The sequence below is a fragment of the Vitis riparia genome, chromosome 7 (genome assembly GCF_004353265.1).
Source record: "Vitis riparia cultivar Riparia Gloire de Montpellier isolate 1030 chromosome 7, EGFV_Vit.rip_1.0, whole genome shotgun sequence".
Taxonomy (NCBI): domain Eukaryota; kingdom Viridiplantae; phylum Streptophyta; class Magnoliopsida; order Vitales; family Vitaceae; genus Vitis; species Vitis riparia.
Window position 1 is genome coordinate 28,584,873 of NC_048437.1, and position 264,991 is coordinate 28,849,863.

Sequence of the window (264,991 nt, forward strand, 5' to 3'; positions counted from 1 at the left end):
AACCCAAACTATGTCTGCAAGCTCAATAAATCTCTTTATGGCCTCAAACAGGCCCCTAGAGCTTGGTTCGAAAAGCTACATCAAGCACTTGGCATTCTTGGTTTCTCATCCACCAAATCAGATCAATCTCTGTTTATCAACATCACACCTACTCACTCCACTTACATTCTAGTATATGTGGATGATATTCTTGTCACCGGCAGCAATGATCAGTTTGTTCAACAAGTGATCACTCAGCTTAACAACCAATTTGCTCTCAAAGATCTTGGAGATATTGATTACTTTCTGGGTATCCAAGTCAAGCATACATCCGCTGGAATGCACTTGTCACAGGCCAAGTATATCTCCAATCTACTTCAAAAAACCAAGATGCTTCATGTCAAGCCGGTTCCTACACCTATGGTATCTAATCAGTCCCTATCCAACTCTGGAAGTGCTCCATTCAGCAACACTCAACTCTATAGAAGCACTGTTGGTGCCCTCCAATATGCCACCATCACAAGGCCAGATATCACCTATAGTGTCAATCGAGTTTGCCAATTCATGCAAGCTCCTCTGACTGCTCATTGGAAGGCTGTCAAGAGAATTCTACGCTACCTGGCTGGCACTCTTCACCATGGACTCCATCTTCAGCACAACTCCAACTCACACCTCAACATAACAGGGTTCTGTGATGCAGATTGGGCATCAGATGTTGATGACCGCCACTCCACATCAGGATATTGCCTCTTTCTTGGTCCAAACTTGGTTTCCTGGCACTCACGAAAGCAACATACAGTCTCTAAGTCTTCCACCGAGGCAGAATATCGAAGTGTAGCTACCTTAGTTGCTGAAATTTCTTGGTTGCAGTCTCTCCTCAAAGAATTAAACATGTCTTCCTCCACAACTCCGGTCATCTGGTGTGACAACCTCAGCACAGTGTACCTCTCGGCTAATCCCATCCTTCATGCTCGGACTAAGCACATCGAAATTGATCTTTATTTTGTCCGAGAAAAAGTTCTTCAGAAGCAAATACAAATCCATCATGTACCTTCCTCTGATCAGCTGGCAGATGTCTTCACCAAGGCAACTCCTAGCTCCAGATTCCTCACCATACGTGCCAAACTCAGTGTCAACCAAAGTCCACCCTGAGTTTGAGGGGGCTGTTAGTGAACTAGTTGAGTTAGTTGAGAAGCCCAGTTAGTTTCAACTAATCATTTCTGTTTAAAACCAACCTCTCAAGTTAGTTATAGCTATCAACAACTAAGTATATAAATACTACAGAAGTGTAATGATATTAGTACTGAACATAATAGCAAGAAACCATATACTCTGTTTTTTCTCTTACTCTGTTTTTCTCTTCCTCTTCTTCTAATCGTTTCTGTTATTCCATTTCTTCAACAGAGAAAAAGGGTAATCCTTCTTTTGAATTTATGGGCAAGTCTCCACACAATTTTCCTCCACTCATAGGAGAACCCTATCTACTATACTGCAAAAAAGAAGTCTGCATTCCCAACCATATTAACTGCTTAAACCTCTCCTGATTCAAAATCTTGATGCATGACCAGCTGGCCCATTCCTTGCTCTGGACCGGGTTGTGTCGTATTGTGTACGGGCCATGCTAGGATGGATTCTCTTAAATGGGAAGGATGACTGAAGGAAACGTGCGATATAGACTCGGCTAATGTTGATTATAAAAAGTTTTCTCCTGGGTTCTACAATTTTCCTCTGTCCCAATCAGTCCCTAATGGCTTTCACCCTTTGTCTGCACTTTTGGGACCACCACCAGATAAGGGTTTTGGAGATATGAGGTGCAAATCTGTGAGAGGCATCTTCTGTTCACAAAGCGAGTTGTTGAGGCTGATCAAGAACATAGCTTTTTCTATTTATTAGTCCCCGATCAATGTATGCAATATCCCACATCGGCTAAAAAAAATAGAAGTTACTCGTACTATAAATATATATGCGTCAAATCAATATGTACAAATCGGAAATACTTTAACCATGTGCGGTTTAATAAGACCATACTTCCTAGTATTCGCCTTAATTAATCGGGCTATTTAACGGATATTATTATTAGAATATGATTTAAGAGAAACCATGCATGTTAAAACTTGTTATTTCTGATTTAGTATGATTTTTTTAGGAGCTTAAGATAAATAAGGAATTTTTTTTTTTTATGATAATTATATTTTTATTATGGGAGAAATAAGTATAATGAGATGTTGTTTGATGAAATAATAAGAAAAATATTTGAATTAGTTAATGATTTTTATGGTAAATGAATATATTTAAATTATTATTATTATTAATGTCTTATGGAAACTGAAAGTACCTAAACCATTCCATAAACAAAATAATTTGTAATTTTTATGTTTCACTTTTTTTTGCTTTTAATTATCAATTAATCATATAAGAAGATAATAATAATAATAATGATAATAATAATAATAATAATATTTTTGTCCTTTATTATAATCAAAATTCATTTTAAAAAATAGTAAAATTACAAAAATTCTAAATTTATTTTTATATTTTTTCATAAAGCTCAAAGAGATTTTTTTAAATACTAAATATCCTAAAATTTAATTTTTATATTTATAAATCTATTCAGATAAATTATGGAGAGTTTTTAATTAATTAATTAATTATTATTATATTTTAAATATTATTTTAATTAAAAATGTAAAAACCCGAATAAAATTCGGGTCGGGTACTTATGGCCATTCCAGGAAAAGAGGGTTTTTAGATCCATCAGCTCTCTCCTTACATCTCTCTAAAACCCTAAAACCCTCTTCTCCGCCACTGCACTCGTGTTCTTGGGTTTCTTCATCAATGGCTTCTGTTGCTCTCAGAAACCCTAATTCTAGGCGCTTTCTTCCACTTTCTTCTAAAATCTACTCTTCCTGTCGGGGATCCATCTCCACTCAGTTCTCCATCTCTCCAAATGACTCAACCTCGTCTCCTCCTCCCACTATTCCATGGTGGCGATCTATGGGCACCTTCACTCGCACGTAAAGTCTGAACTTGATTCTTTGATAATATCATTCTTATCTACCCTTTTCTTTTTACATGTGTATATTGTGTCTTCTTTGAGTAATGGGTTTGGTTTAATAATGCGATTAACACTGCTGATAATAATGGAAAACTGGACATTGTGATGGGGAAGAAGAGCGTGGAAAATTTTGGCACTTGTTTTCTGTTTGGTTGGTGAGAGAATGGTGGAAAAAGAGGTGAAAAGGGCAATTAAAATGTTGCTTTTGTGTCTTGTTTCTTTTCCTGAATAGCAGTTGTGGGTCCATTTGAATGTGAGTTTTTGTTTTTCAAATGTCTTCAATGGTGAATATTTAAGATTCGAAATTTTCATTTGTTGTTTTTCCTTTCATTTTTGTGGGGAATTTGATTTGGAAAAGGCTTTGAGGAGGAGTGGCTTCCAAAGGGAGAATTGGACCTCTTATCTTATCATAGGAAAAGCAAGTTCATATCTATTTCAATTGTAAATTAAATCGCCTTTTTATTTATATGTAATGTTTTTTTTCTGACAGAAAGCCTCATGTTAATGTGGGAACTATTGGGCATGTTGATCATGGGAAGACTACATTGACTGCTGCTATTACAAAGGTTGGGTTGTTGAATCAATTGTCTCTATGAATCAGTTCTTTTTTATTATTATTATTATCTCTCTTTTTTTTTTTTTTTTAATTTGGAGATGGTTTTTTTCCCTTGAATGAGTAATATCTGGCTTGAAACATGGACTCTTTCATTTATCTAGTACCTGAACTCGTTCTTTGCCTCTTGTAGGTGCTTGCAGAGGAAGGAAAAGCAAAGGCAGTTGCCTTCGATGAAATTGACAAGGCTCCTGAAGAGAAGAAGAGAGGAATTACAATTGCAACGGTTGACATCTTGTTGTTTTCCTTGGTTTCTATGTTTCATTACGCTGAGATTAATACATTAGTGTAGCTGTTTTCTTGCTCAGCCTAACATATACAACTCTGAAATTTTGTTTACAGCTTAACCTAAATTGGATTTGACTTTGCAGGCCCATGTCGAGTATGAGACTACTAAGCGGCACTATGCCCATGTGGACTGTCCAGGACATGCGGATTATGTGAAGGTATAATGGAGAAGAAAATGACTAATATTCTTCCAAAGAAAATATTTTAATTTATTTGAGATTTTTGCTGTCTCTACATTCCAGAGTGTTCAAGAGAATGACTATAGTTGGGATTCTGGATATGAACAGGATTTTTCATTTTTACACTTATATTAGAAAACATATTAGCTGACTACTTTTCATTGACTGCAAGCCATCTGAAAATCCAATTCCATGTTACAACTTATTGCATTCCCTGTGCTTTGACTAGAGACTGCAAAAAAATTCAACTTGAATTTTATTATTTTTACTTTTCAGTGAGAAAAAGCTTACATTTGGATGTTAATGATGACTTGATTAGCACCATATATTTGGTATCATATAATCCTGGAGTTTAATTGTGTAATATCATAATACACTGGATTGTTTGGATTGATGAATTCAGTATTTTTATAGAAGGGACCATCTTCTCACATTTTGCATTTCTGGGCTGTCTTCTAATACACAGTTAGCCTTTTCTTTGTTTGGAGTGTTTTTTGTACTCATGTATCAATCTGATGATATTGGTTGATTATTTATAGAATATGATTACTGGAGCTGCCCAAATGGATGGTGGTATTCTGGTTGTTTCTGCTCCTGATGGGCCCATGCCACAGACAAAGGAACACATTTTACTTGCACGCCAGGTTGGGAATTTACTATTAAATGATTGTGAACTGTGTTTAGCCGTTGCCCTTATGTTATGTGCTTCTATGACATGGTTATATGTGTAAGAATCCTTTTTTCATGCATCTTATAGGTCGGTGTGCCATCATTGGTCTGTTTCTTAAATAAAGTTGATGCTACTGATGATCCAGAGTTAGTGGACCTTGTAGAAATGGAACTCCGTGGTAAGGCGGTCCCTTGTTTAGTCATTTATAATTCTTGCATAGGCGATACCATAAATTTTAAAGCGTTTCACATGAGCTCGTACTTGTGGCAGAGCTTCTTAGCTTCTACAAGTTCCCTGGGGATGAAATTCCCATCATTCGGGGCTCGGCTTTGTGCGCTTTACAGGGAACTAATGAAGAAATAGGAAAACAGGCTATTTTGAAGTTAATGGATGCTGTTGATGAGTATATTCCTGACCCTGTGCGACAGCTTGACAAGCCTTTTCTAATGCCAATTGAAGATGTTTTCTCAATTCAGGTAATATGACATTCACTTGGCATTGTTTTTGTCCAACATTATTTTGGAGTTATGAACTGCATATTTGCATCAATGGTTTTTCTCCTTTGACTCAGTTTTATAATTTTATTTTGCCAATTTGTCTGGGGTAAACTGAACAGCATGAACTAATTTCTTTAATCTCAAGCTCAGTTTTAATGTTGTCTTAGATTCAATGGGTTTTGTGGTGTAGGCAAGTCAAAAACATTTTTACTACCAATTGTAACTTGTTGCAAGTGTTTTGGTTACCTTCTTTTTTTTTTTTTTTTTTCATTTTTACAAACCAGAACCTTTTGATTTAATGTTTATGGAGTTGTATATTCTCAAGAAAAATTGTCATATTGTAAAATTATAAATATGATTTTGTGGAATTATGCTGCTTAGTGTCTCACTTTGGTCAATTGACCTCCAACTTTGGGCTCATACAGGGGCAGGAAGCTTCTAGAAAGACCCAAAGCCATCCACACAGCTTTAAAGTTGGATGAGAGTCTTTGGGGTTGTTTAGAGAATTCTTGTATACATCTCATACAAAGCTTGTATCTAGGTAGTCTCTAGAGTATTTTAGAATTGTATCTAGGTAGTCTCTAAAGTATTCTAGATTTGTTAGGATACTTTAGAATTGTGTATTTTCTGGACCTCTATAGTCACCTATAAATAGGTGTTGGACCCATTTAGTATTTGAGAGCTTAATAAAAGCTTCCATTCTTTCATATTGTCTCCTTTAACAAGCTAAGTTTGAATAATGTTGACTTAACGTCACATGGGTGCTTAGGAAACACCCAAGTCCATGACATTAGGCTTTGAACATATGGGCTATTGTGATGATTAATGGCTTTGAACATACAGCCTATTGTTGTGATTATTAAAGTAGTTTCCTCAATGTTTAGCATCATTTGAGCTTTATTTTGTATTACAGGGACGTGGAACAGTAGCTACTGGTCGAGTTGAACAAGGAACAATTAAAGTTGGAGAGGAAGTTGAGATTTTGGGGTTAACACAGGTGTGACTATTCAAATTTAATTTGATACTTTTGGTGTTATGAAGCGTTTTGTGCTTTTGGTTCTATTGTGATCTTTATAGTCTCACACCAAACCATAAAAAGATTGATCCTAAAAATTGATTTTCTTTATGTAGAGTGGTCCTTTGAAATCCACAGTCACAGGTGTTGAGATGTTTAAGAAAATCTTAGATCAAGGACAAGTAAGTGTCTCATTTCATTTGCTCCTTCAATTTAATAAGGATTTTGATCAGCAGAAATTGAATTTTAGAGGGTTTGCTTGGTTTATTAGGCTGGTGACAACGTAGGTCTTCTTCTTCGTGGCCTGAAACGGGAAGACATCCAGCGTGGACAGGTAATGGGATTGATTAATTAAGCTGCAAACTTATTTTACTGCATAGTCTAAATTACTTAGATGAGTATGATCAGTTATTTACTTGCTATTTATTTAATTCAAGACACAAGTTTTCTAACTATCACACATCATGCAACTTTTAAATGGTTTTTAAGGAAAAAATATTTATTCATTTGTATTTCACCTTATATCACACAAAAAGAATTGTTGGGTCCCACTTTTTTAGTTTGTTTGATAACAAAATTTTCACACCACTTATCACTAATTTTTCTATCAAAATTTATTTATTAGGAGCATGTTTGGGAGCGATTCTTGTTAAAATGTTTTTAGCTATAGCGGTTTTGTTAATAATGTTTCCATTAGAAATGTGTCTAAAAAGAATCGTGTTTGGATACGTACTAAAAAAATGTGTTTTTATAGTGTCAGTTCAAGTTCTTTATTTTTTTAAAAGTGTTGTTCAAAAGTTTGCCAAATACCTAATTTTTATAAGAAAAACATTTCCAATTATGAGGAAATGACTTGAGCCCCTCTTAAAATCACTCCAAACAAACTTTAAGTGAATAAAACTTTGACTTTTCACATTGCTAAACATGGTAAATCAATTATAAGGATATATAATTTTTGGATTACATTTTTATCTTAAAATTTTTTAAAATATTGAATCTTTATAAAAAACATATAGATATTTTTTTGTCATTTTTTCCCCTTATAAATATATTTTAAATGTTTTTGAACTTGATTTAGTTTTTAATTTGTTTGGGTCTTAGGTCTGCAATTATACATAAACTGCTCTAGAATATTAATCTATTATGAAAAATTAATAATAACAACAATAATAATAGTAATAATAATAATGCATCATTAATATGTCATGTAACTTATAGGTGAAACATATATTATATTTGCAAACTTATTTTCTAAAATTTCTATAGAACAAAAGTTTTGATTTTAATATCTTATATCTAATTGCAAAATCGAAAGCATTATTAGAATTGAAATTCTTTTTCTTTTTTTTTCTATTAATAGGTGCCCTTTTTTTCCCAAAAAATATGTTGAACGGTTATTTGGGACCTCGTATGGATCAGATTAATATTTATATTAAAATATCACAAATAGGTTTATTTAAATGGTTGTATACAGTTTTATCCTATGAATTTTTTAGTTCTGTCATTTTTTTAAAAAATTTATGAAGTAGTTAAATTTGACACTTGATTTTTAGAAGATACTTCTAATACTTATAACTCAGCAATAAAGCTTTTCCTGTCAAAGAGTTTTCAGTAACCATTTTCCACCTTTCTCTTATACCACCTTAGTTTAGGCATAAACTCTTTTTTTATACAGTGTATTTGCTAAAAGATCATTTTCTTTTTTGTTTTGATTAGCAGTACAAGAAGCATTAAAACATTAAATATGGTTATCCTAAAATGATATGTTATGAAATTGAAACTATGTTAATAGTATTTATGTTAAAAGGATGTGATTCAATGTTTTCTGTTTTTTATCGTACAGGTCATTGCCAAGCCTGGTACTTGCAAAACATACAAGAGGTTTGAAGCGGAGATATATGTCCTGACGAAAGACGAAGGTGGAAGACATACTGCCTTCGTCACAAACTATAGACCTCAGTTTTATATGAGGACTGCAGACATCACTGGGAAGGTTCAATTGCCTGAAGAAGTTAAGATGGTTATGCCTGGGGACAATGTTACAGCAGTTTTCGAGTTGATATCTGCTGTTCCTCTTGAAGCTGGTATGTTTTAAATTAAATCTTTCAAATAAAAATAGGAAGATTGGGAAATGAAATTTTCATTTTTTTTTTTTAAATCATTCACTTACCTCTTCAACTCTAAGCATAGTTGCCTATGATATTTATTTTGATATCATTAACCATTTTGTAGAATAAATTTTTGAAAGTACTACATCTATGTGAGGCTGATTATGCCTGCTGATGGAGATGCCACTTTGTTAGACTTCCTAATAGGGTGCTTTTACTGTATTTTATTTGTCATCTTTGTAATATTGGTAAGCACAAATTAATGGCACTTGTGGACATTTTTAACATGCAATTGTTGAATTTTGCCCAATGGAAAAGTGGGGTTGATTGCATGGTGGGAAACTTAAAACACGATGACCTCTGCATCATCCCTTCCTTTTGAGTAGTTATTTTTTCCATTCATTTTCTTATTATGGACTATTGGTTTTGCACATTTCATTGAGGGGTGGGTGGTAGTCACTGGGCTAGATTTTGTGAGAAGCCCTACGGTGAAAATGTTGTGCCTCCTTTCATCATGGAGAAGAAGGGGAAGCAGGGTTGAAAACAGCTTGATCCTGCATTTTTCATGCATCACATTCTAAATGGTTTGGTAGTTTTTGTACTTCTGTGTTCTGTGCCATATGGAAAAACACTTGAATTTGTGTCACATTCATCTTTGTCAAAAATTCAATGACTGACAAAAGAGGTGTGGCTCTTTTCATTGTAGTTTTTTTTTCTTCATTGTTTTTTGACAGGTAATACAAAACTCTTTTCGTTGTGTATTTGAATATGCAACCTACTTGCTCTAGCTTGTCTTCATGTTTGCATAATAAATTTAGTTGATGGTACAACACAAATCACCATACATACTTCCACACCCATGCCAATACATGCTGTCATGTTTGCTTTTTCAAGTCGTGTGAGAGATTGACTGCACTTCTCTTTTTTCCTTAAATAGAAAGGTCATAGCTTCTATTTATTTTCTTATGACATGGCAGTTTATCTTAACAATTTATGTTATTTTGCTTTCATAATATTTAACCAGTATTATACATTTGCATTTGTTGGGAAAATGGAAAGCCCTAAATCTTGTTACTTTGTTTTGGGTTTCAATTTTACAGGACAAAGATTTGCTTTGAGAGAGGGAGGTAGGACAGTCGGCGCAGGTGTAGTTTCCAAAGTAATAAGTTGATTGCAGTCTTGGGTCCCCTAGGTTTTTTTCTTTTTGCAAGAAAGGGTTGACACCCCAAAAAAACCTGGACTTCTTTTCCTTGGAAATACGCATCTGGTAATTGGGCACATGCTCTGCATTTGATCTGTTTGTTTTCGGCATTAAGATATTATTAGCTCGTATGAGTTACAAATTATACAGAAAATTCTGTTTTCAATGTTTTTTTTTTTAGTGTATAATTAGTCAACCTGTCTTGATCACTTTTGAAACGGTCCCCATTTGTGCTTATTGATGAATAAATCCTGTTAGAACAACTGAGGAACCATTGCTGGCAGCTTGGGAATTTACATATTCTAACTTATCTCTTTGTTCAAAGTTGAGTAATTTCATTTGTTCTGATCTTCAATGGAAGAATTCATAAAGTAGAAGAAATTGTTTGAATATTTATGCGTCTCTTCAATTTGGTTTGAATGATAATAGCTTATGGTACCTAGTAGTGTTTGATTCAAGTTAATTTTGAACATTTGACATTAATTGATATGAAATATATCTAAAGAAGGCTTGGATGAGCTTGGTCATTATTCTTAAAGACTGTTCTCTGTTGTTAGGAATGGAAAAATGGTCTATAAACTCAAAAAAGAACTTAATACATTTTTGACAAATCCTCGAAGAGGACTAGAATGCTTTGACATGGGCCCTTCAGCATGGGTGGTGTAATGCAATTTTAGTAGGTCCAAAATGGATTATTTTAAAGAGTAAATGTAATTGAGTTTCTATATAAAATTTTACGCTTAAAAATGGTTTTGTTTGCCATGGAAAGAGAACACTATTTAGTGCTTAATATTCTCTCCTCTTCAGTTGCTTCACAACAAATTGAAGACAATGCTCGCAGCCGTAAGTTACTTATTCTTAATTCAAGAGATGCCTATTATGAGGGTGCATTCAGCCCCAAGAAAATGCAGCAATGGCCTGTTAGGGATGGATTTTTAATTGCTCAAGCCCTCAAATTTTAAGGTTGCCCCTTGAATCCCCTGTTAAGAAGCTTTTCCTTAATCTCAGGACAGAGACAACTGAGGCACACGGTCTGGGTTTGATTCCTGCATTTGGTTTGAATATCCTTGATTATCTGGTGTTTGGCGCTGGTTGGTGGGGACGGTTAGCACCTCAAGGTTTGGAACCTCATGAGAAGTCTGAAGAGCTCTGCCATGCAAGGTTTCTTGGTCATCATTCTCCCACCCAAATGTGGAATGGGGAAAGATTCAATCTTCCACTTCGCAAACTGAAATAGAGGTTCATACCAGTGGTAGTCAGCTGAGCTCAGTACAGGTTCAGTAATTGAACCTAAAGAGCAGCAGAAAAGGCTCATACTCCTATTTCGTCACATCTCATGTTTCAGATTGCTGTTCAGACCCCAAATGAGCCAAAATCTGCTGCAAAGGGCCAACCATACTCAATAAAAATGAATAAGAACAAGAAAGAATGAAGGCGAAAAATAGTTTTATTACTCATGCTAAACTTTACGGCATGTACAGTGCTTGAATCAAGTAGAGTCTAGCCATATACGCCTCCAGTTATTAAGCATCATACCAACCAAACATCAATTGCCACAGAACTTGGCCGACTGCTGATCAGATGCAGCCCAAGCTCATGCAAAATTGAGGTCACCTCAAGACTGGATGGATTCTTTCAAAAGCTTTGGCTCTTTCTCCGCGCATTTTTCTGAGTTGAACCCACCCACTCTGCAGAACCCGTTCCATCATCACTCAGCTTAGCTAGGACATGTACAATTGTGCTCACTTCTCCCTCAAAAGGTTTTTCAATATATTTAGTATTTCATTCTGCTTAATCTTGACGGTCATACAAGCCTCAGCACTGCAACTGTCATCACTGTTGCAGCTCTGAAGAAAATCTCATTCACACTTCTGTCCACTCTCTTCATCATTTCCTCTTCTTTCAAAGCTAACTTGCCTGACTTCTTGCTTATATGGACAACGGTGTCCCTCAGTTTATTCACAGCCCAAGACAGCCAAACCAGGCCAAACCCAAATCCGGTACTCAAGAATTTGGATGCACAAAAAGGCACCCTCCCACAGGCTACTTTACAGATGACAGAGAAGAGAACAGCAAGGCCGGTACCAGCAATGCCAGCAGAGAACTGGGTCAGAAGCTCAGGTAGTTCAGGGCCGGATTTCTTTAGGGAAAGGAATGCTGTTTTGCGTTGCTGCCTCTTGTTCATCATTATGGATAAAAGGCTTTCACATGCATGGAAATAGTTCTTTTCATAGAGATCCCTCTCTCTGCAACCCTTCCTTCCATTCTTCTTCTTTGGAGATGGCTTGAGCTTAGTTTTCTCAGGACTGCAAAAGAGGAGTAACATGCATAAGAGAAAAAAAGGGCAAGGTAATGAAGGTTTTAGCAACTACAAAAGGAATGAACTAATATTACACCTTAAGCCATCTGAAAAGTTTATAATTATTATTCATGCTTGCATACCATCTGGAGAGATTCCACCATGTCGGTCAAGAAAACGTAATCCCTCACCACATCAGCATTAAGAAAAGTAAAAGACCATAGCATCTTGTGGTTCTTTTATTTTGAGTACAATAAAACAACCACTTAATCAAATGATTCAGCATTTGATTCCAATAACCTGGGAATGATGGAGAAAATCATTGTGGGGCTTTTTCGTTCTTGTGAACAATACTTGATGGAGCTCGCTAGAGTATTCAAGAATACACTTAAATTAAATATAAAATATTCAAAACTTCTATTTGATTCTATATTGATTTCACCTTGTTCTCCATGAAATCAAAGTGGGTGATTTTGCTTTGTAATTTTTTCCCAGATTGCGGATTCCCTTTCTGGTTTAGATCTTATAACCTTGGACACTTAAAGCTATCATTTGGGAAGAAATACTAAAACAGAAATTTAAAATATGAAAAGAAAAAAAAATAATTGCCTAGTTTTGAACAATTCCCTGACCAATATTACCCTGTTAGAGCAAGAACCAGGTCCAGTGAGTTTAAGCAAAATAAAAGTTGTCTCTTCAAATTTAAAAGCTTTTTTATGAATAGATATGTCAAATACCTCTTAAGAGGAGCAACCACAGTTTCAACCTTCAAAGAAGACCCTTTGGTATCAGCCCGCTCCAGCCTGTTTGATACAATGATCATAGGATGAGCAAAAAAAAATCAATTGAAAAAAAAAAAAAAGAATAAAACTCAATTTCAGTGCAAAACTATAAGATGTTTGGGAGATATTCAATTTAAGCAAAAACTTCCAACAGTGCATCATCCAATCAAACATGAAATATCAAACTAAATTTAACCTATCATGTATAACAGGCATTTCACTTCAATAACCTCATATATTGTCTACATTCTCTTTTCAACAGAAAAGGCCTGATGTGCACTCCAAAAAAAAAAAAAGGAAGAATCCATTAGTGCATGTGCGTGAGAAGGGATAGAGAGATCCAACCAAGTAAGCCAACTCCACAACAAACAACAATAGTATCAAAAATGGGATCAAGTATGACTAGATGCTTAACAGGAAGAAAAATGTCATGTGCATTGTGTAGGGAGATTCAACAAAGTAATCCAAGATATTCTGATTCCACAATAAACAACATTACCACCAAAAATAAGCTCAAGTATGACTGGATGCTTAACAAAAGGGGCAAAATGAAATATCAGAGTTCAATTTTCCTTTTAATAGAAGTAGGCATTGAAAATGTCATCCATTTGGGAGCTAAGGCCAATCAAAGAGTTAAGGCTGAACTTACAACATAGTCATCATATCCATAGGATGGTATTAATAGGAAGCATGCAGGTACAAACATGGAACAAGCTCCACACTCATAAATTTTTTTATATGTACTAAGCTGTGGATTAGCCTAAACATATTGCTAGATAAAATTTTCATTTTATACAGAGAAAAGTGTCAAATTATCCGTACCTAGTAAAGTGGGGGACCAGCAATGACTGCTTTCCATGCTTAGTTGAGTTCCTTGATAAGTAAAACTCAGCAACAACTGAAAGTAGATCCTTCATCTCAGTTCCAGTGCCCATGAATGAAACTCGGCCATCTGGGTGAACGATAAGTTTTGAACTACGGGCCAAATCCCCCACAAAATCCACAAATGGCTTCTGGGCATGAAGTTCACTACTTGGGTAAATAAGAGCAGGCTGAGCCTCAGTATCCTGATAACAAGAACAAAAACCAGGATCCACTGGCTGCTCTTGCATACCAGTCGAAGATGCCTGAATTCCCATTAAGTCAGATAGCACAGATAAATCTAGTTCACCTTTCTCTATTTCACTCGATCTGGACATGAGGAACTGCAGGATTTTTTCATGTCTTGTGCATTGTTCAGCGATTGCAAGGCTGAAGAGTACCGAACCTGGAAGAGTGTCTGCAGCCCAAACAAGAAGGCAAATAAGATACTTGATCACAGTGAAAAAAAAGGATATGCTACAAAAGAAAGTATGACTGCCTGAATCGTGCTCAGTCATATCATCCTATCCAATGCCATAGTTATTGTTTAAGAATTTCTTTCACCACCAACACTCACACCATGCTCATCCCTGCACTTAGTGCTTTAGATCATTGTGCCACAACTAAGTTAGCAATAGTCTATATGTAATAGATCAAAGCTATATTAATAGAGTAATAAACCCATCATTATCTGCTTTGAAAGTTATTCACTTGTTTTCCTAGAGCTTGATGTCCATTTATGATTCCCTACCTTTTTTGCTTATGCAACCAGCATCCTTATCTGGGTTACATTCTTCTAATGAAGCAAAGGTCATTCTTCAGATTTAATCCTGGCAAAGCAGGTTTTTGAGAGTGGAGAGTTGGATGGCATCTTCACCTTTGACAGTCATGAATGAAGAGGCTGTCCTCCAGATTTGAACCTGCAGAGGTCTATTAGCCTGAGATGTTTACCACTGCACCAGAGTCCAGACAGAGGCCCCTGAACTCTCCAGTAACCTAGATGTTCTATTTGACAAAGAGTAATCTACCCCATGGGAGTAACTGAATTTTGAATAAGCAACTGGGATGACCAACAAAAGGTACAGGGAGCACTCAGAAACAACAAATAAATGTAATAATTCTACTTTGATTTGCATTAGATCTGAATACAAATTCATAGCCTCTAATTGAATCATGACCAGAAATGAAAATAACTATTTTAATAAAAAATAAACATATTCCTTGCATTGAATGGTAAATACAGAGAAGGATAAGCAATCCTTCCAAAATGTACAATTGCTGATTAGAAAGCAGAAAAACAATGTACACACGTTAAAACCACTCTATACACTCTGGGAGAATAAAAAGTCTCCAACAAAAAAATCCAATCACTTCGATCATTGCTTGCCTAACTAGTTTGTGGCATGATTAATTGAGCAAGGAACCCAAGAGAAGGAGCGTCCCACCTCACTAGCAATAGCTATAACTGTATTGCTTGAAATCTGTTAACCGATCATATATGAAATTGGCCTATTGTGGAAAAAATTAGATATAGTAAAAATGTGCACATAGCAAGGTAGAGTAAATTTCATTATATATGGTTTTGAATTTCATGTAGTGTGCGACAAATTATAAAAATACGAATCATTAAAGGAAAACGCATAAACTAATCAGCTGTGAACCTTGTGCATCAAGCAGCACATGTCTGCTAACAGTCTGATCAATCTTCACAAACTGGTCAGACTCCAACAACCCACTCAAGGGTTTCCAGGTCTCCTCCCGTTGAAGAGGCCTTAGATTAAGACCCGATCTTGTCGACTCTTGTCTTGGTCCAGGACTTCCCAAAAGAGGTTGACAATCCTGTGTTAAAAAAAGATTAACAAGAATTCATCATCTGATGGAAGCAACTAAGAATGTGAGTAACCAAGGCAAATCATTACCTTAACATTAAGACCGTAAAATCAACAAAACAACTCACCTAAACAATCATAATTATAAAAACTCTAACCAATCAAGATGTCTATGAATTTGAAAAATGACATAAGCCAATCAGGATTGTCAACCTCTTTTGGGAAAACATAACGATATGATCCAATATACCAAGCCTGCTAAAAGATATTGAAAGAATCGGACCAATCACCAAAACTATTGCATAACCAACCCAAGAATACAAAAGGTAGCATATAAATTAGGAATCAGTAGTTCAAAATCTCAAAAGGGACTGAGTTTTTCATTTACAACAAGTGCTGATAACACAATAATTATACCAGAGAGATAAACTACAGAACCCATCTGCCATAGATGAAGAACCTAACAGAACAATTTACAAGCACAAAGGCAAACATTCTCTTCTATTAAAGCTAACACTGTAGAAGTACAAGGACTATGATTTATCTTTCATGCGAGTGTGCCAACAATAGTCAATGATAAAATCATCATATACCTAATAATAAACAATAAAAACCAGTACAGATTTTCATCTAATTAATAATCACAACCCATATGGATTTATAGTTTGAACAAGCTAGTGATATGATTACCAAACAAGTGTCCACGTTTCTATGAAACTCAGTTAAGAAGAAGAAAAGTTAAGGTCGTAAACCAGGGCATCAGACAACAACTCAACAAAATCAGAATTACAAATGTGTCGAAATTCAAAATTCAAAAACCCAACTCACAACATAATAAATTCAAATAATACACATGTAAAACAACCTGAGCTTTGCCTTGTTATGTGAAGTTCATTTGGAAATTATTAGAACTTGAAACTAATCACAAATTGGAAGAGAAACTCAACATGGCCAGTAGTAAGAACTAAATCACCAGAAGGGTTAAACCCAATAAATATACCATCAACAACCACCGAAAGAAACACCACCAAAATATGAATGAAACAGTAAACCCCAATAAGAATTACAGAATATAACATAAACTCAACAAACCCCATGAAACAGGCACGTATATCAACAACCCAAGCACTGCATAACATCACCCTTGGAGGAAAAAGATTAATCATCATAAACAACAAATCATGAATAATTACAGAAATAATAAATAAATACCCACCCAACAAAAGCAATTAACAGACTGTAACCTAATGGCCACAAATACGTAACAGATCAAACCCAATTACAGTCAGAAATTCAGAACATATTTCAACAACCCAAATCAGAAAATCACCATTCAACAAAAAACCAGTAAATCCCACCCACAATTGAAACAAATCCAACAACCCAGATCACTAAGCCCAGAAAAATAAACAAAAAATTATCAATAACCATGTAAATCTTCCAGAAAATTTACCTTGGAGACCCTGCACATGCCCTGTTCTGGGTGAAAGACAAGCCCAGGAGGATACCCATGACAGGCCATCAAACAAAGCTCAGCCATATCAGAGGAAAACCAAGATCAGAAAACAAGTTTCCGAGCCTCAAATCTCCCCTTTCCCTTTTCGTGAATATCACATCATCTCGTACTTATCCACCCCAGACCTCAAATGGTAAGATATTACACAGCTATTATTCGGGTGGTAACAAAATTTTTCAAAAGGAAAATGGGAAATTAGAAAATCGGAATTTTGGAGTCCAATAGATTGATCCAGAGAATTCTGGATTCATCGAAATATGTGGTGTATGGGCCTTTGAAATTCCAGGTTGTAGCCCTAAGATTCTGATCAACAAATCAAAGACAAGAATTTGTCCACTTGTCCTTTTCTTATTTGGACTGTTTTGGTGGAGTCTAAGAATTTTTTCTTATAGCTTCGTCCCCGACCAATTAAAAGAGAATGAGGAGATATTTGGGTGAGAGGCCTAAAATCATTCAATTTAAATAATAAAAATAATAATTCCATAAAAAATTTGGACAAAAATAGTTTTTCAAAAATGAAAAAAAAAAAAAGATATTGTTTTTAATGGTTAATTTTTTTTCCAAAATTTTAAGATAAAGACAATTTTTTTAGAAAGTGACTCAAATTAAAGCATCAAGTCTTTGGGTGTGGATTTGGCCGAACATTGAGTTAGGTTGTATTTGGATTGAATTCTAAAAAAATTTTAAATCTATTTGACATTTCCCTTTTTTAAAAGGATAAACTTGTTTTTAAAAATTTTTAATATTATTTGGTTTTCAGTTTTTAAAAATATATTTTAAATACAAGGTGAAATATAGAACAATTTTTAAAGAACGAATTAAAGTTGTTTTTTAGCTTTTTAAAAATAAAATAAAAGCATAAAATATTTAAAAACAAATAAAATTAAACATGATAAGATTCTCTTTCAATCTTTAATATCGAAGATTTTTAAAAATGATATTTCTTTAAATTACACTTGTATTTCTTTTAATTTCTCTAAAAAATAATTTTAAAGATAAATTTTAAATCAAATTATACTTGATATATAAAAATTTTAAATCAAATTGTACTTGATATATAAAATTTATTAATTATTAAAAATAATTTGAAATTCAAAAACCCATAATATTAATATTAAAAAGTAATGAAACTCAATAATATTAATAATAAATAAATTTTAATTATATATATATATATATATATATATATATATATATATATATATATAAATATATATTAAAGAGTGTAATAATTTTTAAAAATAATTTAAAACTCAAAAAGGAAACCAAATAATACTATATATTTATGGACAAAATTGGTGTAGAACGATTTTATTTTGGAACAATTGTGTTTTGGACTCAGCTGGACCCAAAAATTAAGATTTGGTCCATAAAAGTTGCATAATTAATAAAAATGATATAAAATGTGAAGAGACCAATATACCCTTTAAAACTATTTTGAGTATTTTCTACCACAATGTTTTATAAACTTTTTTTTTAATAATTATTTTAAATTTTTATTATTTTTAGAAAACTAATTTTTTTTAAATATATTCTAAAAATATATCATTTAAAAATAATAACTTTTACATATTTTTAGTTATTTTTTACATACATAATATTAAATATATATATTTTCCAATATTTTTTATTTTTAAATAATAATAATTATAATTTATTTTTATTTTTTGGAAAATTGTGTATTTTTTTCCAAATCACTAAATTAAATTAAATTTTATTGATGTTTAAATAAGGAATAAAATTTTAATTAATATTTTTCTATTTTTTTCATAGCCAATAAATGTCATTTTTTGAAAGATAAAAATTTATATATTTCTTCTCAATTTTCACACTTTATCTAAGTCTTTAACTTAAATGATGAACTTATATGAATCAAAACTTAATTTTTGGACCCAACTATATTCAAAACACAATTCTCCCTATTATTTTTTCTGTTCTACAAATCACTATTTTCTTTTTTCTTTTTAGGTAAATGAATTTCAAATAAAACAAAACTTAATGGGTTAGATTTATTAACAAATAATTTAAAACTTAAATAGTAAATTAATTAATACCATAGATTTATAGATAATAAGCTCCAAATTAAACAAAATTTAGGTGGTGGTTGATACACGGGAATATAAGATGGAAAATAAATCTTTTATTTCCATTCTTTTTTTTTTTTTAAATGGAAATGAATTTGGTGATTTCATTTATAGTGTTGAGATGGACCTAAAAATTGAATATTAAAATGATTATTTGTTTTCATTCTAATGTTAGGTATTAATAGGAATATGAATAATAAATAAATAAATTGACAATAATAACATACACATAGGTTAAAATAAGTTTCTTATTTTTATATAAAAATAAATTAATTTTAAGAGTTTTTTTTCTAAATAATAAGACTAAAAAAATTAGTTTTATTATGGGATGAAAGACATTGGGGCTTGATGAATGAAATTAAAAGGTAAAATAGTAATTTTATACTGTTTTATATTTTCTTATGTATGAATGAATCAAAATACCACTTATTTACGATAAATTAAAATTTCATTTATAAGTGAGATTTGATTAATGCCCTAATCATTTTTTATTTCACACATATCTTCATAAAAATTATCCAAACATAATAATAAACGAGGAAATGAAATGATCGATATATTTATTTTCACTCTTTATTCCCATGTACCAAACACATGTTAATATGTCTGATTCATTAACAAGTCTAATAATTTTTAAAAATAATTTAAAACTCAAATAATGATCCAATTAATACCAAAAATCTATAGACAAAAATTTGTATATAATGACTATTGTTTATTTTCCGCACAATTATTATTATTATTATTATTATTATTATTTTTTACAAGACAAATAAGTTCAAAATTAAATGAGACTTAATGTATTGGATTCTTTTACATGGCATCGTTATTTTTCAATAGACAAATAAACTTCAAATTAAATAAAACTTAATGTGTTGAATTCATTAACAAGTCTAGTAATTTTTAAAAATAAATTTAAACCCAAAAAATTATTTAATCAATACTAGAATTTTATGGACACTCTAAAATAACTTTATTATTTATCTTCTATATATATATATATATATATTTTAACTAGACGAATATGTTCGAAATAAAACAAAACTTAATGTATTAGATTCATTAACAAGTTTAATATTTTTTAAAATAATTTAGAATCCAAACAATAAACTCGTTAATATCATAAATTTATGGATAAAAATTGATTCATAATAGATTTATTGTTTTTTTTTTCACATGATTATATTTTTATAATTTTTCTCACTATAAAGTTCAATTAAGTGACAAATTGCATTTATTTTATTAATAGGTTTAACAATTTTTAAAGATAATTTGGAACTTAAAAAATAAATATAATCATTAAAAAAAAAAAGATCAATACTGATATATTATAAGTTATGATTTATTTTATAAACACAAAATAAATTTTTTTGAATTTAAGTAAATAAATTATAAATTAAGTCAAACATAATTAATAATTTTTAATTTTTAATTTTTAAGAATGATTTGAAATTTAAAAAACCAATCAAATTAATTATAAATTAAATAAAAATATTTTAAAATATTATATTTATAATTCGATACTAAATGTATATATAAAATGAAAAACTTGACTCTTTTGCATATTAAAAAAAGTTAAATTTTATTAATTAATTATTTTAAATAAAATATTATTAAAAACTATATTTATAAATTAATTTTTAACAAAAAAAAAATATTTACGAACTCCTTGGTACTCTCATGGTACAATCCTCTTCCCGCTAAGTCCCCTTCCTCCTCAATCCACTAATTCAAAATATAGAACTAGCGCCAACAATCTTGGGATCATTAATTAATATTAATATAATAATAAATAATTATTTTTTCTATATAATTTATCGATTGCGTTGCTACTATATGCTTTTACACAATCAATCGGTAATATTTGTAATATATAATAAATTATTATATATATATATATATATAAATTAAATTTATAATATTTTTATAAAATCAAACAAAAAAATAAATAAAAACAATTTATCAAAGCAGTTTTTTTTAAACGCTTTCTAAAAACAAATTGTTAAATACTTTTATTTTTATAAAATACCGATTTTTTTTTTAGTTTAACTTAAAAACAATTTTCATCGAACACTGTTAAATGGAATTTGTTTGAACTTTTTACATCACTTTGATCTTTATTATTCACAACAATTTAATAATGATCTCCGGCCGGCAACGGTGACGGGTCCGAGATTAAAACCCTAGATCAACCAGAATCTCACTGAAGAACCATACACAAACAAGAGCACCGTTGAGACTGATTTTCACTTTAGTTTGTTCAATTTTCTGTAATAATCTGGCTCTGCAACTTATTTTCAGTTTGGAATTGACGTTTTCTAGGTTTAGATGTTCTTCCTTAGTTTGATCGAGCACACACTGCGATTGCCGCCTCATCTTCTGGACCTTCCTCTCAATGAAGCCATCAAAGGAGAGCTTGAGAGTCTATTCTTAGATAAGGTCTGGAGATTCAGCATTATCTTTGCTTTTTTCATTTGTTATTGTGATTTCAGAGCAGTTAAGGGTCTGAAAAGGATGTGTTGTGATGAAGGTTATTGCGAATTTGGGGCTGTGTATCTCTGTTTATGATATCAGGTCTATTGATGGTGGTTTTGTCTTTCCTGGGGATGGTGCTTCAACCTATACGGTACGGTATACTTGATCTAAAATTTTGGTTTCATAATTTATCTATCTGGGATTGTGGCTTTGCCCACGTATTATGCTGTTTTCAAATTGAACTGAATGGAAAAAGACGATAGGCTGAATCAATTTTTATGCTTTGTCCTACTCTTCCAAAGTTTTTGCTCATATAATAATTGAAAATCATGGTATCTTGGCAGGTGGAGTTTAGACTGGTTATGTTTCGTCCATTTGTCGGGGAGATTATCACTGCAAAACTTAAAGAATCCGACGCCAATGGCTTACAGTGTATGTCTTAAGGCCTCTTGCTTATTTGATTATGAATTAATCAAAATATCTTTGCATTTGTATTATCTATTTCATCACACATGCTTGCAATGTATGTATTTATGCACATATTCTGACCTGTTGGGTGCTGCCAATTTTTGTTTCGTCTTTGGTGGGTCTGAAGTTAAATATGAACTTTAATTTGCTTTATGGGATGATAACTTATTAAAACTGGTGCTCAAGCACCACATGACTTTGACAACATGGTTGCTTGGTTATGATGAATGGACAATTAGATGGGTTGATTTGGGAGTAATGCTATTATCTTGTGCATTATGATCACAATGCATTTAAGTGAAAGAAAAATGTTATTAGGATAATGTAAAGCAAAATTTATCTGGATTTAAATGATTTTAATCATTAATATTTGATACAAATGAGTTTATCAAGTGTGGTTTCTGCTGAGGTGCCCAGTGCTCTCTTTAGACTTGTTCATGCATATGATGTTATCTGTTGCCAGCTGCAGTTCTTTGGACTCAACTAAATACCTTTGGTTGAAAATATCCTTGATTTGGGGATCAACTTATCAAATATCCAGATTAGAGATTTGTTGGATTATGTAAATACCTGCTCATTCAGTGAGGCACTCCCTCCAAATTCATGAGAAATACTGCCTTTGAAGGAATATTCTGTCATATCCTAGATTATGACTAACTGGTGGCAACCATGAAGCCATGGTATTTGCTATTTTTTGGGCTGATCATGGAAATTCCTTTCTCCTTCCAGAGAACTAGAAGCTTCTTGAGTCAAAATTACTCCATGATATTTGCTATATTTGTGGCTAGTTATCCCTTTCTTCTACCAAGAGAATTAGAGTAATGATGCAACTTGAGTCAAAATTAAGCAAATCAACAGAACCTTGATCACTTAGGTTCAGTTCTTGAAATCCATTTTTGACACTTTATTATGTCTAGAACCATATTGCTCATGGAATCACAGGTTATTCACCTTTCTCACTACTTTCTTTGCGTTGCCCTTACTCATGGGCCTTCAACTGTATCATATTAGTCCTTTTTGTCAGTGCATTTTCTTTGGCTTTTGCCACACAAGATGAAAAAAAAAAAAAAGGCTTTAGGAGTCCATGGTATTTCAATTGGAACGTGGCAGTATTTGGATGAAAAGGATATGTACCAGTTGGCGGTACTCTTACTAGACCTGGGAAGTGCTGTTGAATCCTGTAAATCATTGTCATTGTAACGTTATCTTCATGTAAGTTGTTGTCTAGCTCCATTGTAGAAGTGGCCTGCTTGGTTCTCAAAGACAGGTTGCAAAATCAGAGCTAGAGATCGAAGATTGTTTAAAAACGCGTCCATGACTTATAATCCATATCACTTGTTGTCAAGGAACATGTTATTCATTTTTTTTCTTCCGAAGTATTCTTTTCACAACTTGATAATTGTTGCTCCTTAACATGATTCATGAGTTTCAATGTCACCTTCTGAAGCATTGGCAGAATACCTGGGGTTATTAGAGTGTGATCTTAGTTAGATACTTGGTTTAGTCCTTTCTAGTTGGTTATTATTTTTATTGGCTTTGCTGCTATGCTTTTTTATTTTGGCCAAGGTCCTGTTGCTCTTTAAATACTCAATGCAGCTTAGTTGTCCCCTGTCTAAGTGAGGTAGCTTTTGAAGGTGTAGAGTGGATATCAGAATTTTGTTATGTTGAAATAAACCTTGTTTTAAGGCATGCTTTGGTTTTTCATCAGTGAAAAAAAGTTGCTATCCTGCTACTGAATTGCAAATTGTGAATTCTATTTCATGTCATCATCATGAATGACACCTGTATAATGGCTGCCTACTGCTTATATTGAATCTGTAATGGACAGTATCTCTTGGATTCTTTGATGACATCTACATACCTGTCCATCTTATGCCAAATCCATGCCATTGTGAGCCTGACCCAGAAAACAAGTAAGCTTTTCACACCTACATTAACTTATTTAATAGAATTAAAATTAGATTGTTCAGGATTTCATCTTCAATCATTATCTTTTTCTTTATTTGCTTTCTTTTTTTCATTTTTTCTTTTCGTTCATTTCATTGCAACTCTTTACATTTATATGTGTAACATCCTACTTTTATCCTTTTGTGGAATTCCAGGAGTCAAGTCATATGGATATGGGATTATCAAGAACAAAAATTTCCTATAGATGGGCTCGATGAGGTTTAAGTTGGTGTATTATTATTCTCTGGATGGTTTTATAATTGTGCTAAAACTTCTAGTTGCAGTTTGCCTTTAACTTTTGGCGTTCTGCTGCAGATAAGGTTCCAAGTTCAGAGTGTAAGTTATCCTCCAATTCCAGTTGAGCAACCAAAAGAGTCAAAGCCATTTGCCCCTATGATGATTATGGTAAATTCATTCTTTGAACTTCATCCTTTCAGGGTTTTTCATCTCTAGAAGTAGGGTCATCTCTAGAACTTCATCCACTTACATTTCTTATATACAAATACATGTGGATGGACAAAATGAGATGGAAAAATTAAATTTTAGTCTTGTTGGATTTTTATCAAATTTGCTTCCTGTTAACCGAGAGTGCCAGGTGCATATAGATCATGGCTTGTTTTCTGCTTCCAGTCTGATTTAAATGCTGTGAGTTCTTCAAGAAATTAGTAGTTCCACAGCAATCCTTGAGTGAGGCACTGTAGGCATCTGTCTTTATGAAACTCAATTCACTTATATGGTGCCACCTGAATTTGTTCTCTTGGTGTTCCATAATATTTTATCTAGGGTTGCTCAATACTCTGTTTTCTATTTTGCAGGGATCACTTGATTATGATGGTTTAGGCCCTGTTTCATGGTGGTGATCCTTTAGAAAAAGGAGAAGCAGCAGGAACAGTAAAGGAAATCTTTATCTTTAGCTTGATTTAGTTTTCTTATCATAGGAGGTAGAATAGAAACAGTTTTGATTGCAAGGAAAGAATGCTATTTTTGACCTTTAATAGGGCCCATTCTTGTCTAAACCTGAAGTGAGAAAGGAATGAAAAAAAAAAAAAATGGTCCGTTTGGGAATTGTTTTTTAAACTTAGAAAACAATATGAGCCTATTTGGTAATTATTTTTTAAAACAATTTTGAAAAACAGTTTTTAAAAATTATTTTGTGATGTTTTATAAAACTTAAAATTTTGATTTGATCGGATTAAACTTGGAATAGAAAGATATATGAATCAAGGTCATGTTAGGTTGGCTATAAGGACCTTTTTTAACTTTTTTTTTATGTATTTATATCAAAATTTAAATAATAAATAATACATTATTTTAAAATAATAATAAAACTTTTAAAAACATATAAATTAAATATAATTATATATAGTAATACACATTACAAATGTTATAAAGTATCAACCGTTGAGTTACATTCAGATTCCTTGAACCTTCTATCAAAACTCAACCCATGTTGAGTCAAATTCTGATACTAAAAATGTTATTCAACCCACTGGATTTGTCGTATTACTTTTTAACTATTTCCCACTTTATTCCTCCGTTATTAAAATCTAATAATTTACTAATGGAATTAGGCCTTTTTCAAATTTATTTTTCTCTTTTTTTTTTTCATATATTAAATAGAGAATTTAAATTATATAAAATATAAAATATTTTTCTTCCTAATTCTCAATTAAGTTAAAATCATTGATAAAATGAAAATGTTTAGTTCCCTTCGACATAGATAAAATAAAGCGCCTTATGCTACACCGACTCATTTCTATGAGCAGGAAAATAAGAAAATAAAACATAAGGACCTGTTTGGTAACAGATTCTTAGAACAATTTTTAAAAATTGTTGTTTGATGTTTTTTAAAATAAAAGTTTATTTAAAAACCTAAAATACTTTTAACCTATTTTTAATATTTTTAAATATGTTTTTTAAATAATTTTTATATAAATGTTTACATACACGGTCATTAAAAAACAAATAAAAAATATTATTTAAAAATACGTTATTTTTTATTCTTAATAATAAAAAACGGAAATCAATTTTTAGTTACCAAAAGAGTTTTCAAGTGTTTTTGTTTTGGATAACAAAAATTGTTTTAAAAAGCAATTGCCAAACAGGGCATAAACCACCCGCCAAAAACTAAGGTTGAATTTATGGGGATTATTTGGCCTATAACTAAGCCCACCTACTTGTACCCAAATGAATTAACTTGAATTTCAATCAATTAAAATATGGACCGTCAATAAAGACCCATTTGACCACCATCAATATGGTGGACGAACTTGTCATACGCCTAATTGCCTATGATATGATTTTATGACAAATAATTTACTTTGGTGGGTATGCCCATTACCCTATTTCCTCTTTGCATTTATTCCTTTATAAATTTTCCTTATTACTCTTTCTCTTCCTCACATTAATTTCCCATGAATTAGCAATTAATATCATGTTGACCATTTTTTTTCTCTTATTTCTCTAAAATATATTTTTTTTCTTTTTTATTTTCTTAAAAGTCACTCCACTTCATTAAATATATGACATTTTTTTTAATAAACTTTTTATTAATGAATAAAAAGGAAAAAAAATCAAAATAAATAGTCATTTATTTCCCATGAATTAGTAATCAATATCATGTTGACCATTATTTTTTTTTCTTATTTTTTAAAAATATTTTATTTTATTTTTTCCTTAAAAGTCACTCCACTTCATTAAATTTATCATAATTTTTAATATTTTTTAATATACATTCTATTAAATAAAAAATAAAAATAAATAGTCATAAATTCATCCATTCAATATAGTTGAATAGTGGGGTAATAGTACAATATTGATTATGGTAGGTGCCAATTTTTAATTTATGATTTTTGGTGGCCTTTGTTGGCCCAATTAATTAATTTGATGAAAGGTAATCAATGTGCGCATATTCACATGAAATAATAAATGATGAGATGACCATGGTGTTCTTGATGTACCTGATTATTTCCCAGTGTTCCGCTTTGGCGCCTAAACCATTGGTTGACTGACACGCGCTTGTTCTCTGAGCGCGCGTGGGGTACGCCTTGTACACGCAAGATAAATCCAGTAACTCTTACGCTCACCGTTGATCGCGGTACTATAGAACTAATCTCAACCGTCGGTTTCAAGCATAGTCTATGCATGGCAGATTCAGCCATTTCACGTCGACTGGTCCTAAGTTACAACTTACAAGTACAATTATTCCCTAATTTTCCAAAAGCAAAAAAATTTATTGGAAAAATTCTTAAAAAGCATTTTTACCGACTCCAATACCATGAAGTATTTTTTGTGAAAACGTTTTCTCTTATAAAATTTATAAGCCATAAGACATGGTGATTTTATGAAGTATTTTTAGTATTAATATTTTAAATTTTTTATCTTTCAAGTATTAATAATATTATAAATGCTTTTTATAATCACGATTAAACACGATTCTTAGTATTTATTAATAAAATATTATAGATTTTTAAAATGTTTTCTTGAGTGTATTTGAAAATATTTATACTTTGAGTATTTTTAATGAAAATATTTTTAGAAGAATTATTGATAAAATATTTTTTTCAAAAAACAAGTAGAAGTGATTTTTGAAAATTTAAGAAGTGTTTAATAAATTTTGATAAACACCTTGTGTTTTTTTAAAAACACTTTTTAAGTTAAAAATGTATCATAAAATCACTGTCAAATTAGCTCAAAATATTTATTTTCGAAGCGTTTTTAGAGTGCGTTTAGAAATAAAAAACGTAATGTTTTCAAATAACATATTTTTATCATTTTAAGTTGTTTTTATATGTTTTTTATAATTATTGTTTTAAAAAATAATAATACAATCACACAAAATAATTAAAAATATAAACATTAAATATAAAAACTATTTTTAATAAAATATTTAAGAACATAAGTTAAAAATATTTCAGTTCTAAAATAAAATTTTGTTTTACAAAACATTATGCAATAGTTTTTAAAAACTATTATCAAGAGGGCCTAAATTTCATTGACGGTATTCAAAAACACTACTAAGCAGACCCTTATCAATGCTACAATGCATGATATTTGTTTTTATTTTTTAAAATTATTATCTTTGTTTGTTTTTGTAAAATTTTATTGTTTTTTTTATGTTTGTTTAAAAAACTATCATTTAATTTTTATATTTTTTGTGATAAGAAAATATTATTTGTTTTTATTGTGTTTTAATAATGAATAAATAGCATAAAATATGATATAATTAATGATTTCTCTTTTGTTTTTTTATTCTTAGTAATATGCTAAAAATATTTTTATTGTTATATACCATATTGCCAAAAACATCATCAAATAATATTTTTTATATAAAAATATTAATTTTTTTATAAAAAAAATTATATTAAAAATGTTAAAATTAAGAACAATGGGAAAGAAAAAAAAAATTGATGAAAAAAAAACAACATTAAATACTAAAAATTAAATAAATTAAACTATTGACTATTTCAATGAATTTTAAAATAGAAAATTTGTTATTATAATCACAGAGTTTACATGCATTTTTTTTCAAACCAATGTTATCACTTATTATAACTATACAAAATAATAAAAGTACGTTTAGCAATGATTTTAAAAATTATTTTTAATTAAAAAATGATTAAAAAATTAAATAATTAGTAAATTTTTTAAACATGTCAAAAAAAAAAATCAATGTTTTATAGAAAAATATTTGATAGATAATTTCCTATAAATGTTTTTATATAAAACACTTTTACTAAAAATGTTTTTTAAAAAAACATTTCTACTAAAAACTTTTGGAATAAAAATCAGTAAAAGCATTCTAAAAATACTTATTAGATTTTTTTTATTTATCATAAATTTATAAAACATATCTTTGTAGTTTTAATTAAAAAAAAAAGGTGAAATAAAATTAATAAAAATGACTACATAGATTATAATATAGGCAAAATTTATATATAAAAAAAAAATACTTAGAAAATAGAAAAAAAAAATTGAAAATATTAAGGAGCAGGCACCTTTAGAATGAGTGAAGCCGACAAGTGGAGTTGTAATGTATGGCAGGGAGGTAGCTGAAGCCCAAGTGGCAAAGGCCTGATGTTGGACACGTGTCTGACTAGAGCAGCGAGTCAGTGCATTTACAACACGTCAGCGCGTACGGATAATAGGGTCCCTTCACCAATAATTCTGTGTCAGACAAATACATACTCTCCCTAACATCAAACCCCCCGTCTTTTTATATTTCAACCCTAGATAATTTTTCATCCCCGAAACCCTAACTTTCTCGCTAATTTTCATTTTCCCGAGAAAATTTCTTGTACTGTGGTTTTATTTGGGAGTCCACGTCGTTTTGATTTCTAAAGTAGACCGTAGATCGACCCCCGGCGTGGTACTTTTTGTTTTGGGGAAAATTCGAGAACCTGTGGGTTTGTTTGTTGGGGATTGGGGATGGGGAAGGTTTGCCGGGAGGGTGGGAAGCCGTCGTCATCGTCGCCGCTGGTGACGACGTCGACGTCGATCACCGAGACGGTGAACGGCTCGCACCAGTTCAAGATCACGGGGTATTCGTTGTCGAAGGGGTTGGGGATTGGGAAGTACATAGCGTCGGATACGTTCGTGGTGGGAGGTTACGCGTGGGCGATCTACTTCTACCCGGACGGCAAAAGCGTGGAGGACAATGCGGCGTATGTGTCGCTGTTCATCGCGTTGGCGAGCGAGGGCACGGATGTGAGGGCGCTTTTTGAGCTCACACTATTGGACCAGAGTGGGAAGGAGAGGCACAAGGTGCATAGCCATTTTGGAAGGCCGTTGGAGAGCGGCCCCTACACTCTTAAATACCGAGGAAGCATGTGGTGAGTTTTTTGAAATTTTGCGCCCTTCTTCCCCCTTTTTTTTTCCTAGCGATGCGTGCTTTTCTGTTTGACTTTGATCACTGTCTCCTTCGGAAAATGTACCGTGGTGTTGTTGTCTTTTGCTTTGTTAGAATCTACACTCACTGTACATTGAGGAGCTATGTGCCCAGATTGATGACTGGGTATTATAAAAGCTTGAATCTCTAAGCATAATTCAGAGACAGAATTGTTTAAGAATCAGAAGGTTAAGGTTGGTGGGGCTCAAATTTAGTAATGGAGGCATAGGATAAGGAAAGACATCACGATTGCATGAATTTACATAATTTGGGTGTTTTGGTGTGTAGTGGTTTGAAGTTCATAAAAAATTGCATGTAAAGTTGAAGAATGCAATGCCATGTGATTGTGATGGTAATATGTTCCATTGTAAAATCCGTATTAGAGATGTTGCTTTGATATCATTATGAGTCATATGTGCTGTCTATTTCATTTAAGGACTTTGGATGCATTGTTGTTTAGTTGAACCTCTACTAAACTGTTATATACTAGTCACATGTGTTGAAAAGTTGGAATTATAAATTTCATTTTTAACACAAATTTGTGCTCCATGAAAAGCTTTTGTGTCTTTTTTTGCTGGGTTCTTATTTGATAGAAGTTTTTTTTTTTTTTTTTCCATCTGTTTAGTTGTACTCTGTGTACACTTCATTTCCTCTCACCCCCACTTTCTCCTACCACAATCTATTGGGAAGTGAAATCGATTATAACCTATTATCCCAAATTTTCCTTTTATTTTATTACCAGTTACCCTTTTCTCTAAAATTATGGTAACCAATTTATGATGATTTGTAAGAAACTATTTAATTTTTTTGATAGGCAAACAAAAGATATATTTAGCAATATTTAACTGAAAGGGACTGTCAATTAGAAGGCAAAGGATTGATGTTGACACTCTAAAAAGCCGGAATCATTCTTTTTGTGGTAAAGCAGTTTATATGAGGGCCTACATTTGAGTATACTACATGGGACACGTGTTAAATGCACGTGATTACCATTACCCATGTCCAAAGTAATAGAGGATGGGAAGAGATGTGGGTTGAGTGATTTATGATTTTAACCCTACTTGTTAATGTAACAAAAGGGGCTCGCTTTGTAATTTGGTAGAGGTAGGAAATAGAAAGTTATTACTTAAAAAAAAAATAGTAGAGTCATATTTCCAGCTTTGTATGCATGAAATGAAATGGTTTGAATTATATCAAAATTAATATATAACTGATCATAGGATTAGTATATCATATAAATTACCAAAATATATGGTACATTTTCTTCTGGTAAATGTGGAAGTATACAGTTTTGAGCTTTCTATACAATGGTTTGAGTACAAACATGTAAAATAAACAATTTTCACATTATACAAACAAGCTGCTTACTTTTGTAAATCAACACTTTCTATATGCAATATTTAGTTCAGCACTAAGGTTTTGAGAACTTACTTTTATGTTCTATCAAACGCTTCATTGATATATGAGGATTTTTTTTATACATGGTTTTTCCTTTGAGCTAAAATAAATTGCAGTTATCTTTGTGAATACAATGGAAGCAAAATACTTTCACATCTGGTTTCAATAATTGTTTGCGAAGTAGAGTTTTTATTGCAATAATCCAATGACACTTGTGGATAATGGATTCATCCAGTGATAACTTTCTTCAGAAATATCTCATGTGCACAATTTCTTTTCTCCATGCAAAATATCTTCCTTTCACTGTGGATAGCTATTTCAATTCTTTGGGGTGTTTTTGAGCTTGTCCTTGTTATCCTTTGCTGGTCAATTACTTTTCCTGAATCAATGGGACACAAGTGTAAAATAATGAATTTGACTGTTGGATGATGCAGGGGTTACAAGCGATTTTTCAAAAGAACTGCTCTAGAGACATCAGACTACCTTAAAGATGATTGCCTCTCAGTTCACTGCAGTGTTGGACTTGTTAGGTCACATACAGAGGGGCCTAAGATATACTCTATTGCAGTACCACCTTGTAACATTGGTCAGCATTTTGGGCAGCTATTGGAAAGTGGAAAGGGAACTGATGTAAACTTTGAAGTAGATGGGGAAACTTTTTCTGCTCACAAGCTGGTACTTGCAGCTCGCTCACCTGTATTCAGGGCCCAACTTTTTGGGCCAATGAAGGATCAGAATACTCAGTGTATTAAAGTTGAGGACATGGAGGCTCCAGTTTTTAAGGTTCAACTCTTTTACCTCTTCTTCTTCTTCTCCTTCTGTTTCTGCTGGTCCACTTATGGCCCCTTCTTTTTCTTCTGCTTCTTCTGCTCTCCTGTTGCACTTATGGCCATGCATTTGCTGTGAACTGTTTTTTCCTGCTCCATTTATGGCTCCTTCTTTTTCTCCTAAATATTTAAACAAATTGTTTTTGGCCGACAGAGTTAATAAATTATGGAACTGATTAACAAGCATCTACTGTCTTGTACAAGATGCACACTTTATTACTAATAATTTCATGCTTATGCTACATGGATGATGCAAACTTACTCCTAAGTTATTATTGAAATACTTAGTTAGATATGAATGCCTTGTTTTTGTTAGCTCTACAGGTTTGCTGAATGGTTTGGGAAGTTTACCATATTTGAGAAAGAACTTACAAGCAATAATTGTACAATAAGTTATGGATCTTGATGATAATCTTGTCATGTTCACTTGTTTTTCTCCCTTTAGTAATCAACGATTAGGTAACCACACATGCATGTTCAAGGTGTTTGTTTAAGATAATCGGGATCTGTCTATGCACAAGTTTATTTATTACTTTTTCAGTACAGAGGCGGTTGTGGGGGGGTGGGTTGGGTTGCTGGTGTCAATTTTCCTTGCATCTTTTTACCTGATAAAACATGCTATTTGTCTATACAGCCATACAGATATGAATGGCAACTAGCATGAAAATTGCTTTTGAGTTGCTTATTTATCCCATCTTTAATTCAACTTTACAGGCTCTACTTCACTTTATATACTGGGATTCATTACCTGACATGGAAGAGCTTACTGGCTTAAACTCGAAATGGGCTTCTACTTTGATGGCTCAGCATCTGCTCGCTGCAGCAGATCGGTATGGTCTAGATAGGCTCAGGCTGCTATGCGAGTCTAATCTCTGTGAGGATGTTGCCATAAACACTGTGGCAACTACATTAGCCTTGGCAGAGCAGCACCACTGTTTCCAGCTGAAAGCTGTGTGTCTCAAATTTGTTGCAATGCCTGAAAATCTGAGAGGTGATTTCATTTTTACATATTTGTTTTTTCTAGTATTTTATTTTTACAAAATTTGAAAATTTTGCTGTTGATGTTTGGACCAAGTTAAAAAAGAAAAGGGAGAGAGAAAATGAAGATTCATAGAGAGCATGGTCTTGTTAATAAAATCTCAACATCGATAGGAAAAATTTTCTGAAGATTACCAGAACATAGTCTTTTTTGTAGTCTTGTTTGATAAAATCTCAAATGAGTAGATGAATTTTCCTGTGAATGTCATTAATCAACTGGTGCTTCTTCTACTTTATCTTTTTTCAGCTGTGATGCAAACAGATGGCTTTGAATACTTGAAGGAAAGTTGTCCCTCTGTTCTGACGGAGCTCTTGGAGTACGTGGCTCGAGTTAGCGAACACTCTGTCATTGTGTGCAGGCATGGGAATGAAGCTATCCTTGATGGGAGCGACATCAATGGAAGGCGGGTGAAGCAGCGGCTATAGTGAAAGCAGCCTCCATACATTTTGTTTGTAGCAAAAACAACAAAAGGGAGAGGAAAAAAAAAAAGAAGAAGAAAGACAAAAAGGAAAAAGAAAAAAAAAGAATGTTTTTCTAGGGTTAGAAACATTTTTCCAGTTGTTAGCCTTCTTAATTTGCAAGAGATGTAAATTTGGTGGTTAATTCGGTGTCAGTGGGGGGTTGATGTTGTTTGTTGTTGTGGTGTTCCTCCTGTAATGTCAAGTTTCTTTTCCAAAATGTCGCAGTTGGTCCTTTCTGTGTGCATGGTGGTTTTGCATGAATGGTAGATACATATATATATTCTGCATCAACAGCCAGATGTAAGAGACCATGCCCATGTATTTTGCTATTTTCATCCTTTCTTTCCCTTTTCTCACAAGTATCAGTTTCTGTGTGAAGTGAATTGAACTGGAAACTGGAAATATGCCCCCACATAAACACAGGTGTGCATTTCACCATTGGATTGCCAATGCATCTCATGGTGATGGTTTATGGGTTAAAGCTCTGTTTGGGAGAGCTTTTTAAATGCTAAAACCAGCGTGTGAAGGAAGCTTGGATGGGATGTCATATATATATATATATATATATATATATATATATACTATAATATATATATATAAATATGATATGATTATTATAATATGAGATAATGATATATATTTTCTAATAAGATATAATGATATATTATTTATTTATTTTTATATTAATTAAATGATATAATAATAAAATATTATAAATATTTTAAAAATATAATTATATAATTATATTATATTTATGTAAAATGTATAAAAAATGATATAAAATATATATTATTTTATAAATATTTTTTTAGCTTTTTAAATTATAAATTTAATTTATAATAAAAAATATATATTTTGTAAAATGAGTATATTAAAAAATAAAAAATAATTTTTTGATACATGAGATATATATATATCATATCTTACTATGAAATTAATATATCCTGTATGACAAATATAAAAAAAGAAAGTTGAATAATATATTTTATCACTTATTATATTTCATGTTTAATTGAATATAAAATATAAGATAAAATAAGTGATAAAATAACTTATTATATCCCATTACCAACTAAATATGGAATAAGATATAATATATTATCTCTTATCTTATCTCATATTATATTTAATAAATCAAACAAAACCTAAGATTATATTTAATTATTGAAAACTATCGAGAAAAATAAAAAAATATAAAGAAAAATAATTTTCTTATACTTAGTTTCACTTGGTAAAAAAAGTTGAATATAATTAAAATTATTAAAAAAAAATTATATTTTTGAAATTATTTAATCTTTATATAAAAAAGTTAAATAAATAAAAAATAATAATATATCAACATAATTTATTAATTTCATCTATTATTAATTTTCCTTTCTTTTTTTTTCTTATATTTTATTTCTCTCATATTTTCCTTCAAACCTTTGGGAACAAAACATAGTCTAAAATATCTTATATATAAGTTATTATCATTTTTTTAATTTTAAAAATAGAAAATATATTTAAATAAAAACTAAAATCTTTTTAAAACGTTAAAATTTGTGTATGATAAACATTTTTGAAATGGTGTTTATAGACAGAGCATATGGATGTGTTGAGGATGATATTTTGCTTGGCATTAGAGTAGAAGCAAGTGAGATCGAATTTTATGTTTATGATATATTTAAAAAAAATTAATCAGATAAAAGTGTGTTCATATTTAAAATAAAATATACCCGTCATGATAGTCCAATTAATCGGGATGAACATCGGGAAGTGTGGTTCTAGTAAGTGACAAATGACTCTGGCTTCAAATCCTAACGGTTAGTTGTTTGGTTATAAGAAAAAAATTTAAAATAGAACATGGGTGTCTCCACCCCTAAAAAAAATAGATAAATCAAAGTTACTTTATACCGGATGAAAACTTCCTCAACGGTTACAAGGAAATCCTCATTCCCAACTGGGAAAATAACCCACAAGCGTCCAAACAGGCCCCCACATAAGGCTATCATGGTAATTCCGTAGCTAGAATAGGTTTTTCAATCCGCATCAAGGCGAGCTTAAGGCTCTGGACTTCGAAGCAGACCGAGAAACCAAAGAAGTTCCATATTTTCCCCTCTTTCTTTCTTGTTCAATATGGTAATTCTCTTATCCGTGAAAATTTCTTCTAGGTTTTTATTTTTTATCTTATTTTACTTAGAATTTGCGTATTTTCCCTCTCCTTCCCGGACTTTTTTCTCACAAATTTCCCTTTTAACTTCGCTTCAAAATTTGCAATCCCTTGACGGGTGTTTTCCAAAATATCTCTCTCTCTCGCTCTCTCTTTATTTGAATTTGATGGGTCTTGATTTTTATGGGTTTGGTGCAGTTGTTCTTCTCGTACTTCAAGGACTTGGTGGGTAGAGAAGTGACTGTGGAGCTCAAGAATGACCTGGCAATAAGAGGGACTCTTCACTCTGTTGATCAGTATCTCAATATCAAGCTTGAGAACACTAGAGTCGTTGACCAAGACAAGTACCCTCACATGGTATTTATTTTTCTCTTGATTTTCTAGGGTTTTGTTTCTTTTTTCTTTATGTTCTGATATCTATCCTTTGTTTTTTTTCCTGGTCAATTTCATGTTGAATGTTGACGGGGTTCTGATTTTTTCATGGATTTGGTGCATATGTGGTGTGAAAATCTAGGGTTAGAGTTCTTGTTTATCCATTAATTTTAGAGTTTATATATTGATATTTATCTTGTTTGATTTTCTTCTGAATATTGATGGGTTTTTGACTTGTTTATGGTTTTGATAGAGGGCTTTTGTGATATGGATAATTTCAGGGTTTCTGAGGGTTTAAATTAATTATTTATTTATTTTTTAATATGAAAGGGTATTTTTCCTGAATGGTCTTAGTTTGTGCTGAATATTGATTAGAATTTGATTTGTTCATGGTGTTGGTTGCATTTTGATTGAAGATTCAATAATGTGGATTCCTGTTAATTAAGTTTTAGGGTTCTTGTCCTAGCTTTCTTTGGGGCCAAAAAAGAGAGAATTATATGTTTTGATTTCATCTTGTCTGTATGCAGAGTTTAATCTGTTCAAGGTTTTAATTCCTGACACATTTGTGATTATAGGGGTATTTGTTAATCAAGTATGAAAATCTGTGTTTAGCTTTCAAAAAATATACATAAAAAAATATACTGATATCTTAATTTATTATACTAAGTAAACGAGCATAATTGAAAACGGAAGAACCATGTCTTAGCATTTGTGAGACAGGTTGGAGTCCCTGCTTTGTAATACAGTTACATGATTGAAAGCTTGAAAGAATGGAGGAACTCCTTAAGATTGCAAGTAAAAGTGGTAAACAGGAATGATGGGGATGGGATGACCTGGTGAGAATTGAAGAGTGGTATGTTGAGTAAAATCCTTGTACGCCTATTTGATTCCATGGAGATATGATCCCTTTCCTAAATATATTGTTTGGAACCTTTGGGTGCCAACAAAAGTGTGATCTTTTGCATGGGAAGCAACTTGCAGGATCCTTACCATAGATCAACTGAAAAAGAGGGACTGGACCTTGGTGAACAGATGCTTCTTGTATAAGGATGAGGAAGAATGAGCAAACAACCTTTTGCTTGATTGTACCAAGACGAGAAGCTTGTGGCCATCAGTCTTCTCATTGTTTGGGTTAGAATGGGTGATGCCAGCTTCAATTAATGGGGCTCTTTTAAGTTGGCAAGGATCCTTTTTGGGGAAGAGAAGAAAGATAGTTTGGTGGGCTATCCCCTTATGCATTTTTTGGATTGTTTAGAATTATGGCAAGAAAGAATGATGTTTTATTAAAAACTTGCAACTATTTTGGACAAACCTCCCACTAATTCTTAAGAATTATGGAAACCTTCAGTCTTTGGGATTTGAGCAATGGAAATAGCATTGGTAACCCCACAAAAATGAGATTCGTGGGAAACCATCATCAATTTATCCTCAGCAACATCTCAAGAATCTTGCAATTTCGTCTTAAAAGTATCTGGGTTCTCTAATTTCTGACAAGCCCAATTCCAAGGTACCGCAATATAGGTGGTTGTGGTTCAATTAGTGAAATGAATGACTTCATATATTAGTTAAGATGTGGTGTAAAAAACATACAAGCAGCTTGTAAATCCAAAAGTTTAAGCCTGAACAAAGCTTATTCTTTTATTTCTCCTAAAATATTTCGAAAAGAGAAGCTACACAGAACTATTGTCAACTATGAGGGATGTCTTTGGGGAGTTTGAATTCGTCAACCCACCTTCTAGTAGAAGGTGGCTTCACTTGGAGCGGAGGTTAGGTTGGCCATAAGACAATTGGGATGTGCCGCCTTCTTTGGTATCCCTGCACCTATTACCAAGGTTGATATCAAATCACCCCCTTATCTTGCTTGATCTTGTGGATGTTAAACTAGGGGAGTCTTCTTTCATATTGGAAAACATGTGTCAAAAAGTGGGAAGGATTTGGGGACTTAGTCAAGTGTTGGTAGAGGAATTATGAGTTTCGAGATGGTCCCAGTTTTGTGCTTGTTAAGAAGTTGCAGGCCTTGAAGGATTATTTAAAGATATTGAATAGTGACGTCATTAGCAATGTGTTCTTCCAGAAAGTAGCAATTCTAAACAAGATATTAAGATACTAAAGAAAGGGAAAGTTTGTTGTTTGAGGAGGACAAGAGGAATAAAATATTGCTAAAAGAGTACAGTAATCTAGCCTGTGTAGAAGAAACCTTGTGGAGATAGAAATCAAAGGTTTTATGGCTGAAGAGGAAGGGGATAGAATGGAAATTTTATGTTGAATGACTAATGCTCATTAGAGAAGCAATTTTATAAGCACGCTTGAAGTGAATGGAACTTAGCTTTTAGAGGATGCTGAGTTGAAGGGTTTGGTCTCGTCATTTTGTAATCTATGTTTGAGAATCCCCAATCTAGAACATGATATGGAGGCGATTTATCCAAGTGCATTAACAGTATAGATAAGGAAAGTGTAGATGACCCTTTTAGGGAGGAGGTGGGTGGATGATTTAACAAAGATGGGGCAAGATAAGTATGTGGCTTACCCAAATTTACCAACAATGACTCTTCTCCAAGGTGGGTGGACCACTAGAGAGGTGAGAGAGTCTTATGGGACGGGCCTTTGGAAAGACATTAGGAAGGGTTGGGAGGAATTCTTTCTCAGAACTAGGATTCATATTGGAAATGGGAGACGAACCAGATTTTGGTGGGACATGTGGGTAGGAGATTCTAAGCTAAAGGATCTCTTCCCTTTGCTGTTTAGAATTGCAGCTAATAATTCTGCAATAGTGGCTGATCTGTGGGGAAGACAAGAAGGTGGAGGTGGGGGTTGGGAGGTGCACTTTAGAAGACCCTTTCAAGATTGGGAGTTAGAGGAGGTGAACCACTTTTTGGGTTACATTTCTGCAGTAAGGGTGCAAGAAGGGGAGGATTTTCTGGTTTGGAAAATTGAGAGAAAAGGAACGTTTAAGGTAAATTCTTATTATAGGTCTTTGAAGGAAGACAATAGCCCTTTATTTCCAGAAAAGGAGGTTTGGGGGTTCGTATGCCCCTTTAAGAACTCGTTTTTTTGCTTGGGAAGCAGTTTGGGGTAAAATTTCCACTATAGATATGCTAATGAGGAGGGGTTGGTCTATGGCTAATAGATGCAACCTGTGGAAAGAAAATGAGGAAACGGCGAACCACATCCTAATTCATTGTGGTAAGACAAGGGATCTTTGGAACTTATTGTTTTCTTCGTTTGGGGTGGTGTGGGTGCTCCCGGATTCGGTGAGAAATTTGCTTCTTGAGTGGAAAATGAAAGGCATGGGGAAGAAAAGGAGTGTAGTTTGGAAAATGGCGCCTATTTGTCTGTTTTGGTGTATTTGGGGAGAGCAAAATCGAAGAACCTTCCTAGAGGAAGAGATGACAAATACGAGCTTGAGGAAACTTTTTCTTCGGTCCCTGCTTGAATGGTCTCAACAATTTGTGGACTTGGACTTGGACTATCTCTCTTTTCGGATTTTGTTGGGTGATAGGGTTGTTGTTTAGCTAATCCTTATTAGACTTTATTTTTCTCTTGTTGCCTTGTTTTGGGCCTTCTTTGTATACAGCTTGTGTACTTAGGGAGCGCCCCCTGTTTTCTGGCATTTTTTAATCTAATGGTTCTCTTTGTCTATCAAAAAAAATAAGTATGTGGCTTAGATGGCTTCTCAATGCTCTTTGGAAGTTATGTTGGCTTATAGTGAAAAGAGAGGTGATGGAATCTTTTAAGGTTATGTTTGGTTGGTCGAATAAGATAGGATATGTATATCCTAAGGTAGTATTTGTAGTAAAATATGTTATGTTATAATTATATTTAGTTTGAAAAATGAAATGGAATATATATATATATTATTTTTCAATGTTTGATATTTTTTTAAAATAAATATTGTGTTGCATTTCAATATTTGCTATTAAAAAAATAAAAAATTTATTTTATGTTTAACAAGCTTTATGATTAGAATATTTAAAATTTATAAATAATTTTTTTACATTATGTTATTCAATATATAAAAATAATATGTATTAAATAATTTTAGTTTTATTTTATAAATATTCTTTTTTTTTTTTTTTAACCACAAATTTAATTTTTTTTTAATTGATGCAACCTTGATTGCCAATAAAGATATAGATTTTGAGAAAAGAAATAAATAGGGTGGCTTTAGAACCAAATTTTGGTTGGGTAGATGGGTTGGAGAATGCTCCTTAAAAGACGCTTTCCCTCTACTCTTTAGGTTAGCCTCGATTAGGAATGCTATAGTGATAGATTTGCAGGAGGCAAGGGAGATGAAAGCCAACAATCATCACTTTGGTAGATATCTTGAGGATTTGAAGATGGGAAAGGTGGATCAGTTTATGGAATTAATTTACACTAAGATTGCAAGTAGCAGGGGAGGATAGTTTACTTTAGAGGGTTGACAAGGCCAATTTTCAAGTGAGATTTTTTTACAACTCCTTGTGCATTGAGAGAACTTGGATGTCTTAATTGCTAAAGAAATTTAGGATACTTGTGCCTGGGAGAAGATCCCCTAAGCATAGATCTGTTCATGAGAGGATGAGCAATGGTGAACAGATGGTCTTTATAAAGTTAGTGAAACGTCAATCAATGACATCCTAATTCATTTGATGAAACGAACTAGCAAGTTGTGGCTCGGTATGAGCAATTCTTGGGATGTAGTTGGTTTCTATAGATCTAGTGAAAGACCGCTCATCGAGATTGATGGTTCGAGGCAAAGGAAGGTTTGGCAAAATAACTCTCCTTTGCTTGTTTTGGTGCATGTGGCGAGAGCGTAATAGTCGGATCCAGATCTTCAATGAGGAAGAGTCTCCCAATCAAAAAAACTAAAGGACAATGTTATGAAATCCCTTATGGAGTGGTGTGGTCCAACACATGGTTGGTTTTTTAGATGGCTTATTGTAACAAAGTTCGGTGTTCGTTAAGCTTTTATTTTTCACTTCATATTGTGCCTATTGTGCCTCTTCTATACATAGGATGGACTCTCTTTAATACATGGTTGATGATAATCATGTTCATGGATGTAATGACAGCTATCGGTGAGGAATTGTTTCATAAGAGGATCAGTGGTGAGATATGTTCAACTGCCTCCAGAGGGAGTCGACATCGAGCTGTTGCATGACGCCACCAGGAGGGAAGCTCGAGGTGGCTAAAAATTCCATACTTGTTAACCCCTAACGCCTAACGGCTTTCTTTTGGAATGTAATACGCTTATCTTGATTGTTTAAATCCCAGTCTCTTAGATGATAACCATCCTTGTTTTATGTTAAATAATTTTACTCATTTTGTTGATTTTTTTTTTCTTTCCTTTTTTCATTGTTTTCAAGTTTTTTACCGATCGCTGAAACCACTATTTTTCTCTTCATCCTTGCGTCAGGTCTAATTTCAACCCTAATCGGTAGAATAGTACTACTCAAGGTTATGTTTGGAGCGAAAGGAAAAAGAATGGGAATGGGAATGAAAATGAAAAATAATTTTTTCATTCATGATCATTAGCGGGTGTTTGGCACATGGGAATGGACGTCTTATTCTTTCCCATTCTCGTTTTCATGTTTGGATAAATTTTATGAAGATAAAAATAAAATTAAAAATGATTTTGGAAGAAATCAAATATCATTTTTAAGTGAGATTTAAATTTATAAATGGTATTTTGATTCATTCGTCTTGAAAATGTAAAATAACCTAAAATTTAGATTTCATTCGTCAAGCTTCAATACCTCTTTTTTCCATAATAAGATTATTTTTTTTAGTCTTATTATTTATTAACAAAAAAAACTCTTAAAATTTATTTTAAAAAAATAATTTTTAATCATAGAGTATTATTATCAATTTATTTTATTTATTTTTCATTCTCACCACCCCTATCATTCCAATATTGAATTCCTAGATTCATTTAAACACTAGGAGAAATAAAATAAAATAAAATATTTATTTTTATTCTTTATTCTTGTGTATCGAACACATCGTTAATGTATTTGGATTGGTATTTGGAACGATTATAGAAATAAAAAATTAATATTTCTCTAATTGAATTAATTTCTTAAAATAGTATTTAGTAGTAATTTTTGAGTCAAATATAATAACTTTTCTATAAAAAAAAAAAAAAAAAACACACATCTTATATCACTATAATTTATTTTTAAATTTTGAAATAATAGAATTTTTCCGACATAATTTTTTGGATTAATTGATCAAAATGGATAAAAAGATATCAAATTTGTAAAACTAATATTTCACATTTTTGAATTCGAAGAAAAACCTATTTTCGACATAAATACTCTTTAATATTTTCATTATTTACATGTGTTTTAAATAAAGAGTTATTTTTGTAAAAGAAAAAAAAGATATTTTTGTCCAAATTAAATATTTTTTAGGTTGAAAAAATGTGCCCGGTTATTCCTAACTTTTAATCAAATAATCCATTTTTAGACCGACTTGACTGGAGTTAACAATCAATTTAAACAAAAAAATGGAATTCAAAGAAGTGTATCCAAACAGTGCCTTAAAAATTGTAGTACATTTTAAATCAAAATTTGACATCTTAGAAAACGATGTCGTTTCGGCGAGGAAGGGATAAGAGAATGCACTCCTCTGAGCCAGAGTAGCAAGAATCGACCATGGCGGTTGCGCTCTGTGGAGTATGGATGCCAAACCCTACGCTCTCAGGGAATGTTCTTCCCTCCCAAATCAAACCATCAACAACGGCTCTCGCTGCGACACCTCATCTTGCCTCCTCATCCACCATTCAGGTAAGATTATCAACCCTAACTCGTTTTATCTATACTATGTTTGGTTGCTGGGAAAACGCCGGAAAATATTGGAGGTTTTTCCTACAGCAAACTCTCAACTCAGATGACGTAATCGTTTTTTTACTTTCCACTGGTTTCTCGGCTGTAGCATGCCCACTGTTACAAGAATTTATGTAGCTTAACCCAGATTGTTAAGATTTCAGTCTTTTTGTTATTGTATAATTGTTGATCAAACTATTGCAGATTGTTGGTGGAAAATCTCATGGCCAGTATGTAAATGGGGGTGTCAGTTCCAATAGAACTTTTGAGGACATCTCAGAAGAAAGTTATTGGACCAATCTAGATGCTGATCTTTACCATTGGACAAAAAAACTGCGCCCTATTCAGGTGTGAGTTTGTAGAATTGATCTTATTCGATGGTTGTTTCATAGAGATTTTCATAGTTTGAAACTGATCATCTGTACTGCTGCGCATCTATTGTTACTGGCAATTGGACAGTGGTATCCTGGGCATATTGCAAAAACAGAAAAAGAACTCAAAGAACAACTGAAGCTCATGGATGTTGTGATTGAGGTGCGGGATGCAAGAATTCCTCTATCCACGAGTCATCCACAGGTAAGATTATGTATTTTTTTGCTGTTGGATATGGACTTTACTAGGGGATGTTTGGATATGCATCTACGACCTAAATCAAGCCTTTTGTGGGAAAGTGTAGCCATTATTTGGGATGTTTGCATATGAGCTTAATTGAGAGGCCTGTTTGTGGAAAGTGGGGCATAAGCCATGTGTGGAAAAAAATTATATTTATTTCTATATGAACTATACATTGCACAAGTCCTTATACACATTAGAAGTCCTTAGCAAATAGCGTAATGTATCATAACACGTGGTCAACTAAGATGCAGTATGTTTAATAAAATGAGGAAAATAGGGTTTACTATATTTTCATCAAGTGAATGTACCGAAAAAGGACAAAACTAATATATAAGAAAACCGTTCATTGTGGTTTGTATATAATTCTGAAACATGATTATATCTGCCATCTGAACGCTACTGTTAGGAGTGATGATTTAAAACCTCTTATTGATCTTAACTACTCTATTTATGTATTTGAATAGATGGAATCTTGGCTTGGTAATAGGAAAAGAATTTTAGTCTTGAATAGAGAAGACATGATATCAACTGAAGATCGGAATGCTTGGGCAACATATTATGCGATGCAAGGAATTAAAGTTGTTTTTTCTAATGGACAACTTGGAATGGTAATTAGATAATTTATTTCTTCAGATTTTGGTACTTTAAATATCATAGCAGAAAATGACTACTCTTGGGCGAAGAGCAGGGAAGCATGAAGTTAAGTAGATTAGCGAAGACATTGGCTTCTGGTGTGAATGTTAAACGAAGAGCCAAAGGACTACTGCCTCGTCCAGTGAGTTTTTTGTGAACTCTAGTATTTGGATCCACTTTTTGAATGCTTGACTTACCATTCTGTTTGGTATTACATTACATGCTTCATCATTTCGTCCTGTGAAAAATATCGAGCACTTATATTCTTATAGTTCTACTTTCTGTAGCATTAAAAGTAATGAAACAATTTGTTTGGGGGTTCATGGTTAGGGAGTGATCAAACCCCAGGGGCAGTCCCCTTCGAATTATGTCAAGGTAGACCTTGTGAGACTATTTTGAAAAAAATGCATTTTAGGTTCGGGTTTTTCAAAAGAGAACTAAGAGTGAGAGATATGGGTTATTTTCATCAGAAAATCTTGTCATTCACTACATCTTTTAAACCTAGATTGTGGTACACTACAAAATGTTTCATTATATTATTTGTAAAGGTTATTTTTTGACAGGTTCGAGCCGGAATAGTTGGGTATCCAAATGTGGGGAAATCATCTTTGATAAATCGGTTGCTGAAGAGGAGAATGTGTCCTGCAGCTCCCAGACCAGGTGTTACAAGACAACTGAAGTATGTATAATTGTTCTCGTCACTTGGATATCCATGGTAGATACAAAAATAGAAGAAATATGAGCAGTTGCTGGAACTAAAACGGAAATGTTGCATATTTGAAACTGTCTTCTATATTCCCCTAACACATGAAAAATTCAAATTTGGAGGGTTTAAGAATCTCTCTCTCTCTCTCTTCTAAGTAAGAATGAAAAATTATGATATTTGAGATCAATATAAAGAAGAAATTTAACATATAAACTTTTTGGCTGTATCTTTTTCATTCCTCAAAAAGATGGGTTCAATTTGGGAAAGATTTGGAGTTGCTAGACTCTCCTGGCATAATTCCAATGCGGATTAGTGATCAGTCAGCTGCAATAAAGCTAGCAATATGTGATGACATTGGGGAGAGATCGTATGATGTTGCTGACATTGCTGCAATTCTTGTACAGATGCTGACAAGGATTCCAGCTGTAGGTTTGTACATTTTAGCTTCATTGTCTCATTTGTTATTCTTGTACACCAGTCTATTATTATGCTTCAAGGAAATATTTTTCAGTTCATGTGAAAAAGTTCCACATAAAAACTGATACTGGATGAATATCTTTAAACTGGCTCCACATTAATCAACTGGTTGCATTCTCTTTCTCCCCTTGCTCATCATGCACATTGTAATAGTTGTTATTTTTTCTTGATACCAGGTCCAAAAGCTCTCTACAACCGTTACAAGATTGATACAGATGGTCTCTGTGGTAACATGTATGTCTCCGTATGGTACCCAATTTTTTTTATCCTTAAAAGGCAAATGGAGGGATGCAGTTTGGGGCTTTTGGAGCCTTTTTAGGACTGAAAAGTTTACCTGATATTTTCATTTCTCTCAGTGCTTAGATCTACTTGATCAGTGTTAATATTCTGAATTGCAGATTTGTTCAGAAGCTCGCACTCCAATTGTTCAATGGAGACACTCATCAAGCAGCATTCCGCATCTTGACAGATTTCCGAAAAGGTAAATTTGGTTGGATTGCATTGGAGAGGCCTCCTAGGTAATGCCATTGGATCTTTGCTTTCAAGACAAGGATTCTAGGGCTTCTTCTGATGAAAGCTTCTTTGAAATGTCTGAAGACACCAAGAGGATGACGGTGTGTACAAGCCTTGATATATATAAGGTGCCCAAAAGTAAAAGCCAAGTCCATATCATTGTGAGAGAGCATTGGTCAAGGAGATGGTTGGGAAGATTTGGAAGGCCCACACTCCTAAATCACATGCAAGCCTCCCCACCAGATGATGTAAGTGGTACCCCTAATTTGTATGTCATTGTTACAGTGTCCTTTTCCTCAGTTGTAATTATATTTTCATGTGGGTCATATACTGAGAATTTTGGTGATTAATTTCTTAGAGGGAAAAAGGTTGTCAGGTGTACCTTGTCCATAAAGTATATGGTATAGCCTTTGCCCACTCTGTCGTTACACCAACTCCCACATGTAAGAAATGAAACTTTCCATCTATATCCTGGCAATTTCATCTCCTAATAAGTATTCTTTTCTGCTCCTTTGCAATATTTAGAGAGTGAGAATCAAATTGATTTTAGTGAAAATCACTGTACACAAACCATATGGAAGTTTTCCTTCCAGCATGGTAAGGTGTCTACATCATCCAGCTTTGACACACTCCAATTGGCTGGGAAGATGTGGAGTGAATTGAAGACAGCTCAAGTCATTCTCATTGTCTGATTCCATTTAGTTGCTGAAAATGAAATTTATATCAAAAGCCACAAATGCAAAGGAACCATGCCTGGAGGAAGATCATTCTTCCCTTTTCTTCACTCTGCCAGTGGCCTACTCCCATGAAAACCAGAATTTTCAGAACTCAGATTCATCAGCAGCCTCTCCACACCATGTAAATACACTACATGCAGATGGATCCAATATTTCCTAGTTTGCAAAACTCTTTGGAACGATGGGGTAGCGTGATTTTGATTGCAAAGAAACGAAAACCAGACATTGAAACAATCTATTCTCTACTAATGAAGTTCCTCATTGTGTATTTACATTATTTGTATTAAGGACTCAAAACCAGAGAGGGAAAAACCATCAGAAGAGTAGGAACCTGCAAGGGAAAACACATAGTGTAGAAAAAGACACAAAATCTAAGGCACACTGGTTGCAGTCACATGAGGTACGTATTCAGCATCCAGATCCTAACATGATTGTATTTTAGCAAACCTTGGGTTTTTTATGATACAATGAAATGATAGAACATCTTCATCTTGCAATTGTGGAAGCACAAGAATCCTCTTTGCTTGACCAGCTTCCTTTAATTCCGCAAGCTTGGAATGGCCGTTCAATCTGCAGCCCTCCAGCAACTTCTTTGTCCAATTGTGAACAGTAACTCCTAAATGTCTCAACCGTAACTTGAAGTCTGAAATCTAGACTAAACAAGAACTTCATCTCCAGTCTGTTCAGCTCTGCTGTGCTTACTCCCCCCACTTTGGCATAGTAAGCATTGTTGAAGAATCTGCAAAAGCATGTCGATAAATAATTCATTTTTAAAGTCTGCCCCATAAAGTGAAGTTGACGAAAGAGGCAAAGAAGGATGAGCAATCATCATGGAAAGGCTCCCAGCCCAGTGAAAAGGCAACAAAGTTTCTGGTAAAAGGGCTATTCCCAGTTGAAATGTCAGCATAGATTAAGCTATTATTAAGTATAAGTCTTGAGTTAACTTGATATCCCAATTAGAGTTTAGTACTTACGCATCATCTACAAACTTTGCTGCCACCATCACACTTGTGATCAGAAGCCGGTGAACATTGAGGGAAGTTAAATGAGCATCAGTGTGTTGTAGGAATCTGTCCACATAAATGTGTGCAACAACAAAGCAGGATGGGCTACAGCCTGAGTACTTGAAAATGCGGTCAATATATTGTCGAACACTCAGAGTGGGAGCTCTTGAGCCATGAAATATTGTAATGGCATCTTTGATTTGTGCTGTCTCCAGTAATGTCTCATTTTTCTGAACAGATCTCTCAAGAAGAGAAGAAAGAAGCAATAAAACCCGAGGGGTTCCTATAACCCCTTTGCCCAATTCTTTTAGTCCCAAGGCGAGGTAAAGATCTGAGCCTGCAATATCATCATCAATAGCCAAAGTTCCCATATCCAAAGTGAGCTGCAACAAAGTAACATCAATATGTTAATGATTGTCAAAGAAAGCTCTTGGCATCACTCCTGGAGAGAAATGAAAGAGGACAATCAGAAGAGCCCTGAGTAATAATATAGGCTTTCCACGAGGAAGATACCCAGATAAACTCAAATATAATGTTTTTAAACCGAGATTGGACATTGAACATTAACAGAAACGGACGCCTGGTTTGCCTGTTTGACTATCAGGTTCAGCCACTTGGTTTGATGTCAAAAAATAGACCAATAGAATGAAGAGGTACAAAGATAAAACAATCTAAGACAAAAAGAAGTATGTGTCATCTAGTAACATAAATGAGAAAAAATGTCAATCACAAGTAACATGTTCATGATACACTCAACAATGTCGGAAGGAAAAAAATGTTATAAACAGTAAAAACAACATGCTTCAACTAGAAGAGGAACATCACTCATAAGTCATAAAAGGATTATAACACCACGAGCCATTATGGAGCTACAAAAGGAGCCAAGTGATATGGAGGCCAAGGCCAAGGCCACGGGTCACTGAGAAGGGCATAACAATGAATAGAGCCAAAACGACAGGCACTGAGGACAAAATCATTCTCACATTGTTGTCATAACACCCATGAGAAAACCAGCAGAGAAGAATTATTAAGTAACAAAACACAATTCAGTTAACAGCTGCTGTTCTCTATAACGACTTTACGATAATTTGTTTTGTTAGCCTGGAAAGGAGTAGCAAGAACCCCATGTTAGAGCCATGCCCATATGGGAACCCTACTTGCCAACAAAGATTTATAGGGAAATTAACAGCCAGTTTCTCTCCATTCAAGAGGAGATCAGGTCTACATGATCTCTTCCAAGATTAACATAACATTACATTAACAAACTGCCAGGCATTCGCTTTTCTGTAGACACCACAAGACCCATCTACTATGGTATCAAGAACCATCAGGTCCAGAGATCCGATCTGGTCGAATAAACCGCCTTCTATAGTATTGTTTCAACTTTCAAGTATATATGTACCATCTTATCAAATTAGGGTTTGATCTAACAAACAAACTATTGTTTGCAATGGGGTTGAGTTTCAGCTCAGATCCATCCTGCATTCACATGATCTCCAATTGGGTTAACTTTTAAGAGGCCTTGCTTCTACTATGATTCTGTCCAAGCCTACAAATAACTATAGACTGTAGGATTCTACTTCTCTTTCCAGTATTCCATCAAACCCCATTCTTTTGGAGCCTGGAAGAACCCAGCTGTTCTAGTAATGACCCTTCATTCTGGAGCTTATTTGGATTCAGATTCAACAGAAGGCTTACAAATAATTGACAAATGCAAAACCACCAACAAAGAATTCACCCCCAAATTCCCTGGATTTTAAATCCAAACATCACAAAAAAAAAAAAAATGGAGCCAACACACTCATCAATGGAGAAACCAAACTACACCCAGATCAAGACCAGGAAAAATCCAACAAATCAAGCTAACCCCACAAAATAAAATCCAACAACCAGCCACAAAACCAAACCCAGATCATAAAAACTTGCAAAAATGCAGAAAGCAACATAAACCCACGAATCTAACAACCAGATCAACAACATAAATAAAACTTACAGCTCCTTGGGACATGCCTTTTATAGCTGGGTGCACTGGCTTCTACATGAAATTAAGCGTGAGGCACTAAGAAGATACTCTGAACCCTGATCACACACATAAATCTACAAAGAAAGAGAGAGAGACGATGCATGTGAAGGAGTTTCACATTCTCTCTCTCCCCTTCCTGCTGTGCCATGTCTCTCCTCAGCTTCTCAGCTTTATTTATTCCCAAAACTCTCTCCCTTCCTTTTACCTTTTGGGTTGTAAATCTCGGGTATAATCACTTCACATGGAATCCCCACCTATCACTCTCCCTCCCTCTCTCTCTCTCTCTCTCTCTCTCTCCTCTCAGCAAGGAAGCGTGTGTCGGTGCCATTTCACCATTAGAAGCGGGCTGATGCTTTCTTGGGCTCTGCTCCTCTCCCACGCACCTCAGCACCCATCAGTGCTCCCTCAAAATTTTTCCAGCTGTACATTTATGGGACCCGCATCTAAAATCTCTGATAAACAATTTTTTTATCTCATTCACTCATCATAATTTTAACCATATTTTATAATAGCCACGTGTCCAAACATCAAGACGGTTGGAAATAACTGAAATTAAATAACTGCACAGGATAATAAACGGAATGCAGTGGAGCCCAAGAAAAGAACGCTTCCACCTAGGAATGGAATCCTGGAGTACAGTGTACACCGAAGCGCAAGTTAGGGCAGGTCCCGGTAAAGCAAATTAACATGCGCCGAAATGTAGGCCACGGAGAGTGGGTCACTTGACCTATAGTGGTAAGACAATGATTAAAGATTAGAATATGATAATTATAAAGTGGAAATCTTTATTGATCCCACCATTATATTGAAATTAGTGCGTCTGATTAGATTACCAAACTAAGGAAATTCATTGGACCAAACTTTTATTATTATTATTATAACATAAGGTCACTTGTCTTATTATTTTTGGGACAATTTGTATGAAGTGTAGGCTGTACCAAACTAAAAGATGATGGGGACCTGTCTTGCTGTTGGGGGTGGATTAAAACGCGTCATTTTTGGAGGGTAAGAGGGAAAATGTGGTGATTGGACGGGTGGAAAGTGGTGAGAAACTTGTGATGTGCTGCTGTTTTTGTTTTTCTCTTTCAGGGGCCTGATGTTTTTTTTTTCAACTTTATGGAATGTCACATGAGTGGACACCATTGATGAAAAGTTTGGTCTTTTTGACCGGCTATGGTGGATTTCCATTAGGAAAATAGTAGATGGGAAAATTTTATGGGGTTGCCTGCTGCCCTGCCTAACTTTCCATTCGTATTGATTGATGGAATTAAGATGCAAAATAATGAAATTAAGCATGTTATATAAAATAATATAATATTATGTACAAATTAGTAAGCCCGACACGAAATTAGGATCGACAACTGATATTAGAGATGTAAATGAGGCGAGTTGAGACAAAGTCGATGAATGGTCGCTCATTAGTATCTTTGCTTGATATGAAATATGCCAGTCAAACTTTGATATAAGAAAAGTAATAAAATAACGATAAAATATTATAATATTAGTTGGTACTAACAGTATATCGTAAATATGATTTGAATTGTTGAAGGCGTATGATGAAATTTAAATAAATGAGATTAGGTAGAAAATAATAAGTTAGGAGTATAAAATATTATAATTAACTTTTTTTTTTTACTCAATTTTTGCTCTTATTTCGAAAAGGTAGTAAGATGATGGGAAATTTTAAAGTATCGATTGGTACCATTGAATATATGATTTGAAGCATTGAAGGTGATGAAATTTATATCAGTAAATGAGGTTCCAAATAAAAGGTGCATTGAAATAAAAATAAATAAATAAATAAAAACAAAAGTATGAGTCTATTTGACAATTATTTTTTATAATATTTTTTTATTATCAAGAATAAAATATAGGAAAATGAGTTTAATAACAAAAAATTGTTTTATATTTTATGTTTTTAGAAATAAAAATGAAAGTGTTTTTAGAAAATATTTTTTTAATTATTTTCACTTATTTTTAAAAAATTATTTTAAAAAGTAATTAGATAAATATATTAAATAATTAAAAATAAAGCATTAGTTTTTGAAACATATTTAAAAAGATTAAAAAATGTTAAAAATAAATTGATTTCAAATAAACTTTTATTCTATCATAAAATTGTTTTAAAAAATTATTGTAAAAAACTGTTTTAGAAAATAGTTATTAAAAAACCATGAAACAATGGAATGACATATTTCTTTATGGGTCAATTTTTGCATATGAATCGATTTGATAAGGTAACCGGAACCCAATGTGAAATGACAAATTTAGGCATAGAGCAGTCAAGGGATATCCACCACAAAGTGTTGCTGTTTTGGGCAGTGATTTTTCACAATGATTTTTTTGTTTTCTAAAAACAGATGGAAATGATTGTAAGTGACTTTAATCCACACGCATCATCATGTGTGGCAGCGTGGCACCAGCATTTTCACTTTCCAAAGTGTTTTTAAAAATTGGGTTGAATTTGGGGACACGTGGACCTACAAATTAGGCCGAATTGGTGCCATGTCATGTGAGTTTTGTTATCATGGAGTACAGCTTGCAGAATCTGAGGCTTCAATAAATAAATAAATAAATAGGAGGCCCTTTTCATTAATTTTTTAGGTTTGGTAATTAAGGGTCACTTTCAGATACCCTAACAAGAAATATTATTATTTTTGAGTAGTACCCTACTGAATTACCATTTTTCATTATGATATTAAAAAAGAAAACGATAGAATACCCATTTACTACCAATCAATAATTTTAAAATTAGATGAATCAAAAAAATTATCAATTTATAGTTTATTAATTGGACAAATGATCGCGATTGAATCAGTAATATTATAAATATATATTTGATATATTATTAGAATTTAAAATAATTTTTAAAAATAAATATTTTATTTATATTAATAAATTACTTTCAAATCATAAATTTAGATTAAAATCAAAATTTTATTTTTAATATAAACATATTTTAAATGAGAACTTTTGATTCCTTTGAATGATTTTATTAATTTAAATTCAAATAAAAAAATTTTAAAAATAAAAAAAGTTAAACAAATTACAAATATAAATTAAATAAAAATATAAAATACAACGAAAATGGAGAAATGCTTATAGTTGTCATCGGGCTGTCGGTGGCGTCGTCGTCTAAACAACTGTAGGGCTCTGACCCAAAATAGGAAAAATAACAACTTCTGAATCGTTGGGTACGGGGAGAAGTAGTCAGTTCATCTGTCCAACCCCTGATTTCGACAGTTTGATATCGATGCCGGTTCAAAAGCTTGAATCCAACTAGAACCAATGGTGACCGGCTCACAATTAAACCGACCGACCCATGTAAGGACGTAATTGAAATTAATCCAATTTATTTTACTTTTTTTATCATTATTGAATAATAGAACAATTTAATACGGTGGTTGGCGGTTTTGCCAACCCTACTATATATATAATTTATGAATGGATCTACCTGATCATATATTCTCAACTGCAAGTTATCCAATCACCTATAAAGTTTTATTTTTATTTATTTTATTTCATTCCTTTTTATTATTATTATTATTTTCTTTTCCTCAAAACCAAACATTGTCTTAAAATTAATAAATTATTTTTATATACTACTTTAAACTCATTTAATATATTTTAACTCATTATTATAAAAATTAAATAATTTAAAATTGTAAAATTTTTTAATTAGTTTTAATTATATTATATTTTTATACAATGACTAAATATGGGAAAATAATTTTTCTTCGTGTTTTTTATTATTAGTATTTGTTATAAACCAAACATAACCCAAGGTTAGAAGAAAAGAAAAACGGAAGAAAATAAAAAATATAAGTTTATAATTAATTTTAATTATGTTTATTTTATTTTTGGTATTTTTTATAAGACAATAAAAAATAAAAATTTTATTTTTTCTTAATATTTTTTTTCCTTTGTGCGTTCTAGGTACTAAACATAATTTATAAGATAAGTGAAAAATGATTTTATTATTGGATGTCAGGAAAAAAAAAACATATATAGAAAATACTAAAAGATTTTTATCTTAATTATCTAAAATAAATTCAAGGAAATATTAAATAAATTACATTTCCGATCATTTAACTTCATTTACCTAACTTCTTTAACTTTCTTTACCTAACTTTTTATATTCATAATCAAATAAAAACAACATTTTATTTATTTTTTTCTTTACCTTTTTATTGTTTATTAATTTAATTTTACTTTCATCAACTTCTTTTTATGAACAATTAAACAAAGAAAGAATTTTACATTTTTTTTCTTTTTCTTTTTTATTTTTTATTCCTCTTTATTTTCAAAATATTTAGGTTATGTGTGTTAATAGGAATGACAATGAGGTAGGTTCGGATAGGTTGCCCCATCCCAACCCTTATTCAAAATAATTTTTAATTTCTATCTCATTAAAAAATTATAAACAGGGTCGGGCATGGCAAGGTGGGTATGTGAATTTCTTATACTCGGTTGATTTAACTTTTTATTTGATTTTTTTTTATTCAATCACATTAAAATAAGTATATTTTATAAATAATTTACATATTATAATTTTTTATAACTTATTTTATTATGAAAAATTGATGAAACTCTCTTTTTATTTATTTATGAAAAATTGATTTTTAGAAAAAGACTTGAGTCGCTACTTATTTTTGTTTTATTTTTAAAGGGTAAACAAAATAAGAAATAAATTTCTTATTTGGAAAATGTGGTTTATGAAAAAACCGGATCCGAGCTCGAAGGTCAGGTTACTTATCGGGAAGGTACAATAAAGACCGTAACACTCCTCTAAGTCCCTAAAATCGAGTCTCTACTAATCAAATGAAACACGTGTGACAATTGATTGATTAAACATGAATACCAAAATCTGATCATATATTGGGGGTCAAAACAAAGCATGGAGAATGGTGAGAGTGAGAGCAGGTGCGTACCTTGACAGTAAACGAATAATGCGCCATCATGAAATGGGGTTAGTGCACGAGAATGAGCATAACATATATCACATGCGTCACCAAACAGATTATGAAATCACCAATGACACACATGACATTTCACTCAAGTTCATTTTTATTCTAAGTAGAACTTCTTTGATGTTGGACCCCTTACATGAATTGGTTTCACAAATTTCATTATTTTGGAATTATGAAAAATTCATTATTACTTATGTAAAATCAAGATAAACAAAAGGTTATTTGAAAACCAGAATAGAATTAAAACTATTGGAGGGAAAATTGGATTTTTGAAATTTATTTGAAAATTTGAGTCTCGAAAATTATTTGAAAATTTGAGTTTTGAGAATTAAATTTAAGAATTGGAATTTTGGAAATTATTCGAATGTGGAGTTTTTTTAATAAATAAATAAATAAAATGATAATAATAATAATAATAAATAACTAATTAAATGTGAGAATTCGAATTTTGGAAATTGGAAATTAAGTTCGAAAATTGGAAATTTGGAATTTCAGAAATTGAGAACTAAATTTGAAAATAGGAATTTTTAAGAATTATTTAAAGATGGAATTTAAAAAATAAATAAATAAATAATAATGAAAATAATAATTATTAAACAAATAAATGTGAAAATTGGAATTTTGGATTAAATTTGGAAATCGGAATTTTGAAAAATTGTTTAAAGATGAAATTTTAAAAATAAATAAATAAATAATGGAAATAATAATTAATAAATGAACATGAATATTAGAATCTTTGAAATTGAAAATTAAATTTGGAAGTTGGAATTTTGTTTAAAAATGGAATTTTAAAAATAAATAAATAAATAGAATAATAATAATAATGAAGATAATAATCAAATAAATGAACGTGAATATTGGAATATTTGAAATTGGAAATTAAATTCGGAAGTTGGAATTTTGAAAAATTGTTTAAAGGTGAAATTTTAAAATAAATAAATAAATAAATAAATAAATAAATAAATAGAATAATAATAATAACAAAAATAATGATTAAATAAATGAACGTGAATATTAAAATTTTTTAAATTGGAAATTAAATTCGGAAGTCGGAATTTGACAAATTGTTTAAAGATGGAATTTTAAAATAAATAAATAAATAAATAAATAAATAATAATAATAATAATAACGAAAATAATGATTAAATAAATGAACATGAATATTAGAATTTTTGAAATTGGAAATTAAATTCGAAAATCGGAATTTTAAAAAATTGTTTAAAGATAGAATTTTAAAATAAATAAATAAATGAATAGAATAATAATAATAACAAAAATAATGATTAAATAAATGAACGTGAATATTGGAATTTTTGAAATTAGAAATTAAATTCGGAAGTCGGAATTTTGAAAAATTGTTTAAAGATGGAATTTTAAGATAAATAAACAAATATAATAATAATAATAATAATAATAATAATAATAATAATAATAACGAAAATAAGAATTAAATAAATGAATGTAAATATTGGAAATTAAATTCGAAAGTCGGAATATTGAAAAATTACTTAAAAGTGGAATTAAAAAAAATGAACTTGAGAATTAGAACTTAAAATTGAGGCTAATCCAACTTATGGTAATCATCCTAGAGGGGGGGGGGGGGGGGGGGGGGGTGAATAGGGTAATGGTCTTTTTTTCACAAATTTAAATTATGCAAAAATAAGAGATAATTATATGCAAGTATATAATAAACAAAATAAAGACAATTGCATATAATTTAAAAGAGTTAGGGAAGAGAGAATGCAAACACGAGAGTTTATAGTGGTTCAGCACTTCCTTACCTACGTCCACTCTCCTCAACCTCCTAACCGAGTGAGGGTTCCACTATCTTGAAGCTTCAACCAAGCTTCCAATCTCTTTACAATTGGATTATGGTTCCAATTTACCCTCTTTGACTTTTGGCTCCAAACACCCTTTACACTTCTCAAGAGTTACCTCACTCTTGAACAACCTCTCAAGTGATACCCCTCACTTGAGAAAATTCCTCTCAAAGATATACAAGGATTGATCTCACAAAAATCCTAGTAATAGAACTTTAGGCTCAAAGATACAAGAAAAACTATGATTGAATGGTGCACTAAAGATATGTAAGTTATGAAACAATGGTGCACTCAAAAAACTCTTCCAATGCTCAAATATAATCAAGAATGATTTGGGAAGGTTAAACTTATGAAACAATGAAGATTGAAGCCTTTTTATAGAAGAAAAAAAGTCAAACTAGCCGTTGGGGGTTCGACTGGTCGAGTTAGGGGTCGACCGGTTGACTAGCCATTAGGAAAAGTGACCGTTAGGCCTCAACCGGTTGAGGTTCAACCTTGACTGGGAAGAGAAGGTCACTGGGAGAGAGAAAAACTTTTTAGCCTTCCTCAACCGGTCCTCGACCGGACAAGCACAACCGGTCGACCGGTTGAGCCATTTTTTTGGCTCAATACTCAACCTTTTTCAACTTAAAACCTTTTAACACAAGTTTGAAAATCATTTAACACAAGGTTTTAGTTGAAAACATGAAATCATCCAATTCTTAAGATATTTAAAACAATATTACTCTTAGATGATTTTGGTGCATAAATAAAAAATGAAATGCATGAAAGTCCTAGTGCACCAACAACCTTACAAAGAGACCTTAAGTAGCTTTGGTCTTGAAAAACTCTTCTCTTTGAGGTGGTCTTCTTCTTCATGATTTCTCATTGGCTTGATTTGTCTTTGGATTGCCACTTTGGAAGTCGTCTTGCCTAATCACACTTGAAATATGATCATTAGTTCTAAACCTTGTTTTGTTATCATCAAAATCAAGATTAACCAAACCTTGGTTTCATAGGAAGTTTTTGGGAAATTATGTGAGATTGGAAGTGAGAATATGATTATTAGCAAGTCTGGAATTATTTAAAAAAGAAAATAATTTGTTAAAACATGTGAGTGTCGAGGATAAAAAAGAATATGAGCATGTTTAGGATTGCGTGCAAAGGTGGCCTGTCCACGTCTTGCTCATGGCCTTGGGCGAAATGCAAGAGGGTGTGGTGCTGCAATAATGATAACCTGTATTGGTTGACCATGGAAAACATTTTTCATGGTAGAAGTTCTACCATCAATAACCTCCTCACGGAAGCGCTTGCCACTGCTACACGTGTCTTCAGGCTTTAGAAAGCTATTCCTTCCATGCCCCAACCTCACTCCTAACGAAACATGGTTCCCTAGTACCCACCGGCGATGTAGCCAGAGCCTTTGCCAGAGCCAAGCTGAAGCGCCATAGGAGCGGTCAAATTCAATTCATTGGCGGCCAAATGTGGGTCAGTTGTGGGGTAGGTGGGAGATGAAGGTATGGTAGTGAGAGAAGATGGGTTTTGTGGGTATGAAATATAGGAAATGATGAGCTAAAAGTGGTATGTATGGAAGATGAAAGTGGTTATGAATTGGGTGGGTAGGGAGGATATAGAAAGATGAGGGTGGCCATGCATGCCATGCGGGCATAAAAATGAAAAGGCGACAACGAGACATGATGGAGATGTGACTGTGGGTTGATGCTGCTCAAGACATGAAGTGGTCCTATACAGAGGCTTTAATTCTGAAAGGCAAAATAGAAGAAGCTTTTCAAAGGAGCCCGAAATGAGTAGAGCTAACTGGGGATGGATGGGCTTCTACATAATTTGGTATGGCTTGGGATTGGGAAGCTACTATAAACACTGAACCCACAAATGTGCTACTGTGGAATCATCATCATTATTGCAAGTGGATGAAACCCACTCTTTGTTATTATTTTTATGGCGAGACATGAGGAGAATGAACAAAACAGACATGTAATTACCAAAATCACCCAAAATTTCTAATTATTTCATTGTGTATATAGCATTCCATCCCATAACAGGCACTCGGAGACCACTAGATGAGTTGAAATGTCTAAAAACGCTAGGTACCAAACTGAAAGCCTCTCACTGGCCCACTTTCCATTTCTTTATTGTATTAAAGAATGACCAACACAATGAGGAAAAAAAAAAACAGTAGATGAGGAATGAGATGCATGGAACCGAGCACAAATGAAAAAAACACAAAGCGATCACCAAGTACTATACTTAGCCACTTTGCATGTTAAAATTAACGGGCTTGAACATGGATGAATGAATCCAAAGTGGTCTTAGGAGAGAAACAAAAAATACCACAAAGCTCACCATGCTACACAATGGATTAGAGGCAAAATCAGATTATGCGTAAAGGGAATCAGAGGAATGGGAGATGAAAAGAATAACAATCCAAGAAACCAGCCGAAATGAATGCAGGATCCTCTGATATTCATACCCAAAATCAACAACAAGCATGTGGGCCTCCGATAGCCACACCCAAGCATACAACAAATTACAGAAGTAGCAAATGAAAGAAACCCATAAAGGAGTAGGGGTGTTACAATGAATAACTTACCTCTAGGAAAATGCAGACTGATGATTCCAACTTCTCTCTTTCTCTCGGTGCTCTTTATTTTTTTCTTTCAGACGCCCCCTTTACATCAGCCGACCCATGCCCTGTTTTTCCTCCAACTGGTTGTCTACTCCACCAAACTGCTACCAACTCTTTGCTTTTGGCCAGAGACGTGCTTCCACCAGCTCCTTGCTCCTGCCATCACCTTCTGAAGCTCCAACCACCGCCATGGCAATGGTCACATCCTCCCCCACACGTCCCATACTGCTCGTTCATCTCCAAAGTCGGCTCCCACTCTAAATGAGATTTTCAGCTTTTCCTTAGGTGGTCCAAAACAAAAGAAAGGCCATTGGTTTTTTGAAGGGGTCTACAATTATATACGAGAAAATAAAATTTAAATTAAATTAATTTTATATAATAACCGGGTAGGGTGGGACAAAGCATTACTTGAACCTGTTCCGAACTTGTCTCACCTTAAACAAAAAAATCTCAAACCCTTCTTTAATACTTAAACTTCAAACCCGTCTCTGAGGGGTAGTGCGGGTGGGTATCCATGCCCCATTGCCATCCTTAGTTGTACCAAAGTTTGAGATAAATAAAATAGAGAAAAATAAAAGTATATATATCTATATATATATATATATATATATTAATTCATGATCTAAACCTTCCCAAGCGAAATAAGGATTGGGCTGGCTACTGAGGCCCAATTGAGCAGGTGGCGACAAAAACGATAATAAAAGGAAAACATAAGGGCAATCCGGTCATTCGACGAAAAGAGAATTCCAATAGCCTAAGGGCCTGTTTGTTTAGTGTTTTCAAGAACTGTTTTCTGTTCTTGAAAACAAAAAACACCAAAAACTCGTTTGATTGAGAGAGCCATTTTTGTTTTTGTTGTTCCCCGTGTTCTCAAAATGGCACTGTTTAGAGAACAACAAAATGTTGTTTTCCCCGTTTTTTTACTGTTTATAGAACAAATTAAACAACAAAAAAATCATTTGTTCTCCGTGTTTTTTTTTCCTTCCCGTTCTCATCTCATCTCCAGCACAGTCCGTCGCCTCTTCTTGATTTTTCCCGTTTCTCATTTTTGATTCAGGGTTCGTGAAATTTAAATCCAATAGCACAATAGCAAGGAGACCCCTAAAACGGATCCAGAAAACACAGTGAGCAAAAGAAAAGCAATTTTTTTTTCTTGGGGGTTTTGCATGGATTTTCTCGGAAATCAAACGAGGATGAATTTTCCCGGAAATTGAATGGGGCATGGATTTTCTTGGGAATCAAACGGAGGTTGAAAAAAAAAAATAATAACATGATTAGATTAGTACCTGCGAGGATTGAGAGTGGCAGAGAGAAGGGGATTTTCCCGGCTGAAGGGCAACTTCAGAAAAGGGCTTCTTGATTAGATTAGTACCAGCGAGGATTGAGAGTGGCAGAGTGAGAGAAGGGGATTTTCCCGGCTGGAGGGCAACTTCAGAAAAGGGCTTCTTGATGCCCGAGTGAGAGAAAGAGATAAAAAAAATTAAGAACAAATTTATCTCAACTTAATAAAATAAATATGCTATAATTTTTAATAAAATTAAAAATTAAATAAAAAATATATTAATAAAAATAATTTTATTATGTTTGATTTATTTTAAAAAAATATAAAAAAATATTTTTATTTTAAAATTAATAAAATAAATAATTTTTTTAATTTAAATGAACTATATATCTAAAAATTATTTATAAATTTATGATATAAAATTACTTGAAGAAAATATTTTATTAATTGAAAAAGAAAAAAAAAACATCTTTCAAACGTGTTTTTTGTTTTATTTGTTCTAAATTTTTTTTTATTAACTCATCCAAACATGTTTTTTTGTTTTTGAGAACAAAAACTGTTTTTTAAAATTCAGTTTCCAAACACAATTTTTTTTGAAAAAACACCAAAAACTGTTCTTAAAAACCGTTCTCAAAAACTGTTTTCCAGAACAGTTTTCAAAAACAGCAACCAAACAGGCCCTAAGCTTTGCTCCCGATAATTTGAAGTTGGGGGTTTCAGAAATTTCCCTCCAATTTTCCCCTTTAATTTTCCATAACCTTCTCGAAATCACCCAAAACCTCCCAGAAAGAGGTTTCCCAGAAACATAGGTACTTTCTCTTCTTCATTTTGCACTTTTTTTTTCTTTCCATTTCCGCCTGTTTCTCGAGAAAATCTAGGGTTTCTTCCCGCGACTAGGGTTTCGGATTTATTACTGGTTCCTTAAGTTTGAAGTCTTTGTTATAGATCTGGTCTCTGCACTTCCTCTCATTTCATCTGTTTGCTCTCTGGGAAAGCGGAAGGAAATTAAAGATAGCGAAGTAACTTAACTTGACTTAGGCAAGTCATTTGTCAAGGTTCAGAACATAGAAAGATTTTCGTGGTAATGTCAATTTAGTTTTCGAGGTTCTGATCTTGCTTTTTGGTTCCCCTTGGATCTAATGTGGTATTTTCATAATTCGTTTTTCACCCTATTATTTGTCGTAGTTCCATTTTTTTTGCTGGATCTGTAAACTGATTTGGCTGAAAAATTAAATTTATTTGTTTGTGGTTGCCTGTTTCTATTTACTTATTTTTACTTTGATTGAACTTATTGTTTTGGGTTTATGTATTGCTCACCTTTGATGGCTGGGAAAATTTAGGAACGGGATTTTGAATCTTGAACTCGTCATTATTTAGAAAACAGAAGAAGAAGAAGAAGAAGAAGAAGAAGAAGAAGAAGAATTCATTTTTTCAGAAACAAAACCAATGGAGCAATAAACCCTGTTTTCTTTTTCCACTGTCTTCTCAGTGGTCAAATGGTGGATATTGGTTATGTTGTTTATATAGGTGTCATTGGTCTAGGGTTTAGGCGTCTACTATGCATATAATCCTCATTAATATCAAATGTTGACACGTTGTGGTAGTTGTGCAACTTTATCAATCATTTGTTTGTGGAATTATTCCATTAGGGTTACTTAATGGTCGAGTTTGCATGCTTTACAATCAACTTTCAAAAATCAAAATGTGTTTACAAGGATTTTTTTTTTCTTTTTACTGTCACAAGAAATAAAAATGGTAATTTGTGAATTTTATATTCATATGTTTGCATTTAATTTCTTAAGTCTGTCTGAAAGGTTTGTGTTTATTCATAGAATCCTAAATTGAAAACAAAACAGGTAATGTTTTGAAGCTCTTGCTGCAGTTATCTTATCTGTTATTCTCCTTTCTCCTTATTTATTTGTTCCTCCAGTCCCAAACTTTTCTTGTTGCCTGTTTAATTTCTTGCATTCTCTTCTGAATCTTTTTCCAATTTGTTAAATTTTAAGACACCATAGAATTTGCTTCTTTTATACTGGCATGCTCATTTACTCACCTGCACTACATGTTGAAAAGTTGTTCACTTCTATCATTATTTACTCTCTCTCTTTCAAGCCTCTTATTTTGTTTGTTCCTTTTCTTGGTAAGTTGTCAGGATGCTATTTTTCACCATTGCTATTTTTGAAGAAACTTACACCGTAAGTTATATGTGGATGAATGTATTTTTTTATTTATTTTTATTTATTTTAATGGAAAGAAACTTTGTACAAATTTGATTGAAAGATGGGTCACAATAATCTTCAAAACCAAACTTTGTAACCTCTCTAGGAAAGTATGACCTCCAAATGATGGACTCTATATTACAAATATCTTTCTTGGTTAAATAATCTGTTGTTCGATTTGCTTCTCTATAAATATGGCGATAATTGAAAATATCTAGATCTTGAGTTAACTTTCGAATATCCTCCATTAATAATGTAATAGAACTAGGAATGCTACTCTTTTTATTATAACAATTTATTATTATTTTTGAGTTGCCTCCAATCTTTAGGTTTAAGAACTCATTGTTCTTAGTAGCTTGCATGTCATCTTTTAAAGCCATACATTCTGTAATGAATGTTGCATGCTACTGGTATTCCATCATCTCTATAAGTAATTCCTGGTTGATCTTTTATATTTTGTCACTCACATGTAATCAAAATGCATTTTTAGATATTTATTTCATGCCTTTCCTTGTTGGATGGATGTGGGGAGATCTCAATGTGTGTCACTCTTTTACTTATCTTATGGAGGGAGACAAAGAAAAGATTTGAGGAGCTTCATGTTCTTTCTTTTTGCTCTTTCCCTTTGAAAACTCTCCCACATCTAGGTTTGAAGATTGTGTTAGAGCTTTCCAGAGAGCAACATATCCTGAAATTTGTTTTACATTTGAATGATCCTTATATTGGCTTTAGACAATGGTGGAAGTTCATCTACTGTATCTAGGTATGATTGATTTTATCTTGTTTAGTTGGCTGGCAGTAGGTTTGATTGATTTTATCTTGTTGGTTGGCAGAGGTAATTAGTAGTAAACAGGGGGATCTTTGTGGTTATATTGTGCACTAATCTGATCATGAGCATAATTGCAAATGATCATTCAAATAAAAAACATCACAAACATAACATAGCAACCAGAATGAGCTCTATGTATTTTAACATGATAAAAAAAATAATCTCTTCCACCATCACCACTGCTGTCAGTGTTATTGTCTGGTATTACCTCTAACATTATCCATCACTGCTGGCCTGCGATACCATTACTATCCACCACCATTTCAATCCAGGAATTGTTGCCTTTGCCACTTCCTTCCACTCAACCATTATTGCCTATTAACACCATTCCTGGACATGCTTCTACATTGTTTTTAAATTGCCTTTTTTTTTTTGATAGGCAAATTTTTTGTCCTCATTGGGACTTGAACTTGGAACCTCCCACAAACCCTCCCCATCCCTTTACCTCTTGGGCCAGGCCTTGAGGGCTTTAAATTGCCATTTTTTGTGTGGTACTCTATTGGACAAGCCTTGATTTATGCTTTGTAGCATAAAGCTAAAGAAGAAAGAAAGCAAATACACTTGGATTTATGTTACTCTTGCTATTATAAGTACTTTCAAAAAGTCAAATATGCTACCAGTTTAACTAACACATTTATCTTAGAATTTATGTTATCACCTTTGGATTTTTATTGTTTAAGTTACATGATTTCTACATATTTGTACAGGGTTTGGTACAAATAAACTCTTACATGGTCATTTACCCATTGGTTTTTATCCATTTCTTTTTATTACTAATGCTTCATGAAATATTTGCACTTGGTTCCCAGCACCCTTAAATTCTGCATTACTTCATCTTCTTTTAATCTGCTTCTAGAGGCAGCAGTGCACCTTACTGCTTCTCTTTTGTTTTGTACAAATCTTTTGCATCATTTGGTAAGGAGAAAAGCTCATGTGGCTAGACACCTAGCAAGTTTAGGATTGGCTTCTTTAAGCAAGAATCGAGTGAATTAGAACAAAGATGTGAACATTGGACATCCTTCGGTTTTTGTTCTGTCCTACTTTCTAGATCTTAACTGCAAATCTTAATGCCTTTTTTTGTTTAATGGAAATGTGTTAACAATATCTGTAATTGTTAGAAATTCTATATGCTTTAGCTTTGTAAGAACTTTAATGGTGGCTACAAAAATTTCTTTGGGAAATATGTGGTAAGTTTTTTCAAAGAAAGTGACTTCTCCTGTCCAGTAAGTTTTTCTTGTAGATTATGAGTGCTTTTTGACTTGATTTCAATATGGATCTTTCTCTTTTATTTCTTGTGATCAAGTTTTTTTGTGTTTCAAAATTTTAAAAATTTTCACCTCAGAATTCCAATCTCATAGCGGACCATTATAACTGCTTGTTATATTTATATCATAATTAATCATTAGGTGTTTGTACCCCACTGATTTATGAGTGTATTCACGAAATGATTCAGGGTTTACAAGTTTTGCTGGCTAATTTATATTTTGGTTTCTAGCCGGAAGTTAAAGAAACCTTCAAAACTTAGTCAGCGTATGTATTAAATTGCTTAAAAGACTGGAATTTCTTTTTATGGTCTATCATACCTTATAGACTGATGATATCAATCTGTTTGTATTAAATTATGATGGTTCACTTGCTGGCAGTTCTTCTCATGCAAGCATATGCTTACATCTCAGTTATTGCAAGCTTGTAATTTGATTGCAACAAATGCTTCCAGGTTCCTTTGACATGGACTCTACTGCCCAAAATTTTCAACACCGCAAGATGTCAATCAAACTGTGGCCCCCTAGCCAGAGTACCAGGCTAATGCTTGTGGAACGAATGACCAAGAATCTTACTACTCCATCCATTCTCTCCAGAAAGTATGGTCTTCTGATGAGAGAAGAAGCTGAGGAGTATGCTAAGGAAATAGAAGATGCAGCCTTTGCTACTGCAAACCAACACTATGAGAAGGAGCCTGATGGTGATGGAAGCTCTGCTGTGCAACTTTATGCTAAAGAGTCCAGTAAGCTTATGCTGGAAATTCTTAAACGAGGCCCTAAGACAAAGGAGGATGGCGAAGTAATGACAGCTGAGCAAACTACTTCTCCGCTGGAAACTGTTTTTGATATATCTGGTGGTCGTCGGGCATTTATTGATGCAGAAGAGGCTGAGGAGCTTCTAAAACCGCTGAAGGAGCCAGGAAATTCATATAATAGGATATGTTTCAGCAATAGAAGTTTTGGAATAGATGCAGCCTATGTTACTGAGCCCATCTTGTCATCCCTCAAGGATCAATTGACGGAAGTAGACCTCTCAGATTTTATTGCTGGAAGGCCCGAGGCAGAAGCTCTTGATGTCATGAATATATTTTCATCTGCACTGGAAGGATGTGTATTGAAGTATCTGAACCTTTCAAACAATGCTTTGGGTGAAAAGGGTGTTCGGGCATTTGGGGCTCTTCTAAAATCACAGAATAATTTGGAGGAGCTCTATTTGATGAATGATGGTATCTCGGAGGAAGCTGCACGTGCAGTGTGTGAGCTAATTCCTTCCACTGAGAAGCTTAGGATTCTCCAATTTCATAATAACATGACAGGAGATGAAGGGGCAATTGCCATTTCTGAGATGGTGAAATGTTCTCCTGCATTGGAGGATTTTCGCTGCTCTTCTACAAGGGTAGACTCTGAAGGGGGAGTAGCCCTGGCTAAAGCACTTGGGACTTGTACCCGTTTGAAGAAGCTTGATTTGCGTGACAATATGTTTGGTGTAGAAGCTGGAGTTGCTCTGAGTAAAGCTCTTTCTGCCTTTAAAGATCTTACTGAGGTTTACCTCAGTTACCTGAACTTGGAGGATGAGGGGGCAAAAGCTATTGCTAATGCTCTCAAGGAGTCTACTCCTTCACTTGAAGTTTTGGAAATGGCTGGAAATGATATTACGGTTGAAGCTGCTTCTACTTTAGCAGCCTGTATTGCAGCAAAACAGTGCCTTGCCAAGTTAAGCTTGGCTGAGAATGAACTGAAAGATGAAGGTGCCATTTTAATCAGCAAGGCATTGGAAGAGGGTCACAACCAGTTAACTGAAGTTGATTTGAACACAAACTCAATAAGAAGGGCTGGGGCACGGTTCTTGGCACAAACAGTTGCAAGCAAACCTGGATTTAAGTTACTAAATATCAATGGTAATTTCATATCTGATGAGGGGATTGATGAGGTGAAGGATATATTCAAGAATTGCCCTGATGTGCTTGGACCCTTGGATGAGAATGACCCCGAAGGAGAAGACAATGATGGGGAGGATGAAGAGGAGGGTGCTGCTGATAATGAGGATGAATTGGAATCTAAACTCAAAGGTCTCGATATCAAAAATGAGTAGAAGTTCCTACACATCAAGTATGCTGATTCGAAGCTTATTGAATCCCCAGTTCTTTCTTGCTCAATTCGAATTGACTAGTCTGGTTATGTTTAAGCTAGTTCTGCTGCAGTCAAAGTGTAACTGATCCGTTTTACAGATCCATCCATCGGTAGCTTAGGTTTCAGAAAAACTCTGTTTTTCCTTGCCAAACTGATGCATGCTCTCATGCAACTAGAAGCAGATGTGTCTCTAGATACTGCTCAGAGCGGTTGTATTCTTTTTTGAATTTTTTACTTTGGTTTAGTTGCACATTAATTATTTCCTTGTCCTCTCAAAACCTGAGTTCTGCAACATGTTTGGAGATTTCTTCCCTGCTGGACTTTCATATTTGATTTTTTCTTGAGAGTTCACCATGAAATGATACTCAACAAACACAGGAGATGCCTGTGGGTGAAAGTTACCCAAAATCGAAATCCCATCCATTCTAGTTGTGGGAAATTCTGCAGAAACTTTTACCTCATTGCAGCATTTATAATCACTTGGCAATATTGCATATATGCAGTTTCAGGCTTTTAAAGGTAAGTTCAAAGAACCGACAACCTCATTGCAACTTCATGAATGTTTAGAAACCATACATTGGGAGGAGAAACACAGGGAAAGAGATACAAAAATGTGACTTGTTTCAAGCATTAATGACTTGGTTTTGGCTGATCACACGGCTACAGACACTTTAAGTGACTCTAGTATCTTATCGTCTATCTCGAATTTCATGGGCTTCTTGTCTCTACCGATCTTTACATACTCATCAAACCGCTCCTTCAAGTCTTCAGGAAGGTTTGTGATGCCGTGCCACCCCAGAATGTCCTTGGCAGCTCTGGGTTCTGCATAGAAGTGCTGCAAAGTACATTGACAGTATGAATGATCTTATAGTTGAAAGAGTTTCAATACAACAGATGCCAAATTATAATGCTAGCAATTACCATATTACGGAAAGGAAAAGCTTTCTTTGCATCAATTCCAACAGCTTTCGGATCATAGTGAACGATGTTGACTGGGCGACCAGCAGCTTGGGCACAGAGCTTGGCCATTCCATCAAGGGTCACGGCTCGGTCGCTGACACAGTTGAAGATGTTGCCACTTGCAGCAGCTGGGTTCTCAACAGCCAGAGTAAGCATGGAGGATAGGTCCCTAACATGGGCGATGTTGGTGAGTTGCATTCCAGATCCCGGGATTGGAACCGGCCTGTCCCGAACGATTCCTGTTCAGAGCGTATCAATGTGAAAATGGCAGGGGATTTTGAAGATGAATGCAGCTGTGTTACAAAAAGTTCAAACCAATGCGCAAGGTTATTCGCTTACGGTCAAAGAACCACTCCTCGCAATCTTTGTTGTTTCCAGATCCAATCATGTACTGCGGACGGAAAATTGCCCAGCTGCCGAAAACCTCTGAAATGTATGTCTCCACCCCAACATGACCGGCATCAGCTTTAACAATGTCCTGTGATAATGAGAGAAGTTCAGCAGAGGAAATACATTATAGCTGAAGTTGCTACTTAAGTTATAAGCATACAACAGTGACAACATACTCCTTCAACATGAGGAGGCTCATCAGTTGGCTTGTAAATTCCAGCACTGCTGATGAACAGAAATTGCTCGACCCCAGAACTCTTGGCCCAGTCTACTACAGGTCTATGTATGAAGATCGATATTAGTATGTAGTTCAAAGATCAAAACATAAAGTCCGTTCCATTGATGAAGAACTTACAAAAAAGGGAGGGGGCGAAAGAACCAAACACTTTCCCTTCTCTCAGATTTACATTCTATATGGCAAATACCAAAATCTAGACAATTGAAGAATAGGTTTCAAGAATTAAAGCAAACAAACCTCACAGTGTCAATGTCCTTGCCATTGTTATCCAGAACAACATCAAATGCCGCCCCCGCCACAACCTTCCCAACTTCTGCAGGGTCTCCCCACACAGTCTTGCCCCCAGCACTTGTGATTTCCTGGAAAATTTTGGGATTCCCAGAAAAATCCCAAGCATGAACATATCAAACACACAACAAACACAAAAACCCACAACACCCAGATTGAGAAAAAGCCAAAAAGCCAAAAAATAAATTAATAAAATCTCAACTGAAAATCGGCTGAATGGAGGCTTCTTCATCTTGTCTGAATTCTCCTCACCAACAGTCATGATTGTGACCTCATGGCCAGAACCCAGAAGCTGTTTTGCAAAGTAGAAGCCAATCACTGCATGGCCACCACTGTTGGTGTTGACAATAAGGACTTTCTTCTTCTGTGCCTTGACATTCAAGGTAGAGAAAGATAGGCGCTTGGTACTTGTGGGGGAGGTGAGGAAAGAAGGAGAAATTGAGAGAGAAGAAGAGAAAGAATAGGATTGGGAGAGAGAAGAGAGAGAGAGGGTTGGAGTGAGAGACGGTGAAGAGTTGGAGGGTAGTTTGGAGGAGAAGATGAGAGAGGATGAGGAGAGAAGAGTGGCCATTGACTACTAACTTGAGCTTGATTGTATGAGAGCCAGCAGTTCTGTGCTACAAGATAAAGGTTATGACCACCCCCAGCCAATGTTTTAACACTCAAATTTCCTGGGCAATTTCAGGAAGAAAATATAAATATTTTTTTTTAGTTTTACAAGAAGAGAACATACTTTGATAATTTTTTTTTTAAAAATAAATTATAAATTTAAATATGTTTAATAATTAAATTTTGCAAATATATTTTTTTAACCATATTCAATAAAATAATTTAAATTAAATTTCATAGTTTTTTAATATTAAAAAATAATTAATATATATCAATTATATTATTATATTAATATATATAATATAATATATAAACTAATATGAAATTAATTAAATTATTGTTTTTTTAGATTAACTTAGTTTTTATCCCTATTATAATTAATAATTTATTAAGGTAACTTTCTACCATATCAATAATTGTTTGAAAATGAATTATAATTGCTAATTTTTAATAAGTAGTAATGATTTGTATAAAATTTTCCTATCATTCTTAAACAATTTTAAAGATTATAAGTGAGTTTTGTGATTTTTATTTATCAATTTCATGAAATAATTTAAATTAAATTTAGAGTTTTTCTTTAAAAAAATATGATAATTTCCAATAAATTATCTCTTTTAAATAAAATAATATATAAATATATAAAATGATATAAATAATTCTTATTATAATTATCTTTTCAACTTCTTTTCTTTTTGAGAAAAGACTCAAGATATATTCTTTTTCAAAATTAAAGAAAAAAAATTATATAAAAATAAAAAATAAAAATTGATAAATGTTTTAGAATTATTTTATAACACAATTTTTATTTTATTTTATTTTATTTTTAAAAAAAAATGAAATACACAAATATTTCAAGTACATAAATGAAAATTTTCACCTAAAGCAAAAATCATAAATGCTCCAATTTAGCTAAAATAGTTCAAATTTAGGAAACTTGACATCAAGATTTTATACCAAAATTTGGGGTTTTTTTTAAATCATGATCTTACCAAGATACTATAGAATCACAGCCATTGATCCATGTGGGTCCCTTTGGTGTGATGAAAAGACTAACCACTTTATTCAATAGAAAGAGGCTCCACTTAGGTGTATATTTTTTAGAACGTTGGCCAAGCAGCTCCATTTAAAACGCACCCACCTCCAAGCCCAACCAACAAAACTAGCCGTTATACACCTCTCTTCCACTTTCTCTGTTTCTCTCATGGCCATTTCAGTGGAATCTCCAGCTCCGACCCACCTCAGCAAGGTATCTTCTTCTTCTTCTTCCTTTTCCTTTTCCCTTTTTTTTTTCTTTTTCTTCTGCTACACGCATTAGCAAATCTCCGCTTTTATCAGCCAAATCTCTGCTATTTTTTCTCTAACCTTGATCAGTTCGATTACAGGAGTCAACAGGGTCAATGGGTTCTTCTCCTCTGCTCACTCCCTCCTCTGACAAGCGCTTCTGGAGCACTCTCCGTAGCCGGGTCGATGCGCTTTTGGAGGAAAGGAAATGTGAGTTCTCGTCTGGTCAAACAGGGGTGAGTGTTGGGGAATCGGACCGCGGTAATCGGTTGAAGGAAGACTCTTTGCTTCTGCTTAGAGGGTTCGACTCCATTTCCCATTCTCTCTCACAGTTGACTAACAACCTGGATAATGCCCTTCAGGTAAAATCCCTATCTCTATCTCAATTATGTACAGAAAATGGTAACGGGTAGCTTCTTCTTTTTCATTCCAAACATAAGAAGTGGATTAATTTTTGTTGTTAGAAATTTGCTTGTAATTATAGGGTAGGGTTGGATCTGGGCCAGAAACAATTTCCATTTTTTTTTTCCTTTGGAATCAAAGATTAAACTTCAATATACTGGTTTGATGCTACTGATTTGAAGCTTAACACTAGTTCATGTGTTTCCATAGATTGAAAATATCAATCTGCGAGTTATTGAGTTTGTTCTTCTCTGTTTCGACTGTTTTCAGGGTGCAAGAAGTCTAGCTAAACCACCCACATTGACTGATATATTCCATTGCAATCTCGAGAAGTCAAAGGGCAATGAAGAGGTCTCAGAAAAAGAAGACGATGATGAAGAAATCAAGAGAGGATTGAAAAGGAAGCTTGATGGAAATGAAGGTTCTGAGGATCAGGGAGGGAATTCACAGAGGGAAAATGAGCAAAGCCCAGGAGAAGGAAAGCTGAAGAAAGCCAAAAATGTTGGTTTTTTTTTAGCTGATCCTCTGTACATGATGCATTTTTGGAATAGCCAAGCTCTGTGTTTATTCAGATTTGTGTTTGTCTTCTGCAGCTTGCTATCTCCATGGCAACAAAAGCAGCTTCACTTGCAAGAGAACTGAAATCGATAAAATCGGATTTGTGTTTTACGCAAGAGAGGTGTGCTCTGCTTGAGGAGGAGAACAGTAGGCTACGAGATGGGTTTGTTAAAGGGATGAGGCCTGAGGAAGATGATCTGGTAAAACTTCTACTTCTTTTCTCCCCCATTTCATATGATTCAGCTTCTTGTAGGCACTTTGGATTGGCTCAAAGAAAATATCCTGGACAAGCAATCTGAATGTTTTTGATTCATGGAATGTATCGTTTGGACAGGTGAGGCTTCAATTGGAGGCACTGCTAGCTGAGAAATCCAGATTAGCAAATGAGAATGCAAATCTGACTAGGGAAAACCAATGCCTTCACCAGCTGGTGGAGTACCACCAACTCACCTCCCAGGATCTTTCTGCTACATACGAGCAGGTTATCCAAGGAATGTGCTTAGACTTTTCATCTCCCCCTCCATCCATTCCAGAAGAGGCAATCAGCAGGGATGGAGATAGTGATGATGCTAACAATGGAGCTCCCGAAACACCTCCAACAAAAATTTTTGGGCTCTCCACTGTTCTTGATGAGTGCTATGATGAGAAAGAGCAGTGAATAGATCACTTGTGGGAATTTCATTCAAGTTTCTATCTGCAGGTTTAGCTGAATTTTGAATTGAATTTTGTTTAAATGTAAATTTTCCTATGGAATTTCTGGTAATTGGCATTCATGCTCGAATTGCTATATCAATCAATAAATAATCTAGCCCACTCCACATTTTGCTGGGTTCCATTTTTCTCATGACCTTGTCCTAATGGACATTCATATTTTGCTGGGTTCCATTCATATTTACCTGCCCGCTTACAAAAATACCCATATATATATCCCTAATAGTTCAGGCAAGTGTGGCAAAAAAGTAAGGGAAGTACAAACAAGGGAGGTAGTGATGCTTTCTCATGATACATAATAATGGGAGATATCCAGAAGTGCTAGCCAAAAAGATACCATAGTTTTGGTGTTCTTTACATCAAACAGTTGTTTGTCTAAAAATGTAAACCAAACCCATCAACATGGTGAAATTTCAGACAGGCTATTTGGGTTCTTTACATTAAATATGTAAACCAAACCTGAGACATGGTTAAATTCAGCTTCTGACCTTCTTTTTGGCAACTTTCTCTCTGTTTCTCTTAACACCTATAGTTCTGGGTTCAACAACTGCATCTGGAGAAGCAAAACCACCAAGCACTTTAGACGACAGCTGTAATGCCATTTCTGTAGCTTTTGTCAGGTTTGATACCAATAACACTTCTTTCACTTTATCCATCAATTCGGAAAACACACGGGTATCCTTCTCGCACTGCAAATCAACAGCGAAAATGAAGAAATTCATGCCTGTAATTTCAACAGTGACCGCTCTTACCTTCTCTAACTCTATGTAATAAAAGTAAAGACTGATTTATGCCATGAACTTCAATGAGTTTATGGGATAGCCATAAAAATGTTGATACAAATTCGAGACAAAAAAGGGTATGAATTGATAAGTCTTAGGGAAAGGATTCACTGATAAGTCTTAGGGAAAGGATTAACTGCACAAACAGCCTTTGAGCTTCCGCTAACTGGGAATTTATCATTGCATCTCGCTTCTTATGTGATATTTCACCACCACCCAGTATCCACTAAGATCGGCATTTAACACAAATCAATGCATACAACATCCATAAATCAACAACCACATTTTTTTTTCCTCCCAATATGGACCAATTGTCACATAGGAAGGAGAAAAGACAGGTATAAAAGATCACTAAACAACTAACAATACTAGTATATCCACTAATATCCTCTTGAAAATTTCATTTGCAAGAAAACAAAAGCAATTCAATTCAGAGTCCCTACTATTAGTGCTTCTATTCCATCATCAGACTAATCAAATGGCTCAATTTCTTAACATACTTGTATCAAACATTCTTTTTTTTTTCTTTTTTTCTTTTTTCATTTTGCAATTGAGTTTACTGTTGAAGGTAATAGAGCTCCATATATTTAAAAGAAGTTTACCATGTCCACCTGTCATTGTATTGTACCACTAATATTAAATAAAAAGCCCCATCAATCAATGTAAAAGTAGAATGAATGAGATATGATGTAATTGAAACATACTACTTCGAGTTTGCCAAGAGTGACCTCCAACTTCTTGCTAAGTTGACAGTTCTCATCAGTTAATGCTTCGATCTGAAGATGATGAAGAAAGCTTGGAATAATGCTTGATAAATATTTATAATGAACAAAATGTGATGCTATGGCACAGAGAAATATGACCTTTTTTTGTGAATCGAAGTACAAGCTTTTGTATCTGACTTCAGAACTAGATGGGCCTTTGCTCTGCAAGGGCCTCTTGCTTGCCTGCTTTGATGAAATGGGATTTCATTGAAGGAATTTTCAAAACTACTCATAACTAGATAACATTTAAAATATCATGTAAAGCTGAATTAAAAACCTCAGACTTCAGTGTGTCTATTGCCTTCTCGTGTGCTTCCAGACATTGAAGAAGATAGTCAACCTTCTCTTCCAAGCTTCTTTCACCAGGGATAGAGTCGGGACATCTTTTCTCCACCTGGGCGCATGGTTCATCTTCTTCCTCACTTTCAATTTCTTCAATCACATGCCCTACATCTTGGTTAGGAGTAGGCAAACATATATTTTGGAGACGATCAGATCGCCTAATAACAACACATCGGTTCTTCAGTCGTTTCTTTGACAATGAGTTATGAGATTCTGTCTGCATGTTTTCAGGCTGAGATTTTGTTTCATCCAAAGAAGGATTTGAGCCTCCAGACTACAAACACACGACATGGTAAGCAGACATGAGGATAAATTTTACAAATTTTCCCCTGAAAATTACTCCTAAAAAATCAAATGATGAAAACATGGACAATTAAAAAAACAACGCACACTCGAACCCAAACAAAATGCCCTGGTTGGCTTTTCTTGAACTCAATACCTCCATTTACCACCACATCAAATACATAAACTCTTTCTATGATAAGTTAGCAAAATTTACAATGAGAGTCTCCACAAAACCTTATCTTGAAAGAAGAGACCCTTCCTTTTAAACAAGAGGCTTTTCTTGAACTCAATACCTCCATTTACCACCACATCAAATACATAAACTCCTTCTATGATAAGTTAGCAAAATTTACAATGAGAGTCTCCACAAAACCCTATCTTGAAAGAAGTGACCCTTCCTCTTAAACAACATTAAATGCTTCCTTTTCAAGATTAAGGTTATGTTTGTTCTCAGAAAGTACTAAGGAAAGAAAAAAGTGTGAAGAAAAATGATTTTATCATATTTGGTTTTATTATATGGAAAAATATAAAAAAATATATCAAATATAATTAAAATTAGTGAAAATTTTATATATTTTTAAACAATTTAACCTTTGTATAAAAGAGTTAAATAAGTGAAATGAGTTTGAAGTATGATATAAAAATAATTTATTAACTTTGAATCTATTTTTAATTTTCCTTTACTTTCTCTTCGCTTCTTCTTTTCCTCTCTATTTTCTTTACCTAGCATTTTCCCTCAAACTTTCCCGAACCAAACATAACCTATTCCCTCTCTCAAATATATCTTTTCCTTGGATGCTCAATGAATCCCATACATAATCATAATCAGCCTTTTTGCAATTAACAAAGATTATATACATCCAACCTATATCTTATATAAGAAATCAGTCCCCTTTAAAGCTATTTTCACACATGAACAACACTGCCCACTATATGCCACACTTAATAACACTCAACACGACCATAGAACCCTCAAGGAAGAACTTCAAAATTAGAAATAAAATCACATGATTCCATTAAAAACAAACTCTTCGCTCTTCCCCTGTTCTTGGGTTCTTATTCACCAACCTAAAACCCCACACCATATACATTATAGGAAGGGTCGAAAAAGCAAAAACCAATTCCCACAAGAGAGTAAAGCCCATACCCATAAGCAGAAAACAACCAAAAACTGAGACGATCAACACATAAACAACGAATACATCCAGTATGAAAGCTACGACCTTTTAAAAAGTATGGTGAGTAAAAGCAGAAAAAACCGATGATTACTGAGGAATGCAGTGAGATTACCATGTGAGCCATTTCTTCTTTCTTGGAAGCATTACTTTTTCTACCCATTTTCTCTCAACCAGAAAGTCAGCTTCGCTTCCGAGCAAAAGATTTTCTCGAGAAAAGCCTTTTTCGGGAAGGAGAGGGAAGTTAAATGGGAAACACAGAGGCTGGGGTGGCATTTATACACGTGGCGGCGTATTATTCGAGGTTGGTGGAAAATCTGATCGCGGTAAATAAGGTTAATTACCTGTAATTACGGAGCCTATTTAACTTTATGGCTTCGTCCGGACAAAATAGCCCTCATTTTTTTCTCATAAATATAACATTTTTTATTTAAATATATTGTAAATACTTTAAATAATTAAGGGCATTTATGTAAAAATGACTTATTCTATACAAAAAATATGAGATGGGATAAATTTGCAAATCCGATAATTATTTCATTCGTTTTGATCAATTAATTATTTTTCTTTTTTAATTTCAAGAAATACTTTTAATGTTGGTTAATTTAATTAAAAGATTATAGCTTTAAAAATAATTTAACATAAAAATGAGAAAAATTGTTGTTGAAATTTTATATAACTTATAGATTAATTTTTTAAAAAAAAATTAATACAAAAATGAGGAAAATATCATTTGTTGTGGAGATTTTATTTTAAGTTATAAAATAAATTTTTTTAATATTCAACAAAACTTTTAAAATATCAATATATCTTTTAAAAATTATGATTCACTTGATAACTTTTTATCCTTAAAATGAGAGGGAATGTAAACAAAAAAATCATTATGACTTGAATTCAAAAACTAATCCATATGCACTTAATCTAATATGGACTCAAACATTTACAATCATAAACACGGTGTTTACAAGGTTAAAAATTATTAATATTTTCTCCTATTGAATGTGAGATATTGCATATATATATATATATATAAACAAAAAACTATTGCAACATGAAATTTGAATTCTCAAATTAAGGACAGATCCATTTGATTTTAATCCAATGTATATATTATAATATCTTATTATTTTAAAATTTTGGGTATGACCCATTTGACCATAAAAATATTTCTTTCAAGCTCATTTTAAAACTTATGTTTAATATAACCTCTTTTTCATCATATGAGTATTACATCATCTTTTAAGAAAAATGAAGTCGTAATTGATAATTGAAACTTTATTTTTTAACTGAAACTTAGATTGACAATTGAAACTTTAACTTAATTTTTTTTAATGATATGGTTCCAACGTGACAATAAAAAAAGCCATTTTGAACTAGAGATGGAGAAAGTGGTTAAATTTAATTTTTTTTGTCCCAAGGGTCCAAAACTCATTGTCTTACATATACTTTGATGGGTTGCTTACAAAGGAAGAAAAATAGGTGAAAGATGTGGAAACGGAGAAACACAAACGTCATGCACGCTGTTGGAAAGTTGAAATGTGAAGAAACGGAGAAAATGAAACGAATCGTTTCAAGGTAGGACCTCCGTTTTCCAAAGGGCTAAACTCTTTTCTCAACACAAAAAACAGATAAGAGGAAGATCAGAGACCACATACCCCATGACCAATCAATCTCCATCTTCATCTCCGTATCCACTGATAAGCTTCTCTCCCCTTCTCTCTCTCCCCCCAAAACCCTAACTCTACTCCCCACCATTTCCTCTGCTCCATGGTATCTCTTCTCTCCCAACCCCCTTCCATTCACCCTCTCTTCTTCATTCCAACCCACCACCGCTACCACCATCATAGCCACCGTAACCACACCCATAATCACCGCTACCCACTTCCTCTCTTCAATCGACGCCGCTCCCGCCTCTCCATAGTGTCAATTGCTAACAATTCCATCCCACCCACCAGCCAAAACAAGCAGCCGAGAACTGTCTACCCTGGTGGATACAAGCGGCCGGAGATCAGAGTACCGAGCCTCGTGCTTCTATTGAGCCTGGATGAGGTGCTGGACCGCGCTGGTGTGTTGGATGTGGTGGACGAGGCGGTTTCCAAGTGGGTTGGGGTTGTGGTGCTGGATGGTGGTGACGGGAGTGGTGGGAGGTTGTACGAGGCGGCGTGTTTGTTGAAGTCGGTGGTTCGGGAACGGGCGTATTTGATGGTTGCCGAGCGGGTTGATATTGCGGCCGCTGTTAATGCTAACGGGGTTGTGCTCTCTGATAAAGGTTAGCTTAGTATTTCAACTTCCATTGCTTAATTCAAGTTTTCCCTGTGCTAAAAAAAGTTTATTAAACTAGAAAACAAGCAGAATTAGCTGCAAGATCTAGAATTAAGGAGATATCAAGGAACTTTTTCTCAAACTGTTCAATGTGGATACCCACATCGTTTGGAAATGCATTGTCTTTTCGTCTTGCCGGATATATTTTTGTTTTGTTTTAAGTTCAAGACATCCAAATAAGGCTCCCATTTGATTTAATGTCAAGCTCTGTGTTTGTGTGTGTGTGTGTGGTTTCCTTTGTTTTTTTTCTTTTGGGGGGTGGGTGTGTGGAATAGACGAAGAAAACTATATTGGAAAATCGCCCAACAATGTTGGAGTGGGGATTTTGGGATCCTTTTTCACATTGGGAAGCGTCTTCTCCTTGTTTTAGCTACAAGACAAATTTTAGTCTGGAGATTTCCCCCAGGAAACATCCTCTGATAATTTTGTCTACCCCCTTTTCAGAATGACTTTTTTCCCCCCTCTTTATAGAATGACTTTCCTTTATTGTGGGCATATAAAAATGAGATAAGATGCATTCAAAATTGATTTCTAACAGAATAGTGTCTTTTGATAATACTATCCATAATTTTGAATTTTGAATAAGGAATCTTTTTTTTTTTACTATGGTTTAATGGAGGCGCTTAGTTGTCTTTTGAAGAGGGCAGTGGCTGGTGGTTTTTTATCTGGTTGTCAGGTGAAAGGTAGGTTTGGGGAAGGTATTCAGATTTCACATCTATTGTTCATTGACAACACTTTGGAATTCTGCAAGGTTTCTCATGATGAGATAACTTATTTATGTTGGTTACTTATGTGGTTTGAGGCGATTTCAGGGTTGAGGATTAACTTGGAGAAAAGTGAGTTAATTCTGGTAGGAAGGGTGGAGAATTTAGATGATTTACTTGATGAGCTTGGGTGCAAGATGGGTAGTCCACCTTTCTCTTATTTGGGTCTTCTTTTGGGTGCTCCGTTTAAGTATACGGTAGCTTGGGATGGAGTAGAAGAGCAGTTTCACAAGAGGTTGTCTATGTGGAAGAGAATATATTTCCAAAGGAGGGAGAGTAACTTTGATTTGAAGTACTCTATCTAGTTTGCCCATTTATTTTATGTCTTTGTTCTATATGCCAAGGGTTGTTAGATTGAGGTTAGAACAAATTCAATGGAACTTTGTATGGGGCGGTGGGTTGTTAGAGCATAAACCTCATCTTGTTAAGTGAGTGGTTATTTGCCGAAATAAGATGAAATGGGGTTTGAGTGTTAAAAGTTTTTCAGTTCTTAATAAGGCTCTTCTTTGCAAGTGGAGTAGGCTTTTTGCGAATGAGAGAGGTGCCTTGTGGAATCGAGTTATCTATGGTAGGTATGAGGAAGCAAGAAGGGGGTGAGCAACTTAGGAGGTAAAAGAGGGGTATGGGGTTGGGTAGTGGAAAATGATAAGAAAGGATTAGGATCTTGTGAGATCTAGGTGTTCCTTTTTGTTGGGTAATGGGCGGAGGGTACTTTTTTGGAAGGATAGGTGGTGTGGGGATAATCTATTGTGTGTGTTGTTTCCTTCCTTATTTGCTTTATCTCTTTCTAAGGATGCATGAGTGGGTGATTTTTGGAATTTTTTTTTGCTGAAAGGGGGGGAGGAGGCTAGATTTCTTGCTTATTTGCAGGGGTAGAGAGTTTGTAGGGATGTGAAAGATACGTTGATTTGGTCAATGACAAAGAGTGGTAAGTTTACAATGTAAGTCCCTTTACAATGTTTTGGAACTAGACTTGAGTGGGTCTTTTCCAATGAGCGACATTTGAATTTCTTGGGTCCAACCCAAAGTTAGTTTTTTTGCTTGGGAGGCAGTGTGCGGTAAAGTTCTAACTTTGTTTCAAGTTTAGAGACAAGGTTGGTCTTTAGCAAATTAGTGTTTCTTGTGCCTTGGACATGAATAATCCTTAGATCATTTGCTTTTCCATTGTGAAACGACAAAGGTTTTATGGGAGCTGATTTTTGTACTTTCCGGGGTGTCTTGGATGGTTTTTTTTGTGAGCAAAAAGCGCTAGAAGGTTTGGCAAGCAAGCCCTTTGTGCTTGTTTTGGATGGTTTGGAAGGCAAGGAACAACATTGTATTCGATAATGGAGTTTTTTCTATCCAAAAGCTGAAAAGGGATTTCGTTTGCTTTCTGTGGTTTGACTCTTAAGTAATTTTTAGATGATTGCCCACTGATTTTAGTAGGTTTTTTTGAATGGTTGGGTACTTGTTGAGGTTCTTTTTTTTGATAGGTGGTACTTGTTGAGGTTCTTATTTTGTATTCTTTTGTTCAAGCCTTGGTGGTGAAGGGAGGTTTGTTTTCTTGTATACCTTATGCCACTTTTTTGGTGGCTCTTTTTATTTTAATTTAAGTCTTTATTTTTTTAAAAAATTAGTGTTTGGCTAACATAGGAACATTGATGGGGAACAATGATTTGAAGATTTACAAGAGGGAAAAGTTGGTTCCAATGCCCAAACCTTAATTTAGGATACTAATGATATCTAAATTCATCCTGGGACTTGTCATGGTTGGTTTGTCAAGTTTCTATTTTAGTTAATGGTTGACTTTTTGTCAAATTTCTGTTTCCTTTAGTCTTCTTATTATAATAGGAAAGTTTGTCTTTTAGTTTTTAAATATCACTCCTCTCTTATATCTTTTTCTATTCTAGCAAGGAAAGATAAAGGATTGGAAGAAGAATTTTAATAAAGTTTCAATATTTATTATGCTTTCTTTAAGGGTGTAATTGCCTTTTTTCTAAATGTGATTGCATAGGAAATCTTAGGTGTGATTACCTAGGAACCTTAGTGTGATTGCTAAGGATTTTTTTTCTTCTTCTTCTTCTTTTTGATATTCTTTTCAGCCATTTTTATTTTCTTCACCTTATTCTTGACACAAGAAAGTTTTATAGTGCTAGAAATTTTAAGATCCTACATCAAACACGATTGAAATAGGAGAGGGTTTTAAGAGATTGAAATGAAAACTTCTTCCCTTCAAAAGTTCTAGGATTACATAGCTATCAAATAATCCAATAAAGGCATAATGAGGTGGTTCTCCAAGTTTTCTCCCTTTTCCCCATCAAAGCTCTCCCAAATGTCAAGCAATATTTTAAAAAGCTATTGATGCTTATGCCATGAAGCTCTTCACACCTCTCTTATTATTCTAGTTTAATAGGCAAATAAGAATACATAAAAAGCGCTGATAAAAAAAAGAAAGAAAAAAGAAGGGCATACACCTAGTACATAGGACGTGTATGCATTTAAGAAGCAAAAAGAGATACAACCAATGACCATAGCCGCATTCTAATCACTTGAGTACAACCAATCAATGCAGTCTACCAAGAACGGAAAACCAACTTAATTACCATCTTGAAGAGACCCTGAAGATCACATATATAGGTTACAAATAAGTAGTGCTATACTTCGTGTGTACCTTGATGCGCTGTTTTGCAAGCCCTTTTAATATAATTTTATTTACCTATCAAAAAAAAAAAAAAAAGTAGTGCTAGAGCCACTCAAGGCTTTGGAGGGGCACGTGCCTCCACTCAAATATCCCCCCTAACCAGGAAAAAAAAAAGTTACCTTATATGATTATTTTTTTTAAATGAAAAGCAAAATGGAAAATTTGCCCTCCCTCGGCTAGAAATTTGTATTTTCAAAAGATAAAAATATTTATAATTAAATGTTGTTGGCAAAAAATAACACTCACTCTCTATATTAAGATTTCAATAAAAATTTTTAGAAAATCTTTTATAAAACCTGTTCAATATCCATACTTATTTTTTTTTCTTTTTATAATTTATCTTCAATTTTTATAAAATCTTGTATAAAATCATTATCCTAATTTATTTTTCAGTCTCCCTATGTCATTTTTTCTGTTTTATTATTAGTTTTTTTTTAATAAAATTAAATATTTGTACTTTTTTGTATGTTGTTTTATACTTTTATTCAATAAGTTCTTAACTATGGGTTACCTTTGGTTTTAATTTTAAAAATTTTATTTAATTTTTTTATTTTTATGTAATAGTATATGATATTTAATGTTTGATAAAATTCAGTCTTATTTAATTGTTTACATTAAAGGAGTTTATGTTTAGTTTTAATCAGGTACTTTGAATCATAAATAACAACTATCAAGTTCTCATTAAACACTCATATGTTTAATTTTAATCATGGGAGATAATATGAGATATAATTGTTAAATGAAAAGTTGCATCACTTTCAACTAATTTATATTTAATTATTTGAAAAAAAAATCACTAAATTTACTATAAAAATGATTGAATTCTTTGATTATTTTCTCCTTTTTTGCTAAAAAAAAGCACTAGAACTGTTGAAATTTTCTAGAGAAATTTGTTGCTATTTCTTTTTTTTAATTCTTTTTGATAATTTTTTTTTTTGTATTTTTTTAGTAAAACATTTTTATAAGGTCTAAAACATTTTTTTTTAGCAATGCTTTTGGCAGTTTGCTGTTTTATATATAATGTCTAAAAAAATATAGTATGTTAAATGATAATGAGGGTATCATTAAATACTTTCAAAACCTTATCATAGTTATTATAGTGTATAATTTTTCTATTTTCTCCCTCTCTCCGCCCCCAAGTAAAATTTCCTTGCTCTGCCTCAGATAAGGGAATTTTTAAAAGACTGATCTGAGTGTTGCACCCCTTCAAAGAATCTTCAATAATTCTCCTACCAAATTTTCTAGAATAGGCAAAGAAAAGTTGTTTTCCAAGTCTTTCTTCTATTCTTAGCCACAAACCTCTCATGCCAACCCTTTGAAACCTCTCACTTTACCTAAAAAAAAAAAAAAAAAACACTCTTTCACTGAAGAATGAGATGCAAATAAAGAGCACAAAAGGTGCCAGAGCTCCTTAGTTTTCCCACAATGGATGAGGAGATATTGGTTGTTCTTTTGCATTTTACACATAATAATAACACACCAAAAACAACCATTTTCTTTTAAGCTGGTTAAGCGTGAGATCCTTTCCCATGCAACCTCTCCCATGTGAAAAACCCACTTCAAAAGGAGCCCAATACCTAAGCAAGCTCCTTCACATTTGGTACCTTCCCTACTGGAATTAATTCACTCTTGTTTAAGTTAACTTTCAGCCCTAAAGGACTTATCAAAAAAAAAAAAAAAAATTTTCAGCCGTAAAGGAGTCTCAAACCAAAGCAAGAACTAACTCATATAGTTCAATTGATCTAACTAGGGTATGCGAAAAATAAGGTATTATAAGCGAATAGAAGGTGTGAAATCTCCACTCCCTCTTCTCTTTTGCCTTCTACCTTGAATCCTAAAATGAAACCACCCTTCCTTGTCTTTCTTAAGAGAATGCTAAGGGCCTCCATCCACCAAAACAAAAAGATAGGTTGATAGGTGTAGCCCTTGTCTCAAATCCCTTGAGCTTTGGAAAAAAGCTAGAATGTGAACCATTCCCCAAGCTAAAATCTTGTTGTTGAAATTCTTACTAAATCCAATCAATTCACTTTTTCCTGAAGCCCATTTTTACACATCATTGCCAAGAGAAAGCTCCAATTTACATGGTCATAGCCTTTTGCAATGTCTTACAAATAACTCTCTTCTTACAACTCCTCAATCTTGAATCAATAGCCTCATTGGCAATAATTGCATCTAAGATTTGCCTCATTTTCCACAATTGCATTCCAAGAGTCTGACACCACTTTTTTATATCACTATCTTCAACTTGTTTGACAAAACTTTAGCTAAGATCCTATACAAGCTACTCACAAGGCTAATGGGCCTAAAGTCTATTATTCTATTTTCATGTGATTACATTAGCATGCTTTCATTTTTTGAGATTTTTATTTTCTTTATTATTTATTTATTTATTTAGTGGTGTTGAATTTGTGGTTTGTACCTCTCTGGGCCACAAGGGTTACACCTTGCTTCACCCTATTTGGTCAAACACCTTAAGACTGTTTTTAGATTTTTTGAACATTGAAGTCAAATTCACTGTAGTATCATTAGAGTTTTTGTTTAATCCCCAGCAGCCCAAAAATGTTTGAATTTTCTTTTGCAGTTAGGCACTGGCCACTTGTCAACCAGTTTACATACCCATCTTGTTTCATCATGTAATCTGTTTCTCTCTTCTCCTTACAGGTCTTCCTGCCATTGTGGCACGGAACACAATGATGGATTCTAGATCTGAATCAGTAATTCTCCCTTTGGTAGCAAGGAATGTGCAGACTGCAAATGCTGCTTTCACTGCGTCCAATTCTGAAGGTGCAGATTTTCTATTATATGGTGCTGTTGAGGAGAAACAATCAGAGGTGCTTGCAACCTCTGTATTTGAGAATGTGAAGATACCAATTTTTGCTGTGGTCCCTTCGCGTGCAAAGGATACATCACTTTTTGAGGCATCAGAACTGCTCAAAGCAGGTGCTAGTGGCTTAGTTGTTTCATTGGAAGATTTGAGGTTGTTCAGTGATGATGTCCTGAGAAAATTGTTTGAAACTGTACATGCAATGAATAAAAGAACAGAGGATGAACTTCAGAACTTAAATAAGCTCAAAAGTTTGGATGTCAATAGTGGTGTCCCTGGGAAAAGGAGGGTGGCTGGCTTTATTAAATTGGAGGATAGAGAAAAAGAGGTCATAGAAACAGAGAAATTGGTATTGCTTGAAGCAATAAACATTATCCAGAAAGCTGCACCACTGGTGATATTTTAGTGTTAACATTTGGTAGTTGAAGTTATTCTTCAGATGCATCTACATTCCATTAATTGTTTCTTGCTTCTTCGTGCTGAATTGGGCAAAATTGGCATTGGATGGCAGATGGAGGAGGTTTCACTTCTTATTGATGCAGTTTCTCAACTTGATGAGCCATTTTTACTGGCTATAGTGGTAATTGTGTGCTGAACTTCAACAAATTCTGGTTCCAGGGATATACATGGGTATTAGCTCTAAATTTCAAATAAATTTTTCATTCTTCACTTGGTATGATCTAGGATTAAAGTGGCCATTTGTATGCTTTATGCATGTTAACAAATGTTATAAATGCATGCTCCATTGTCATGGATCCGTAATCATGTAAAAGCATTGGTTTCCTTGATGTGGATATTGAGTGTTGCAAAAGTTGGGTTGTTATTTATGCCTAGATGTTTTTTGAGAATATTACTACCTAGGATTTATTTTTCTCATGCATCTGTATCTTTCTGGATGTCACCAGGGTGAATTTAACTCTGGCAAGTCAACTGTCATTAATGCACTCCTTGGAAGAAGATACCTGAAAGAGGGTGTTGTTCCGACAACTAATGAGATCACATTCTTACGCTATTCTGAGTTAGATTCTGATGGGCAACAACGTTGTGAAAGACATCCAGATGGGCAATATATCTGCTATCTTCCTGCTCCAATTCTTAAAGAGGTAATTTAATCTGATTTCTCTCCTGAATTCAGTTCTTAAATTTTCCAACCCTGAAGATATGCATGTTCTGTGCATGCAGTATTCATGCTTAGTTTTATGCTTCTAAAGTTCTACCCTCGATTTCTTTTCTAACATGGTCCATTCCCAATATATGTATGTTTGTACATATATATATATATATATTTTGATGAGTAAAGCAAGAGAATATTATAAACAAGAAACGCCAATAGAGTGCCCCAAAGTACATGTTTGTATGTATGTATATATGCTTACATGCTTTGTTGGTGCAAGAGCGTAAAATGCATAACCTACTGTTATGGTTGGTAATAAGTTGCCCCTCTGTAATAAACAATATCTTATTATACCCACTGGTAAGTTTATGCATATGACGCATATAAAAGTTGTCTTGAACAGTATGATTACCGAATTGCCATAACAGTGGATTTCCTCATTTTAATTGATAATTTGGGTTATTCATCTGTCCACTTCTTTTGACATGCAAGTATATTAATAAATTAATGTGGCAATATGGCATGCTACAGAGGGATTCAGAAGTTGCAAATAAAGGCAAAGAATGATATAATCAAGGAAGCTCTGTAATCAATACGACAAATAAAATTTGGAGATGCATCAAAAATCAATTCTGTACATTAAGTGTGCTGTATGACCTGTTGTGGATTCTGAATACACCTTAAATGGAAAAAGCAGAAACAGCCTTTAAGGTTAAATGAGAAAGGAAATGTTTTTATTTCATTTCAACCCACTTATCAAAAAAAAAAAATTCATTTCAACCCTGATACAGTGGCACCAAGGAGATAGAGAAAAAACTAAAAAATATTGCACAATGTAGCAAAAGCAAAATAGTTACAACTTATTCATGTTCCATGATTTATTTTGGTTGTCTTTCTAAGTGCATTTGCTTTTCTGAGACTTGACATTAATGCTAGCTTTTGTTAGTTCCTGCTATTTTATGGTACTGATTCATTTTAATCTCTTTGATAGCAGATGAATATTGTTGATACACCTGGAACTAATGTGATTCTCCAAAGACAACAACGCCTTACTGAGGAATTTGTGCCCCGAGCAGATTTGCTTCTTTTTGTTATTTCTGCTGATCGTCCATTAACTGAAAGCGAGGTAGGATTACTTCCACCTGTTAATGTGGTTTAGAATAATATTTGCAGTTGGATGTACTTAGCATGCATTTGTACAAGATGCCAGTGACTCCCCTCAGCATTCAGTATTTTGTGATTCATGCTTGATCGGTTCATATCTATTCCTTGGGGCTTCTTTTATGGCTGGATGTTTGCCTGTGAAAATGTTTTGAAGTTTCCATAAACCATGATCTTTTCTTTTTCAATATTCTTATGTATTAGTATTACTGTTTCTTTTTCATCTTTGCTGCTGGCCTGTCAACTGTAATCACGACAAGCTTTTAACATGGGTATGTTTGGTGGTTCTTGTTCTGGAGGCATCTACTTCTATTTTATTTCATCCCTATATCCTGCTACTGATTTCTAAGAAGATCAATGTTCATTTCCTTTTGAAGCATTATCTTTATAGTTTCTTTTTATTGTCATTTTCTAGGAGAATAATGTTGAGATAAATACTAGGAATATCTCTATCAATATATTTTTTTATTTATTTTGTAATTGAAACATTTAACATTATAGTAACAACAAGATTCTTTGGAGGCATCTCCACTGATTTGAAGGTGGATCTGCAGGTTCTTATTGTCACAACCTAAACTTCAAAATGAAGATAAAAATCTGGGGGTCCAAAACTTAAAAGGAAAAGGTTAACCAAGGGATTGCTCATAAAATATTTTTGCATTTTTTTTATCAGAGGAGATTTTTACATTTTCTCCATTTAATTTCATGCTTTGTATAGGATCCCACTAATGTGTTCTTTTTTCTTTCTACCTCTTGTTATTGTTTTCATAGTTTGTGTATTATGGGTTGATTGGTGCTTATCAATATGATATCTCTGTCTTCCTAAAAAAAAAAATGTTCTACAATTTTCATATTTTTTTTCATAGGTAAAATAAATGTATGTTAGAATAAGAAATGCCAAAATAGCGCCCAAAGTACACCGGGAGTATACAACAAGCGCCTAAAACACCACCAAAAAACAAGAGGGACAACAAAATAATGGCACCCCTCAACAAAATATCTAATCCACAAAATCTACAATAGAAGAAGAGCCAAGAGGTATATACAATTTGGACCATGCCCAAAGATTACAAAGAAAAGCAAGTTTAATCCCTTGTTCAGGATGCTCTTCGTTGTCGAATAACATGTGTTCCTTAACTGTGCCAAGACAAGGGCACTCTAGCAGTTGCTTGTCGCTTTGTTTGGTGTTCATTGGGTGTAAGTTGCTATATTAAAGAGACTCTCTTAGGATGGCATGGATCCTTTGTGGGTAAAAGACACAAGAAGGTTAGGGAGCAGCTCCATTGTTCATCTTTTGACTTTATGAAAACAAAGGAATCGAAGGTCTTTTGATAATGAGGAGGGTCAAACTTTGAAAAGTTATTTTCTTAAAAATTTGTTTTTGTGGGTAGAGATGTACATAGATATAGGTTTCACATCTTTAAATTAGTTTGTAGATTGGTTGGATTCTTACTAAGAGAGGGAGGTGGTTTTTGCTATTCTCTCTTTTTGGTTGCTCCTCTTGACACTCATTGTATACATCTTGTGTACTATGGTATGTCTTCTTTTTGGTGCTTGTTTATAAATTGTATTATTTACCTATCAACAGAAAAAAAAGGTTCATCATGTGTTCCTTGTACTCGGTGATCAAACTATTTTTATAATATATTTTTTTCTCTTCTAGCATTGTAAAATTTTCAGTTATCAAGGGCTCCCTTTTTAATGGTATTTTGCTTTATCTTTTCAGTGACTTCTGTTCATGTGTTAGTGAGAGTTTTACTCTCCAATGCCATACTCTGCTAACAGGAGTTATTATGTATTTTCCTAAAATAATTTTGACATTTATCTTGCATGTTTCTTTATTACCAAAGTTGATTTTCGCTCTTGCTACTTCTTAGGTTGCTTTTCTTCGTTACACTCAGCAGTGGAGGAAGAAAATCGTTTTTGTGCTGAATAAAGCTGATCTCTATCAGAATGCCAGTGAGGTTTAGTTATAAGTTCTGTTTTTATTTTTATTTTTTATTTTATTTTTTTATTGTTGATATTGCTTAAAGTGATTCTCTTATAGTTGAGAGTGTTTAATGGGACACCTTCTCTAGAGCTTCCTGAGTGACTTTCTAGTGTTCTATAATCCTTTTCCATGATTTGGTGCAGCTTGAGGAAGCTGTTTCATTCATCAAGAAGAATGTGCAGAAGTTGCTGAATGTTAAGCATGTCATATTGTATCCTGTATCTGCAAGGTTGGCACTTGAAGCAAAACTTTCAGCTTCTGGGATTGGAAAAGATTATGAACCATCAGTAGCTGATTCTTCTCATTGGAGAGCTACTAGCTTCTCTGAATTTGAAAATTTTTTGTATAGTTTTTTGGATGGGTCAACAAGTACAGGAATGGAAAGAATGAAGCTTAAGCTTGAAACACCTATTGGAATTGCAGAACGATTATTTTCTTCTTGTGAAACACTTGTGAGACAAGACTATCAATATGCCAAACAGGATTTAGCATCCATAAATGAAATGGTTAGTAGTGTAAAGGAGTATGCAGTGAAGATGGAAAGTGAGAACATTTCTTGGAGAAGGCAAACCCTGTCATTGGTATGTTCCATGGGAATCCACAATTTATGAGTTGAGAGGCATAGCTGTGGTGTCTGAACCAAATAATCTATTTCTAGCATTAATATTGTTTATATTTTATATATTTCCTTTTAATTTTTACTTTGTGTTTGGTTATGAACCGTACTGTACATGGAATTGCAGATTGATACCACAAAAGCACGTATTGTGAAGCTTATAGACTCTACTCTGCAATTATCAAATCTTGACCTTGTTGGTTCCTATGTTCTAAAAGGGGCAAAATCTGCTACACTGCCAGCTACCTCAAGTGTTCAAAATGATATAATTGGTCCAGCACACGCTGATGCACGGGTAAGCTAATGGATTGAACCTGTTAAGAATCTTACCTGAGATGATGTATACTTTTACGATATATGTTTTATTGCCTGTTCATATGATCATATATCTTCTTCCAGAAGCTTAGTGTTTCTTCCTACAATGAACATGCCTAAAAGCATGTGAAGCCTAGCATTGAGCCTTGGTGTTAGGTTGCATTTGGAACAAAATTTAAAGAACAATGACTTCTAATGATCACCAGAAGAGTCTGTGATGGTCTATTTTTCTTACAAATCCTCTGAAGTTTTCTATATCATGCACCTATGAAGTATCCGATGAATTGATGGCTGATTATGGTTTGTTCCTGTGCCTCTGGCCTTATATTTTTTGAAATACCTGAAGTAAAAATATTTATCAAATTGATAAGCTGTACTCTCATCCATCAATTGTACTTACAATTCGTTTTAAGGAATTAGTTTCTTTTTGGTTGGACAAAAGCAAAATTGTGAAAGTTAGGTTTGTTCATAGAACGTCAAGTTAGAATCTAAGCTTTTGGGGTGAGAATATGATTGATTGATTTTCTATATTTTTAGCTTAGAAATTCATGTATATTTACTCAAATAAATTATTTCTTGACACAAAAAAAAAAGAAAAAAAAACAGAACTATGATAAAGTTTATTGTTACAAATTTAAAGAAGCATTTGCCTTTGGTACAAATTTAATGATGAAGATTTTGTTTTACTCTTTTTAGCATTTGAGAAGCACGGAGACCCAATCTACAGTTGACATTTAGATTTTTTAGACATGATGTTTAATGTATTGGTTTCTGTTAACATTGGCTTTCCATATAGAAACTACTTGGAGAATATGTGACGTGGCTACAGTCAAACAATGCTCATGAAGGGAGGCTTTACAAGGAATCCTTTGAAAGAAAATGGCCTTTATTTGTCTATCCACACAACCAAGTGGGTTTGGAGACCTATGAGTTGTTGAGGAAAGGAGATGAACTTAGCTTAAAAGCGCTAGAGAACTTCAGTGCTGGTGCTGCTTCCAGACTGTTTGATCAAGAAATCCGTGAAGTGGTGAGTGCAAAGTTAGCTAGAATAATAAATAAAACTTACTTTTCTTGAACAAGAGTCTGACATCAGCACTAGTGCGCTTGTGTGATAGACCTCTTACATATAATACCTAAACGAAGAGTGCACAAGTGGAAATAAAATATCATGTCTAGAAGCAACATTGAGGAAGGATGACTTTCTATGGGTGCTGCAGTAATTTCTTATGGCCTTTGTTATGTTTGCCTTGATTCTGCAACTTCTACTAGATACTTCTCTCAGACTATGACCCCTTTTAACTACTAAAAAGTGGTGGTACCAGCTTAAAATTTTCAGCATTGCTTTAATAATGATTGCCCAATTTTGTGAAAAGTTTTATAGAGGTGTTTCTTCCTTGAAGTTGCTTCCAAACAATTCTGAGGTGCTAGCATTTTAAACTATTTTCAATCATAAGAAATTTTATTGTTCCTTTTTTTTTTTCCTCAGTGAAATTACCAACCTTATGTAAAACATTCTCTTAAATTATCAGTTTTTGGGAGTTTTTGGAGGACTAGGAGCAGCTGGTTTTTCTGCTTCACTTCTAACGTCTGTGCTGCCAACCACTTTAGAAGATCTTCTTGCACTTGGCCTTTGCTCTGCTGGCGGGTAATGTAAATTTTCCTTTTTACAGTTTTTCCCCCTTCTTTCTTATTGTTGGAGTCTGTATTCCCAAGTCTTTCTATATGTCGAAATTCCATAGCATTGGGGTCCTCAACTCTATGGAGTCGCTGTTTTGATTTAATATGTTTCATAACCTGCCTACTAATACAAATACAAACTAAATTATGGCAGTTGAAACTTTTCCTTAGCAAGAGTATGTGGCTGAGTTCCAAGGCAGGTTTTTGCAAGGTCAAAAGGTTGAAATGTTGCTTGCAAAAGATATCACCATGATATGTGGAATAGAAACAGGCATGTAGTTTGTCACCTGCAAAAGTAGTATGACAGGTTTAGGTTCAATTACATTGCTTTAGTTGGAACATAATAAGCAATCTTGGAATCTGAGAGGCTTTTTTCTTTCAACTGATGGTGGAGGATTACTAAATTATCTTTTATTTTACTACCAGAAACCTGTCAGATAAGAAGTAATAGCAGTACACAAGTGTTTTCAATTTAAATCAAACTTCTGATGTGTTGTGTTGTTTTAATTTTCTTGTTTTCACTCAAATAAAGAAGACTAAAGGAGATAAAGAGTAATTGAAGAGCTAAGAGGAAGATTAGGTTTTAAACATCTATAGTGAATGATCAGTTCCAGATTGTGGAATGCAGATTCAGATTGCTATCCTGGTGAAGGCCCTGTTATAAATAGTATAAAGTGATTTGAGCATTATATCAAAGAATACAGTTGTATTTGGTTTTAGCCATAGTGGTGAATTTTTGTGCACAACCAGAAAAGTGAAAAAATAATATTATTTTGTCCAAGGAGTGGTTTTAACTTAGAAGCTCCATTCTTTTTTGAAAGTTCAGGAATATTAAGAAATAGTATATTATAGATAGTTTCTATCGATAACCTCCCAGTACAGCTTATCCATAGATATCCCGAGGAAGTTGTGTGGGAAACAATGCTGTGGTCTTTGTCTTCCTTTAGAAAGCCACTAACTTGCCATGCTTCATGTTCACATTAATCAAGTAAGCTAGCTTTGAAATGGGATATATGGTACACTAGCAAACAAGTTTTGGCACAGAGCATAAAAACACGCCTGACACAGATATGGCAGTCACATGATATTTTCTAATAACAATATGTTGCACCATGAGCCAGTACTTGTGTCAAGGCTCAGAAGTTGTACTGCAACCTGTTGTAACAAGATTGGACATTTCAAGTGTTTGCATAAATATCTATCTTATAGGCTTGTCCTAAATGAAATACAAGCCTGTCAGCCTTGGCATAATGATAGTGTAGCTATAAGTCATCTTTTATGTTGGATGTGCACCATTTTATTTTTATTATTTTTTCTTTTTGCTTATTTTTGTGCTTGTGCATATCTGCAAGATTGTGACCTCTCCAACAAATAGTTCATGCATTTTAATCAGTATGTCTAAATTTTTCTGTAATTATTAAAAGAAAATTTGCATTATAACAAATGTTTTTTGTTATAATATGAACAATAGATATCTAATTGAATCTTTATTTTGATGACAGTTGGTTAGCAATTTCAAACTTCCCTGCCCGTAGGAAAGGGATGATAGAAAAGGTGACTAGGGCTGCTGATGCCTTTGCACGTGAACTTGAAGAGGCCATGCAGAAGGATCTCTTGGAAACTGTTGAGAATCTGGAAAACTTTGTAAAACTCATTGCCAAGCCTTATCAAGATGAAGCGCAAAACAGACTGGATAAACTATTGGAGATCCAAGATGAATTATCAAATGTTGAGAAAAAACTTCGAACACTACAAATTCAAATCCAAAATCTTCATGTATCATGAAATAAGTGTACATTCTATTGCCAACTGGGGTGTTGAGCTTTCAGATGGGTTTCAAAGGGAGATGGATATGTTGTAACGGCATTATACTACCTTTTTCTCTGTAACATATTTCCTATTTATGAAAACAAGCTTCAATTGCTTATTTAATTGTTAGTACTGTCCTCAGGTTACCACATAAGTTGATCTGAATGTTCAATTTCCCAATAATGTGAGCTATGCAGTTGCAAGGAGGGAAGAGTGCAGGCAGGAGATGCAGCATGATATCAAGGTATTATTTTTCTCTCCACAGAAAAGAATAACCACTTGTCTCTCTGCACAAGATTCTATTCTGAAACACAACATCTCTCAAACATTTGTTGTATTGCTCATCGGCATGGAATGGGAATTTATGAATACGTATCATCTTTTTTCCTGTTTATTTTTATCAATTGACCTTACTTAACAACTTTTTGTAGTTATTTTTTTAGAATTATAATATTAGTAATCATCATCACAAAATGCGAGTTGAGATTCAATCAAAATGTTTGAATACCATCTGGAAAGTTAAGCATTGTCCATTATGTCTTATACCGTCCATAAAGTTTGTTGTGGGCTCATATGCTTAGTTTTATATTTATTCTTGTATTAACAATGAAGCGACCATTGACTTGATGACATGTTTGCATGGTTTGTGCATCATACCCTTTCTGTTTTTGCTTTAGTTTTTTTATTATTTATTTATTGATTTATTTTATGCAAAACCATTAAGTATGAAGATTGGAAGAAAAAGAAGGCACTAATATGGTCAAAAGTTCCAGTAGAGTGCGCTTCGTTGACAAGTTTGTGCAGGGCATGAATTTGATTCCATAAACTTTCTGTGTGAATGCCATTGAGCAAAATATATAAAAACATAACATAAAGTGAAAGAAAGATTCAGACCTAGCCTTAGAATTTTTGCATAGGGCCAAGAAAGCATGATGAAACAAAGTGTGGCTTTTACTTAGTTTATGAGGGTCTCCTTTTTTCTTAGATGGCCAATCTAAGCAAAGCAAATAAATGAAAGTTGGATTGTGAGAACAAGTTTGATGGTTAGGGTTTTGAGAGAGGGTATGCCAAGGGGTGGGGCACATATTCCTCTCACCCTCACTAGCAAAACTAGACTTTTTTGGTGTTTTGGTGTTGGATTTTGAGCTTCATAAAAGGCCACTGTGTAGTACACAACCACTAAAGCCTCCTCCTGAGTCCTTACCTCCTCTCATTTTCTTCATGATGTGTATGCTTTAGTTCCACGCTTTAAAAGATACCTTATTTTTGTTCCAATAAAAGATTATATCGCACATTCGATGCTTGAATAACCAACACCCCAATGGAACTTAAGCCTCTCTTAACAAATATATAGTTTCTCAAAATCCTATCCGATAATCCACAATACATACTGACCCTTTAACTTAAGGATTGAAAAAAAATAAAATTCTGACTTTCATTTCTCTGGTTGCATCTTAGATATAAAATGGCTCTCTAAGAATGTAGAGGGCATTTCTAGATTCTTCTAGTAAAAATCTACTACTACTACTACAACTGCTAAAGTTTTTCTCCATTGGGAATGAGGCCTGTACACATACTGGTTGGTGTGTATGTAGAAGTTGCATACTGGTTATGTATGGCACATGTTGGTATTTAGGATGATGAAGTGTCTTGAATCTGGGTTTTGGAAGGACCACATTGGGACAACTGACAGGGACTGATCCTGGGTCCTTGTTGGTATTGCACATGTTGTTGGTGTGGAGAATCGATACATAAAAGACCCACCCCTATCAGATGGTACTGATTTTTTTTTCCCTTTTTTTTTCCTCTGATATCAGAAGCTTTCTGTAAACCATTGGGAGGAGAAGAAAACGCAATGGTTATTCGATTACTAGTGTGTCGTCTTAACATTGGAAAACAGAGCATAAGTAATTCAATGGTGGGAATTGCAGCTCAAGTGGATCATGATCTTTACTGCAACAATGGAGATTTTGGCATTTCTTCAGACAACTTATAAAGGGCCAAACACAAGTGATGGCAGGAAAGCCTGCATTCCCAATATTGGATATATGTTCCCTCCATTAAAAGTTACCTGCTGTTGCTCAACTGGCCTTGGTATTTTCTTTTAATGGTATCCACTGCTAGGTCTCTCTCTTAAGTTCTTCTCAGGTGTGAACACCAGCCCCCCCCCCCCACCTCATCTAAGAGTGTTTAACCCTAGCCTTCCCCTTAAAGAAAAAGGTCATTTGTCATTTTTCATAAACCCACATGTCTGCAGCAACAAGTGGGCAACTTTGTATTCTTCCGTAAGTTCTCACATGTCCCCTATTAAATGAAAGGGTGTTATGGTTATTTCACATGAATGATTCCGTATGTCTCATAATTCTATTTGAATTACCACCTTTTTTTTTTTTTTTTTAATTTTTAAAAATTATGTCGAATATATAAAATTACATAATTGCACTTATCCTTTTTCTTTGATATTTTCGATATAAAATTTAAAATTATTACTTTAAAAAACAACTTCTAAATCTAGGGTTTAAATTCACCATTATCTTTTCAAAACGACAACTTCTTATTTAGCTCTCACAAAATCTCGTAGATTTGGAAATAATTTTCCAATCAACATACTTTAAACATATATCTTGTTTAAAATCCCAAAATTGGGGTGTTTAAAATAGAAGTCCCTTAATGTACCCTAAATGTCCTATTGACCTAGTTTATGGACTTGATGTAATTTATAGCATCCCTGCACTGATAATAGAGCTAATGGCAATTGGCAAGGCATGAAAAAGTATTATACCATAGAGAAAAGAAGCAAGTTTTTGGTTAGTGCCTTAGTGGGAGATTATTTGCTTCTATGCCAAGCGACACAACTTTAACAAATATCTAGTATAGAATCGACCATCCTCCCCATCCGTACAATCTTGTCGTTTACTGATAAAAGAAGAACTATAAAACACCATAGCCAAGAATAAAAATCAATGGGATTTGCTTTCTTTTCCTCTAAACATAACACTGATAGTAGTCTGGAATTTTAAGGTGTGTGTTACAAGCTTTCATCATTGTAGGGAAAAAGAAAGCAGGGGGGGGGTTGGGGGCGGTGGCCTCTTGCCTTAGAAGAAATGAAAATCAAAGGAGACCAATGCTTGATCTCAGCACCTTTTTTTTCACTAATGGGTTCTTGTCATTTGGTCGGTTCCTTTAAAAAACTTGATTAATTTCAGTTAATCAAGCTAAAAAAGAAAAAAAATCAATAAAAAAACTTGTATTATTATCTTGGTACTGAAGTCTGCAAGCCTTGTGAATTTAGTAACATGATGGGGAAAAAAAAGAAAGGAAGTATGAACACAATCCACCCTTAAACATCACTGCAGACATGCTGTTATGGTGAATCTGATTATGCATATGTCATCCTTTCTAATGGCTCAAAACTTAGGCCATGCCAAACTCCACTTATGCTGGCTAATGAGTAGTTGAGTAACAAAGGGTTTGCTAGTGGTTCCAATAAATGGTGCCTAGTGTCTCAGCATCTGTGAACACACTCAACACTTAGGTTTTGACCTTAAGACATCAACTGTCCTAGATGAAAAAGTGTGATAGGAGTATATTTGGAGGCCATCAGTGGGGGTTGTGGGGAGATTTGAGTTGAATGTTGGTTTGAATTGGGCATAACATTAATCAACTTGGGCACTGTCCCTATGGGGCATTATAAGGGGGTCTAGATACAACAAAAATGAGGGTGTGAGAGTGCAAAGCACAAATGTGAAGTGGGTGCAGCAAAGCAAATCCCCATCAGTAAACATCTGGAGGTTGAGATTCGAGAAGACTGTTTTCTGGCCATTTTTTTTTGTTGGCTGAGAATGACAATGGATAAGAAAGCTTTTGTTATTTTCCATCACATTTCGTTATTCCCCAATTACCCATTTAAAAAACAACCCATCAAACAAAAATCATGAAAATGATCTCTTTGCTTTGTCTCCCAATCCAAGTCTACTAATTTCTCCTTTGTTCCATGACAAGATGCCACAAGAAATATCAAATTTTCCTATTTGGTTATTAGTAGGAAATGTGAAGGAAGAGAAAATTTTATAAGACTCAAAACCCTGTATTTGGGTTTTCTTTATTTATTTATTTTTCCCCTTTTCCTCTATTCTTGGGACCCAAACAAATTTTGTAGTTGCTGGCAATTGAACCAACACCCACCCTCAGCCTTGGGTATGCCTTCACCATGATGCTATTATAGGCGTGCCTTAAGCTTACTTTCTTATTTCTCTTTTTGTCATTTCCCTTTTCACTTTATATGTGTGGCAGAGTGAAATCACTATAAACTCTAGTGGAAAGGAAAACTCCTCTACACCTCACAAAAGTACAGAGGAGGGCTACAGACTCCTGTGCTCTTCTCACTATAAATTCATGCTATCCCTTCCCCACCTCTCTCATGTTCACTCCTCTCTTCTCCACATCTCTCATATTTTCCTAAGCTTTCCTCAGCTCCAAACCTTGAGTTATATCTCAATTTCACACCTCCTTTCTCATAGAACTCCAAAATTCTTGCATTTAATCCAAAACCAGCCTCCTCTGTTTTTCCCCTGTTTCAGTTTCTGCCTCTGTTTTTGTGCATTTTTCATTGTGGTTTGCAATGTCTTCCAGTGTGTGTCAAGGCCTGCAATCATGCTTGGAGCCTCGACTTGTTGAACAGCGTGTTTTGAGGCTCAAGTTGTCTCCACCAGCCTCAAGCTTTTCTCGATCATTTGGATTGGCTCAGAGGCCTGGTTCATCCACCTCTGACTCCAGAGAGGCTCACGAAAAGTCCCATACTGAAGAAAACAACGAAAACAACAAAGACAAGAATAACGACAAAGTTGTCGATGATTGCAACATCAAAAGCCAAAAGAATGGTGAATTGGGTGGCTGGAGCTTCATCCAAGCTCTCAGCAACACTTCCCTTAGTTTCAAGGAAGTACTTGACACTGATAAGGTCTATGTTCACCCACTGGTTAAGCGTTCTTCATCGATGCTAAGCGCAAAGAGCTTGGAAATGTGCACTGAGAGCTTAGGCAGTGAGAGTGGTACTGGCATTAGCCAGAGCAGCCATGAGGTCTCTTCACCTTCATGGAGAAACAGCAGCGAAAAGTTTGCAGTGAGGGAGTTATCAGAAGTACAAAAAACCGGCATGAAGAACAAGATGACTCGTAGTACAAGTTTTCCACCTCCTTTAACATCAATCAGCAGTAGGGGTGGTGGAGGCCTTCAAGTAAGGCCTCACAGAGAAGATGGCCGGTTAGTTATAGAAGCAGTTGCCATCCCTGCTTGTCATTCTTACTTCCATGCAGACCGCAGCGATGGCAGGCTCAGGCTTCAACTGTTGAAGGACTGCTTTCAAAACTGCAACAATGAAGCAACCAAAGAGGAGGATGATGAGCAAGTTGTTGAAGAAGATGGTGAAGTTGAAGCTGACGAAGAGGCAGTGGAAGGAGGTGGCAATGAAGATGAAAGTGATGAGACTGATGGTGAGAGTGCTCACTGGGGAGAAGAAGAAAAAGAAGAAGAAGAAGAAGAAGAAGAGATGGAAGGGACTGGCGGGAACGTTGCGGGCGAGATTGAATTGGGGAAGCTCCCAAGGCCTAGTAGATGCATGGAAGGTGGTGGGCATAGCAACAATAGCCTCATGAATTGGGAGTCCATCTGGGTGGCTACCTCCTAGAGAGGCCCTCGGTTTCTGAGGGGTGCTCTACAAATATGGTTCTTTTTTTGTTTCCATTTTCTTCTTTGCTCCTCTGTCATTATGATTTGAAATTTCCCCACCTGGGAGTTTTAGTAAAATATGCTAATGGCAGTTATTATGGTTATTGAAACTGCTGAGAGAATCCCTATACCTCTTTCAGTCTCTTTCTGTCCATTGCTTTGTGTCTATGGATTACTTTATTTCAGTTCCAAAATACCCTTGAGGGATACATCCACAGAAATTGAATATAAGATAATGACATAACAATTTGCAGCTCAACTGTGGCCTTCTTCAAGGACTAATTACAAGGCATTGGCCCACATACCAGTTTGCAATTCTCCAATAAGGGTTCTCTTTTTTAGCTGTTGATCGTAACGGTAAGATTCTTCTCATGAACACCGGATATGAGACGCAATTAATAGATAAGACTGCCCTGATTTCCCTGTCTTATGATTCAAGAATTAGAAGTGGTAATTAGGGAATTCCTCTATGCTCCAAGGGCAAACACCACGGCAAGTTGCGGTGTACGGACGGAGTACTAACCCGTTGTAGCTGTCAGGGGTAGGTCCCTCGAGAGCAACACACACTGACCTAATCAGAGGCGATCCACCGTGCATTCCATGTGCTACTTCACCTCGCCTCTCCTGTGACGAGATTCTAACCTGATATCAAGCGATGCCACATACTGTCAACAAAATTACCAAAATATCTCCTGTAGTGGGAGCTCAAAGAGACGAAGAAAGGGCCAGAATGGTCAAGAAGACCTTGAAAAGGGGAAGGAGGGCAGTGTCCTATCGTGGAATAAGGGTATCCATACATTAAGGTTAGTTTTGGGGGAGATTGGATTTGAATTGTCAATATGCATATATGCATGATTGTGTCTCTCTGCATCATGTGATTTTGAGAATCTAAGGTCCTTTAAGCACATATTCTCTCACCATATCATTTCACAAGTAAGAAAAATCTCAAGGCAATCAGGATGTCTCCTCATTTTTCATTGTTCACATGAAAGTATATATCAATGAATTGAAATATGCTTAAATCTAATACAAGAAGTCTTGACACATGTGCGTGTATGTCGAGGCACATGCTTTGATTTTGTACTCACAGTTAAGTATTTACTACTTACATGGTAGGAAATAATTGAGTTTGGTACATATGACTCACCACTTTCACCTTCTTTGTCATCCAACCCTTTTTCTTTAGCTCTTTTGGGAATATTAGGCAAGTGGGGTTCAAGGGAGATCCCTTTGATTGACAGAAAAACACTGAAATCGTGTTGTATGATTTGTATCACTGGCTTTGTGTCTGTGTCTTAAGCATCACTGACCTCCCTTGTGAGCTCCCATGTCAACATCACTCTCCTCTAACCTCCCCAATATCATCTAAAGGCCTTTATAGGGCAATGATACTTTCGCTTGCCCTCTACCCACTTCAATACAACAATCACAAGAGGCTGACACCCCTTAAAAACTTAGCATTTACACGAAGGAGAAAGTTACATTATTTGATAGCATTTGGAGACAATCTCCCACACTATCATGGAAGGGATGGAGAAATATCTTTGCACTTCTATACTTTTTGTACCTTTACATCAAATTTGTCCCATAAACCAAATTTGATCCGATTGTCCCTATCCCATTGTTTGTGAATGATCTGTCCAAGCTATTGTTTTAGGGTGGGGAAAGAGTTTTCACCCATCAACCCTAGAAGATATTTTGAAGATATGATGAACTATTATACTTTTAACCCTCTAAAACCCCCCTAACAACATGGTGTTATAAGCATTTTTTCTTCTTGCGAGGATCTTTCCAAACGTGTTACAAACACCTGTTATCTGGATAATAATTGACTTTGTTTTTTTATATATATGGTTGACCAAGTCATACTCATATGTAGCTGATTGCTCCCACTGCAGCCATAGTGGGTGTGTTGTGGGCAGATTCAACCCTGCCCCCAGGAAATATTGCATGAAGATGGATATGCATCAAAATCCTTTTCCAATATGGTCCACCAATGGCTTACTCTAGATGAGTCTTTTAGGCAAGTGATTTGAAACTACACTAGGGCAACTTCATATATAAATATATGTGTGGGTGTGTGTGTGTGCTTTTTTCTTCCTAGTCATTAGTCCACTGTTCAGAGCAATGAATCCATGGAATCCACTAGAGCTGAAAATGGTTAATTTCCATTGACAAAGTCCAAAGACAGTGGGAGGAGGAGGAGGAGGTGGTGGTGGTTGCTACATTGTTGAAGAAGGAGGTGACTACATGATAATGCAGTGCACGTATGAAAGCATGGCTGGCTCTCCATGAGAAAAAGAAAAAGGAAAAAGCTAGTTTTTTGTTGGGTCTACCTCTAACCCATATGCCTTATAACTCCCTCCCCCCCCCCCCCCAATGAAAGGTCAATGCCAATTCCTCACAAACCTCCACAACCCCCCCAACCGCACCACTGTGTCCATTCAACCTTGGACACCAATATATGAAAAGGGACACTTCATATACATACATCCATATTGACTTACTCCTATCTTTTCAGCTGAGTCATAAATAGAGTTGAGAGATGTGTGGTTGTGTCCATATGTGGATGACAACCCCCCATTGCATCTGAGAAATGCAGCAGTCCACGAAACACAAACAAAAAAATGTTCATTTAGTGTTAATATGTATAAAAAGAAGGGCTAGATATGAGACATGAGACATGGGACATGTGTCTTTTGTGGTTAGCCTCAAAATGGAGCCCAACCCCACCAGTTTTTTTCTGGTCTTCCACTCATGGTACCTTCATTTCTTCTTACGTGTTCAGCCTCATTGCCCCCCGCATCTCTCCATCGGACCCCTACTCCATTCCTAATGTATTGGACATCCATGTCATCACCCTAATCCATTTTCTCTTTCCCTAGTCCATTCATGGGTCAATATCAATTGTATGTGAAAAGCAATGTGAAGTTTCAGGGTTTAGTTCTTCTGATGACCAATCTTGGGGTTACTAATAAAATAGAAGAAGCTCAAAATGGCCTTAGATTATGACTTTTGCAATGTTAGTTAAAAATCCATTATATGATATTGATTGAAGAAACCTTTAGGTTATATTCGGCTCTCGGAGTATGAAGAAAAGAAAAATAAATTGTAAAGGAAAATGATTTTCTTAAATTTTATTTTATAATGAAAAATATAAAAATTTACATATTTTTAATTATTATTATTATTTATATAGAAGAGTTAATATAAATAAAATTAGTTTAAAACAACATATAAAAATAATTGACTTTAAATTTATTTTCTCGTTAATAAAACAAAAGGATTTTCTTGTTGGTATTGGCTCGTGTTTTTCCTCACATTTTCTTAGAAATAAGTATATCCTTAGGAAATGCCATGAAGAAGATAAGAACATAAAACCTTTTAAGGGCCCATGAAAGGGCTAGTTTATTCTCATCCATGACATAGTCTTTTGCTAGCATTTTTACAATGTGGATGATTCCTTGACGGTGCTTTGGAAGACATGTAAAGGGTCTTTGATGGCTGAGAATTCTCTCATAAATCTACATACAATAGCATGCCATAAGCATAAACTTTTTACCAAATAAAAGGCACTTATAAAATTTAATATTAAATAACATGATGTCATAGTCTACCAAGAAAAAATAAACACTATCCTCCTCATTAAAGCTTTCCTCTTTCACAAAAGCAAAAGTAAAGAATAGAAGTTTGAAAAAGAAAGAAAAGAAAATAACTAAAGGTTGATAGTTCGTCTTTTAACTTATAGATTATCAAGTTGGTTTAATATAGTATCAAAATTTCGTCTTCAATTCAAGTCTATGTACATATTCGACTTTAAAAATGGTTCTGTTTTATGCATTATCTATATTAAATAAAAAATCAACTAAAACTCTTAAATTAGACAATAAGTCGATTTTTTATCTCAACTATTAAAAATGTATAATAAAATCTAAATCATTGAATGATATATATAAAAAATAGGATCGAGATACAAAATAATGAGACTTAAATATGCATGTGATGTAATGTGATGGGATTATTCGTGTTTTTTTAAATTGGTATCGATTATATATTATAATTGAATTTAACTAGAGATTTTCAAAACTTGTATTGTTTGAGACAATGGATTAACAATGTATAGAAGTTTCCATACACTCTTGTTTTGAAATTGGTTAAGCCATCTTTTACTATTATTGGAAGTTGTGGTCCAAGGGCTTTGGGAGGTGAGTGGACTTGGCAAAGTGAAAAATAATTGAAAAGGGAGCAAGTGGTGGGTGGGGGAGGATATGGAATCAGAGGGAGGATCCAGGATAGGGTACCCCACATTGGGAGACCTTCTTCTTCCTATGAGGATTCATTCAGGATACTGAAAATCTAGGGTTTTGCTGTTGGGAATCATGAGATTCTTGCTTCTTTCAATTTTCAATTACATTTGGGTGAATCATAGGCTTTTGGGTGTGTCTTCAAGTTGATGATTAGAAGTGGCCCACCCTGTAAATGATGATTGCTCTGAATCCTAACCGTCCAATGCCAATGCTTCTCTATTTACTAAACTGATTGCTATGTTGTACCATTGGACCCTGGTCTCTTTTCTGACTTTTTTTTTTCTTTTCCCCTGAGTGTTGCTAACCCAAATGGTGGGGTGGGGCCAATTCAGGTTTGAAATCACAATAATTATGGTAATAGTTAAAAAAAAATAAATGATGACCCCTTTGAATAAGATAAGTGGAAAGAGTTGCATGATCTATAAATGTTAGACTATGATTGGCCCATGGAAATCTTCATTTAAAAAAAGTTTGGGAGAAAGAAATAGAAAACCTTTTTTTTTTTTTTTCCATATGGAATCATGTATCATAAATTTATTTTCTCATCTATTTTTAAAAATTTTTATATTACTCATTTTGAAAAATTAAAATTTTTGATATGTATGGAATATATCATACAATAATACTAATATATGTTTTATTTAATAAAATGTTTAACATAAATAAATTGTTTATATATTTTAAAAATATAATAGAATGTTTTTATTTATAAATTTTATGTATTTTAGTCATAAATGTTATTAACAAGGAAATAAAAAAATTTACTAAATTATAAATTATAGAACAATTTCCAAATGATATTAAAAATAATAAATATTTGTTATATTTTTAATAGAAAATATTGGAATGCAATATAATGTTTATTTTAATCAAATACAGAGTATTAAAATGTAATAAATTTATTTAATTTTTTTTTTAATTTTAAGCCGAATAATATAACCTTACCTATTCTATCCTCCCTCACTAATCAAATATACTCTAAGAATTTTTCTAACCTAAATAAAATCTTTAAAAAATTATTGTTAAAGTTTGGTCCCATATTGAAAAGTAAGCATGAATTATTTTACATTGTATGCCCAACCAGATTATTACTCGATACTTTAAGTTTCATTCATTTTGTATATAAATTAAGTCATCTTATTACTTTATGTTTATCTTTGTCTCATTTCTTTATTCAATGATTTAAATTTTATTATACAATTTTATTCAAATCACATGTTAAGTATAATCTTGAATCGACACCATAACATTTTTGTCACACGCAAAAATGTGATTATAAGTGTATTTATCAAAAAATCATTTAATCAAGAACATGATACACTTTCTATAACATCTCTCCCTAGATTTGGAACTGAAGACCTCTTTTTTATTAAGGTCCATTTACATTCCCTCATTCGATGATTTAAATTTCATCATATATATTCAACGATCTGGATTTGAATTTCAATAAGGTACTATTATAGTACGATAACATTTTTATTTTGATTATGAGAGACCACCAACACTACAGAATGAGGACAATCTAAGAAACATTTAACTTCAATGTTAATGACATAATGGCTGTCCAAAAGACAGCACCACCTGGTGATTGTGCTGAAAAGTATAAGCAGAGCTAGCACCAAGGCATGCACTATGGGTTGAAATTAAATTTTATGGACATATTATGTCTCTTTCAGGGGATTCCTTCTGGAGCTTTGCAATGTAGCAGAGGTGTGGTCACAAGGCCTGTCTGAAGCTGTGACTCCCACCACCAAGTCCTTTGACTTTATTTTGTGTGTTCTTTTTTCCCCAAGAAAAGGAAGAATAAACAATAATATTATAAATTTCTCACATGTGTGTGATGAGGCAAGTTGGGTGTGGCTGGGCGGTGGGCAGAGAGAGAGGGACTTGACTATGAGAGATTGTTTCTTGGGAGTGATGGATATGAATCAGAATTCAGAATTCAGAAGAGATCTTCTTCTAACCCTTTATTCACCATTCTGATCTCCCCTAGATCCTCCTAACCTATTTCACATCAACAGCTTCTGCAAATTTGAGATTTGCCCCCTTTCTTTATCATCTTTCCAACTATAAACTTTTCACTTTTCTTCCACTCTCTCACACTCCTAACAGTAAGGGTATTTGTTTGCTTTCACCATCTTTCTTCATGTTTTTTCTTAAACAATTTTTTCCTTCACCTTTTTCCTTTCTTGGCTTCCTTATTTATTTATCCTTTCCTTAGCATACACTATGCTTACTTCTTGGAAATCTTTAAGAAAAGAAAATTAATATTAAGAATAACATAGAAAATTTTGAGAAAAAAAATATTAAGGATGCTAAAAGATTTAACTCTATATTTTTCTTAGATAAAAAGGAGAGAAGTTTTGGAAAATGCATTCATGAACGAGTTATTTATTTTTTTTCTCTCAAATTTTTCGTATACAATCAAAATAAGAAATAAGATTTAAAATTTTTCCTTATATTTTTCTTTCTTTGTAATTTTTTTTCCTCTTATCTTTTTTCCCCAGACTTTTGGAATGTAAACATAATAATAGAGGGAAAAAAAGGTTTAAAAAAATTTAGAAAAATTTTCTCTTATTTGTTTTTCCATCAAAAAGTTGAGGGTATTTGATTCTTAGAAAATTTAAGGCAAAAGAAGAAGAAAAAACAAAAAGAAAGAAAATTATTTTTCTTATCACTTTAAATATAACAAAAAAAGGAAAGTATCCAAAAAAATTTTCTCTTTTCTCATGACATTTATACCCCCAGGGGTCATAAAATAATATTTGAGGGCACGATGTCACAATATGCTCAAAATGACCCGCACTTAACTCATATACAAGAGCAGGAAACTTTTGATATTTTAAAATATCAGATTTATCCTTATCTTCAATAAAAATATTCTAAAAATATAAGTTTCGGACTAGGCAGCTACTTCAACTGCGAAATGGACACCTTGAAAACCCATCCAGGGGAAGAATTGAAGTTAGAGATATTGATCTAGAATTTACAACCACTTTTCTTTGCTTTTAACACCACAAATAAATCCATTTTCAAAAAATAAATTTTTAATGTTTCTAAAACGAACTTTGATTGAAAACTTGAGATGTTCTCAGACATATTTTTGTATTTTTAAATGTAGTTTTTTATATTCATTAAATAATTTTTTTAAATAATCCTTAGAAAAATGAAAACAACCCAAAATAATTAAAATATATTCTCAAAAAATATCCTATTTTCAGAATAAATTCTTTAAAAAAAAACTATTTTCTATCAAAAAAATTACCAATCGAATTTTCTGAGTATAGGAAACAGTTTTTTTTGTTTTTAAGAAGCTCTGGCAAATGCTTTTGTTTTGCAGAAAAGCACTAACAAAATGGCAAACAAAGAATAGCCCTAGAGATAAGCCCTACTGAACCATCACAACTCTACAACTTAGCTTGCTCTTGTTTGGCTGAAAAGAAAGCCTCATATGGCTTGACCTACAGACACGGAAAAATTTTCTGTTTCCAAATTCACTCAGCAATCTCTACAAAATGAAATGCTTGATCTGACAGAAATAATAAATGACCTGGTAGATTTAAGAACAAAAATCCATTGGCATGACAGCCAGCATGAAAAGGATTCTACCACTCTATAAAGGTACAAACGAGAGGTTTATAGGGGAGATGATGTTAATTTGAACTAGAATAGACCATTGATGATGGAAAATGGTAAGATTGGCATGGAAGAGAATTGCAAATACTCTACAATTTTATGTCTAGAGAATGGCAAACAAGGTCAAGGAGTGAACAGAGACAAGTGTCTAGAGAAAATCTACTAATTTATTTAAGTTGCGATTGATTTATGGGCAGATCTTGATACCTAACTGGAGGTATTCTTCCTTGCAGCATAGGTACGATAAGCAGCCAGTCCAACAACTGCAATGGCGGCCCCAACTGCAGTTATGAAATGAAACTTAGTCAAGATTTATGTGTGTATGCAGTAGAAAGACGAGCGTGTGTATGTGCGCATGAGGAAAGAGAGATGGAGAAACCAGCTGCAGTAATTCTGGAAACTTAAATTGCTTCCCAGCATTGAAAGAGGACAAAAAATATACCCGAAAATAACATGAGAGAGTGATTAACAAGCTGGCGGTATTGCTTGTGTTTTCTCCCAGTTTCTGTCTCAGGAATGCTTAAATGAGGGTGTCCAGCAGCACGTATAATTCTACAGAATAAATTATTCAGGTCTCCCGACTTCACACTGACAGGAATAGGTGACTCTATTCCCATCTCCTGACAAACCTGGAACAGATGAGTAGAAAATTGAAGAAGAAGAAGAACATGAAGAAAGAAATCAATGTTTGTTCTCCATCAAACAAAAGATAAGTGAAATTGAAAATTTGGAGAAGTGATCATTATCCAGTGCTTATATACAGATGTGGGAACATAAAGATGAGGTAGCAGATGACAAAGTATTTACCTTTGCTGAATCTTGTGCCGCCATCGGAAATGGATCAAGGTCGTACTTAGCTGCAACAAGAAGGCATGGGACCCCAAACCCGGTCTCTTCTCCTTGCCTGGCAACTTCTACAAGCAGTTCTGTTGCTCTTCTCCATGAAAGTTCATCTGAACTGAAAATGGAATACAAAATTTGCAGTATTAGACCTTGAAGTTTGAAAGGAATTAAAACAATAACAAATAGCCAATTTGACAAGTTGGAAAATACTGTGACTAACATAGTCTGCAAGTGAACTTATGTTGAACTGCCAAATGCCCTTAACTGGATTTCAACTTCCAAGGAACCTTACATATCTAAATTACAAGGGACTGTTTTGGAAATCCAAAACCAAAGGGGGATAATCTGACCATGTTTAGGTAGCTATGGGACCCCATCTGGTCAGCATCAGAATATTCCCACAGGCTTCTACACAGTAGGTGAATGAAGCATATAATAGAGCTCATAAAAATGCTGATTAAACAAGTTAGGCTTACCATTGACGGAAATTTGATGCAAGTATATGTACCATAATCACCATATTACAAATTTTAAATCTAACCATAGTAGAACACAGATTCTGATCGTCTTTTGGAGAAATGTGATCATCTAGTAGTTAAGTCTAATAAAATATAGAAGCATGGTACTTACCTGTCATAGACAAATATTGCTGCATCACAGGCTGCCAAAGATTGCTTATTAGAAAGAAATTTTTTAAATCTGTCTTCTGGGATTTCTCGCAATATAAGAGTCTTCCTAGTTCCCTGGAAAGGAAGCCAGATATCACAAACATGGCCTTGGTACAGATGAATGATTATTTCATCTCTTGTAGATGTCAGAATGCAAATGATATAATAGAAAATGCAGTGGGAAGGTTCATTTTCCAACAAGCCCAGCCATTACTCAGTATATTTTGTTGCCACATGATGTGACAAGAGATGTGCATGAAGCAAAAGAGAGTGGTGATATTTTCTACAAATTACCAAAGCACACAAAATTTCTACTGGTGGTGCTCACCTGAAGCTCATCAATACCATTTGTTGCATAACGTTCATCAACTGTTGAAGTATAATTGCCTGAGAAAGGCCTGTAGTTGGAATTGGCAACAACACATTCCATATTGCTTAGAAGAAAGAAGACAGAAAAATGAAAAGACATCATTGAGTAAACTGACTATTAAAACAAGAAAGAGTGGTAAACATGATGAATTTCATAAATTAAATAACAAGAAGCCAATTGAGTTAATTAATGCCCTGCTTCGTGCACCTTTTTGACTTTCTCAAAGCTTTTCTTAACTGTTAAAGAACTTTACAGCTGGTTACACGCTGAAGCACATTAAGATAGAAGAGGTTTAAGGTCTAAAAGCTTTACATAAGAGCTTTGAGGAGTTCGAATTTACATTTTTTTTTTCATATTAAATACAAACCTCTCCTCTAAATAAATCTTTTAAAAAAAATGTTTTAATTAGAGACTGCAGCTGCAGCAAACAGCCCTAAGCTACTTTGACCTAGCTCAAGGTTCAGAAGTTGCACCTTCCTAAAAAGGAGGTCAGCAATGAAGACTTTCCCGCATTTTTGGGTCCAAAAACAACACATTGAAAAACATTTCTTTCTGTTTGTCGTTTCTTTCGATCTAACGATCTTCTCCGAGTAGCACGAAGTGCTGAAGACGGATCACCAGCATATCCAATGTATATCAAATTAGCCAAGCTACTTGCTGGGTCCAATAGGGTCATAAGGGCCCACTGCAACCATGTTTATCACAGAGACAATTAACAAACAGCTGAAGAAGAAAAAATGGTTGGAGAAAAATTATCAACCAATGGAAGCCTAATATGAAGAATGATTGGATTGTCATTTAACATAGATTGAAACACTAGCAAATCAAAATAAAAGTAGGAAAACATGAACAAATAGAAATAAGCCCTTCAATCCAACAATAACAGTAAAATAACAACAGAAAGACTTCCTCCCCTCACCAGAGACTCTAAAAATCACCACTAAATCTTGTGATGGAATATAAGAACTAGCAGAAGTAATTTATTCTCCAGTCCACAGCCAAAGGAAAACTGAAGAGCAACTTCCCTTGAACAGCCTCTTCTTGGCTGGTTCTTGTTAAGAGACAGTAGTGCAACAAAGAGCCCACTTACAAACTATTTTGCCTTTACAAAATGACGCGAAGATGCCAAAACATTATCCCTTTTGTCCAAAATGTTACCACAAGTTGAATATATTGTAGAACTATAACCACATTTGGAAAATATGCAGAAGCACTAAGAATTATAAAAATTGATTTTAATAAGATATAGTGAAACATATAGAAATGTGCCATGGTCACACATGTTGGTGAAAAATGCAAGGAAAGATAGATAGCATAAACACCTCAGAAAGAAACCCATTAAGTGATAAAGCCCCCATTGCTGTTCTCTCTGCAGCATCCCTGTATGGAGCTTCGTGCCAAGGACTGAAATTCAAACATAAACAGCACATCTGAGACAAGCATTCTGAAGAAAAAAAGTCAGAATTCGAGAATGCGAAAAAATTATTGAATTAAAAAAAGATCACATATTGGAAGTCATTAATCAATATTGGCAGGCATATAAACTGAGTTGTATTAGTACTATGAAAAAGCAACTTGCCAACATATATATGTAAGCATCGAACTAAGAGTATCAAAAATAATTTGTTGAAGGAAATATTACTACTATTTGAAGTTCAAGTCCCAGCTACAGGGGCTTGGAATACAAATCTTGTTCCAATACACCAGATAAAAACTACTATTTCTTTAATGAAAGCATGAAACTTTTAGATCGCTTGTCAAAGAATTTATCTGAGGAAGAATATTTCTGTTGTTATGGCTGAAAAATGCATTTATTCCCTCAACAGTTGCATGAACAAATTGTAGTCCTATTTAAGCTTGGGTGGATGTAAATAAATTTAAATATTTACTAAATCCTAAAAAACTTGATTGAAATATTTCCATAAAAGAGAGAGAGTTTGGTCACCAACAAAGTAAATATCAATCTTCAGATTACTAGTTTTCCTCATCTTATTCCCCAATGTTACCGACTCACAGAAACATCAGAATAAGTCTGGGTAACTCCAACCAGAAATGGAAGTTGTGAAGATAAGAGAGCAGTGCATGTACAGTTCCTAACTAAATCATCAACAAGTGTTCCCCTACTTTTGCAAGTGGAATTTAAAAAAAAAAGCTAATTTAGAACTTTGGTTGCCTATATTTAGTGTTTAGAGAAATTTTCCTTTTTTGTGGGAACATGTAAGCATAGACATGAGGAAATAATTATAAATAAAAAAAAGGTTGATTATCAATGAACCCAATTGCGCAAAAAATAATACAAAGTTGAAATTAATAACAAATATAAACCATTGCCCTAAGCACCTTCTTACAATAGCTAATGTTAATCTAGAGATTCAATGTCACAACAGGTCATTTCAATTCACCATAGTACATTACAACAAATGTGTCAAATAAATGGTTGAACAGATAATAAAGCTATATGAATGGTGTCAAACTGCACCCTAACATTTAGGGTTATTAGACATTTGGATTATTTTCTGAATGTGCAAAACAATTTGCACAAGAGAAAGCTTACCAACCCATATCATAGCATGAGAAACAGAATTAGAACCATTGAAATTCATAAGCAAACTACATAATTTTACATGCAAACAAACCAAAGAATTTTTCAGCCAGCATGTTCATTGTTTACTTACAACCCACATGAAGCTTGTCAGAAAAGTAATGGTCCAAAATTCAACTGAATACAAGTATTAAAGTTATCCTCTCATTCAATGATGAAGGAAAAAAAATGGCATGAATAGTATGACATTAAATCAATAAGTCATGCAGTAAATAAAGAAAAAGATTAAATAGCAATGCTGATTAGAGAAACCACATTCACCTTTCTGGTGCAGTTGAAAATAGATCATCAAGATCATCATGCCGTAGGGCTCCATCCTAGTAAGAATGAAGGTTCACATAATAAGAAAGCATCACCATATTAGTCAGCATCATAGGATACAGCAGCTTGGATTCAGAAGGAAATTTGCAACCATGCATGACAGATACACAATTGCTTCAACAAATTTAAAGTCATATTGTTATGGCGCAATGTGGAGGAATGGCTCTCTGAACATGCAAGGTATGATTATCCATCTTTTACTACTCAACCAAAAACAGGTCATGATAACAGCAAGAAACATGTTAACCACAAAGTACCAAACCAATTATAACCCATAGACCAATTGCTATGCACATGGAAAGGGTAAACAGAATAAGAAACTTAAATCAAACTCAGGAAACAAAATCTCAATCATAAGCTGGCTAAACTGTGGAAGAAAATATATAACTCTATTTACAAGCTGGACCTTGATTTTCAAAAACCCTTAGCTTCATCTGTTAAGCATATTAGTACTTGAAAAAGCAAATTCCTCTCATGAAAGAAAGTCAGCTGATTATACTCCTTTTTATGAATGAAATGGTTCTGTAAGAGGGCAGTTGTACATTCCATGAAAAATGAAATCATTCTGCTCTGTTTTTACTTGGATGAAATAAGGTGATGTTTATGAAAAGAATAAGCACTAACAAGTGAAAAAATAAGTGGGTCTCATTTTTTAAGCATGTTTGATAACACAAATGAGTTGTTTTATTCAAAGTGCGGTGGAAAGAAGCCTTATATCAGGTTTCAAGGTTTAGAGAAATAGAGGGGAAGGGTTGAGGATTCCTTTTTTTTGGTTTATTGATGACATTTTGTTGTTTTGTGAAGCCAACCACAATCGATTGTTATATGTGAGGTGGACTCTCCTTTGTTTGGAGGCAGTGTTGGGATTGAAGATCAATTTGGAGAAAAGTGAGCTCATTCTAGTTGGGAGAGTGGGGGAATATTGAGAGTTTGACTCATTAATTGGGTTGTAAGGTGGGAAGTCTTCCCTCAAAGTATTTAGGCTTATCTTTGGGTGCCTCTTTCAAATCCATCTCAGTGTGGTCCTTAGTTGAGGAGAGATTCAAAAGCAAGTTGGCTTCTTGGAAAGGATAGCACAACTTCGGAGGAAGTAAAAAACACTCCCTCATGTTTGTCAATCTATTTCTTATCCATTTTTTATATTCCCAAAATGAGATTAGAGAAGGTCCAAAGGGGCTTTCTTCAGGTGTAGGCCTTTTAGATTCTTCAATCCACCTAATAGGTTAGGGAATTATCTGCTCAATAAGGATTTTAGTGGCTTAGGTATTATGACTTTTGGACCTTCTAACAAGGTCTTTTTGGAAAGCGGCTTTGTAGATTTGCAAATGAATGGGATAATTTTTGGAGAACAGTGATTGTAGATAAGTAAGGCAAAATGGAAGAAGGTTGGTGTTTTAGAGAGAGGAGATGTTTGTGGGTCAAGTTTGTGGAAAATCATAAGGTATAGTGGATTCTTTGTTGTAGCTGCTGAGTCCTCTATCTGTAGTTAATGGGTTTGAACTTTGAAGGATAAGCTGGTGTGGAAATTAACCAAGAAGGGCTCTCTCTTTGTTGGATCCTACTACAAAATTTTTAATGTGAGGGAATCTTCTTTGTTTCCAGCTAAGGCAGTTTGAAGTTCCAAGGCACCATTTAAGGTTAGTTTCTTCAGGCAGCATGGAAAAAAATTCTCACAACTAACAAACTTATGAAGAGAGGTTGGACCTTCATTGATTGTTGTTGCCTATGCAAGCAAGTTGGAATCTTGTTGATTGTTATTGCCTTTGCAAGCAAGCAGCTAAGTTGGCTGCCCATATTCTGATCCATTGTTAGTGGGTCTACTCTTTAGTCTTTGGTTTTCTCGTGATTTGAAGTTGCTTAGGTGGTGCCTCAATCAGTTAAGGAGGTTTTACAAAGTTGGTTAGGTGCTTTTGATGGATCCATCCGTAAAATAATTTGGGGATTAATCCCACTTTGTTTGTTTTGAAATATTTGAAAGAAGAAAAACTTTAAGGCCATGTTTGGTTGGCTGGATATGGCATAGGATAGGATAAGAGAGAGGATAACATATCATATCCCACGTTTGGTTAGTGATGGGAAAAGATAAGTTATACCATCACTTATCCCATTCTATGTTCAACCAAACATGAGATAAAATAAGTGGTAGGATATATTATCCACCCTTTTTTTTATATCCTTTCTACATAGAATATGTTAAAATGTGGGATATACATATCTCATGTATCATAAATTTATTTATTTTATCAATCTTTTATTTTTTATATTAATTATTTTACAAAATAAATTTTTTTCATCATAAAATTAAATTTAAGGTAAAAAAAATACTTTATAAAATATATCATAAAACAATATTAATATATAATTATTTTATATATTATTTTTATATATTGAATAACATAAAATAAAAAAAAAATTATTTATGAAGTTCAAATATCTTAATCATGAATATTGTTAAATGTAAGAGAAATTTCATTTTTTTTAAATAGAAAATATTGAAATGCAATATAATTTTTATTTTAAACTTTGAAAAAATAATATATATATATATATATATATATATTTTCATTTTATAAACTAAATATAAGCATAACATAACATATCCCATTGGATATGCCACCTTAGGCTATCATGTCCATTGGATTTAATATCTAAGAAAATCATATCTCATTGGAAATCATGTCCTAAGATATGCATTTCTTATCCAATGGAATATGATATCCTAGGATATACATATCCTATCCTATCCTATCCTGTCAACCAAATGTAACCTAAGATTCTTTGAAGGTTTGAGAAGTCAATTATGGCAGCAAAGTACTTTTTCCTTAAAACCTCGTTCTTTTGATCTAATAGGGAAGTAGGAACTATAAAACTCTCTATTATTGATTTAGTATACAAATTAGGAGTGGGTTAGGATGTCAAGTGTTTTTTCTTCCTTGGGTGTATCTTGTATGCAACATGTGTGCTTGGTTCACTTCCTTTTTGGTAGGCACTTTCAGTATAATCCTTCTTTGTTTTACCTATCAAATAATAATAACACAAATAAGTCGCCACTTAAATTTGAATTCCATTTAGCAACCACTTAATGTTATAAGTCAAAAGCATGATTAAACATTTGAAGAGAACATATAAAGTGGTTTTTAAAATTTAACAACTTTTAATTCCTTTTTTTTTTTTTACCATTTAATTTAAATTCTTATTAATATTTAATCCTTCCTAAAATAAATTGCATTCAAAAAGAAACTCTTTCTACCTTATTAGTTTGTTCCTATTTTAATATTAACTAAATAAGTTTTAAATGTTTTCATGAGTTATTGGTGTTTTCATTTAGCATACACATACATGTACACACACACATAAAAGAAATTAAGAAATTGTGTTCCTAACCACATCAAAACTCTTCCGTATATTATGTCAAAATTAATATATTATAATAACAAGATTAACATATCATATAAATTATTGATTCAACACATTCAAACTTTAGTTTCCTTTTTTTTCTTTTCCTTGTGAAATAGTTGAGTTAAATTCAGCATTTAGGTTTCAAATGATACAAACAGACCTTTAAATTTAGCAAATTAGCACAATCAGTATTCGATACTTAGAATCAACATTCTTCAATATTAAATTTTTAGTTTTATCTAAAATCAACTAAGTTTTTGTAGTGAGGGTTAATGAATTTAACTTATTTTGATGTTTGTTAATGAAATAGGTTTCAATTATATTTTACAAATCAATATTTTATGTTTACATTAAAATATTCATTGCACATCATTGAAAGAGGTCTTGTTTTAAGTTTCCAAACTTTCTTAATGGGCACAACATGCAAGAAATTTTCACTTTTTTTTACATACATTCTGAAAATTCTCTTAATGCAATCCTATGAAGGATTTGAACTCTCCCAGATGAATTTTCCAACCATGGTCCCAGAAGGAATATGACTCGAGAACATTAATTAAAACAAACACAAACAGCAAAACAGGTACAGTCGCACAAATCAGTGAGAACACCAAGGAACTTTCTGCTACAACGTCTTGATAAGGAATAAACATAATGGTATGTATTTTAACTATGACATTCATGAATATAAAACCACCTAGGAACTTGAACAGTTATTGACACTGAGAATCTATCTATGACATCATCATAGATAAGGATATAGAAGAGATCAATGCATACATTATCAATGTCGAACAGATTGAAGACCCTCTTTAAGAACTCCAAAGATTCGCTTGTCAACTCCACACTCTGCAATGTGGCAATTAGAAGTAAGTCTTTCATATGAAAGAATTGTTGTTAGAGGTGGAATACAAAAAAACAAAAATGCACAACAGAAAACCAAAATAATGATAAGAATTGGAACAGGATTTGCAAGGCAGTTTGTCAACACAGTCTCAGTGGCATGAGCATAAGCTAGAAACCAGGTAAATTCAGCATAAATTTCATGCTTCCACTAACACATCACAATTGAGCAGACACAAGGCAACACTTTAATTGTAATCAACATTCAGAACCAATAGACAGATGGTCCCTCCTTTGTAACCATGCTTTGAGCAACCTAAATGTACAATACCATGAATAGGATGCTTAGGATCTTGACTGTCAGAAATCCAAGACGATCAATCTCTTCCACTAAATAGAAAAAAGAACAGGGCAGAGCACAATAAAACTTAATAAAACCTTATGAAAAACAGGAGATCAAGATGGTATAATTTTAGCCAAGGGAAATACCTGATCAGGAGCTCGCTTGGCTGGAACGGGAAGAAAACTCCCACTCAGTTTAATAGCATCATCATATCCAAATTTCCTCAAGACAGTCCATGTTGTCTCAAGTCGCCCTTTTTCTATGAAAAGAGCATGGAGAAAAAGGAACCCAGACAAGGTAAGACCAAGGTGGTTGACTCCATCAGGCAACTTTTCTTGTACAACCCTCTTGACACCCACTATTTCAGCAGGTTGTAGTGGAGCATTGAAACACTGAACCTGTTTACCATCATTTCAGATGTTATACATGGTAACTAAAAAATTAAATGCAACCCCCGAAAAATATTGAAAATTTTAAAACACCCAAAGTAATATGAAATACTATCATAAAACAGATTTAGAAATACCTGAAATTCATTCAGTTCTGCATCACTCAAAGCACCATCCATATCACGATCACAAAGGATAAATATCCTTTTTAGTGCCCTAATGCACCGGGGTTTTAAAGTCTGTGTCTCTTGATCAAACAATGGGGCCGTAGGATGAAGAACTGCTTTTTGAGCATAATAGAAGACATCAGGGACCTACAAACAAATAAGTTAACATCTTAAGCTTCTTATGTTCTAAATTCTGATAATTTGGGATTTAAATACAAGAACAATGATATGATATACTACAGGGTTACCAAATAGTTTTAACTTTTAACTAATAATGAATTCATGAACCTTCTAAATTGACCTAGTCATGTGATTACTGAATTAAACACAAATCCATGATTCATAAACCATTGACCCATAGCTACCATTTTACAAAAACATATATTCAAACAACAATGAGATAGAAGCCAAATCATAAACTAATGACAGGTTTATATATGATTGAATATTGTCACTACGATGCAAATGTTGCCTAAATCCTTGAAGAATGTAAAAGGCTCGATCTGAAATATTTTAATAACACAGGTACATGCCAATTTATGTCACTGAAAACAAAATCTGAAGCATTTTAATAATATACCTGAACCTGGGAAGCTGCGGAACATTCTATACAAGTCTCAATCTCCCTAAACTGTTGCATTATTGGAGACATCACCTGCTCTAAACTTATCCGTTGACGCTCATCTCGCAAATCTAGCTTGCAACCCACAACAATTACTGGTGCCCTCACCTAATCATTCATAACATAGGATGCAAGAAATTTATTTATGTCGATAAACGTGAATATTGGGGAAAACTTGTTAGTAAAAATCCGGAGTTATAAACCTCTAGCCGGCGAAGTTCATGGAGCCAGAAAGTGATAGGTCGAGAAAGGTTAGTATTATCGCAGGAATACGTTAGCACTACAGCATCAGCTCGCTTCAATTCTTCTGCCAGCTTAGCTCTATGCTCCAAGCTAAAACAAACAGCAACAGAAACAATAATAATAATCGAGATTTAAAGCAAATAGGCACCAAAAAAAAAAATCAAGTTCCGAAATTAAGTTCCATTGTTTTTAACGGAATAACTGAAATCAATAATAAGATTCAAAAATCAATCAAATTTATATAAATTTTTGAAAATTTACCTACGCTTTTATCATCTGCGTGGCTGCTGAGAAAACAGCAAAAGGGGAAAATATCTCCAGATCGAGTAAAAAAATCACACAACATAATATTCAAAATACTATTTCATTTAAAATTCCTCGATTTCTCAGCAACCAAACAGAGGAGAAATCAACGACAACACATTCAAATTCTCCAATGACCTTGATGAAGTATCGATGATCGTAACAGGAACGCGATCCGGATAGAAATCCGCGGGAAGGCGAGTCGGCGGCAAGACCGGCTGGACAGTCTCCGGGAAAGTCTCGGTGGCGGCCGTGGAAATCAAGCTCGATTTTCCGGTGCCGCGGTCTCCGACCACGACGACGCGAACACCAGTCCGACCGCTCACGCCGGCCATTGCAGCAGTGAGGAAGAGAGGGAAGAATGTGGAGATGGTGCAGGGAATGGAAGGTGATCGGCCAATCCGAAACCCTAGATCTCACTCACTTGAGACTCACCTGAGATCAAGTGGAGATTTGATAAGTAAATTAGCAGTTTCAGCTACGTTAGTTATAATAATGGCGGGTATGCCTCTGGGGAATACTGCGAAGCGCCTTGTTTGGCTGCCTCGAAAATTAATTCATTTTCCCAGAATATCAGTATATTTTTACCCATTTTCGCCGGCAATAGAGTATAAATAATAATTTTTTTATTTCCAAAAATGCAGGCATGTCATGCCCTAGCGTTTTTCTGAACGGTCACGTGTCAACAAAAGCTCCAAATCTAGTGCATGGAAAAGAAAAAGGAGGTTTCCTTTCTTCTTTCTCGTGAAAAAAGTACGAAAAGAAAGCACAAATCCCGTATGCCATGACCATTCCTTCTTATTAATTATTCTCCAAACTCCAAAAATTTTATTTACCAAAGCATTAATATTACATTAAGTTATTAATTTAATCAAATAGGTGTTCAGTAAATCAACTTAATTACTTAATTTAAGTCATTAAATATGTTAGCTTGATGATATGACTTAAAATTAAAAATAACTTTAAATAATAAGTAAAAATAATTAACTTAAGTTTACATTTCTATTTCACTTTTTTATCCTCATTTATTTTATTTACCTCAATAATCTCTTTTACTTCCATTGTTACTCGACTTATTTTGCTTTAATTATAATTTATAAAGATAAATATATTAATTTGATGATTTAAAATAAGTTTTATGTTAATTTTATCAAATAACTTTAATACTTACAAGTAAAAATTAAGTAATAAGTTTTAAGTTAACAATTTAAGTATAATTAAATTTAAAATCAACTTAAGTCATTAAGTAATAACTATTAAGTTTTACCAAACACCTCCCAAATTTTAAGTTACTAAGTAATTGATAGATTGTGCTCTTACAAGCTAATAAGATTTAATTCTATAGTTTTAAGGTTTACTATAAAAAATTCGTACAACATAATTGAAATTTGATTTTTCGTAAAGTCTAAGCTAGTCTTAACCGAGCATATACACTTAAGAGAGGAAATAAATTGGGTGTGGATCAATTTTAACTAATTTTAATAATTAAGGATGTAAGTCACAAATTAAGCAAAAATAATGATAATATAAAGTAGAAGAAAGTAGGGAAAAGACATGCAAATGGGGTTTTATAGTTGATCGGTGCAACCCTAACTTATGTCAATTGTACTTAAAATTAAAACCAAGTCAAGGGTTTCACTAGTCTTCCAAGGTTTTAACCAAGCCTTATTTGCTTTTATACTTGGATTCTCGATTCCAATAGACCTTCCACAAGTTGCTCTCAAGACATGTCTTACTTTTGAACTCTCTTATATTATTTAGGTTTAAAGATAACCAACACAACAAGATCCTAGCATAGATCTTGGCTCAAACAAATACAAAGGAAGTTATGATTGAAAGGTACATTAAAGTGTGTGTAAATTAATGTAAGAGTTCTTATGATTAATGAACAATAAATGATATATTCTTTTAGCAATAAATGAAGTTTGAAACACTTTTATATAGTTGTTTGGACAAATTTTTTTCAATCCGTTCGCCAAGGCAATAGGTTGTTAAACTAGCCATTAGTGGCAAAAAGGTATAGCAAGTGATTGTTTGGAGTTAGAACCTTGACCAATATACCGATAGCTCAACCAATGGTTACGGTCAAAATCATATACCACCATTCATCAACTTCGATTGGTATCCTTGTTTCTTTTATAATTTTAAGAACATGCAAGCAGATCTAATCAACTACACTTCTCCTCACCCGTTTGAAGAACATTTTCAATAATCTTTTAGAACTCTTTCGGTTTGAGTTTTTCTTCAAATTGATTTTAATTCAATTTATAAATAAGAAAAACCAATTTTTTTAAAAAAAAAATTGGAATAATTTAGGTCCTTTAAAAGGGATGCAATGCAATTTGCTCCTAGTACACCACTCGACCTTAAAGAATATGATCCTAACCGTCTTCATTGCATTGATATCCAAATATTGTCTTCTTAATCTTCATTTTCCTCTTAATTTATTAACAATCTTTAGATAGACTAACATCAAAGATCTTAAGAACATCACTAATCACTTAACTTTGTTTTCTAATCGTCAAAATATCACAATGAGGAAACCTTGAACTATCAATTATGATTAGAAAAGAATACACGGGAAATAAAGTATGATATTTTATTGCAATTTAATTTGTTTTTCAAAGTATTTAACATCAAAGAGTTGAACCAACAAGGGAAGATAGACAAAATCCGTCTCATTATCATCGCTACTTAGGACTAATGTTTTAAATTGGATAACATTTTCAAATCAGCTTAGATAGAAACCCTTTTAACCAAACCTTATCCAGTAAGGACAAAACAAGTAGAGAAATATTTGAGTAATATGTCACCTTAACACAAATCCAATGTAGGACCAACTGCCCTAAAACCAAACTACCCCAAGGGCAGTGTGGGTGGGTTGGTTTGGTGGTTAAGAAATTCAAAGGGGCAGAAGCCACGCTCCAGAGATAGATGAGCCACCACCCTTAACCCTATCCACCTCCTTGTATCACACTCACCACTCATCAACAAAAACAAAAACAAAAACAAAAACAAATGAAATGAAAATTTGTTGTAAGAAACAAAAGAAACGAAAACAGGTACGTGGAGCAGTGAAGAATAACTGCACCAACCATCAGGTTTAGGGGTTCACCGAACCCAACCCAACTAACCTCGCGGCCCCATGCGAATATTATATATTTGTATTCTTTCAATTACTTTATTACCCCTTGTGTTCTTCTTAAATTATTACTAGTTTGTCACCATAGACTTTTTTTGGATATGGATCAAATGGAAAATCAAATTTGAACAATTTAGGATGAATTTATACTAGATTAATTTAATGAGAAGTTAAGGGTATGTTTGGTTCTAGGAAAGTACTAAGGACAAAAAAAAAAAAAAAAAAAAAAGGGTTAAGATAGAAGGTTTTCTAGTATTTGATTTTATTATGAAAAATATAAAAGAAAATCGAATATAATTAAAATTAGTTGAAAATTGATGTATTTTAAAATTATTTAGTTTTTATACGATAGAAAAAATAAATGAAATAAATTTGAAAAAATAATAAAATATATAAAAATAATTTATAGACTTTAAATCTATTTTTCATTTCCTTCTATTTCTTCTCTTCATTTCCTTTTTCTCACATTTTCAAACATAACTTATAAGAAAATAATAATAATAATAATAATAATAATAAGAGTTTGTATTCTTATTAAATTAACTTATTAAAAATATGATGATTTGGGAAAAAAAATTAATATAAAAGATTAAAAATTATGATTTATCGTGCAAATTTTATTTTTATATTAAAAGTTATTTTATATTTAATGAAATTATTAAAATGATATTATTATATTTTAAGAATTTTGAAATAAAGCTAAAAAATATATATATATATATATATATTTAAATTAAAAGAAAATGTAGGTAATTAGGGAAACGCAAGAATGAAATTAATATATGGAATTGGAAAATTTACATGGTATTTTCGTAATTATAGCAAAAACGAAGGTCAATTAGTAAATCCACAAATGAGAACCATAATCTTAGAAACAGAGCGTGATCACCACGCGCCAATCAGAGTGATCAAAGTGAGTTCACCCTCCGCAACGCAAGAAAAGAGCGTGGAGGGTGAATCCAACAGAGTCCCCGACCTCTCTATATATATGCAGCCACGTAACTATATGTGTATGGTTGAGTTGCAGGTGAGAAGTTGGAACTCCAAAGCTTGAAAACAAAACCCAGAAAGAAAGAGAACAAAGGAGGAAGAAGAAGAAGAAGAAAGAAAGTGAAAAGGAAAAGAAGGGTTTCGATGGAGATTGAAGAAGATATTCAAGTGGGTTTCGAAGAAGCAATGTCATGGCTGCCTTCCCATGTAGTGGCCGAGGCCTGTGACTCTAACTTTAAGGTCTCCTCCTCCTCCTCAGCGTTTTTCTCACTTCCATTTCAATTTTCTTCTCTGAATCATGCATGACTCTGCAACTCAGTGTGATGGTTTGTTTTGCATTTTGGCAGGTAAATTTGAGGAATGAATCCCATAGAGAGCGTAGGCATGGACTCAAGTCTGCTGCAGACCCTGCAGTTCCAGTGGTACGTCCTTCAAACTATCGAATATTGCTTCCAAAATATTATCAAACACACTCTTAATCAAAAGAGATTATAAGATGACATAAATTTGCATTAGAAGTGGTCGAAGTTTATCAAGTAGAGAGGAAGAACCATCCATATTTGATTAACTGTTTGTTTCTGTTGTTAATGATGATGATGAAACAGCACTCAAAATATAGCTTGAAACCCCATCAGAAATCAAGATTTCCCACAAACTGGGCATCTGGGGGACCCGGAATGCAAGCCATTTTCCTAGATTCTGGTCGAAGATCTTGTGGAACTGGAGTTTTCCTTCCTCGAAGAGCAGGCACCAACTTCCAACCAAGCAAGAAACCTGGTAACGTTTGTTTGGTTCCCGTGAATCTCTCTCAATCTTTAGTCAAATTGTTAGTTCAACAAAAAAACATTAGTCTCCTACATAGCATTGAAATGATACTGTTCAGCGAAAACACTTCTAAAAATCGATTTTTGAAAACCATTTTATGATGTTCCGCAGAAGAAATATAACTTCTAGTGGATAATTATTTTTTATTATTTTTTAAAATAGTCCACTGTGTTTTCTGTTTTTTTATTATCAGAAACGTTTTCCTAATTTTCAGTTCCAAAGAACAAAAAACTGTTTTTAAAAAACTGTTGTTCGAACAGGTTCTATATATCTACCAATGGAATTCACAATCTCCAATGATTTCTGCAGCTTGCTCTCCTGTTCTCCTCCCTTCTCGTGTGGTTCATGCTCTCAACCTCAATGTTCATGCACTGGGCCTGCAAGTTTCTCCCCAGAAAGGTCTGTTTTCCATTGATTTTCTGATTGATTCCCGGGATTTATTACTTACCACTAATATTCATGTTCATTCTTCACTTGCAGATGTTACAAATTCTAATAATCCAAAAGCTGGAAATCCCATTTCAGTTGGCAATAAAAATGGGAAAGAAGCATCAACACACCAGAACTCCCAGGAGATATTTCTTCCCAAAGAGTGGACTTACTAGAATCATTAGTAGTTAATGGCTCTCAAATTAAAGAGCAAGTTAAGGGGATAAGAATTAATCCATAAAAGAGAAAGCTCTTGTTCTTGTTCTTGTATTGTTGTTGAATGTAATGTACTTCTAAATAATAATACATCAACAATTTTCTCTGCAATGCATGTTTCAATTAGGATGAGCCTTTGGTACTTAATGACACTCCTTCGGTATCATATCAAAAAGGTACTAATGTTATTAAAACCAAAAAATTTATTGGGTCATGATTCATTAGTTGGACCAATCGTTCAATTATGGTAGAACTATCATACAAATATAATGTTATAAGTATATATATAAATAAAAGAAATTAATTTTTTTAACAATAATTAAAAAATTATATAAAAATAATTTATTAATTTTAAATTTATTTTTTATTTTCTTTCATTCTATTTTTCTTTTCCATTATTGTTTCATATTTTCTCTCAAATTTTCCGATAAACAAACATATCCCATATGTTGCCAAATTTGAGTTTTGCTTTTGCATCTTCCTTTGCCCTCAAGTTTTTATCCTCCTTATGCTTAAAACAGGTGATCTTAGTATTTTAATAAAAAAATTATTAGTAGTATGATTAATTTGTATCATTTTTTTTATGATATTTAGATGATGTTTGTTTTTTTGGCTTTCTGCTTAAAACAATTTGTTTTCAAAATTTAGGTTGTTTGTTTTCCTACTTTTTTTATTATTTATTATAAACTTTTTATTAAATAAAAAAAAACCAAAATATGTAGTTTTTTCTAAATAGAAAAAATAACATATTAGTTTTTCTTTACTTTTTAATACTTAATAGAAATAAAATACTACAAAAACAAACAACTTAATATTTAACACTATTAAGCATTAACGTTCTATTTAGAATTAAGTAAAAAAACAAACACCACCTTAATCATTAAATTATCAGTCAAATAAACATATGCTAAAAGTGGAATTGTACATACATCACTCTTTTTTTTTAAGCTTCCACAATACACAATAGTTTTATTGCCTTCTTATTGAACTTTTTCAAAAAAGGGGAAAAATACAAGCATTTTTCCCCTTTCCCCTCCATTTCTGAAGGATAGGTGGGTGACTCAAGAACATATAGTAATAATGTAATAAAGCTCTCAGAGAAGAGTACATGCCCAAATGAGTTTGAATCATCAAGAAAAATAGTTTATCAGTCTTCTTTTGGGTCAACTACAAGGAGAAATTGGAAATATGCTAGTAACCTTGCCTGGGTCCCCTACTTTACATACCTGGTGAACCAGTCCACCATGTTCTGATGGGCTTCTTCGGCGCTCTTCACTTCAATCTCGTTTTCATCTTTGTATCTAACAGACCATCCATGGACAACCCCAGGAAATATCTTGACATAGCTATTAACCTGTAAAAGAAGCCAAGGATCAATTCTATTATGAAGTAGAAAATGGGTAGACAAGTCATGTAATGAGATCCCTTACCTCGGGTTTTGTCGATAAAACTTCCTCAAATTGCTTGAGAAGTTCTGGGGGAGACGCCTTGTCAATCTCAGCGCCTAGCACGGCGATTGGGGCCTTGACCTCTGAGAAAAGAAGTGTGAGTTGGACTTGTTACTTTAGGAAATAACTAGGAACTATGCTACTCTCTTCTGGTGGTTGGGACTCATTCTAGCCCTGGTTAATCCTCTTGAGTAAAAACCGGATGCTGAAAATGTGAGTAGGAACTGAACAAAGCCTTATGGAAACAAGTTGGAACAGGCCACAGGACTTTTTCCAATATTACACTCCATTAGGGTCATACATTTTCGAGCTTTCAAAGGAAAGCCCAGTGTAAAATGTGTACAGGATTCATGCTCATAGTTTGGATGCATCTGCAATGAAGATTTATACCTTTAATGTCATCCACAGTGACACGAGAAGGGTGTAACAGCACTGCAGACTGAATGTAATCAGACTTTGCCAGCTCTACGACCACCTTGGCTAATTATGACAGAAAGTCAGCATTTTGGCAAGCTCATACTATAAGTCCAAAGAATGAAAGGTTTCAACAGTCCAAAAAAGGATGAATCTCTCACCTCCCCAACAAAACCCTGCAGCTCCTATTGTGGATATACCTTTACTCTTTAAAGCTGCAATAATTGGTTTAGCATCTTCAAATCCTTTGTCCTAACAAGAACATTAAAAAGAAATATAGAAAATTAATGAAATATGATTTTAAAACTCATAGCACAGCTGATTCATTACAGCTTTATGCAAGTTTTATCCAACTGTAAATCATAGATGAGCCATGATGATATGGAAAGTACATTATATCAACTAAGCCTGTTTAAAAAGATGAAGTGTATGATGAATTTATTAAATGTATCATAGATCAAATTATTGCTTTTTAGAGTAAGAAACAAACTGTTCCGTGAGATTCTCTCCAAACTTCTATGGGCTTCTCAGGAACATCAAAAACAAAAGGGTCTCCATAGAAGAAGTCAGGAACCACCACATAGAATCCGGCAGCAGCAACTTTGTCAGCAAGCTTCCTTTATAGTAACAATAAGGTGAACCTGATATTAGGCTTGAGAAATATTTATACACTCAAAATTTTAATCCTCTTCCATATAAAGAACAAAGAATATAAAATATGTGTAGGTTCTAAATGATCTGCATCTTATTTTTCTTTTCCTTCGTATCTTCAATCACAAGCCAAACAAGAGAACTTGAATTGCCTTCCTATTTCTTTTCCCTTTTGTAGTACTTTCCATGATTCACACGGTGTCCAAATGTAACAAGTAAAGTTCACTAGCTGAAAATAAAGGTAATCCAAGTTACAAGCCTACAAGCAAGGTGTCTAAGAAATTAGAAAATCAAGTTCCATTTTCTCGTTTGACAGGGCAAATTACTTAGGTAGATTCCAATATTAACAAAAGAAATATGAGACACAAGCCTCAAAAGTTTTAAAAAAAAAAAAAGAAAGAAAAAAAAAAGAAAAAGAACAGGAAAAAAGAAGAAGGAAACAAGACAAAGACCGACAAAGAAGAGCAAAAGGATCCAAAATAACAATTTAGACTGATAAAACAATCTATATTTTCATATACTAAGCTATTTCAAGTATTTAAATCCTCATGAACATAATGGCAAATTGAACCTTGGTTAGATACTTAAAGATATGAGTTTGTCAGTCTCCTCTGTGAACCGTAATGAAAGACTTCTGACTATGAGGTGTTTTAAATGGAGATAATATGCATGAAATACAACAATATCCAGGTTTCTCCATTTCCCCCTACTTCATTGTTTGGGTCTCTGTTTCTTTCTCTCTCAGTCAAAACATCATGTTTTGTGGTTCTTGTTCTTTGCTTTCCTGCATCAAAATGCAGCATATGAAGTTTATCTGTTTCTTCCCTTCTGCCTTAAAAGGCAAAGTTTTAATGTTTCTTCCTTTCTTCCTCTACAAGCTAAAACGCTACATTTGGGGGTTCTTCATTTCTCTCTGAGCTAAGATGCAGCATTCTTGAGTTTCTCCATTTCTACGTCAGTATTATTCGAAGGAGGAGATATGAAATCCAAGGACTGGTTGGACACATGTTTTCTTTCCTAAGGAACTAGTGATCACCTTCAAAAGGTTGCCCAAGTAACAGCGTCTAAACTTCTTCAGTTAACATCTAATGATTAAACAAAGTTTACTAAAGGCCTTAGTAGCACAAAATTGATAAAGAGAATAAGAAAAATTATAAACTGATTAGGGAAATTTTATCCTAGAGGGAGAGAAGAATTTGGAAGGGATTACGAGCCCGTTTGGGAGTGATTTTGAGAAGGGCTAAACGCGCTTTCTTACAAAAAATTAAGAGTGCGTTTGACAGTGATTATAGGAAGTATTTCTAGGCTTTATAATACTTGAAGGATGAAAATTTCCAAGTGTTATAAAGCCAAAAACACTTCTTAAAATCACTACCAAACGCACTCTTAAGTGTTTGACAAATTTTTAAAATCAATTTTGAAAACTAGGAATATCATTTGAAGTGATTCCTATACAATCGCTTGGTAAGTAATATAATATAATACATTACCAAAAACGCTATCAAAGTACTTCTTTTAGTTTATATCCAAACATTAAGCGATTGCGTTTCTAATGGAAGTGCTACCAACAAAAGCACTACAAATAAAAACATCTTAACTAGAATCACTCCCAAACGGGTTCTAAAGCACAATAGACACATAAATGATCATGAAGCATACACCATTTCCTTGTTGATGAATGAGTTACCAGTGACAAACTTGCCAAAAGTTTTCATATGTGTAAGGCTTCATGAGTTCATCATTTACTTGAGCAAGGTAAAGCAAACAAGCAAATAGTCAAATGAGGAAAAGAATTCAATTGGATGGTAACAAAAGGGGATTATCATTCAGCATCTGAACTTGAAGAAGTTCAGTTGGATCCATCCCTTAGATCCAAAGTCCAGAGTTCAGAAATGGGCATACCTGAATTTTGGTGCTTCATATCCTGCAAAAAAGACATAAGTCTAAGAAACCCCATCTGATAAAAAGGAAAAATGAAAAATTGTGTGCATAGAAAGCCCAAGTTCTGTAAATTGCAGAGATAATCCACCCTTGTCAAACGTATGAATTTCAGCTTGACCTATAACATATAAATTTGTTACACAAAAGAGATGCAAATATTACCAAAATCTACTATCAAAAGATGACATATAAGCAAGAAACTCTAAAACACTGATAAATTCCAGATACAGAAAATATTAACGATTAGAAGAACTATGATGGCTAACAATTTGATGGTTGGTCTAACCATGATCACAAGGTGTCAAATAATTAGAGAGAAGCAAGCAAATCAAACAATGGATACTGGAAGTATATTCTGTGACAGGGTCTATGCCTAAACCCTGAAAACCTCTTACATGACCTAACTGAAAAAAACATAAATATTGGAAGAAAGAAGCATGAATTTCCATGTATTGAGCATGAAAAACGTAAATGGAAGAAAACCCATGTCTAGTTTTAGATAAAGGATCAAATCAAAACATGAATCATGTAGATTGGAAGAGATATGCTGAAATGGGTAATCACCAAAAATGTCAGAAACAAGAAGAATAGCATGCTTGGAATCAGAAGGGCCAGCAACGTAGGCCTTGAGACCTCCAACTTCTATAACAGAGCCTCCTCCACAGCTTGAGGTCAGGTTTGGTGGGTTCTCACAGCACTGTGAATCAGACATGTTGTCCTCTTCTTCTTGAGCGACTGAGTTTCAGATATGGGAAACTAACAGAGACGAAGAGGAAAAGAAGAGAAAATGAATACGCCTCATAAAACGACGTCGTTTAAGCAAATGCTTCCATGTAATTGCATGGAAGGGTAAAAATGGAAAATGATCAGTCAAAAGTTGAGAATCCTTCAATTCTGATTCTCAGTGACTAAACAAGGGCCCCTTTTTTTTTTTTTCCCATTTCCCTCTTCTTCTTTTTGCCCTTTTTAATTTTTTTCTCTTTTTAATTAAAAACTAGGTTTGATTCACATGCAAGAAACCTAAGGGCCATTTTTTCTCATTTCTTTTTATTTTTTTCCTTTTTTTCCTCTCTTTTTAATTAAAAATAAATAAAAACTAGGTTTGGTTAAGGTGCAAGAGATCAAAGGCCATTTTTTCCTCATTTTTTTCCTCTCTTTTTAATTAAAAATTAAATAAAAACTAAGTTTGGTTTACGTACAAGACACCTAAAATGTTAGGTAGTAATATATATATATATATATATATATAATATATATATATTTTTTTATATATATATTTAGATATCATTTTAAATATTCATTTTTTTTTTAAATTAATGTTTATTTAGTTGCTGTGAAAATTGGAAAAAGGAAGCGAAAAGAAGTATGACGATTATTTTTCTATTGTTTTGATATACGTATTTTTTTATGATTATTTATTTGATTTTAACAGTTGTATTTTATTAAAAACCATTTACCTGCATTTCTTATATTTATTTTACATATTTCAAAAACTGTAATGGTCAATGATTTTTGTGATTTCTTACATATTATGTAGTTGATGGATTGACGATGCTTTAAAGATCAACACATGGGTCATCAAATAATGGTTGATGTTGTTTATGAGTTTTATTTTGAGTATGATGTTATGCAGAAATAGAAAATGAATCTTGTAGGATAAGAGACCAAATGAGATAAAATAACTTGTTCATGTTGAGGCATAACAAATGTAGGGTGGAAGATGAAATTTTGAAAGTAAGAGAGATCAGCGATGGTATTTTGGTTTATCGTATTTAATTCTAATGCTCGACTATATATAAAAATAATATTTATCAAATAAAAATATTCACAATTATAAAAATTAATGTTTACCAAATATATAAGATTAAAAATTATTGTTTTTTCTAATCTAAACTTGTATTTTTATTTCAAGATAAAAAGTACATGTAACATAATAAAATTTGTAAACACAAATTTCTATTTATAAAATCCAACAATAAGGAAACATGGACAATTTTATATTGAAAGAGAAAAAACAAAATTATACCCTTACATATGAAGGTACCAAATTTTAACAATTTTACTTTAAGGGGTGTTTGGTACATGAAAATGAGAAGTATGAATAGATATTTCATTTATTCCCTCCTTCATTCTCATGTCTATATAAATTTTATGAAGGTGGAAATGAAATAAAAAATAATTATAGCAGAAATCAAATCTTACTTATAAGCGAGATCTCAATTCATCACAAGTAGATAGTATTTTATTCATTCATCCCATAAAAAAATATAAAATAATGTAAAATTATTATTTTATCCTTAGATTTCATTCATCAAGTCTCATGCATTTTCATCCCATAACAAGACTATTTTCTTTTTAGTCTTATTATTTAGTAACAAAAAAAACCACTCAAAACTTATTTTTTAGATGAAAATAAAAAAAAAAATATTTTAAACTAGAGTATTATTGTCAATTTATTTCATTTTCATTTTCATTCCAATTATTACCAAACATTAGAATGGAAATAAATAATCATTGTAATCTTGAATTTCTAGGTTCCTCATAACATTAGAAATAAAATCATCAAATTCATTTTCATTCACCAAAAAATGGGAATGAAAACAAAATATTAATTTTCATTCCCTATTCCTATATACCAAATACCTCCTAAATTGTAATATTAAATTATTGTATCAAACATACTTAAAGTGTATTTGACAGTGATTTTAAGAAGTGTTTTAGTATTTTTAAAACTTGAATGGTAAAAAGTTTTCAAGTGTTATAAAGGTTAGAAACACTTTTTAAAATCACTAAATACACACTCTTAATCCCTTTAATGATTTAAATTAAGTTTTTAAATCAAATTAAATCATTAAGTTTAAATTGATTTACCAAATACCCTCAAAGGATAGGAAAATATGAAATATTTCAAGATTTAATAGTAATATCCATTTTTTTGTCGATAATATTTTATTCAACATAATAAAATTATCTTTCTCAACCATAAAATTAGACATGGTTAGTCGAGCCTTCTTAAAACATGGAATAATCTTATATATAATTAATTTAGGTGATTGGTAAAAATAATTATTTTGAGAATGAATTAATTTGAAATTTTTGTGTTATAACAAGTTGTACCAAGAATTGACCAAGTGATTCATATTTGAATTAACATCGAGTTATTATTGGACTATACGATACCAACTCTAATATCAGACTCATCTCGATCATGCAACTTGGACAATACATACCAATATCGATCAAAAAATTGAAGAGGTAACTTGAACACATGACCTCCCACCAAATCAAGGTATGATACGATATTGAAGTATTAATTTTCTTAAAAGTCTAAGCTTAGAGGATTTGGATTCAATAGCCCACGTCCCCTTTACTTAACATATTGGGCAAACCAGTCCATCATGTTCTGGTGTGATTCGTCGGCTCGCTTCACAGCCTCTTCATCTTCAACCTTGTACCTGACAGACCATCCATGAGCTACCCCGGGAAATATCTTCACGTAACCGTTGACCTGTACAAAACCAGCATGGGATTGGTGTTAAAAGGTGCAGAAATCATCTGCAAATTTAATGCCAAGACTTAAGAGCTTTATACCTCAGGCTTAGTGGATAAAACCTCCTCGAACTGTTTGAGGAGCTCGGGTGGAGAGACATGGTCAGTTTCAGCTCCCAATATAGCAGTTGGTGCCTTAATCTCTGTCAAAGAACTGCTAATCAGCATCATCAACACTTGAAACGAGTCATGAACAAATTAACATTCATACCCTTTATATCATCCACAGTGACACGAGCAGGGTGAAACAGCACTGCAGCTTGAATCTGGTCCACCTTGGATAGCTCAACAACTACTTTTGCTGATAAGAATTCAATTTAGTCAGAACCTTAGCCAGCAAGATGCAGAATTAATCTATCATACTTGTATGCATGGTGCAATATCATTAAGGAAAAAAAAAAGGCTCTGTTAACATGAAAGATCAACTAAGAACAAGGTGAAAGAGAAAGCTCACCACCCCAGCAAAATCCTGCTGCTCCAATTGCATTTATGCCTTTACTTCTCAGTTCTGCAACAACCGGTTTTGCATCTTCAAATCCTTTATCCTAACAACAACAGCAAACATGAATGTAAATTTTTATCTAATTACATACTGGTGGATATGTAAGCGAAAAATAAATGCAACTCTATTTTGGATAAACTCAGAAACAAACCATTCCATGTGCTTTTATCCAGACTGGTATAGTCATGGTTTCAGGTACAAATGGGTCCCCATAGAAGAAGTCAGGGACCACCACGTAGAATCCAGCAGCCGCAACTTTGTCAGCAAGCTTCCTTTAGAGTCAAAGTAGAAAGATAATGATATTAATCTTAAAAGCTGCACATAATTACATGCTATAATCTACTTAACATCCGATGCCAATGTGAAGAAAATTCTTCTTCTCTTTTTGTGTACATAGATCGGAAGGTGAAAATGATGAATAAAGACAGTGAGTTTTTTAGTTTGTGGATTTTCTTGTTACACCTTATTTGATATCACAATCAACCCCCTCCATCCGCTACATGTAGACACCCCTCGGCAAACAAATCCTCACACGAGGTCGGGGATGGACTCTGATACCATTTATAATGGCCCACAACATAGATATTATCTATTTTAGATAGCTTCAAAAGGTCTTCACGACTTTAAAATGCATCTACAAAGTTAAGAAGGGTTTGTACTTATATAGCGTTAGGAACCTTCTCCCATATCCAACATGGGATATCACATTAGAAGCTAGAGAAAAGTGGTTTGATATGATTTATAATCAAAGATTTGGCACAAACTTACATGTTAGAATTGCAATTCCATATGAGAAAAACTAGGGGTCTTTGGAGTTAAAACTTAGAATCAAATAAAAAGACTAGAGGTAAAGTTATTCCCTTTCTACGTCATCTTTCATTACCCTTAATTAAAGGAATTCAAGTTTAAAATGTCTATGCAATTCCCTAATTGTCTTTGAGTCACCTATTCATTGGAAGATTTTTTTGAATCTTGTGTTATCAATTTTCTATCATTTTCTAAATCTCCTATTGTATGATTCCAAAGTTTTTATCCTTTTCTCCTTTCTCAATAAATCCATGACAGAAAAACAAATAATCAATTCAAAAGTCTAAAAAATACTAAAAATAGGCATGGTTGAGCAGTAGACATACCTAAGATTTGGGGCTTCATACCCTGAAAAATAGACCGAATAAGAAAATGAATATGCAAACAAACAAAACCCATTATGATAAACAAGTTGGTGTTTATGTCCATTTTGTCTAAAGTCTAGAACTTCATTTCTATGTCTATTTGAGATTCAAAATACAATCAAAATTTCCTCAAGAAAAACAATCACCTATCTATCATGAAATCGTGTGTTCAAGACATGATTTCATTCATTTCATTTCTCTTTTTTCTACTTTTTCTTTTGATATATATATATATATATATATATATATTATGTAAATTAATTTATTTTTCATGTTTTTTTTAAAATTTATGTGGTGTCTTGTTGCATAAAGTGTCATAAATTTGGAAATATTTTTGAAAGGGCGGTATTTTAAAAAATATTTTTTAAAATTATGGTATCTTTTAAAAAAGGCCCAAGGATGGATGATGAACTGTTCAGACCAATATCGAAGTAACACATATAATCTTTTTCTCACTGCTCAAAATATGCCCTCACCTTACCAACAAAGCTAACCTAAAAACATGACTATCACCTTCTATCGTCACTCCCAAGAAAAAATACCTAAAGTCAAGATGAAATTATCCCAAACACAACACATGAAAATTGAAACCAAGTATCAATATGACTAAGAATGGAATCTAATCAAAGATTCAATCAAGTAACCTAATCACTACTTGCAGATAGAGACATCTCACCCCAATGAATCAAGCATGGAAAACAAAAATCAGGCAACACCCATGTAAGAAAATAGATCAAAACATGAGATCCAACATGAAAATTTCAAAGTGGAAGAGAATTAGGGAAGTGGGTGATCACCAAAAAGGTCTGAAACAAGAAGAATGGCAAGCTTGGAATCAGAAGGGCCTGAAACGTAGGCCTTGAGGCCTCCAATTTCTGCAACACACCCAGCTCCACTGCTGGAGGTGAGGGTAGGTGGATTCTCACAGCACTGAGGGCCTGACATTTCTTCTTCACTAGCCAACAGAGTCAACGAGACAGTGAGAGAGTGAGAGTGACAGCGAACCTCCACAAAGTTTGGTCGATACTTTATATACTAGCCTCTCTGCTTATCTAAAACGACGCCGTATCATCTGCTCAAGTAAAAGCAGAACCAAACTGGTAAGATCTTATTTGATTTAGGGTCTGTTTGCCAAAGTATGATGTATAAATGAGAAATTAATATAATCATTTTAGACTAGTTTTGGTCGAAGAAATTCTGATAATAATTAATTCAATTTTTGAAAAAAAAAGTCGAAGAAATATAGTTGAATATAAAAAGAAAAAACTTACATGATCACTTTGTTTTAATTTGAGAAAATTTTAAAATAATCGGTTCAAACTTTAAATCCAACACGTTAAATCTCCTTTATCTTGGAGTCATCTCCTTGATAGAAAAACTTTAAAAAGTTAGTAACCTCATTAAAAAAGTTACAAGTTTTTACTTACCAATTGAAGTATATGTCATAATACAGAATGTAGATTCTTTAATAAGTGTTTACTTTTATTCGATTTCCAATTAAATTTTCTAAATCTTAGTAAATTTTATCACTAATCAAACAAACTTTGAATCAATGAGACTTATCAAACTTTACTTACAATTTCAAGGAAATTGGTGCAAAGATGAGAATAAAAGTAAAGAAAATACATAGCTACTATAATGATATCTAGCAAAGTCCAAATCTGGACCATTAAAAATATATGATAAAATCTAAATTGTTGAAACATGGTACAAATAAATGAGATTAAAACTCGAGAGTGCAAACAAATGAGAATAAAACACAAATCATAAAACTTGAAAATATATGTGGTACCACCTAATTGGCAGTATCTTTTCGATACCTATCATAAAAAGTATTGTTGGAAAACCGTAGATGAACCCACAAATATATAAGTCTTAAAACTTGAAAATATATGTGTCACCATTTGATTGATAATGTCTTGTCGATATCTATCGAAAAAAGTATTACTAGATAAATAAGTAATAATAAGATATAAGCATTAGAGTTTAAGAATATACCGCTTAATTGGTAGTGTCTTTTCAATACCTACCCATATAATAATCATAGTTAACTTTCATAATTACTCTAATTATAATTTATGATGAAGATAAATATATCAATTTAATTATTAAAAATTAATTTTATTAAATAACCTTAATACTTTGATAAAAATTAAGTAATAAATTTTAAATTAATAATTTAATTATAATTTAACTTAAAATCAATTGAAGTTATTAAGTAATAAGTATTAAGTTTCATGAAAATCACAAGTATGAAATTAAAACATGAATCATGAGGATTGGAAGAATGATCAAGTGGGTAATCACCAAAAATGTCAGCAACAAGAAGAATAGCATGCTTGGAATCAGAAGGGCCAGCAACGTTGGCCTTAAGACTTCCAACTTCTACAACAGAGCCTCCTCCACAGCTTGAGCTCAAGGTTGGTGGGTTCTCACACCACTGAATCAGGCATGTTGTCCTCTTCTTCCTGAGAGAGTGAGTTTTCAGAGCTATGGGAAACAGAGAAAGAAGAAAAGAAGATGAATACGCCTCAGAAAAACGACGTCGTTTATGTTCTAACACTAATATGTATTGAAGCTTCGAAGCTTGTGCCTGGACCACGTATACGAATGCCAGTAGAAGTCAACACTTCCTGGCAGAGATGCAGGGGTTTGACAATCCAACCATAGACACTGGTTTTCTATCTTAAAACACAACAGAATAACTCAATTTCCACACAACATCTAAACGGAAGCTCAGCCATCTGGGCTCATTATTGATAATACAGCAGAAGAGCAGTGAACTATAACTAGAGACCATAAACTCTTATAGGCCAAGTCCTCTTTACTTAACATACTGGGTAAACCAGTCCATCATGTTCTGGTGTGCTTCCTCGGCTTGCTTCACGGCCTCTTCATCTTCAACCTTGTACCTGACAGACCATCCATGATCAACCCCAGGAAATATCTTCACGTAACCGTTGACCTGTAAAAAATCGGCATGGGATTGGTGTTCAAAGGTGCAGAAATCATCTGTAAATTTAATGCCAAAACATGAGAGATTTATACCTCGGGTTTAGTGGATAGAACCTCCTCGAACTGTTTGAGGAGCTCCGGTGGAGACGTATGGTCAGTTTCAGCTCCCAATATAGCAATTGGTGCCTTAATCTCTATCAAAGAACTGCTCATCAGCATCAAAAAAACTTGAAACAAGTCATGAACAAACTATGCTATAACTCGATGGAACCCACGGTGATTGGGTAACTGGTGTGTGCTATTTGAAGGAGAACAAGCACTCAGTTATATTACTGCTTTTTTGGGAGTTTCATTGTTCTTTTTTGATTGAAGGCACCTAAAGGTTGAAAGCTGTGAATTCCATACCATATGAAAGCTACTATCAACAGAGTGTGCAAGCTGTGAATTAGAGCCAGATGCAGAACCTTTCAGGGGAAAATAACATATTCTAAAGGTTAAGATTCATACCCTTTATATCATCCACAGTGACACGAGAAGGGTGTAAGAGCACTGCAGCTTGAATGTGACCAGCCTTGGATAGCTCAACGACCACTTTCCCTGATAAGAATTCAATTCAGTCAGAACCTTAGCCAGCTAGATGCAGAATTAATCGATCATACTTATATACTTGGTGCAATATCATAAAGGAAAAAAGACACTGTTAACATGAAAGATTAACTAAGAACAAGGTGAAAGAGACAACTCACCACCCCAGCAAAATCCTGCTGCTCCAATTGCGTTTATGCCTTTACTTCTCAGTTCTGCAATAATCGGTTCTGCATCTTCAAATCCTTTATCCTAACAACAACAGCAAAAAGGAATGTGATAGTAAGGCTTATGAATAAAACTTACCTAATGATGGATATGTAAATGAAAAATAAATGCAACTCTATTTTGGATAAAATCAGAAACAAACCGTTGCATGCGCTTTTAACCAGACTGGTACATTGGTTTCCGGTGAAAATGGATCTCCATAGAAGAAGTCAGGGACCACCACGTAGAATCCAGCACCCGCAACTTTGTCAGCAAGGTTCCTTTAGAGTCAAAGTAGAAAGATAATGATATTAATCTTAAAATCTGCACGAAATTATGCGCTGTCATTTTCCTAATCCCCTATTGTATAATTCCAAAGTTTCTATCCTTTCTCTCCTTGCCCAATAACTCCTTGATGGAAAAACAAATAATCAGCTAGAAAGGTTAAAAAAAAAAAAACTACAAATAGAACATTAGTAACTACGAGAATTCAAATACTTGGATCCTATTGCATATTAGGCATGGTTGAGCAGTAGACATACCTAAGATTTGGGGCTTCATACCCTGCATAATAGTCCGAATAAGAAAATGACTATGCAAACAAACAAAAACCATTATGATAAACAAGTTGGTAACTCGTGTATTTAGTCCGAAATCTAGAAATTCCTTTCTGTCTATCTGAAATTCAAAATACAATCAAAGTTTTCTCAAGAAACAATCACCTGTCTACTGAGAGGAGTTCACCCAAAAGAGGAAAAAGAAAACCACAAATAACTAAAAAAAAAAATTAGTACCAGAATGCAACAAAACTGAAACATTCACAATCTTTGAAAAAAGGAGAGTTTTGCCATAGATGTCTGCATGGGGAGGAATTCGTAGGAGAAATGCTTTGTTGGTTCCAATGAATAAGACATGAAATGGTTTTAACTGCTATTGATCCAATTTCAATTGCTTCCTCGAAGTGTTCTAATAGGGTTTCTACCATCCACAAACCATGTCAGAGTTTGATGACAGTAGAAAAACAGAAGTCCAATCAAACTGGTTTTAGCACACATGACATCTCTTCATTCAAAGCCTAATGAGGATCAAGATCAAAGCAACAAATATAATCTTTTTCACACTTCTCAACATATGTCTTCATCCTAACAATAAGTTAATAACCTCAAAAAGCCTTAGAACTATCACCTTCTATTTCTACAGTCACTTCCTCCCTAGAAGAAATACCCAAAATCATGATGAAATTGTTGTAAGTACCAATAGGCATGCTATGATTAAAAATGGAATCTAACCCAGAGATCCAACCAAGTAATCCGATCACTACTGGCAGATAGAGATATTTTAGTCTAATGAATCATGCATGGAAAACAAAAATCGGGCAACACCCATGTAAGAAAATAGATCAAAACATGAGATCCAACATGAAATTTTCAAAATGGAAGAGAATTAGAGGAGTGGGTGGTCACCAAAAGCGTCCGAAACGAGAAGAATAGCAAGCTTGGAATCAGAAGGGCCTGAAACATAGGCCTTGAGGCCTCCAATTTCTGCAACACACCCAGCTCCACTGCTGGAGCTGAGGGTTGGTGGATTCTCAAAGCACTGAGGGCCTGACATTTCTTCTTCGCAATTCAGCAGAGTGAATGAGAGAGTGACAGAGATGGCGAGTTTCAAGGGATACTCGTGGAAAATTCCGTCTTTACATTTTTTCTTTGAAAACTAGTCCCCTGAGTTCGTTAAAATTACGTCTTGATACATGCTTTTTAAAATAATTACTAAATGGTCCCTTTCTCATCCATCTTATTAAATGCGCCAAGCTATTTTTATTTATTTATTATTTTCACAAATTATCGAAATTTTTAGATAAATATTTAAATTATTGTTTTAAATAAATAAATAAATAATGTGATAACCTTTTAAAAATTTTAATAAATCAATCATAATATATTAAAATTTCATACAAATTTTTTATCCACTTTAAAACAAATTTTAAATTATAAATAATAAATACAAAATAAATAAATAATGTAATATTCAATTTTGAAAATAATAACATTAGTAAGAAAAATATGTTTTTTTTTCAAATATGATGACATTTTATTAAAATCATAAAAGTATAGATATTAATATTTTAATAAATCTATAAATTGTAAGCTATATTTTTTAATATATATATATATATATATATATATATATATATATAATTTTGAAAATGATAAGTATTAATAATATTTTATTTAAAATTTAAATTAACTTTTTTGTTATATGTATATATTTATTCTGATTCAATTTCTTCTAATAATTGAAATAAATTTTTAGTTTCAATTTATTTTTAATAACTTTTTCATTTTTTTTTTTTAATCTTGATGATTTTTGTCACTAGTTAAACGTATCAAATCAAACAAGACATATCAACTTTCAATTTTAAATAGCATGGTGCAAAAATACAAACAAAGTTAAGGAAAATGTTAAAAGTTTCATAGTGATACCTACCAAAGTTCACATTTGAACCGTTAACTGGATATGATAAGATCTAAATTATTGAATAGGAATACAAATAAATGAAATTAGGTCAAAACATTGGAAGTCGAAAATATATATTCGGCACCACCTGATTAAATAGTGCCTTTTTAATGTCGGCTGAAAGTGTATTCAATTTCTTCTAATAATTGAAATAAATTTTTAGTTTTAAATTATTTTTAATAACTTTTTCATTTTTTTTTAATCTTGGTGATTTTTGTCACTAGTTAAACATACCAAATCAAACAAGACATACCAACTTTCAATTTAAAATAGTGTGGTGCAAAAAAACAAACAAAGTTAAGGAAAATGTTAAAAGTTTTGTAGTGATACCTACCAAAGTTCACATTTCAACCGTTAACTGTATATGATAAGATCTAAATTATTGAATAGGAATACAAACAAATGAAATTAGGTTAAAACATTGGAGGTCAAAAATATATATTCGGCACCACCTGATTTGATAGTGCCTTTTTAATGCTTGTTGAAAGTGTATTCAATTTCTTCTAATAATTGAAATAAATTTTTAGTTTTAAATTATTTTTAATAACTTTTTCATTTTTTTTTTAACTCTTGGTGATTTTTGTCACTAGTTAAACGTACCAAATCAAACAAGACATACCAACTTTCAATTTTAAATAGTGTGGTGCAAAAATACAAACAAAGTTAAGGAAAATGTTAAATTTTTGTAGTGATACCTACCAAAGTTCACATTTGAACCATTAACTGTATATGATAAGATCTAAATTATTGAATAGGAATACAAACAAATGAAATTAGGTCAAAACATTGGAAGTCGAAAATATATATTCGACACCACGTGATTTGATAGTGCCTTTTTAATACCTGTTGAAAGTGTATTCAATTTCTTCTAATAATTGAAATAAATTTTTAGTTTTAAATTATTTTTAATAACTTTTTCATTTTTTTTTTTAAATCTTGGTGATTTTTGTCACTAGTTAAACGTACCAAATCAAACAAGACATACAACTTTCAATTTTAAATAGTGTGGTGCAAAAATACAAACAAAGTTAAAGAAAATGTTAAAAGTTTCGTAGTGATACCTACCAAAGTTCACATTTGAACCATTAACTGTATATGATAAGATCTAAATTATTGAACATGAGTACAAACAAATGAAATTAAATCAAAACATTAGAAGTCGAAAATATATATTCCGCACCACCTGATTTAATAGTGCCTTTTTAATGCCTGCTGAAAGTGTATTCAATTTCTTTTAATAATTAAAATAAATTTTTTGTTTTAAGTTATTTTTAATAACTTTTTTATTTTTTATTTAAATCTTGGTGATTTTTGTCACTAGTTAAATGTACCAAATCAAACAAGACATACCAACTTTTAATTTTAAATAGTGTGGTACAAAAATACAAAGAAAGTTAAGGAAAATGTAAAAAGTTTCGTACTGATACCTACCAAAGTTCACATTTGAACCATTAACTGTATATGATAAGATCTAAATTATTGAACAGGAATACAAACAAATGAAATTAGGTCAAAATATTGGAAGTCGAAAATATATATTCGGCACCACCTGATTTGATAGTGCCTTTTTAATGCCTACTGAAAGTGTAGATGACCCAGAAGGCAGAACAAGCTTGAGGGGCAGCTTAAGAACATGAAAATTGCCAGAGGCAGAGAGTCACCTAAGGATGAGAAAGACACTCGGTCTGGGAGTTCAATCCAACTGGGTACTCATATTATCGACTCAACAAAGCCGGGATGGTGGAGAAGCAGCCGCCCAGACGGCGGTGCATGATCGGCCACCACTTACATTTCACCATCTTTATCAGCAGCAGCAGGAAGCAGCTGCCACAGTGATGTGAGCTGCTGAAGCATGCCCAAGCTTGCAATGACACATAATTTTCAGTACTCTCCTCTTTATTTGCAATGATTCAATAGTAAAAATCCATAGCAGAACACAATAGATCAACTCAATTCAAAGAACAGAACGTAGTTTACTTCCAAGCTCATTATTGATGACACAGCAGAATAACAGTGAAGCACTACAATTGGAGACCAGCTGACACTGCAATGGCCCAACTCCTCCCTCTCTACTTCACATACTCAATAAGCCAGTCCATCATGTTCTGCTGTGCTTCTTCGGCTTGCTTCACGGCCTCTTCATCGTCAACCTTGTACCTCACAGCCCATCCATGTGCCACCCCAGGAAATCCCTTATCCTAACAAGAACAGAGAAAAGGACTATGATGATAAGTAATTAAATGCAAGTAATATGTAAATGAAAAATAAATGCAACTCGGTTTCGGATTAAGGTCAGAAACAGAGCGGTCCATGAGATTTTATCCAGACTGGTAAAGTCTTGGTTTCAGGGACAAAGGGATCTCCATGGAAGAAGTCAGGGACCGCCACATAGAATCTGGCCACTGCAACCTTGTCAGCAAGCTTCCTTCAAAGAAAAGAAGTTGACAAATAATGATATTAGAGTGCGTTTGACAGTGATTTTACAAAGTGTTTTTACTCTTTCCATTCCTTAGAATATAAAAAATTTTAAGTATTAAAAAGGTTAAAAACACTTTTTAGAATCACTATCAAATGTATTCTTAATTTATAAAAATTCACATAATTACATCTTGTTAAAGCTATAAACCATTTGATATGCCAATGATATGAATTTTTTTCTTCTTTTTATGTACAGAAATGTGAGGGTGAACAACACCAATAAAGACTATAGATTTCAGGTGGTGGATTTTCTTGTTGCATTTTACTTCATTTAGTCCTTTCCCCCCGAGTCCTTGATAGTCAAAAATAAAAAAATAAAAATAAAAATAAAAAAATAAATTATTGATAAAAAGGTAGAAAACGTACTAAAAATCTAAGTCTTGGGTTATTTTCAACTACCCAAATTCTTCCCGGAGACCACAATTACCAAGACCGAACATATTAATGATGAGGAATGCATTTTGCTATGCTATTAATACTTTTACTTGCCTGGCTATTATGTTATTCTACCCAAACCTAGCTGAGAGTTACATGACATAAACAAAATAAAATAAAAAAAAAGTTGATTTGGATCGGGCATACTATGTCACGCCCCAAGACCCACTCCAAGGGCGTGACGGTCATTTTACACCTCAAACCCGAAGGCTTAAAGTATAATCTGACCCAAATAATCATATTGTAACTGGATGTTACCAATTACCAAATACCTGTTCAGAGTAGCAGAACAAAATCTAAAATCCTCAAATTCAATTTCCAAATACTTCCAAATATCAAATGATCCAAATGAACATAACTAACAGTTAAAACAAATCCAACATAAAATCCTAAGTCAAATTCTAATGATGACTATTCCTCAGCCTAGCCATCACTCCTCACCCGAACTAAGAGTACCTGAAAAAATTTCAACAATTGGGAATGAGCTCACAGCCCAATAAGGAATATTAATGCAATTCATGGATCAAATATTTTCATTTCAAATAGGAGATATCATTTTTTTTTTCTCATCAAATATCAGAGTTTCAAAAATACTAATATATTCAAAATTCAACCAACCATTTTCATATCAAATTCAAACACTTTCACATAAGATTCAATCAAATCCATTCAATTTTCATTACTCTGGTTATCAAATATCAAATGCCCAGTTAGGTGGGACTTTTCAAATGGGTGGCTAGCCTCAAATTGTTCCTGGTGGACGGAACCAAACACTACTAGTACTAGTAACCTCTAACCAAACCCCTAGAGGCTGGGGTCCAAATCAATTACATTCCCACCATGAAATGTAAAGGTCAACTATTATATCCCGTTGACAGGGCCGAATAGTCAACTATTATATCCCGTTGACAAGGGCCAAATAAACCAGAGTGATGTTTTTGTTCAAGTATTCAAATTTATACAACATAATATCTTCATATTTTGTGTCATCAATAAAACAAAATATTTCAACATAATATTTAGTGCAAAACAATTTGATCCAGGCATGGTAACAAAATATCATTTTCTTTTTCACAATTCAAAAGAACATATAAAATAATTTAATTTTATAAATATTGCATTAACTTCCCTTACCTCAAAATATGCAAAGACCTTGAAGGAAAAATAACCCTGAAATGTCTACTTCTCACCTAACACAATAAAAAATATCACTATTACTATTTACCTCAAAATATAAATCTGATAATCCTAAAATTTCTAAATGTTAAGATTAATATTTTTTTATTAACAAAGTAATAATTTAATTACTCTATTCCTTATTTAATTATAATTAATAAATTCCCAATTTGTTTCTAATAACACATTACTAATTTAATTAAATTACAATTTTATTTCATTATAAAATTCTATATATATATAATATATATATATATATATATATATATATATATATATATATATATATATATATATATATATTGCTAAATCTCTCATTCTATTTATTACAAAAAAAAAATCATTATTACTATTATCTTATTTATTAATCTAAAACTAATTATTATTATTATTATTATTATTATTATTATTATTATTATAATTAAACAATTCAAAAGCCATGACTCTCGGGTACACCAAACCAAAAAGTAAGTTTTTTTTTTCACAGCACGCGTACGCCCCTTTTGTTTTTGTTTTGTTTGTTTTTTTTTTATTTTATTTTCCTTCCAGTGCTGTGGACACGCGGCGTTCTCTTGTTTTTTTTTTTTTTTTTTTTTTTTTTTTTTAAATTAACCCTAACCTAAAATCAAAACTTTCCAAGGATTTTTTTTTTTCTAATAAAATTCAAGATCTCCTAAATTCCAACAATAAAATCAAAATCTTAAATTTTTATTATTTTGATATTAAAACGAATTTAAAAAAATAATTTAACCCTAATCTAGATTTGGGGTTTTCCAAAAAAATATATCTAATGTGTTTGAAATTAATCAATGAATCTAAAATATTAAACTAGGGGTTAGATTCTTACCTATAGAGATCTGTTCTTCAACCCTGAAATCTGACTCCAACCTACGTTCTCTGGAATTCTGCGAACAGGAACTCTATTCAGAAAAGAATGGAAAGAATAAAATTTCTAATTTATACCTAGGGTATTTATTCGTAAAATTACCCTTTTACCCCTCTTCCTTTTTATTAAATTAATTAATTAATTAATTTAATATCATTATTAAGAATTCCTAAATTACCCTTTAAAAGAAAACTTGGGCGTTACATACTATGAGTAATGATTCTCTTACTCGTGATAAATATAAATAATAATAATAAAAAAAAAAAGTAACAAAAGAACCACACCGAAGCCAAGTTTCATAACTTTGGGTCAGCTATATCATTAACTATGAGAATTCAAACACTCAAATCTTAAAGCATATTTGGCTTGGTTGAGAAGTAGGCATACCTAAGATTTGGGGCTTCATACCCTGCAAAAAGTCCAAATATAAAAAATGAATATGCAAATGAGGAAAAAAAATTATGATAAACAAGTTTATAGCTCATTCAAGAACCGTTTCAAAACATTTGCCTTTAATTAGAGTTCTAGAACTTTCTTTCAATCTATTTGAAATTCAAATACAATGCTAATAACTAAAAACAATTCAATAGACCAAATCATTTTCTTCAAAATAACATCATACATCCTTGATCAACGCCCAACAAGGGAAAGAGTGGGTGATGCACCATTGAGATCATTATATAACCAACAAATTTAGTCTTTTTCTCACTTCTCTACATATGCCTTCATCTTAACAATACTCATATGTAAAACTATAACCTTTTATGGTCACTCCCTCCTCAGAAGAAATACCTAACAATATGTTGGACTTTCGTTTTTTTTTTTTTTTTCTCTTTCAGAATTAAAATTGATTTTTGAAAATTTAAAGTCATATTGATTCAATGTTTTCATGGCACATCATCACCCCTTGGATTGTTACGATTTTTATTTTTTTTTAATATTTATTACATTTTACCATTATAGATTTATTAGACACATGATCATCTATAAGAGGCGAGTTTCCCAACTTTTAGAGTAAAAGTAGAAAGATAATTTTATTAATCTTAAAATCTGCACATAATTACACGCTATAATCTACTTAACATCCAGTGCCAATGTGAAGAAAAATTTTCTTCCTTTTTTGTGTACTTAAATCTGAAGGTGAAAATGATGAATAAAAACATTAAGTTTCAGTTTGTGGATTTTCTTGTTACACCTTATTCTATTTGGCCCCTATCAGAAGCTAGAGAAAAGTGGTTTAACATGATTTATCATAAAAATATTCAGCACATACTTACATCTCAGGACTGCAATTCTAGATAGGAAAAATCAGGGGTCTTTGGAGTTGAAACTTAGAATCAAATAAAAAGACTAGAGGTAAAGTTATTCTCTTCCTTTGTCGTCTTTCATTACCCTTAATTAAAGGAATTCAAGCTTAGAATGACTATGCAATTCCGTAATTGTCTTTGAGTAATCTATTTATTGGAAGGTTTTTTGTGAATCTTGTGTTGCTCATATATTTTCTATCATTTTCTTAATCCCCTATTGTATGATTCCAGAGTTTCTATCCTTTCTCTCCTTTCCCAATAACTCCTTGATGGAAAAACAAACAATCAGTTAAAAAGGTCAAAAAAAAAAAAAATACTAAAAATAGAACATTGGTAACTATGAGAATTCAAATACTTGGATCCTATTGCATATTAGGCATGGTTGAGTAGTAGACATACCTAAGATTTGGGGCTTCATACCCTGCAAAATAGTCCAAATAAGAAAATGAATATGCAAACAAACAAAAACCATTATGATAAACAAGTTGATAACTCGTGTATTTAGTCGGAAATCTAGAACTTCCTTTCTATCTATCTGAAATTCAAAATACAGTCAAAATTTCCTCAAGAAACAATCACCTGTCTACTGAGAGTAGTTCACCCAAAAGAGAAAAAAGAGAACCGCAAATAACTAAAAAAACATTAGTACCAGAGTGCAACAAAACTGAAACATTCACAATCTTTCAAAAAGGACCACACAGAATTTTGCCAAAGATGCCTGCATGGGGAGGAATTCATAGGAGCAATGCATTGTTGGTTCCGATGAATAAGACAAATGGACTAAAATCAGCTTAATTTGATGAATTCTACCTGCTATTGATCAAATTTCAATCACTTCCTCAAAATGTTCTAATGGGGTTTCTACCATCCACAAACCATGTCAGAATTCGATGACAGTAGAAAAACAAAAGTCCAATCAAACTGGTTTTAGCACACATGACATCTCTGCATTCAAAGCCTAATGAGGATCAACATCAAAGCAACAGATAAGATCTTTTTCTCACTTCTCAACATATGTCTTCATCCTAACAATAAGTTAGTTCATAACCTCAAAAAGCCTTAAAACCTTCCTCCCTAGAAGAAATGCCCAAAATCATGATGAAATTATTGTAAGTATCAATAGGCATGCTATGATTAAAAATGGAATCTAACCCAGAGATCCAACCAAGTAATCCGATCACTACTCGCAGATAGAGATATTTTAGTCTAATGAATCATGCATGGAAAACAAAAATCAGGCAACACCCATGTAAGAAAATAGATCAAAACATGAGATCCAACATGAAATTTTCAAATTGGAAGAGAAATAGTGGAGTGAAACGTCCGAAACGAGAAGAATAGCAAGCTTGGAATCAGAAGGGCCTGAAACATAAGCCTTGGGGCCTCCAATTTCTGCAACACACCCAGCTCCACTGCTGGAGCTGAGGGTTGGTGGATTCTCACAGCACTGAGGGCCTGACATTTCTTCTTCAACGAGACAGTGAGAGAGTGAGAATGACGGCGAGCCTCCACAAACTTCGGTTGATACTTCATATACTAGCCTCTGTGCTTATCAAAAAAACGACGCCGTATCATCTGCTCAAATTACTGTTTTAAAGAACCGTAGTGATAAAATCTTATTTGATTTGGAATCCGTTCGTCTAATAAAAAATCAAAGAAGTACAGTGGTGTATAGATGAGAAATTAATATAATTATTTTACACTACTTTTGATTGAGGAAATTCTGATAATAATTAATTCAATTTTTGAGGAAAAATCAAAGAAATATAATTGAGTATAAAGAAAAAAAATGACGCGATCGCTTTCAGTTGATAATTTGAGAAATTTTGAAAATAATCAGTTCAAACTTTGAATCCAAGACATTAAATCTCCTTTATCTTAGAGTTCTATCCTTAATATAATTTTTTTTAAAAATTAGTAAACTCGTTAAAAAAGTTAAAAGTTTTTACTTACCGAGTGAAATATTTGTCGTAATACAGTAGTGTAATTATTTAATAAGTATTTACTCGTACTCGATTTTCAATTAAGTTTTGTAAAGCTTGGTAAATTTTATCACTAATCAAACTAACTTTGAATCAACAAGACTTATTAAACTTGACTTACAATTTCAAGTAAATTGGTGCAAAGATGAGAATAAAAGTAGGGAAAATGCAAAGGTACTATCATGATATCCAGCAAAGTCCAAATCTAGATCATTGAATATGTGTAATGAAATTTAAACCGTTGAACCATGGTACAAATGAATGAAATTTAAATTCGATAGTGCAAATAAATGAGAATAAAACCCAAACCATGATCTTGAAAATATACATGGCACTACCTAATTGGTAGTATCTTTTCGGTACCTAGAGGAAAAAGTATTGTTAGAGGACTATAGTTGAGGCCATAAATAAATAAGAATAAGATATAAATCTTAAAACTTAAATATATATGTAATATCATTTGATTGATAATATCTTTTTGATATCTCTCGAAAAAAGTATTATTAAAGAAATGAGTGAGAGTAAAATATAAACCTTAAAGTTTGAAAATATTCGTAGCACCACCTACTTGGTAGTGTCTTTTCAATACCTACCCACCTAATTGGCATAGTTAACTTTCATAGATACTCTAATGATAATTTATGACGTAAATAAATATGTCAATTTAATGATTTAAAATAAATTTTATCAAATAATTTTAATATTTTAATAAAAATTAAATAATAAATCTTAAATCAATAATCTAATTATAATTTAACTTAAAAATCAATTATGAAAATCCTCTTATATGAAGTATGAAATAAAAACATGAATCACGCGTATTGGAAGAGAAATGATCAAGTGGGTAATCAGCAAAAATGTCAAACAAAAAGAATAGCATGCTTGGAATCAGAAGGGCCAGCAACGTAGGCGTTAAGACCTCCAACTTCTACAACAGAGCCTCCTCCACAGCTTGAGGTCAGAGTTGGTGGGTTGTCACACCACTGTGAATGAGACATGTTGTCCTCTTCTTCTTCCTGAGAGGGTGAGTTTTCAGAGCTATGGGAAACAGAGAAAGAAGAAGAGAAAATGAATACGCCTAAGAAAAACGACGTCGTTTGAACAAATGCTTCAATGTAATTATATGGAAGGGTAAAAATGGAAAATGATCAGTTAAAAGTTAAGAATCGTTTGATTTGTGTCGTTACTTTTGTTTTTATGTTTTAACACTAATATGTTAGTATCGAAGCTTTTGCCTGGACCACGTATGCCAAGGCAGAAGAAGTCAACACTTCCGGCAGAGATGTAGGGGTTTGAGGATCCAACCATAGACACAGGTTTGGTTAAATCGTAGACACTGGTTTTCTATCTTAAAAGTTAAAACACAACAGAATAACTCAATTTCCACACAACATCTAAATGGAAGTTCAGCCATCTGGGCTCATTATTGATAATACAGCAGAATAGCAGTGAACTATAACTAGAGACCATAAACTCTTATAGCCCAAGTCCTCTTTACTTAACATACTGGGCAAACCAGTCCATCATGTTCTGGTGTGCTTCCTCGGCTTGCTTCACGGCCTCTTCATCTTCAACCTTGTACCTGACAGACCATCCATGTTCAACCCCAGGAAATATCTTCACGTAACCGTTGACCTGTGAAAAATCAGCATGGGATTGGTGTTCAAAGGTGCAGAAATCATCTGCAATTTTAATTCCAAAACAGGAGAGATTTATACCTCGGGTTTAGTGGATAGAACCTCCTCGAACTGTTTGAGGAGCTCCGGTGGAGACGCATGGTCAATTTCAGCTCCCAATATAGCAATTGGTGCCTTAATCTCTGTCAAAGAGCTGCCGATCAGCATCATCAAAACTTGAAACAAGTCATGAAAAAACTACAGTATACCTCATCGGAACCCAAGGTGATTAGGTAACTGGTGTGTGTGTTATTTGGAGCATCGGAGAACTGCTAGTAACCCAGTTTTATTACTGCTTTTTTGGAAGTTTCATTGTTTATTTTTTGACTGAAGGCACCTAACTAGGTTGAAAGTTGTGAATTCCATACCATATGAAAGCTACCATCCAGGGAGTGTGCAAGCTGTCAATTAGAGACAGATGCAGAACCTTTCAGGGGAAAATAACATATTCTAAAGGTTAAGATTCATACCCTTTATATCATCCACAGTGACAAAAGAAGGGTGTAAGAGCACTGCAGCTTGAATGTGACCAGCCTTGGATAGCTCAACGACCACTTTTGCTGATATAGAATTCAATTCAGTCAGAACTTTAGCCAGCTAGATGCAGAATTAATCGATCATACTTATATACTTGGTGCAATATCATAAAGGAAAAAAGACACTGTTAACATGAAAGATTAACTAAGAACAAGGTGAAAGAGACAACTCACCACCCCAGCAAAATCCTGCTGCTCCAATTATGTTTATGCCTTTACTTCTCAGTTCTGCAATAATCGGTTTTGCATCTTCAAATCCTTTATCCTAACAACAACAGCAAAAAGGAATGTGATAGTAAGGCTGATGAATAAAACTTACATAATGATGGATATGTAAATGAAAAATAAATGCAACTCTATTTTGGATAAAATCATAAACAAACCGTTCCATGCGCTTTTTTCCAGACTGGTATATTGGTTTCAGGTAAATATGGATCTCCATAGAAGAAGTCAGGGACCACCACGTAGAATCCAGCACCCGCAACTTTGTCAGCAAGGTTCCTTTAGAGTCAAAGTAGAAAGATGATGATATTAATCTTAAAATCTGCACAAAATTATGCGTTATAATCTACTTAACATTAGTAACTACGAGAATTCAAATACTTGGATCCTATTGCATATTAGGCATGGTTGAGCAGTAGACATACCTAAGATTTGGGGCTTCATACCCTGCAAAATAGTCCGAATAAGAAAATGAATATGCAAACGAACAAAAACCATTATGATAAACAAGTTGGTAACTCATGTGTATTTAGTCCGAAATCTAGAACTTCCTTTCTGTCTATCTGAAATTCAAAATACAATCAAAGTTTTCTCAAGAAACAATCACCTGTCTACTGAGAGTTCACCCGAAAGATGAAAAAGAAAACCACAAATAACTATAAAAAAAATAGTACCAGAACGCAACAAAACTGAAACATTCACAATCTTTGAAAAAAGGAGAGTTTTGCCATAGATGTCTGCATGGGGAGGAATTCGTAGGAGAAATGCTTTGTTGGTTCCAGTGAATAAGACATGAAATGGTTTTAACTGCTATTGATCCAACTTCAATTGCTTCCTCAAAGTGTTCTAATAGGGTTTCTACCATCCACAAACCATGTCAGAATTTGATGACAGTAGAAAAACAAAAGTCCAATCCAACTGGTTTTAGCACATATGACATCTCTTCATTCAAAGCCTAATGAGGATCAAGATCAAAGCAACAAATATAATATTTTTCTCACTTCTCAACATATGTCTTCATCCTAACAATAAGTTAATAACCTCAAAAAGCCTTAGAACTATCACCTTCTATTTCTACAGTCACTTCCTCCCTAGAAGAAATACCCAAAATCATGATGAAATTATTGTAAGTATCAATAGGCATGCTATGATTAAAAATGGAATCTAACCCAGAGATCCAACCAAGTAATCCGATCACTACTCGCAGAAAGAGATATTTTAGTCTAATGAATCATGCATGGAAAACAAAAATCAGGCAACACCATGTAAGAAAACAGATCAAAACATGAGATCCAACGTGAAAATTTCAGAGTGGAAGAGAAATAGAGAAGTGGGTGGTCACCAAAAGCGTCTGAAAGTAGAAGAATAGCAAGCTTGGAATCAGAAGGGCCTGAAACATAGGCCTTGAGGCCTCCAATTTCTGTAACACACCCAGCTCCACTGCTGGAGCTGAGGGTTGGTGGATTCTCACAGCACTGAGGGCCTGACATTTCTTCTTCGGAATCCAGCAGAGTGAATGAGAGAGTCACAGAGACGGCGAGCCTTATGGAACGGTGTATGCGAATGAGCCGTGTGCTTATTTGAAACGACTCCCTAATGCCTATCATCCAGTCAAGGGATGCTCGTGAAAATTCCGTCTTGATACATGCTTTTTAAGATAATTACTAAATGGTCCCTTTCTCATCCATCTTATTAAATGCGCCAAGCTATTTATTTATTTATTTATTATTTTCTCAAATTATCAAAATTTTTAGATAAATATTTAAATTATACTTTTTTGAGAAATAAATAAATAATGTAATAACCTTTTAAAAAATTTAATAAATCAATCATAATATATTAACATTTCATACAAATTTCTATCCACTTAAAAACAAATTATAAATTATAAATAATAAATACAAAATAAATAAATAATGTGATATTAAAATTTGAAAATAATAACATTAGTAAGAAAAATAGTTTTTTTTGTTCAAATATGATAACATTTTTTTAAAATTATAAAGTATAGATAGTAATATTTTAATAAATCAATAAATTGTAAATTATACTTTTTAATATATATTTGTAATTTTGAAAATGATAAGTATTCATAATATTTTATTTAAACTTTAAATTAACTTTTTTTTTTATTATATGTATACATTTATTCTGATTCAATTTCTTTTAATAATATTTTTATTATATATATACGATTTAAAATTTCATACCGCGGTATCGGCCACCACTTACATTTCGCCATCTTTATCAGCAGCAGCAAAGTTCAAATCCAGACCATTGAATATGTGTAATAAAATCTAAATCGTTAAATCATGATACAAATGATTAAGATTTAAATTCGAGAGTGCAAATAAATGAGAATAAAACCCAAACCATGATCTTGAAAATATATGTGGCACTACCTAATTGGTAGTATCTTTTTGATACCTACCTATCGAAAAAAGCATTATTGGAGGACTGTAGTTGAAGCCACAAATAAATAAGAATAAGATATAAATCTTAAAACTTAAAAATATATAAAATATCATTTGATTGATAATGTATTTTTGATCCTTCTCAAAAAAAAAAAATTATTAGAGAAATGAGTGAGAGTAAAATATAAACCTTAAAGTCTGAAAATCATTTATACGTCAATTTAATAATTTAAAATAAATTTTAATAAAAATTAAATAATAAATCTTAAATCAGTAATCTAATTATAATTTAACTTAAAATCAATTATGAAAATCCTCTATGAAATAAAAACATGAATCACGCATGTTGGAAGAGAAATGATCAAGTGGGTAATCAGCAAAAATGTCAGAAACAAAAAGAATAGTTGGAATCAGAAGGGCCAGCAACGTAGGCGTTATTTAAGACCTCCAACTTCTACAACAGAGCCTCCTGCACAGCTTGAGGTCAGGGTTGGTGGGTTGTCACACCACTGTGAATGAGACATGTTGTCCTCTTCTTCATGAGAGGGTGAGTTTTCAGAGCTATGGGAAACAGAGAAAGAAGAAGAGAAAATGAATACGCCCAAGAAAAACGACGTCGTTTAAACAAATGCTTCAATGTAATTGTATGGAAGGGTAAAAATGGAAAATGATCACTTAAAAGTTAAGAATCGTTTGATTTGTGTCGTTACTTCTCTTTTTATGTTTTAACACTAATATGTTGGACTTTTTTCAATAGTACGATAATTTAAAAAAATTATTGTTAAATTATTGTAATAGAAAAAGTTATTACAAACATATGGTAGTTTTTGCCACCTAAGAAAGAGGGTGAACGAATAAATTTTTTTTTAAAACCAAAATCGTCTTTTCAAAAGACGATTTTATTTCTATTTTAAAAAAAAATAATTCAAAAGAAAAATCGTCTCTTGAAAAGACGATTTTCATTAAAAAAAATTAATATTTTTTTTAACATTTATTACAAATTATAAAAAAAATAAAAACTCAAGGGAAATCGTCTCTTGAAGAGACGAGTTCCCATAAAAAAAATCCCAAACAAAAAAAAAAATCCTCAAGGGAACTTGTCTCTTCAAGAGACGAGTTCCCTTGAAAAAAATTAATATATATATTTTTTTAAATCCCAAATTATATATATATATATATAATTTTTTTTTTTTTCCTCAAAAGAACTCGTGTCTTGAAGAGACCCCTCGTGGCTGCCGACGTCGCTCGAGATAGTCGGAATCGCCATGGAAAGAACGGACGGGCGCAGCCCTCCTGGGCAAAAGGGAAGGGGCAGCAGCCACACCTGAGCACCCAGCTGCCACGTGGCACGCTGCCAGACCGCCCCCCACCCTTTTTCTTTCCTTTTGTTTCTTTTGTTTGAATTTTGAGGGTGATCCACGTGGCACCCCCACCAAGCCATATTTTGGGCCACAATTCGGCCCAATTTCGCGGGCCTTTATTTATTGTTTTTTTAAAACCTTAGAGGAACTCGTCTCTTAAAGACACGATTTCCCTTTTGAATTTTTATTTATTTTTTAAATGGAAATAAAATCTTCTTTTGAAAAGACGATTTTGGTTAAAAAAAAAATTTATCTGTTCACCCTCTCTCTTAGGTGGCAAAAACTACCATATATTTGTAATAACTTTTTTTACTACAATAATTTAAGAATAATTTTTTTTAATTACCGTACTATTGAGAAAAGTCTCTAATTTGTTAGTATCGAAGCTTTTGCCTGGACCACGTATGCCAAGGCCAGAAGAAGTCAACACTTCCTGGCAGAGATGTAGGGGGTTTGAGTATCCAACCATAGACACAGGTTTTCTATCTTAAATGTCATGCCCCAAGACCCACTCCAAGGGCGTGACGGTCATTTCACACTTTAAACCCGAAGGTTTGCAGTGTAACCTGACCCAAACAATTATCTTGTAATCGGAAGTTATCAATTACCAAATACCTATTCAGAGTAGCGGAACAAAATCTAAAATCCTTAAAATTCAATTTCAAAACTAAAACATCCACTATCCAAAATCCATTGTCCAAATATTTGTAAACTTAAACAATTCAAGTACTAGAACAAATTTCAAAATCTCCAAAACTCAACTTTGCTCTAACATAAAATTTGAAGGATCAATATCCAAATAACTTCCAAATACCAAAAGATCCAAATGAACACAGCTAACAGTTGAACAAAATCCAACATAAAATCTTAAGTCAAATCCTAATGATGACTATTCATCAGCCTAGCCATCACTTCTCACCCGAACTAAGGGTACCTGAAAAGTAGTCAACAAATGGGAATGAGCTCATAGCCTAATAAGGAACATTAATACAGTCCATGGATCAAATATTTCAAACTCACTTGCAAAATAGGAGATATTGTAATCAATCATTTTCATAAAGCTGTGAGTAAATTTTTTTTTTTTTTTTTTTGCCAATACATTCAAAATTTCTAACTGTATGCATTTATTTCCGATTCAAACAATTTCATCTCAAATTCAGTCAAAACATTCCAATAATTTATTTACTCTGGTTATCAAACATCAAAGGGTGCCCAATTAGGTGGGACTTTTCAAATGGGTGGCTAGCCTCAAATTGTTCCTTTAAGGTGGATGGAACCAAACACTATTAGTACTAGTAACCTCTAACCGAAACCCCTAGAGGTTGGGGTTCAAATCAATTACATTCCCCACCAAGAAATGTAAAAGTCAACTATTATATCCTATTGACAAAGGTCAAAAGTCAACTATTATATCCCGTTGACAAGGGCTGAACAAATCAGAGTTAAATATTTATTTCATTTATTCAAATTTACAACATATAATATCTCCACATTTATTTGTCAAAAACATAATATAAAATTCTAACATATTTTTCATGCAAAACAGGTTTGATCTATGCATAAAACGGAATATAACTCAAACGTTTTCAAATTATATATATATATATATATATATATATAAAATTGTTTCAAAAAAAGAATTTAATAACTGCATTAATTTCCCTTACCTCAAAAGAAGTCCTCAAAAACTTTGGAGAAAAATAATCCTGAAAATCTACTCTTCACCTAACAAATATAAGAGAAATAATCATTACTATTGATCTAAAATTATAGGTTTGTTAATCCTAAAATTTTAGGTATTCAAATTAATATTTTTAATTATGAAAGATAATTTAATATATTCATAATTTAAAAAAATTTAATAAAATTTTAATTCATATAAAACTTTATTTTAATTTTTTTTTTATTTGGACACAACTTAATTAAATTAAACTATAATTTATTTCACTAATTAATTTCTATGTTATTTATTAACTTATACTCATCATTAGTATAATTATAATACCAAAAAACTTTACTTTCTTTTATTTAAAACTTCTATTCTCTCACTTTTTTTTTCAAACATAAACTTTATCCCCAACAATTTTTCATTATTGTCAATATAATAAATATATATATATATATATATACACCCACATACATTAACTACCAAACACCATCCATCCATGTGTACATATCTTATTATTTATATATATATATATATAATTTATTTATTTATTTATTTTATCATTCTCCAACTTTCCCCGGTGTGCACACGTGTTCCTTCCTCTTTTTTTCTTAAGTCTCAAATAACAATATTTTTATTTACTCTCACATTTATTTATTTATATTCATTACTTAGATCTATTCATCTAAGAAATTTTGAATTTTCCTATTTTCATCAAAAGAACAACTGATATTCCTAATTTCAATATTTTAACCTAATTTTTTTTTTTCAAAAATTAACCCTAACCTAAATCGAAATCTTCCAAAGAATCTTTTTTTTTTTTTTTCTAAAAAAAAACTTAAGATCTCCCCAATTCCAACAATAAATCAAAATCTTAAATTTTCACTATTTGATTTAAAACGAATTAAAAATAATAATAATAAACTAACCCTAATCTAGATTTGGAGTTTTTTTTTTAAAAAAATATATCTAATGTGCTTGAAATTAACTAATGAATCTAAAATAATAATTTAGGGGTTAGAATCTTACCTATAAAAGTTTGTTATTCAAACCTTGAAATCTGACCTCAACTTCACGTTCTCTGGAAACTCTTTGCGAACAGGAATACGATTCAGAAAAGAACAGCAAGAAGAGAATTTTTTATTTATACCTAGGATATTATTCGTAAAATTACCTTTTCACCCCTCTTCCATTTTATTAAATTAATTAATTTAATATCATTATTATGAATTTCCTAAATTACCCTTTTAAAAAAAAAACTTGGGCATTACATTAAAACACAACAGAATAACTCAATCTCCACACAACATCTAAATGGAATCTCAGCCATCTGGGCTCCTTATTGATAATACAGCAGAATAGCAGTGAACTATAACTAGAGACCATAAACTCTTATAGCCCAAGTCCTCTTTACTTAACATACTGAGCAAACCAGTCCATCATGTTCTGGTGTGCTTCCTCGGCTTGCTTCACGGCCTCTTCATCTTCAACCTTGTACCTGACAGACCATCCATGATCAACCCCAGGAAATATCTTCACGTAACCGTTGACCTGTGAAAAATCAGCATGGGATTGGTGTTCAAAGGTGCAGAAATCATCTGCAATTTTAATGCCAAAACAGGAGAGATTTATACCTCGGGTTTAGTGGATAGAACCTCCTCGAACTGTTTGAGGAGCTTTGGTGGAGAATATTGGTCAATTTCAGCTCCCAATATAGCAATTGGTGCCTTAACCTCTGTCAAAGGGCTGCTGATCAGCATCATCAAAACTTGAAACAAGTCATGAACAAACTACAGTATACCTCATTGGAACCCAAGGTGACTAGGTAACTGGTGTGTGTGTTATTTGGAGCATCGGAGAACTGGTACTAACCCAGTTTTATTACTGCTTTTTTGGAAGTTTCATTGTTTATTTTTTGACTGAAGGCACCTAACTAGGTTGAAAGCTGTGAATTCCATACCATACGAAAGCTACCATCCAGGGAGTGTGCAAGCTGTGAATTAGAGCCAGATGCAGAATCTTTCAGGGGAAAATTGTTAGGATTGAGCCATATGGCCCAACATGGTTGGCGCTTAGCACGTCCGAAGGGAAGGCCAAAGGCCCAGAACCATGAACCCTCAATTCACCAATTGTTTATTTGTTCTAATTAAGGATCGAGGTGTCCCCAAGAGGAATCGAAACTAGGACTAAACCTTATATCCAAACTAGCCCAGATGGTACTAGAAGTTGGTTGGACATAAGGTTTAGTCCTAGTTTCGATTCCTCTTGGGGACGCCTTCTTAATTGAAACAAATAAACAATTGGTGGATTGAGGGGTCACGGTTCTGAGCCTCTGGCCTTCCCTTCGGATGTGCTAAGCGTCAACCATGTTGGGCCCATTGGCTCAATCCTAACAAAAACGCACATATTCTAAAGGTTAAGATTCATACCCTTTATATCATCCACATTGACAAAAGAAGGGTGTAAGAGCACTGCAGCTTGAATGTGACCAGCCTTGGATAGCTCAATGGCCACTTTTGCTGATATAGAATTCAATTCAGTCAGAACCTTGGCCAACTAGATGCAGGATAAATCAGTCATACTAATATACTTGGTGCAATATCATAATGGAAAAAAGACACTGTTAACATGAAAGATTAACTAAGAACAAGGTGAAAGAGACAACTCACCACCCCAGCAAAATCCTGCTGCTCCAATTGCGTTTATGCCTTTACTTCTCAGTTCTGCAATAATCGGTTTTGCATCTTCAAATCCTTTATCCTAACAACAACAGCAAAAAGGAATGTGATAGTAAGGCTGATGAATAAAACTTACATAATGATGGATATGTAAACAAAAAATAAATGCAACTCTATTTTGGATAAAATCAGAAACAAACCGTTCCATGCGCTTTTATCCAAACTGGTATATTGGTTTCAGGTAAAAATGGATCTCCATAGAAGAAGTCAGGGACCACCACGTAGAATCCAGCACCCGCAACTTTGTCCGCAAGGTTCCTTTAGAGTCAAGGTAGAAAGATAATGATATTAATCTTAAAATCTGCACAAATAGAACATTAGTAATTACGAGAATTCAAATACTTGGATCCTATTGCATATTAGGCATGGTTGAGCAGTAGACATACCTAAGATTTGGGGCTTCATACCCTGCAAAATAGTCCGAATAAGAAAATGAATATGCAAACGAACAAAAACCATTATGATAAACAAGTTGGTAACTCATGTGTATTTAGTCCGAAATCTAGAACTTCCTTTCTGTCTATCTGAAATTCAAAATACAATCAAAGTTTTCTCAAGAAACAATCACCTGTCTACTGAGAGTTCACCCGAAAGATGAAAAAGAAAACCACAAATAACTATAAAAAAAATAGTACCAGAACGCAACAAAACTGAAACATTCACAATCTTTGAAAAAAGGAGAGTTTTGCCATAGATGTCTGCATGGGGAGGAATTCGTAGGAGAAATGCTTTGTTGGTTCCAATGAATAAGACATGAATAAGACATGAAAAGGTTTTAATTCGTAGGAGAAATCCAACTTCAATTGCTTCCTCAAAATGTTCTAATAGGTACCATCCACAAACCATGTCAGAATTTGATGACAGTAGAAAAACAAAAGTCCAATCAAACTGGTTTTAGCACATACGACATCTCTTCATTCAAAGCCTAATGAGGATCAAGATCAAAGCAACAAATATAATATTTTTCTCACTTCTCAACATATGTCTTCATCCTAACAATAAGTTAATAACCTCAAAAAGCCTTAGAACTATCACCTTCTATTTCTACAGTCACTTCCTCCCTAGAAGAAATACCCAAAATCATGATGAAATTATTTTAAGTATCAATAGGCATGCTATGATTAAAAATGGAATCTAACCCAGAGATCCAACCAAGTAATCCGATCACTACTCGCAGAAAGAGATATTTTAGTCTAATGAATAAAACAAAAATCAGGCAACACCCATGTAAGAAATTAAAACAGATCAAAACATGAGATCCAACGTGAAAATTTCAGAGTGGAAGAGAAATAGAGAAGTGGGTGGTCACCATAAACGTCTGAAATAAGAAGAATAGCAAGCTTGGAATCAGAAGGGCCTGAAACATAGGCCTTGAGGCCTCCAATTTCTGTAACACACCCAGCTCCACTGCTGGAGCTGAGGGTTGGTGGATTCTCACAGCACTGAGGGCCTGACATTTCTTCTTCGCAATCCAGCAGAGTGAATGAGAGAGTGACAGAGACGGCGAGCCTTATGGAATGGTGTATGCGAATGAGCCTTGTGCTTATCTGAAACGACTCCCTAATGCCTATCATCCACTCAAGGGATGCTCGTGAAAATTCCGTCTTTATTACTTACTTTTTAAAATAATGTATAAATCATTACCTTTTGACCGTTATGATTCGAAGCCTTTTACACTTTTTCTTTGAAATCTAGTCCCCTGTGTTCGTTAAAATTACGTCTTGATACATACTTTTTAAGATAATTACTAAATGGTCCCTTTCTCATCCATCTTATTAAATGCGCCAAGCTTTTTTTATTTATTTATTATTTTCTCAAATTATCAAAATTTTTAGATAAATATTTAAATTATACTTTTTTAAAAATAAATAAATAATGTAATAACATTTTAAAAATTTTAATAAATCAATCATAATATATTAACATTTCATACAAACTTCTATCCACTTTAAAACAAAATTTAAATTATAAATAACAAATACAAAATAAATAAATAATGCAATATTGAATTTTGAAAATAATAACATTAGTAAGAAAAATATGTTTTTTTTTGTTCAAATATAATAACATTTTATTAAAATTATAAAGTATAGATATTAATATTTTAATAAATCAATAAATTGTAAATTATATTTTTTAATATATATTTATAATTTTGAAAATGGTAAGTATTCATAATATTTTATTTAAAATTTAAATTAACTTTTTTTTATTATATGTATACATTTATTCTGATTCAATTTCTTTTAATAATATTTTTATTATATATATACAATTTAAAATTTCAGACGGTGGTGCATGATCGGCCACCACTTACATTTCGCCATCTTTATCAGCAGCAGCAGGAAGCAGCTGCCACCCAGTGATGTGAGCTGCTGAAGCATGCCTAAGCTTGCAATGAGTCAATGACACATAACTTTCAGTACTCTCCTTTTTATTTGCAATGATTCAATAGTAAAAATCCACGGCAGAACACAATAGATCAACTCAGTTCAAAGAACAGAACGTTGAGTTTACTTCCGAGCTCATTATTGATCATACAGCAGAATGACAGTGAAGGACTACAATTGGAGACCAGTAGACACTGCAATGGCCCAACTCCTCCCTCTCTACTTCACATGCTCAATAAACCAGTCCATCATGTTCTGCTGTGCTTCTTCGGCTCGCTTCACGGCCTCTTCATCGTCAACCTTGTACCTCACAGCCCATCCATGTGCCACCCCAGGAAATATCTTCACGAAACTCTTGATCTGTATAAAAAGGACATGGAATTGGTCTTCCAAGGTCCAGAAATTGTCATGGAAATTAATCATCATTAGAGACCTATACCTCGGGTTTAGTAGCTAAAACCTCCTCAAACTGTTTGACAAGCTCTGGCGGAGAAACATGGTCGGTTTCAGCTCCCAATATAGAGATTGGGGCCTTGATCTCTGTATAGAACCGTTAATTAATCAGCATCATCAAAACTTAAGACAAGTCATGAACTATCAAAGGCCTTTCAAAGTTTTAAAACAAGTTTACAAAGTTAAGAAAAGCTTGTACATGTATAGCGTTAAAAACTTTTTCTCTCGGATATCACGTAAGCTTAAACTTTGCTGGGATTTTCCCTGTTTTGTTATTTTAATAATCAATAAGTTAAGATCATTCGTACCCTTTATATCATCCACAGTGGTAAAAGAAGGGTGTAAGAGCACTGCAGCTTGAATGTCACCAGCCTTGGCTAGCTCCACAACCACTTTAGCTGATAAGAATCCAATTAGTGATCAGGACCTTAGCCAGCTTGAAGAATTAATAGATTCTCGTATTTACTTATATACTCGAAAAATAACCAAAGAATAAGGGCAAAATTCAAGAAATCTCACCACCCCAGCAAAACCCTGCAGCCCCAATTGAATTTATGCCTTTACTTTTCAGTGCTGCAACTATTGGCTTTACATCTTCAAATCCCTTATCCTAACAAGAACAGAGAAAAGGACTATGATGATAAGTAATTAAATGCAAATAATATATAAATGAAAAATAAATGCAACTCGGTTTCGGATTAAGGTCAGAAACAGACCGGTCCATGAGATTTTATCCAGACTGGTAAAGTCTTGGTTTCAGGGACAAAGGGATCTCCATGGAAGAAGTCAGGAACCACCACATAGAATCCGGCTGCTGCAACCTTGTCAGCAAGCTTCCTTCAAAGAAAAAAAGTTTGACAGATAAATGAAATTAAATTGCGCAGTGATTTACAAAGTGTTTTTACTCTTTTTATTCCTTGGAATATAAAAAAATTTAATTATTAAAAAGATTAAAAGTTCTTTTTAGAAATACTATATTCTTAATCTCAAAAAATTCACATAATTACATGTGATTAAAGCTATAAACCATTTGATATAATGATATGAAATTTTTTTCTTTTTTTTATGTACAGAAAGGTGAGGGTGAACATCACCAATAAAGACTACAGATTTCAAATGGTGGATTTTCTTGTTGCATTTTACTTCATTCAGTCCTTTTCCCCATGAGTAAAAAAAAATGATAATAATAATAAATTATTGATAAAAGGTAGAAAACATACTAAAAATCTAAGTCTTGGGTTATTTACAACTATCCAATTCTTCCCAAAGACCACAATTACCAAGAATAAACATATTAATGATAAGGAATGCATTTTTGCTATGCTACTAATACTTTTACTTGTTCGACTATTCTATCATTCTACCCAAACCTAGCTAAGAGTTACATGACATAAATAAAAATAAAATAAAAAATAAGTTGATTTGGATCGAGGATACTATGAGTAATGATTCTTTTACTCATGATAAATATAAATAATAATACAAAAAAAAAAAGTAACAAAAGATCCACATTAAAGCCAAATTTCATAACTTTGGGTTAACTATATCATTAACTATGAGAATTCAAACACTCAGATCCTAAAATATATTTGGTTTGGTTGAGAAGTTGGCATACCTAAGCTTTGGGGCTTCATACCCTGCAAAAAGTCCAAATATAAAAATGAATATGCAAATTAACGAGGAAAAAAAATTATAATAAACAAGTTTATAACTCATTCAAGAACCGTTACAAAACATATGCTTTTAATTAGATTTCTAGAACTTTCTTTCAATCTATTTGAAATTCAAATACAATGCTAATAACTAAAAACAATTTAACATATCAAATCATTTTCTTCAAAATAACATCATACGTCCTTGATCAAAGCCTAATGAGGGAAAGAGTAGGGGATGCACCATTGAGATCAAGATATAACCAACAAATTTAGTTTTTTTCTCACTTCTCTACATATTCCTTCATCTTAACAATACTAATGTAAAACTATAACCTTTTATGCTCACTCCCTTAGAAGAAATACCTAACAATATGTTGGACTTTCATTTTTTTTTTTAAGAATTAAAATTGATTTTTGAGAATTTAAAGTCATATTGATTCAATGTTGTCATGGCACATCACCCCTTGGATTGTTATGATTTTTTTTTATAATATTTATTACATTTTACCGTTATGGATTTATTAGACACATGATTTATAAAAGGTGAGTTTTTCAACTTTTAGAGTACGAAGAGATAAGGTTGAAAATACCAATCCGTTCTGTTCATTACAATCTTATTTCACATCATATAGACGTGTACAAGAAGACGCAGATGTGAGTTTGATACACTGAATTTTAAAGTTACTATCACATGTTGCTATTTCTTGGTATCGCTATCGTTTGTAGATATTATTATCACTTATTGGTAGTCACATGTAAAGAACCAATAGTGACTTTAAGTTAAAGTTTCATGTTCGTCCTATTCTTGGATTGCTCTAATCTTTAATTATAACATAATTTTATATTTAAAAGCTTTTTTTCCTCAAATTAAAAGTACTTCTAGTATAAGAAGTGTTTTATGGGAGGAAAATTTTAAAATTACTTTTAAGAAGTTATCAAATAGAAACACTCTATGACACTCTATGATCAAAGTAAAATATGATAAAAAATGGACCAACCCAAATATCCACCCAAGTAATCTGATTACTACTTGCAGATAGAGATATTAGAGCCCTATGAAACTATTATGAATTAAGCATGGAGAACAAAGATCAGGCAACACCCATGTTACAAAATAGATCAAAACATGATATCCAACATGAAAAACTCAAAAGTGAAAGAGAATGGGGAAGTGGGCAATCACCAAGAATGTCTGAAACAAGAAGAATAACAAGCTTGGAATCAGGAGGGCCTGTAAAGTAGGCCTTGAGGCCTCCAATTTCTGCAACGGACCCAGCTCCACAGCTGGAGCTGAGGACTGGTGGATTCTCACAACACTGAGGACCAGACATTTCCTTCACAATCCAACAGAGTCAGTAGTGAGAGCGAGAGAGAGTGATGGAGTGAGGGAGACAGCAAGCCTGGTGGAATGGTTTTATCCACAGCTTCTCTTGCGTACTAGCATGCTTATCCTCATTGGCTGCTTCTAATCATTTGTGTCTGGTATGAAACGACGTCGTGTCATCTGCCTCATGAACTAGTGTATCATTTAAACTTGATAATATCAGTCTATTTCAACCTTCGCCCCATGTGGTATTGAATAGGATAAGGGAAGAAATAATATATTTTTATCTTACATTTGATTCATAAGTTATCTTGTTACTTATTATATTTTACATTCAATCGTAAATGGGATATGATACATAGTGAGATGGTATGATTGATTTTCCACTCAATTTTTTTATATTATTTTCATATGAGATATCTTTGATTAATATATGTTCTAAATATATAGATATGTTGGGAGATGTAAAACCTATTTAATGGTCGAGTCTTGGTAAGATTCTTAATAATATAACTTCTATAAATATTTATACCAAATTATATCTGATTAGAAGGATAAGATATAATATCTTATCCCGTTAAATAAGAAATACATATCTTAAGATATTTTTTTTAATAAGACATGATACTGTAAGGTAATATATATAATAAGATATATTATATTTATAAATAAATAAAAAATAATATTTAAAAAGATTTAAATAAAAAATTATATATATTCCCAAAATTTAATTTATAGGTGAATTCATCAATGCTACAACTTCTCATAATTACTAGTAATTTATATTTATATAAATTTAATTGGAAAAAATGGGTTTTGATACAATAATTTGGAGAAATATAGATAAAAAAACCTCAGCTTTTATAAATCAATTTTATCTTTACCTATTTACAAATATTTTAAAATACGTGCACTTTTTTCATAACTTAAATAATTTATTTCCTAAAATGACTTTATTCGTGTGATGTTAATAACACTAATTAACAATTTTTTATTTATTGTAAAAACCGATTTGAGATTAATAAAATAAGAAATTTTAAAAATTAAAAAATACGATTAAAACTTTAAAACTAAAAATATAAAAATAAAATATTATGTATTTTATTTTTTTTTTGTTTTTAATTGTATTTAATTTTTATGTGTTTTAGTTTTAATTGTATTTTTATTTTTTAAAATTTCTTATTTTATTGTTGATTTCAATTAACAAAAAAATTATTCAATTTTATTTAAAAAATATATGAGAAGATGAAGGATTTATGTAATATAGGAAATAAAATCATTATTATATAAGGGATTACAAAGATTTTATTTATTATTTGTGGATGTTGGAGAATTTTTTCATAATAATTTATATCTCATATTATATAATACAAAATTTATAATATATTAATTTATAAATCATTTTTATCAAATTAAAATAATAAATTAATTTTGGATACTTTTATTTAATATTATCAAGTAAAAAGATATTTTAAGAAATAATTATTAAATTTATGAAAAAGTGTATATATTTTAAAATATTTTTAAATTTACATAATAAAACTGATTTATAAAAAGTTGATTTTTTTTTTTTTTTAATATTAGTGGATCCAAACCCACCATTTCCAATTTCATTTTCCAATTAAAAAAGCCAATTTTAGTCAAAGCACAATGAAAGGAAAAGTATAATAAAATTGCAATGGCTGATGATAATAATAGATTGTATATAAAATTTAATTATAATAATTACTATTAAAAAAATAAAAAATAAAATATCTAGTTCACCTGTCTAACCAAGAAAGCAGCAATTCAGCCAAGACCCTAACCTGATTTTGTTTTTTTTTGGGTTCGGGTTGTTAGTGAGGTTTCCAGAGAATCCATGGGCTCGGAGGCAGTTCCTTCGGAATCTAGAACTACAAGGTTTGTTTTTCTGTTTTTTTTTTTTTTTTTTTTAATCGATATTCAGTGGTGGGTTTGGGTTTATTTGGATGATGAGAGAATGCAGGAAAAAGAGAGAAATGACGGTTTTGAAGGAAATGCTATTGCCATTCTTGGTTTTACCGCTTCCACGGACCTCAACGTGCGAGTGTGGAATTGGGTTCTCTGCATTTGCCGTGGAAGTAACGGGCGAATTTGGCAATAGCATTTCCGGTTTTCGTTTGAACTTGAAGACCCACTTCAGTGATCATCGCCCATTAAAATCAGTGGTTACGACGATTATCTTAGAATTTGGATGCTTTTAGGTTTATTAGTTTCACTTTTAGTTCTCTTTCCTTTTGGTTTGATTCACTTCTGCTCTGCCCTTTCGTTTAATTTACCAACAGAAGATTTGATAAGAAGGGAATTATTTGAATTTGATTTTATTAAATTATCGTTTTTGATCTGAAAATTGGCATTTTAACCTATAGTTGGTCATTAGATTCTATTGACCATGTAGGGCTGATTGGACTTGATTAAATTATTGCTTTTGACCTGTAATTGTTGTTTTTGATCGGCAATTGACTATTAGCCTCTTTTGATCAATAGGTGCGATATGATTTTAGCTTATTTGGAATTCCAGTGGTCGGTCCATGTTGCACTATATGCTTTAATTCAGTTTGTTTATTTTCCTGTTGTCTGAATTAATTTTCCTTGTTGAATATTCTTAAATTCAGATTATTCCTTGAGTTGTTAGTAACTTAGTATGTAAAGGTGAATAATGGTCCGTGCTAGTGCTCCAATGGTAAAAGTAGTTTTACTTCTTTTAGCGTGTTGGTCAAGGTTCTTAATAATTGGTATCAGAGCTAGAATCCACCTCCCAAATTTAGGTCATGGAAATGGCTACAATTTATTTATGCTATGCCTAGGAATGTGTTTGATTTGATTGGTTCCATAACTCCTCGGTTTTTCCCATGACTAGTTTTATTTTAATAATTTCCCCATTATCATTATTCCAATCACAAAGCAGTGAATTAAGAGCTACAACAATAATTACAACTTAAACGAAACAACTCCATGTTTCCGAGGCAAAACAAAAAGGTTGCTTTGTATGTTTCTATATTAACACATTGGGCTATTCTAGAAGAAACCTCTTGAAGGCAAAAGTGAAGGGAACTTGAAGAGGGGGATAAAAGTATTAAGTTCTTCCACAAGATGAAAAATGCTCATAAAAGATGTAATCTCATTGGGAGGTTGAAGGTTAATGGGGCTTGGCTAACAGAGGATATAGAGAGTTCACCAGGAGTGATGAAGGAGTTCCATCTTTTATTGACTAATCCAAGGGATTGAAGACCTAGCATTGGTGTGTTGTCTTTTAAGACTTTGTGCAAAGACAACTCTCTAGCTTTGGAAGAGCCTTTTTTGAGGACTTTTGTGCTGCATTGTTAGGGATGGGAGAATATAAAGCCCTTGGTTCAAATGGTCTCTCGATGACATTTTGACAATATTATTAGAACTTTGTTAGGTTAAGCGTTAGGGCTATTCGTGGAGTTCTTTGGGAAGGGGATGTTTGAGAAAAGTTCAAATGCTACTTTTTGGTGTTGGTTCTGAGAGACAAAAGAGTTGAAGGACTTCAGACCAAGAAGCCTAGTGGAGGGATTGTACAAGCTTCTTACCAAGGTTTTAGCTAATATGCTTAAGAAACCGGCATTTGCTTCTTAAAATGCTTTTGTGGAGTGTAGGCTTATTTTAGATGTGGCTCTCATGGCTAATGAAGCCATTGACTCAAGGAGGAAGAACTCTAGTGGTGGTTAGTTTGTAAGTTAGATATTGAAAAAGCCTATTACTTGGTGAACTAGAGCTTTCTTTTGAACTACTAGGTAAAATTGGATTTAAGCAGAAGTAGGTTGAATGCATTCAGTTTTCTATCTCAACAAGGTTCTCTATGATGGTGAACAACACACTTTTCAGCTTTTTTTGAGCTCAAGGAGCTTGAGTTAGGGTGACATCCTCTCTCCTTATTTGTTTGTAATGGTAATAGAACTCTTAGTGTTCTTTTGTGTTAAGGGAGGGCGATTTTATTTCAGGCTCAAGGTAGGAGGTAGGGAATAAGAGAGTGTAGAGATTTCCCACCTCCAATTTGTTGATGATACTTTCCTTTGTGAGCCCTGTTTGGAACAGTTGACCTGCTTGAGTTGGATTCTAACTTGGTTTGAGATTTCCTCTAATAAAAAATTTAACTTGGAGAAAGGTGAATTAATTCTTCTGAAGACTCCAACATCCTTGTTGTGTTATGGGGTTGGGAAGTTGCCTACCAAGCATATTAGGTCTACTTTTGTTGAGCCCCATTTATGTCATCAATGATTTGGGATGCAGTAGGGGAAAATTTTCATTAAAAGTTGTCAAGGTGGAAGCAAAAATAGCTCTTAGAGGGTAGGAGAAAAAAAGTTAAGTTCTAATAGGATGTTTGTTGTCATGACTCTCCTTTAGAGTGGCTTTCCTTTCTCTATATTCTTTTAGTGTTTCTAAGTCGCTGAGTTCCCGAATAGCAATATATGGGCGGATAGAGTTCCAACCAAAATTGCATTTTTTGCATGGGAAGCCACTTGGGGGAAGGTTCTCACTCTTGATAGGCTTCAAAGAAGAGGGTGACAGTTCCCTAACTACTGTGTCTTGTGTGGTTGTGAAGAAGAAACGATAAATCATATTTTAATTCATTGTACAGTTGTCAGAGTTTTGTGGGGTATCATTCTTGGGTTGTTTGGTGTTCAGTGGGCCTTTTCAGAATCTGTAAAAGAGGTTTTATTTAGCTGAAAGGGCTCTTTTGTGGGAAAAAAGAGGAAAAAACTATGGAAGTCCATCCCGCTGTACATTTTTCGGACAATTTGGAAGAAGAGGAATAGACTAGCTTTTAGAGAGGGGGGGGGGGGGGGGGGTGTGATGTTTGGGGTTGGGCTAAATTGTACATTGGTGTGGAGTTGATCTCCCTTATAGGCTTCTTGGAGTGGCTAGCCTCCACTTAGGGGTTGGGGTGTTTTGTTCTTTTTTTGGTTGGGAGGCCTTAGTCGCCTCGTATACTCCATGTATGCTTTGTGGCTATTTTGCCTCCTGATAATATATTCTGCGCTTACTTATAAAAATAAAGGATACTTAAGTGGTCAATGTTTAGAAGGCTTCTAGTGGGCAGGGCCATGGAACCTATGTTTCTTAAGGCAGTTCCAAGATTATGAGGAAAGATTGGTGTGAAACAGTACCAAAGATGGGAAGTCCTCTATTAGATCCTTCTATTTTGCTTTGGAGTTGAATGATAGAGAGGCTTTCCCTTTAAAGGAGGTCTAAAGCCCTTGGGTCCCCTTGAAGGTGAGCATTTTTGCTCTGGAAAGGATTCTAACCTTAGATCTTCCTAAAAAAAAAAGATGACTTTCAAATTGTATTTGCATTTATAATAGAGAATTAAAATTGGCTAATCATACCCTCGTCTAATGTGGAATATTAAGAGGATTGTATCTTTTGTTTGATCTCTTTGACATCTCTTAGATTCTCACCAATTCAATGGGAGAGATTTTGTAGGGCAAGCATGGAAGTTTTGTGGGGAAGAAGAAGAAACCAATGTTTTCGAACTCAGATTGGATTGATTGGTCAGACCAATTCAACCTTTAATCGGACCACTTTTTGGTTCAAGTAAGATAATTGGCTCGTTTTTCTATTAAAATGGCATTGAACTGGCCAATGGTCAAACAGCCAAACTGGACAGACTGACCATTTTTCTTTTGGCCCAAAAGGTTATTGGGCTGAAATAATTTTGGGTAGGTGTCCTCTCTGGGTCACTCTCCAACCAGCTTGACATCCTCACATGATTTACAAACCTTTTAAAGACCCCATCAGTTTTATTTATTTATGATATGGGATAGCTCAGAGATGTGGGATGAAATAAGGCTATTGTGGTGGAGCGGGTTTGAGCCTCGGACTTTGGGGAATGAAAGCCAAGGGATGACCACTTGCCTACTGATCCATTTGTTAAATAGTGCTACGAAAATATCTAAATTAATGTTGGTTTTTTCAAATTTCCATTACTTAAAACCCTAAAATAAGCATAAATATTTAACTTTGCATTTATTGTTATAATGATAAATATGAAAATGATTTAAGTTAAACCATGTGATAATTTTAAAATGTTGAATGCGAGAAAGAAAAGAGTGTCTTCTTCATCAAGGAAAGAGTACAAAGCATATGTATATGGACTTTTACGAACTAAACCACCCTTATCTAATAACTATTAATCATTTTTTAAAATAAAATTATCGAAATAATAGGATATACAAATTTTGACATGTAGATAAAATTAAATAATAGAGTTTTCCTTCCATCTTAAATATGTTTTTATGCTGAAATATTATACATATTTTATTAAATAAAATTAAAAATATAAATGCATTTATATTTATCATTATCATATTTATCAAGATTAAAAAAATGAAATATTATTAAGGTTTTAATTATTTATATATATTCTTAATTTTTTATAATTATTTTAATTTTAATAGCATATAAATGATATATTTATAAAGATATGTTGACATCACGGTTTGATCATAGTTGAACCACTAGTTCGACTAGTAAATCATGACCTAATAACTTTTCCGGTTCAATGATCAGATCCAAAAACATTGAAGGAAACTTTAGAAAACAACCCCTCTATGTTTGTTTTGGACCATTTGAGAGGAACCTGATCATAGATCCTTTGATGGTGTAGAACAATCAGATCAGTCACTTTAAGCACTCTTTTCATTTGTGGTTTCCTCCAAGGGTCTCATCAACATCTTTTTAATGTTTCTCCTTCCTTGTTGGACTTCATTGATTGGTTACGGTCTAGATAGCGCTTTGTGGGGATTGTTTGTTTTTGTTGTTTTGCCCCTTTGGCACCCTTCATATAAGCTCCCCTGTGTACTTGGGATGTGCCATGCTTTTTATTGATACGATATTCATTTGCCTACCCCCCCACCAAAAAAAAAAAAAAAAAAAAAAAAACCGTACACATGACTTTGCTTGGCATGTTTGATGTGTATCCCTTTTTTCTTTCCTTTTTCAGGTACAAATGTTTGGCCTGCTTCAGGCAATATAAGAAGAAGGAGCATCTAGTTGAGCACATGAGGGTATCATATCATTCTGTGCATCAGCCAAAATGTGGGGTCTGCCAGAAGCAGTTCAAATCTTTCCAGTCACTAAGGGAACACCTTACTGGTGAGATACTGCCATGCATTCATTTCTGCACTGTTTATCAGTAAAACTGCGTTTTTCATTACCTTTCACAATTGTTTAGGTAATTTGCCCAAGAAAAATTGTTTGAAGATATTCTCTGAGCAAGGTTGCAACTACTGTTTGAAAATCTTCAAGAATGCTGATTCTCTCAGTGAGCATAAAGAAATGTGTCAATTACCTGTGCCTGTTACAATAGTAAGCTACTCAGTACAATCTTCAAGTACCCCATACATATATAGAGAAATATATCTTCCTGCAAGTTTGTAATGTGGCATGTGATTGATTGCAGAAATTCATTTTAAAATTGATATTTTATACAGAATCTCAGATTGATTTCTAAATCTGTATCAAACTCTCTCAGGAAAAAATCAGGATGCCATCTACAGAATCTCAAATTGATTTTTCAGATTCTATTAATAGAGACTACACTAGCAGATGTCTTGAAGCAATTGCCATTGACTGTGAAAAGGTTGGTGGCGGAAGTGATGGATCGCTTGACCTTTGTGCTAGGGTATGCCTCATAGATGAAGATGAGAATATAATTTTTCACACTTATGTGCAGCCACAAATTCCTGTCACCAATTACAGGTATTTGTGTGCTCTTTATTATGTTGGGTTTCTCTGAGATACTGTGGAGAATTGGTTCACTGATCATTCAAATATCCCTGCAACTATTTTCAGATATGAGTTAACTGGGATTACTGAAGCACATCTGAGAGATGCCATGCCGCTAAAGGATGTGCGGGAAAAAGTTATGGAAGTTTTACGAAATGGAGAATCCATTGGGCGACTGCGTTTGGATGGTGGGAAGGGCAGACTTCTTGTGGGTCATGACCTACGCCATGACCTGGATTGCTTGAGAATGCACTATCCTGATCACTTGCTGAGGTGAACTACTTTGGACTTGGCTAATTGAGTAAAGCTGTTCAAATGATATTTTATTTCATTTTGAGAAAAGCTCATGATTAAAGCGATGGTTTATCATCTTAAGTCGTACATTTATCTAATGAGTTTATCCATATGATATTTCCCCCCTTCTTACCTCACTTTTAGATATATCTTGGGAAGTTACTTGTTTCTGTAGTACTGTGTGAAAGTATGACATGTAGTCCATCTAAAACAGTATGGAATAATTTCCCATTTTAAGGAACAGCTCAACCCTTACTAAATGGTACATGATTGGAGGAATACAAAGGAAGTCATAAGAAAATGATATTATCCCTGTTCCTCATCCATACCAGGCTAGCAAATGTGAATGCAATTCTGCTGGGTCTTGGTTGAAAACAGATCTCTGGTAAGCGAAATTGTATCTTTAGTTTTTCCTTCTAGTCCCCTCCTCATCAACATCATTCCATGATCTCTGGATAGTCAAAAGTATTAGCAAAATCCCTAGCATCACTTTTTCTTGATGAGCTATTTTCAGGCAGTTGTTTCGAGATAGTTTTTGTTTTTCTTTCCAAGCCCCTGAAAATCAAAGAATTGTTGCCTCAATTATGGAAGAAGGTTTGGAAGAATATGTGATTTAATAATAACACCATGGAACTTAGGTTTAAAAGCATTTGCCAAAGATAAAAGTTGCTGAAGTAATTGGCATGCTCAAAGTAAACTTCATTTGCTTGGCTGCAGGACTTTAGGTTCTGTCTTGGATATGCGTCTCCCCTGATGGTTTGATGTGGCAATATTTTCAAAGCATAATCTTTGTTTCAGAAAAATACATCCAACTCTTTTTGTGTTATGGTTTGTTTCCTCTTCACATAGGGATACTGCAAAATACCTCCCCTTGATGAAAACAAATTTAGTCAGCTTCTCCCTGAAGTCGCTCACTCAAAAATATCTTGGGTAAGTTATTGCTCAGGTGCTCTTGAAATTTATTTTCTATTTTACTTTGATTTAGTGTTTCTGAAGTTGCTTGGTCAGACTATACACTGCATCCATATTGTAGTTTTAACATTTTTCTTTGCTTTTAAAGTAAAACTCAAATCAGGATAGACACAAGTTTTGTCCATATTTAGAAACCGGTTGTTAAATGTTAAGAGAATGCCGCAAATTTAATTCATTTTCCCAATATGACTTTTGGAAGGCAACTTGTAAGTTTTATTCTGTTTCAGTTTGGGATTGTTGTAAGCTTTTTCTGTTTTTCTATCATGTTAATGTAGAAAACGAAGAAGAGGGGGAACATGGGGTGGTGGTGGATGTTCATTATCATTGTACATATCAAATATTTGGGTATTTATTTATTAAGTTGTAGGGTTCTCCATCATGCTGCCCGTTGAAAAATAAAAATCTATCTGCGATCCTCATGATAAATACAATTTGTTTGCTTACAGCACTAGCTCAGTTTTTAAATGTTTACAGGTACGATATCCAGTCAGGGATGCATGATCCATATGAAGATTGTGTATCTGTAATGAGGCTGTACAAGAGAATGCGATCTCAAGATCACTCAGACGAAGGAATTGGAACAGCCATTGTTAATCACCATACCCAAAGTTTTGGCAGTGGTTTTGATTCCTGGAAACTTAGGGAGCTCAAGAATATGACCCCAGATGAGCTTTATAAGCTCTCAAGACCAAACTACAGGTGTTGGTGTTTGGACTCAAGACAAGCATTACAGGCTGAGAGTAATGATCTTTGGCCACAATAGTGAGTAGATTTCTTTACCTACATTTCAACAAGTTATAGTTACCTAACTATGAAAGGAAATCATTTAGGTATTTTTTTTCTTAAGATTCATTGATAGATAATTGAACTCTTCCAACATTTTACAAAACACACCATTCTTCAAAATTTAGGACCAAAGCTGTTTTACACTGACATGTTCCTATGGCTGAGTTTTTGTTGCACTTTCTTTGCAGGAACTGATACAGGGGGGTTCGATGAGAACATGACAGGAAAAGAAGCGAATATCTCCGGTGAGTCTACGGCATTGTAGATTCTTGTAACATGAAATGAATGTGCTACAATGTCGAAGATATTTCGTCGAATATGAGATCATTATGAGAACATTTCCTGATATAGCAAACTCAATATTGATAGGGCTTCTTCAATACCCAACCCTGTTTTCCTATGCAAACATTAAACAGATCTTGTGCTTGTGTGTGTGGGTTTGATTGTTTTGTTGGAGTTGCCTTTTTATTATTTTTTATTTTTTAAATATTTTTATTTTGCAAATACTTTCCCATGTAGTGAAGAATGAGGAAGATGGAATTGTTTGATCTTAAAGGAGATCTTATATAATTTCGCATGTGAGGGATTATTTATTGATTTCGTCATGTAATTAATAATTTGATTATTTTTAGACAAAGTTCGAAATTTTTTATTTATCTTTTATCATGTAATTGACTTTTGACAGGGTCTTCCTTTGAAGTTTCAAACGCTATGACCTTATATTTTAATCATCCTTCTCTAAATTGTTATTTTAAATATATGAAAGTGATGTACAAATATAAAAACAAGGGTCTTTTTCATACCCAAGTTCACCAACTTGGGTTTTCCATTTAAGCCCAATGCCATTAATAATAATGATATTTAAACTTTTGTCTCATATATTTTAAATAACATTACAAATTTATTGCAAAGACTATGTTTGGTTTTCGGAATTTTGAGGGAAAATGTGAAGGAAATAAAATAGAGAATAAATGTAAAAATAAAGAAAAAAAATGAAGGAATTATATGATTTTTTTATAAATTTTAGTTATATTTAATTTTTTTATTTTATAATGAAATCAAATATGAGAAAATCATTTTTGTTAATATGTTTATCTTTCTTTAGTACTTTTCAAGAACTAAACATAGTATAAAGTTTTACGATTTTGGTCAAATCCTAATAATAATATCATATGAGAGAAAACTATTTATTTATTCCTAGTGAATTCATATATATTATTGAAAAGAGAATTAATTCATTTTTTTTTCTTCCAATTTGGTTATTATTTAATGTCACATATTTATTTATTTATAAATGTCACAAGTCCTTGGTCCAATTAAATTGACATTTGTTGGACCCACTCACAAATTTACCATATAAAAAATGTCAATTATTAAAGTCTTTGATATTTTTTTTTATCTTAAAATAAAATTACATTTTAAAACTTAGTAATTTATTTAGTAGAAGAAGTTGGAAGGAGAAGGAATGTTGAATAGAGGGGTGACGATGAAGAAAACCCTCACCCGCCTCCAAAGCTGACTATCGTCTTAAAGGGTCCGGAGTTCAAACACAACAAATAAAGAAAGGAAGCTTTTTCTTTCGTTTGCTGTCTCTCTCTCTCTCTTTCTCTTTCTCTTTCTCTTTCACCTCTGGCTTCTGTCTCTCTTCAATGAAATCATCTGAAATCTTGACCTTGAAGGGCATGACGCTGGTGTCCGTGCAAGCGTGTCAGCTGAGTCAGTCGACTCAGCCGGGTCTGTGGGACAGCGTACTGGAACTCACCAAGTCGGCTCAGGAACGGAACAGTGATCCTCTCCTATGGGCGGTTCAGCTTTCGTCGATTCTTAACTCCGCTGGGACTTCGCTGCCGTCGCCGGAGCTCGCGCACCTCCTGGTGTCTCATATCTGCTGGGCCAACAACGTGCCGATCACGTGGAAGTTCCTCGAGAAGGCCGTCTCCGGCAGGATCGCTCCGCCTATGCTCGTCCTAGCTCTTCTCTCTAGCAGGTTTTTTTTTTTTTTTTTTTAATTTGATTTTGAGTATACTTTCTAGGTTTGATGGGCTTTTCGCATTTTCCTTTTGGAATCTTTTCATTCTGGGTTTGTCGATTTTTGTGGTACTGTGACGTTCCTTCACTTTCTGGCTTCGTTTTGGGTTTTGCTCTTGCTCGAGGGGTTCGCCCCTCCCACCCTATTTTTTTATTTTATGTGTATAGGTATGTATGTACATCCATACGTAATGTGTATGGTTGTAAATGCATATACAGATAGTCTAATAATTGAAAATGGATGGGTTTTCTTTTAATTGGGATAGCCATGTTTAGTAATTTATGCATTTGGTTTGTAGCAAAGTCTTCAACCTCTAAGGTGGTTTTGTGCTATCTCTGTTAAAGACGAACTGCAAATGTTTGGGATCTGGGTGGTTTTTGAACTCGTAATTGGACATGGTTTTGGGTTTTTAATATGCCTTTTGATATTTAGATTCGATTATCTTCCTCAAAGTTGCTGGCATTTTGGGGGATTCTTTCTCTCTCTCTCCTTTTTTTTTTTTTGGGTCTTGATGAAACAATCATCTCTGACCTGGTTCTCAGTTATTTGGTCTTCAGATTCATTCTTAATAGAAGCGGCTTCATTTATTTGGTTCTCAGATTCATTCTTGATAGAAGCACACACACACACTCTCTCTCTCTTGGGTTTGCCTTCTACTGCATTTTATTTATCACAGTTCTCCACCCCTGAAGTTTGCATAGTTTTACTTTTTCCTCTTGCTTATGAGAAAATTGCCTTCTCCCTGTTGTTGATATATTTTCCTATTTGTAATTGGTGTTGACATTTATTGTACTCTTCATTTACTGTAGGGTCATTCCAAATCGTCGGTTGTATCCAGCGGCATATAGGCTTTACATGGAACTTCTTAAGCGGCACACCTTTTCATTTACATCTGAAATTAATGGACCAAATTATCAAAAGTAAGTTCAACTTATCCTATTCCTTCCTAAGGAACATAGTCATTACTTGATAAATTGAACCTGTATGATGTGGACGATATCTTGGTTTTCCAAAACCAAGCATGCACTGAAGGCATCTTATGTGACAAAGAGAACTTGAGCTATTCTTTGATAGTTGTTGTTGTTTCACAAATTCACTTTCTTTGATCCCATGCCAAGGTGGAAAAACAAAAAAAGAAGAAAGGAAGAAGAAAAGTCGTCGTTTTATTGAGAAAAAGTTTTTAGTTCTCTCTTGATATAATAAATGATACAAATTTTAATGGAAATTGTTTAAGTAACTGTTATCAAAATTGATCTGGAACTGCATAATAAGGTCATTTTAGCTTTGTCACTTATCGGCTTCATTCATCTTTCTCTTATCTTGATAGTTTTCTTCAATATACCATATTGGTAAGTAATTTAGCTGTAGCTATTGACATCCCTTTAATATGCATTGCAGGATTATGAAATCCATAGATGATGTTCTTCATCTTTCTCAGATATTTGGCCTTCAAGTATGTGAACCTGGGGCTCTTGTAGTTGAATTCATTTTTTCAATAGTGTGGCAGTTGCTTGATGCATCATTAGATGATGAAGGGCTGTTGGAACTTGCCCCAGATAAGAAATCTAAATGGCCAACCAGATCCCAAGATATGGATATTGATGGTCAGGATAGTTTTAATGAGAAGAGAACTGATCGCCAAGAGGGACTGTGCAAAGTAAATACTGTAATGGCTATTGAGATAATTGGAGATTTTTTCCAGAATAAAGTAACTTCCAAGATCCTTTACTTGGCACGCCGAAACATGTAAGAAATTCAAAATTCATATTCTTTTACCCAATTTCTTTTATGCTTCATGTGTGCTTTAGTGAGAGTTGTGATGCTTGCAAGTGGAAAAGAAGCAAATCTTGGAGTGTCTTATTAACTAACAGACTTTGGGATAGCTGTAGAATTATTTAGATGGACTGCGTCCAATTAGAGCTTGGATCGGTTTATTGAATTAAGGTAGTTGGTACATTACTGTGTTTCCTTTTTGTAGGTTCTCACATTGGGGTAGTTTCATCCAGCGATTACGAGTGCTTGCAGCAAACTCAACAGCATTGAGGAATTCAAAGCATATATCTCCAGATGCCCTTTTGCAGTTGACATCTGATGCACGTATAGTCTTGACTCGGGAATGCAAAACAAGTTTGCAGAAACAGTTTCATGCAGTTGTGGCTTCAGGATCTCTAATATCTTCTGCTGGTCAATGTCATGGGGTTAGTTGGTCTGCCCTTTGGCTTCCGATTGATATGTTTTTGGAGGACACTATGGATGATTCACAAGTGGTGGCTACAAGTGCTGTTGAAACTCTTACTGGTACAACTCATTTCTTTTCCAATGCCTAAGTCGTAGCTTTGTTGGAGATAGGTGAAACTTTTGTTCTTCCAAACAATATCATTGAATCAGAGTTAGTGTTGCAGGTTTAGTAAAGGCTCTTCAGGCAGTTAATGGGACATCCTGGCACAATACATTTCTAGGTGTATGGATTGCAGCTCTACGGCTTGTTCAAAGGGTAGGAATTTCTGCCAATGTGATTCATAAGATATATTTCTTCAGACAAAGTGTTTGTCTTTCTCTGTGTTGGGGAGATATTCTTGAGAAGATATGGTACATGATGCTGACTGGTTGTGTCTGAGGTCATTTTATCCCCAGTCATCTGTGGGTCAGGGCTTAAAATTTCAACATGGTTCGTTTGGTTTGAGCTATTGTTATGCTTGAATCTGGATGGATTATTTGGATCCTGTTTTGGTTTTGATGTAGACTGGAATAAGTGAGGAATTGGAACAAAGACCTTGGTCTGGACCATTGGAGAATGCTTCACTGATGAAGATTGGGATGTGTCAGATGATAGTACTTAATATAGAGCTGTGTGAATTGGATGAGTAGAGTAATCTTAATCTTGAAGGGCATACAATTACCAGCTAGATATAGTCTAGGTTACCTTCAGGTGATCCCTGATTGAGCTCTCTGTTGAATCAGAGGATCGTATACAGTTTGTGCATGGGAATCATTATTCTTAATGTTGAGCTTCATATGCTGTCATTTCAAGAAATTTACACTGATGATTTTTTCCTTTCCCCCCCTTTCTTTTTAGGAAAGGGATCCCAGTGAGGGTCCTGTACCACGGCTTGATACCTGCTTATGCATGTTATTGTCTATCACACCATTGGCAATTGTCAATATCATCGAGGAAGAGGAGAGCACACTGATTGATGAAGCTGGTCGCAGTCCCACCAATCAAAGGAAAGAGAAACAAATTTCAGTAAAGCATCGCAAAGACTTGATTTCCAGCTTGCAGCTATTGGGCGATTATGAGGGCTTGTTGACTGTACCTCAATCTCTTAGTTTGGTAGCCAATCAGGCTGTTGCCAAAGCAATGATGTTTGTTTCAGGCGTCACGTCTGGGAGTGGATACTTGGATTGCATGAGCATGAATGACTTGCCAATGAACTGTTGTGAGTAACTTTTTTTTTCCCTCTTTTAGTAATATAGTTTTGGTCCTTTGATGGTTTTCAGTTTTGGGAAGAATAGGATAGTTGTGGTGGATAACTTCTATTTAGTTTATGTTAAAGCTTTTCTCGAGTTGGCTTGATCTGCATAACTAACCCATTACCTAACTGTTTAAACTTAGATTAAACTAGTAGTTTAACATGGTATTAAAGCTTCAGTTTCTAGGGGTTATGACTTATGAATTTAATCTTCACCCCTTGCTTATACGCCATTTATTAAATCCATGTGCAAGCAATGGGAGGTTGCATGTGAGGTGGATGTTAAGACTGTAGCCTAAGTCAAACTCGATATACCTTGTCGGATCATTACCTAACAATTTAGGCTTTAGGTTAAATTGGTAACTTAAAAGTGCATACCTTTGACTGTGTTTACCTAGAGTTCATTGTGAAAAAAGTAAATTTGAATTCTTTTTATATATATATATATATATATTTCCTGGAATTCTTTTTATATATCTATGTTTTGTAGACAAATTGTATCATGCATCTGAGTTTGTGATTATTTGATCAGGTTGGCTTTGCTGAGTTTTGGTTGGGCCAAACTGCTGATTGCTCTCTTTTTTGAGGGTTGTCTTCCCTTTACTTTTTTCCCGACATTTCTTTTTAGACTTCCTTGATTTGATGGCTGTTTTACGTTTCCTTATCTGCAAATTCATATTAGTATTCCTTCTGAATATGGTTATCTGGCTAAAGTTCTGTTCTATTTTTCTTCTTGAGCCTGGATAGTTATTTCAAGTCTCTATGGTACATTTGCAAGGCTACTAATCTTTTGTCTCTCCTTGCAGCTGGAAACATGCGGCATCTGATTGTTGAGGCTTGTATTGCTAGAAATCTGCTGGATACTTCAGCATATTTGTGGCCAGGCTATGTGAATGGACGCAGCAACCAACTACCTCGTAGTGTTCCAGGCCCAATGCCTGGTTGGTCATCATTGATGAAAGGATCTCCACTAACTCCTCCAATGATAAATGTTTTGGTTTCAACCCCAGCTTCAAGGTATGCTGGCAGTCCTATTTCTCTATTTATTTATTGTTTGTGTATGTGTTGGGGTGGTGGTCTTGGAAAGAGAAGGAGGGGGGGCACCGCTTTTGGTTCATCCAGATTTTGTCTCCTGATTCTACCCTTCTCCTTAAAATGTCTTAACCAACTTTACAAGATGAGGAAGCCTTGGGCTGTGTTTGATTTCATATGATGAGGACACAATAAGATATGGGAATCCTAGCTCTTCATTGGTTCACTCTTAAGGTGGATAAGAGGATGGGTACACTATACACATGGATATTTATATATCTTATTCGTAGTTTATGGAAATCAATGTCAAGTTTAAACATGGAGGTTTGTAATGAAACCCTGTTAACTGACATAAGGTTTGGGTTTCAAATCCTGCAAGCACCATATTAACAGTGAAGATATTATGGATGATTTAGCCATTGAGGCTTGCCTCAAGTGGTGACGTGTTGGGGCAGGGAGGTAATGGGTTCTAGATTGTGTTGGGGCAGGGAGGTAAGGTATTCTAGATTAAATTCCCAATAGGGACCATAATAAATATTACCTATCAGGAAAAAAAAGAGGATATTGTGGATGATTTAAAGGCTTGAGTTTCAAATCCTACCACCTAATAAAAAGTTTTGAATGATTTAAATTAGAGATGCTTATATTTAATATAAATGTTTATCCTTTTTTATTCAACACTTGATTTCAAAGTGATTAATTTATTTTATTACTTAATTTATTTATTACAATTAATTAATTATTTAATTACCTTTGTACTAATTAGATCAATCCCTTCTCTTTGAACTGCTCTATCATGGTTTTAGGATCAGCTGCAAGAAAGAACTCAACTAGCTTTATATGGTTGTATTTGGTGAATCTCATGTTCATTTAGTCGTTCCCTTTGTCATTATTATATCAGTTCAAGTATAATCCCCAAATCGAATACCATAATTTTGTGCTCTCAACCACCCAAAAAATATCAAATCTATACCTTATTTTGATGGTGAACCTGTTACCGGGAAGGAAGAAAAACTAGTATGCTCCATAATTAAATCTTCATTACTCCAAAGAATAACATACAACCCTAATTTATACTGGGACTCTTCCATAGAATCCTCAAAATCTAGGAAACCAGAATTTAAATTAAAAAAAAATAGGATAACTACCGCATAGATAGCTGTCTTTATTTTCAAACTTAGATAAGACTCCTAATCTAATAAGCATAAAATTTAAACAACAAAGATTAATTCAAATAACTTATCTAAAACTAAAGGAATTCAAATGATATTTGACTCTTAACTTCCAACAGAACCAAACACCATAACATATCAAACTCCTCATGCGAGTCTTTATTGGGCCAACCCATAGCAGCTAAATTCAATCTCAGCAAAGGGGTTTTGGGCAAGTTGAAGAATGCCCAGTAAGGCTTTCAGGACTCTTCTTTCAGAGGAGAGAAAGTCACAAGCAAGGAGATCTTTCATTAACCCCTTTTTGCAAGCAATGTCTCAGGGTACAAGGGGGACGGTTTCTTTAATTTGATGACACTCCCTTGGCAGAAGCAGAAGGTTTTGAAGGTGGGTCTTCATCTCTTGCTTCTTTTTATTGGGGAAGGCATTCTGCCCTTTCTTCCCCTTTTGATTCTACAGTCAGGTCATTCATTGATGCAGTGGACCTTTGAATAAGCCCTTGGGAGTTGGTCTTGGCTGGTAGAATGAGCCTTAGTCGAAAGTGGGGCTTTCCATTGGGTCTTTGGGAGCTGGAAGTGGGCCGCTTAGGAATTTTTTTTGATAGGTAAAAGCAATTGTATTAAGAGCACCTAAGGAAGGGTGCTCAAAGGTATATGCAATGTATACAAGGCACCTATGCCAAAAAAAGAGGAGGGATACACAAAAAAACAACACCCTCACCTTACTTGCAACTCAACCAATCAATGAAATCAAATAAAGACAACAAACTAAAACCCACATGCGCCCCTACCCAATCCAAAAACATATACATAAAGGACTGTAAATAGCTTGGTCCACCAATTAGGAATCATCAAAGGTGCTTCAATTGTTAGTCCTAATGGTGAGAACATAGGAATGGGTTGTTTTTTTTTGTTTTTTTATTATTGGGTTTTGGGAGCAGTGGTGGCAAGATGGATCAGCTAGGGGTAGTTTGGTTTTCTAGGTTATTAGGGTGTTGATTTTGTTTGGAAGCTATTCCTCGCTGTTCTCTTTTCTTTCTTGATTGCCTTTTGGCGCTATTTATATACTCCGTATGTGTTTTGATATGCCTTTTCTGAGCGCTTTTAATATATTCTTACTTTACCTATCCCGAAAAAAAAAGAAAGAACTCCTTGTGATCCATGAGACTATCCAAGCCACTTAACTGATGAACTAAATATGATCTCAAAGTTCAATGCAGTCATTAATCTATTATTATGATTATTTTTTTTGATCCCCATTGGGACTCGAACCTGGTACTCCCACCCAACCCCTTACCACTTGAGTGAGGCCTCTTAAGGGCCCAAATTCATTGACTTGCAACTTAAAGCTTGCACCAAAAATCAAGCCTGGTCTGAGGCGGAAATGCTTTTGAAAGTGGGATGGGCTCCATGCTAACTTCGTATCCATTTGTCATTTCATGTTTGTATCAGTTCTACATTTTATATAATTTTAGTTTGTATTATTTGTGGTTCTCAATCAGGTGGTGACCATTCATCATTTTAGGAATCCTTCAAGGATACGTACAGGAGTGAATGTTGACATGATCTAATTTCAGATTATGCTGAATTTTTTGGACTAATTGGAAAACTATAGTAATGATCTAGATATGCAAAATGATCCAGAAAAATCACTGTAGGGCCAAAGTAGCGGTGTCTAATTTTCACCATAATTATAGATGATCTAGATATTCAACTCACATGTAAAACAAGAGAGGAAAAATGAAAACGATCTATATATTGTAGATTATGGGTTTGGCAGGTTGTTGATTTGAATAGTTTTGATGCAGAATCCCTTAAAATCAACAACTATTTTTTTTTATAACTATGGTTTGGCTTGGTTTTTGTTTTAAAGAAAAATGAAAATGATCTATATATTGTAGTTTATGGGTTTGGAAGGTGGTTGATTTGAATAGTTTTGATGCAGGATCACTTAAATCAACGACTAATTTTTTGTTAACTATGGTTTGGCTTGGTTTTTGGTTTAAAGAGTATGATGATTTGACATTGTTGAAATTTGACATTCAAAGTTAGGGTTTTTAATTTAGGAAAGTATTTTAGGAATAAAAAAGGAGAGATCATTTAGGATGATTCAGTTTCCTAATTTTAGGAGAGAATCAAGCTAGATTGATATTTTCTTATTCAGTCATTTGTGTATATATATGTGTATGGTGTGTACCTAAAAACATCAATAAAGGAATTCAGAAATTCTTCATGGTATCAGAGCCAGTTTTCTGAAACCCTAATCCCTTCTGGCCACCTCTTATTCAGGCCATCATTCATTCCGGCCAAATCTCTTTGGCCATCTCTCAATCCGACCATCTCTCATTCCGGTCATCAGTCCCTATTCTCAGAGCCAAGGGAGAAAACGCTTTCCGGTCGGTCGAATCGTCGTCAGAAAACATTCACCGTCGGCGACTTTTCCGGTAAACTTTTTTTTCACACCGCAAGGAGCGTCTGGAGGAGATCTACAACTTTTCCCAAAACACCGGAGCCAGAAAACCATCCACGCGCCGCCGCACGCGCGTTTTTTCCGGCCGGGCGACTGCATCTCACGCGCCGGCGGCGTGAGGGCGCGTGAGCCACTTTCCGGCGACGCGCTTCCTACTCCAAGCTCGCCTGACGTCGACCAGCCACCCTACGTACCTGTTTCTGCCATCCAAGCCCTGCACGTGCCTCTTTTGGGATCCTTTTGCCTCTGCGAGCCCTCCGATCAGTTTTTCCGACGTCCTCATCGTCGGCTATTTTTCCTCAACTCCAATCCCTGCACGTGCCTTGGGAAGTGTTTTTCTACCTTTCCGGTCCATGACAAAATATGGAATGACATCATCACAAGTATCCAGCGTCACGTCACCAGAATTAGGAGGCAGATCTGAAATTCCAAACCTTGGTGGCAATGATTCCTCTCCTATTCTCATCACAGGACACAAATTAAATGGCCATAACTATTTACAGTGGTCACAATCTGTGTTGCTGTTCATTTGCGGTAAAGGAAAGGATGAGTACCTCACTGGAGAAGCAGCCATGCCAGAAACTACAGAACCGGGTTTCAGGAAGTGGAAGATTGAAAACAGCATGATCATGTCATGGCTTATCAATTCCATGAACAATGACATAAGTGAAATTTCTTGCTGTTTAGGACTGCAAAGGACATATGGGATGCCAGCCAAAGAAACTTACTCAAGTTCTGAAAATATTTCAGAACTTTTTCAGGTTGAATCAGCCCTATATGACTTCCGCCAAGGAGAGCAGACAGTTACTCAGTATTACAACACACTCACAAGGTACTGGCAGCACCTTGACTTATTCGAGACTCACTCATGGAAATGTCCTGATGATGCAGCAACATACAGGAAAATTGTGGAACAAAAGAGACTATTCAAGTTTTTCCTAGGACTAAACAGGGAATTGAATGATGTTAGAGGCCGAATCATGAGCATTAAACCCCTGCCAAGTCTCAGGGAGGCTTTTTCAGAGGTTAGGCGTGAAGAAAGTAGAAAGAAAGTGATGATGGGATCCAAAGAGCAACCTGCCCCAACATTGGATGCCTCTGCCCTTGCTGCTCGGTCATTTAATAGTAGTGGTGGAGATCGTTAGAAACGGGATAGGCCTTGGTGTGATTATTGTAAGAAACCAGGCCATTATAAGGAGACTTGCTGGAAGCTTCATGGCAAACCAGCTGATTGGAAACCAAAGCCACGGTCTAACAGAGATGGCAGAGCACACGTGGCTGCCAACTCTGAGAGCACATCTGTTCCCGAGCCGAGTCCATTCAACAAAGAGCAGATGGAGATGCTACAGAAACTATTAAGCCAAGTTGGCAGTGGCAGTACTACCGGTGTAGCCATCACTGCTAATCGAGGAGGAATGAAGTCGTGGATAGTGGACACAGGTGCTTCTGATCACATGACAGGAGATGCTGCCAATTCTTCAAAATTACAAGCCAAGTAATGGTCATTCATTTGTCCATATTGCTGATGGTTCAAAGTCAAAAATTGTCGGACAGGTTCTATAAAACTTACTAAAGACTTATATCTTGACTCTGTCCTCCATGTTCCAAACTTGGATTGTAATCTTTTGTCCATTAGCAAATTGGCCCGTGATCTCCAATGTGTTACTAAATTTTATCCAAACTTGTGTGTTTTTCAGGACTTGAAATCGGGGAAGATGATTGGCAGTGCTGAACTGTGTTCCGGGCTCTACCTCCTCTCATGTGGCCAATTCTCAAACCAAGTCTCTCAAGCAAGTTGCGTACAGTCTCAGAATATGTTAGAGTCTTTCAATTCTGTGTCAAATTCTAAGGTCAATAAAGATAGTGAGATTATAATGTTACACTATCGCCTTGGTCATCCTAGCTTTGTTTACCTTGCAAATTGTTTCCCAAATTATTTATCAATAAAAATCCAGCATCTTATCACTGTGAAATTTGTCAGTTTGCAAAGCATACTCGAACAGTCTATCCTCAATCCCATACAAACCTTCGACTGTTTTCTCTCTAGTACATAGTGATGTGTGGGGTCCCTTCCGGATAAAAAATATTTCTGACACTCGATGGTTTGTCACATTCGTTGATGATCATACACGGGTAACATGGGTTTTCCTTATGAAAGAAAAGTCAGAGGTCGGGCACATTTTTCAAACCTTCCATCTTATGGTTCAAAATCAATTCAATTCCAAAATTCAAGTCTTCAAGTCAGATAATGCAAAGGAATACTTTACTAGTAGTCTCAGTACTTATCTTCAAAATCACGACATTATCCACATAAGTTTTTGCGTTGACACCCCACAACAAAATGGGGTGGCTGAACGCAAGAATAGACATCTCTTGGAGGTTGCCCGGTGCCTTATGTTTTCCTCTAATGTTCCAAACTATTTCTGGGGGGAAGCTATTCTCACAGCTACTTATTTGATTAACCGTATGCCATCCAGAGTGCTTACCTTTCAATCCCCCACGTCAACTTTTCTTAAAACAATTTCCTCACACCCGTGCAGCCTCTTCTGATTTGCCACTCAAAGTATTTGGTTGCACGGCATTCGTTCATGTGTATCCTCAAAATCGTAGCAAATTTGCTCATCGAGCCAATAAGTGCATTTTCCTAGGGTATTCTCCAACCCAAAAAGGGTACAAATGCTATTCTCCAACCAACAAAAGATTTTACACTACCATGGACGTCTCTTTCTTTGAACATGTCTTCTTCTATCCCAAATCTCATGTTCAGGGGGAGAGCATGAATGACATCAAGTTTGGGAGTCTCTTCTTGAGGGTGTACCTTCTTTTCACTCAGAGTCACCAAATCCTTTCCAATTCGCGTCACTGAGTTGTCCACACCCATACTGTCATCAGTCCAGCCAGCCCAACACATAAATGTTCCTTCTCCTGTGACCATCCAGTCTCCCACGCCTATTCAACCTATAGCCCCACAACTTGCTAATGAGAACTTACAAGTTTACATCAGGGAGGAGGAAAAGACAGGAATTAGAGCACGGATCACAGTCAACATGTGGCCAATATATTGACTCCAATTCAAGTCTTCCTAAAGAGAACATAGGTGAGGATAGGGCTGGAAAGGTGTTAATTCCCAGCATTGATGATTCTACTCTGCCGATTGCATTGAGGAAGGGTGTTAGGAGATGTACAAATCATCCAATTGGGAATTATGTTACATATGAAGGGCTATCACCATCTTACAGAGCATTTGCTACTTCTCTTGATGATACTCAGGTTCCCACACAATACAAGAGCATTAAAAATTTCAGAATGGAAGAAGGCAGTACAAGATGAGATTGATGCACTTGAGAAGAATGGGACGTGGACTATCACAGATTTGCCGGTTGGGAAGAGGCCCGTGGGGTGCAAGTGGATTTTCACCATAAAATACAAAGCAGATGGATCAGTCGAGAGATTCAAGGCTCGTTTGGTAGCTAGAGGGTTTACACAATCCTATGGGATAGACTATCAGGAGACTTTTGCTCCTATTGCAAAACTGAACACTATCAGGATTCTTCTCTCAGTGGCTGTCAATCAAGATTGGTGCTTGCAACAATTGGACATAAAAAATGCGTTTCTAAATGGTGACTTAGAAGAGGAAGTCTATATGGAAATACCACCTGGTTTCGAAGGAAGTATGGCAAAGAATCAGGTTTGCAAACTCCAAAAATCCTTGTACGACCTTAAACAATCTCCCCGAGCCTGGTTTGATAGATTCACAAAAGCAGTCCTGAAGCTGGGTTACAAACAAGGTCAGGTTGATCATACTCTATTTGTCAAGAAGTCTCATGCCGGGAAAATGGCCATATTGATAGTCTATGTTGATGATATTATTCTATCTGGGAATGATATGGAGGAATTACAGAATTTGAAGAAGTATTTGTCAGAGGAGTTTGAAGTTAAAGACCTTGGAAATTTGAAATATTTCCTTGGTATGGAAGTGGCTAGATCAAGGAAGGGAATTGTAGTCTCTCAAAGAAAATACATACTCGATCTTCTTAAGGAGACCGGTATGCTTGGATGCAAACCAATTGATACTCCTATGGATAGTTAGAAGAAACTTGGTATCGAGAAAGAAAGTACACCGGTAGACAGGGGGAGATATCAGCGGCTGTCGTCGGGCGCTTGATTTATTCTCACATACCTCGGCCAGATATTGGCTTTGCAGTGAGTGCTGTAAGTCAATTCATGCACAGCCCCACTGAGGAACACATGGAAGCAGTCTACAGGATTCTTAGATATTTAAAAATGACATCAGGGAAAGGTCTATTCTTCAGAAAGACAGAGAACCGTGACACTGAAGTATACTCAGATGCGGATTGGGTCAGGAAACATCATTGACAGGCGGTCCACTTCTGGATATTGGTTCTTTTGTCTGGGGAAATCTTGTTACCTGGAGGAGTAAAGAAGCAATCAGTTGTAGCCAGAAGTAGTGCAGAAGCGGAGTACAGAGCTCTTGCATAGGGAATTTGTGAAGGGATTTGGATAAAAAGGGTTCTTAGTGAACTGGGGCAAACGAGTTCATCTCCAATTCTGATGATGTGTGATAATCAGCAGCTATAAGCATAGCAAAGAACCCCGTGCATCATGACAGGACCAAGCACGTTGAGATTGACAGACACTTCATCACAGAGAAGGTGACTAGTGAGACGGTTTAATTGAACTATGTTCCTACCAAGCACCAAACCGCAGACATCCTCACCAAAGCTTTACCTAGGCCTAACTTTGAAGACTTAACTTGCAAGCTGGGATTATATGATATATATTCTTCAGCTTGAGGGGGTGTTTTGAAATTTGGCATTCAAAGTTAGGGTTTTTAATTTAGGAAAGTATTTTAGGAATAAAAAAGGAGAGATCATTTAGGATGATTCAGTTTCCTAATTTTAGGAGAAAATCAAGCTAGATTGATATTTTCTTATTCAGTCATTTGTGTATATATATGTGTATGGTGTGTACCTAAAAACATTAATAAAGGAATTCAGAAATTCTTCAGACATGATTGTGGAGTTTAGGCTAAGGGTTACTAAATTGGAAGTTAAATACTAGGTGTTTGAAGAGATTTGATAATCTGAAAGTTAAAGAAAAAGGGATAAGAGAAGATGAATGGGAACCTAAAGGAAAAGAATGGATGAGAAATAATGAACAAGATCCACACAAGAAGAACGGATTAGAGAAGGACGAATGGAACCTAGTGATCACTTTTAGGTTCCTTGGCAACCCTTTGAACTGTCATTTCTATGTTCTTTGGCCATCCTTTAGGAATTTGCTTCTAGGCTCTTTGGCAATCACCTAACTACTTCTAATCATCACGTTATTTGACTCTTTAGACTCTTATATATGTATCCTAATAAGTATTCCATCGGTACTTTAATGTGTTATGTTATGTCGCATAGAATCAGTGTATGCAGAATTGGTACTCTCTTTTGTCTACATCTGTAGTAAGATGGGTTGTTGAGTTCAGTGTCATTCTTCATTTTGGTTCTTGATGATGCCATAATGTAAATGACTTAAGGGTGGTAGCTGACAGAATAGCTATAAGATTCCTGAACCTGGTCTTCAGTTACACCTTTTTCTTTCCTGAAGCCAGGTAGATCAGATGCTCTTTTTTGTAAATTTACCCAGTGGTAAGCCAACTGAATTTAAGCTCATGGGTTTGATGGAAGCTTAGCAGAGATTGAGAAAATCTATGAGATAGCAGTCAATGGTTCAGATGATGAGAAGATATCTGCTGCAGCAATTCTTTGTGGGGCTTCTCTAGTTCGTGGTTGGAATATACAGGTAAATGCCAAGGAAGTGTTTTTGTTGGGTTTACTTAAAAGGGCATTGTGTTTTTTTAATATTCTCTTTTGCTTGATTATCATGGAAGAGCAGTATGTCTGATTATTTTTGTCTTCTGAAGTCACCTCTTTTTCTTTTTGATCCATTTGTTACAAGTATATTTTGGTCTATGTTGCTTGCAGGAACACACTGTTTTTTTCATTACAAAATTGCTTTCCCCTCCAGTTCCTGCAGACTATTCTGGAACAGACAGCCATTTGATTGGTTATGCACCATTTCTGAATGTCCTTCTTGTGGGAATATCGAGTGTGGATTGCGTTCAGATTTACTCCTTACATGGCTTGGTAGGTTGAACTTCCAATGACCCGTCATGCTTTCTTATTGATGAAAATAAAAATAAGAATTGAAAAAGAAAAAAAAAAAAAAACTCAATCGGCTTATGAGCAACTTGAGTTAGTGTGGCAATGGCATATTCAAATTCGTTGTCTAGCATATTTTTCAAGTTGTGAAGCCCGAATTTTGAATGTGGTTCTTAAACAAACTGAATCCAGGTCCTTGGGCTGGGCTTGAATTAGCCTTGAGCATGGCAATCTTATATTATGTGTGGGCACAAGGGTATTTTAGTCATGGGCCTATTTGGGAGAGCTTTACTTCTGCGTTTTTAACAATAAAGAAGTAGAAGCAAACTACTTTTGCTCTGTGATTGATTTTCTTTTGTTAAAAATAAGGACAATTTTGACATTTTTTAAAACTGAACAAAAGTAAAAATCTACTTCCCATTGAGGAAAAGCAAGTGCTTCTTTTCCTAGATGTGGATAAATCATGTTTGGAAGTGAAGGGCCCACATTTGAGAGTTTTATCCATGCTTAAAAGTTGTGTTTGACCTTCAAACGTTACTTTTAGTTCTTGAGAAACTTTCCTAAACAAGGCTTATGCCTCTACTATCTTAGAAGAAAATACTGCAGTTTTCCTCTATGAACTCGCTTTTCTCATATTTCAACAAAATATTCAGTCATTGCATGAGAACATTTCCAGTGAAAGAATTTTTAGTGTTTAGCCTGCTGGCTGCAGGCTCTTATCAATTTCTTCATGTATCCCATCAAAGCTTAATATGATGCGATATTCAAGTTTTCCTTTCCATTTAGAGCTGCTGCAATGTTGCTGAAATGTGATTATCATTATTTGTCAGTGAATGAAGATCCTATGTGCCACAAATCAGTGCTAAGAAATTTCAAAGTTGCATAACTTTTTAAAATAAGATTGATAATTAAGTTCAAGTAAGCCGAGCCAAGCAAGTTCAATCTTTGGATCTAGGGACAGATCTGCGCATGAGCTATGGTAGCTGAATTTTTAACTTGGGTTGGGGCCAATCTCGAGCACAACTCAACTGCTGTTTTAGCAAACTCAAGCAGCTGGATAATCCAGATGGTCTTATCCCACCGGCAATATATACATCTGTGTTTCTGTGAAACTTGTATAAAAAAAATTAAACAATTTATGGAACAAAATGAACAAAGGTGAGATCAACTACTCTAGGCTCCTTGGGTTCAACTAATTTGAGGTACCGCCCCCTTGTCCTGAAAATATGAAGGGAAAAGGCTGAGGGAGGATATCTAGAAAATTATCATAGCTGTGAAGCAAAAAGAAATTAGACACAGAAAATGTCTCTGCTTATCTGAAAAAGAAAAAAACCCTGCTTTAACTACACTTGTCATGCATGCGTAAAAGCATCCATTCAAGCACACAACATGGAGACTTTCCCTAATTGAAGTTATGATGTATTCTTGCATGTGTCTTCTAAATGAATTATGGTGCATAACTGCATGCATACAGTCACACATTCAACATACTGAGAGCTTTCTTTCAGAGGAATTCATGACACATACTTGTGTGCAGACATTCATACATATTCAACATTTTGACAGCCTTATTTCCAATAACCTATCAAAAAATAAATAAATAAACTCACTATACATATCTGTATGGACACATTCATGCACATTCAACATATAGAGAGCCTTGCTTCTAATGTACTTATGATGCATATACTCGATATATAGATTCAAGTTTATTTGTGAAACATGTTCACTTTATGAGATGTAATGAACAAAAAGGCAGAGGCTTTGCCTAAAGAAAAGGGGAATTTAAAATGAAAGGAAGTCTTTGTCCTAGAGTACCTATACTGAGACCATCATGTCTCTGAACTGATGTTTCTAATTATTCCTTGCTAGGTTCCACAACTGGCAGGTGCATTGATGCCCATCTGTGAGGTTTTTGGGTCATGTGCACCAAAGGTGTCCTGCACTCTTACAACAGGGGAAGAAATCTCTTCCCATCAGGTGTTTTCAAATGCATTTAATCTTCTTCTGAGATTATGGAGATTCAATCATCCACCTCTTGAACATGTGATGGGAGGAGATATACCTCCAGTGGGATCCCAATTGACTCCTGAGTACCTCCTACTAGTGAGAAACTCCCAGTTGGCAAATTCTGGGAACACAACCAAAGGTCCATTCAAGTACAGGAGGCCATCAAGAATTTCAAGTCCATCTCCAGAACCCATATTTATGGATTCTTTTCCAAAATTAAAACTATGGTACCGGCAGCATCAAGCATGTATTGCTTCAGCCCTCTCTGGTCTTGTACATGGGACTCCTGTTCATCAGGTTGTTGATGCGGTTCTGAATATGATGTTCAGAAAGATGGGTAGGGGTGGTCAGCCACTGACGCCTACAGCTTCTGGAAGTAGTAATTCTTCTGGTTCTGGACCTGAGGATGCCTCTCTTAGACTCAAGTTACCTGCATGGGACATTCTGGAAGCTATTCCCTTTGTTCTTGATGCAGCTCTCACAGCTTGTGCTCATGGAAGAGTCTCTCCCCGTGAACTGGCTACAGGTTTGTTCAATTCACTTGTGAATGTCTAAAAGATTTTTTGCGTAGTTCTAATATTTATTTGTAGAAAAAGAAATACACTTACCAGGGAACAGTGAGAGAGAGAGAGCCCATATGATAAATGGCTACAATTTTCCTTCTGGTCATCAGCATGCTGTATGTAAATTGTCCTTATGGTGTGCCAAACTAGGTGTTCTGTGTGTTGTCAAACAACTTAAAATGTTTCCCCATTCTGGATTGGTAAAATAAACAAAAAGGAAAAGGTGCACCCTGTTAGTCTGTGCATACCCAAGTTTTGTAAGAAATGATTGTATGCAGGCTCTCACCTTCTGCTTAAATTTTGGACATATTACACACTGATTTTGACGTGTTACTTAAGATCTTTGCACTATTCTATTTCAGGGCTTAAAGACCTTTCTGATTTTCTTCCTGCTTCTTTGGCAACCATTGCAAGTTACTTTTCTGCTGAAGTAACACGCGGTATTTGGAAACCAGCTTTTATGAATGGAACTGATTGGCCAAGCCCTGCTGCAAATTTATCCATGGTTGAGCAACAAATAAAGAAAGTCCTGGCTGCAACTGGTGTTGATGTTCCAAGCCTTGCTGCAGGTACTTTTTAAACTTCCACTTCTTCCTATAGGTCATGTTGAATACTCATGTCTAGTCAAATTGAAAAATGTCCTTAACAGTCTTTCTGCATCAAGATTTGCAGTCTTACAAGCAACTCTGTTGCAAGACTTGCATCAGTTGCTGTCTTAACCATCAAATATATCATTCTCCTGTGAACACAGAAAAAATGTATGGAACACTGCTTGTGGAAGGTTAGTAGATTAGATAGAAACACGAGCCAATTTCTATTTCTGATGCAGAAATGCCCTTTCCTCGTGATAGAGGAGGAAGACCAGCTTCTATCCTTGGAGTTTTTCCATATGCAGGGAAAATAAATATTTGAGTAAAAGTTTCATATAGGGAATTTCATGGTTAACCAAAATGATCTGTTTAATGTTATGGCTGTAACTTGATTTGCTTTCAGTGGGAAGCTCTCCAGCTACACTTCCTTTACCCTTGGCTGCTTTAGTAAGTCTCACAATAACCTACAAACTTGATAGAGCCACGGAACGCCTCCTAACAGTAGTGGGGCCAGCATTGAACTCGCTTGCAGCAGGTTGCCCTTGGCCATGTATGCCCATCATAGCTTCTTTATGGGCCCAGAAGGTAAAGCGTTGGGCTGATTACCTCATCTTCTCTGCTTCTCGAACTGTCTTCCATCACAAAAGTGATGCTGTAGTTCAGCTTCTCAAGAGCTGCTTCACATCCACTCTTGGGCTTAATTCCTCCCCTGTCTCCAGCAATGGTGGTGTTGGCGCTCTTCTTGGCCATGGATTTGGTTCTCATTATTCTGGAGGGATGTCTCCAGTCGCCCCTGGAATCCTCTATTTGAGAGTGCACCGGGATGTTAGAGATGTCATGTTCATGACAGAGGTTGTCCTCTCTCTTCTAATGCAGTCTGTTAGAGATATTGCTAGCTGTGGGCTACCCAAGGAGAGACTGGAGAAATTGAAGAAAACCAAGTATGGGATGAGATACGGGCAGGTTTCTCTTGCTGCCGCAATGACTCGAGTCAAGCTTGCAGCTTCACTTGGTGCTTCAATTGTTTGGATATCTGGGGGATTAACTTTGGTTCAATCTTTGATCAAAGAAACCTTACCTTCTTGGTTTATATCAGTTCATGGATCAGAGCATGAAGGAACGGAATCAGAAGAGATGGCTGCTATGCTGGGGGGTTATGCCCTTGCATACTTTGCAGTGCTTTGTGGCACATTTGCTTGGGGTGTGGACTTGATGTCACCAGCATCAAAGCGACGGCCAAAGGTACTGGGTGCCCACTTAGAATTTCTGGCAAATGCGCTTGATGGGAAAATATCCCTTGGTTGCGTCTGGGGCACTTGGCGAGCTTATGTGCCAGCTCTTGTGACCTTAATGGTGGGGTGTACACCGGCATGGATTCCAGAGGTGGATGTAGAAGTGTTGAAGAGGGTGAGCAAGGGATTGAGGCAATGGAATGAGGAAGAACTAGCGATCGCATTGTTGGGACTTGGTGGGATCCATGCAATGGGAGCAGCTGCTGAAGTGATTGTTGAAAGGGGGTAATAATCTTTTCATTAGTGTTTTAAGTGGTGTAGTGATTTCAGGTGGGAAAGTTCAATGTTTATGGGATAGGTGCAAGAAATTTGACATTCCCAACTGGTACAGTTCTCTGTAGGATATTACCAGATGATGTAAATTTCAAACAGGCAGCAAAGAAAATTGGTTCTGATGGTTCTTTTAGTATGTAAATAGCACTGATTTTCATTAGACTGAGTATTCAAATGTGAAACATCTCAATGAAAAATGATGAAATACAATGCCTGGGTAACTTGGTATCTGAAGTTGAAAGGATTCTATTTCCACTATGGCTCCTTCTGAAAACCACTGAAGTGAAACTGAGGGGAAAAGCTGATATTTTCCTGGAAATTTGGAATGTAAATGTATTTTGTTGCATCTTATTTTTAGGGTTTTGCTCTTTCCATTTCTACTACAATGACCTAAATCATTGCCCTTGAACCTACCTCTGAAGGTTCAAGGCCCACAATTGTAAGCTTGTGGCCTCCAAATCTCTTCTTACTCTCTCATATGCTCAACACAACTTCTATACGTATATATATTTTTGTTATAATAAATACAAGTGGAGTTGAAACAATTAACACCAGAACTTTAAGAAAAATAATTCAAAAATTGCATGCACTTGGCAAACCCTTCAGAATATTTGAAAAATAAGTAAATAAATAAAACATTCATATATTTTGGGATTGCAATAGGAACTGGTTTTTTCAATAGGACCTGTTTGGGAGGAATCAAAAGGGATTAGGGATGGGTTTGTTAAGTTTTTTTTCCTTAAATTCAGGTATCATCTTAACCGGCTGGTTTCATTCCAGTTATATATATATATAATTAAATAAAAATAATTTAATTAATTTTTAAAAGTTCTCCTTTTTTTTGGAAATAAGAATTGATTTCAGTAATCGGAGCAGGATAGGAATGGGATGACCCGGCCCATTGCCACACCTCGCTCGTCACGTTACCGTTCAGGATGTCTAGGACAGCCAAAGTGATAACATAATATTGTATAAAATCGAAAAGATTGGGGGGCATTGGTCAAATATTAATTCATGGAGGGGTTGGGTTGAAAATACAGAGTATTTATTTAGCTCTGATTTGTACTTTGTATGCATCCCTAAAATGGAGGCAAAGGCGTTCCGGCTACTATGTGCACCTCTCCCACCATCACCTCACCCCACTTCAACTGTTGGTAGGATTACAGTACCTCTAAAGCCCTCTCCTTTCAATTCCAAACCTCCGTCTGGGGCAGGTTAGTTGTTAATGTAACCCCTCATTTCACTCTTTTTAAAGTTTAGTGTTTGTTCAAATATTGAAGATTTTGTTCTCTTCTTGGTGGTGTTATTTTATTGGGTTCAATAGGGGTTCTGCGGAGGAGCAAGAACAAGGAAGAGCAAGAACTGTATGGGCTCCCAAAAGAGTACTACGATGATGTGTGTTCCTCTTTGTTATAGCTTGTTTTACGTTTTTTTTTTTTTTAATCACTTGGGTTTCTCTGGTTTTCTTGTTTTCTTCTGCTTCGATTGCATGCTGAGAATCGGGTGTTCTTCACTATATGAGGATTCAGCTTGAAGGGTTTTTGGATTTCGTGATTTCCTGAAATGGGTCATTCTTGGACTAGTTGTCGTACCATCAAACAGTTGGTGTGTGCCTAGTGTGCTATAATTCAGCTATTTGGTATTTGAGATAATGGTCATTGCTGTTTATCATAGCTCATTACATGTTTTACTTATCTGAGAATGTCTGTTGTTTTCTTGTTTTGGCTCTGTTTTTTAAGGGCTTGGTTCACTGCTATCTATGGGCTAAGCTAAAGTGTATTTGAATTTTGTGATCTCCTGAAGTGGGTGTCTTCTAAATTAGGTCTGTATACCACTACATCCTTAATGTTAGTGGTTTGTTGTCACGGATTTAGGCATTTTCTAAGCTCATGTGCGGCACTTTGACAACTCAAGGTGCTTGACGTTGTTAAGTCAAGCTTTTCCACCCACTTAACTAGCTAGGCTAAGTAATGCATATGATTTGGAAGTTAGGATGAGAACCAAAGAAACACTTAAAAAGGAAGTTTTGTATTGCACAAGGAAGCTTTACAATATTAGGAGAAGCTTTACAATATTAGGAAGCTCTCAACTTGCTTGGTGCCTTGGCCAAATGAGGCCTCGTCCTATTTATAGACACCAATGGAATTCTTTAGAACCCACAAAGGTTCCACTCTACCCTAGAATTCTCCATACAAAGGCTATGTACAAGTATTTTACCATGGGTATTTTTAGGTTTTTTTATTAAATATTGAATTGGCCTAGTGTAACACACGACTATGGTGGCTCTGGCAATGCATGTGAATAGAACAGGTATAATGTGGGGATCTCACCTAGATTTAACCGGGTTTCATGATGGTTATGGTAGCTTTTACCAGTGATTTTTCATGATGCAGTAAACAGAAGATTTGAGACCTCTGTAGCATCTGATTGTTAGTAAATTAATAAGGCCATGTTGCTTTGGTTTTAGTTTTGGTTATTTGTATCATCTCCTCAATGATCTCTACTTACTGTTGAATTGTGTTTACTCCAGTGTTCAAATTTCTCTTATTCATGAATAGTTTGATCATTTAATCATATCTTAATTTAATGGGCCTAGTTTTCGTGGAATTAGTGAAAATAGTTACCAAATATTGAGATGTTGCTCTTTATTTTCTTCTTGCTATTTGAAATAGGTTTCGGGTTTCCAGGTCTGTATTGCTTGTAAGAAATAAATAAATAAAGACATGAATTGTTGTATAAAAAACTTAGATTTTCAGTCTTGTGTAACTAACCTTCTTAGGCCAGGAATGGCAAGCCCGACAAAGAGAGAAGACAAAGGAATTGCATCGAAGACGTCAAGAGGAAGAGGAAGAAGAGGAAAGAAAGGTAGAAGAATATCGTGAAATTGGCTTGCGGTTGAAGGGGTATCCAGAAGAGGAAGTTAAAAAGGCAAAAAAACTGGTTTCCAGCTTTATCAGATCTGCTGAAGAAGTAGAAGAGGTGATCAGACATTATAATGTCAAAAGTTGTCCTCTTTATTGTTGGCTTCATTTTTCCGACTAAACCTCCTTAAAAGGAGTGTGTTTTTATTTTTGGTGAAACCTGTTTGACACGATGGATTGTGAGAGAAAAGTGATACTCTGTTCATGTAGTGACAGGAATGTCAAGCATCAATAATGCGAAAGCCCCCCATTCTGGAAAGCCCTTAGGTTAATATGGCTGTCAGACATGCTATATAAGCATGATTAAATTTCCTTGGACCTGGCATGATGTGCTTTTTCATTACGGATATGGCCACAGATAAGGCTCTTCACTCGAAGCAGCTTGCCATTTTCTATATTCATTGTGAGGAGAAACTTCTTATGTGGCCTACTACATTTTTGTTCATCCTCATGCACCATTCATTGCGTGTTCCCGTAAAATGGCAATTCCAGTTGGAATTTTTGTTGTTATTGATGTTCGTAACTTTTAGTTTGCTTTTTTTATATACAGAAAATTGAGGAAGCTGCTGAGAAAGGTGAACTTACTGAGCTTGTTCTAATGGTCATATGGAATCGCCTTGATCTCGCTCGACGTGACGTGAGTTTGTGCCTTCGATGCTCTTGTGTTTCTGTGGTTATTTTTTCAGATTATTGTATAAAACTAGGAATATCTGTAATTGATAACTGTCACTAGGATCAATCTCTTTAGTATGTGCGGTTCTTTTGGCTCTAATGTTTCAGTCTTAATGAAAATACAATATTTTGGGAATTAAAATTTTGCCAGAATTTTGATTGTGGAACTTTGGGTTCAATAAAAGGCAAACCCTAACATTTGTTAGTGCCTTAAATATTATGAATTGAAATTTCTAGAATCAAAATCATGTCTCAAGATTAGGACCAATGTTAGATTCTTGAAATATAAGTAGCTTATATTTTAAGCTTCAGTGACATCATGATTTCTTGCTAGCTCAGGTGGACTTATTAAGAAATTATTGTTGTCACTGTTGCTGCTTCTCTCTTACCATTCATATATGCCACATGATGACAAGATCAGTAGGAGTTTTTAGAATTCTTTCCAGCATCTGCTTTTCCCAAAAGTACTAAACATTGTTTCTCTTAGTGGGATGCATCCATTCCCCCTGAGTTGTACTGACTCAGAAATTTTTTACCTTTTTTTTTCCAGGATGAAAAGGATGCTGTTAGAAGTCTTGATCTCTTGTACAGGAGGGTTGAGGTATGCACTGTTGATATTTATTTGGTTTAGGTATAGGATATATGCTAGTGGTTTGGAGTTAACATAAACTTCCAAATAATTAACTCTACTCTGCAATGACGGGTTTCCATCAAACATTTGAAGACCTTGGTCGTGCATTCCGGTTTCTAATATAAGTCTTAAAGCATTAGGGACATCTTTGCAAATATCAGCATGGTCATCTTTGTACCCATCTTCTATTTTGTTAATTTTGGCGCTGTCCATCTAGTTTGTACCACCATCTAGATAGCTTTCTATATCCTAATGTATGGGCAGTTTGTTACTTTGGATAAAATTTGAAATTATTAGATGTCCAAACAAACTGTTAAAATTGTTTGAATTTCTTCCAAATTTAAACCTTTTAGTGTTTACATTCTTATGCCACCCTAATCAGTCACTACTCTTTAGAGCATACTTCCAGCCTACCTCATTATGCTCAATAATAGTAATTTAGCTTTTGAACTAATCCTCTGTATTCTAATTTTGGTTTCTCATTTACATTTTCTTTTTTGGTGGGAATATGACGATCTAAATCTCATGCAATATTTTAGACAGAGATTTTGAAACGGGAGGCTAGTCCTGCCATGAGATTGCTCAACGATCTTTTGAATATGCACGATGGATTTGATGATGAGGGGTGGCTGAAGAAATGCAAAAAGTGTATGATTGATACCTTTCCTCGGGAGGATCCATTTAGTATTCTTGTTCCAGCAGGGTTCAACATTGATGAGGTATAAGGCAAATATGCAATTCTACAGCTTTCAGTTATATAGGGGAAAGGATTTATTTATGAAATAGCATTTGGAAAATAACAAGACTAACTCAAGGAACAACCAACTGAATTTATCTGTGCTGCACACATCCGTTCAAGATCAGAGTAGATGTTATATGTTATTTGTTACTTTCTAATTTTTTGACAGCATCAAGGGAAACTGCGGCCACCACTGGAGGTAGATGACCCTCTTTTGAGGGTAGATTTTGTCCGTGAGGTTGATGCACTACTACAAGAGGTTCGCTCTGAACAAAGTGAAGCACAGAACGCTCAAGGGCTTGATCCTGAATCTGTTGCAAGCAGGTTGAAACAACAGGAGAAGCAACGGACAATACGCCAAGTAGAAGCTCTGTTAGATCTGGCCATTAATTTGAAATGGTAGCCAAACTATAATTCTTCTTTTTCTAGTTCTTGTTTTGTTTGCTCTTCTGGTGTGGCCTTTCTTTAGTGGGTTTCTGTTATTATGAATAATCAAGTCAGGGTTCAAGGGCTGTCACCAAAATAATATAATCAAAGGATGTATTTTCTTGGCATGTTCCTTCATTTTACCCTTTTTTTTTTATGTAAATGATGCCAATATCAATTGCAGAGCATGGAACTGAGAAAACAGCCCTGAGCATCCTGAGAATGTATCTCAGTGTAGATACTGCAGGACCATGGAAAAGGTTACGCAAGTTCTGCAAAAAAAACAAATGTAGTATACAATAAGATTGCAATAGTTTTTCTGCAGGATTTAGGTCTCTCCATGGGAAAAAGAAAAAAGGAACAAAAAAGGGTACTATTGAGGGGTGTACAGGTGAACACAACAACAGCAGCATGGTTTATTGTACCATTATAATTCTGGGTAAGGGACAACCTATTGTGAGTTTAGATCACAATCCACGTTTGCATTGAGGAGAAAAAAGAAGAAAGAAAAGGGCCTGAGGTACTATATGGATTTCAAACATCCAGGGTATTGGCTTCAAATAGAGCACAGCTATGAGACTCCATTTTATAAGTAACTAATCCAGATTTCTTCTTTAAGATGGCCTCACCATCTGCTGTGAAAAATCCTGGAAATGGAAGAGCTGTGTCAACTAACCGATGCCATACCATCCCTGTGGGAGGTGGGGGAAGAATTACTTTTACCGAGCGGTCAGCTGTATTGAAGGCAATGAACAAGTCACCCTTAATGCTTGAAGACTCAGAAGGCAGCAGCCCCTCCATGTTCTCAGCTTTCAATGTCATAGCCAGGAATTTGCTTGATGGGTCATCCCATCTTGGTGGAGACTGGTCGCTTCCATGCCAATCAATGCTTTCTTCTTTCAAGAAGCTCCTCCTCTGAAGAAGATCACTACGTCTCGATCTTAGCGAACTCAGAAATGAAATAAACTGAATGGTCTGAATTCCAAAACCAGTTTTGACAGAATTCCAATTGAAAGGTTTTCTGTCACCATATGCAGGTGAACCTCCAGAAGACTGGCCGCACTCATCTCCCATGTTAAGGATGGGAACACCCAAGGAAACGTACAAGATGAAGAGAAAATTACGAATTTGTTTAAGTCGCCTTTCCAGGACAGTGGTTTTATTTGTGGGGCCTTCTTCTCCACAATTCCAACTCAGTTCAGAAGCTAGCTCGCTGCTACTGAAGCTGACTAAGTCCACAAGAGGAAGTCCAAAGTTCTTGGTAGTAAAATTGAAGGAGAACGCTGGGCCTCGCCCATCCATGAAGATGTCCCCGCTCCCACAAAGCCGTGTTGCAAAGTCACTAAGTCCCTCACCCCTCAAAAAATTTCTTACATCATTGCAAAATCTTGTATTCATTTCTGCCCATCTCTTCCAATGTGGGAAACGAATTTCCTTTGGCAACATGTTTCGAGGATCCCAGCAATCTGCAATGATCTTGGTCTTTGAGAGTAATGGGTCAAAAGCAATAGTCTCAACCAAAGGAGGGCGAGACAAGTATTCACCATGAAACCCCCTCAACAGAGATGATGCATTTATGAAACAAAACCCATCTACATGAAACTCGGTTACCCAATATCGAAGACTATCCACAATCATCTGTTGGACAATGGAATAGTTACAATTCAAAGCATTTCTGATTCCTAAATCCGCATCCCCATTCACATAATAATAGCACGAGTCATCAATTCCCTGCAGTGCTCCACTCTCGGCGGTATGGGTGAAAACAACTTCCAGTAAGACCTCTATTCCATTGGCATGCAATCTCTTCACCATCTCCTTCACAGAATTAATAGTAGATACAGGGCCACTGGAAGGTCCATATACATTCATTGGTGAAAAGAAATGGAATGGGAAATACGGTCCTTTTTGCTCGTCAAATGAGAAAATGGGCTCTAACAAGACTGCATTCACTCCAAGATCTTTGAAATGGTGCAGCTTCTCCATCAGACCAGAGAAGGTCCCTGCAAGATCAGGAGCAACCTGACTGGACTCATCCTTGGTAAAGTGCATCACATTTAGCCGGTATACCACTAGTTTCTCTATTGGTATGCAAGGATGAACATCGTCATTCCAATTGAAAGCAGGTTCTTTCTGTAATTCTCCAAGACGTGGCTGAGGTTTAAGTCCATGATCATCAGAAAAGGAGTTCCTAATAAGCTTAGCATATGGATCCAAATGAACATGCTGTGTGTGCAACGTTTCTCCATTGTCCTGAAGATTAGCCTCCTTGCAGCGATACCCATAGCTCACAAATGGCCCAACACTTTCCATTGATGCATGCCAAATATCACCAGTTCGGTTGACATATGGATCAAGATCAATCTCTAAAGCAGGTTTGTCTGATGTGCCATCATACAAGCACAGAACCACACCACCTGCATTTCTTGAGAAAAAGGCAAAATTTGGAGAACCATCACTTGAGAAGGAGAGACCTAGAGGAGCTGGATACCCTCTACCAAAACCAACGGGGATGCAAAAATTTGTCTTCCTATGGCTTCTAATGTCTGAGCTACTCAAATCTGTATCTAATGTAGACTTCAGTAGAAATGAGAGATAGAAAGGGGCATGATTTGCTTCGAAGTCCAACTTGAGTGCAAAGCTGCCAGAAGATCTTTCCATGAATGGGATCTCAGTGGTATTGGATCCAACTTCTGGAACTGAATTCTGAAAATCCACAGGCATGAAACAAGAGGAGTTGGATCTGAAGACACCCCAACTCAGTATTAGCTTATTGTCGCTATTATAAAGTTGCAGGGATGAAACTTCAATAGACACTATGTATTTCTTATTTTTCTTTCCAACAATTACCTTCACTTGACCACCAATTTCAGTCAAAAATAGATAATTTAATCTGCTTTCTAGTTCTTCAATTTCAGTTGTAGAGTATCTGTTTTCAGTTTCTTCAATAGCAATGTGTGATGTAGCAGACACCTTCCAGTTAATATTCCGAAAACAATTTCTTGTGGCATTTTGAGCAACTACACCAAGAATTACCTTTCTTTCCAAATCCATTTTCTCCAAACCATGGGCGACCTTGTTTCCACAGATGTAATGGGTGGCAGCTACCAATTTAGACGAATCCCTTGCTCCACAGTTCACACAGCAGGGACGAATTACAAGTGATGGTATTAATGTTGTCATCTATCCTTGCAAAACTAGATAAACCCCAACAAAAAAGCCAAAGGACAAAATCCTTGTGATTTGTGAGGAAGGAGAAGAGTTTCCTACTGAGTTCTCAATGCTTCTCTGTTCAAGATAGGAAGAGTTAGTTTACTGCATGAATACCTCCAAAGCAGGCAACAATACTAAAGACTAAATTTAGCCTTTGTTCATTGATTGCATAAAAATTGGTTGAATTTTCACCACATAAGAAAGAAAGAAGACTAACTGAGAAGTTCTAACTTTATGCAGAGAACACATGCAACAATCAACAAATTTATCCACCCCGTGTGTTTAATATTACATTTGCTACCAAAAACACAATGAAGACTCAAATCCTATATAAACTACAACAAGCTGATTCAATTTCCATCCAACATCCAATCACCCCACAAAGGAAAAATTGAGAAGAGAGCAATTTGAACTTCCTACAATGCATTAAACTATCAAAACAATGGAAACAGTAAAACCCAAAACCCTCCCAGAATTGAGATTATAATGGGTTTTTGGAAACTACTACTATAACATGAATCATCAAATGATAAAACAATCTCCCCATCAACTAAACGAGAAAACTGAGTAATACCCAGTTCAGAAAAGAGGCAATTCATTCAAGAAACATGGAGAAATCCTTCCTTCCTCTACTGCATCAAATCATAAAAGCAATAAAATCCAGAAACCAAAAAGAATGCCCAGAAAAATAGAGAGAGAGAAAATCATACTCACATCATTCGATTCCCTTAGTGAGTGAATGCAGTGTGCGATTTTTGATCTTTCTGAGGGCCTCACAATTGAACTTTTTGGATGATATCATGACAGAGCTTGAGAGAAGAAGCTGTAAGTTATTGTGCCTCGCGCGTGCAGGGCAATTCATGGTCTATCAATACTGACCGTTGGATCTGGGGTCGTGTTCTGATGGAGGACACTGTGGACCTGAATGAGTGTGGGCCTGGGCCCCAATTTGAAACTTCCAGTCCTTATGCAGTCCTAATTGGGTTTGGGCCCACACTCACTATTGCAATTATGACAGAGCTTTTGCAATTATTTTAGTTGTCTTTTCATAATCAAATAAATAAAGAATATTTTAGATTGGAGATAAAAGAAACCAAATCGTGAAGGCCCATTTAATGTACTTTTTATTATAATCAAATTATTGAGATAGAAGAGAATATCTTCAAGAATCTTTTAAATTACAAATAAAATACTTTATATGAGGTTAAACGCTTAAAAATATTGAAAATTTTACAATAATTATTATATATATAACATATCATTCTTTTTTAGACAAGTTTTGATGATAACAAATCATAATTAATTTACTAATGATTTAAAATTAAAAGGCATTTCTTAATTAAGGGAAAGTTCTTCCCAATCAAGGTTTAGACGAACTCCAACAGTCACTTGCAATGCAATTAATAGCCAACGATTGGTTAATCGATCAAACTGGAACTCGACTAGGAAGAATATGTTGGAACACTTTTTGGTACCTAATATTAAAAACCTATAAATTGAAAGCTCCATTTTATTTATAATATAGAGAACACTTGTTATTAACTCCCTACCTACTTGTGTTTCATTAAAAGCTCTCATTTTCTCTTTTTTGTGCATTGAATCCTCATTTGCAAATCATTTAGTGCACCGTTGTTGCTCATCCAAGTGTAAAACCCTTACATGAGAGGAGCTTGAGGGGGTAGACGTAGGCAAGATTAACCGAACCACTATAAAATCTATGTTTGTCTTATCTGTTCCCTTATCTCTTTATTTTCTTTGCTATATTATTGTTTGTTAAAGAGATTTTTGGAAAAAGTTTTGAAAAATCCAATTCATCCCCTTCTTGGGTGTTTTCTTTAATCAAAACTAGCTTTGTTTCACAAAAACAGTTTCAAAAATAGTTTTGAAAAAATAATTTTTGAGAATTGTTTTCAAAAACAATTCTTTAATATTTTTTTTAAAATAAAGTCTGTTTGTAAACTTAAAATGTTTACAACTTGTTTTTTATGTTTCCAAACATTTTTTAAAATAAATTTCATATGTAGCACTTTATTTTTAATTGTTCTTCATATTTGTTCCATTATTTTTATAAAAAAATATATATAGAACAAATGAAAACAGCTAAAATGTATTCTTAAAAAACCTTATTTTCTCCTATTAAACATGTTTTTCTATTTTTCTATTTTTAGAACAATTAACCAAAAAAAACCCCATATCTATTCATCTCTTGTTCTCCAAAATTGGATAAATCACATTTTGAAGTGTGAAAGTTAGATTGAAAGTTTTATCTCCACCCCTAATTTTTTTTTCTTTTTATAGAAACCTTTGGCATAAATAAACAAGAGAGAGAGACTCACACCTGAGACTTCTAGTTAATCACAGTTTCTCATCCATGAAATTCTTATGTTTTAAGGGGCATTCAAGAGCAATGAATCTGCAGCATTTTTTCCTTCCCATAAATGATTTTAATTTGAAAAAGTCTCAAGGCATTTACAAAGGAAAATAAAGAAAACAAAGAATCAACAAGCCTGGAATGGAATGGCAATGAGACCAGGCAGTTTAACCTTCAATTTCAGAACTCAACTCAGAACCATGTTTGCTACTTATATAAGAACTCCTCTTGGTAGCAACAAGAGGACTGTTCTCTTCCTCATCAATGACTTCTGGTCTCTCAAACTCACCACCTTTGAAAACTGGGTGAATGTAGGCATCCTGGAGATAGTTCTTCAAGTTCAGATTCGGTTCTGTGGCCCTCTCCAATGTATCCTTCACCATTGCCTCCTGTTATCAAATGGAAATATGCAAATGTCACTTCTCATGCAACTTATCCTGATAATGAAACTAGCTTCAACAAAGAAACAGTTATTTGGATAAAAAGTATTCATGGCTGACCTGCAATGGGAATCTCACAAATGCTGATTCGAACCGCCCATTGCAGAATCTATGGAACCAGAAGGTCAACACAGGAAGGACAATGAGGAAGGGTGTTGACTTTGAAAAATCTTTGGTGTTCAATAATCCCATCAGAAGAAGTTGAGATATCATCAAACCGATAATTACACGCTGATGCACAGATGGCCAGAAGGCTGCCCCACTCTCATATTTTTGGTCATACACATTGATAATCTTTAGCACGCCAGAAGCAGTAATCACCATAAAGGCATAATTAAACAAGACGTCAAGTTAGAAATATTTGTTTCATTATAAACACATGGGCAATGTACTGTATGAAGATTCATAAAACTGAACAATCCTGCTCAGCTTTCAAAAAATTAACCTAAATGGTGATAATGTAATAAATGCATTGATGTCCTGGTGTGGTCTTTTTGGATGCTGGAGATGATTAATATCATGAATTTTCCATTGGAACTGATTTGCATTTGGTTTTTCTTTTTTTTTTTTTTCCTTTTTACTTTCCTTCATGTTTCTCTATTTTTCCTCAACCCCATGTATATGCATACACAGACACACAGTATATACTCCAATTTAGTTACTGAAATTGTAATAGCCTAATCCACTAGATAAGGTACCTGATGACGAAAAACCATATAGGCAAAGGAGAAGAAGATGATGATAAAAGGAAGAAGAATAGGTGTCACTGCAGCATACACAAGTCCCAGCAAGAAATAAAGTTGTATCCGAGGTTCAGATATTGAGAAGTTCAAGCAACCAGGATCCATAGCCTGCTCCCTATCTTGTTCTGTCTTAACAAGGAATGCGTTCTTTAGGTGGAAGATAATTAATGGAACCAATCGGAGGATTTCTGCAGCAACTCCAGCCCAACCATCAACCATTATATAAGTAATAAAGAAAGTTGCTTTCATTGGGATGGATACGCCAACAGTTTTTGGAATTCTGCACGAGACACACAACACCTCATATTAGATAGTTTCTTTGACAGCAGGGGAAAACCAAGACTTCTAGCTAACAGACATGAAGCAGTAGGTTCTATGTGATACAAAGTAAAAAACACAACAAAGATCCCCGGAAAGGAATATGCACTCCAGCTTGTAAACCATATGTCCGGATATTGCTTCTATTAAAGATCACTAGATGCTCAAAGAATGTTATATTAGATAAAGGCATTCTCTGAAATTCAGAAAGAAGATAAAAGGAAACAAAAACATTTTTTAGCAAAGCATGAAAGGAAAATCTTTGTCATGTGCTTGAATTCAGCTACCCCAAAAAGAGCGTTACAAAATTATACATGACAGTCAATTGTGGCAGTAAATTTAGACACAGAATTAGACCTTTCCCTTGGGAAGTTGGAATATCAGTAGAGATAACAATCTTTTAATGTGAGGTTGATTTCAACTATGCTTGAAAGAGTAAAGTATCATTTAATTTGAGCCTTTTTTAACAGAGGCTAAAAAAGTAACATACTCTGTTGGAGACTGATTTATAAATTTATGTAGCTGCTGAAATGCTGTTCCTGTAATAATGCTTCCAAGGAACACGTTGACAAGTATGAACAGGTAATACCTCCCTGCTGTCCTCCGCTCTAAAGATGACAATGATATAAGGCCTTCTATTTTGGACATGATTGTGAGAATTGTTGGAAGAAGTATCAGGAAAATCTTTAATGCAATTCCTGGAAGAAAACCTTGAATGAAAGATTTTATAACGTTCCTGCAACAGAAATGCTCAACATTTAAAAGTTTAATTATAATCTAATGCACCGAAAAGCATTTCTAATTTCTGAAAAGGGACTGAAAAAGCCAAAAAATACTTTCTATTTATGGTTATATTTCCAATCTATGATTATAAATAGAGTGTGCCCAAGCTTGGACATAAAATCACTTATCCATATGCATTACCTCCTGTCTCTAGTACACAATGCATATATACATATTCAGATATTTAGGGAAGTACATGAGTAGACATGCATATATATATATATAGAGAGAGAGAGAGAGAGTTGGAAAATGTCTTAACAACTATTTCTTTGATTGTTCTCTCAACTCGCAGCTGTGTTTTCAAACTGGAAATTGAATGCAGCCCTCAGTAATTTGGAAGCTATGTTTTTTTCATTCTTTTCCATCCTTATGCAACATGAATCCTCTTCCTGTCAAATGACCTTCCACATTCTACCATATTCCTTGATACCACTCTCTCTTTTTGCATTTAAAGCTACTTGCATTTTTCTCATTAAATTCTAGCAAGAGTTAGAACCAGCCTTTGAATAAATAAGAGATACTAAAGAAGAGTAAATCAAGAAATTTGAGATATCTTCCCCCTTCATTTTCGTTTTGATAAAAAGAAATCAGATATTGAAGCTTTTGCCTGGTAATAAGGCTGCTCTAAGTTTCAGCTAATCATACAATAGGAGAATAACATAAAAACATTGGAGTTGAAGATGGTTGTGGATGACCACTAATTAAGCTTGGTGTTTCATGATTGGAGGAAGAATAAATAAGTTGTGAGACTAATAAATTACAAAACTAAGAGTTTACCTTCATTAATTTTTTTAAAGTAATGTAGACAGATAAAATAATTACAAATTTTTACTGCAATACATAAGTTGTGGATGTAAAAGACACTTTCATTAGATATGGGCAAATAGGATAAAAAATATTTAGGATTCAAAAAAGTTAATTATTCTGACTTATTACTTCAAGTCATTATTAACTTTAAGTTGTGTCATTAAGTTATTTTACCAAACAAGTTTAATATACTTAATGACTTAAATTAAGTTATTAAATTATATTAAATCATTAAGTTGATTTACCAAATACCCCCTAAATAGAACTTGTGCATTATTAATAACATAGTGAATTAGTGATGGACAAAGAGAGAAAAGGATCTAATGTTAAGGCAACTTAATATCATAATGGCCACAAAAAGGAAAAAACTCTGTCCACTTTCCAATACAAAATTTTATATAGCACCTTTACTTGTTTATTGAGAAATAACCATCATATTTAGCTTCGCCTAATAATGGAAGAAATCAACTAAACAAAACCTTATCCCACCAATGTGTTGATCAATGATTTAAAAAGCTAAAGGTAGTCTTGAAATGTTTTTCCCAAATGAGGTGAGGCATAACCCTTGAGGCAGAATGAAGCATAAGCCTCAACTTAAATAAATAATAATAAATTCTAAAAAAATCAGAAAAATACGAATAAAGTCACATAAAAATTGAATAATAAAAAAGGAATAAACTTGATAATGATAAAATAAATTATTTTTCATTGTTAGTAGTTTCTAATTTAATTCCTATTTCTCTCTTCTAAAGTTTAATTCTCTCTCATGGTTTCATCAAATAATGTCACTATAACTAGTAGATTTTGTAAGAAACATAATCATATCTAATTACACTATATTATCCTCTTCATCGGTGTTAATACCCACTCATTTTGCTTATTCATCCATTAATTGTAGTAGTATATTTCCTTGTCTAAGATAAGATGATGACTATATAGGATTCAGCCACTAAAGCAACCAACAATTTCCCTTTTCTTTCCTCTCAATCTATAATGATTATATATGAGCCCTTGGGGCTTGACTCAAGTGGTATAGGGATAGGGAGGGTTTGTGGGAGATTCCAAGTTCAAGTCCTAATGGGAACTGTTGAGCTATAAATAGAATAGGAGAATTTTTTTCCTATTATGTTAATTTCCTATTTCTATAAATAGATAGGTTTATTAGTTTCCTATTTCTGTAAATAGATAGTTTTATGATTTAGAAATAGGTTAGTTTAGGAATAAGTTAGTTTCCTATTATGTATCTTGTTTCCTATTTCTTCTCTTGTAATCTCCTATATAAACCGTGTGTATAGTCAATCTAAAAGAGAGAGAACTTATTATTTTTCATCCCATATTTCGTGTCATGGTATCAGAGTTGTAGGTTTTTAAGACCTGGGCATCATTCTGGCCTTCATCGCCATTTTTCTGGCCTTCATAGCTGGATTTTTTATTATTCACGTGTTCTTTTACCAGCCTTCATTGCTGTTGATTTTTTTGTTTCGCGATCTGGCTTAATTCCAAGAGATCAAGTTTTTTCGTGGAAGATGTTGGAAAATTCAGGTACACCTTCATTCTCTTTTTGCATAAATGTCTCACACAAAGTTTATGACGACTCTTGGATAATAGACTCCGGTGCCATAGACCATATGACCTCCAAATCTCAACTTTTCAATACCTATACCCCAAGCCCAAGTAACAAGAAAATTGTAGTGGTCAATGGCTCTTTAGTTTCCTTTGTAGGTTTCGGAGACATATACATCACACCTACCTTTATTCTTAAAAATGTCCTCCATGTACCAAAATTGTCGGCCAACCTTGTTTCCATTCAAAAGCTTACCCATGATCTTAAATGTTATGCTATTTTTTTCCCTTCTTATTGTGTTCTTCAAGAACAAGGCTCGGGGAGGAAGATTGGACTTGCTAAGGAAATGAGCGGTCTTTACCACCTTGAATCATCTCAAAAAACTAGTAATAATTTGTCGTTGTCTCTTCTCAGTTCCTCAAATAAAGATACCATTTGGTTGTATCACCTACGTCTAGGTCATCCATCTTTTAGGGTTTTAAAGGTCATGTTTCCTCATTTGTTCCAAGGATTAGATATTTCTGAGTTTCATTGCGAAACTTGTGAATTGGCAAAACATACTCGTGTATCTTTTCCTATTAGCAATAAAAGAAGTTCTCATCCTTTTCATTTGATTCATAGTGACATATGGGGTCCTTCGACTATACCTAATGTTTCTAGGGCTCGTTGGTTTGTATCCTTAATTGATGACTGCACTCGGGTTACATGGATCTTTCTTCTTAAACAAAAATCTGATGTTAACATTGTTATACCTAATTTCCACTCAATGGTTCAAAACCAATTTGGGGTTGAAATAAAAAGCTTTAGGACAGACAATGCTAGAGATTACTTCAACCAGATTTTGTCACCCTATTTTCAATCACAGGGCATTCTCCATGACTCATCATGTGTTAACACACCCCAACAAAATGGGGTAGCCGAGAGGAAAAATGGGCATTTACTCAACACAACCCGAGCCTTACTCTTTCAAGGGAATGTTCCTAAGTCCTATTGGGGGGAAGCTGTTCTTACTGCCACATACATGATAAATAGAATTCTCTCACGAGTATTAGACAACAAAAGCCCGTCGAGATACTTAAGAGTTTCTATCCACACTTCAGAACCTCAAATGGGCTCACTCCTAGGGTATTTGGGTGCACTGCATTTGTTCATGTCCACAGCCAACATAGAGACAAGCTAGACCCCCGAGCCATAAAATGTGTCTTCCTTGGTTACTCATTCACTCAAAAAGGATACAAGTGTTACAATTCCTCAACTAGAAAATTTTACATCTCTGTAAATGTCACCTTCATAGAAAATAAACCTTTTTTCCACAAGTCCTCTCTTCAGGGGGAGATTTCAATGATGGAAGATAGTCCTTATGAGTCATTTGAACCTCTTGATCTTCCTCATGTCTCAACCCATGGTGATGAAGAACCTGTGTCATCCTCTGTTCCAGCCAGTGTCACTCAACCTCTTGATCTTCCTCATGTCTCAACCCATGGTGATGAAGAACCTGTGTCATCCTCTGTTCCAGCCAGTGTCACTCACAATTTTCCACAGTTTCCTAAGGTGTATTCAAGGGAAAAGACCATTCCAGAACACAAGCAGGTCCAAGAATCCAACTCAGACCTTGGGAATGAAATCACGGTAAGATCAGACCCACCTTTACATACACAACCTAGTGAAACTTCCACTGACTCAACAAACAACCTAGACCTAAACCTTCTCATTGCTGTCAGAAAAGGCACCAGAGAATGCACTAACCGACCACTTTATCCACTATCACACTATGTGTCTCTTAAGTACCTATCACCAGCCCACAAGAATTTTATTGTGAGTCTAAACACCACTATCATTCCTAACACTGTTTCTGAGGCATTAACAAAAAGGGAATGGAAGGATGCTATGAGCGAGGAGATGACTGCATTAGAAAAGAATAAAACATGGGAGATTGTTGAACGACCGAAAGGGAAAAACATTGTTGATTGCAAGTGGATTTTCACACTGAAATATAAGGCTGATGGATCTCTAGAGAGACATAAAGCAAGATTGGTAGCCAAAGGGTACACTTAAACTTATGGAGTTGATTATCAGGAGACTTTTGCTCCAGTTGCAAAAATGAATACTGTAAAAATCCTGTTGTCACTGGCTGCCCACTACAATTGGCAAAATGCATTTCTTCATGGTGATTTAGATGAAGAGATTTACATGAACATCCCACCAGGATTTGAGGAAAACACAAGTAACAAGGTGTGCAAGCTGAAGAAGGCCCTGTATGGGCTAAAACAATCTCCCAGGGCTTGGTTTGGGAGATTTGCAAAAGTCATGAAAGAGTCTGGGTACAAACAAAGCCAAGGTGACCACACTCTTTTCATCAAGCACTCGGCTACAGGGGGAGTAACTGCTTTTCTAGTCTATGTTGACGACATCATAGTGACTGGAAATGATGAGAGAGAAAAGCATGAAGTGAAGCAAAGATTAGCAACAGAGTTTGAGATAAAGGAACTAGGGAAACTGAAGTATTTCCTCGGTATTGAGGTGGCATATTCCACACAAGGGATCTTCATCTCTCAACAAAAGTATGTGACTGATTTATTGGTAGAAATAGGGAAGATTGGGTGTAAACCAGTCTCTACCCCAATGGATCCAAACCACAAGTTGGGAGAAGCTAAAGAGGAACCAATGGTGGATAAAAGAATATACCAGAGGCTGGTTGGTAGACTCATATACCTTGCTCACGCTCGGCCAAACATCGCCTACTCGGTGAGCGTGATTAGTCAATTCATGCATGATCCAAGAGAACCTCATCTTCAAGCTGCTTACAGGGTGTTACATTACTTGAAAGGCAACCCCGGGAAAGGAATTTTGTTCAAGAAGAACAATACTCTTGCTCTAGAAACATACACCGATGCTGACTATGCAAGTTCCCTAGTGGATCGAAGATCAACTACAGGGTATTGTACTTTTCTTGAGGAAATCTAGTAACATGGAGAAGTAAAAAGCATAATGTGGTAGCAAGGTCGTCTGCAGAATCAGAGTTTAAGGTCATTGCTCAAGGGTTGTGTGAACTACTTTGGCTGAAGATTATTCTAGATGATTTGAGAATCAAGTGGGATGGTCCTATGAAGCTCTATTGTGACAACAAGTCGGCTATCAATATTGCTCATAACCCTATACAACACGATAGGACAAAACATATTGAGATTGATAGACATTTCATCAAAGAAAAATTGGAGAAAAGAGTAATGTGTATGTTCTATATTCCATCAGAACATCAATTAGCTGATATTCTAACAAAAGGGCTGAACAGTTCAATGTTTCACGATCTTGTATTCAAACTGGGAATGGAAAACATCTATTCCTCAGCTTGAGGAGGAGTGTTGAGCTATAAATAGAATAGGAGAATTTTTTTCCTATTATGTTAATTTCCTATTTCTGTAAATAGATAGGTTTATTAGTTTCCTATTTCTGTAAATAGATAGTTTTATGATTTAGAAATAGGTTAGTTTAGGAATAAGTTAGTTTCCTATTATGTCTCTTGTTTCCTATTTCTTCTCTTGTAATCTCCTATATAAACCGTGTGTATAGTCAATCTAAAAGAGAGAGAACTTATTATTTTTCATCCCATATTTCGTGTCAGGGACAAAATTACTTATAAAAATAAATAAAAATGATTATATATGAGGTTAGCCAGTAGGGCAACCAACAATTCCCTTATTCTTTCTTCTCAACCTCTCTTTTTCTTCCCTATTTAAAGGGTTAATTGGAAGTTAGGCCTTTATTTTGTAAAAGGTTTAATAAAATCCATGACCCTAAGACAAAACTTATAAAATCTATATCAAAAATCCCATAAAAGCATAGAACTCGTAAAAACTCATTAAATATTGAGATTTAAGCTTCTTATAAAATATATACCTAAAGCCCACAAAGGCGACAAACCCATTAAAACCCTTTGGATATTTGAAGCTTAAGCCTCAACATCCTTGAGGATATACCCTCAAAGTTGTTAGCCTTGTTAGGGCGAGGCTTAATCCTCAATTATCTTAATTGAAGGTATAGCTACAAGGCTAATTCGTAGAGCCTCACCTTGAGGTGAACCTCAAGGTGTAAGCTTTAACAGGTTTTTAAAACATTGGTGTTGATGATTCATCCCCTTAATGAACATAAAAAATGTCATTAAAAGAGCTTTGAAGTCCTCATCTCTCTAAAATAAAGTCTTCCACTATCAAAAAATCCTTAAAATCCATTTTACTTCTGAGTGCAATGTTAATGCCAAATTCATCAATTATACTAGTTTAACGCATTAATATTCTTCCATAATATGTAAGTAAATGAAAAAAACTTCCATCAAAGCACCTCATCTATACATCTAAGTTTTGGTTAATGGTCTTGTGAATGGACAAAATCCATTAATTAGTTGAATAAGTTCAATAATTACCCAAGGGTTGTGACTACATTGTTTCTTCAAAGGAGTGTTGTACATAGATCTATTGTTAAAGTTGAGTGCACACCCACAAAATTATATCTAATGAGAATTTCAGATGGGAAGAGCTTTCTTCAAATTGTTTTAGTGGTAATACAACTTTGGAGAGGTTGATCAAGTTGAATTGCACAAAAAATATTGGACAAAAACTTTCTCACCTTCCAAGGAAAGAATGGCAAGCAAATACTGTAGTTAAGATGTTTCCAAAGTGACAGGTTTTCGATGGCATAAAGCCAAGTGAAGATAAGTGAATGTTGAGGCAAGAAGCGATTGGGTTCAAGGGGAAGGTTCTATAAAGACAAGAGGACACCTGAAATGGTATAGATCGAGGCTACGAAAGTAGATGTTATGACCAGTGATATAAAAGAAAACAAGGACTAATCATTTTATTATATAGATTTTCCTTCTTTTTTTTTAGTGAAGAGTTTGATTTTCATTTAATTAGCATCTCCACCAACAATAAACTCTTTCAATGTCAAACTAGTATTAAGACTATCCCATTATTGATGCCTGAATTTTGCCTCCCTATTTGGACGTATAAGAATAAGTCATGTTTCAGTTATGGTGTATGAGGCTAATGATGAAAATACATCCCTTAAGGTTAGGGCATTGATTATTACCTATGAGCAGGGGTACTAAACATTATGACTTATGAGCAGAGCTACTAAAGGGTGTTCTCTATTACTTCACTTTTTTCAGGTTTTTTTGAAGCCTTAGCATCTATTTCTTTATTGTGTTAGCATGTGATAGCAACCTGATCTAGATACCTATTGCTAGGTAGAAGCCCTCTTGTAGTGGTAGTTGAGTGACGTCTCCTACACATTTGAAAATGAAAGCATTTACTCAAATATTGTGAATGGATAGAGGAGTTGTTCCCAACATGCTAAGTTAGGTGATAGGAGATCACTTCCTCACTTTTACATGCTGGCGTTACTAACCACTTTTCACCTTGTCAAGAGGGAATCACCAAACAATTGCCTCTAACTCATTCATCAATGGGACTTCTTGAGCTTAGTAACATCGCATTGAGTATCACTTATACTTCACTAGAAGGTGCTTGATAGCTTAACATCCAAATTCTTGAAGCCTACCGGAATCAAAGAGCAATGCTCAAGGACCTTGGTTGTACGGTTGGTTTGCCCCATCATCCAGTATATGAGATGGTTTGAGGGTTTTATTTTGGTGATTAGAATTGAAAGTTCATGAGGTAAGATTGACCTAAATATTGCTAAGCCCTTTTTGACCAAATTGAGAACATTTTCTCCAATGAATCAATCAGGTGCATGCATGGCGTCATTTATTGGCCCATAAGCATATGACATCACTTTATTGGTCTATGTACAAGTGGCACTATCTCAGTAGTCTGTGTCATGTCATCTAGTTAATTCTTATCCAAAAACTCCTATAAGTAGGCTTTAAGGGTCATTGTTTAAGAGAGCTAAAAAATTTGCTCCCTAAGAAATTACTCTCTGATGGTCATTAGCTCCAATCACCTCTTCTTTCAGCCTGCTCCACTCTCACCTTGAACTGGAACATCTCATCATTCACATGGTTGGCTCCTCTTACAAAGAAACAAAATCTTTAATATATAAGAAAATATAATGCCACATCAATGAAATACAAATAACATTGCAGGAAGTACTATAAAGATTATCAAATTTTAGCATTTCAAAATCAAGGTTGCATATAATATAAGAAATATGGGATTATGAAGAATACTTGAAAGAAATCATTAGCTGATAAAAAGCAAGAAGTTCACTTACATTTCCATTAGTGACTTTAGAAATGGCAGAACTTTCTCAATCCCATCAATGTTGGCTATTGATTGTACAAATGCTATAGGGATCATAAAGAAGAATGTAAGAAAAAACACAGCAACAGCCATGAGAAGCCTTCGGATAGTGAGTTCAACATATGGTATTGCAAGATTATCCCAATAAATATCACGAGGTTCAGGTGCCCACTCCGTCAACCAAATTGTAGGATTACGTGATTGCTGAGTTTGAGCACAAACAGCTGCTCCCCACCGGGTTTTGAAAGAAACAAATGCTGCAGGCATTATAGCCTTAGGATCAGTTATAACCCTTTCCCTTTCTGCAGCTTCCTGGATAAGAAAAACACTACTATATATCAATATCAGAAGAGATATAGATATTTTTTGAATTAAGTAAAAGATTGGATTTCCTGATAGCACTAGCCAAAGAACAGAAAGTCCAGCTATAGGATTGGTTCACAATCATATCATATGATAGGTGTTTTAAAATCACATGCGATGTGACATCATCAGGTTGGATATGAGGTGGTAAAGCATCAACCTGTCACCACTGCTATGCAATTCCCATCCAAAATCCATTTCTTATAGAAGAACATGATAGAGAGCTTTCTACTGAATAAAATAGGTAGAATACCTAAGGAGAAAGAAAACAAGCCAATAAGGATTAAAAAACAGGGTACCACAACAAAGAACTAGGGAAACAAATAAAGGTAAACTAGACCAATCTTTTAAAAGCAAGGAGAATCTGAAGGAACCCAAAACAACCAACCAACAGGAAAATCCCTGTTTTCAACTACCACCCTTCCATTGCCAGTGTGGCAAAATATGGCCACAACATCAAAAACAACAACAATAATTTTTCAGAAACCAACTACAAAGATAGCATATCAAAGAACAAATGTTAGAAAGATTAAAAAATAAAAAATAAAGAAAAAAAATTAAACTAAATAAGTCACAAGAGTTGCACAAAAATCAAGACTTACTGCTTCACACAACTTCTCCATCTTAGCAGCATAGTGATCAACTGCATCCACCTTAGTTCCCCAAAGGCCACAAAAACCTGTCTATACATTGGATGATATGAGATGAACATAAACTCAAAGGTTGTGAATCAGTAAGGGATACTGGATGATATTTGTTGAACAAGTAGACTGTCAACCAAGGAAAAAATTTCATCTTAAAGAAAACTGTAACTAAAGTTTTATCATGTGTAGAAAAATACCTTTGTAGTTGGCTTCTTCTCAGGATTTCTCTCATATTTATTTTGGTAGTAGGTAAGCCAATTTTGCAAACTCTTTTTTTCTGCCACCAGTTTTGCAAGTTTATTTGCATTGTAAACAACCTAAAAGTTAAAATTAATAACCATGGAAGATTGTTAGCCTTATCCACAACAATTTAAACAAAAAGCATAAAATTTAAATTTCCAAACATGACTGCACAATTTTAACGAAAATGAAAAGGAACACTGATCTATTCACAGTATCTCAAGGTCAGTAAATGCTACTTCCTTCACCAGTCAAACTATCATAATTATATAATTACTTGATAAATATACATACACGGTGTGTAAGATAATAATCAGGATGATTTACGCAAAAGAAATGCTCGATGTGCTCACTGACTGATTCGTCAGGATCTGGGGGTACATTTCTGACAATGACCTGTGAAAACAATAAGAATTAATAAAGAGCAAAAAAAAACCCTAAAATAATGAGTAAGCACATGTATCATACATATTACATATTCAGACACCAGAGAGAGAGTGATAGGCTAATAGCAAGCATATAATATCTAAAAATGAAACCTTATCCCGCTTAAAATCCAGAGTCCACTTCAGATATAAAAATAACAATAAAAATGAAAGAGCTGATGTATCATTCAAATGCTAATCTAACTGGGTATAATGATATTGGAGGGAAGAGCCTAGCATATGAATATAATTTACAACCTGAAAGGCAAGATAAAGAGGAGTATTTGCAGCAAAGACAAAAGTTAGTTGACCAAAAGTACATGAGGTAGTAAAAATGTGGGCTTCAAAGTCCTCGACAATGACTTGATATATAAAGAGTGAAGTATAGACTTGAAAAGCTGAAGTATAAATTAGCTTTATGTCTGGATTACAAATAAAGTTGTTGGAAGTTTTTATTTCTGTACATGGTAAACAATGTACTGAACTGAAAACACACTTGTAAAATGTTATTGTTCTCTACGTTAATGGATAAACAGTTCTCACAGAAGTGAAAGATCAGAGATAAATTCAAGAGGTTAGCAAGGCAATTAAATGCATGACTAGCACTATCCAGATTTAAAAGTTTTATGACAATGACCATGGCTCATTTCAGAAGTCTCCATGCAACAGGGTTTAATATCGTAGTATAAGATGGTTTGTCTTCATTTCAGCAGAAATATGACTGATTGAAAGCAGGCAACAAAGAGAACGAGGTAGCTGCAGCTTTATATGATACTGGGCAGATTGCCAAGACCCCTTTTATAAGGTAGTTGGAGATTTGCATGGTTCCTTAAAGAGAAGAATGGCAGGGGCCCTGTTGTACAAAGGAGAATGAGAGTGCACTTTCTGACTCGTAGATAAGAGAGAAAATAGGTAGGACTGTGGAACCCTAAATGAGCAAAGCCAACTATATGTACACCCCACTTGTGCTTTAGCTTAGGTTTCTTACTTAGCAACTTGCCTTCTAGTTAGAATTGGTCCAACAAGCTCAGGAGACTCAAGTCTGTAAAATTTAAATGTGGCTATGTGGGTTACAGTGAAATTTTAACCATGTCTAAAAATTCTAAATCTATTACATACTTTTAACATGAACCAAGCCATGACCAAAAGAAGATTGAACATAGACTAGTATTCTAACATTTTTTGTTATCTGAAACATTATGTGCCATGCAGCTTGAATGCATCAAAATATGATTTTGTTGTGCAGAAGAGTTTATTCATAACAAAATCATGCTTCTTTTCAAATTGTATTAGATTTCTATTAGGACAGTTTTTCTGCAGCCACAAAGATGTCACGTTTTCCAAACAAATTGACCTTTGTTAGATATCATATTGCCACTGATTGATCGTGTAACTTAATATCTCTGAAGCACGCACTAGGCATATTAAGCAATTAAAACCTTGCACTGGAAGCAGACTTTAATGCAGAATAAATGTTGATAAACACACCGTGAATTGATCTGGACGACGATTTTCTGATGCTATAAAATGCAGCCTCATAGTAGCTATAATCTTGTACTCTTTGTATAGCACATAACATGTCCAAAACGAGAAGACATATTGCATTACTATATGGGCCCAAAACCTGTGAAGGAAAAAAAAAAGGAAAAAAGGGAAAGAAGTATTTGTTCTTAGAGAAATGCATGACCAGTGTGGTTGATTCGACTCTCAGCAACAAATTAAAAACTGATCCTCTACATAAATGATGGCTGTAAGAGGTATAGTTTCCTTTTTGCCTACATGATAAAAAAAATTCCCAGATAGGATTCTCAATTGTATTTCAAAACCCAGAAATCAACATTCAAGGAGTTTCCTCCAGGGTGCTGGAAGTGAAACAACTAAGTCATATTAAACATTTTAATAATTCTCGATGGCTCATTCTCCAAACATAGCATTTAAAACTTGATTTCTTATTTTAGTGGGGCAATAACTACAAGTACATTTAAGACTTTGTATACATGGACATGTTCCTTAAAAAAAATTATGTTCATGGGATCATGTTTCTCAACAACGAACTTTCACAGCCAAAAAGCAGAGAAGAAAAGCAATTAGGAAAAAATTATTTTAGAAAAATGTTGTGTTGCTGTAGGATTTCAAATGGTGAAAAGAGATTTAATAATTGAGAGACAAAAAACAAGATCGATTAGGTTGAGACACAGAAATCTCAGTCTCTTTAAGAAAATTCAAACCCTTTGTGGCTTGCCAACTTCAAGAATTGGTGCAGCAGACTTCTCTTGGCGTATCCCCTCCAGGATACAACAACCCAACTAATTTGTTTTATAGCTCATACCAATTTGCAAAGGTAGAACTCAAAGCTCCACAAGACACTTCTCTTCAGACAAAATTATTAGAAAATAATGAAATATATGAGTGGTCAAAAGTTCCATAAAGTTTGAAATCTCCTATAAATTCAAGACATTCAATCTATATATTCTTGTAACCTTCCTATTAACATATGGCATTATAGCATATTTTCGATTCTTATAACTTCATTTGTAATCACAAATTCAATAGCCTATTAAAATATAATATTATCCCACCTTGAATCCCCATAACTCTCAAAAATAACTATATAATCAATTGGAATATTAAAAATATGATGAAGGTTACAATAGAGTGAAGAAAAATATTAAAATTCTATAATAAGTTTTTACCTGTTTGATCCAGTCGGAACATTAGATATTGAGAGTTTGTCAATATCACTGAATGTTAAATCTTTAATATTTTGTAATGACTTCCCTGTCCAATTGACAGGCACCAAAACCGCAAAAGCAAGTACAGCTAGGGGGACAAATATTTTTAACCTGCATATGAATGTTTTCAAATTAGATAATCCATTTTAGATAAATAATTACATGGAAGATGTAAGAGTGAACACCATGTATTGATCTGTGTGCCCTATTTACCAGTTCTAAATTATCCAAATTTGTTTTGGAAATGATCTTTAAATATGTTTCAATCAATCTTTAGAAGAGAGAGAGAGAGAGAGAGAGAGGGATGGAGGAAGCAAAAAAGGTAAAAGCATATTTTGTTGCTGAGCATATTCTAAAATCAAACTGTTATCTCACTTTATTAAGAAAGCTAGTAGAGAGGAAGAAAAAGGCATTTATATTGAATACCATAAAAGGAAAAAAAAAACCATCATAGAAACTTACCCTAGAAGGTAAATCCGAATGAATACAGCAGAATCAAGCCCTGCATGATCAATAAGCTCAGGTTCTGGCATTTTTAATGCCACAGGCATCCAATTCAAAAATCTTAAGTATGTTCTGTAATCCAAGTTGACAAATTTGGATACAAATGCTCCAGATCGTCTTGGGCTACCTCTTATCCCCTTGAGATACCATTTTGGAAAATAAACCCTATCGTTGAATGGTTGAAGCCGTAATATTGCAAAAGCCACAAGAAATGCAAGTGCTGACAGAATATTAATTGTTGCTGCAACACTAATATCTTGAAGGGTAGCCATTTGTTCTGTGGAAAATTATTGATCTCCTACAATTTGGATTGAAACAAGTAAGGCATGCCCCAATGCAAAATAGCTAGGCTGCTAGTATGTGTGTGTGTGTGTGTGTCCTCTTTGAGTTTTTGAGTTAAGAATTTTGATTGTACTTCAAATATAATTTCGATAAAGATTTCTATTCTATAAATAACAATAACCAGATGCTTGTAGCTTATGAATGATGATTAATCAATACAATTCTCATTTATCATGTGATTTATGTCAACCTATGTAAAACAAACACTCCTCAGGAGAAGGCATTTCCATAATTGAACATGACTCTGCTAAACGCATATCACATACTTCTTAATTGTATTCATGGGCTACACAAGCTAAAACGCACTTGGTGGCCATGTTAGTATTACCTAAATTAAGAAGTGTAATATGAAAAAACCATAGCAAGAAAGGACTAAAATGAGTAATATGTATAATACAATTATATATTACCAACTTTTCTTCTTCCAAGTTGTTGCAATTGTTAGTATAGAAAGCTAGATAATAAATCAAACATATACTTTTCACTTATAAAGTAAATATATTAATATATTGCAAAGTCTGCATCCTACATTCTATAGGATTTTCCATATTAACATGTTCATAATGTTGCACACCCATGTCTAATGTATATGTCCATGCTAAATGCATAGGATCTAATGCTCTGAATATGTTCCTTCAATCATTCAATATCAATTTTTCTTGATTCATATTAGAAGTAAAAAACGTAAAATTTTTCTATGAATCCATGTATGGGTATGGATGAGAGACATAGACAAGCCTATAGGCGGTATGAGAACTCAATAAAATAGAGAAATAAATATGTGGTAACATTCAAACTCATGATCTCCCTCTAAATGAGGTTTTGATACCATATTAAATAACCAATTTTCCTAAAAGTTTAAGCCATTAGTATTTAAGCCCCCAATTTATATCACACTTTCTATCGTGTGTATATATATTGTTAGACAATCAATTTCCTAAAAGTATAAGCTTGTAGAATTTGGGACAATAATGTATATCAAGCACTCTAATACCCTCTCTCATGCACAACCCCATACTTGAACATAGAAAGATACATAAGCACACATAGGCCCGCAAATAAACAAACCACAAACAACCTCTTTTGGGATTAATAAAGTGGAAAATAAACATGCGGTGAGGTTTGAACACATGACCTCTTGCTAAACAAGGCTTTGATACCAAGTTATACAACCAATTTTCCTAAAAACTTGAACTTGTAGGATTTGGACCCACGATGTATATCATGTATATATATATATATATATATACATGACCACCCCTCACTCTCATCAGCTGTAAATACGTGATATGTCACCTTCCATTGACTTGGCTAAGATTTCATGGTACTCCTGCATGTGGGGGGCATTGAGCCTCCATGAAAGGGGGTGATAGTCAACTAAGCCATCCACTCTCAACCGAAGGCAGGCAGACAGTTATATATATCAGACATGGCACTCCTAAAGGCATGTTAGATACTATACAATCATAATCATGACCTACACAAGCTAAAAATGTAAACCACAATTCATGGCCCTGTTAGAACCTAAGTTACCATGATAAAGAAAAGTAACATAGTTTTGAAAAAAAACCATAGTAATAGTCTAGTAGAGGACCAAAATGAGTGCTAGGCATTATAATTATCTACTACTGAGCTTTCTTCTTGCAAGTTATTCAAATTGCAAGTGCAGAAGTTCAGATAAATAAATCAATCTTATGTATTTTTCACATGTAATTAATCATATCAATATGTTGCTGAGTCCACAATCTACCCTTTTAGGATTTATCATGTTAATATATCCATGATTTTTCATACCTGTGGCCAGTGTTCATATCCCTTCCATAAGTTGTTAACCTAATATTCTGAATATGTTCCATCAGTCCTCAAGTCTCAAATTATCATTCCATTCTGAATTGCAATTTATGTATTTCATTTTAACCAGTCAATAACTCATATCTGTGACCTACAATTCTATACCAATCTGTTACTTATATGTGTGATCTTAAATCTGCACACAGTACTCAAAACTTAAAAAATATGCTCAGCGTTACAGTGCAAGGCTTAACCCAAAAAGGTAAAACCAAAAACATTTCTAGCTTATACAGAATGGCATACAATCGAAATAACAGATAAGCAAGTCCGAAGAGAGCAACAAACATTAGGCTAAAAAGCTCAATTCTTTTACTTGAACTTGAATGGCCGCAAAATATATCACGATCCAGAAGTAACAAAATGTAGCATCATGCTCGGTCCATCATATTAATACAATCAAGTTCAAATTTCAATATTTGGTGACAGAGAAGCAAATGAGTCGTTGTGCTGCCAAATTAAAATAAAATAGTGATCTCTGACTCGTGGAACCAGAAGTTTAGTGATAGATTAGAATCTTTAGAATCACAAAATTTTCAAGTCAACATCTGTATCAGTCTCAACCCAAACCTACGAGGATTTAACTCAAAACCCAATTCCCAGATTTTATCATTCTATTTGCTACTGCATGTAAAAACAAATGGCGGAGAAAATAATCAGAATCAACAGCGTCAGTTTATATTATAAACAAATCGCAGTGCTCAACAGAAACGAAAAATGCATCCAAAAATCCACATAAAAACATTAAAAAAACAATAAAACCAAAAATAATCGACCCACAACTCCCCTCCGTTTGGCTCCCAAGAAAACGGAGAAAGACAAAAGAAAAATTATGAGACACGTTTTCCACGTCCTGTTGGTCCCATGCAAAGAAACACTCACCTGAACTACGTCCCGATCAGTTGTATTAGGCTTCGATGGCAATGCCTTGAGAGACAAACTTCTCCTACCTTCTCTTCCCTTCTCTCAGCAACCAAACGGAAGCGAGAAAACAGAGGAAACCCCCTTAATTTTCAGATGCTCGAATTTCGACAATCGAAAACTCGTTCGGGGTGAAAGAAAATCAGCAAATTAGGGTTTTATTTTACAATATCAAAATTTGGGAATGCGAAAGAGAAACGAGGGAGAACGAGAAAGGGCGGCAAAAAGTGCGGAATCGGTGTCGTTGGCTCTCACGCCCCTTATAACGTTCACAAACGTTGCCAGAGGACAAATATTTGAATCTTATATTCCCTATTTTGCCCTTTATTTATTTAGAAATTTACTACAAATTTTAAACAAATTAATCAATTTATAGAGGCTTCAAAATATAGATATATACAATTTATACTTGCTAATAAACAGTAAATCAAATTAATTATAAGATTTTTTTATTTGGCATCATAGGATTTTGTGATCATATCGTATCATCACACAATCTAGTCAAAAAATAGAAAATAAATAATTAATCAGTTAAAAAAGATGACAAAATTCTCGTATTTACGAATATAACATTTCTCCTATTTTTATTTAAAAAGTAACTTAATTTTTACATAAATAATTTTTGCTATTTTAAGTATTTACATGTAATTTTGAAAAAAAAAACGATATTTTTGTCAAAAAAAATGTCAAAAAACAATAAAGGGTTGAATTTTTTAATATGTTTTCAATAACCCTTTTAATCAAATAACCAAAAAAATAAATATTTTTATTAAAATAATGTGAAGTAATTAACACAACATTGTGTTCTGTCAAGCAACATTGTGTTCTAAGCCCAAAACATTTCCCACGATGCTATCTCTAATATCAATGTTGTGTTTCCCATTTTGTAGGGGCATTCATATCCTCCCATTTGTCTCCATGCCATTGTTATAATCACTTTCTCATTTTAACAAATTCTTTCAACTTTCCTTTGGAACCTTGATTATACCTAAAAGAAAATTTTTTGATAGCGAATTTAGATTATTAAATAAGAATAAAATTTAGATTGTTAGAGTAAAAAAAAAAATTCAACATAGATAAAAAATTCAATTAAGGTGGTATTTGTTTTTTTGGCTCAATGACAAAAAATTAAAATATTTAACATTTTTTTATTTAGTTAAAAGTAGATCGTTGATATTAATGAACATAATTAAAGTTAATTTATTATATTTTTTACTGAATAGAAAAAATCAAAATATTTAATATTTTCTATTAACATAATTAAAATGAACTCATTATTTAATTAAAAGTAGACCATTAACATCAATCAACATAACTAAAATGAACTCATTGATATTCAACAAAAAATCGATTGTTGATTATCAATAAGTTCATCATAACTATGTTGATTTATGTCAATAATCTACTTTTAATTGAATATTAATAAATTTATTTTTAGATATGTTGATTGATATAGACAATTTACTTTTAACTAAATAAAAATTCAAATATTTTGACTTTTTTATTAAGTCAAAAAATAAAAGGTAAAATATTAGTATAAAGCAACAAGATGATGCACATGTGGCATCCTCTTATTTTGTTACGCGTATATTTTTTATATAATATAAAAAAAATACCCTTATTATCATGCTATGATAATGATACCCTAGAAAGAAAGAAATCAAAATCTTAATAATGGTGAGTTTTGATTATAATCTTAATAAATTTTTTAATAATACAGTCATGAGAATATGATAATGTATAAGAAATTAAATGGTTTGTCATTGCAATTGGGAGAAAGATTTTCTTCCAATAGGGAATATATGCCAATAAAACCTACCACACTAAGGTTTAGAAATATATTCTCATTCTCATATATTTCCTGATTATTAATTGGTTTTGATGTAATGTCAATTAAAAAGAAACTAAGTATAAACTTTTGTACACATCCGATTCGATATAATTGTGCCTCGATTGGGTATTTTAGAATTTTTCTTAATTGATGACAGCTAGGATGATGACATGGCACATTGAGAAAATGAGAAATCTACTCAGAGGTCAACACATCACATTAGAAAGGACAAGATACAAATGCCATCAACAAATTGATGGAGAATACAAGGCTAACAAATCCAGAATAAGAAATATCGTCAAAAAATGAGGATCTAAATATCCATCAACCTCCACGTCACCCACCTTTATTTTGAGGGCCGGTCGCGGTCCATTGCCTCTCAACCCACTGAATCTTTGAATATCGAATTATTGGTCACCATAATTCAGGACTAAATATTGTTTAGTGACATGTCAAATTGGTGTGGATAACGTGGCAAGATTTGGAGTGGGGTGTGGGGGGTCACTCTGGAGTGGAGCCATCAGCCAAGTGCTTCAACAAATCTCTCTAGTCTTAAGTACAAAGGGATTGATCTGGTGGGCCATCTGCGGCAATCTCCTCGCTGATGGAGCTCACACTGCCATCCGTCACCGTCCGATCATCACATTCACTTCGACCGGACCCATCGTCTGCATCATCACTACATCCATCTTCCGCATCCTCATCGTCTCCATTGTCTTCATCAGATGAAAGAGGCACGAGCCAGCACGTGCCGTGCAAGTGTCCGTTCAGACACACAAAGTACTCCAGCCCGCCGTCGTGGGTGCCGAGCCGCCGAGCTGCGCTCTTGGGGACGAGTCTCGCGGCGGTCATACTCCACACGCGGGCCCCACAGTAAGGACAGCACACTCTCTCCTCTAGCTTCACCTGCCGTCTGATCAAACACGCCCTCGTCTTTGATCTCATAAATCCCCTAAATACCCCTCTGTATATCCCCAAATCATCCTCCCTCTCCCCCATTGGATGCTCACACGGATCACTCACATACAGCAGATCGCCACTACATTTCTTCGTCAAAAAGCTCCGACCCGACGTTTTCGAGAACCGTGACTCCTTCACGAAGTGGCCGGGTGACGGCCGACTCACTCGGAAGTGCCGAGTCGACTCACAGCCACAGCAGAAGAACATCAGCTTGGCGAGCGCGTGCCATCCCCCGCCAAGTCTGCCGTTCGGCGCACCGGTCGCCAATGCCGTTACCATGCGCGGTGCGCGATACACGCATAGCTCCCTCCATAATAGCCGTGTCGCTACAGCTCTGAGCTTCCGGTTCACCGCGGACGCCGCGCAGAGCACGTGGATGTCCCACTTGATGGACTCGAAGATCAGAACCAGTATCCGCTCGTTCAGTATCCCCGACTCACCCGAATCGGATGCAGGACCCGGTGAGTTCAATCGCAGCCTCTGGTTCGCGCTCATTCCGGCGGCGCTGTGCTTTCGCGAGAGGGTGGTGTGTACGCGCTTATAAATAGACCTCTCTCCAGGACCGCCGGGACACGCGTCATCCATCCAATGGCCAGTAAAGGTCTAGATCCTGGGCTGCAAGTAATGCACGTGTCCCCTCCCCATTGGGTAGAAGACGCGTGTCGATGAGCCATTACTGGAATATTTGATATCGAATCGAGGAGTAACGTCAGCGCTTGGATGAACCTGAGGATCTTTCGCCACGTGTCTACGGCTTCAAAATGGAAGATATTTCCCTTGTGGCTCGAAAATATCTCAAGTGTTGCGTGGCAGATTATGAGACAGCGTTTGACACGAGTCCACTAAAATATATTTTGGTACTCTTAACAGTCCCCACCACTAACGGCTCCCCACGTGGGAATTTATGAAGCGTACACGTATTATCTCCAATGATTTGATTATTGGGAGGTCACATGGCGAGGGAACAGAGCATGGACGATACGGAGGAGGAAGGACGAAGGCAAAGGAAAAAAGAAAGAGAGAGAGAAATGAAGTGGAAAAGAAAAGAAGAAGAAAGTTGTTGGTGTGCAGAGCTTTCTCAAATCAACGCCTACTTTGTCAGAAAACATGACATGTTCTGACTTCTGATTCAATCCACACACCGCCCTTCAGGCGCGTTCCTTCACGCTCCTATTCAATATTTGTATATTCGAAAATTTTAATTTTAAAATAAAAATGGAAAATGTTGATTTAGCCATCGCTTTTGGTAGGTGACGTCTATACTCAATAGATAAGGTTCAATCATTATTTGCTACTTACGATAAGTTTCAAAAACATTATGAAAAATATTCTTTATGCTACCACTAAATATAAAAGTCTATTTATATTATTAGATATCATCATATTCGCATAGTTGTCGAATAATTGTAATGAAAAAATTATTAAATTTAATTATATTATGTATTATTCCATTTGAATTTTAATAATATAATAATAATAATAATTTCGATAAAATAAGTTGTACAAAATTATAATATTTTAATTATTTATAAAATATACTCGTCCCGCCCTACTACATCTAATTTTTTGAATAAGATGGAGTTATGAATTATTTTGAATAAATGGGTGTGATCGAGTTGGGATTGGGGGTAACCTATCCTCTGTTGGTATTATCACTTAATAAAATGTAAAATAAAAAATTTAAATAAGTTTGATTTGTTTCCACTTGAATTTGCAAAATTGAAGTTCTATAAGATTTGGATTGAATATCTTTGATTAAAAATCAGATTGAGATAAATCTAGTCAAGTTAGTTTAAATTAAATATTTATTAATTCAAGTTAGGTCTAAGGTGATCATAAAACTCAATCTAACCTAATAATAAATATAATATCTTATATTGATTTTACTTTAAACTTTCTTACGTGTTTTTAAATTATTAGGATTTTAATTCATAATAAAGAAAATAAGATATTACAAAGGATATATAAGAATACCCTAATATTCCACATAGAAAAAGCATATAATATAATTAATGAATTAAAATTCGTATAATATTATTCAATTCAAAATCTTAATGGTGACAAAATCTTTGTCCACATAAGGTTGTCGAGAAAGGGAAAAGGGTAAGAATTTAAAAAGTGGAATCCGAGTCATCATGCTGGGGAGGGAACGTCAAGATGGCCATAGAATAAGGAAGGGTCCGTATCGCAAGGCCCGATATGATGCCACATGTCAATTGCGATGACATGGAAAGGCACACACATGGCAATCACCAGGATTTAGGTTTTTAGAAAATAATGGTAATGACCTTTTCCATGGACACGTGGTAAACAAGGACATTCCTCAGATTTTATGAGGACACGTGTCGAACGTGGAAGCGGGTGGACCATAGGAGGATAATACCGTTGGTGGGATAAGATTTGGTCATGGAATCAGCTGATTGTTGAGAATTTTTGAAGTAGACTCAATTCTTTGGTGGTCGACAACTGTGGCATTGTCCACTTACAAATTTATTTTTTAAAATAATCCTGGTGATATGGAATAATTCAAAATTCTGTAATTTTAAATATTTTCTTAGTAGGATATGAATCTAAATATATTCTTGACTAATCTAAGTAAGTTAAAATTAAAGTATTTTAATGAAAATGAAGTAATTTAAGAATATATATATATATATATATATTTAAAAAAAAAAATTAAAATATTAATACAAAATTAATAGTCAAATTAGAATGTGATTTTATGTTTGAATGAGAATGGAAGTCACTTAAAAATAGTCAAACTATAGAATGATAATGTCAAGGTAGTATGATAGTGGGAAATTGAATTATTGTTTAGGCAAGGATAGTTTTTATTAGGTCACCCAACTTTATGCTTTATGCTCCACATTTGATGATTGAGATCCTTCTATTCTCCTTCTAGTTAGAATGCTTGCTCCAAATTAAGAAATTTCCATTCTATGTTGGTCTCCCATTGTTTTCTTTACTAGTGATTCAAGAACCCATACAGGGGAAAGTGGATCCCAAGACCAGGGTGTCTAATAATCGTAAGAACCCTAGTGGGAATATATAAGAATGGTTGCTCCAATTGTTTACTTTACAGGTGATTCAAGAGCCCACACAAGGAAAGTAGATCCTAGAAGGAGGGTGTGTGACAATTGTATGAACCCTAGAGGGAATTACCCTACCAACTCCTGCATTTTGCTTTCACATCTTTTTAATGAACACTTCAAATCAGATGCAAAATCTTCCATGAAAAAAAAAAAGAAAAAAAAAACTCTCCATTCAGTTCCATTTGAATAAGAAAGGATTAGCATAACAGCAAGGAAGAGCAGTTCAACCAGGGGCCATTTTATTTTTTTGAATAATAAACATATAGAGTTACAACCCATAATCATCATCAGAGACAGATCACCTCATAAAAATTTATTAAAAAATGAATCATTTTTTTAATCCATGTCATAGCAATCCACCAAAACATATACATATTTCATACGCAACTCTAATGATAATTTTGTTCAAATGCCACTCAATTATAATCCAGACATGCAGGTCAAAAAGGACGTTCCCCAATGCATAAAACAAAATGAGAAATCTTTACAGTAGAGCTGCAAGTTGAAGGTAGGAATCTATTGGGGTGAAAAAGTTTAAATAAATTGGCCTCTCCAAAGTGAAAAAAAAAAAAGAAAAAAGAAAAAAAGGGTTATAAAATTCCTATGAAGATTGAGGAGGAAATTAATTATGATGAGAAAGATAAACAGAAGAAGATGGTGAATACACGACAGCCTGTGGCTTGGTTAAAGCTCACCGAATCTTCATTGACCGTCTCCTGCTCCGCATTTGCAGAAACTATGGTAGAATTACATATATTTACAATCAGAATTATATCATTTCTGCCGTCTGTTGGTGCTGCTGCATTGTCTTCTAATTCATCTGTACCTCAGCAGCCTACAAATAAATGCCCCAGAAAAATTCTCTTATATTTTGAACAAGCCGCAGGACCAAACAAGCTACAGAACCCAGATCAAAAATGGGCCATGCCTGACAATTGTGCACCGGTACATCATAATCAGTAAGGGCAAAAAGGGAAATTGAAACTCAGTATTCAAACAAGGTTATGTAACGACAATACCATACCAGAGAAAAGCAAACTCTTCATAATTTACTCATCTTGGTCGCCAATAGTTGGGACCTGAAACACAAAAAATAATGTAAAAAAGGCATCTGAAATAGTCAAAGACAAGGTGGAACCATGGTTTCTTTCTTTCTTTTTTTTTTTTATCTTTTTTTTTTTTTTTTGTGTTTGTTAATAATAATGACAATGAATAGAAAAACTGCATACCTCTACTTGCCACTGGAATTGCGCCTTCAGAGGGTGTGGGTCTTATAGGCACGGAGTTTCTGTGATTCATGGGCCGGGGAGGACAGGGCCACCATTGGTTTGGTATTCTTGTTGGCTCACATGGTGGGCCATTGTATGGAGGATGGGAATGGGAATATGTCATCTTGGCTTTGTCAGGATATGATGGACCTAACACCAGAGAAAAAACCCTCAAGAGTAAGAAACAAACCAAAAAATTCACGTGTACTATGTCATATATAAGTAGTACAGGAGAACTTTACCATGAAAACCGGGGCCAGAAAACCTCCAGTTCTCACCAAACTCATGTGGGGCCAATTTCATTCCATCATGGTCATTGTAAAAATTTCCAGGCTCCATGTTCTGCCCCCCATGGAATCTGTTGGGGTAGGGAGGAGGGGGCTCCCTCCTGGACTGCACTCGCTGATCTGCCTGAACATAAGAGAATTGATTTGATGGTGCAGAATGAGGCGGTCGAAGGTGATAATTCCTATTATGCAAGTTAGCACCATCCATCTGATGAACATTATTTGCTGGTCGCATGGGATGATGAGAACCAGGAAAATTGCGAAAACCGCTAGAATTAGCAGAGTCAGGCATCTGCATCTGCATCTGAATATCTCTACTTTCAGGAGCTTGATAATGCACTGCCTCTGAAATCGAGGAGTTGATCCTTGGTGCAACTGACTGCTGAACCACAGATTGCTGCAAATTGTCCTGAATATTCTGCAAATTCATACCAAAACAGAAAGGAAGAGAGTATTAAACTAGTATGATTTCCAAAAAGAACTTCTATAGGAACATAACCATGATAAGCTAGAAAGAAAAACAAAGAAGACTACAAGAACCCACATGTGTACCCACATAAACCTTTGAATCACCATCGTGAGTGAAGGGATCAGATATTGCAGATGGAGGAAGGGGCAATGAGGGAGGTGGAGGGGGAGGTGGCGGTGGAGGTGGGGATGTAGGCAGAGGAGGAGAAGATGGAGGCACGTCATTAGGTAGCGGAGGGGCATATGAAAGTGGAAACTGTGGTTCAAATTGATGTGAATTATGTGCGTTGTTGATTCCACTAACATCCCTGGCTGAACTCATTTCAACTTCACAGGAAGGAGCCACATCTTCCATTTCAAGCTCACCGTCAACATCTTCTAAAATATGTCTATGCTTTTCAGCTGTGGGGGTTGCTTCCCGCACTTCAGGGGTTTCAGAATTACGTTCAGGAGTAACAGCTTCAAAACTCCCTCCATCAGAATCACTTCCCTCATCTTCATCCTTGAGCATGCGGGGCATACAGAAACCCGGAAGCTGAAAACTTGAATTGCTGAGGCAATAAGATAAAACTCAATAACTGATAAACTAGAAATATTTATATTCATCTAAACGAGAGTTTCAACAAATTCACACCTTCCATATTCATCAACAAACATGCCCTCCATTTCTCTGATAGGATCATTGAAAGCCCTTTCTGTTCTTGACAGGCGTCTAGAAAAGGAACTAGTACAAGATGAACCACTAAGGGAATCAAGATCTCGCATATGATGACGAACAATGGATTCTGGAAGGATCCTTCTTTCCAGCCAAAGCCTCAAAACCTATTCAACAGGATAGAAGAAAGAAGTAAACCAAATGTCAAAACTAAAAAATAAGACAAAGAAGGAACAATAATAAACAACTTCTTCGCTTGCCTTTAGACATTGCCTACGGTTTTCTTGAGCGGCACTTCCAGGAGGAGCAGCAGCTGACAACAAACGTGGCAAAGCTGATTGGATAGCTGAAGGGTATATTCCTCCAACATCACCTGTAAATTCAAATTAAATCAATGCAAACATATCCCACTTAAACAAACACATTTAGTAAACCAGCCTTCTTTTTGTAGGTTGAGCCATAAAAATGTGTTAATCCATGACCAATACAAAGCAGTAGTGCCATCATGTGACTAGATATGCATTACCTTTCAAACCTCGAGAGCATTGGGTAATAGAATCCACAAGAAAGAACAAGTCCACCCTTTTGTGCAAGCTTGCCTCATTTTCCAAGTTACGGGCCAGAATTTCCACCACCTGAGTTCAGAAAATTATGCACATCAGTTAAATCGCTCTTGTGTGCACTTGTTACTTCTGAGATAACTTAAATCAGATTACCAAAATAAATAGAACCGAATGCAAAGAAGAAACTTCCTGCTGTCTCATCTCCCATGAATTTACGTTAGTGTTGTCCTTGGACTCTTTGGAAAAGGAATTCAGGTTCTTGGTTAAAATTAAAAATGCTAAGAAATGAGAAATTTGGAATTGAAAGCAAACTGGCATTAGGAAAACCCAACAACAAAAGGGTAAGAAGGGTAAAAAAAACATAAAACAAAACAAAAAGGCAAAACCTCTCTCAAACAACTTGAAAAGCAATCACAAAAGAGTGCAATTGATCCACCCAACCCAAGTAAAAATTATTTACCAGAAAGAAAATAAATATGATGGCCTTAATCTGGTGGAAGGCATAATTATTACATAGAATGTACATTATATTGTTATTGTATATTTGCATCCTCATTTGTCAAATAATTTAATATCTTGATTGGACTATTTACAAATTACAACTACACCCTTCCCTAGTATAATTGCATCCCAATCTAGTGAATTTGTGAACCATTTTTGTTACCACACTCTTGATACTTGTGATAGTAAAATCAATATATGAAGTTAAATATTTAGTGGGTAAAGTAATTTAAAGCTTGAGTTTGTGAAAATATAAGTGCATTTGTGTATCAAATTTGCTACAATACGCCAATAAAGGCTAAAGCCTAACAACCCAGGAGACATGCAGCCTCCTCTTGGTGGCACAATAAATGGGGGATCTGAAAACAAAAACACCCTGAATACCATATTAAACCACCAATTTAACAGGTCAATATAAGCATGTCAATAAACTTGAGTTGAAGCCTAACAGACACCAGATTAAGTAAATCTTCACATTCCATCCCTTCACATTGACTATGATAACGGTGAATTTTAAAATAACTGACTTCTCAAATCTTAAAATAAATGGCTGAGAATATTTCCATCTGTTACCAATGAAGCATAATTTCTAAACATTAACTGTAGGGTGCGTGAATTATAATTTGATCAACTAAGTGCAAAAAGGATTCAGCCCATTGATGTCTCTAAGAAAGATATACTAAATCTATGGTAGAAGCAAGATATCCAAAAGGGCAACTGCATTTATAAACAGCATTCAATGAGTGGCCTTTGTACGCAAAAGAAACACAAATAAACAAAAAAAAAAAGAAAGCAACAAGCTTACAAAAAGGGAAAGAAATTTAAAAACCTACATGCTAAAATTGAAACAGGTAAAAGAACTTGTGCTTGTAATTGTAATATAAAGAATATGTTATGATTTGAAGGATCACTAAAAAGTTGCTAGCCAATTTGTCAAATGATATAATTCTACCTTGGCCGCAATGCCGAACTTTGCACAGTCAATGGCAACGCGTGTTGCTCGACCTATGCTCTCCTTTGTCCTTGTTAGTGTTCCTAGCATGGCCTCAAAGGATGTTAGAGCAGCACTTGCTTCTGCAGAATTACTCCACTTGCCCATGGATTTTGGTCTATGGGTAACCGTTGATTCAAATTTACTTTCTTCATTAGCATCAAATGAACATATAGTTTTCTCTTGATGTAAATGAACACCAGGACTACAACAACCATTATTCTGAAGAGAAGTACTATTATCTGAGGTAGACATAGGGCATGTTAAGGTATTGGGCAGAGAGGCCCGAGCAGTAGAATATACTCCATCAGTTGGAGATAAACTTAACCGGTCACCTGAGACATCCTTATCATCCAGGTGTTCATCAGAAACAGAAGCAGAATGAGATAAATGTTGTGTGCCCTGAACATCAGCCATCACATCCTTCACTGAAGTTGGAGATGGAGGAGCATTCATTTCCTTCTGTGTTGGGTCATGTTCGCCTTCTTTCACAGCCTTACACCTATAACACCAAGAAGTACAACAGCTATGGACATTTAGAACAAGACAGATTAAAGAGAACAGCTAGAAAAGAAATACATGCAACATGGAGAAACAAAGTTTGAGATAATAATTGGTATTAGTTACAAAACTTTAATAACACTCTTAGTAGAGACTGAAGTGGAAATAAGGGACATAAGCTTACATGCTATTAATTTGGATGTTCTCATCTTGTGGATGCTTCACAGGCTCAGTATTTTCATGACAGTTATCCTTTACATCGCAGAGAGGCGTGTTGGTACAATTTTGAGGTGAAACTTTAGGAATTTCATCAGCCTTGGAACCAGGACCTGAAACCATCCCAATATGTCCTAAATTATCAAGTCCTCCATCAGGTTTTTCTGCTCTCCTGTTGATCAAATCACAATTTCCACTTCTCGTTTCGTCCTTTGGATGCAACAACTGATCTAGTGAACCTTGATTGGATACAGAACTAGGATGCTTTCTGTCAGGATGTTTTGGGCTCTGGCCAACAACCAAAGTCTTAGTTGTATAAGCACAGATAGACGACCCATTAACATCTTTACCATCAGCCACTACAGCTTCTATAAACATATCTTTGCAGGACTCATCCTTGAGGCTATCAGAATTTTCACCTGGTTGATTACAAATGCCTATTTGTAAAGAAGATTTTGTAGTTTCCTCTGAAATCATTGTGCTTAAATTCATAGGCAAGACAACCTTAGCTTCCTCAGAAGCATCGTTGCCATGGAAGTCTACAATCTCTACATCCAAACCATTCCCATGAGAGTCTACATTCTCTACACGCAAACCATTTTCTGCTATATTTTCCATGCTCATCTGAGGGTATCCCTTTGTAGAAGAAACACAAGTTTGACCATCCTCAGCAGCATTGGCAGACATAGCTTCTAGAGCACGATGTAGTCGTTTAGACGGAGGTAAAGCAGCTTCACCATCCACAGAACGACCGAGTGGTTGGTTCTTCTTAACTGTCAAAAGATGAGTATCATCCTCTGCAAGTTGAATATCATCATTTGAAAGTAATGAATTATCCAGACACCCTTTCACCACAGGTGAGGTCCTGCTAATAACATCATAATCATCACAATTTGAGGGTGTGCAAACCTGTTCCAACAGATTCAATGGAACCTCCATTGGGGATTTCTCTTCTACGCGAACAAGGTTATCAAGCGCCTCCACTGTAGATGATGGTTTACCCATTCGAACCCTAGCTCGTTTCACCAATGGCAGGTGCTCATCACCATCTTCTTTGGAAAATCTTTCATTCGATATTTCACATACATTTTCTGAATTTAATCCACTTCTCTGCACACTTACCTCTAAACCTGCCCCATTGTCTTGTCTAACAGAATCTGGTGTATCGTTAGTAACCCGCTTTCTATTTGGTTTCCTTCTCTTCTTGGTGACAACAGCCTTTGTTTGGAGATCAAACCTTTTGCTCAACTCAATATCTCCCTCCAAACCTTCAACAGACTCAGAGTGCTCAGGTCTACAACCAGACTCTATAGTACTGCCTTCGTTAAAACTAAGGGTGTCAGACTCAGCAGTGACGATTTCAGAACCATTGTCTTCAACACTACCATTCAAAACAAAATTAGGTGAATCCACATCAAGCCATTCAGATGCTTCTGGTGACTTTCGGATTCTTTTGTTCCTTCTCAAAGATCCATTCCTAGTTCCATTAGTGGCTACATCCTCAGAATTCTTTCCACCATCATTAGAAGGCATTATGAGATTCTGGAATCTACAGGAATCCACCCTTGATAAACTTCTAGAAATTCGAGCTGATGATGTCCTCCTCTGTGTAGTGCATGTTTGTAGTCGCATACCCCCAAGTCGCCTTCTTGAAGAGTAAGTAGCCAAAGTTGGTGTTTCTGAAACCACCATATTATCATTAGGCTCTTGAGATAATGCCTCTCCATCATGCAAACCATCTATTTGTGTCACAGCTGCAGCATTTTCAATTGGAAGGTTTGGTTCACTTCTATCCTCAGCAGAATATGAAGTTTTTAATCTTGAATTGACTGCTACTGTGGGGGCTTCAGGCTGATCCTTCAACCCAGAATTAGATGATGAGTCCACTAAATTCTCACTATTTGTCACAGCAACATCATTGGCAGAGTTAAAATCATCAACTTGATCCTGTTTCTTCAACTCCTCATAACTATCAACAATCTCCTGTACTGCACGAACAAAATCAGCACCTTTTCCCTGACGTTTGGTAAGAAGAGATTCTTTTTTCTCTTCTGTAAACTCCTCAACATCAGCAGGGTTGCAGAAGGCTCTGCATGACACAAAATACCTCAGCACAGGGGGGGAAACCCAGAAAAAAGCTTATCAAAGTATCAAACTCTGAGAAGGTGCTCTTGAGACCAAAAACAAACATGTTGAAGAGGTTAGTAACTCCAAACAGAATAATCACTGTTCACCAGTAAGCAATAAGCCATCTCACAATTTTCCAAAGAACCTACTCATCAGAACCAGGCACGATAGCAAATATATTGGTCTTATTTACAAGAACACAAACTTATAAGATACAAGCATCTCATAAAACTCCAACTGAATAAATCATAAACCATCCATAGCTTTAAGCATTTTTCCATTCCATATATATATAGATATATCTTAGAGGTACTTGAGGATTAAGAAGGCATTTACAGGCAGCACTCAGTTGTTTTCTTTTTCCTCGAAAGAAAACTCAATTCCTCTCTATAGTACTTGACATATGTCACTGTTAATTGATGTCCTCTCCTACGTTAGACAGAAGCTGGTTTATATACCTATTTGATTACTTGGAAGTGCATAAATAATTCAAATAGAAAATTAAAGTTTACAAAATTGGAATTTATAAGTTAGAATTTAAAACATGATAAATGTATTGGCCCATCACAGATATTACAATCTACAATAATAGATATCAATTATCAAGAGGAAAGTTGCACTTGTGCGACCCTCTTTTTTAATTTGTAAGTGAAACAATTGAAATATCTCACCAGTAGTTTATGCATAGATAGCACTATCAAGTATAAGCCAAACAGCTCCTGCTGGTACAAGCAGGCTGCCTGCCAGTCTAAAGATATCAGGCTGAGAGGGACACCTGCAAATTCCTTGGTCATTGGGTCTCTGAGGAAGGTACAACCAAAAATAAAAAAATAAAAATGAAAATGAAAAGATACTATCTTGCAACTCAACCAAATCTCTATGGCTATGAAAAATGTCTTAATGTCTCTGGCCATCCTAAAATGTCATAGCATTCCCTTCTAATCACATAACCCAAAAAACAGCTAGCACTAGCAATACCAAAGAACTGACCTCTTGTAGACCCTATTAAACCACTGGAAAAGAAATAACCATCTTTTTTTAATCAGAAACAAACTAATTCATTAATATGAATTCCCAAGTACAAAGGGAGGACGGGAAATATCTCCAAAATATACAAAATCTATTCAAAAAGGAAAAAGAGAATGAACTTCTTAAAAAGGATTAGGAGCTATACATCTCAAGAATATAACATGAACTTGCATAAGTTAGAGTGCATCTCTACAACCCTAATGGGGGTTAAAAAAACACCAACAATAGAAGCTCTTAGCTCCTTGTTTCTCTAAATCATTGACAGCAATCAACTAAATGATGAGACCAAGAGAAAGAAAATTCCCAAGTTGCTAGCAACATCTAGAATTTGGTGAAGGTACTCATCATACATACCTCCTCAGAACTTGCTTTGATTTAAACACCCAAGATATCACAATAACAAATTCCCCCTCCATCCATAATTAAAAGGACAAAAGAGTCTTGACTTGCAGCACACCCTCCAAAAAGGCTAAAATCTCAACCTTAATGACAACACCCTCTTCAACCAGTTTTGAAGAAGCTCTCAGCACTATACCATGATGGTATTGAATTACACCTCCAATCCCCAACTAATCTAGATCATTCAAAGAATATCCACCAAAATATAACTTAAATGAACCCACTAGAGTCAAAATCTATTTTTTTTTAGCAAATCACAAGATTTTATAAATAAGCGCCAAAGAAATAGCACACCAAAGTACACAGAATACATACAATGAGTGCCAAAGGGCACAACCAAAAAAAGAGAGAGATAGAGAGAGAAACACAATGAACAACTCTCTCCCTTAGTGAGAGCCCAACCAATCTACAAAATCCATTAAAGACATATAACCTACTTCTATGTACAACTTCACCCATGAGAAAAGATTACTAAGAAAGAATTTTACAGATCTTGATCCAGTTGCTCTTCATTATCAAACAACCTTCGATTCCATTTTCTTTCCATGTTGTCCAAAAAATACACAAGGGAGCTACTTTCCAAACCTTGCATTTTTTTACCACAAAGAATCCCTATCACCCTAAAAGAGCCTCTCCAACAATGGCGAATTGCACCTAAGAAACACCAAACAATGCAAAAAGCAACTACCAAATGACCCTTGTCTTGGTATAATGAAGAATGATGTGATAAATTGATTTTTTTTTTTCCACGAGGAAAGCATCTATTAACCAATTAACACCCCCTCCTTTAAAGTTGATCTAAGATCACCACTTTTCCCCATTCCAAGACAACATATAAAGACTTAATAGATTCAAGGTATGTAAAAGAGAGATGAAGCAAAAAATCTGCAACCCACTTTTCTATTAAGCTGGACATATAAAGACAACATTTTTTTTTTTATAGGCAAAAGCACAGAAAAATAATATATTAAAAGGAAGAGGGCACCTAAAAGGCCAACCCAAAGCATATAGGAAGTTATACAATAGGTCCCTTAAAGCAACAAACAAAAGAGAGGGAAAATAAAAAACAAACCCGCTCTCATCTAGAGACCAACCAATCAAAAAAATTGATTAAAGAATTGCCCTTCATCTATACACGGCTTAGCCCAAGACCAAAAGTTACTAACAAAAGAATATTTTGATCTTTGAATCGAGAAATCGTCATTATCAAAAGTAATTCTATTTCTTTCCTTCTAAACCATCCAAAAGAGACACAAAGGGGCTGCTCTCCAAATCTTTCTTCTCTTCTTGCCAACAAACGAGTCATGTCACCCAAGAAGGACCTCTTTAACTGATGAAAGAAGAACCCACTGCACACTAAAAAGGGTAAACAACAAGCCCCACAAAACCTTAGACTTGGTGCAATGAATTAGAAGGTGATCAATGGTCTCATCAGCAACACAACAAAGGAGGCATCTATTCGGGAGTGACCATCTCCTCTTCTTTAGTTGATCTAAGGTTAAAACTTTACCCCAAGAAGCTTCCCAAGCAAAAAAGCCAACCTTAGGGGGAGCACAAGAGCTCCAAATAATGCTGTACGGAAATGGGACTGCACTGCTGCCCTCTAAAGTGCTATAAAAGGATTTAACTGAAAACAAACCATCCTTGGCAACCCTATCCTCCATGTTGGTGACCACCTTCTTCCCTTGTAAGGTGACAAGGAATCTCTCCACCGTCTCCATCTCCCAATCATTAACGGCCTAGAAAAATGTGGGTTCCAACCCCCCCTCCTCCCCCAAAGTAACCCACACCTCTACCACCCACTCCTCTTCAGAAACCGCCAGCAAGAACAACGAAAGGAAGGAAATGCTTAAAGTGTCATCACCACACCACCTATCCTTCCAAAATCTCACTCTTCTTCCATCCCCCACGGAGAAAACGAAATTGCTCCTCATTGAAGGTCATTCCTTCCTTAATTTCCTTCCAAAACCCCACACCATACCCCTCCCTCACTTCTCGGGTACACCACCCCCCTTCTTCTACCCCATACTTCCTACTTATCACTTGTTTCCATAGTGTCCCCTATTCTTCCATGAAACGGCAACTCCATTTACTCAATAGGGCTCTATTAAGATTAGATATGCTTCTAACACCCAAACCGCCGCCCTTCCTTCTATCAGAGCAAACAACCTCCCACTTTACAAGATGAGGCTTCTTCTCCAACCCTCCCCCACCCCAAAGAAAGTCCTTTTGAATTTTCTCTAATCTCAATCTAACCACTCGTGGCATATGCACAAGGGACATGAGGTATATGGGCATACTTGACAAAGTGCTCCAAATGAGGGTGATCTTCCCTCCTTTGGAAATAAATTGTCTTTTCCACATGGCAAGCCTCTTCCGGAATCTCTCCTCCACCCCATCCCAAACCGCCACTGATTTATGAGCAGCCCCCAAGGGGAGCCCCAAGTAAGAGGAGGGTTGCAGCCCCACCTTGCAACCAAGTTCAAGGGCCAAATCCTCCACATTCTCAACCCTTCCTACCAGAAGGATTTCACTCTTGTCCAAGTTGATTTTCAGCCCTGAAATGGTTTCAATCCACATTAAAATCCAACTCAAAAAGGTCATCTGCTCTAAGGAAGCTTCACAAAACACCGTAGTACCATCAGTGAACAACAAGTGGATAACTTGAACCCCATTTCCTCCCCTTCCCCTAACCCTGCAGCCTGATAAGAAACCCCCACTCACAGCTCTATTAATGAGGCAGCTTAGGGCTCCATCCCAATCACAAAGAGGTAAAGCAATAGGGGATCCCCCTGCCTCAAACCCCCAGTGCTTTGAAAGAAACCTAAAGGAGTGTCATTAACCAAGATCGAAAACGATGCAAAGGAGATACACCATCTTATTCAACCTGCTCACTGCTCCCCAAAGCCCATTTTTTTGCATCACAATTAGGAAAAAATTCCAATTTAGGTGGTCATAAGCCTTTTCTAAATCCAGTTTACATAACACCCCCCTCTCATTCCTTTTTAACATAGAATCAATAGCCTCATTAGCTATCAACGCAACATCAAGAATTTGCCTTCCTTCAACAAACGCGTTTTGGGCTAGAGACACCACCCTATTGATCACCTTTTTCATCCTGTTAGCTAACACTTTAGCCAACAACTTGTAAATACCACCCACCAAGCTAATGGGTCTAAAGTCTCTTAAGTCATCTGCACCACCTTTTTTTGGGATTAAAACCAAAAACATAGCATTCAGGATCCTAACAAATCTCTAAAAAAGCCCATAATTTCTTCCTTCACAAACTCCCGTCTAAACTGCTAGAAAGCAATGGAGAAACCGTCCGGTCCAGGAGCCTTGTCCCTATTCAGCTCAAACAGGGCAGGGAAAACCTCCCCTTCGTTGAAAGCTTCCTCCAATTTTGCATCATCCTCAGCCCCAATTCTTTCAAATTCCAACCCTTCCAAGCTAGGGCGCCAATCTCCTGGATTCGTCAACAGATTATGAAAGGCCCTAACCACCCCCTACCTAATCTCATTTGCCTCTAAAAAACAAGAGCCGTTAATTTTAATCTTAGCCAAGCAATTTCTCCTTTTGTGGGCATTTGCCATCCTACGGAAGTAGCATGTGTTTGTATCTCCTTCCCTCAACCAAACTTCTCTTGACTTTTGCCTCCAAGAGACTTCCTCCATGAGAACCTATTTCTTATAATCCTCCTTTGCCTCCTTTCTAGCCTCCACTTCTTCCAGATTTAACCCTCTTAATTTCTACTACTCGTCCCAAAAATTTACTTTTGCTAAGAATATATGTTGTCTTCATTCCAAGAATTGTTTCTTAATCAGCTTATTCAAGACAACATATAAAGTCTTCATTATAATCCAGTTTATTCAAGACAACATTTTTTTCCACATATAAAGTCTTCAAGAGAGGCTACATATAAAGACTTAATATAAGAGAGAGCCTAAGTCTTCATTTCTCAATCAACTAGGTTGCCTTAGAAATCAAATTCCAAGAATTGAAATTATTAAAGATGGATTATATTTAAAAGGTTTTACAGTTTGAGAGGGGGAAAAAAACTATGGTTATAAGAAAAAGAGTTAAAATTAACAAAGGAGCTTGTTTTGGATTCTCTCAATCTAGCTGTCACACAATCTAGCTGTCACACAAAGTAGGATCCTGAAAATAGATAGAAAGTAGGAAACAAGGAGTAAGATATAACTAGATCAAAGAAATTCCACCTTTTACTCCCCCACCCCACCCCAACCAACCAAAAAAAAACCAACTAGGCTTAGGCATGCTTTCAACAGTTGGGTTTCAAAAACTAGGTGCTCTGATGTGCTAATTCCTAAGCCCATGTAATTAACAAGCCAACCCCTAAGGTAGCACCATAATGTGGAGGATAAACTCTTTACTTGCTCTTAAATAAGGTTGGGATCAAATCAAGTACTTGTCCTCGTATTAATTTTGGGGTCAAAGGCCAAGCTAAATGTTTTCAAAAATCGACTCATATTGGCAACTTTAAATGTGGAATTAGATGAAGAAAAAAATAATGGCAACTATGAATTCAAGATGATAGTCATGAGTTGTGACCAACGCTCTCTAAATCTTAATGCCCACCACCAAACCTAATCCTTCAGCCTTTTAGTCATTATGTCAATGGTAAGGAGAAACTGAGATAAAGGATCTCTCTCTAACCTAAAAAAATCTTGATCTAACCCTCCCTTCACATTAATCAAAACCAAGAAGATAGTTGTGAGGAGGCAAACCCTCATAAACCTACATCATCCATAGCTAAAGGCTTTACCCTCCAAAGAATGATCTATAAATCCTTTTCAACATGCTCATAAGCTTTCTTAAAGTCAACTTTAGACACCAAAAGAGCCTAATTTTCATGGAACTTAATTTTCATAAGAGACCCTAGCTAGGTAACATTGCTAGAACATTATGTAAGTCAATGTGGCTGTAAGGATCAAGCCTTCCAATAAAGCAAGGGTCTCAATCTCTATGATAACCCCTTTCTAACATGTGCAAGTAAGCCCTCAACCATCAAGTTCTTGTGGTCTCTTTTGTTGATAGGTATCAAGTTCTTGTGATCTCTAAACACACCTTTTATCACAATGCCCTAGATTACTTACAAAAATCATCAAAATTAAGCTTGAGATACACGTTGAATAGAGTCTCCACTTGGAATAATTCCCTAGAGAAACATGCAAATCTCAAATCAAAACATAAAACCTAAAGAAATGAGAGAAAAAATATTGAATCCCACAATGATTCCAAACATCTTTGTTTATTCTCAAAGGTCACAAATCCCCAAGGTTTGACATTGCTCTCTATTAATATTAACTAAATAATTGCTTGAGTTGTAAGCCGTGAAGGGACCCCACTCCCATCATCACCACCAAAATAAAAAAGGTAGTAATCATCAAATCATCTACACCCCTAGGAAGAACCTTAACAATCGCTAAAATAGTCTATGCCAGAATATTATACCCACTAGGCAATGGGGAAATAAAAGGCTAATCATTCCTCCACAACCTGTATAGAATAGTGCCCCATTAAGGTTGATCTTGGGCTTGGAAATCTGCCCCAGAAACGAAAGAATGAGATTAGGTTTATAGACATTGTCTATCATGGCTTCGAAGGAAAAAATGCCTTCAATGAATAAGACACTTTAATAAGATTCCTATTCACCACGAAACACTCCAAGGGCCTATTTTAATATTTTCGAAAACAGTTTTTGAGAACTAAACAAAATTTTATTTGGGAACACAAATATTTTTTTTGATAGACAAAGAGGACCATTAGATTAAAAACACGCCAAAAAACAGGGGGCGCTCCCTATGTACACAAGTTGTATACAAAGAAGGCCCAAAACAAGGCAACAAAAGAAATATAAAGCCTAAGAAGGATTAGTTAAACAACAACCCAATCACCCAACAAATTTCGAAAAGAGAGATAGTCCAAGTCCAAGTCCACAAATTGTTGAGACCACTCAAGCAGGGACCGAAGAAAGAGTTTCCTCAAGCTCGTATCTGACATCTCTTCCTCTTGGAAGATTCTTCGATTTCGCTCTCCCCAAATACACCAAAACAGACAAATAGGCGCCATTTTCCAAACTACACTCCTTTTCTTCCCCAGGCCTTTCATTTTCCATTCAAGAAGCAAATTTCTCACTGATTCTGGGAGCACCCACACCACCCCAAACGAAGAAAACAACAAATTCCAAAGATCCCTTGTCTTACCACAATGAATTAGGATGTGGTTCGCCGTTTCCTCATTTTCTTTGCACAGATTGCATCTATTAACCATAAACCAGCCCCTCCTCATTAGCATATCTACAGTGGAAATTTTACCCCAAACTGCTTCCCAAGCAAAAAAACGAGTTCTTAAAGGGGCATACGAACCCCAAACCTCCTTTTCTGGAAATAAAGGGCTATTGTCTTCCTTCAAAGACCTATAATAAGATTTTACCTTAAAAGTTCCTTTCCTCTCAATTTTCCAAACCAGAAAATCCTCCCCTTCTTGCACCTTTACTGCAGAAATGTAACCCAAAAAGCGGTTCACCTCCTCCAACTCTCAATCTTGAAAGGGTCTTCTAAAGTGCACCTCCCATCCCCCGCCTCCACCTTCTTGTCTTCCCCAAAGATCAGCCACTACTGCAGAATTATTAGCTGCAATTCTAAACAGCAAAGGGAAGAGATCCTTTAGCTTAGAGTCTCCAACCCAAATGTCCCACCAAAATCTGGTTCGTCTCCCATTTCCAATACGAATCCTAGTTCTAAGAAAGAACTCCTCCCAACCCTTCCTAATGTCTTTCCAAAGGCCCGTCCCATAAGACTCCCTCACCTCTCTAGTGGTCCACCCACCTTGCACCTCCCCAAATTTACCAACAATGACTCTTCTCCAAAAACTCTCCCTTTCTATAGGAAATCTCCATAGCCATTTTCCGAGCAAAGCATGATTGAAATCCTTCAAGTACCTTAACCCCAACCCACCATGCCTCTTATCTTTGCAAATAACCGCCCATCTTACCAAGTGGATCTTCCTTCTCTCCTCCATATCTCCCCACAAGAACTCCCTTTGAATTTTTTCCAATCTGAGTCTCACTTTCCTTGGGATAACAAAAAGTGACATAAAGTAGATAGGGAGATTTGAGATATGAAAAACAGTTTTCTCGACTTATTCTCCATAAAGGAATTGTACACCTATGTACAATGCAAAAGTTCTCAAAGTATTCTCCATAAAAACAACTAAAAACAATTCAATTTTTCATTAAAAACAATACAAAAGTTCCTCTTTTTTTCCTTTTATTATGTTGTATCTTTGTATTCATATCTAAATTTTTATCCTTTTTAGTTTATCCCCCGTATCCTAAACTTTGGAGTAAAAGAATCTAAGTCCTAAATAGTTTAGGAGTTGAAGAATCTGACTCTTAAATATGTATCCACACTTGAGTCCAAGCAACATAGCAACAGCCCTTATCATTCTGCTTAAAACAAAGAAAAAAATAGGCCTTCACCTAACCTCCCAAGTTGCAATTTACTAGCACGACAAAACTAGCAGAAGAAAAACAACTCTAAACCAAAGCCTCCATTTGGGACTAAACTCTTGCCCAAGCATGACATGGTCTAAGAATCCCAATCAACATTTTTTTTTTTTTTTTTTTATCAGTAAGTAATATGTGTATTCAAAAGAGGCGCTAAAGAAGCGACTCAAATAGTTACAGTATAGAACAACTCACCCCTTTACAAAAGAACCCAAGCCACTAAAAAAGCACAAAAAACCCAATCAACATACTCATATACTTTCACAAACTCATCCTTAAAAACCATCCCTTACATGTCTTAAAGGACTCTCATTCATCACATCATTTGCAACCAACACCACATAAAAAATCTTAGCACCCCCCATGAGAATGCTCCTTGCAATAGGGAAATGGTACCCTCAAGGAACATTTGAAGACATTTAGATAAAACTTCAGCTACAATTTTATAAAGATTGATTAATAGAGTTATAAAACTAAATCCAACTACATTTAGTGCAATTAAGACAAGTCACATGATGGAATCATCAAAGAGATTACACACACAAAAGGTTTGAGTGCCATACAAAGTAAGCATGTTTTAGGAAATTTTGATAAGGTTAATTTAGAATTTATAGTAATGAAAATAAAGAATTTCCAATACTAACTAAATGAAGAATCTAGATAGTATGAGTATGAGTATTTATTTAGTAAATTTATAAAGATTGATTGATAGAGTTATAAAACTAAATTCAACTACATTTAGTGCAATTAAGACAAGTCACATGATGGAACCATCAAAGAGATTACACACACAAAAGGCTCAAGTACCATAGAAAGTAAGCATATTTTAGGAAATTTTGATAAGGTTAATTTAGAATTTATAGTAATGAAAATTAAGAATTTCAAATACTGATTAAATGAATAATCTAGATAGTATGAGCATTTATTTAATAAATTTAAAGATCTAGTAGAGTTAAGCTTCAACTTAGGTTTTGATTTTCTTTTATAAATAAAGGGAAAAACAACAAATAAGGACACTTTTTGCTCTCTCTCTCTCTCTCTCTCTTTCTCCTTCTCTCAATAAGAAAACAAGAATACTATTATCAACACCTAAAACAAATTGGCACCAACATGGCAAAGAAATAGAAGAAAGAAACAAAATTAAACTTCCCTTTCAATTAAGAAGCACCCATCCAACCAACAAGATCTAACATAGGCAATGAGGCAGTATATAGGAACGTCCTAATCTAAAGCCAAAAAGAATTTAACTTATAAGAACATTATCCGACTAATCCACATTTTCAATCCCTCTATGGTTCCTCTCCTTCTAACTAGTCTAGAATAAATACAACACGGTAGTCCTCCATGCCCTCCTTTGGTTCTTACCCACAAAAGTCCCTTGCCAACTTAACAAAGCATGTTCAGCTTTAAAAGGCAACACCCACTCAATGCCAAATAAAGAGGGAGTCAGATGCCATAGGATCCTCATTTTTAATCACTGAATAGCATTAATGAATATTAAAAGTGTTGAAGTCTACTTTTTCCATTGCTCTCTATGCCCGAGGAGGTTTAGAGGACCCGCTTCACACCTTCCCCTGTTATCTTCTTTCAAAATATCACCTTCTCTCTTTTTTTCTCAAATGTATCAAAAAGAAAAGTAAAAAACATGATATCTTCTTTAAACGAACCCTAGAAAAATCTTTGTTTTTTATTAGGCAAACAAAAAGACATATTTACAAATAAAGGACCTAAAAACAATGCAACAAGGTACACATGATGTATACAATTAGCACAAAAAAACAGGCAAGTAACAAGGAAGATAGAAAAAAGACAACTTTTTTTTTATGAGTAAAGCAAAAGAGTAGAGCACCAAAACAGCACTCCAAAGTACATAGGGGGTATACAATGAACGCTTAAAAGCACAAACAAAAGAAGAGGAATCAACAAAAAACTACGCCCAAGGAGCCCAACCAATCCACAAAATCTACAACCTAAGGACCAGAATTTAAAACACGATTTTGAATGCAAAGCCAAGAGCACATTAATAGCATTGACTTCCATATCTTCTTCTTTGACCCTATTCGACTTGGGTTCTGAAAAGCCTAAAATTTTTTCTTAAATAAGAGTTTTATATACATGTTTACCTAATTTTATCAAAAGAGATGTTGACTTAAAGAAAAAGAAAAGGAAAAAAAAAAAGAAGCTTTTTGCTTATGTAGGAAGCTTCTAGGTGAAGGTAAAACAAAAAACTATTCCATACAGGACTTCTTCTGCATAACGAGAGAAGAAACTAGCAGCTATACCAAACAGCAGGTTATCAACATGAAAAAAATTCTCACCCAGGATAGCACATAACATCTAATCCAGAAAAACAAAATGAAAAACCTCCAAAAATGGCATAAACACTCACATTTGTTTGGTTCCAAAGAAGTAGACGAGTACTTTCCTCCAATCAGCTGAGTAACCCCACTTCTCCGGTTCGCTTACCTGCCATCAGCAAACAAGTACATGAGCCTGCATTAATACTACAGAGCCCAAGAAATAGGTCTGTCTTTCAATAGCATGAAAGTTAAACTTCCAATAAAGAATGCAAAGCCTGCCTCTTGGCCCCAATCATTTCCCAAATTTCACAGCGAACCTCAACATTTTCCTGTCCCCCATACTTCTGATGCTGACCAAAAAATAGCATAAAGGTTTGTGGCCATAACTTATAACAGTGCCTACTTCTTATTATCCATTACACCATAAATGGACGGATTCAAATCACCATAAAGAGAGGTGAAAAAGAATCCACCATAGTGAAAATAGATAGCAAACTTTATTTCAAATAAACTCTTGGAGGAAGAACAAAAAGAAAAAAGAGAAAAAACTCTTTTTCCATTTCGCTATCTTAGATACTAAGAAGGTTATCAACAATAGCATGCCACTGATAAATCACAAAGAAAAATCGAAATACCAAAAAAATCAAAATAAAAATAAAAATGAATCTAGATCCACAAACAAGACGTCGCGAAGTACAACTCTTTCAAAAAAGCTAAGCATATAACGGCATGAAATCACAAACCCTATCTACAGCATATTCTTCAACTGCATGATCAAAGAATCGATGTTTTTACAGTAAATTTGTACACACAACGACTGCCCAAATACCCAAAAGATCATCTATAGGTGCTAAGTAAACAACTAAGAGTAATCAGAAACCCCAACAGAGATGCATTTCTCAACTACGTCATCAAAAACTGAAATTTTCTTTTTTAAGAGTAAGAATCAGACACATACCGTAGCAGGCCATGCAGGAAAACCCTTGACCTTGGCGAGGACAAGATCGCCGACCTTCCATTTCCGCCGAGAGGCAGCGGCCGCCGCCGCGGCTTTACCTGAACCTTTTCTGCGACTTGGCGCCATCGGAAGTCGGAAATCGCTATGCCTCCGATCAAATTAGGATATCCGTGTTTCAAGCTCAGCCAACACGGAGATCGAATTCACCGGTCTTTGGAAATCGCCCGCCTTTCGGAAGAGAAAGGGAGCGCTTTCGAAATTTCTAGGGTTTCCGGAGCACGATTCGATGAATGAAGTTGCAGGCATTGAAATTTGAGAGAAAACAAGAGAGAAAAATAGATAGTTCCGGGAAGAGAAAGTGGGCGTCCCAGTGAGTCTATAGAAAACCCTAATTCTTAGAGAGAGAAGGAACGACAGGTGTAGTTGTGGAAGAAGCCCTATTCACATATGTGAATGTGTAGAGATTACAGATATGCATCGCTGGTGCTGAGGCTGCGGCTAGACTGCGCTGGGGTGCATAGGGTTGTGAGGAGCTTGACTAACGTGCGCCCGGCGTGGAAAAATCTAGTCCCTATGCACACTGTGCACGACCACGTGAGTTACCAACTGATTATGGGTTAGATTCTCTGCGCCGCTGAACACGAATAGGGCTGTGAACCTTTGTATATGCGCCACGTCAGCCGAAACAAGTAATAAGGACGAGGCTCTAATGGTGAAAATTATTTTTGTAATAACAAAAATAAGAAGTTGAAAATGAGTTTGTGATTCGGATTTAAATGCCATAATAATAATTTAATTTAAATAAAGCTCTGATTGATTGAGATAAAACTTATCCACTATCAAATAACGGTTTTATTTAAATAAAATAATTCCGTTATATAATAATTGTTTTAATTATGGTTGAGAGGGTTTTTTGAAAACCCACCTTCTAACTCTTTTCATTTAGATAATTAAATTAAATAAATGAGAAGACAAAAACATGTTTTTATTTTATTTTATTTCGTGTTCTTCCCTTTGACTTAGGTCAAACCTTAAACAGTTAAACATGTTTTAAAATTTGATTTAAGTTATAATTTTACCTTAGTTGTAAATAATTTAATGGATTGATATTAGTTTAGTTTGATGGATAATTATGAATATTTAATAGTTGATTTAAATAAGTTTTTATTTAACTAAAAAATGTTTTAAATACCGTATTTTCTATTTTTAATAATAGAAAACTATTTTTTGTTTTCTAATTGTCAAAAATATTTTCTGATTTTTTATTTTTGAGAATATGAAAACTATTTTCATGTTTTATAGATGTAGGCACTTTACATTAATATGTTTTAAACTATATTTACCAATAAAATAAAAAATTTTAAATGGAGCAAAAATACAAAACTATATCAATGTAAGATTTTAGGATTGTTGTTATCTATACAACATTCACATTTAAGTTAAAAACATATTTATATCCTTAAAAGTATTTTATTAATTATTTAGGTTTTATTTTTATAAATATTTTAAATTCTTCAACAACAATGAATAATCAAAACATCGACTTAAGTTAAATTTTAATGAAGTGTTTGATAAATCAATTTAATGACTTAAAATGATTTAGAGTATGTGATAATGGTTTTATGGAGTGTTTTTAACATTTTTAATACTAAAATATATAAATTTTCAAGTGTTAAAAATATTATAAACGCTTTCAAACACACCCTTAATAACTCAATAATTTAGTTTATATCAATCTTAATTTTTTTATAAACATAATTTTATATTTAAGTAAAAATAAGTTATTTGTTTTGACTTTAAGTGATAATTTAAATTTATTTTAATAAATATACTTAATTTGGTTAATGACTTAAATAAAATTATTAAGTCACTTTTCTACCTCTTAGTTTAAAATAAGTTTTCTTTTTCACTTTCCTATTTCCAATTTATCAATCTATTCTTTTGGCTTTTATTATGATCATTATTATTTCTAATAATAATGTTGTGGAAATTTATATTAATACTATTATTTTAATAATAATAATAATCGTAGGAATAATAATTATATTATTATTATTGTTGTTATTATTGTTTTATGATTGTCATCTATATCTTTATTTTTTAATCAATTACATTTTATTTTAATTAATTAAAATTTAAATATATGTACGATACATCCAAATTGGTCCTCACAATTATAAAACGCGTTTATAAAATTAAGAAAAGTTTTTACATATATAGCATTAAAAAAATTTATTCCCTATCTGATTTTCGACTTTGATATAATGGTTTGTTTGTTTGATCCATAATCCTATGAGGCATACAACATTAGGCAATCGGTTTAAATATATGATGTGTAGTTCATAATTATAACTTATACATCTTCTATAATATATATATATATAACATATTGCGTATCAAAATACATTCTAATTCTATGTATGTATGTCATACATACACTAGATATACAAGATCGGCCCAAGAGATTATTTTTTAATGTCACAAGTCTAAAGTCTAAATAGGTCTAAAATATATAAAAAGCTAAGATCCTTTTTTGCAAATATTTTTATAATTAATTTATATTATAAAAAAAACAAGAAATTACGTTTGATAATAAAGAAAGATAAAATGTTTTTTATTATTAAGAATAGAAAATAAAACAAAAAACATCTTTTAATTATTTTTACTTATTTTCTGAAAATTATTTTAAAAATTGATTAAAATATAAAATACAACATATAGTTATTTTTAGGATATATTTAAAAACATATAAAACAAATTAAGAATATTTCAAGTTTTCAAACAAACTATATAAAATAATAGTTTGTAAAAACTATTTTCTAAAATACTACTTAGAATATAATTTTTTTTTTTAAATGTGACGAGTTTAAGCATGTTTGCGATAAATAATAAACCAAGATCCCATTTGACAACTATTTTTTAAAATAGTTTTATATTATCAAAAAATAAAAAAAAAATGAAAATAAAAACACTTTTAATAATAAAAAACAAATTTTTTTTTATTGTTTCTAAAAATGGAAATCAAAATGTTTTTATAAAATATTTTAAAATTATTTTCACTTGTTTTCAAAAATTATTTTAAAAATAATTATATAAACTTAAAAATTACTAAATATAAAACACAACATTTGTTTTATATATGAATGTCACTTTTAAAATATATTTGAAACATAAAAAACCGATTAACAACATTTCAAGTTTATAAAAAAAAATTTATTACACAAAACATCGGGTTTCAAAAATACTTTTCAAATAAAATATAAACTCTGATAAAATTATATTCCCTTTTTAGTACAAGGGGACAAAGAATTATTTATCTTTCTAACTTTTCAACCCTTATCATACTATTAAATTGATTATATAATTTTATTTTATTAAAATTATTAATTTGATAGAAAAATAAAATATTAATTAATATAATCAAACTATTAAATAAACTTTAATAATCTCCCAGAACAATTGACCCCTAAATGAAGACAAATGTGTCATTGTTGTGCAACAAAATATACGGATGAGGACTGATCATTTTGAGAATAATTAAATGGATGAAGTTTTTTTGCAATTGGGGCCATCCGAGGTCCAATCCATAGCTTAATTGGGCTAGACTTGGGCTTCTGTAGTTTACAAGTAAATGGATTTGTGAACGGATGTGGGATTGGGCTTGTGTAAAATCTATCCGTTGGATTAGGATCTCGAATTGAACGGTTCTAAAGCCTTACTTGGAATAAATATCCATTATTAAGAATTTTATCCAAATATATATATTTTTAAATTATATTTTAAATCGAAATATAAAGAGATAATCCTACATAAATATTTATGAACAAAAATAAATAAATTATTTTATAAGAAAAATATTAACAAAAAAAAGAAGGAAAAAGAAAGTATTAAAAAAATATATATTTTATAATAATTGGGTGGTTGATTGGTGTGTTAGGCGCCCTCTATTTGACTTGTTGCACCGGGTACCAGGAGTCGGTGACGAGTCACGTTCGACTCGTGACTCACAACTCAAGAGTCAAGAGTCAAAGTCAAAACCCTCCATGATTCCTTTTTATTATTATTTTTTATATTATGTGAAAATATTAAAAACAAAATTGTCTTGGTAACTATTTTTAAAAATATTTCTAAAAAACATTTTTTTAAAACAAAATTTTACAACTGTGATTTGATATTTTATAAAAATAAAAGTATATTTTAAGACCTAAAATAATTTTAATATATTTTAAAATATATATTTAAAAATATTTTTTATATTTAATATTTTATTTTTAATAATTCCATGTATATTTTATAAAACATATTTTGAAGAACAATTAAAAATGACAAAAAACATACTAAATAATATTTTTCTAAAAACACCTAACATCTATTCTTAAGAATAAAAAACAAAAAATAATTTTTGGTTATCAAAATTATTTTTTTACTTTTTTTGTTATAGAATATAGAAAACTGATATAGAAAACAATTGCAAAACAAACTTTGTGTGTTTGATAAAATTTATGAAACAAGTCTAAAAATTCATTTATAGTGTTAAAAAATCATTTATAATATTTTTTTTAAGAATAATTAGATAGACGATCTTCTTAAAAACACTTTTAGAAAAAATATTTTAATAAATTAATTATCAAACACACTTTTAATTGTATAAATTTGTTTTAAAATGGTGGGTATCTGTAATCCAAAATAGACTATATATATATCCTTTATTTTTAAAAATAAAAATAATTTATCTTAAATCATAATAAAAAATAAAACTTTTAAATCTTAATTTAAGAATAAAAAGGCTACCAAATATTATATAAAATTACTATCAAATATACTTTTTCACTTCCGCTTTCATAGGTTTTGAAAAGAATATATTTCAAATTGCTTTGAAATTGATAATTAATTATTTTTAAATTCAAATTCAACATCATGTTATCATCAAATTTCGGTATGATAAAATACAAGTAAGAATTTATTTATTTTTTCAAAATTTCCTTACATTTTTATTTCCTTATATTTATGTTTCTGTTTTCTATCCCCTGAAGCTTTTTTGTTTTAAAACCAAAATAACCAAAAGTAAATATTTCCAAATCTTTTTTCCGAACTAGAAATCCAAACACGTCCCAATGATCCATACTTAGCATAAATTAAATTTAATCATGCAAAAATAATAAAAATTTGTTTTCATTTTGTCGTCTCCATTTTAATATGCTGACATAAACAACCAGCTCGGACAAGGTATCCCCATCCGAAATCCTTAGGCTGAGAGTCCTTTGCCTCGCTGGAGAGGATCTTCTTCCGGTATCCAACCATATTCATAAAGTTGATGGGATCCAAACCTAACATAAAAAGTTGATAAAGGATTAAAGGGCTACTCAAGAATCCGTAGGGCATAAAAAAAGATATGGGTGCTTCCCAATCGGGTTCAGAAAAATCAATTCATGAATTCAGAGTCAAGGTAAGAGTTCAACCCCACTCTCTTTCACATATTTGGCACACCCATCTCTATTCTCTCTGTAAAAATTCTCGTATGGGAATTGGGTTTTTTTTTGGGGGGTGTGCAGGACTATAAGGCCAAGGATGTGGACCTCAGTGTTTATAAAGGGAAAGTTCTTCTGGTGGTCAATGTTGCCTCCAAATGGTTTTTTCCCCTGTTTTCCCTCTGTTTGTTTTGTTCTTTATTCTGGGTCTGGACTGAAAATTGTTATCGTTCTAAATTTCTAATTTCTGGGCCTTCTGGGATTGTTTGTGGGGTTGTGACAGTGGGCTTACCGATTCGAATTACACCCAATTGACTGAGCTCTACAACAAATACAAGGACAAAGGTAGATGATTCTTGTCAAATACATTTCAGTTTAGATGATTTTTGTGAAATTTTATATGTTTATCTCCTGAGACGAGGTTTTGTGATGTACCCATGATGGGAAAGTTATAGTTTTTGCTGTTTTCTGGAGATGTTGGGAAATTCTTGTAGAGAATTTCGTTCTGTTTTCCTTCTTTATCGTACACCCATGATGGGTTTTAATTTTTTTCTTCTGCTTTATGTCGAGTTGATAAATACTTGTTGGGAGTTATATCATAATATCATTCTCTGTGATAGACATGATGGATTTTGACGTTTTTCCCCTTCTTTCATGTGGAATTATGAGATATCCAGGAAGAAATTTATGTTGTAATCCTGTTCTTTTGCCTCATTTCTTTTGGTGTTAACGAGGGAAGCTGATAGCGTAATCAGCTGGATTGCTCGTCATGTTTTCCTGCTTTAAGGATTATGTATGCGAATTAACAATTGAGCTTTGTAATCATCAATTTAATTGACATAAGTCATAGATTTAGATTAGATTTCGGGATTTTTCTTCCCTGAATTTGCTGAGTCTTGAGATTATAACGGGTGTTTCCAGGTTTTGAGATCTTAGCATTTCCATGCAATCAATTTCTGAAGCAAGAGCCTGGGTCGAGTGAGCAGGCACAAGAATTTGCATGTACAAGATACAAGGCTGAATATCCAATTTTTCATAAGGTAAAAGAAACTATTATTTGTATATTTATAGCCTTATGTAAAATTTCAATCATATGTTTTGGTGCTTCTTAACACAGTTTTAATTTCTATTTTGTTGATTATGACCAATTGTTGGCTTTTTTTGCTTGTTGATTTTGTTGACCAAATGCTACTCTTCCAAATTAATATTCTATTCTCTTATTTTACTCCCAAATTTAGTGTTCTATTCATATTTCACCGATGTTGGAAAAAGACCATATTGATTGTCTAAGACTAATACTTTATCAGGTTTGCGTATTATTGAAATTTAGATAAACCTTCTTTCTTCACTTTGTCTTTTTGGCTTGGACTTAGCATAGTCCGGACACAATGCTTAAACGAAGTTCATTGAATTTAATTGATTTTGGAATTTAGATGGTTTTTAGATGCTGAGAGTGATTTAAATTCAGCAAAAGAAAAAAAGTTAAACCTAAATTGTGTTTTAAAAGGCTAGAGAAAAGAAGAAACTTATTTGTTTAAATGTTAGAGCTCTGAGAAACATGACTTTGTTCATGTGTATCTTAGATTAGTAAAGTTGTAAGTGAAGTCCAGTAATCAGTTTGTCTTAGCTTGTTGGCAACGTTTGCTGATGGTGGTCTGATTTTTCTCCCTATTTTGATGGATAAACATTCAAATTGATTAAGAAAATGATGGTGGTCTGATCACTTTTAAGCACAATCAAAGTATAGAATGCGTCAGTCTAATGAGGGTTTTTATATTTGTTCATTTAACATTTTTTTTAATTAGGAAAGGAAGAATGATTTTTGGCAAATAAGATTTTTAAGAAAGGCATGGGTGATAACCTTTATTTGAGTTGTAGAATATGAGATGATTGTCTTCATCATAAATTAGTTGTTGAAAAACCTGTAAAAGTTAAAAAATTATTGGATTTTCTATGTTATTTCCTATTTATTTTAGGGGCACAAATTTGTTCTTGTTCAAGGTCAATCCTGTACAACTAAGGAATACACACAGAATAATTGCATCTGCCTGCTTCTTTATGCCCCAGCACTTGGATTTCTGAGATTGGATAGAATGGCTATAGTGGTTGGCAGTCATAAGTTTTGTGCTCATACTAGATATTGGCTTTTGGATCATTCTCTTCTGTGTCTTTCTCTTTGGAAAGTGGCATGTGTTTCCTCCATGGGTTCTCTGGATGAAGCATAAATGTCACAATGTGTGTCAAGAAGAACCGCCCATTTCAAGTTGGATAGCTGGTTAGTAACACCAGTTCAATTGCATTTTGATACCAATTCAGTAGCTTTAGCATAGATAAGGACATGCAGCACACCCTGGTGAAAGTTCTGCTTGCTTAGATTCCCTTCAATTATGATGTGAAACCCAAAACCTGGTGATGAGGTGTGGGGGTTGTATTTCCATTTAGAAACAAATAATCTGTCAATTTGTGGTATTTGGAATTTTCTTCGTAAAATGGCTTACAACCTTTGGTATTTGTTTTTTTTTTTTTTTTTTTTTTTTGTGTTCAGTGTCTCATGGGCACTTCCTAGGTTGATCTTGGAATTATTAATAGATTGGTGTGGGAGAATTTTGGGGAAGAAATGGAAGAACCTTGGAGGTTGCTTCCTCTATACTTGATTCGTTCTTTATGGAAAGATCATAATAGAAGATGCATTTAGGTAGTAGAGAGTGTGCGGATCGGAGTTGGTGCTAAAAAAGCTTCTTTGTTAATTCTTTTTTCTTTTCATCTAATTGGGTCTCCCAACCTAACTGTCAATGTTTTCAAAACCGGACCTGTCATTGAACCGAAAAAGTTACCGGTTCACGATTCACTGGTCGGACTGGCGGTCGAACTGCGATTGAACCAGTGACGTCATAAATATATAATTTATAAATTATTAAAATTTAAAATAATTATAAAAATAAAAATAATAATTAATACACTATTTAAAAATTAAAATTTTATTTGAAAATAAAAAAATTAGTTTCAAATTTAAAATTTAAATTAAAATCATAATTTTAATTTAAAATTTAAAATTTTAAAATTCATTTTTAAATAAAAAACTTATTTTAAAATCAGGAATTGATTTAAAATTGTACTTTTTATTAATTTAAATTAAAATCATAAGTTTTAAACATGAAGTAAAAAAATAATAAATATAAAAATAAATAAATAATATAGAGATGAGATAAAAAATAATTAAAAAATAAATAAATTTGGAAGAAGGGATGAGAGGGTCGTAAAAAAGGGAATACTTTTTCTAGTGTGGGGGTTGCTGGGAGAAGGGGGGGTTTTCCTCCAGCAGCAGCAGCAGCATGAGGTGGGGGTTTGGCTTTTCCGGCGCGAGGTGTGGGCAGGGGTTCCTGGGAGTCTCGTGGGGGTGTTCCGACGGGCAAAAAATGGAAGCTTTTCCAGTGGGGGTGGGGGTTCCAGCGGGGTCGTGGAAGGATGGGGTTTCTAGCTTGGGGGTGGGTTTTGACGGGCAAAAAGGGGAAGTTTTTCCAGCACAAGGTTGTTGCCAGCAAGGGACGATGACAATGGGAGGAAAAAAATTAATTTTAATCGAACTGGCCAGTTCGGATAGAACCGGACGGTTTGTCCAGTTTACCGGTTGGACCGCCGGTTCAAGTGGTCCAACCCCGGTTCAATACCATTCCGGTCCAATTCGTTGGACTGGACCGGAACCGTGACCGGTCGGCCTGTCCGGTTTTTAAAACCATGCTAACTGTAACACCATTCTTGATTTTGTCAACTGTCATGGTAGGAGTTAAGGTATTTTTTTTGTTTTCCTTTGATGCTCTTTCATGCCCTATGTACTTGGGTTGTGCCTCTTTGATAAATTATTTCTTTGTCTATCCACCAAAAAAAAAAAAAACCAATAAGCTGGCCTGTCATATCAAGGTTTGGAGACCTTTGTTTTCTAGTGGTTTTTCTGAGAAGAACCGAGGGATCAACCACATGGGTGTGGCCAAGAGGGGAGTGCCTGCTGTCCAGCAGCAACCATATTATAGTGGTGTTGACTCCATGCTTGAAAGTCGACAAGGAGTTTTTAAGCCCTTGACAGCCTTAAAGCTGTAATTTGTTAATAATCATTTGAAACATGGGGAGGAATATTAGTTGCTGTGGCTAACTTTCTAAGAGAAAGTACATGTGAGTATACCACTTTTGTAGTTTTAAAGAGAAGAAAGTTGCTGTTGTCACCAATTTCACAGCTAAGTTGCAATTTTTATTTGTTTATTGGAATGGTTATTATTTCTTTGCTAGTTCAAGAGGGATGTCATTCCTCCCAACAGATTTAGTTTTTAAGCACACCCTCTGAAGCTATTCTAATTGCTTTGTAAGTAAACAACTAAAGAATGAGAGTTTGTTTTGTGAGAACAAAGCATTGTCTTAAGTGAAGTATAATTTAATGGTCAAGCCATTTCCCCCCTTCTTTCCAGAAGAAAGCAGTGAAAGTTTCCATAGATGCCTACTAAAAACCCACTTCCAAGGATGTGAAAATCATTTTGTTAGAACAGCATTTTTCTTTTCTTTTGATATTCAATAAAGATTATATTGAAGAGCACTCAAATAAAACCTTCATTGCTTGTCTAGAGTTGGTCTTGACTGATAAAGCCTCGGGTACTATTTATGTACTGTGTATGCTTACTGCTTCAGGTTTGACATGTCTTTATTGGGTCTCAAATTTCTACATTTTGCTCCGATCATAGGATTTATATAGTTAAATATAATGTTAAATGTTCAATTCTCTTTTGTGTATAGGTTCGTGTAAATGGCCCTGATGCTGCACCAGTCTACAAATTCCTCAAAGCACACAAAAGTGGATTTCTTGGATCTAGGATCAAATGGAATTTCACCAAGTTTCTAGTTGATAAGGAAGGAACTGTCCTCGCCCGCTATGGCCCAACAACTGCCCCATTGACCATTGAGGTACTGTCCTCTCTCTATACATATTCATGTGAGTGTGTTGTGGTGGTGGTGGGGTGTTGGTCACTGATTTTTATTGTCATTTCAAAATACTTACTTCTTTTCTTTTTCTTTCTTAAAATGCAGGCTGATATCCAGAAAGCCTTGGGAGACAAGTGAGGAACTTCATGTTCAGTATAGATATAAATGTGGATTAGTTCAATTAGAGAACATGATAAAATTAATTAAAAGAATGATTCTGGTGTTCTATTCAGTTAATAAGTTTGTATTGGTTGTAGTGTCTAGCCCTTGTAATATATGATGATACGCTCTATTTCCATGCCTTGCTCTATGGCTAGAAATTTAGGTACTTTTACATTTTCCTTTTAAGCGTGAAATTGGAGTTCTGCTTGTTCCTTTGGATTTCTTCAATGGAAGCATATGTTATTTTTCTTTGTTGACAATGGCTAGTGCTAGCGAGCGGGATCAATAATTCATATCTTCATGTATCTGGATCATTCAGTTGGTCGGTTATTTTGGAAACGATTATATCTCATGAAACCATTTGATCATTTTACCTTGTTCATACTTGGTTGAAAAACAAAATTATCCTGAAGTAAAGAATCTTTTGCAAATACCCAGTCAACTTGTTTGCATTGAAACAAACAACTTTTCCTAAAAACACAGCTTGGTTACAGACTGTTAAATGCTGATATTGATTGATGGGCCATATGCATGTCCTTGTTGCATCTCATTACTGGGTTATAATGCTTAAATATTCCATGATTCCAGTTCTATGATCCCTCACCAATAATGTCAAAAAATATTTCCTTTTGGTCATCAGCTTAGTTGATTTGTATCCCATGTTTAGGAACCTTCCTTCTTTGATACCTAGGCTTTAGTGCTCTGTTGTTTAAATCATTCAAGTTACTCATGAATGAAGGGAAAAAGAAATTGTGTCTGGGATAGCAATTCAAACACTGAAAGACATTGCTTAATTCATCTTCCTTCTGAGTCCTCCATCTTTAAATATTCCGTAAGCAATAAAGTAAACGAGATGCAATTTTAGGCATAGGCTTGGATTTGGTGACCCTATGAGCACCGTGCACCATTTCCTGAATGCCAGATTACTTGTGATTGCTAGGCTAATGTACTAGTTCGTGTCTCATTGTTAGGCATAGGCTTGGATTTGGTAACCCTATGAGCAAAGCTAGGGTAATTGCAAACTCAACTCAAGATTGTATTATGGGTTGGAGCCATATTCCTTTGATATGTGAATCTTTGTACTGCCTGAAGTTTAAGCCTGACCTGGTAATCAGCAACGATATGCCTCTTCACATTGAATATGTTGAGCTTAGCCCCATAATTTTCCCTTTTTCTTTCTTTTTTCTTTTGGGTTGTTATCAACCTTCATGCCTTCTCTGAGATCCTTGACTGACATTCAGCCATGATTATTGCCTTGTCAACACTAGTTCACTTTCAACACTGGTAGTTTGATAGAGATATTTCCAAGCACCACTCTTTTAAGTTCTGAAAATTACTTGGACATGAGGATACAATTAAGGCGTGTTGATTCATTACCAGATGCCAATATGTTGATGAGCTCTGCAGGACTTTGGGGTGCATTTTACTCAGCAGAGTTGATACTTGTATACATGATTTTGAATTACTTGCATTTGGTGCTCATGAAGCTTGTTAACCATAGAGAGTAGCAGAAACTGACCCTCTTGACAGTATTGATTATTGATTTTTAACGATCCGCTTTCTCTCATGTAGATATTGTCCAAAAACGATTTTAAAATACGTTTATGCAGTTAAGTCCACATATGTGTATATATATAGCTTTAGGAATTTTTTCCATTCAAGGTAGAAGAAACCCAACATTCTGATGGTTTATGGCTGAAGTAAATTGTATACATGCTGTCAAGACGACCTCCCTTCTGTGTCTCATTCCACACGTGCATTTCCTCTCATCGGGTCATCGTGCCACATGTATGGCGCAGACCCACTTGCTCTGTAGGGCCACAACTCATCTAGTCCATCCAGATTAGTCTTTCCTTAGCTGGACATTGTCACAATTCTTTCACCTCAAAGACCTTATCCCTTGAATTTTGCCTCATTAGGATAAGGTTACGAACCTTCCCTTGACATTCTTTAGTTGCAGGCTGCAGCAATGGGACATGGTCTAGCACGTGGGACGGGCCACAGACGACGACCTGAGCGTTATGTGTCACCCTTTATGTCCACTAGCCTAAATAGGGTGTCCCTATGTGTCTACCATAGGGGTCGCACTGGAGGTCATGTAAGGTTGTTGAAGGCGAGGACTCAATCCCATTGTTACCATAAAGATGAGGACGTAGGGTTGCTACCATCAAAGGTGAGGTGAATCTAAATGACTTCAAACTGGTTTGTCACGGCCGGCAATGATAAGTGGCAGGCATGTCGGATCAACTAAGAATATAGTTCTCATCAACTTAACTCGACATGGTGCACGTGACAACAGCTTGTTACTAGGCTATGACTGGCCCAATGATCAATGTCTTGATAGTCGTTTTGTTCATTATCTAGAGATATAATTTGGTTGGTAGGCCGATTATAGGGCCGATAAGTTTGACAATATCACATCAGAATTATTAGAATGAAGATATTTTTATAGTTCAAATTCTCAAGTTGTTTCTTTAACCCATATAATAACATGTTCTGTAATTTTTTCCATGGTCCGACGATCAATGTCTTGATAGTCATTTTGTTCATAATACAAAGATATAATTTGGTTAATAGGTTGATTATATAGCCAATAAGTTTGACGATATCCCATCAAAATTATTAGAATGAAGATATTTTTATAGTCCAGGTTTTCAAGCTGTTTCTTTAATCCATATAATGACATGTTTTGTAATTTTTTCGATGATTTGACGATCAATGTCTTGATAGTCATTTTGTTCATAATCTAGAGATATAATTTGATTGGCAAGCTAATTATAAAACCGATAAGTTTAATAATATCCACTAGAATTATTGGGATATAGATATTTTAATAGTATGGGTTCTTAAGTTACTTCTTTAACCCATATAATTGCAGTTTCTATAATTTTTTCAAATTTTTATGCCAAATTGAGTTTGAAAGAACTAGGCTAAGAAATGCAACGCTCTATAGTGTGTCATAATTCTAAAAACATATGTTTGTCATTTGATTCCATTGGGATTGATTTGTATAGAAGATCAACTTCTTCTAATCCGTATAATAGGATGTTTTGTAATTTTTTCAAAATTTTGTGATGGCATGATGACTAATGTCTTGATAGTCCTTTTGTTCATTATCCAAAGATATAATTTGGGTGGGAAGCCGATTAAAGAGCCGATAAGTTTGTTAATATCCTATTGGAATTACTATAATAGAGATATTTTTATAGCTTGGATTTTCAAGTTGCTTTTTTAACTTACATAATAGCATGTTTTGTAATTTTTTCAAATTTTTATGCCGAATTGAATTGGAAAGAACTAGGCCAAAAAACCCATTACTTTATAGTGTGCCATAATTCTAACCACATTGCTTGTGATTTGATTCTATTGAGAATGATTTGTACTGAAGATCAACTTAACAATAGTTTAGTCTGCCATTATTCTGATTCTTAAAAACATGAAATTATTGTCAGGAATGAGTCAGGCAGATGGGGTTTTGTGATTAAGGCTATCTATCACACCTGATCAATGAAGTAGTTGGGATAGGGCTGTCCCTGCCTTAGCCACTCCATATGTTCTATTTGTGTCCCCCAAAGGGCTCTCTTCAATGTATACAGGGGGCAGGCTAATTGTGGTATGTATACAATCATATACAAATTAATGAGTATGAATATTCTTCATTATTGCAAGAAAATGTAAGGCATAGATTTGTGGACACTGTATGTGTAAAGGGGTGTTCATGTGAGACAGTGATTCCCCTTGTTAGAGTAAAGTCGATGACCAGTCCTCATCAGAGGCATTTGGCAAGGAGACAAGCTAGTAGGTCTGCTTTGTCACCTTTCCAGGACATGGGTCCTGGTCAATAGGCCCAACCATGGGTCACCATGGTTCACTCACCACACACTCCTCCCTCACATATCTTCAACCCCTTGTATTATATAAGGGCCTAAGTTCCCCATAAGTTCTTCATTGCACAACCCACTTTTAACACCTTCATACACCAAATTCAATCTACATTTTCTCGAAACAATGGCAACAACCTTCTCAATGAGGAGTCTGAAGCTCCGGCCATGGCAGCGGTGCTCAAAGCATGTGAGGGAGCAGCGTGCTCGGCTTTATATCATATGGAGGTGCACTGTGATACTCCTTTGTTGGCATGACTGAGTTTTGGTCTGCAGCTTGGCATCTATGGAGCCTTCTCTGGAGAGAAAGAA

At 34.3% G+C, this 264,991-nt stretch overlaps 29 protein-coding genes across 44 annotated transcripts; 14 read left to right on the forward strand and 15 right to left on the reverse strand.

Annotated features, from left to right (window-relative positions):
• The first annotated feature begins 2,733 nt into the window (after positions 1-2,733).
• LOC117917501 (elongation factor Tu, mitochondrial) lies at positions 2,734-9,929 on the forward strand. The gene is made up of 12 exons (XM_034833800.1): positions 2,734-2,993; positions 3,525-3,600; positions 3,781-3,873; positions 4,019-4,093; positions 4,654-4,758; positions 4,872-4,962; positions 5,055-5,260; positions 6,195-6,278; positions 6,413-6,478; positions 6,568-6,630; positions 8,140-8,380; positions 9,505-9,929. The coding sequence occupies exons 1-12, from the start codon at positions 2,815-2,817 to the stop codon at positions 9,573-9,575; spliced, it is 1,350 nt and encodes a 449-aa protein (XP_034689691.1). The 5' UTR covers positions 2,734-2,814; the 3' UTR covers positions 9,576-9,929.
• A 1,102-nt stretch (positions 9,930-11,031) lies between these two features.
• On the reverse strand, positions 11,032-17,174 carry LOC117917502. Its single transcript, XM_034833801.1, has 5 exons — positions 16,830-17,174; positions 15,209-15,386; positions 13,509-13,965; positions 12,642-12,707; positions 11,032-11,911 (listed from the first exon to the last, which is right to left on the reverse strand). The coding sequence occupies exons 1-5, from the start codon at positions 16,914-16,916 to the stop codon at positions 11,410-11,412; spliced, it is 1,290 nt and encodes a 429-aa protein (XP_034689692.1). The 5' UTR covers positions 16,917-17,174; the 3' UTR covers positions 11,032-11,409.
• A 3,917-nt stretch (positions 17,175-21,091) lies between these two features.
• Positions 21,092-24,861, forward strand: LOC117918865 (DNA-directed RNA polymerase III subunit RPC8-like). Its single transcript, XM_034835815.1, has 8 exons — positions 21,092-21,208; positions 21,299-21,415; positions 21,507-21,602; positions 21,796-21,883; positions 23,748-23,832; positions 24,022-24,085; positions 24,182-24,271; positions 24,682-24,861. The coding sequence occupies exons 2-8, from the start codon at positions 21,305-21,307 to the stop codon at positions 24,724-24,726; spliced, it is 579 nt and encodes a 192-aa protein (XP_034691706.1). The 5' UTR covers positions 21,092-21,208; positions 21,299-21,304; the 3' UTR covers positions 24,727-24,861.
• Positions 24,862-29,066: 4,205 nt separating this feature from the next.
• LOC117918467 (BTB/POZ and MATH domain-containing protein 2-like) lies at positions 29,067-33,837 on the forward strand. The gene is made up of 4 exons (XM_034835153.1): positions 29,067-29,697; positions 31,586-31,934; positions 32,693-32,969; positions 33,264-33,837. The coding sequence occupies exons 1-4, from the start codon at positions 29,294-29,296 to the stop codon at positions 33,440-33,442; spliced, it is 1,209 nt and encodes a 402-aa protein (XP_034691044.1). The 5' UTR covers positions 29,067-29,293; the 3' UTR covers positions 33,443-33,837.
• Positions 33,838-35,487: 1,650 nt separating this feature from the next.
• On the forward strand, positions 35,488-41,315 carry LOC117918468 (sm-like protein LSM2). The gene is made up of 3 exons (XM_034835155.1): positions 35,488-35,596; positions 35,826-35,984; positions 41,051-41,315. The coding sequence occupies exons 1-3, from the start codon at positions 35,594-35,596 to the stop codon at positions 41,168-41,170; spliced, it is 282 nt and encodes a 93-aa protein (XP_034691046.1). The 5' UTR covers positions 35,488-35,593; the 3' UTR covers positions 41,171-41,315.
• Positions 41,316-42,522: 1,207 nt separating this feature from the next.
• Positions 42,523-46,254, forward strand: LOC117918278 (DAR GTPase 3, chloroplastic). Of its 2 annotated transcripts, none has more exons than XM_034834791.1 (9): positions 42,523-42,766; positions 43,010-43,153; positions 43,265-43,381; positions 43,885-44,028; positions 44,109-44,195; positions 44,617-44,732; positions 45,007-45,184; positions 45,413-45,470; positions 45,635-46,254. In XM_034834791.1, the coding sequence occupies exons 1-9, from the start codon at positions 42,635-42,637 to the stop codon at positions 45,700-45,702; spliced, it is 1,044 nt and encodes a 347-aa protein (XP_034690682.1). In that variant the 5' UTR covers positions 42,523-42,634; the 3' UTR covers positions 45,703-46,254. The 2 variants fall into 2 exon arrangements, with proteins under 2 accessions (XP_034690682.1, XP_034690681.1); XM_034834790.1 differs by having other exon boundaries at positions 42,525-42,766; positions 45,007-45,188.
• A 440-nt stretch (positions 46,255-46,694) lies between these two features.
• LOC117918279 (cyclin-P3-1) lies at positions 46,695-49,752 on the reverse strand. 2 transcript variants are annotated; one of them, XM_034834794.1, is made up of 3 exons: positions 49,501-49,752; positions 47,461-47,873; positions 46,695-47,225 (listed from the first exon to the last, which is right to left on the reverse strand). In XM_034834794.1, the coding sequence occupies exons 2-3, from the start codon at positions 47,859-47,861 to the stop codon at positions 46,973-46,975; spliced, it is 654 nt and encodes a 217-aa protein (XP_034690685.1). In that variant the 5' UTR covers positions 47,862-47,873; positions 49,501-49,752; the 3' UTR covers positions 46,695-46,972. The 2 variants fall into 2 exon arrangements, with proteins under 2 accessions (XP_034690685.1, XP_034690683.1); XM_034834792.1 differs by having other exon boundaries at positions 49,484-49,749.
• Positions 49,753-60,895: 11,143 nt separating this feature from the next.
• LOC117917993 (RAN GTPase-activating protein 1-like) lies at positions 60,896-66,981 on the forward strand. Of its 3 annotated transcripts, none has more exons than XM_034834497.1 (3): positions 60,896-61,020; positions 61,157-61,292; positions 64,977-66,981. In XM_034834497.1, the coding sequence occupies exon 3, from the start codon at positions 64,988-64,990 to the stop codon at positions 66,611-66,613; it is 1,626 nt and encodes a 541-aa protein (XP_034690388.1). In that variant the 5' UTR covers positions 60,896-61,020; positions 61,157-61,292; positions 64,977-64,987; the 3' UTR covers positions 66,614-66,981. The 3 variants fall into 3 exon arrangements, with proteins under 3 accessions (XP_034690388.1, XP_034690391.1, XP_034690390.1); XM_034834500.1 differs by having other exon boundaries at positions 61,157-61,249; XM_034834499.1 differs by lacking the exon at positions 61,157-61,292.
• A 146-nt stretch (positions 66,982-67,127) lies between these two features.
• Positions 67,128-69,142, reverse strand: LOC117917994 (chloroplast stem-loop binding protein of 41 kDa a, chloroplastic). Its single transcript, XM_034834501.1, has 6 exons — positions 68,730-69,142; positions 68,477-68,598; positions 68,178-68,280; positions 67,951-68,089; positions 67,573-67,850; positions 67,128-67,486 (listed from the first exon to the last, which is right to left on the reverse strand). The coding sequence occupies exons 1-6, from the start codon at positions 69,096-69,098 to the stop codon at positions 67,304-67,306; spliced, it is 1,194 nt and encodes a 397-aa protein (XP_034690392.1). The 5' UTR covers positions 69,099-69,142; the 3' UTR covers positions 67,128-67,303.
• A 1,116-nt stretch (positions 69,143-70,258) lies between these two features.
• LOC117917606 lies at positions 70,259-72,221 on the forward strand. The gene is made up of 5 exons (XM_034833932.1): positions 70,259-70,382; positions 70,519-70,779; positions 71,090-71,320; positions 71,413-71,577; positions 71,712-72,221. The coding sequence occupies exons 1-5, from the start codon at positions 70,338-70,340 to the stop codon at positions 72,033-72,035; spliced, it is 1,026 nt and encodes a 341-aa protein (XP_034689823.1). The 5' UTR covers positions 70,259-70,337; the 3' UTR covers positions 72,036-72,221.
• Positions 72,222-72,276: 55 nt separating this feature from the next.
• On the reverse strand, positions 72,277-75,652 carry LOC117917607. 2 transcript variants are annotated; one of them, XM_034833934.1, is made up of 5 exons: positions 75,552-75,652; positions 73,912-74,250; positions 73,734-73,817; positions 73,575-73,646; positions 72,277-72,777 (listed from the first exon to the last, which is right to left on the reverse strand). In XM_034833934.1, exons 1-5 carry the CDS (start codon positions 75,597-75,599, stop codon positions 72,565-72,567), a joined length of 756 nt encoding a protein of 251 aa, XP_034689825.1. In that variant the 5' UTR covers positions 75,600-75,652; the 3' UTR covers positions 72,277-72,564. The 2 variants fall into 2 exon arrangements, with proteins under 2 accessions (XP_034689825.1, XP_034689824.1); XM_034833933.1 differs by having other exon boundaries at positions 73,734-73,820.
• Positions 75,653-77,089: 1,437 nt separating this feature from the next.
• LOC117918331 (probable transmembrane GTPase FZO-like, chloroplastic) lies at positions 77,090-92,831 on the forward strand. Of its 5 annotated transcripts, none has more exons than XM_034834895.1 (11): positions 77,092-77,705; positions 83,864-84,420; positions 84,538-84,606; positions 84,932-85,129; positions 86,135-86,266; positions 88,179-88,265; positions 88,435-88,872; positions 89,035-89,202; positions 90,019-90,249; positions 90,752-90,872; positions 92,402-92,489. In XM_034834895.1, exons 1-10 carry the CDS (start codon positions 77,204-77,206, stop codon positions 90,869-90,871), a joined length of 2,502 nt encoding a protein of 833 aa, XP_034690786.1. In that variant the 5' UTR covers positions 77,092-77,203; the 3' UTR covers position 90,872; positions 92,402-92,489. The 5 variants fall into 5 exon arrangements, 4 of the variants coding, with proteins under 4 accessions (XP_034690786.1, XP_034690785.1, XP_034690787.1 ...); XM_034834892.1 differs by having other exon boundaries at positions 77,094-77,705; positions 90,752-90,867; positions 92,402-92,831; XR_004651839.1 differs by lacking the exons at positions 90,752-90,872; positions 92,402-92,489 and adding an exon at positions 89,307-89,522 and having other exon boundaries at positions 77,090-77,705; positions 90,019-90,103.
• A 4,097-nt stretch (positions 92,832-96,928) lies between these two features.
• LOC117917613 (protein FANTASTIC FOUR 3-like) lies at positions 96,929-98,589 on the forward strand. Its single transcript, XM_034833940.1, has one exon. The coding sequence runs from the start codon at positions 97,330-97,332 to the stop codon at positions 98,392-98,394; it is 1,065 nt and encodes a 354-aa protein (XP_034689831.1). The 5' UTR covers positions 96,929-97,329; the 3' UTR covers positions 98,395-98,589.
• A 7,683-nt stretch (positions 98,590-106,272) lies between these two features.
• LOC117918605 (mitochondrial Rho GTPase 2) lies at positions 106,273-118,059 on the reverse strand. Its single transcript, XM_034835367.1, has 14 exons — positions 117,627-118,059; positions 117,146-117,275; positions 116,901-117,050; positions 116,291-116,467; positions 115,911-116,162; positions 115,359-115,427; positions 111,123-111,178; positions 109,582-109,663; positions 108,733-108,944; positions 108,218-108,287; positions 107,852-107,964; positions 107,186-107,336; positions 106,821-107,007; positions 106,273-106,659 (listed from the first exon to the last, which is right to left on the reverse strand). Exons 1-14 carry the CDS (start codon positions 117,821-117,823, stop codon positions 106,586-106,588), a joined length of 1,920 nt encoding a protein of 639 aa, XP_034691258.1. The 5' UTR covers positions 117,824-118,059; the 3' UTR covers positions 106,273-106,585.
• Positions 118,060-121,691: 3,632 nt separating this feature from the next.
• Positions 121,692-123,140, forward strand: LOC117918318. Its single transcript, XM_034834872.1, has 5 exons — positions 121,692-121,860; positions 121,968-122,042; positions 122,226-122,397; positions 122,755-122,844; positions 122,926-123,140. The coding sequence occupies exons 1-5, from the start codon at positions 121,765-121,767 to the stop codon at positions 123,048-123,050; spliced, it is 558 nt and encodes a 185-aa protein (XP_034690763.1). The 5' UTR covers positions 121,692-121,764; the 3' UTR covers positions 123,051-123,140.
• Positions 123,141-123,998: 858 nt separating this feature from the next.
• Positions 123,999-128,320, reverse strand: LOC117918315 (endo-1,3;1,4-beta-D-glucanase-like). The gene is made up of 7 exons (XM_034834867.1): positions 128,109-128,320; positions 127,506-127,527; positions 125,443-125,569; positions 125,114-125,204; positions 124,929-125,018; positions 124,521-124,621; positions 123,999-124,444 (listed from the first exon to the last, which is right to left on the reverse strand). The coding sequence occupies exons 1-7, from the start codon at positions 128,254-128,256 to the stop codon at positions 124,304-124,306; spliced, it is 720 nt and encodes a 239-aa protein (XP_034690758.1). The 5' UTR covers positions 128,257-128,320; the 3' UTR covers positions 123,999-124,303.
• Positions 128,321-130,769: 2,449 nt separating this feature from the next.
• LOC117918317 (endo-1,3;1,4-beta-D-glucanase-like) lies at positions 130,770-133,727 on the reverse strand. The gene is made up of 7 exons (XM_034834871.1): positions 133,565-133,727; positions 132,729-132,750; positions 131,747-131,867; positions 131,548-131,638; positions 131,305-131,394; positions 131,136-131,236; positions 130,770-131,052 (listed from the first exon to the last, which is right to left on the reverse strand). Exons 1-7 carry the CDS (start codon positions 133,710-133,712, stop codon positions 130,912-130,914), a joined length of 714 nt encoding a protein of 237 aa, XP_034690762.1. The 5' UTR covers positions 133,713-133,727; the 3' UTR covers positions 130,770-130,911.
• Positions 133,728-135,275: 1,548 nt separating this feature from the next.
• On the reverse strand, positions 135,276-138,125 carry LOC117918314 (endo-1,3;1,4-beta-D-glucanase-like). The gene is made up of 7 exons (XM_034834866.1): positions 137,978-138,125; positions 137,057-137,078; positions 136,678-136,795; positions 136,469-136,559; positions 136,230-136,319; positions 135,816-135,916; positions 135,276-135,732 (listed from the first exon to the last, which is right to left on the reverse strand). The coding sequence occupies exons 1-7, from the start codon at positions 138,123-138,125 to the stop codon at positions 135,592-135,594; spliced, it is 711 nt and encodes a 236-aa protein (XP_034690757.1). The 3' UTR covers positions 135,276-135,591.
• A 2,396-nt stretch (positions 138,126-140,521) lies between these two features.
• LOC117918316 (endo-1,3;1,4-beta-D-glucanase-like) lies at positions 140,522-163,820 on the reverse strand. Of its 2 annotated transcripts, XM_034834870.1 has the most exons (8): positions 163,590-163,820; positions 162,367-162,388; positions 161,468-161,588; positions 161,271-161,361; positions 161,060-161,149; positions 160,738-160,838; positions 160,629-160,658; positions 140,522-141,211 (listed from the first exon to the last, which is right to left on the reverse strand). In XM_034834870.1, exons 1-8 carry the CDS (start codon positions 163,735-163,737, stop codon positions 141,101-141,103), a joined length of 714 nt encoding a protein of 237 aa, XP_034690761.1. In that variant the 5' UTR covers positions 163,738-163,820; the 3' UTR covers positions 140,522-141,100. The 2 variants fall into 2 exon arrangements, with proteins under 2 accessions (XP_034690761.1, XP_034690760.1); XM_034834869.1 differs by lacking the exon at positions 140,522-141,211 and having other exon boundaries at positions 160,315-160,658; positions 163,590-163,815.
• On the reverse strand, positions 148,613-151,351 carry LOC117918312 (endo-1,3;1,4-beta-D-glucanase-like). Its single transcript, XM_034834864.1, has 7 exons — positions 151,072-151,351; positions 150,155-150,176; positions 149,891-150,008; positions 149,682-149,772; positions 149,442-149,531; positions 149,014-149,114; positions 148,613-148,930 (listed from the first exon to the last, which is right to left on the reverse strand). Exons 1-7 carry the CDS (start codon positions 151,334-151,336, stop codon positions 148,790-148,792), a joined length of 828 nt encoding a protein of 275 aa, XP_034690755.1. The 5' UTR covers positions 151,337-151,351; the 3' UTR covers positions 148,613-148,789.
• On the reverse strand, positions 156,420-159,471 carry LOC117918313 (endo-1,3;1,4-beta-D-glucanase-like). Its single transcript, XM_034834865.1, has 7 exons — positions 159,218-159,471; positions 158,295-158,316; positions 158,049-158,166; positions 157,840-157,930; positions 157,600-157,689; positions 156,805-156,905; positions 156,420-156,721 (listed from the first exon to the last, which is right to left on the reverse strand). The coding sequence occupies exons 1-7, from the start codon at positions 159,363-159,365 to the stop codon at positions 156,581-156,583; spliced, it is 711 nt and encodes a 236-aa protein (XP_034690756.1). The 5' UTR covers positions 159,366-159,471; the 3' UTR covers positions 156,420-156,580.
• A 1,697-nt stretch (positions 163,821-165,517) lies between the features above and the next one.
• On the forward strand, positions 165,518-173,969 carry LOC117919285 (RNA exonuclease 4). 2 transcript variants are annotated; one of them, XM_034836426.1, is made up of 8 exons: positions 165,518-165,629; positions 170,716-170,867; positions 170,947-171,080; positions 171,247-171,473; positions 171,567-171,773; positions 172,644-172,724; positions 173,241-173,528; positions 173,741-173,969. In XM_034836426.1, coding segments are annotated over exons 1-8 (1,131 nt in total). In that variant the 5' UTR covers positions 165,518-165,588; the 3' UTR covers positions 173,742-173,969. The 2 variants fall into 2 exon arrangements, with proteins under 2 accessions (XP_034692317.1, XP_034692318.1); XM_034836427.1 differs by lacking the exon at positions 172,644-172,724.
• Positions 173,970-175,047: 1,078 nt separating this feature from the next.
• On the forward strand, positions 175,048-194,954 carry LOC117919206 (mediator of RNA polymerase II transcription subunit 33A-like). Of its 3 annotated transcripts, none has more exons than XM_034836336.1 (12): positions 175,048-175,539; positions 176,391-176,501; positions 176,980-177,327; positions 177,560-177,879; positions 177,984-178,075; positions 178,658-179,015; positions 179,858-180,068; positions 189,421-189,535; positions 189,718-189,879; positions 191,767-192,430; positions 192,830-193,036; positions 193,461-194,954. In XM_034836336.1, the coding sequence occupies exons 1-12, from the start codon at positions 175,202-175,204 to the stop codon at positions 194,576-194,578; spliced, it is 4,044 nt and encodes a 1,347-aa protein (XP_034692227.1). In that variant the 5' UTR covers positions 175,048-175,201; the 3' UTR covers positions 194,579-194,954. The 3 variants fall into 3 exon arrangements, with proteins under 3 accessions (XP_034692227.1, XP_034692226.1, XP_034692228.1); XM_034836335.1 differs by having other exon boundaries at positions 175,049-175,539; positions 178,658-179,018; XM_034836337.1 differs by lacking the exon at positions 189,718-189,879 and having other exon boundaries at positions 175,049-175,539; positions 178,658-179,018.
• Positions 194,955-195,685: 731 nt separating this feature from the next.
• Positions 195,686-200,149, forward strand: LOC117918447 (protein PALE CRESS, chloroplastic). The gene is made up of 7 exons (XM_034835120.1): positions 195,686-195,836; positions 195,947-196,017; positions 197,407-197,601; positions 198,094-198,180; positions 198,766-198,816; positions 199,386-199,565; positions 199,755-200,149. The coding sequence occupies exons 1-7, from the start codon at positions 195,707-195,709 to the stop codon at positions 199,986-199,988; spliced, it is 948 nt and encodes a 315-aa protein (XP_034691011.1). The 5' UTR covers positions 195,686-195,706; the 3' UTR covers positions 199,989-200,149.
• Positions 200,150-200,284: 135 nt separating this feature from the next.
• On the reverse strand, positions 200,285-204,037 carry LOC117918446 (isoamylase 2, chloroplastic). 2 transcript variants are annotated; one of them, XM_034835118.1, is made up of 2 exons: positions 203,939-204,037; positions 200,285-203,299 (listed from the first exon to the last, which is right to left on the reverse strand). In XM_034835118.1, exon 2 carries the CDS (start codon positions 203,192-203,194, stop codon positions 200,546-200,548), a length of 2,649 nt encoding a protein of 882 aa, XP_034691009.1. In that variant the 5' UTR covers positions 203,195-203,299; positions 203,939-204,037; the 3' UTR covers positions 200,285-200,545. The 2 variants fall into 2 exon arrangements, with proteins under 2 accessions (XP_034691009.1, XP_034691010.1); XM_034835119.1 differs by having other exon boundaries at positions 203,935-203,994.
• Positions 204,038-205,627: 1,590 nt separating this feature from the next.
• Positions 205,628-224,736, reverse strand: LOC117917835 (CSC1-like protein At4g02900). The gene is made up of 12 exons (XM_034834260.1): positions 224,488-224,736; positions 221,374-221,713; positions 220,873-221,022; positions 219,668-219,803; positions 218,049-218,150; positions 217,712-217,831; positions 217,473-217,553; positions 216,479-216,819; positions 207,587-207,832; positions 206,734-207,058; positions 206,096-206,329; positions 205,628-205,984 (listed from the first exon to the last, which is right to left on the reverse strand). The coding sequence occupies exons 2-12, from the start codon at positions 221,685-221,687 to the stop codon at positions 205,763-205,765; spliced, it is 2,271 nt and encodes a 756-aa protein (XP_034690151.1). The 5' UTR covers positions 221,688-221,713; positions 224,488-224,736; the 3' UTR covers positions 205,628-205,762.
• Positions 224,737-226,486: 1,750 nt separating this feature from the next.
• On the reverse strand, positions 226,487-227,917 carry LOC117917446 (EID1-like F-box protein 3). The gene has a single exon (XM_034833734.1). It carries the CDS (start codon positions 227,900-227,902, stop codon positions 226,910-226,912), a length of 993 nt encoding a protein of 330 aa, XP_034689625.1. The 5' UTR covers positions 227,903-227,917; the 3' UTR covers positions 226,487-226,909.
• A 2,779-nt stretch (positions 227,918-230,696) lies between these two features.
• LOC117919371 (protein HUA2-LIKE 2-like) lies at positions 230,697-250,707 on the reverse strand. Of its 2 annotated transcripts, none has more exons than XM_034836553.1 (12): positions 250,204-250,707; positions 249,335-249,411; positions 235,828-237,948; positions 235,104-235,644; positions 233,614-233,722; positions 233,348-233,460; positions 233,067-233,254; positions 232,509-232,983; positions 231,920-232,382; positions 231,639-231,827; positions 231,434-231,488; positions 230,697-231,244 (listed from the first exon to the last, which is right to left on the reverse strand). In XM_034836553.1, the coding sequence occupies exons 1-11, from the start codon at positions 250,327-250,329 to the stop codon at positions 231,463-231,465; spliced, it is 4,428 nt and encodes a 1,475-aa protein (XP_034692444.1). In that variant the 5' UTR covers positions 250,330-250,707; the 3' UTR covers positions 230,697-231,244; positions 231,434-231,462. The 2 variants fall into 2 exon arrangements, with proteins under 2 accessions (XP_034692444.1, XP_034692443.1); XM_034836552.1 differs by having other exon boundaries at positions 230,697-231,337.
• Positions 250,708-255,438: 4,731 nt separating this feature from the next.
• Positions 255,439-261,058, forward strand: LOC117917416 (probable glutathione peroxidase 5). Its single transcript, XM_034833683.1, has 6 exons — positions 255,439-255,649; positions 255,756-255,832; positions 255,955-256,016; positions 256,593-256,711; positions 260,451-260,618; positions 260,742-261,058. The coding sequence occupies exons 1-6, from the start codon at positions 255,596-255,598 to the stop codon at positions 260,772-260,774; spliced, it is 513 nt and encodes a 170-aa protein (XP_034689574.1). The 5' UTR covers positions 255,439-255,595; the 3' UTR covers positions 260,775-261,058.
• The last annotated feature ends 3,933 nt before the right edge of the window (positions 261,059-264,991 follow it).

Excerpts from the sequence above, each read along its gene's own strand:
- LOC117917416 (XM_034833683.1), top strand. The coding sequence starts at position 255,596 with ATGGGTGCTTCCCAATCGGGTTCAGAAAAATCAATTCATGAATTCAGA. Across the intron at positions 256,712-260,450 it reads AATATCCAATTTTTCATAAG|GTTCGTGTAAATGGCCCTGA; the intron begins GTAAAAGAAACT and ends TTTTGTGTATAG. Across the intron at positions 260,619-260,741 it reads CTGCCCCATTGACCATTGAG|GCTGATATCCAGAAAGCCTT; the intron begins GTACTGTCCTCT and ends CTTAAAATGCAG.
- LOC117918317 (XM_034834871.1), bottom strand. The coding sequence starts at position 133,712 with ATGTCAGGCCCTCAGTGCTGTGAGAATCCACCTACCCTCACCTCCAGC. Across the intron at positions 131,639-131,746 it reads GGATAAAAGCACATGGAATG|GATAAAGGATTTGAAGATGC; the intron begins GTTTGTTTCTGA and ends TGTTGTTGTTAG. Across the intron at positions 131,053-131,135 it reads TTTTATCCACTAAGCCTGAG|GTCAACGGTTACGTGAAGAT; the intron begins GTATAAAGCTCT and ends GGTTTTGTACAG.
- LOC117917502 (XM_034833801.1), bottom strand. The coding sequence starts at position 16,916 with ATGGCTGAGCTTTGTTTGATGGCCTGTCATGGGTATCCTCCTGGGCTT. Across the intron at positions 12,708-13,508 it reads CTGGTCCCCCACTTTACTAG|GCTGGAGCGGGCTGATACCA; the intron begins GTACGGATAATT and ends TGTATCAAACAG. Across the intron at positions 11,912-12,641 it reads GTGGTTGCTCCTCTTAAGAG|TCCTGAGAAAACTAAGCTCA; the intron begins GTATTTGACATA and ends CCTCTTTTGCAG.
- LOC117918278 (XM_034834790.1), top strand. The coding sequence starts at position 42,635 with ATGGCGGTTGCGCTCTGTGGAGTATGGATGCCAAACCCTACGCTCTCA. Across the intron at positions 44,029-44,108 it reads CTAATGGACAACTTGGAATG|GGAAGCATGAAGTTAAGTAG; the intron begins GTAATTAGATAA and ends GGCGAAGAGCAG. Across the intron at positions 44,733-45,006 it reads GGTGTTACAAGACAACTGAA|ATGGGTTCAATTTGGGAAAG; the intron begins GTATGTATAATT and ends TTCCTCAAAAAG.
- LOC117917835 (XM_034834260.1), bottom strand. The coding sequence starts at position 221,687 with ATGGCTACCCTTCAAGATATTAGTGTTGCAGCAACAATTAATATTCTG. Across the intron at positions 218,151-219,667 it reads GTCGTCCAGATCAATTCACG|GTCATTGTCAGAAATGTACC; the intron begins GTGTGTTTATCA and ends TTGTTTTCACAG. Across the intron at positions 207,059-207,586 it reads ATAAATCAGTCTCCAACAGA|AATTCCAAAAACTGTTGGCG; the intron begins GTATGTTACTTT and ends TGTCTCGTGCAG.
- LOC117918467 (XM_034835153.1), top strand. The coding sequence starts at position 29,294 with ATGGGGAAGGTTTGCCGGGAGGGTGGGAAGCCGTCGTCATCGTCGCCG. Across the intron at positions 29,698-31,585 it reads AAATACCGAGGAAGCATGTG|GGGTTACAAGCGATTTTTCA; the intron begins GTGAGTTTTTTG and ends TGGATGATGCAG. Across the intron at positions 31,935-32,692 it reads TGGAGGCTCCAGTTTTTAAG|GCTCTACTTCACTTTATATA; the intron begins GTTCAACTCTTT and ends TCAACTTTACAG.
- LOC117917446 (XM_034833734.1), bottom strand. The coding sequence starts at position 227,902 with ATGGATGACGCGTGTCCCGGCGGTCCTGGAGAGAGGTCTATTTATAAG.
- LOC117918279 (XM_034834792.1), bottom strand. Across the intron at positions 47,226-47,460 it reads GCAAAGTTTGTAGATGATGC|ATTCTTCAACAATGCTTACT; the intron begins GTAAGTACTAAA and ends ATGCTTTTGCAG.
- LOC117918315 (XM_034834867.1), bottom strand. The coding sequence starts at position 128,256 with ATGTCTGATTCACAGTGCTGTGAGAACCCACCAAACCTGACCTCAAGC. Across the intron at positions 125,019-125,113 it reads TGCAGGGTTTTGTTGGGGAG|CCAAGGTGGTCGTAGAGCTG; the intron begins GTGAGAGATTCA and ends TGTCATAATTAG. Across the intron at positions 124,445-124,520 it reads TTTTATCGACAAAACCCGAG|GTTAATAGCTATGTCAAGAT; the intron begins GTAAGGGATCTC and ends CTTCTTTTACAG.
- LOC117918446 (XM_034835118.1), bottom strand. The coding sequence starts at position 203,194 with ATGACAACATTAATACCATCACTTGTAATTCGTCCCTGCTGTGTGAAC.
- LOC117918318 (XM_034834872.1), top strand. The coding sequence starts at position 121,765 with ATGGAGATTGAAGAAGATATTCAAGTGGGTTTCGAAGAAGCAATGTCA. Across the intron at positions 122,043-122,225 it reads CAGACCCTGCAGTTCCAGTG|CACTCAAAATATAGCTTGAA; the intron begins GTACGTCCTTCA and ends ATGATGAAACAG. Across the intron at positions 122,845-122,925 it reads GCAAGTTTCTCCCCAGAAAG|ATGTTACAAATTCTAATAAT; the intron begins GTCTGTTTTCCA and ends CTTCACTTGCAG.
- LOC117918316 (XM_034834870.1), bottom strand. The coding sequence starts at position 163,737 with ATGTCTGGTCCTCAGTGTTGTGAGAATCCACCAGTCCTCAGCTCCAGC. Across the intron at positions 162,389-163,589 it reads TCTTGTTTCAGACATTCTTG|GGTATGAAGCCCCAAAGCTT; the intron begins GTGATTGCCCAC and ends GACTTTTTGCAG. Across the intron at positions 160,659-160,737 it reads TTTTAGCTACTAAACCCGAG|ATCAAGAGTTTCGTGAAGAT; the intron begins GTATAGGTCTCT and ends CTTTTTATACAG.
- LOC117918447 (XM_034835120.1), top strand. The coding sequence starts at position 195,707 with ATGGAGGCAAAGGCGTTCCGGCTACTATGTGCACCTCTCCCACCATCA. Across the intron at positions 197,602-198,093 it reads CTGCTGAAGAAGTAGAAGAG|AAAATTGAGGAAGCTGCTGA; the intron begins GTGATCAGACAT and ends TTTTATATACAG. Across the intron at positions 198,181-198,765 it reads TTGATCTCGCTCGACGTGAC|GATGAAAAGGATGCTGTTAG; the intron begins GTGAGTTTGTGC and ends TTTTTTTTCCAG.
- LOC117918331 (XM_034834892.1), top strand. The coding sequence starts at position 77,204 with ATGGTATCTCTTCTCTCCCAACCCCCTTCCATTCACCCTCTCTTCTTC. Across the intron at positions 77,706-83,863 it reads GGTTGTGCTCTCTGATAAAG|GTCTTCCTGCCATTGTGGCA; the intron begins GTTAGCTTAGTA and ends TTCTCCTTACAG. Across the intron at positions 84,607-84,931 it reads CATTTTTACTGGCTATAGTG|GGTGAATTTAACTCTGGCAA; the intron begins GTAATTGTGTGC and ends GGATGTCACCAG.
- LOC117917993 (XM_034834497.1), top strand. The coding sequence starts at position 64,988 with ATGGACTCTACTGCCCAAAATTTTCAACACCGCAAGATGTCAATCAAA.
- LOC117918314 (XM_034834866.1), bottom strand. The coding sequence starts at position 138,125 with ATGTCAGGCCCTCAGTGCTTTGAGAATCCACCAACCCTCAGCTCCAGC. Across the intron at positions 136,560-136,677 it reads GGTTAAAAGCGCATGCAACG|GATAAAGGATTTGAAGATGC; the intron begins GTTTGTTTCTGA and ends TGTTGTTGTTAG. Across the intron at positions 135,733-135,815 it reads TTCTATCCACTAAACCCGAG|GTCAACGGTTACGTGAAGAT; the intron begins GTATAAATCTCT and ends GATTTTTTACAG.
- LOC117917606 (XM_034833932.1), top strand. The coding sequence starts at position 70,338 with ATGGCCATTTCAGTGGAATCTCCAGCTCCGACCCACCTCAGCAAG. Across the intron at positions 71,321-71,412 it reads AGCTGAAGAAAGCCAAAAAT|CTTGCTATCTCCATGGCAAC; the intron begins GTTGGTTTTTTT and ends TGTCTTCTGCAG. Across the intron at positions 71,578-71,711 it reads GGCCTGAGGAAGATGATCTG|GTGAGGCTTCAATTGGAGGC; the intron begins GTAAAACTTCTA and ends TCGTTTGGACAG.
- LOC117917501 (XM_034833800.1), top strand. The coding sequence starts at position 2,815 with ATGGCTTCTGTTGCTCTCAGAAACCCTAATTCTAGGCGCTTTCTTCCA. Across the intron at positions 4,094-4,653 it reads GACATGCGGATTATGTGAAG|AATATGATTACTGGAGCTGC; the intron begins GTATAATGGAGA and ends GATTATTTATAG. Across the intron at positions 6,279-6,412 it reads AGATTTTGGGGTTAACACAG|AGTGGTCCTTTGAAATCCAC; the intron begins GTGTGACTATTC and ends TTCTTTATGTAG.
- LOC117918313 (XM_034834865.1), bottom strand. The coding sequence starts at position 159,365 with ATGTCAGGCCCTCAGTGCTGTGAGAATCCACCAACCCTCAGCTCCAGC. Across the intron at positions 158,317-159,217 it reads TCTTATTTCAGACGTTTATG|GGTATGAAGCCCCAAATCTT; the intron begins GTGACCACCCAC and ends ACTATTTTGCAG. Across the intron at positions 158,167-158,294 it reads TATGAAGCCCCAAATCTTAG|GAACCTTGCGGACAAAGTTG; the intron begins GTATGTCTACTG and ends TTGACTCTAAAG.
- LOC117919285 (XM_034836426.1), top strand. The coding sequence starts at position 165,589 with ATGGGCTCGGAGGCAGTTCCTTCGGAATCTAGAACTACAAG. Across the intron at positions 165,630-170,715 it reads TCGGAATCTAGAACTACAAG|GTACAAATGTTTGGCCTGCT; the intron begins GTTTGTTTTTCT and ends TTCCTTTTTCAG. Across the intron at positions 172,725-173,240 it reads CTCACTCAAAAATATCTTGG|GTACGATATCCAGTCAGGGA; the intron begins GTAAGTTATTGC and ends AAATGTTTACAG.
- LOC117917994 (XM_034834501.1), bottom strand. The coding sequence starts at position 69,098 with ATGGCCACTCTTCTCTCCTCATCCTCTCTCATCTTCTCCTCCAAACTA. Across the intron at positions 68,090-68,177 it reads AGCCTCCTCATGTTGAAGGA|GACATTGTTAAAGCTGATGC; the intron begins GTATGTTGTCAC and ends TCATTATCACAG. Across the intron at positions 67,487-67,572 it reads CTTTTCCTTTCCGTAATATG|CACTTCTATGCAGAACCCAG; the intron begins GTAATTGCTAGC and ends TGTACTTTGCAG.
- LOC117919206 (XM_034836335.1), top strand. The coding sequence starts at position 175,202 with ATGAAATCATCTGAAATCTTGACCTTGAAGGGCATGACGCTGGTGTCC. Across the intron at positions 177,328-177,559 it reads TACTTGGCACGCCGAAACAT|GTTCTCACATTGGGGTAGTT; the intron begins GTAAGAAATTCA and ends TCCTTTTTGTAG. Across the intron at positions 180,069-189,420 it reads GTTTCAACCCCAGCTTCAAG|CTTAGCAGAGATTGAGAAAA; the intron begins GTATGCTGGCAG and ends GTTTGATGGAAG.
- LOC117918865 (XM_034835815.1), top strand. The coding sequence starts at position 21,305 with ATGTTCTTCCTTAGTTTGATCGAGCACACACTGCGATTGCCGCCTCAT. Across the intron at positions 21,884-23,747 it reads CGACGCCAATGGCTTACAGT|TATCTCTTGGATTCTTTGAT; the intron begins GTATGTCTTAAG and ends TGTAATGGACAG. Across the intron at positions 23,833-24,021 it reads GAGCCTGACCCAGAAAACAA|GAGTCAAGTCATATGGATAT; the intron begins GTAAGCTTTTCA and ends GTGGAATTCCAG.
- LOC117917613 (XM_034833940.1), top strand. The coding sequence starts at position 97,330 with ATGTCTTCCAGTGTGTGTCAAGGCCTGCAATCATGCTTGGAGCCTCGA.
- LOC117919371 (XM_034836553.1), bottom strand. The coding sequence starts at position 250,329 with ATGGCGCCAAGTCGCAGAAAAGGTTCAGGTAAAGCCGCGGCGGCGGCC. Across the intron at positions 237,949-249,334 it reads TTCTTTGGAACCAAACAAAT|AGCCTTCTGCAACCCTGCTG; the intron begins GTGAGTGTTTAT and ends TGTGTCATGCAG. Across the intron at positions 233,461-233,613 it reads ATGCTCTCGAGGTTTGAAAG|GTGATGTTGGAGGAATATAC; the intron begins GTAATGCATATC and ends TTGAATTTACAG.
- LOC117918312 (XM_034834864.1), bottom strand. The coding sequence starts at position 151,336 with ATGATAGGCATTAGGGAGTCGTTTCAAATAAGCACACGGCTCATTCGC. Across the intron at positions 150,177-151,071 it reads TCTACTTTCAGACGCTTTTG|GGTATGAAGCCCCAAATCTT; the intron begins GTGACCACCCAC and ends ACTATTTTGCAG. Across the intron at positions 149,115-149,441 it reads CACTGTGGATGATATAAAGG|AGATTAAGGCACCAATTGCT; the intron begins GTATGAATCTTA and ends GCTCTTTGACAG.
- LOC117917607 (XM_034833933.1), bottom strand. The coding sequence starts at position 75,599 with ATGGGTAGAAAAAGTAATGCTTCCAAGAAAGAAGAAATGGCTCACATG. Across the intron at positions 73,821-73,911 it reads TAGACACACTGAAGTCTGAG|CAGGCAAGCAAGAGGCCCTT; the intron begins GTTTTTAATTCA and ends ATTTCATCAAAG. Across the intron at positions 73,647-73,733 it reads ACTTCGATTCACAAAAAAAG|ATCGAAGCATTAACTGATGA; the intron begins GTCATATTTCTC and ends CATCATCTTCAG.
- LOC117918605 (XM_034835367.1), bottom strand. The coding sequence starts at position 117,823 with ATGGCCGGCGTGAGCGGTCGGACTGGTGTTCGCGTCGTCGTGGTCGGA. Across the intron at positions 116,163-116,290 it reads CAGAACTGAATGAATTTCAG|GTTCAGTGTTTCAATGCTCC; the intron begins GTATTTCTAAAT and ends GATGGTAAACAG. Across the intron at positions 108,288-108,732 it reads CTGACCTCCTTTTTAGGAAG|GCCTTTCTCAGGCAATTATA; the intron begins GTGCAACTTCTG and ends TTCCAACTACAG.
- LOC117918468 (XM_034835155.1), top strand. Across the intron at positions 35,985-41,050 it reads AAGACAAGTACCCTCACATG|CTATCGGTGAGGAATTGTTT; the intron begins GTATTTATTTTT and ends ATGTAATGACAG.